Source organism: Macaca mulatta, chromosome 6 (assembly GCF_049350105.2).
Source record: "Macaca mulatta isolate MMU2019108-1 chromosome 6, T2T-MMU8v2.0, whole genome shotgun sequence".
In the NCBI taxonomy this organism is placed as follows: Eukaryota; Metazoa; Chordata; class Mammalia; order Primates; family Cercopithecidae; genus Macaca; species Macaca mulatta.
The window spans coordinates 105,343,576-105,577,742 of NC_133411.1; the positions used below are offsets into that span (position 1 = coordinate 105,343,576).

The 234,167-nt window shown below is 50.9% G+C and overlaps 4 protein-coding genes and 1 long non-coding RNA gene across 10 annotated transcripts in view; 3 read left to right on the forward strand and 2 right to left on the reverse strand.

The window, feature by feature from the left end:
* The window catches only part of LOC144341497 (SH3 domain and tetratricopeptide repeat-containing protein 1-like), an 11,720-nt gene extending 10,182 nt beyond the window's left edge, over positions 1 to 1,538 (forward strand). Inside the window, exon 7 of the mRNA XM_078005056.1 lies at positions 1,138 to 1,538. The gene's annotated coding sequence lies outside the window, so the exon portion shown is untranslated. The remainder of the gene's footprint in view (positions 1 to 1,137) is intronic.
* Positions 1,539 to 34,032: 32,494 nt separating this feature from the next.
* LOC144341498 (uncharacterized) lies at positions 34,033 to 51,599 on the forward strand. 4 transcript variants are annotated; one of them, XR_013418462.1, is made up of 4 exons: positions 34,033 to 34,192; positions 49,033 to 49,220; positions 49,956 to 50,149; positions 50,564 to 51,599. XR_013418462.1 is itself a non-coding variant. In XM_078005058.1 (3 exons), the coding sequence occupies exons 1-3, from the start codon at positions 34,184 to 34,186 to the stop codon at positions 50,047 to 50,049; spliced, it is 291 nt and encodes a 96-aa protein (XP_077861184.1). In that variant the 5' UTR covers positions 34,033 to 34,183; the 3' UTR covers positions 50,050 to 50,179. The 4 variants fall into 4 exon arrangements, 2 of the variants coding, with proteins under 2 accessions (XP_077861184.1, XP_077861183.1); XR_013418463.1 differs by having other exon boundaries at positions 51,112 to 51,325; XM_078005058.1 differs by lacking the exon at positions 50,564 to 51,599 and having other exon boundaries at positions 49,956 to 50,179.
* A 6,273-nt stretch (positions 51,600 to 57,872) lies between these two features.
* Positions 57,873 to 140,581, forward strand: LOC106992358 (ATP-dependent 6-phosphofructokinase, platelet type-like). 3 transcript variants are annotated; one of them, XM_028849599.2, is made up of 6 exons: positions 57,873 to 58,047; positions 134,652 to 134,812; positions 136,511 to 136,572; positions 138,280 to 138,379; positions 139,480 to 139,621; positions 140,209 to 140,581. In XM_028849599.2, the coding sequence occupies exons 2-5, from the start codon at positions 134,711 to 134,713 to the stop codon at positions 139,489 to 139,491; spliced, it is 276 nt and encodes a 91-aa protein (XP_028705432.1). In that variant the 5' UTR covers positions 57,873 to 58,047; positions 134,652 to 134,710; the 3' UTR covers positions 139,492 to 139,621; positions 140,209 to 140,581. The 3 variants fall into 3 exon arrangements, with proteins under 3 accessions (XP_028705432.1, XP_028705433.1, XP_028705431.1); XM_028849600.2 differs by lacking the exon at positions 57,873 to 58,047 and adding an exon at positions 75,705 to 75,756; XM_028849598.2 differs by lacking the exon at positions 57,873 to 58,047 and adding an exon at positions 96,445 to 97,344.
* LOC144341499 (uncharacterized) lies at positions 134,347 to 163,023 on the reverse strand. The gene is made up of 5 exons (XR_013418464.1): positions 162,288 to 163,023; positions 141,907 to 141,997; positions 141,081 to 141,194; positions 140,715 to 140,795; positions 134,347 to 135,384 (listed from the first exon to the last, which is right to left on the reverse strand). It is a non-coding gene; the product is annotated as an uncharacterized LOC144341499 (long non-coding RNA).
* Positions 163,024 to 195,288: 32,265 nt separating this feature from the next.
* On the reverse strand, positions 195,289 to 198,156 carry LOC144341500 (uncharacterized). The gene is made up of 2 exons (XM_078005060.1): positions 197,997 to 198,156; positions 195,289 to 196,973 (listed from the first exon to the last, which is right to left on the reverse strand). Exons 1-2 carry the CDS (start codon positions 198,106 to 198,108, stop codon positions 196,777 to 196,779), a joined length of 309 nt encoding a protein of 102 aa, XP_077861186.1. The 5' UTR covers positions 198,109 to 198,156; the 3' UTR covers positions 195,289 to 196,776.
* Between the last annotated feature and the right edge of the window lie 36,011 nt (positions 198,157 to 234,167).

The following is a 234,167-nucleotide window of genomic DNA, read 5'->3' on the forward strand; positions in this document are numbered from 1 at the left end:
GCATGCACACAGGCACACAAACACGCACAGACACACAGGCACCCAAATATGCACAGACACATGCACAGGCACACGCAGAGACATATGCATTGGCTGGCTCCTTCCTGTTTAGTTGGGATGCCCCCACCCCTTCAGGAAGCCTTTGCCTTCCACCCCTGGCTGAGTCTGGGGCCTCCTGGGCCCCCCACAGGCTCCTGGGCTTCCCTCTGCCACAGCCCGGGCCACCCTGTGTGGTCAGTGTTCACTCCCAGGTCCCTCAGACTGGGAGCAAGGACATTAGGCTCAGCCACGTACCCAGCACAGAGTCCAGTGTTCGGCTGGGCCGGGGGGCATTGGATGAGCAGTGGCGGTGACTCGGGGCCTTCTCACGCCCCTGCGCCGTGTGTGGGGCGGGGCAGTGGGGGAATGGACTGCTGCATCTTGGACTTTGTCCTTGGCCCTGGGAGTCATCTTGAGATGGTAAAGAGGGACAGGCTAGGCATGGGTCTTAGAGAGGTCCCTTGGGTGACCCCATGTGGAGGAGGCGCCTGGGGAGAAGCCGGGTGGGGGATGGGAGGGTCAAGGAGGAGGTCTGGGAGACGGCATCCCAACCCAGGGATGGTGAGTTTGAGCCAAAGATGCATTGAAAATGGGAGTGGATGTCTGGGGAGTCACACTCCGTCAATATTTCAGGGAACATTGCCAGAGAGAACACCTGTGAGATGGTTTTGTACCTGGCCTGTCCCGTGGAGGGCCTGGAAATGGTCAGCATGGACAGGGGCCAGAGGGGAGCCTGGGTCACTCAACGCTGTGCCCCTGCTGTGGCTTGGAGCCACGGGCCCTGCATGGAACTCTCAGAGCAGGCAGGATCTGCCCTGACCTCAGCCCATGGGGAAAGCAGCCACTGCCTGCAGAGAGGGTGGCACTGGGGCAGGAGACTTGGGGTGAGTGGGGCGTAGGGGCAGTCAGGAAGGCTTCCAGGGGTGTCAGGGTCATCCCCACCTCCTGCAGCTGAGACCACAGCAGTGTCACAGGCTTCAGGGATCATGGGGTGAGCCAGCATTGGCTGGACATGTGGAATGACCTGGAGACAGGAACGGCCTCTGGGAAGACGGGCTCCGAGTCCCCCTTTTGCTGAGCATGACCTGTCCCCTTCAGGACCCGTTTGATGCAGCCGGGTACTACCAGCTGGCACTGGCAGCCGCCGTGGACCTGGGCAACAAGAAGGCACAGCTGAAGATCTACACGCGGCCGGCCACCATCTCCCACAACTTCCTCCTGGACCGTGAGAAGTCGCTCCTCTTCTACCAGAAGGCCAGGACCTTCGCCACAGAGCTCAACATCCGCAGGGTCAACCTGCCTCCTCTGCCACTCTGCGGGTGGGCCCCCTGGTTGGCCCCCAGCCACCCTCGCTGAGGACAGCATCCGAGGGAGTGGGTTTTGTGCAAGGAGGATGGTCTCCTCCCTCTCCTGGTGTCTCCCGTGGCTCATTTTCTGGGAAATGGAGGCATGAAAGCAGGGTTCAAATAGCAATAAATGGTTTTTTTTTTGCAATAACATACCGAAGTCCCCAGGGCATCCTTCCCTGTGTGCTTCCTGGGCTGTGTCTGGGGGCCATCTCCTTCCCTGGTGGCAGCCCGCTGATCTTGGGGATGAGAACAACTGTGAGTCCAACAGACCTGGGCCAGGTCATCATGAGCCTCGGTTTCCTCGGCGGCCAGAGGGGAGATGGTGGTGGAACTCTGGGCAGCTCCTTGCTCTCCCTGCTCAGAGCTCTTGCTGTAGGTCTCGTGCCGCCCTTGCCTTTAACCTTCAGGCCACTGTGCCTGGATGTGGGGGCTGCTAGTGTCCCTGTTCGCCATTGAAGAAATAGAGGCACAGAGAGGTTAGGTGTCTGGCCCACCGTCACACAGCAGGTAGGGGCGGAGACGCAGAGCCCAGTACACTGACCACCACACCACCCTGCCAGCCTGCAGCCAGGAAGATGTCCCCCATTAGGACCCAAGGTCAGCTCCTGGACCTCTCTTGTGGTGTCAGGAGAGCCACAGGCCAGTGAGGGTGGCCCCAGGGATCCCTCACTCAGTGTCCTCTGCTCCCAGACTTGGTTGGGCCGGGCCTGGCCAGTCCCACCTCTGACCACTGGTCAGCCCTGCGGGAAGTGAGATGCGGGGATCTCCGCCTGTGTAGACGCTGCTACCCAGTATTGAAAGCCTTATCTGGGCTGCCCCCCAGCCGTCCCCACATACCCCTCCCCTTCCAGCCTCCGGCCCTCATCCCAGTCCCTGGAAACCCAGGTTTTCCTTCTTGGAATCTTGGCCCAAGGAACACAGCTCACACGGTCTCTGCCAGTTTACGGCAAGGAAACCGAGGTTAGAGACTGTGGGTGTCCCACGTGATTCTCACATACACTGCACTCTCCCAGGCCCCTCTTTTAAACACTTTAAATGAGGTGACTTTCACATCGCATGCAATGAACTATTTCAACGCAAATAATGTGGCATTTGTGCATTCACAGTCCTGTGCAACCACTCACGCCATCAAGTTTCATAAATGTATTCATCTCCCCAGAAGAAACCTCCCATCCTCACTAAGCTGTTACCTCTCCTTTGTATCCCCCAAGCCCCTTGTTTAATGGAAGGGGAAACTGAGGCCCGGAGAGGGACTTGCCAGTGGGCGGAGCTCTGATAATAAGGAATCAGGCACCCATCTGCTGCTTCAGTCCTGGGTTGGTGTTCCACCGAGCAGAGGTGACAGAGCCAGGAGGTTCTGGGAGCGCCACAGGTGTCACTGGTTCAGTCCTGGGTTGGTTTGCCACCCAGCAGAGGTGACAGAGCCAGGAGGTTCTGGGACCCCATGCTTGCAACCAGAGCCCTGCCCCGAGCCTCCCCACCAGGGGACAGCAGAGAGTTTTCCAGAACGGGCCGCGGGGCTGGCGGGAAGCAGCGGGTCAGAGCTGCTGACAAACCTCACGTTGACCCCAGATCGTTGTCTCTGTGGGTTGGGCTTGGGAATTGGAGAGGAGGCCGCATGACTGGAAACGTGAAGACGGCACGGCCTGGCTGGAGGAGCGGGAAGCGCCTTCAAGTTGACTGAGGACACAGACCTCCTGCCCGCTGGGCCGGGCCTGCAGCTATTCTTCTCGGGGTGGGGTCCGCAGGTCCGGGTTGCTCTCGGCCCCCGACCTGCCTCAGAGTCCGGGGGTCTTTGGAACTGTGCCTCCTCATCTCCACCCACCCTGGCTGGTGCCATGAGGGGCCTGGATCCTGGGATCCTGTTTCTCCTGGGCAGCAGAGACTGGGGGACCAGAGGAGATGATGGGTCTTCAAGCCCCACATTCAAACCCCAGCCCACCACGCACAGTCTGGGGGTTCGGGGTGAGGGAGTTGATGTCTCTGAGCCCCAGTTTTGTCACCACTAAAATGAGACCGACATACTGGGGCAGAGTGCCAGCCCCAGGGCTAACCGAGGCCTGTTTCCTACTGACAATCCCTCTTACTCCTAGGAACAGCTCCAACAACCACACACTAGGGGACACTCAACCCAGGCCAGCTTGTCAGAGGCACGTGAACCAGAGCGACTCCATCTTGAATGGGGGCTGGGTAAAAGGAGGCTGAGACCTGCTGGGCCGCATTCCCAGTAGGCTAGGCATTCTTCGTCACAGGATGAGATAGGAGGTCCCCACAAGATACAGGTCATAAAGACCTTGCTGATAAAGCAGGTTGCAGTAAAGAAGTCGGTCAAAGCCCCAAACCCAAGATGGCCACGAGAGTGACCTCTGATTGCCCTCACAGCTCATTATGTGCTAATTATAATGCCTTAACTGCTACAAGACACTCCCACCAGCGCCACGACAGTTTACAGATGCCATGGCAACATCTGGAGGTTGCCCTACACGGTCTCAGAAGGGAAGGCAGAAACTCTCAGTTCTGGGAATTGCCCACCCCTTTCCTGGAACACTCATGAATCGTCCAACCCTTGTTTAGCGTATGATCAAGAAATAACCATGAAAATGGGCAACCAGCAGCTTTTGGGGCCACTCTGCCTGTGGAGCAGCCATTCTTTTTTTTTCTTTCTTTTTTTTTTTTTGAGATGGAGTCTTGCTCTGTTGGCCGAACTAGAATGCAATGGCATGATCTTGGCTCACTACAACCTCCGCCTCCTGGGTTAAACGATTCTCCTGCCTCAGCCTTCCTAGTAGCTGGGATTACAGGCACCTGCCACCACACCGTTAATGTTTTGTATTTTAGTGGAGACAGGGTTTTGCCATGTTGGACCAGGCTGGTCTCGAACTTCTCACCTCAGGTGATCCACCTGCCTCGGCATCCCAAAGTTCTAGGATTACAGGAGTGAGCCGCTGCGCCCGGCCAGAGTAGCCATTCTTTTCTTCCTTTTCTTTCCTCATAAAGTTGCTTTCACTTGATGGACTCGCCCCGAATTCTTTCTTCTGTGAGATCCAAGAAACCTCTCTTGGAGTCTGGATCGGGACCCCTTTCCAGTAACAAACTTGCTTAACCTCTCAGACCCCTCGTCTCTTCATCTGTAACCAGAGATAAAGCCTCCCCCGAGGTTCCAACAGTGAGGAGAGAACGCATGGAAAAGAGGGGCACAGAGTTGGTGTGCAGAACCAATATCACAGACTGGGTGTCAAGCCACTGTCATATTGGAAGTAATATCACGCTCTCCCCTACAAGTTATGAGGAACAATATCACAGCGGGGTGTGTACACCCCGTGTGTTTTTGGAAGCAATGTCATTCTCTCTTCTTCTAGGTTTTAGGATTCATATCACAGGCGGGGTGTACACATCATCCACTCACCCCCTGGATATCAGGAACCATATCACAGAAGAGTTGTCCACCCCCTTCGATATTGTCAGCAATGTCATCTTCTTCCCGCCTGGATATTAGGAACGATACCCCGGGGTTGGGGGCGGTGTACACCCACTGTGATATCGAAAGTAAAATCAGCCTCTTTCCCGCTGGATATTAGAAACTATATCACAGGTGTGTGTGCACCTTCTGGGATATTGGGAGTACTGTCAGCCTCCACCCCTCTGCATATTAGGGACAATATACAGGGGACAGGGTGGTTACACACCCTGCGATATTGAGAATAATATTCTTCTCTTTCCCCTGTACATTAGGAACCACATCACAGGAGTCTGTACACCTTCTGCGATATTGGGATTAATGTGATCCTCTCCCCCAACTGAATGTCAAAAACGATATCACAGAAGGGTGTACACCCCCTGCGATATGGCCAGTAATATCATCGTCTCTACCTTTGGATCCTAGGAACAACATCACAGAGGTTGTGTATACTCCCCAGCAATATTGGGCATAATGTTATCCTCTCTTCCCCTGGATATTAGGAACGATATCCCTGGTGGTGGGAGGTGGAGTACATTAAGAACAACATCACTGAGTGGGTGTACACCCCCTGCGGTATTGGGTGTAATATCATCCTCTTTTCCCTAGGATATAAAGAACAATATCACAGGAGGGGTGTACAGCCACAGCCCCTCCGTTATTGGGAGTAATAGCGTCTTCTCCCACACTCGATATAGGAACAATATCCTAGGGTGGGTGTACATCCCCTGCGATATTGGGCATATTGTCATCGTCTCCCAACGTGAATATTGGGTGCAGTGTCCCAGGGGGGTGTACACCTTCTTCGATTTTGGGAGTAATATCATCCTCTCCCCTCAGGATTGTAGGCAAAATATCGAAGGGGTTTTACACTTTGTACGATATGGGCAGTAACAACATCCTCTCCCTACCTGGATGTAAGGAACTATATCACAGCCGGCTGTACACTTCTTGCCATACTGGGAGTCTTATCATCCTCTCCTATCATGGATATGAAGAAAAATATTACAAAGGAGGTGTACACCCCCTGAGATATTGAGAGTAATATTATGCTCTCCCCTTCGGGATATTAGGAACAATATTGCAGGAGGTGTGTACAACCCCTGTGATATTGGGAGTCATATCATCCTCTCCCCCTGAATATAAGAAACAATATCACAGGAGGATGTACCTCCCCCCTGTGATATTGGGAGTCATATCGTGTTATTCGGAACAATAGCACAGTGGGTGTGTACAACCCCTGCGACATTGCCACTAGTATCATCGTCTCTCTCCCAGGATATAAGGAACAATATCATAAGGGGGTGTACACCCCTGCGATATTGGCGGTAATATCTTCCTCTCCCTGGCTGGCTATTAGGAACAATGTCACAGAAGAGGTGTACACCACCTGCTTTAATGGGAGTGATATCATCCTCTCCGTCCCTGGATATTAGGAACAATATCACCAAGGAGTGTACACCTCCTGCAATATTGAGACTGATATCATCCTCTCGCCAGCTGGATAGTAGGAATCATATAACAGGGGTGGTGTACAACCCAAGCGAAATCGGAAGAAACATCACCCTCTCCACATTTGGATGTCAGGGAAAATAACACGGTGGAGGTCCACGCCCACGGTGATATTGGGAGTCATATAAACCTCTCCCACCCTGGATAGAAGGAAAAAGCTGACCGACGGCATGAACACACACTGCGGTAGTTTCAATAATGTCATGCTTTACCCCCTGGCTACTAGGAATAACATCATAGAGGGGTTTACAATTTCTGCGACACTGGGAGTAATATAATCCTCTCCTGGCAGGATATCAGAAACAAGATTATTAATTATTAATATTAATAAATATAAAAATTAATATTAATCACAGATATTTAAAATCACAATTAGGATACTATAAACACTGGTGAAAAATGTTAACGATTAGTATTAATAATTAATAATATTAACACAATTAATAATAAAATAATGATATCAACAACTAATGTGACTTAAATCAATACTAAGGGATGTTGGCAAAAAATTAATAATTAATATTAAGAAATAATAATATTGATAAATGACATTAATATTAAACAATAATTCTTGGAGTAGATCATAATCTATTTCAAACATTTATCAGTAATTAATAGAAAATTATTAATTGATAGTATTACTGATAATTATTAAAATCGATCATTGATGCATAATAATTAATTATATTATTGCTCCTAGAGCAATACACTGAGGGTGTACACCCGTCTGTGAAACAGTACATTATTTCCAGAGAGGCAGATGATACTACTCAAAATATAGGAACCAGGCTGTGAGTCCACCATGGCTCACCCCCCTGCGAGGTGGCTCCCAATAGCCAAGGGGGGGAGAGGGGGTGGCTATTGGTCCCCACCTCGCGGGGGGTGGCTCACCCCCCTGCGAGGTGGCTCCCAATAGCCAAGGGGGGGAGAGGGGGTGGCTATTGGTCCCCACCTCGCGGGGGGTGGCTCACCCCCCTGCGAGGTGGCTCCCAATAGCCAAGGGGGGGAGAGGGGGTGGCTATTGGTCCCCACCTCGCGGGGGGTGGCTCACCCCCCTGCGAGGTGGCTCCCAATAGCCAAGGGGGGGAGAGGGGGTGGCTATTGGTCCCCACCTCGCGGGGGGTGGCTCACCCCCCTGCGAGGTGGCTCCCAATAGCCAAGGGGGGGAGAGGGGGTGGCTATTGGTCCCCACCTCGCGGGGGGTGGCTCACCCCCCTGCGAGGTGGCTCCCAATAGCCAAGGGGGGGAGAGGGGGTGGCTATTGGTCCCCACCTCGCGGGGGGTGGCTCACCCCCCTGCGAGGTGGCTCCCAATAGCCAAGGGGGGGAGAGGGGGTGGCTATTGGTCCCCACCTCGCGGGGGGTGGCTCACCCCCCTGCGAGGTGGCTCCCAATAGCCAAGGGGGGGAGAGGGGGTGGCTATTGGTCCCCACCTCGCGGGGGGTGGCTCACCCCCCTGCGAGGTGGCTCCCAATAGCCAAGGGGGGGAGAGGGGGTGGCTATTGGTCCCCACCTCGCGGGGGGTGGCTCACCCCCCTGCGAGGTGGCTCCCAATAGCCAAGGGGGGGAGAGGGGGTGGCTATTGGTCCCCACCTCGCGGGGGGTGGCTCACCCCCCTGCGAGGTGGCTCCCAATAGCCAAGGGGGGGAGAGGGGGTGGCTATTGGTCCCCACCTCGCGGGGGGTGGCTCACCCCCCTGCGAGGTGGCTCCCAATAGCCAAGGGGGGGAGAGGGGGTGGCTATTGGTCCCCACCTCGCGGGGGGTGGCTCACCCCCCTGCGAGGTGGCTCCCAATAGCCAAGGGGGGGAGAGGGGGTGGCTATTGGTCCCCACCTCGCGGGGGGTGGCTCACCCCCCTGCGAGGTGGCTCCCAATAGCCAAGGGGGGGAGAGGGGGTGGCTATTGGTCCCCACCTCGCGGGGGGTGGCTCACCCCCCTGCGAGGTGGCTCCCAATAGCCAAGGGGGGGAGAGGGGGTGGCTATTGGTCCCCACCTCGCGGGGGGTGGCTCACCCCCCTGCGAGGTGGCTCCCAATAGCCAAGGGGGGGAGAGGGGGTGGCTATTGGTCCCCACCTCGCGGGGGGTGGCTCACCCCCCTGCGAGGTGGCTCCCAATAGCCAAGGGGGGGAGAGGGGGTGGCTATTGGTCCCCACCTCGCGGGGGGTGGCTCACCCCCCTGCGAGGTGGCTCCCAATAGCCAAGGGGGGGAGAGGGGGTGGCTATTGGTCCCCACCTCGCGGGGGGTGGCTCACCCCCCTGCGAGGTGGCTCCCAATAGCCAAGGGGGGGAGAGGGGGTGGCTATTGGTCCCCACCTCGCGGGGGGTGGCTCACCCCCCTGCGAGGTGGCTCCCAATAGCCAAGGGGGGGAGAGGGGGTGGCTATTGGTCCCCACCTCGCGGGGGGTGGCTCACCCCCCTGCGAGGTGGCTCCCAATAGCCAAGGGGGGGAGAGGGGGTGGCTATTGGTCCCCACCTCGCGGGGGGTGGCTCACCCCCCTGCGAGGTGGCTCCCAATAGCCAAGGGGGGGAGAGGGGGTGGCTATTGGTCCCCACCTCGCGGGGGGTGGCTCACCCCCCTGCGAGGTGGCTCCCAATAGCCAAGGGGGGGAGAGGGGGTGGCTATTGGTCCCCACCTCGCGGGGGGTGGCTCACCCCCCTGCGAGGTGGCTCCCAATAGCCAAGGGGGGGAGAGGGGGTGGCTATTGGTCCCCACCTCGCGGGGGGTGGCTCACCCCCCTGCGAGGTGGCTCCCAATAGCCAAGGGGGGGAGAGGGGGTGGCTATTGGTCCCCACCTCGCGGGGGGTGGCTCACCCCCCTGCGAGGTGGCTCCCAATAGCCAAGGGGGGGAGAGGGGGTGGCTATTGGTCCCCACCTCGCGGGGGGTGGCTCACCCCCCTGCGAGGTGGCTCCCAATAGCCAAGGGGGGGAGAGGGGGTGGCTATTGGTCCCCACCTCGCGGGGGGTGGCTCACCCCCCTGCGAGGTGGCTCCCAATAGCCAAGGGGGGGAGAGGGGGTGGCTATTGGTCCCCACCTCGCGGGGGGTGGCTCACCCCCCTGCGAGGTGGCTCCCAATAGCCAAGGGGGGGAGAGGGGGTGGCTATTGGTCCCCACCTCGCGGGGGGTGGCTCACCCCCCTGCGAGGTGGCTCCCAATAGCCAAGGGGGGGAGAGGGGGTGGCTATTGGTCCCCACCTCGCGGGGGGTGGCTCACCCCCCTGCGAGGTGGCTCCCAATAGCCAAGGGGGGGAGAGGGGGTGGCTATTGGTCCCCACCTCGCGGGGGGTGGCTCACCCCCCTGCGAGGTGGCTCCCAATAGCCAAGGGGGGGAGAGGGGGTGGCTATTGGTCCCCACCTCGCGGGGGGTGGCTCACCCCCCTGCGAGGTGGCTCCCAATAGCCAAGGGGGGGAGAGGGGGTGGCTATTGGTCCCCACCTCGCGGGGGGTGGCTCACCCCCCTGCGAGGTGGCTCCCAATAGCCAAGGGGGGGAGAGGGGGTGGCTATTGGTCCCCACCTCGCGGGGGGTGGCTCACCCCCCTGCGAGGTGGCTCCCAATAGCCAAGGGGGGGAGAGGGGGTGGCTATTGGTCCCCACCTCGCGGGGGGTGGCTCACCCCCCTGCGAGGTGGCTCCCAATAGCCAAGGGGGGGAGAGGGGGTGGCTATTGGTCCCCACCTCGCGGGGGGTGGCTCACCCCCCTGCGAGGTGGCTCCCAATAGCCAAGGGGGGGAGAGGGGGTGGCTATTGGTCCCCACCTCGCGGGGGGTGGCTCACCCCCCTGCGAGGTGGCTCCCAATAGCCAAGGGGGGGAGAGGGGGTGGCTATTGGTCCCCACCTCGCGGGGGGTGGCTCACCCCCCTGCGAGGTGGCTCCCAATAGCCAAGGGGGGGAGAGGGGGTGGCTATTGGTCCCCACCTCGCGGGGGGTGGCTCACCCCCCTGCGAGGTGGCTCCCAATAGCCAAGGGGGGGAGAGGGGGTGGCTATTGGTCCCCACCTCGCGGGGGGTGGCTCACCCCCCTGCGAGGTGGCTCCCAATAGCCAAGGGGGGGAGAGGGGGTGGCTATTGGTCCCCACCTCGCGGGGGGTGGCTCACCCCCCTGCGAGGTGGCTCCCAATAGCCAAGGGGGGGAGAGGGGGTGGCTATTGGTCCCCACCTCGCGGGGGGTGGCTCACCCCCCTGCGAGGTGGCTCCCAATAGCCAAGGGGGGGAGAGGGGGTGGCTATTGGTCCCCACCTCGCGGGGGGTGGCTCACCCCCCTGCGAGGTGGCTCCCAATAGCCAAGGGGGGGAGAGGGGGTGGCTATTGGTCCCCACCTCGCGGGGGGTGGCTCACCCCCCTGCGAGGTGGCTCCCAATAGCCAAGGGGGGGAGAGGGGGTGGCTATTGGTCCCCACCTCGCGGGGGGTGGCTCACCCCCCTGCGAGGTGGCTCCCAATAGCCAAGGGGGGGAGAGGGGGTGGCTATTGGTCCCCACCTCGCGGGGGGTGGCTCACCCCCCTGCGAGGTGGCTCCCAATAGCCAAGGGGGGGAGAGGGGGTGGCTATTGGTCCCCACCTCGCGGGGGGTGGCTCACCCCCCTGCGAGGTGGCTCCCAATAGCCAAGGGGGGGAGAGGGGGTGGCTATTGGTCCCCACCTCGCGGGGGGTGGCTCACCCCCCTGCGAGGTGGCTCCCAATAGCCAAGGGGGGGAGAGGGGGTGGCTATTGGTCCCCACCTCGCGGGGGGTGGCTCACCCCCCTGCGAGGTGGCTCCCAATAGCCAAGGGGGGGAGAGGGGGTGGCTATTGGTCCCCACCTCGCGGGGGGTGGCTCACCCCCCTGCGAGGTGGCTCCCAATAGCCAAGGGGGGGAGAGGGGGTGGCTATTGGTCCCCACCTCGCGGGGGGTGGCTCACCCCCCTGCGAGGTGGCTCCCAATAGCCAAGGGGGGGAGAGGGGGTGGCTATTGGTCCCCACCTCGCGGGGGGTGGCTCACCCCCCTGCGAGGTGGCTCCCAATAGCCAAGGGGGGGAGAGGGGGTGGCTATTGGTCCCCACCTCGCGGGGGGTGGCTCACCCCCCTGCGAGGTGGCTCCCAATAGCCAAGGGGGGGAGAGGGGGTGGCTATTGGTCCCCACCTCGCGGGGGGTGGCTCACCCCCCTGCGAGGTGGCTCCCAATAGCCAAGGGGGGGAGAGGGGGTGGCTATTGGTCCCCACCTCGCGGGGGGTGGCTCACCCCCCTGCGAGGTGGCTCCCAATAGCCAAGGGGGGGAGAGGGGGTGGCTATTGGTCCCCACCTCGCGGGGGGTGGCTCACCCCCCTGCGAGGTGGCTCCCAATAGCCAAGGGGGGAGAGGGGGTGGCTATTGGTCCCCACCTCGCGGGGGGTGGCTCACCCCCCTGCGAGGTGGCTCCCAATAGCCAAGGGGGGGAGAGGGGGTGGCTATTGGTCCCCACCTCGCGGGGGGTGGCTCACCCCCCTGCGAGGTGGCTCCCAATAGCCAAGGGGGGGAGAGGGGGTGGCTATTGGTCCCCACCTCGCGGGGGGTGGCTCACCCCCCTGCGAGGTGGCTCCCAATAGCCAAGGGGGGGAGAGGGGGTGGCTATTGGTCCCCACCTCGCGGGGGGTGGCTCACCCCCCTGCGAGGTGGCTCCCAATAGCCAAGGGGGGGAGAGGGGGTGGCTATTGGTCCCCACCTCGCGGGGGGTGGCTCACCCCCCTGCGAGGTGGCTCCCAATAGCCAAGGGGGGGAGAGGGGGTGGCTATTGGTCCCCACCTCGCGGGGGGTGGCTCACCCCCCTGCGAGGTGGCTCCCAATAGCCAAGGGGGGGAGAGGGGGTGGCTATTGGTCCCCACCTCGCGGGGGGTGGCTCACCCCCCTGCGAGGTGGCTCCCAATAGCCAAGGGGGGGAGAGGGGGTGGCTATTGGTCCCCACCTCGCGGGGGGTGGCTCACCCCCCTGCGAGGTGGCTCCCAATAGCCAAGGGGGGGAGAGGGGGTGGCTATTGGTCCCCACCTCGCGGGGGGTGGCTCACCCCCCTGCGAGGTGGCTCCCAATAGCCAAGGGGGGGAGAGGGGGTGGCTATTGGTCCCCACCTCGCGGGGGGTGGCTCACCCCCCTGCGAGGTGGCTCCCAATAGCCAAGGGGGGGAGAGGGGGTGGCTATTGGTCCCCACCTCGCGGGGGGTGGCTCACCCCCCTGCGAGGTGGCTCCCAATAGCCAAGGGGGGGAGAGGGGGTGGCTATTGGTCCCCACCTCGCGGGGGGTGGCTCACCCCCCTGCGAGGTGGCTCCCAATAGCCAAGGGGGGGAGAGGGGGTGGCTATTGGTCCCCACCTCGCGGGGGGTGGCTCACCCCCCTGCGAGGTGGCTCCCAATAGCCAAGGGGGGGAGAGGGGGTGGCTATTGGTCCCCACCTCGCGGGGGGTGGCTCACCCCCCTGCGAGGTGGCTCCCAATAGCCAAGGGGGGGAGAGGGGGTGGCTATTGGTCCCCACCTCGCGGGGGGTGGCTCACCCCCCTGCGAGGTGGCTCCCAATAGCCAAGGGGGGGAGAGGGGGTGGCTATTGGTCCCCACCTCGCGGGGGGTGGCTCACCCCCCTGCGAGGTGGCTCCCAATAGCCAAGGGGGGGAGAGGGGGTGGCTATTGGTCCCCACCTCGCGGGGGGTGGCTCACCCCCCTGCGAGGTGGCTCCCAATAGCCAAGGGGGGGAGAGGGGGTGGCTATTGGTCCCCACCTCGCGGGGGGTGGCTCACCCCCCTGCGAGGTGGCTCCCAATAGCCAAGGGGGGGAGAGGGGGTGGCTATTGGTCCCCACCTCGCGGGGGGTGGCTCACCCCCCTGCGAGGTGGCTCCCAATAGCCAAGGGGGGGAGAGGGGGTGGCTATTGGTCCCCACCTCGCGGGGGGTGGCTCACCCCCCTGCGAGGTGGCTCCCAATAGCCAAGGGGGGGAGAGGGGGTGGCTATTGGTCCCCACCTCGCGGGGGGTGGCTCACCCCCCTGCGAGGTGGCTCCCAATAGCCAAGGGGGGGAGAGGGGGTGGCTATTGGTCCCCACCTCGCGGGGGGTGGCTCACCCCCCTGCGAGGTGGCTCCCAATAGCCAAGGGGGGGAGAGGGGGTGGCTATTGGTCCCCACCTCGCGGGGGGTGGCTCACCCCCCTGCGAGGTGGCTCCCAATAGCCAAGGGGGGGAGAGGGGGTGGCTATTGGTCCCCACCTCGCGGGGGGTGGCTCACCCCCCTGCGAGGTGGCTCCCAATAGCCAAGGGGGGGAGAGGGGGTGGCTATTGGTCCCCACCTCGCGGGGGGTGGCTCACCCCCCTGCGAGGTGGCTCCCAATAGCCAAGGGGGGGAGAGGGGGTGGCTATTGGTCCCCACCTCGCGGGGGGTGGCTCACCCCCCTGCGAGGTGGCTCCCAATAGCCAAGGGGGGGAGAGGGGGTGGCTATTGGTCCCCACCTCGCGGGGGGTGGCTCACCCCCCTGCGAGGTGGCTCCCAATAGCCAAGGGGGGGAGAGGGGGTGGCTATTGGTCCCCACCTCGCGGGGGGTGGCTCACCCCCCTGCGAGGTGGCTCCCAATAGCCAAGGGGGGGAGAGGGGGTGGCTATTGGTCCCCACCTCGCGGGGGGTGGCTCACCCCCCTGCGAGGTGGCTCCCAATAGCCAAGGGGGGGAGAGGGGGTGGCTATTGGTCCCCACCTCGCGGGGGGTGGCTCACCCCCCTGCGAGGTGGCTCCCAATAGCCAAGGGGGGGAGAGGGGGTGGCTATTGGTCCCCACCTCGCGGGGGGTGGCTCACCCCCCTGCGAGACAACGTCACTGTTTGTTTACACCCCCTGCAGTACAATGCATGTTATTATCTTCTCTCACTTTAGCTGTTGAGAACAATGTCACATGGCGGAAGACACACCCAGCACTATTGGGAGTATTATCATTCTCTCTTCTTCTGGATAGTAGAAAAAATATCTCAGGCGAGTTGGACAACCACTTTCATATTGACAGTATTATCATCCTCTGCCAACGTGGATATTAGGAACCATATCACAGGGGGCGTGTTAACTTCCTGGATATTGGTTGCCAAATCATCCTCTCCTTACTAGGTATAGGAAACAATGTGACAGTCAGGGTAGACACTCCCCGCGACTTGAGGTGTTATATCTATTCCTGTGTATTAGGATCCACGATGTACACACAGCGTGTTTAAGATTTTGCGAGTAATATCATCTCCCCCTCTAGACATTACGAGCAGTATCATAGACGGGTGTTCACCCTCTCCAATGTAGGGAGGAATATCATCCACTTCCCGCCTGGATATTAGGAACCATATCAAAGGAGTGTTTATAACCCCTGAGATATCTGAGTAGTATCATCCTCTCCCAGGTGGAATTTAGGAAAAGTATCACCGGTGGCATGTACACCCTCGGCGACATTGAAAGTAATATCATCCTCTTCCCTCCCGGATCATGGGAACAACATCACTGGGGGGTGTACACTTTCTGCGATTTTTGGAGTAACATAATCTTCTGTGCCTTGGAATATTAATGACAATATCACGCGGTGAGCGTGTACATCTTTTGCAATATTGGGAATGAAATGATCCTCTCTCCCCCTGCAAATTAGGAAAGATATCACAAGTGGGTGTTCACCTCCTGTGATATGGGGATTAATACCAACTTCTCCTCTTCCTGATATCAGGAAGGGTATCACTCGGGAGTGTACAGTGTCTGCCATACTGGGAGTAATATGAACCTCTCGGCCTTGAGATATTAAGGAGAATATCACAGGGTGGATGTACACCCCCTGCCACATTGGGAGTAATATCAGCCTCTCCCCTCCATGCATATTGGGAACAATATCCCAGGCTGGGTGTACGCTTCCTGCTCTATGGGGAGTCATATCATCCTCTCCCTTCCAGGATATTAATAACACTATCACAGGGCGGGTGAACACAGCCTGCGATACTGGAATTATTATCATCCTCTCCCCCTCCGGATACTAGGATCCATATCACAGAAGAGCTGTACCCTCCCTGCGATATGGGGAGTGATATCATACGCTTCTTCCGTGAATATTAGGAGCAATATCACCAGGTGGCTGTCCATTCGTTGCTATGTTGGGAGTCTTGTCATATTCTATCCCCCTAGATATCAGGATCAGTGTCACAGCGGGAGTGTACACCAGCTACGATATTAAAACTAATATCATGCTCTCTGTCCCTGGATATTAGGAACGACATCACAGGTAGGTGTACACCCCTTGTGGTATTAGGAGTAATAATATAGTTAATTATTAAACATCAATGATCGATTTTAATAATTATTAATGACAATTAATAGGATACTTTATTAATTATGGATAATTATTTTACATATAGTATTATGCACATTTAAAATCAATTATTAATATTAATGTCATTTAACAATATTATTAATTCTTAATATTAATCTTTTTTTATTACCAACATCTCTTAGTATTGACTTAAACAACATTAATTGCTGATATCATTATTTTATTATTAATAGTGATATTACAATTCATTATTAATACTAATCGTTAACATTTTTAACCAATATTAATTTTTACTGTCTTTATTATGATTATTAATATTGATGATGATTATTAATTTTATTATATTTATTAATATTGGTAATTAATAGACTTGTTCCTGATATCCAGCGGGGAGAGGATATTACTCCTAACTTCGAAGAAAGTGTACACCCCTCTATGATGTTATTCCTAATAGCCGGGGGTAGAGGATAACATTATTGAAAGAGAGAACAGAACTGGCCTCAGCAACAAGAAGTAAGGAGATGCAGGGTCAAGCAGCCGTGTGGTTCCATCACACTCAACATTCACACCAAGCGGAGCACAGGCAGGACCAGCCGATGGGGGAGCCGTAGTGGAGGGTCTCTGGGGTGGAGGCCCTCTGGATGGGCAAGATTCTCTACCTAAAACTCCAATAGAAGATCTACACAGCAGTAGTTAAAGAAAACACACACTAAGAAAAAGGCCAAAATAAAAATAGGACACCAAGTTTGGTCAACCGGGTCTCACAAGCCAGTAGGTAAGAAAGCCCAGGAGGGCCCACCAAAGGAGTTGGGGGTGGGTTCCTGCCTGCAGGGGGCCTGGGACACCCCATTCCCACAGACGAGGACCCAAGCTTTGGGGAGAAAGCTGTCAGAGTCACCAGTGAGCTCTTTCGAGCTGGAGCCACAGAGCAGGGGAGGAGCGCTGGCCACGTCCCTGTGTAGGCTCAGAAGCTGGGGTGGGGGCACACCCCCAGGGGCCGATACAAACAGTGGACCGCGAGTCCTCCTCCTGTCCAGAGGATGCTCAGCTCCCAAGAGACCACCAAAGTCTGGAACCCAGGGACACACCACCTGACCCTCATGCCCAGGCCTCCTGGACCACGCAATGTCCAGTACAGGCAGGCAGTCTGGGCTTGGGGCCAGGACAGGGGTGGATGGTCCTGCTAGGCAGGCCTCCTTCTCCCTATCAGCTGTGCTGGTTGCACTGTAGTTTTGTTCTGGCAACATATTGCTGCCCACTTTGGCCACACCAGTCCCCGGCTCCCTGGCTAGGCCCAGTGCTGTCCAACCCACCTACACAGGCCCCACACACCCAGTGCCCACCAGACTCCTGTCAGCCAGGAGGACCCATGCTCACCCCCTGAAGTATCCGTGGGAACCTGCATCCGACAGGGACCCACAGCTCAGGGCCAACCTCCATGGGGCCTCTTGGTTGTGGTGGTAGAGGTGGGGGGGAGTTGACCTCCAGCCCTCCCATCCTGGCCACTGTGTTCTGTGGAGATCATTCAGTTCCTAGGGACCCCAGAAGGAAGAGAACAGGGTGGTCATGGCGGCCTCAGCCCCAGGCTCTGGGCCCGAGTGCAAGAGTCTTTCGGTTCTGGTTTGATCTGGGCAGTAACAACAGGTCAAGTCATTCACACAAGGATTGGCTTCAATATAATGCATCAAGGGACTGTGGAGGACACAGAGCAGCCTCCAGGCCAGTTACACGTGGTGACTTCACCAGTGCAGGCTAGGGAGTGGAAAAGCTGACCCCTGACCTCCCCACCTACCCTGCTCACCAGAGGCCAGTAGCGGCCAGGGATCCCTGACTTCAGGTAGAGGCAGACAGCACAGTTGCTGCCTCCTTTGAGCCCATCCCAGGGCCCACAGTGCCTGGAGAAACCTGGCAGGGGCTGAGTTGGGAGAATCTGGCAAGGAGATGCCAAGTGAAGAATGTGAGGGACTGGGTATGAGGGGCACTAGGGCACAGGGTCTGCTTCCCCTGGGGAGGTGGCAGTGAGACATATAGTAGCCAAGTCTCCGCAGACACCACCCTGCTGCCAGGCACGTGTGGTGCCCATACCCACACCGATGGCTGCAAGAAGGTTCTTCATCAACAAAACGGGAGGACGCACCCACACCCACATAGGCATTGGTGCCCACACACATCAGAGAAGAAAATTGCTGCTGTGCCCAAGGTGTGGGGAAAGGGGCAATGTCCCCTTCCTCCCCATGGTGGGACCAAAATTATCCGCTCCTGCCAGCACCCCCTCCCCCAACTCCACAAGCTGCTGACCTCCACCCCAGTGCCATGCCATGTGCCAGGAACAGCTCAGCGGTACATCCCAAAGGGTGCTATCCTGGAGCGGCTGTGCTGGGCAAGGAACACGTTTCCTAGTCACAGAGGTTTTCTTTCTTTACTGCTCACCGGCCCTGTGCCTCTGTTACCCCCACTGTGGCACAGTGTAAAAATTCCATCTTGAAGGCTAGGAACCCAGGAAGATCACCACACCTGCTGAAATGGTGGGTGAAACTCCCTGCCTTGGACCTCTTGCTCCAGGACTGATGTCCATTGGGACTTGGCCAGGCCAGCATCCTGGGGAGGGCTGCATTCCTTGCCTGGGGAACCTTACTCCCAGTTAGGAATCACTGGAGTTGAGGTCCCTAATGGATTGGGGCAGCCACGGGGTAGAATGCAGGTAGCCCCATCTTACGGGGCTGTGTAGACCCCAGAAAACAAGCATTGAGTTCAGACTCTCATCTGAAGCTGGCCACCTGATATTATTTGGGCTTTGGGGTGTGATGATGGCCTGGGGTCAGGGAACTGGTTATGACACGCAGGACATTCTCTGCAGCTCCCTAAGGTACAGGGTATGTTGCTAAGTATATGCTTTTAAAAACCCTAGAAGGAGAGGGCACCCAGAAGGGGCCCTGAAGCCAAGGGCATGGTCCAGCCTTTCCACCTCCCCAGCTGAAGACATGCTGGAGGACAGTTCTCCAGAGTTTCATAACAAAGAAGAGTAAAAAGAAATCAAAAAGACCTGGAGGATAGGCAAGCTAATGAGGGCTGACTGGGATTACCCTGCCCAATCCTCAAAACAAGCCTTCCCTATCTGTCCTCTGGGCCAGGTGAGGAAACAGGTCACAATAGGACATTCAGACCCTGGGCAGGCAGCTGGCAGCCTGGAGCCCAGGAGGTGCAAACATTTTTACTAAGACACATCCTGCACAGCCCTAAATCCATTAAAACTTGAGGCAATACAGCACATGCTCTGTGAGCACAGGGTTGGGGCTGGGGTTACAGATTAACAGCATCTCAAGGCAGAAGAATTTTTCCTAGTACAGAGATCAAAATGGACTTTCTTATGTCTTCGTCTTTCTCCACAGACACAATAACAGTCTGATCTCTCTTTCTTTCCCCCACACAGAGTGTCACCACTGTATGTCAGCCACTGGGGGACAGGCTTCAGCTTACACCCACCTTCCAAATTCCACCCTCTCACCTTGGTAGAAGCTGGCCAGGAATTGGGGCCAATGGATGGGTGGGGTCTGCACACGACACCGTGTTCAGGTCCCCATGACGGCCTCACACATGGGTGGTGGCCCTGCAGTTCCGGGTGCCACACACACCCCAGCCCCTGCTCAGGCCCTGATCTTTGAGAAGGGGGAGCAGCAGAACCTGGGCACTGACCCCACAGTGCCACTCACACCCACAGACAATTCTCCAGACAGGCATCAGGTCTCGGTCATGGCCACCTCCCCCTGCAGGGCCTCAGCTCTTTCCCGGGACTCACATGGTCCTTCCTCACATGCAGCTCTGGTAGGATGCATTGATCTGTACCCAGGGGCTCTGAGGTGACAATGGCCACGCTCATGCAGACTGCAAGGGCACAGGCTGGGTGCCCATTGTGGGGACCCTGACTGCAGCACTCCCAGACTATCATCGGGCATGCTGGCCCCCAGGCTTAGCTAGGGCACCAGCGGTAGGAGTGCACTGCTATGGACTCTGCAGGAGGAGGATAACTGTCACCGCATCTTTATGTTCTCCTGCTGGTGTCACTCTGGGCTTCTCATCTCCTGGTTGTACGATTCAGGGCAGACTCTCTGAACACCTTGTGGGAAACAGCACAGTCCAGCAGAGAAGAGGCGAAAAGCCCAGCTGCGAAGATGAAAAAATGGCAGGTGTGACATGGACCCCCATTCAGATTCTGTATTTAGATAAGGTCTTCCGGAACACCTGCTCTCATTGGATAATACTTCAAATATACATATACATATACATATATATATATGTATATATAAAATTTATTTATTTTTTTTGAGACGAAGTCTCACTCTGTAGCCCGCACTGGAGTACAGCGGCATGATCTCGGCTCACTGCAACCTCCACCTGCCGGGTCCTGGTTCAAGAAATTCTCCTGCCTCAGCCTCCCGAATAGCTGAGATTACAGGCATGCACCACCATGCTGGGCTAATTTTTTGTACTTTTAGTAGAGACGGAGTTTCACAATGTTGGCAAGGTTGGTCCTGAACCTCTGGCCTCGGATGATTCACCCACCTTGCCCTCCTAAAGTGCTAAGATTACAGGCATGAGCCACCGTACCCGGCCCATTGTGGCAGCTTAATCACAGAGGAAAAGAAGGCCTGGACCCAGCAGGAAGATGATGAAAAGGGATAAGAGCCGCTCTCTCACCTATGGTGTCAGCCAGGCACTTCCAACTTTCAACATAAGGGACACTAAATAGCTTTCCCAACAAAAACTGAGATGTTGGGTAAAACCTACAAAAATGCATCTTTGTAAGTGCATTACTGAGCTCGCATTGAAGGATGGAATCCACAGCAGTCAATAAAGAATTGGCGGGAACCAAAGTGGAATTTTTTTTTCATTTTAGACAGTTGCACAGAGGATGTGGCATCAGAAACAAAACTGTATGTCTCTCCAAAATGAGGCCAGAAATCTGACATCTTAGACTTAAAATAAAAGCCCACCTCAGAGCAGGAGCAGCAAGGAGAGCAGCTGTCCCTGCATTGGTGCTGGGTGGAGGGAAAACCACTGACCCTGGGAACCGATGAGAAACAGTCCTCCAGGAGTTTGTGCTGGAAGACCTTGAGAGCATGGGTGAAATCGACGTGGCACCAGGCGGCTGCTCACTTCACCTCTACCCCATGTGAGTGAACATCTTTGCTGAAACAATGCAACCCTGTCCTCAAAATATCTCCCCACATAAAATTCCAAGGAAGATAAGTCCACGTGCAAAAAGTTACAAAACTTAAGTAAACAAAGTACTGCGGATACATCCAATAATTCAAGAAACACATTCAGTAGAGCCACAAAAATCCAAAAGGTGGAAAAGATCAACTGCTGGCAAAGTATGCACTGCTGTTGCTCCTGTTAAGAGACTGTATTTCACAAAAAGCTAGACACGCCCCTCTGTGGCCTCACACTTGCCTTCTCAGGCATGTCTGCCCCAGAAATGCCCTTGCAATGTCTTCAAGAGACACATACGGGGCAAGAATATTTAGGCAGTGATTGAAGAAATAGAAAACACCTGAAAGCCATCCGAACATACCTCTATCAAGGAAAAAAGCTGGCACAGTCACATTGTGGAATATGATACAGCTGTGAAAATGAACTGCAGTTAGAAGTATCAACAATGAAAAATTACAGTGAACAAAGGAAATTACTGAAAAATACGCTGCTATTCCATATACAGTTCACAAACCATAATGTATGACATTGCTTAATAATATACACAGAAATGATAAACCTCATGAAAAGCAAGACAAACATTAACACATCAGTCCTATGTCTGGGTGAAGAAGGGAGACCCAGGTGATCAAGGAAGGGCATATTGTAGCCTTTCAAGACACTCGATGCTAATGGATGATGACATCAGTGCAATTATTAATCTATCGGATTATACATTCAATTTTGTTTGTTTGTTTGTTTTTGAGGCAGAGTTTTGCTCATGTAGCCCAGGCTAGAGTGTAATGGCATGATCTCGGCTCACTGCAACTTCTGTCTCCTGGGTTCAAACAACTCTCTCACCTCAGCCTCCCGAGTAGCTGGGATCACAGGTGCCTGCCATGATGCTCAGACAACTTTTTGTATTTTTTTAGTAGAGACGGTTTTCACCATGTTGGCCAGGCTGGTCTTGAACACCTGACCTCAAATGATCCACCTGCCTCAGCCTCCGAAAGTGCTGGGATTACAGGCATGAACCACCGTGCCCACCCAAATTTTGTAGACTCTTACGTGTCATATATTTCATAATTAAACATAAGAAATAAAATATTTACTGTAGTTTGTAAATGAAAGAGCAACAAAAAATGTTACAAACTTTTAAACATCAAACCTGTTGTATAGCTCACAGTGACCCTCGCATTAAGCTGTGGAAGTTCCAAGTTGTATTTCACTGTAATTTTCTAAAAGCTAGGTGAACAGATGAAAAACTGAATTCAGTTTTGAAACAAGATATTAAGATAATGTTACTGGTTAAAGGTGTCCAGCTTCTTGGTGCCTTGAACCAAGACTTGGACACAATGCAAAAATGGAGCAAGGAAAGAATGAAGCAGCAAACCAGAGATTGACGGAAAATGAAAGCACACTCTACAGGGTGGGAACGCCTGAGCACAGGGAGCCCGTTACTGAAGTTTCTGGGGTTTAAATCCCCTCTAGAGGTTTCCATTGGTTACTTGGTGTGCACCCTATGTAAATGAAGAGGAGGAAGTACAATTACAAAGTCATGTACTCAGTGTACGCCCTGTGTAAATGGAGAGGATATTTCCTGTCATAGCCCAAGAGTTTCCATTTGATTAGTTCTCCGAAGTCAGGGTGAATCGGCCTTATGTTCCTGCCTCCAGACCCCTTTCTCCTGCCTCCGTGGAATGGATGGCAGGACATGGAAAAGTGTTCTGTCCAAATGACATATCCCAGGGCACTGGCAGCTGAGAACAAGAGGGAAACAGTTGGTGCCACTGAGGAACGCTCACCCGTGTCTCCACACCGCACAGAACAAAGTGAGTGTCCTTGTCCTGAACCTTCTGAAGTGAGTATCTCGCCTCAGGGCTTTCATGAAACCCCTTTTTGGAGAAGGTCCTTCTCTCTCCTTCTGCAGCCACAAGGCAGCAGGGATAGCCCCTCTCATGCTGAAGTTCCTCTAAAAAAAACAAAGAGAATAAAATAATAGAATTAATGTAATGAATAATAGAATAATGAAAATGAAACTTTTTAACTGAAGCAGCTCTGGAATTTCATGTATTGGTGGCATTAAAAGCAGAAAATGAGCCTATAGGCCTGGTGGGGAGGCTCACGCCAGTAATCTCATCACTTTGGGAGGCCGAGGCGGGCAGATCACGGGGTCAGGAGATCGAGACCATCCTGGCTAACACAGTGAAACCCCGTCTCTACTAAAAATACAAAAAATTAGCCAGGCATAGTGAAGGGCGCCTGCAGTCCCAGGTATTCAGGAGGCTGAGGCAGGAGAATGGCGTGAACCTGGGATGCGGAGCTTGCAGTGAGCCGAGATTGTGTCACTGCACTCCAGCCTGGCAGCAGAGCAAGACTCTGTCTAAAAAAAGAAAAAAGAAAAAAAAGAAAAAAAAAAAAAAAAAAGAAAAAAGGAAATGGGCCTATAGTGCTCAATTTCATGGCAAAAAATTAAGGAAAGAATAAAAAGACTCTACTAATAATGGTGACATGAGCTGCTCATATTGTCATTTTCTCTGGTACCTAATATTGGGGAGGAGGTGGGACCACCTGCCACCAGGCTCCAGGTGATTTTCAGGCTGTTCCCCCAAATCACTGCAGCTTCTTCCCTGCTGGTCCCTTGATCCTGCTGCTGTGCCGGGCGTCCTGTGTGGCAGGAGGCACCTCGGCAGCTTCCAGTGGGATAGGCCTGCGGCATTCTGAGGCTGAATGCCGTGATCACTAGGAAGTGAGGAGACACAAGCAGGAAGGGTTCAGGGATGGAGCGGTCGCTTCTCAGGGATCAGTCGCAGGCCGAAGCTGGGAAGAATCCCCTTTCAGGACAATGGCTCCAGGCTGAGGTCCATGCTGTTTCTGCGCATTATGATGACTGACCTGCATCCATAGGGAAGCATATCCGGGCTCCTTTTTCCTAGGTGATGTTGGGAACACCTTGAAATGGGCACTGGTGGATTTCAATTCCAGCCTTCCAGAAGCCACTCTAAATGGAAATTGAGCTAAGGGACGTAGCTGGAGTAAGTAAACAACTTTAGGTCCTGAACAACAATTTTCACATACAATATAGTGTGCAGGGAAAAATAAAGCCTCAGGACCCCAATTTACAGCCAAAAAGGAAAAAAACATTAAACTGAAGCTGAATCATGCAAGAAACTGCCTTTCCTTTTGTTCCTAAGCAGATAGCTCAGATAAAGGGTTACATATCTCCACAGGAAGCTGGTCTATGTTCACCTTATCTTATGTAAAGGACTGATTTACCGCATGCGAGATGAAGACATAACTGATCATTCCCCATCTGCTCTCTTTCTCTTGCAACCTGAGGACCACCACAGATTCCCTCTTTCCCCTCCAGCCCACCCTTCCTCTCCAGCCCACCCTTCCCCTCCAGCCCACCCTTCCCTCCAGCCCACCCTTCCTCTTCAGCCCACCCTTCCCCTTTAACTACTGAAGCCCTCAAAATCATCTTGGGAGGAAGGCATAGACCACAGAGTGTTTCACGATCCTGTGTTTTTTCCTTCCAAGCACGTCCTTAACCTTGGCAGAATTAACTTTTAAATGGATTGAGATCGGTCTCAGGTACCTTTTGGTTTACAATCGCATGCCTCAGCCATCACACAGCTCTCTGGCCTTTGTCTTCTTTTACCAAAGGAGGAGGGTGAATTCCATGATCCTAAAACCCCTTCAGCTCTCCATAGGTTTCTGGGGGGCCACAATTACCTAAGAGATTAGAGAGAGCATCATAAAATAGAAGTAGACGGTGTATGGCAGTTAGGGTTAAGTTTGGCTGCATAAAACAGAAGATTCAAGCTAACAGAGGCTCACACATATAAAGGTCTGTCTTTTCACATGAAATGAATCTGAAGGCAGGCAATCCTCCCCTGTGCACTGGATCTGTGATCTTATCAGAGAGCCCAGCTTCTCTTATCATTGCCTCAGGCACTTTGACTGAAGGTGGTTGTATCTTCTAGATCACCTCATGCCCCAAGATAGCAGCTTTGTTCCTGCAATCACCGCTGCATTCAAAGCAGCAGGAAAAAGAAAAAATAAAACAACCCCATACTCAGTAGTTTGGCTCCTTTTAAGGAGTCCTTTTGGACGTCCTGCTCAACAATTCCACTTATATCACATAGGCCAGAATGGACCCACATGGCCACGTGGGTGCACAAAGACAGCTGGGGAATGAAGCATTTAGTGCAGAGCCTTGGTCAGAAGCGGAGGAGGAAATGGATGTTGAACCAACTGTTTCTCTCACATGGCGTGTTAGTTGAGCTTGGAAGGATGAGTGGGTTATTTACAGACAGGCTTGGAGAGAGACACAAGCAAGGATCGTGTGTGGAAGAAGCATGCTGGGAATTCGCAGCATAAAGAGAGTCTCCCCCTCACTGCAGATTCTTCTGGCTAAAAACTCAAGGGCTTCTGAATTATTTCCATACTTTTTCTTTCTGAATTTAGAAGATTTACAATTCAATTATATGTAATGGTAAGACATCGTCTCCTTGGGGATTGTTTAAAAACAAGTCTGTTTGGGTTTGGAAAGAGAAACCTAAGACCCGCGTGCAGGGGTGGGAGTTTCAAGGTTCCTGGAACACAATGCTGGAAGGAATTCAGGCAAAATATTCCATGGTCTTCTGACTGCTCTCTGGTGCCTGTTGTGAAGTCTAAAAGCTGTGATGCTCCCCAGGAATGGCTGTGTTCTGAAAACTTTTCCAGGAGAGTGTCTTGAGCTGGACTACATTGTTACTCACTTTTGTAACAGACCAACTCTTGTGATAAGGAACCCACTCCCCCAATAACAACATTAGTCCACTCACCAGGGCGAAACCCTCATGACCTGATCACTCCTTAAAGATCCCTCCCCTCAGCACTACTGCATGGGGGATTCAGTTTCCAACACTTGAAATTTGGGGGACAATTTCAAACCATAGTAAGAAAACAATGGCAAAAATAAATTACTTATACAGTGTTTATCACTGATAATAAGGTATGCACAAAACATCATTTATAGTCTATATTCACTATAATATGTTGTGCTCTATTTTCATGTTAATTCATGCAAAGAAATAAAAAACAAAGAGAAAGATTTTCGAGAGAGGTATTAAGAAAGAGCACCATAACTTTTAGTGAAACTGAGGAACTGGTGGAAGTAATTGTTTTAAAAATCTTTTTTATTTGCTGGTTGTTTGGAAGTCAGTGGTGACATTTCAAGGAGGAGTTGTCATTGGGAAGGCAGATTTCAGGAGGCTTCAGTAAGAGTGCATGAGGAAGATGGGGAAGGAAGGAGGACAGGTGACTTAGAAAGATTCTTGGTGGCAACTGGAAGTGCAGAAATAGAATGGTGACTTCAGGGAGAAGCAATTCAAGGAATGTTGTGTTTTGCTTCTCTCTTTCTGTCCCTCTCCCCATCTCTCTTTCCATCTCTCTCTGCCTCTGACTTTGTCTGTCTCTGTTTCTCCCTCTCTGTGTCTCTCTCCTGGTTGCTCTGTCTCTCTCTGTCTCTTTTTAAGACTCTGTGTGTGTCTCTGTCTCTCTCTTCCCCTCATCTCTTTCTCCATCTTTCTATGTCTCTCTGTGTCTCTGCTTCTCTGACTTTTTCTGTCTCTCTCTCTGTCTCTCTCACTCTCCCTCTTCCTTTCTTTCTTTCTTTCCTTCTTTCTTTCTTTCTTTCTTTCTTTCTTTCTTTCTTTCTTTCTTTCTTTCTTTCTTTCTTTCTTTCTTTCTTTTTCTTTTTTTCTTTGTGTGTGTGTGTGTGTGTGTGTGTGTGTGTGTGTGTGTGTGTGTGTCCCACTTTCTTGGCATCTCACTCCCACTCTCCATCTCGCAGCTCTCTTTGGTTTCACTATGCAAGCTGACTCTCCCCACCTGATGATCCAGTGGGATTAGCAGGAACCGGGTGGACTACCCCCACCACCCGCATCCTGTGCCCATCCATGAACTGGGGCAGAGGAGAGGACTGATCTCGCTACTTGGCCTGGCTGGACGTGCTGACCCTCAGGATCACAGGCAGTGGAAGGAGCAGCTCCTGGAAGGTCAGAGTGAGACCTGTGATGGATGGAAGCCACAAGTATGTTGAGCACCAAAAATGATCAGCACTTGGTCTATGGCAGCAGGAGCTCAGAAGTGAGGAATCCTAGGGCCTTAAATGAGTCGCCCATTGTGGCAAAAAATTTTTAACAAAAAAATAGCCCCTTGGGCCGGGCGTGGTGGCTCAAGCCTCTAATCCCAGCACTTTGGGAGGCCGAGACGGCCAGATCACGAGGTCAAAAGATCGAGACCATGCTGCCTAACACGGTGAAACCCCGTCTCTACTAAAAAAATTCAAAAAACTAGCCGGGTGAGGTGGCGGGCGACTGTAGTCGCAGCTACTCGGGAGGCTGAGCCAGGAGAATGGCGTAAACCCGGGAGGCGGAGCTTGCAGTGAGCTGAGATCCGGCCACTGCACTCCAACCTGGGCGACAGAGCGAGACTCCATCTCAAAAAAAAAAAAAAAAAAAAAGCCCCTAAGGAGTGTTCCAATGGCCACCTCTTAAGCAATACAATTGACCCATGAACAATGCAGATATTAGGGGCACCAACTCGCCACACAGTTGAAATTCGTACAATAACTTTTGACTACACTAAAAAGAATTTACTAATAGCCTATTCTTGGGTGGAAGCCTCAGTGATCACGCAGAGAGTCGGTTAACGCACATTTTTTGTGTTATATGTGTTGTATAGTGTATATAGAGACTACAGGTGTGCCACCATGTCCTGCAAGTGTTTTATTTTTATTTTCTTATTTTTTGTAGAGACAGGATCTCGCTATGTGGCCAAAGCCGGTCTCAAACTCCTGGTCTCAAGCTGTCCTTGTGTCAGCCTCCTAAAGCACTGAGATTATACACATGAGCATGGCACACAGCTGATTTATTATTTTATTTTCTCAGAACTCTATGCAACCTGATTCTTAATACATAAGGAAAGAGAAGCCAGACAAAGGTGGAAGGAGTTACACACGATGTGAGTGTCATTTGGCACTTAGACAAGAGAGGCGGATGATAAAAATAAAAGATCCGCATGTCGCAATTGGCGGTGGGCTTGGATATGGACTCCAGCCCTTTTTATTTTTATTTTTTTAGGAGATAGTGTCTCACTCTCTTGCTCGAAATGGAGTGCAGTGATATAATCGTATCTCGCTGTAATCTCAAACTCCTGAGTTCAAGTGATCCTCCTGCCTCAGCCTCCCAAGTAGCTGGGACTACAGATGTGCCATCGCTCCAGGCTAATTTCTTTTTTTTGAATTTTGTAGAGACGAGGTCTCCCCGTGTTGCTCAGGCTAGTCTCAAACATGTAACCTCAAGCAATCCTTCCGCCTTGGCCTCCAAAGCGCTGGGATTATAGGTGTGAGCCACTGTACCCGGCCAAGAATCCAACCCCACCTGTTTTCTATATAAAGTTTAGCATCTAGATACAAAGCAAAATAATTTTGAAAGATCAAGGAGTCTGAAGGGAAGCTGGTGGGAGGGGAATGGGCTGAAGGCAGCGTTTTCTGGTCTACGGTTTTGCTTATTCTTGGACTTTCCAAAGTCCCGAAAGAAGCAGAAGGAAAGTGAGAAGGGAGGAAGAGGCAGGAGGAAAGGGGGAGGGCTGCGCCTCTGAGGTTGCAGATTAGCCCAAGGCGGCTCAGTGGCTGGGAAGGAAGGAAGGAAACCCCCAAGGACGAAGGTGGAGTCAGAGTACTGGGTCCAGCAGAGACTGGAGGGGAGGAGGGTGCTGGGAGCCAAAGACCTTCCTGCTAGCACTGCAACCTCTTAAACTGCTTAGGTTTTTATCCAAATTTGATGCGTCCACATTTTGTAGACCTCCAAACAAAGTCACTCAGGGTAACCCAAGCAGGAAGGGGAGGATGATAGGAGAAGCTTCCCCACCTGATGATGCCCTTCTGGCTTTTATCCATTCCTGGGAATGACTCTTTCTCCAACTCGGGGGATGCCCCTATGGGAGAATACAGTGGCGTGGACCAGCAGTGGAGAATTCCAAGTCCAAAAAACGATTGGCATTTTAAAGGAAAGTAAGAAATCATCCTGCATATGTGAAATATTGGAAAAAAAGGTTGTTACTAATAATTCTCAAGAGACCACTCTGGTGAGATTAGGTTTCTTTGGGGATGTGTCGAGCAGGGTATATGTACCGAGTGGGCACATCCCACCCTTCAGACTCCTCCCTCAGCTCCTGTCTACTGTAGCAGTCAGAGGGCAGCTCCGGTCCTCATCTCCTCTGAGAGACCCACTCAGTCATTCACTGACTCATTCACTCACTCGTTAACTCATTCACTCACTTACTCATTCACTCCGTCACTCGCTCACTCACTCATTCACTCAGTCGTTTACTCATTCACTCACCCTTTTACTCACTCACTCATTCATTTACTATTCACTCACTCATTCACTAACACATTCACTCACTCACACACTCACTCATTCACTCACCCATTCACTCACTCACTCACTTACTCATTCACTCATTCACTAAGCCATTCACTCACTCATTCACTCACCCATTCACTCACTCATTCACTCCCTTATTCACTCACTCAGCCATTCACTCGTTCACTCACTCATTCACTCACTCATTCACTCACTCATTCACTCACTCATTCACTAACCCATTCACTCACTCACTCATTCATTCATTCACTCATTCACTCACTCAGCAATTCACTCACTCACTAACCTTCTCTCATTCATTCATTTACCCACTCACTAACTCATTTACTCCTTCACTTATCCACTCACTCATTCACTGACTCACTCACTCACCCATTCAGTCTATTACTCACTCATTTACTCCTTTACTCACTCACTCACTCCTTCATTCATTCATTCAGCAGCACCCATGACAGGTTCACTCTGTCCTGGGCTCTGCTGTTGCCCTGGGCCTGCAGCAGGGAATAGTCAAAGAGCTCTGAATCCACGGCATTCAGAGTTCAGCAGGGGGACCTGTCGAGAAGCTCAGCAGATAGGTGAAATGCCCCATGTGTGACACTGAGGAGGATGTTTTAAGAGAAGCAGGGAGGGAACAGGAGTGTGCATGGAGCCCAAAATTTCTGCGAGGGTGATCGGGGGAGGCCTCACCATGCAGGAGACCTTTCAGGACAGACCTGAGGAAGGTGGGCAGAATGGGTAGGGAGAGGAGGGCGTGGCCTCAAGAAAGAGCAGGCTGGGCCTGAGGTTGTTGGGTACCCGCATGGGCCTCTGGGCAGCACCAGGATCTGATGGGACCAAAGGACAGGCCAGTGGGCCATGTGTGGGGCCTGTGACTCCGAGTCAGCAGAGAATATGCCTGAATTACATCCTGATAGGTGCACCCTGACTTTGAAGCTGAGGACACCCGAGGCATGGAAGTGGGGTGGATATGGGGGCAGAGCAGGGCATGGGGAGGGAGCCTGTGCCAGTCCAGGTCAGAGGTGGTGGCTTGGCCCCTGTGGCTCCAGATGCAATGAAGAGCCAAGAGGGACTTTCCTGAGGGACTTAGATGCCGGGGTGGAGGAGCACTGCAAGGTTTCAGCCTGAGTCCCTGGGAGGATGGAGTCACCAGGAGCTGAGGTGAGGAAGACTGAGTGGTGGGGGGTTGTGCGGCGGTGCAGAGGCCTGAGCTCAGTTCGGTCCCTGCAGATTTGAGACGCCCACTCCATGCACAGGCAGAGACGGCAGGGAAGGGGAAGAGGTTGCAGCTCAGGTAGCCCTGGAATGTGCAGCCCCGCATGCTGGGGCACTGGGTCATGGCGCCCTCATGGCTGGGAGGATGCTTCCCTCCTGGGATGCCACAACTCCTTTAGGGCACATCGGCAGCTCCTGCGCTCACCACAGAGGGGAAGTGGGAAGGGCATCTGTCACTATGCATGTTCTCTTTCACTTTGTCCTAGGCAGGTCCCAGGCAGCACCTCCCCTCCCAAGTGGCTCCCCTTGGCCCCTGCCCCTAGTGTTCACAGCCAGACCCTCGAAGAGGGCTGGACTCAGTGGCTCACTTCTAATGAATAGAACCAGGCAAAAGAGGTGGCGGTCTCTCCTGAGATTGGATTGGGAGGGGCTGCAGGTTCCGTCCACTGGAACTCTCCCTCTGGCTCTTGATAGGTGCTAGTTCTGGCAAAGCCAGTCACCCGCCCAGGGCAGAGGGCGGCCTGAAGCTGATGCCACGGAGAGACTGGGGCCTTCAGTCCAAGTTTGTAAGCAACAGAATCCTGCCAGCAACACAGAAGCGAGCATGGAAGCATCTCCTCCGCTGATGAGCCTGAGCCTTCAGAAGACACGGCAGCCCTGGGCAGACACCTGCTGCAGCCGCGGAGAGCCCCTGGGGTAGAGGGCCCAGTGAAGCCTGCACTCCTGGCCCAAGGAGTAATCATACCTGTGGTTTAACTGTGTGCTGGTGTGGGCCACAGTTTAGACTAACCTGTTAAAGGACAATAAAGAACAAACACACACCTCAGGTCCTACTGGGTGGAAGCTGTACGGTCAGCACGGCATGTAATATCTTCCTCTTGAATTAGAAGATTCATTGCTAAGGCTAACGATTAAAAAAAAAATACCTCTAGTTGTAGCACCATTAAAATACATGACGTGCAAAAAAAAAAAAAAAAAAAAAAAAAAAGAGCTATAGCTATTCTCTTCCATCTTAGCTACAGGCATATATTAATATATGCTAATTCCTTGACTGACTGAGCAATGGGCCAAACTCATGAGAACAGATGTGTGAGGACTGTCAGTGACCACCCTGACCCCAGCCCTTACATACAGACAAACTTTTCAACATAATCCGTAACCTTGGGGGTGTTGACACTCTAAATTTTATTGTTTTTAATTAACTATTTCTTTTCCCTAAACAATACCTGTTCATTGGAGAGAAAAATAGCATTACCTGTACTAAGCAAAAGAAAGGAAATAAAATGCTCAGAAACATTTACATATGTATGCAGACTCACACACACACACACACACACACACACACACACACGCACAGGCTCGCACTGTGTCTAGGACTGCCTTTTCACTTATTGGTATGTCCTGAACATATTTCCATGTCAGTAGACACTTATCCTCGTAGCGGTAACAGCAATTAAATATTATTGCAGCATCTATTTTTATCATCATTTATTTAACTCGTCATGGTTGAACTGTTCGGTTGTATCTCTCGTTTTCTGTATGACAGGCAATTTGACGACAAATGACCCATCCCCTAATGTTCAATATACAAATATCTAGTGTATAAGGAGATAAGGGGTATTTGGCTAAAATACAATTCAGCGTGCCCCACCTTCTCCACATGTAATATGCTCTAAAAATGCATGAATAATTAAATTAGCCCTTCTATTCTCCAGCACAGATCCTGAGCCCAGCGGTGGGTGCGGGTGCTTAGAGCCCCGGTCTGCTCTCCTACCCGCCAAAAGGCAAAGGCCACTCAACTGCCACCTTAAGACACCCAGGATTCTCCTCTTCTTTTTTATTAATAGAATAAAGCTCAGGCTCAGTGCATGAGAGCAGCGCTCTTCGACTTTGCATTCATCAGAGTAACCTAGATGGCTTGTTTAAAAATACACATTCCCTGGCTGCGCTCGAAGAAACTGGACTTCAGTGGTTTAGTGGGGGTGTGCATAGGCCAGGTGATTCTGAGGACCACGAGGGGTTAGGGACTGCCCCGTTAATTCCGGCCAATGGAGAGATCAGACCATCCAGCATTGTCTGCAGCATATTTCTTTTTCCTCTTTTGCAATGAATATTTGATGCTCAGCGGGATGAGCCCCAGGATGAGGCACACATGAAAGAAAAATCCATGCCTCTCCATCTTTTCCCCAGGATTGCCCTTTGGTGAGACTCTCTTTTGCGACTGCTTCACTTTCCCCGGTTCACAGAACAAACCTCTTCTTCGTCTCTTTTGTTGTCTCTTATCTGTTCAACAAACACCCACTGCGCAGGACCATCCTCCAGTAAGCCGTCCAGTGGGGCCGTTTGGGAGCCCTTCTTCGTGGGGTGAGCACTGAAGGAACCGGGGCCCCATAAGCCCGTGCTTTTGTCGGGGCTGCCCCCTCTCCCATCTCAGGGTACCTGGCACCAGGCTGTTAAGCTGTGGATAGGCAACCGCACATCCCATTGGGTGTGCGTATTTCAGCACGTGGAGTTGGCCAGTGAAGCCGGCCGATGTCGGCACAGCGTACAGCAGCGCGCCTGTCCGTGGGGAGGAAGGGTCGTCCCGCCTCCCCTCCAGGCCAGTCCTGTTGCGCCTCCTCCTGCCCCACTCTGACTTTCGCGCGCCCAGGGGTCTCTGAGGGTCGCGCCCGATACCCTCCTCTACCCCAAGGCTTCTTCTCCCCAAGGGCCGGGCTGGGGACCCAGGAGCGTCACAGCCTCCGTAGGCCCCGGAAATCGCAACTTGGTCAAAGCTAAGCCTGCCGCGATCAGCTTTTCTCACCACCTTGGGGATCCACTCTCCGTCCGTCCTTCCCGACCTCAGGCTGCAGAGAAAACTTGGGGGCGGCGGTCGAGGAAGCCGCGCCCCGAGGCTCCCAGCACAGCCCCAAGAGGAATCCTGCCGGCAACAAAAAGCTGTGCGCGCGGCCGGGCGCGAGCCTCCGCGTCCAGGTGGGGTCTCCGCGCCCCAATTCCACCCCGCCCCGCATCGGCGCTCCCCGCAAGTGAGGGGTTTCCACACGCCCCGGCGTTCCCGCACACTCAGGGTCTCCCTCGACCCCCCGGGAGATGCTCCCCGCTTTCTATCCCGCCCCGCTCTGGCGCGCCCGGTAAACGATGTGACCCCGCCCCGCTGCGGTCTCCCCTCCCCAGGACACTGCCCCCGTCCCCACTTGTGGTGCTCGGGGCATCTCTAAAGCCCCCAACCAGAGTCCTCCAACCCACCCGCGAGGCTCGCGCACCAGCAACGCGGCCCCGCCCGCAGGGACCCCGCCCACCTGTGGCTCTACCCCCGCCTCTGCGGCCTCCCCCACCGCTAGCGCGGCCCCCACCTAGGACGACCCCCGCGTAGGTCCTCCTGCCCACACCCGCCCCCTCGCCAGCCCCTGCCCCAGCCCCTAGCCGTGACCCCGCCCCTAGCCCCCCCCCGCCCCCGCCCCGCAGCCCCTCCCGTGCGCTCGGGCCCATCCCGTCACCGCCCATTGGCCCTGGGTCCGCTCAGGGGCGCCGGCCTGGCGGCGGTTCCGAGTCGGGCGCGTGCCGGCAGGGTTCCCATTGCCAGCGGCGCAGCCAGACTAGGGGCTGCCCTCCGCCTTCTCGCCATGGACGCGGACGACTCCCGGGCCCCCAAGGGCTCCTTGCGGAAGTTCCTGGAGCACCTCTTCGGGGCCCGCAAGGCCATCGGCGTGCTGACCAGCGGCGGGGATGCTCAAGGTGCGCGCCCCCCTCCCGGCGGCGAGGGAGTGACGGACGGAGGAGGGAGAACAGGGCGAAGTGGATGGGGCGACGGGGCAGAAGAGGGGGAAGCGATGGGAGGACCCGGGGAAAGGTGGGGAAGCGATGGGAAGAACCGGGGAGACGAGCGGGGAAGCGATGGGGAGAACTGGAGAGAAGCCCGTGACCCGGAGCGGCAGGGGTACCTGCGGGGCGGCGTGAGCCGGCAAGGCAGCCCCGGGGTCCTTGCCGGGTGGGGCGGAGGAGGAAGGGACACGGCGGTAGGAACCTCCGTCCGGAAGAGAGTGAGGTTTCCACCCCCTCCGGTTTATGTTTTAAATTGAGCCTGGCAGAGGGGGTCGCCTGGAGCGCCCTTGGGGGACGTTCTCCCTCAGAGCTGTAGGACAGGGCCGGGCTTCCCCTCCGAAGCGTGAGTACAGCGCGATCACTTGCTAAGTGGCCCCCCGCCCCCTAACTCCGCCCCACGTCATCCCCCAGCATGTCGCTTTTCCGTTGGAAGAGTTTAAAAAAGGGTTTCCTAAAAGGATTAAAAAAAAAAAAAAAAAAAAAAAAGGGTTTCCTGCACTAGTTGCTTTTCGGCTAGTGACGATACCGAAAACTAAAATGGGTCCCAGGCCCTCCCCGCCAGCCTCTGCGGACGGGAAGGACCAGGAAGCGGGGACTCGGGGACGTCAGCGGAGCCGGGGCGCGGGCTCTGGGCTTCCCCTTCCCTGCAATGTAGAAGCGGCTCTCCAGGAGGGGCCCGAGTCTGGGCCCACGACGCGGGCGCGCCGGGAGGACATTTAACAATGACGAGCCGGAGGTGGTGGAGACTGTGCGCCTCAGGCCCCGGGTGCACGTGGGGGCGCCAGTGCCCCGACGGTGGAGCGTCCCGATCCTTGCAGCCGCTGGATGGTAGATCCGCGCTTCCCAGGCGAACGCTACCTGGGAGCCTTAGCGATCGCGCGGGCTGGAGACGCGACGCGCCCGGAGCTGGGTTTTGATTTTTATTTTCCCGGTTCCTCCTGCAGCAGATGCGTGGAAAGGCCCGGATGGCGGATTTCCTCCCGTTTCGGGACCGCGCACTGAACAAGGATGGAGCCGGGATGGGCCCCCAGCCCACGGCCCCGGTGACCTTCCCTTCGCCCTTGAGCGCGCGGGGCGGGCGCGGGTGCTGCAGGTTGGGGCGCTGTGGGCCCCGCCCGGCCCGCCGCGGGCGCCTACGTGATGCCGGGCCCGTAGTCTCCTTGCGCCCAGGCCGGGACATCCGTCTGCCAGGCACTCCCCGAGCCCGCAGCGTAGCCTCCCCAGGCCCAGCACCCCCCGCGGGAGACCCCAGTGGCAGCGCCAGACTCCGCCCTGCAGCCCGACCCCCAGCGCCCCTGGGAAGTGCTCTGGCGTTAGCGTTCTAGTAAAAGGACCCCCCAGCCTCAGCATTCCTCCTGTAGGGTTGGATTCTCAGAGAAAGAAAAGGTGATGCAGCAGACGCTGGGATTGGAGAAATTACCAGAGTGAAGTGGAAATAGTCTGGCCAGCGTGACTTAAACCGGCCCGGAGATGTGCAAGTACCAGTGGAACCGCCTGGGGTCGGGATAGGACCCAGAGTGGCTTCTCAGTCAAAGGCCTTCAGAAGCAGAGGGAACATCTTGAGTGACTTTACCCGGGCCGCGAAAGACAAGAAACCTTTGGCACGGGAAGAGGAACCGATCTCTGGAAGTCACCAGGGCGGGTGGAAGGTCAGGGGTTCAAGGTTATTTTGGAATTTAGGTGCTGTGGTTCCTGCACGGTGGCTCATGCTTGTCATTCCAGTGCATTGGGAGGCCAAGGCAGGAGGATCGCTTGAGCCCAGGAGTTCCAGAGCAGCCTGGACAACATAGTGAGACTCTGTGTCTACAAAAAAAAAAAAAAAAACACGAAAGAAAAACACATTAAGATGCTGTATGTATTGGAAAATATTTATGGGTCATTCTTTTGAGCTTCATGTCCAAAAGCTTGCTAAAATGCTTGGGAGTTTGTGTACAGGCATGTGAGATTAGGATACATTGGCAGAATCGCGGTGTTCTCTGTTATCCTGGTTTTGCCACCCGGGAGGAGTTACACATATTGAAGGTTAGTAAGTCCACGCCTCTTCTCTTCTGGGGAAAAAGGTACTTTGGAAACCAATATTATGTGGGAACGTGGCTTGGTTGGTACAGCCTTGGCTTAATGGGAGACAGCTGCCCTCAGCTCTGCAGGTGGCATCAAATACGGTGGCCTCGAGCCCACATGGGTCACACCTGGGCTGTCCCTGGGGAAGCCCGCCACGGCGGGTCACCTGGGCATTCTTTCCCTGGCAGAGCCGAAGTCACAATTTTTTTGTAGACTCTAAAGAGCTTTACCCTTCCGAGATATGATCTTGAATCTTTTGGAGCATTTGGACGCATTTCTTTTAAGGAAGTTCACCTCCAGATGTGCTCAGACGGCCTGGTCTTAGCTGCCACAGATTTACAAATTCTTACAGTAAGTAGGTTATTCCTCGAGAATTTATCTGTTGTGCCCCCATTCTTTTTGCCATTTTATTCTGATTCTATATTAGTACTTGATTTTCCCTGACATAGAAGACTTGCCTGTAGCTAGAGATCAGAGAACATATTCACATTCAAGTATTAATTTCAGGGGAATTATCTGTCAGATGTGAAATTATGGTAAAATTCCATATATTAAAATGACCATAGCTACCATTTGTTGAAAATATTTTGTATACTAGGAGCTTTACAATTCTTATCTCCAAGCCTAGATACATGATCCCAAGAGAGGCATGCCCTCATTTTGGAAGTGGGGAGAAAGACTCACAAAGAAAAATAACTTAGGTAAGGGCATGAGGGGCATACGTGATTGTGGTAGGAGCAAAACAGATCCTAATTCCAAATATTGTACTCTCCCTTAGACCATGAAGAGTGCTTATGTCTGGCTCTGTCACCCAGGCTGGAGTGTAGTGGTGCCATCATAGCTCACTGCAGCCTCAAACTCCTGGGCTCAAGTGATCCTCCTGCCTCAGCCTTCTGAGTAGCAAGGAAGACAGGAATGCACCATCATGACCAGCTAATTGTTATGATGATGATGATGATGATGATGATGATTTCTGTAGAGACAGGATCTCACTATGCTGCTGAGACTGGCCTTGAACTCCTGGCCTCCTCTAGTGAGCCTCCTGCCTTGGCCTCCCAAAGAGCTGGAATTACAGACATGAGCCATCATGTCAGGCCTCCACCATACTTTTCATGGGACTTTCTTGGCGAAGCTCCTTAATCTAGTTAATGCTCAAAAGTGAACAAAACCCAACTTGCTCAAAATTACACAGATATTCTTTGGGTGGTTTTGTGAGGGGAATGGAAAATAACTTTTTATAGCGATAGGAGTCAAGGTGGCAAAAAATCATATTAAGGCTTAATACCAACGCGATGGGCTGCTTTCCTTCCCCCAGTAGAGTTCATATTATTTAATTATAAGGTAAAATTGAAAATCTCTTTCCTGTATTCCTGACTCCCCAGGCCTTGAATGAAGAAAGTATTTCTCAGGCTTGGTTTTTTTTTTGTTGTTTTGTTTTGTTTTGTTTTTCCTACTTCTTTGGGTATCTTCTGTCTCAGGCTGTGGGATTTTTTGTTTTTTGTTTCCCCCTGCTTCTTTGGGTATCTTCTGTTGTCCCAAGACATGTCTGGAAACTTAAATTGATTTTCACTCAATCTAAAATAAGCTCCCCAGCTCTTGATCACGGACTGATCATGACTAAGTGCCCACCGCCACGTCACGCTGTGCCACACACCAAGAGTGACTCATTGTCTTAGTCACAGGTTGTGGCTTCTGCAGGGCCTGATGCCTGGTGGAGCTGAGTGTACTGGGAAGTCCAGGTGCATCCTTAGGGTGGGCTGGATGCGAAAGCAGCGTCCTTTTTGCCTGTGGTGACAGGAACATCAATACAGTATTTATAGAAAGTTCATATAAATTGAGTATCAACCTTTCCAATCCTAGTGAGAATAGCTAGCGTTTAGTGACTCTCTGTTATGTGGCAGGCCCTCAGTGATGCTGGGCACTGACTTATCCCCACTTTACACATGAGCAAGGGATGCCCGAGGTGTTCCAGCTTCCCTGAGTTCACAGAGCTCCGTGGTGTGGCCAGGCCCTGTGGCTGCAGCAGGGATGTTCAGTGCTGCGTGTAGCTGTGTCTTCGCTGTGACTTTCCCGTGCCCAGCACCACGCCTGGCGCTTGACAGGAACACAAATGTTTGCTGCCTGCCTCCCGCCTGGAATCTCCAGTGAGGAGCAGGAAACCAGGGCTTCTAGCTGTCTTCTTCATTCATGAAGTCCTTTAGAGGAATTCAACCCTCTCTAATCAAAAGTACCCAACATCCTCAGGTCTATATGTATACACTGTTAAGACTTCAAGATTAGTACCTTAAAACCGAAGTCAGAAGTGTGAGGTTTCAATTGACTGGACATGCATTAGGTCAATGCCATACATATTTATTGGACACCAGGCTTGATCCCCACATGGGCACCTTTGGTGTCTGAAGCAATATTCCTTGGGTGGTTTTGTGAGGGCAACGGAAAATGACTTTTTATAGCGATAGGAGTCAAGATGGCAAAAATGATATCAAGGCTTAGTACCAATGTGATGGGCTGCTTTTCTTCCCCCAGTAGAGTTCATATTATTTAATTATAAGATAAAATGGAAATCTCTGAAGCAACGCTTCGGAGCGCAGTCGGATGGAAGGGGAAACTGAGAACAGTGCCGTTTCGCCTCACACAGCTCCGGCGCCCCTCACCATCCTGTACACACACATTCTTTGATGGGATCTTTTCAGTGTAAAGTGCAGTAATTGATTTTGCAGAAATTACTGGGTCTGGGAGGCAGACGATGAGTGATGGTGTCACCCCGTGGCACAGTGGAAGATTTATGTGATGGCATCATTTTCTATGAATGCAGACCGCTTTGTGTGCCATACTCGGAGGACCCTTCGAAGCTAGACATTTTGTCATCTTTCAAAAGAAGCATGTTTTCCTTCTTGGTTACAGAAAACTAAAAGCTTTTGATACAGGACTCCAACCTTTTATCAGGGAGAATCAGGGCTCTTTAAATAAGCTCTACCAATCGGATGGGCCATCAGAAACAATTAAAATTAGAAAGATGAAGATACGGTAACAACGTGGTCAGGGCAAACGTCACGATACCAGATTGCACGTTCACAGTTGCCTTTCTGCTAAGAACGTGCGGGTGAATAAGGAACAGAGGGCCATGTGTCAGTAGTTGGGTTGCGTTTTGTGTTTCTTTTCTACAAGCCCTTTCTGGTGTGTTTGTGTATATTACAGAGTAGCTGCCCAGAGGTTGCCATTTCCCTCCCCACTCCTCGGTTCTCTCCATCTTCACCCCCAATTCCCAGTCCTTTGTTTGGAATTACAGTCATTGTGCTTGTCAGGATGGAAGAGGGAGCCAGACACATGGCAGACCAGAGCACTGAGAGGCAGAGACTTACTTATAAGTCCCGCCCTGGCCCTGCAGTCTGGAGTGCTGAAATAGGGTCTCGGTGTTTTCCTCTGCAGAATGGAGGCATCACTCGGTCTCTGTCTTCTCTCCCTGTCTCTTTCTTCACTCCCCTCTTCCCTAACACACATCCACAGTGAAAGTCTTCAGGAGGCAAAAGAGAAAAGGCTGGACTGTGCTGGGTCCCCCAACCCCAGGGCCCATTTGCTGTCTTCCCAGCTTCCATGTGCCCAGAGCTGCCTGGGGGAGCCTTCGGAGGTTCAGATCCTGACTGTGTGGGTCTGAGTGAGGCTCCCACTCTCACCGGTAGGGGGAGGGCGCCAGTGCTGCGGGTCCCCCTGGGGTCAGTGAGGCGGTTTGCAAATCCTGCAGATCAGCTTCTCCACTTCTCCAGGTTTCTCCAACGTGAGATGCTCCCAGGAGTCCTGTGGGATTGTTTTCTGACTTTGACCAGGATTTTGACGGAGAAGATTCATTAATATAGGACCCCTTGTCTTAACGTACATATGTAAATGATCTGATGTGAAGTTTTCTGAATGGAAAATGATTGAAAGGTTGGCATGCAGTAGACTTGGGGAGTCATTCCTTCATATCTTTTCAGCTGTGTCTTACTACAATTAAGATTTTGTTTCTGTGTGTGTGGGGTTTTTTCAGATGGAGTCTCCCTCTGTTGCCCAGCCTGGAGTGCAGTGGCCTGATCTGGGCTCACTGCAACCTCTACCTCCCGGGTTCAAGCGATTTTCCTGTCCCAGCCTCCCAAGTAGTTGGGATTACAGACTTGCGCCGCCATGCCCACCTGGGTTTTTTTTTTTTTTTTTGTGTGTGTGTGTGTGTGTGTGTGTGTGTGTGTGTATCTTCAGTAGAGATGGGGTTTCACCGTATTGGTCAGGCTGGTCTCGAACTCCTGACCTCAAGTGATCCACCCGCCTTGGCCTCCCAAAATGCTGGGATTACAGGCTTGAGGCGCCACACCTAACCTTATTTCTGTGTTTCTGTAATCATTTCGCACATTAACCGACCGACTTCGGTGAGTCAGGGCAGGCTTTAGGCAAAAGAACCAAGTCCTTTATGCCCCTGGAGCTCTCACTCCTGCGGTGAGGCGTGGGTACAATATGCCTGTAGCTGGACCTGAGAAGAAAAGCTCCAGTCTTATGAAAGGGCCCAGGGGAGCCTCTGATTGGGGCCCTTTGACCTGACCCTACGGTGAGGGAGGAGTCGGTAGAGGAGGGTGGCCCAGAGGAGGACTTTGGATTTGTCTTAGGGGAACTGGGAAGCAGGTGGAGGGAAGCCGACTGACTGGGAAGCAGACTGACTGTCTCCAATTAAAGGTGGCTCTGTGGAGAGGAGAGGACAGGAGGAGAAGTAGTGAGTTTAGGGTCGCACAAGAAGTGGCCATAGATGGAAGCTTATGGGGTGGGGCATGTGGCAGGGCAGCCCTGTGCCCACAGACACACCCTGCCGAGGAGACCCAGGGACTTGAGTGTGTCAGGGCGTGGGGTAAATGGCCACTCAGCTATTACAGCCGGAAGGCAGAGCGTGTGAGCTGCGGCAGACACAGGCTGGTGGGGTAAAAGGAGAGTCTTCATAGCAGTGCTTAGAATAATAGAAAGTGGGAAAACCAGCAAAAAACTATCAACAGGAGATTAATGAATCCATTATGGCACCTGGAATGGAAGGAATTATTGTCAGCGTTTAATAAGGAGCTTTGTGCTGGTCGAAAGTCAAGAGCTGCACAGTACACTCAAGGGCAGTATTGAAGAGCCGAATCCAGAGCAGCTCTGCACAGTAGATCCCCCTGGGGCCAGAGGGGCCATTTGCAAATCCAAGCAGATCCCCTTCTTGGAGGTTTCTCCAACGGGAGCATCTCCCAGGATTGGGGCCTGCGTGGGTGGCTTGTGTTATATATGCCATTTTAAATGAACTAGTTGCCACATTAAAGAAAGGCGGGCCGGGACGGGGGGACACTGGGTGCCATGACTCACGCCTGTAATCCCAGCACTTCGGGAGCCCAAGGCAAGTGGATCACTTGAGCCCAGGAGTTTGAGGCCAGCCTGGGGAACATGGAGAGATCCAGTCTCTACAAAAAATACAAAACAATTAGTCAGATATGGCGTTGCACACCTACAGTCCCAGCCCCATGGGAGATTGAGGTGGGAGGATTGCCTGAGCCCAGGAGTTGGAGGCTGCAGTGAGCTGTGACTGCACAGGTTCACTCCAGCCTGGGCAATAGAGTGAAACCCTATCTAAAAAAAAAAAAAAGTAAAACAACAAAAAAAAACTTTTATATTCAGCCCATTATTTGATAACAATCAGTTATTATGTTGATTATTAATATTTTACACTGTTTTCCATACTAAGTCTTTGAAATCCATTGTGTAAAGAATCTTAAAGTACATCTCCATGTGGACGGGATGCACGTGGCCAGCGGCTCCTCTGAGGGACAGTGTGGTCACGGCGATGGGTGGCGTGTCCTGCCTGTATGTAGAAGGTCCCCGTGTGGGTGTTTCTGCGAAGGCCCTGACGGATGTGCAGGGGAGGGCCGACACCGTCCCAGCCACGCAGAGGACCCTGGAATGCAGCACGCTGCCACCGCGCCCACGCCCCAGACCCTCTGCTGCCTGAGCTCTTTCCCAGGTGTCCATTTAGCTAACCTCCCTCCTCTTCTTCCCTTTCCTTCTTTCCCCAAACGTCACTCTCAGGCAGGTCTGCAGGCTCTCCGCTTGTCAATGGCAGCCCTTCCCCTCCCCACCCTCTTAACACCCCCACCCCACTTGTTATTTTTCTCCTTAGTGCTCATGGCCATCCACCCCTGGGCATCATGCTTTTGTTCACTGTGTTTCTTGCTTTCGGGTCTCTCCTGATCAGAACAAGCTCTGCCCAGACCAGAGACTTTCCATTTTGTCACCGACGCATCCACATAGCGCCCGGCAGCGATGGCGCTTGGAGCACCTGAGGTCGACAGTGGGCCGGTGGTTGAGTGAAGAGCCCTACAGATTTATCTCAAGCCCTCCCCTGACCCTACCAGAAGACACGGTGGTCTGCACAGTCCCGATAGTCAGATAGGCCCCCGGCTCGGTGACTTTGAACCGGTGGGGCTGGGGAGGGGGCAACAGCACGTTGACAGAATCCCCCCTTGGTATCCCACCTCCCCATGCCTACATAATCCCTATATTGTCAAAGGAGAGACCCCTAGAAGGAGCTTTGGCAGCAGGAGTGAGATCAGCGCAGTGTAAGCTCATTTTCTGACAAACCAGTGGCAGCAGTCGGCAAACTGACTTTATTTCTCAAAAAGAATGTATGCATCGAAATTAACAAGTGAGTGATCAGCAGTGTGGGAAAATTCAGGAAAAGCAGTTCAGTGCTGTGAGAGAGGGCGAGGCAGGGAGCTTTATTACTCCAGACAACGGAGGAGGTAAAAGGATAGAACTGGATTATTTCATTAGATTTCATCTATTCGAACTTTTTTTTTTTTTTTTTTTTTTTTTTTTTGAGACGGAATCTCGCTGTTACCCAGGCTGGAGTGCAGTGGTGGAATCTCGGCTCACTGTAACCTCCGCCTCCTGGGTTCAAGAGATTCTCTTGCCTAAGCCTCCCAAGTAGCTGGGACTACAGGTGCATGCCACCACGCCCGGCTCAATTTTCTTTGTATTTTTAGTAGAGATGAGTTTCACCCTGTTATCCAGGATGGTCTCAATCTCCTGACCTCGTGATCTGCCTGCCTTGGCCTCCCAAAGCCCTGGGATTACAGGCATGAGCCATCACGGCCAGCCTATTCCTTCCTTTTTTTTTTTTTTTTTTTTAAATACAGTTTAGATTTTATCAGAGCAGAATCCCAGGAAACTGAGATTTGTAAACTGGGAAATCCAGCTTCTCCAAGTAGCCGGGAAATAAGGGTGACCTCAGTCATTCTTGCTAGACCCTGGTGTGGGCCGTGAATGACTCTGACTCAAGGAAGAAGCGGTCTTGTGACTCTCTTACCTGCACTGTGGTTTAGTAAGAAGCTGTTAAAAAGTGTGTCATATGAAGAAAGTGATTTAATAATTGGTCAGAGTAATGACCACTTATTTCCTATGTAACCACTCCCTCGTTATCTCCAACTTTATCTTTGGTTCTTATGACAAGATTATCACTTCCCTGAAAACTGGGGTTTTTGCAAATGACGAAGAGATGTTTTTCCAAATGGTAAGGTTCTTCTTTGGTGGGAAGATGTTTTCTCCTGGAAATCCTTAGGAAATTTTTTGGTTCTTGGGTTGGGCTCCCAAAACCAAAATGAAAGGAGATGGATTATCCCCAGGATACCTGAGCTATAAGGACAATCTGTAGCTTGAGTGTGGAGTGAAAGACACTGAAACTGCCCTTTGTCCCAAATAGCTGTGTGCTGGGGCCCTAGGACAGCCCTAAGAAGATGGTGAAACAGGTGACGTTTACCTGTGAGGCTGAAAGCCCTCATTGCCAGGCTGTGAAAGCCCGCACTGCAGGTGTGCATGTCTTCCTCCCTGTCCTGCGGGTGACAGAGCCTGCCAGTAAATGCTGGTGCATTTCCTTCTTATTTTTCATCCAACCATGTTCTCCTCCCTCCTAACCCCTTACTGAATGTTCCTGGGGCTTCCTCAGGTTTCGCCCTGCAGGGCCCAGCAGGAGGCAGCTGATATGCACTCCTCACCATTCAGAAGTTCAGAGGGAGGGCTTAGAACCACACAGGCTCCACCCCCAGGCAATTAAGTGAGCATCTGGCCTCAGCAGGCATTATTTTCCTTCAAGTTCCCATTGGTGACTCTAAGGCACAGGCATTGTAATAGAGGAAATCAGGAAGTCTTGAAAGTTAAAATGAAATAAGACTAGGGTTTACACTGCAGCTTCACCACTTCACTAATGTCGTTACCTTCCAGTAATCAGTTTATCCCCCTCAGAGCCTCAGCTTTCTCATCCCTTCAGGGAGGTGTCAGGAGCTCTGCGGGCTTCCTGTGAGAATCATCCCTGTGAGGGCTCTGGCTGTGGGTGTGCAGTCAGCAAGGGATGCCCTACTAGGTCCCACCAAGTGCTGCCAGCCCCTGAGCTCAAGGATGACACGTGAAGAAAAGCCCTTCGCAATGTAGGGCTCCATCCCAACAATGTGCAAGTGAATAGAAGTCCTTTCAGGACCTAGTGTTGTGTATTTTTAAGTGTGGTGCCCTGTCACCTGGAAATTGTTAGAAATGCACGTTCCCAGGCTCCCTCTCCACCTGTGAAACCCTGGGGGTGGCCCAGCTACCCGGGGTGCGGCGGCCGCCGCTGGTGATCTCCTGCTGTGGGGTGATGTCACTGTTCTTTCTGGGCGGGTGCAGGTGGACACAGGGTTGGGTGGTGGGGAGAATGCTGCAGGGACTTCAGGGACTAGTTTAGTGCTGGGATTCATTTTTACTCTGTACAGGAGTCTCCTGGGGTCACCTTGTGTATCATGTCCAGCTTTTTTTTTTTTTTTTTTTGAGACAGTGTCTCGCTCTGTCACCCAGGCTGGAGTGCAGGTGGCGCAATCTCCGCTCACTGCAAGCTCCTCCTCCCGGGTTCACGCCATTCTCCTGCCTCAGCCTCCTGAGTAGCTGGGACTGCAGGTGCCTGCCACCATGCCCAGCTAATTTTGTATTTTTAGTAGAGATAGAGTTTCACCATGTTGATTAGGCTGGTCTTGAACTCCTGACCTCAGGTGATCTCCCCGCCTCAGCCTCCCAAAGTGCTGGAATTACAGGCATGAGCTACCACACCCACTGGGCTAATTTTTAAGTTTTAGAGATGGATTCTCACTGTTACCCATGCTGGTCTCAAACTCCTGGCCTCAAGCAATCCTCCCATCTTGGCCTCCCAAAGTACTTGGATTTGCAGGCATGTGCCACCACACCTAGCCAAACATTGATCTTTCATTTTAAACTTCATCTAGAGATGTGGCAAAAACCAAAAGAGGTATTTGTTAAAATACTTTATAACCCTAGTACAGTAATAGAGTAATCCAACTGACAATTTCACAAAACTCAATTTTTGGCAACAAGTTCAAGGTTATACATATTAATACAGATAACACATTTATTCAACCAGAGGAAAAAGGTCACAATGACAGAATTTATCTTTTTCTTTATTATGTTGCCTGAGCTATGGTTAAGATTTGGGGAACTAGTACCTTAAAGAACCTTCAGAAATGTCTTATTCTAGAATTTAGAAACAAAATTTATACTCTCAGGGTTGAGAGAATCCAGGAGCAATCACCACCCCTAGTGTCCACATGCTACTCTCCAAAGGCCCTTCCCCACTAGCCACAGAAATCAGAGCTCCCTGGGAAACAGACAGTTGAATCTCTGGAGCAGGGAGGGCCTGGCTGTGCATGCTTTAGGGAGGTGGGAGTAGGGGTGTAGAAACCAAAGAAGTGAGACCAAAATGGGCCAACAGCTGGAGAAAATGTGGGCATAAAAATAAATTCTACCTGATCACATAGTCTCAAATATGTACATATACAGAAATATTTCTGTGAGGTCACAGGGGTGCTAAAAAAACAAAACAAATAAGACTGGGGGGAAAAAAGAAGAAAAGAAAGAACTCTCTTCTCCATGTTGGGCGCAATGACTCACGCCTGTAATCTCAGCACTTTGGGAGGTCAAGGTGGGCAGATTGTTTGAACTCAGGAGATCGACACCAGCCTGGGCACCACGGCAAGACTCTGTCTCTACAAAAAAATATAAGCACTAGCTGGGCATGGTGGTGCACACCTGTAGTCCCAGCTACTCAGGAGGCTGAGGTGGCCCAGGAGGCTGAGGCTGTAGTAAGCTAAGACCATGCCACTGTACTCCAGCCTGGGGGACAGAACCAGACCCTGTCTTTAAAAAAAAAAAAAAAAAAAAAAAAACAAAAGACAGCCTCTTCTGTCATCATTAGAGGTAGTTCCTGCACCACCCCTCCTCTTCAAACTGGAATTCCCAGGGAGAGCAGCCGCCCCTGCCTTTTCCACTGAACCATATTTCAAGATAACCCAACAGCCCCAGCTGATGTGGAGCTCTTCTTTGAAGAAGTCCAGCAAACGAATGAAGAATTACAGAATTTGAAAACTTCACAAACTCTAATAAATGATTCAGACAATAATCCTCAATGAATATGAAAACCATTAATAGGTTGATGAGAAACTCATTATCACAGGACACCAGAAACTCAAGTGCACCAGCTGCTCCGTGGCTGAAGGGAGAAAGCAGATCTTCACAAGACAGTGGCCGACTCTCAGCATGCACCCCGCTGGCGTGAGACCCCCCCAGTGGAGGCAAGCAGGCCTCACAGGATGGTAGAATGTGGCCATCTATGCAGAACTCCCCACGAGGGACTCTGCTTCAAAAGGCACAGCCTGACTCAAACTAAGTCTTTGGATCTAAGTTCCAGTTCTCAGGAAACACAGGAACATGGCACCCAACACCACACAGAAGCAGCCAGGTCACCTGGAAAGTGAGAGCGCCCAGAGGAAACCCGGCCTGCACACTCCGCTGCCGTCCGAGAGGGTGCCCAGGAGAGACCCGGGCTGACCAGCTGTGATCTGTGGGACCCTGTGCCACAAACACTTTGAGGCCAACTAGAAAATTTGAATATGGAATAAGAAATAGGCAGTTTTAAGAAAGTATGTTTTATTCTATCAAAACTGAAAATTGCATTAGCTCATGTAAGAAATAATCCTCATGTTTTAGAGTCATAAATTCAAATATTTAGGGGTAAATGATAACATTTATAATTTACTTCCGAAAACTTCACAAGGAAAAGGATATCTATTATGTGATAAGTGTTTAGGGGCTCATTATCCTAGTCTACTTTTCTGTATGCTTGAAAGTTTTCATAATTCTTTTTATGTAAAATAATCTTTCAAATATGTTTTTACGTTAGCATTTCTATGTAAATTATTAGTGTTTTATATAATATATAAAACTATATTATTATGATAATAACCTTATATTAGTGACATAAGAAACAAGCGATGTATTATAAATTATGCTGCTATAAAGACACATGCACACGTATGTTTATTGCAGCACTATTCACAATAGCAAAGACTTGGAATCAACCCAAATGTCCATCAGTGACAGACTGGATTAAGAAAATGTGGCACATATACACTATGGAATACTATGCAGCCATCAAAAAGGATGAGTTTGTGTCCTTTGTAGGGACATGGACGCAGCTGGAAACCATCATTCTTAGCAAACTATCACAAGAACAGAAAACCAAACACCGCATGTTCTCACTCATAGGTGGGAACTGAACAATGAGATCACTTGGACTCAGGAAGGGGAACATCACACACAGGGACCTATCATGGGGAGGGGGGAGGGGGGAGGGATTGCATTGGGAGTTATACCTGATGTAAATGAGGAGTTGATGGGTGCAGCACACCAACATGGCACAAGTATACATATGTAACAAACCTGCACGTTATGCACATGTACCCTACAACTTAAAGTATAATAATAATAAATAAATAAATAAATAAATAAATAAATAAATAAATAAAAGAAACAAGCGATGTATCAGAACGTGAGGATGTAATTAAGGTTCTGTGACTGCATCCACTGTCGGAAGAGCACTTCTCCGTGCCAAGGACAGACTCGAAGCTTCACACACCCTGGGTCGGGGTGGGCACCATCCATGCACCCCCACTCTCCATGCAACAAAGCTGGAAGTGATGCAAGAAGCTGGGGGCCAGGACCCTCCTCTGGGGGTCTCTAAACACCGTGTTTGTAACCACCATTCTGAGCCCACCGAAGGCTATCGTTGTAAATGTCCAAAATCAATGTCCAAGTAAGATAGGCAAACTTAGGCCAAGAATCTTACCTACACTTAGACATTTCTTAAGCATCGCTAAATGTGAGAGAAGCCATGTCATGAAAATGTAAGAACACAAACAAGTCAACTTTTCACAATCCACCATCAAACTTTTCCAACAAAATATTACCTAGCATTGCTTGGGTGATAGTGAGTGGCATGAAATTGCTTAAGCTGCTCCCACGTAAGCTCCGGGATGCAGAGTGGGTCACCCCCAGAGACCACTGAGTACGTGTGGTGGGGAAGAAGTCTGTTTTGAAGGTGCTGGGAGAATATCCTCTCATTGTCTGTCTTGAAATGTGAAGTAAATAAATAAGAATATATATATATAAAATAATACACACACACTACATTCCTTTCAATGTAGCCAATCGATCACATTCTGGTGCATATGCCTGTAATACTTTGCAAATAAAACTCTTCTAATGGTAAAAAAAAAAAAAAAGACACCCCTGTAGGCATTGTTTAACACTGTATTCAATCACTCATCACCCATGCACAGAACCCAAGGATTGAGAACAATGGACTTTTTGATGTGTGTTGCAACAAACTCATAGCCGAGGGCTGTAAATCGGAGGGATCACCAGGTCTGCCTACCAGCCACCAGGCAAGTGGGGAGAAGCTGTCACCCCAACTTGAGTTTCAAGAAGACTCCTTGGAAGAAAAGACCACCAAATTGAGAATGAAAAGGTAAGAAATGGTTCACCAGCTGAGGGAGGCTATGGAAATCAGAGAGCAGGCCACCTATGAGCCTTAGGGACACCAGCACAGGCAGGTTGTCAAAGTCACAAGGGGACATGAAGACACAGACCCAGGACAGCAGCTCTTAATCCAAAATGGTCTCAAGACTCCTTTACACCCTGAAAAATTAACCCATTTATGCCTGAGGTGGCAATTTTTTTTTGTAAAAATCAGACCTTGGCAATGACCTTGAGCTGTAGGATATAAATAACTCCCACAAGCTTAGGATTCCAATAATGGAACACTAGGCACAAATGGGTTTTAATGAGGACCCAAACAGCTTTTGATTATGTAGGCTTTTTTTGCCTGTGTAGGTACCTGTGTGTGTTTATATAATTTTTCTATATTCTAAATTAAAGTTGATTAAAAAATTAAAGTATTAAAAAATAATTATGCATTAAGGTAAGCCATCATTACATGTTAATATAAATATGTTTGAAAAATACTTCTCATAACAAAGTAAAACACTACTTAGAGTGATGCTGTGTTGCCTTTTTTGCAAATCTCTGTAGTGTCTGGCTCAGAGGTGAAGCTGGACTCCCTCATCTGCTCTGTATCCAGCTTGCTGTGTGTCACACACCTCGCCACGCAACCTCTAGAAAGTACACCATGTGCTTGGGCAAGAATGAGTGTAAAAGACAATGTGTTGATAGTGGTATGAAAACAGCTTTTCTCTCCCTGCAGATCATACACGGGGGTCGTCAGACATGGTCTGAGACCTGCTGGGAAGAACAGCAGCCTGGCGCTGCTACCCTCTGGCTTCTGTTCACAGCACTGACCCCAGCTAATCCAAGAACATGTCACCTATAATGCGAATATTGAAGAAAAATCAACCATCTTCCAGATGTGTCTATATCATGATACGGTACATGGGTAAGGTAAGCTGAACACAACATAAAAAAAGAAAACTTACAAACGCTCCCTTCGTCTCATTAAAGATGACTCCTTTAAAGATGAAGGGCATCTGGGGGTCGCTGGGGTTCTCATATTCCAGCCGCCATCTTTCCTGCCTGAGGACAAATAATTATAAGCTGACAGTGACTCAAATACTAAAGTCTGTATCAACTAGTTAATCACTCATGACATACCAGAAATCCAGCTCACGTAAACCTGGGGAAAAGGTCTCATCCAAATACACTGAGAGGAGATTCTGAAAGTCCTTGGGATTTTGTGTGGAAAATGGATACAGAGTATAATCACTAGCTGGGTACAAATGAAAAGTGAAATTGTAAAATTAAACAGATTTCTACTAAAATTATTGAATCTCAAGCCTCATTTCCCCTTTGTCCTAGGATAGTAAGTTGTAGCTATTCTTGAGATCGGGCAGTGGCTCCATGCTCTGGCCCCCGACCTCAGCAGCCGTCCCAGCTCATCACCCTGAGTGCCAGCTTTCCCATCTCATCTCAGGATCTGCACTGGACGGGCACCAGGTCTTTCTTCAGCGAACATCTAAACTCTCTCAAGTGTCTCCAGAGACTTTCACACGTCTACAAAGATGACCTCATTCTGTAGCAGCATGGATTTAACTTGCTCTTCGATGTCACTCCTTCACAGAGTGCACTGTTCATTGTCACCCTATCCACTAGTGTCAGTCTTACTAAAAGTCAAACATCAACGTTAGTGGTAACTCTGGAGGCCTGGCATTGTAGCGATATCCCAAGAGAAAATTGTTTTGAACCTTTCTGGGAAAAGTTCACGTACGTTTTATTCAAACACTAGTTTTTATAACCTCGCTACCATGTGGCTTTCCTGAAGGATGAAATTTCTGACGTCCTTCAAGTAGAGAGAGATAAAAATTTTTCTAGAACATTAATTGCCCACTCCTCTCATCCCTTCTCAGAAACTAACTGAATTCCAGTGGGTGTGCCTGGCAAACCCAAACACGGTTTTCCGTTCAGGATGCTGGTCTTACCTGTGAAGGCGTTCATGAAGGTGGAGAGGGACTGGTTCAACATTTTGAAGAAAGGGTCTCTGCACGGATACTTCCGAGACCCACAAAGGATGGTATGCTCAAGAATGTGAGGAACACCGGTACTGTCCATGGGAGTGGTCCGGAACTGCACGCTAGGGAAGGAGAATGGCTAGAATACAAAATGTTCATCTTTGTGCTGCGGACACAGTTCCCAGATGCATCATCACCTCAGGCTACTAGAAATCATCATTCTGACACCATAATCCTCCAACACGGGGTTTCCCAACTCTAATGTAAATCATTAATTCAGACTATAAAATTGTATTTTGATGAGATTGTAAGTCCGTGTAAGCTTTTCCTTATTTTTCAAGATGCTCTGTCAATAAAAATACTAGTGAGATGATATTTAAACCACATAACATACAGTCAGTGCTTTAAACCAAGCTTGTCTAACCCACAACCTGCAGTCCGCATGCTCAGGATGGCTTGGAATGCATCCCAACACAATCCCTACACTTTCTTAAAACATTTAGGTCCTCTATTTTTTTTTAAGCTCATCAACTGTCCTTAGTGTTAGTGTATTTTGTGTGTGGCCTGAGACAGTTGTTCTTCTAATGTGGCACAGGGAAGCCAAAAGATTGGACATCCCCGATTTAAATAAAACGTTCAAGACCATGTTCTTACAATGCACCACGTACCTGAACAGATTATTCGTGTCTTCTCTGGCCAGGTGTAAATACCTGGCTCCTCTGTCATCGTGGCTGAGCTTCATGACCGTCAGGAACAGCTCGGGAACAGATGTCACTTGAGTTAACCAGAAAAACACGAGTAGTTAAACGTAGACAAAATAGCCTGTGAAATGGTGATCTTCGACACACTGAGAAAACTGGCTTTTCTGCCTGAAATTAGGTGATACCGGGAAGCCAGTATTTCAGAGCTGGAGAGAACAGAACTGTCCTGTCCAAGTCCCTTATCCTACAAACAAGGAAAGTAAGACCTAAAGAAGGCAAATGCGAATGTGTGCGTATTTATGTATATTTTTGAGTGCTTATTACTGGCTAGGTATTTTTCATTTTTTTATTTTTAAATTTTTTATTCTGTTTTGGCTAGGCATTTTCTAATCATGTCACATAGAATCCTGTGAGGGAGGTATTCTCATCCTCATTTACAGATGAAAAAACTGAGGCTCAGGGTGATGAAACAAGCTGCCCGAATCAGAGCCAGGATTCACCCTGGTGTCTGCCCTTCCCACGGTACTGTGCTGCACCTAAATAACACAGCACCCTTTCCAACGCCTGCTGAGTGCCTCCTGCTTTTGTGTACTGCACCTCAGTAACACAGCACCCCTTCCAACATCGGCTGTGTGTCTCCTGTTTCTGTGCATATAATCTCCTGTAGTGCGAAGCACAGGCCTGCAGGAGGGGCAATGCTGGAGTGGGCTAGTCGGCGACAGTGGGGAGAGGGTCCGGGATCAGTCTTTGCTTCCCCTAGTTTGGGATGGATTCTCGATGGTAGCTGTAAGCACAAAGCTGGGGCTTCCAGAACAGCTGGAGGGGCTGGGAGGATAGAAATGCCCCCCAAAAAGATGAAAGGCTCCCCACTCCTGGGGCAGGGTGGAAGGTCTTCTCCTACCTTAGGCAAGCCTCCTGGTAAGTGTCCATACTCCTCGATATGAAAGAAACTGTCTTCTCTTCCAGTCATGCCAGCCGACCCAGCCTCTCCCTCAATCACATACCACGTCCCTGTGATCACCACATCACTTGCCACCCCCTCTGTCCACGTGCCATGAGTCACCTGGCCAAGCGCACACAGCAAGTCGCTGGCAGAGGTGAGACCTCGGGTCTCCTCAGCCCAATCTAGGGAGCCTGCCATCCAACAGTCATGCGTAAAGCGGCCCACTACGACCTGCATCATCTACCGCTGTTAAATTACTTGTTTCCAAGCTTACCGTACTTTGTATCAGATGATCAATGCATTTAAAATCAGCAGATACAGTGAGATGTCTGCTTTCTAATAATATATAGCTTTAATAATAATAGCGTTCATGGTAGCTATTTCTCAAACAAGAAACATGACTTATCGTAAGTTTCTATGGCTGGACACAGTGGCTCACACCTTTAATCCCAGCACTTTGGAAGGCCAAGGTGATATGGTTTGGCCTCGTCCCCACCCAAATCTCATCTTGAATTGTAGTTCCCATAATCCCCACATGTTGTGGGAGGGACCTGGTAGGAGGTAATTGAATCATGAGGGCGGTTCCCCCATGTTATTCTCGTGACAGTGAGTATGTTCTCACGAGATCTGATGGTTTTATAAGGGGCTTCCCCCTTCACTTGTCGTTCTCTTCCATACCACCCTGTGAAGAGGTGCCTTCCACCATGATTGTAAGTTTCCTGAGGCTTCCTCAGCCATGTAGAACTGTGAGTCAATTAAACCTCTTTACTTTTTAGCTCATTCATTATAAATTACCCAGTCTTGGGTATTTCTTCATAGCAGTGTGAGATTAGACTAATATACAAGACAAGAGGATTGCTTGAACTCAGGAGTTTGAGACCAGCCTAGACAACAAAGTTTCCACCTACACCTACACCTACACCTACACACACACACACACACACACACACAAAATGAGCCAGGCGTGGTGGCACCTTGTCCCAGTTGCTTGAGAGACTGAGGTGAGAGGATCGCTTGAGCCCAGGAGTTCGAGGCTGCAGTGAGCCAAGATCACACCACTGTACTCCAGCCTGGGCAACAGGGTGAGTCCCAGTCTCAAAAATAAGTACATTTGTATAAAATTTGAAAAATAAAGGAGAAGAATCTACCACTCTGGGTGAGGCCCTTATTAATAGTAGCCAGTACTATAAACTCAGGTGTCTGTCTGCCCGACCTTTGCAGGATTTCACAAATGCACTAAGTCTGTTGTCAGGACACCCATGCCTGGACCTTGCCTGGAACCCCCTAGTCACTTGCCTGGCTCCCTTTCTGGAGCCCTGCCCAGAGGCAGCTGCTTTCTCACACCACCCTGTCCAGCTCTTCCCTCTCCCCCCAGCAGCAGCAGCTCCCACTCCTCCTCCTGCCCTTGTCCTTGGCCCTCTGCATGGCATCCACCATGTGCCTCCAGTCACAGCCACGTCAGTCTTTCTAGACAGTAAGCTGTTTGTCTTTTACATTTGCTACAACATCAAGCATAGCACAGAGCCAACAGCTGGTCAAATATGTGAAGTGTTGTCATTTTTAGTTACTATGCTAAAAAAAAAAAAAAAATGGAAAAGGTTTAAGCAAATAACAAAACAAAAAACAAATGAATCCATTTTAATATAAACCCAAGTAAGTATAGGTCTACAATTTCTTCTTTATAATTTTGAAACCCAAATGGCTCAGAAAACTGAAAGATTCTGCAGAAGTTTAGAGCAAACTATTTGATGGCAAAACCTGACTGAACAGATCAGGGCACTGAGTCTTCGTGCTCACACTCGGCGAATCATCAGGTTTGGCTGCAGAAACCCTAGTGTGTCTAGGGTTTCTAGAAGGGCGTGCTATGTTGGGCGGGGCTGTGCAAGTGATGGGAGGAGCTTAGTGAGGAGTGGCTCTTTGCAGGTGAGGAGTGGAGCCTAGTAGGGTGGGGATGCAGGTGAGCTGGGCCTTGGGGATGGGGCTTGCAGGAGATGGGGTGGAGACAGTGGGGCGGGGCTGCAGGCAAGCTGGGCCTTGGGGGCGGGGCTTGCATGGGAGAAGCGTGGCCTTGTGGGGGCAGGGCTGGCAGAAGAGGGTGGGGCTTGGTGATGGACAGGACTGTTCAGGTGAGGGTAGTGGCCTCGTCAGGGGCTGCGGGAAGCTGGGCTAGGTGAACCTTGGTAATCCTCTCTGGCCTTGGTCATGTGGCTCAGGCTGTGCCCAGCAGGGAGGCCGGCCCCATCGAGCTGCGGTCTCCACCCTGAGAGCGAGGGCTCCTCTCCCCCAGCACGGGTTAAAGCAGGGAGGCCAGGACCCATCGAGGGTGGGGGTCTCCGCCCTTCCACGCTGAGAGCGAAGGCTACCTCCTCCAGCGCGGGTTAAAGCACCATGTGTCCACCTGTGCAGTGGCTGGTCCCCATGTGACCTGGAGGGCAGAAACCCTGGGTCCTGCCGCTGGTCCGGGGCGTCTGCTTCCCCTTCCTGCAGTTCCTGGGAGGGTCTGTGTGTCCAGGGGGCTCTGATCCCTGCCTCAGGACCACGGGTGAGGGGTCAAGATCGCCCGCTGTGGAGCTGGCCCGGATCTTGGTTCTGTGGATCCTCGCTGTGTAGTTCTGGAGCAGTTCTGTCCTCAGGAGAGCGATCCTCGCAGCTGCTTCCTGGGGTCGTGAGAAGAATTAATAGGCCAACCCCCAGGTAGCTGCTCGTAGCCCTGTGCGGGGCCAGCCCTGTGTCTCCACCAGTTCCTTCCCTTCGTGCTCCACCACACTGTCACCTCGCCAGCCTTTATTTCCTTTTCCTTGGACCCAGGCAGCAAGTGCCCCGCTGGCCTTGGCAGCCCCTTCTCTAATCTGTCATCAAATCACTTCCTGACGGACAGCACTGACCAGTCATTGGTGTCACCAAAGCCCCACAAAATAGAATCCAATTTTCCTATTAAGCTGTGCAGAGCTGTCCCAGCCCCACTTCCCACAGGCTGGCCTCATTCACCATGGGATCCGTGGTTCTCACCTGGGGCTGGGGGTGCCCCTGGCATCCGGTGGAGAGTGTCAGGGATGTCCCTCCAGGCCCAGTACAGTCCCCCAGCCAGTGGCCAGCAGACAGCAGCACCCAGCCTGATGTCCCTGTGGCTTCTGGTTCCCTGAGGCCAGTTGTGCTTTGCTGCCTCTTCATCCTCTCAGACGGGTGCCCTCTCTCCACCTTCTCTGGTTAGCAGTGTTCCATCCACTAGAGCTCAAAGCACTGCCTCCCGGCAGCGCAGCCCCTTCTCTTGGCCTGCCGTCTGCGTGTGCCTCGCGGTCTGTGATATGTCCTCACTGGCCCATCAGAGCGAGGCTCCCAGGGACGGAGCTGTTCCTGTTTGCGTCTCTGTCCCACCTTCTCTGGACCTGGCACCGTGTCCTTTGCTGACAGAGGTCTTGGGTTGATTGTCAGCAAAACAGACAATCTATATGGATCTAAATGGCTGTAAACATGCTTGATTGGGGTATTTTAAAAATAATTGGATATGTAAACATTTGAGTGTGACACAGGTGGATTTTCGGGTGAATGGTCTTGTTCTTCAGGGAATAACCACAGGTCCATCCACAAGGACCATTTCTGGCTGATTTATGGAACACTGTTCTACCTGGTTAATTTTGAACGTTATCTCAGCCTGAGAGGTAGGTCAGCATGTAACGAAGATCACTGGTTTGAATCCTAACCTGCTCCTTCGGAGCTGCACCTTCCATGCCTCCGTTTCTTCCTTGGTTAGGTAGGAAAGGTATGAGCTACCTGAGAGTTGTGAGGCCTGCATTGAGTGACCACATTAAAGTGCCAAGAACTGCACCCAGAATGTTGGTATTTAAAGATCTTTAAACATTCTGATGCTGCATTTTAGTACCCAGGTAAAACAGCAAAGTTATGACAGATGCAGACACAGACCCTCGGTGAGGTGGGGGGCTGATGGCAGGAGGTGGATCACTGACCCTGGAATGAGGGCATGGTCTGTTTGAGGCTGAACGAAGTGCACATCATTGCATGTACCACAGAGGTCCCTCTGGTGAAGTCCTGGAAGGGTCCATGTGGCTGAGCCATGCAGTCTTTCCGTGATGTCCAGCAGGAGCAGAGCTTTCAGGTGCAGCCCTGCTCTTGTGTGCACAGCCCTCAACTGTCTCAAAAGTCTGAGGCTTAAAGCAGGCTTGGGGTTTCCTTACACCTCCCGGACATCTAATTTGCCTGGCAAACATGTTTTTCTTGGGTGTAAAGGTGAAGGAGTGGGTGACTCTGGTGAAAGTGTACTAATTACTGCACTTCTGGGTCAGTGGCGCTTGGTTGAAGACACTATCTGCCCTGGGTGGACATCTCTGGGGTGGTGAAAACCGGTGGCTGGATGTCGCGGGGTTGCCAAGAAGATGCCAGCTTTTTCCTCAGTAACAACACCCTACTTTGTTTAGGGAAGCAGCGCATCCAGCTAAAAAACTAATTCTCTTGCACGGCGGAGTGGCTGGTGACACAGGTCCAGATGCTGGGCTGCTGATGGGGGGTCCTGGAGAGGGAGGTGTCGGGAGGCTTTCCCGACCCACAGCAGCCCTGAGCCCTTGTCCGGCCTTCTTGCCCGGGGCATGATGCCTGGAGGGAAAGCAGCTTCAGGGGCCCAAGTGTCAGAAGACAGAGTCCTAGCATGTGGGGCAGGCCTGGGCCAGGCTCCTTGGATGATGTCACAGAGCTGCTGCCCATGCGGGGACCACCCACCTCTGAGCCCCATGCAGATTTTCGTCTGTAGCCAAGTGAAATCCTGGTACGGCGAGTGAGGCAGTCAGAGGCACCTTTTGTGGAAGGAGGACAAAGCTGGAGAGAAAGAGGTTTTCCTAAAAGGCACAAGGCACTGATACTTCGTTAGGGATAGGTCCTAGGAGTGTGGTTGCTGATGGGTGAAAAACTGTAGCCAGAGAATAAGTGGGAATGGCCCTTGTTGGTATTTAACTGATTCATTCACGAATGGTCGGAACAGTTGTAGTGAAAAGAATATTTTGGACACAGATGTTTTCATCCTGCTTGACAAGCAGCGTGACTGTAGGCTGTTCCATCCTTCCTGGGTGACAGTGAGAGGGTCTCAGGCCCTTCCGGCCCTGTGCTGGCATTTCCTCAGGGTGTGTGTCCCGTCCCGAATAGGCTGGAATGCCTCTGGGTGCAGCTGAGCCTCTTGAAAAGGTAAGAGTCATGTGACATGCTCTGGGTGAACAGGAAAATGAGGGAGGAGACGGAGAGGGGCCTGGAGGTGAGGAGGATGGTGAGCAACACTGGGGACAGGGGATGGAGGGTAACGCCGGGGACAGGGGATGGAGGGTAACACCACTTCTCCAGGTGCCTTTGGGGGATGCTGCCACCTCTGGCACCCCAGAGTGAAGTCAACAGGATTCTGTCCCCAGGAGTCCCAGAGACTGGCAGCAGGGATTGGCCCAGTATGAACCACCGTTCACTGGCTCCACACCCTGGGACAGGCTCCCTGGTGTTTCCACCGTGGTTTCCCATCTGGACAGTGGGATCCTGAGTGTCCCCATCACAGCTGCGCCCAGAGTCCTGGACTGCAGTGTGTCATTGGCACTCGTTAGCGTTTCTTTTGTCGTGGTCGTGGATGAAGTGGCTCTTTCTTTGTGTGTTCACAGCCCTCCTGCTCACTTTACCTTCTGGGAACACTTTTTAACATAACTTCCTATGTGGGGAGGACTTGAGTGATTAATCGAATGTTTCATCAGGTGTGGTTCTTCTGTTTCCCAGTTTTGACACAACATTTGGTGAAATTTCCAGGGACTCCTGTGGTCAACCTCACAGTTTCACTCTGTCACTTTCTAATGCAGTATTCTTTGGGAGTCTTTTAAATTAAGTGCCGTCATTTGAAAATAAGTTTTATAATATGCAGTTTCAGGTTAATTCTTTACCTTTGTGTGTCAGGCAGTGGCTCCTCACCTGTGAGTAGTCAGAAAGGTTCAGGCAGTTTTCCAGGGCGGTCTTTGCATTTACTGGAACTATTAAGAGCTGATTCTTGCTTAGGCCGTGATTGACACGCAGTGCACGTGAGGCCGTGCCTGGCTTAGCGACTTCTGCAGGCTTAGAGGTCTCTTTCTGTTCTTCCCCAAGCCTGCTCTGCTGTGCTGAGTGTTCACTGCGGGCGACGGTCACACTGTCTGGCAGGGGCCACCGAGGCCACAGGGCGGACTCCACATAGCGGAGCCTGCAGAATGGCAGAGCCCAGCCTCCTCGCCGCCCTTCGTGGGGAGCAGAAAGCACAAGCCTGTGATCAGAGCTGTGCTAGCCCAGAAAGCCTCTCAACAGGTTTAATTTAGGAATCGGCTCCTACCAACTGCCCACGTTTAGGATGTGTTTGAGTTTTTGTGATTTTTCCTGCACTGAAGCTACTGGACTGGCTCTTGAGTCACTGTCATGGGACTTCACATTGCCCCGACGGGAAGCCGCGGGGGAGGAGGGCCGCACAGAGGCTTGCGGCGGTGATAATGAAGGGCTTGTTTCCTCTTGGGACAGCGAGTTCAAGCTCTTTGTAATTGTCAGCGTAAACAGTGACCCGCTGAGGACACGGCTGTAATTCAGGGTGGCATAGTTGATTGTCATCGTTGATATCAGGTACCTGCCTCTAAAATGACAGTACCCATAGTGCAGCTCCAGGAGGGCAGCTCCTGCCAAACACACGTGGTCCTGGGCCCCTGCAGCCAAGGTCGTGCTGCCAGCCAGGCCTGCATCTGTGGGTGCACTGGGATCTTCATGGCACTGAGCGACTCCCTCGTTTGCTTGTGGGGCCCAGCCCTCTGTCCCTCCCGGTCCCCAGTGCGGCTCCTCCCTGTGTTCTCCCAGCCCCGTGCACACCTCCGTCTTCACAGCTTCCGTAGTTTTCGCGTGGACGCCCCAGGTGGGCGCCTGGGCAGGAATCGTGTGTTAGTCGAGTTCTCTCCAGCCATCCCTGGCTCGTGGTTCAGCAGGTCCCTTCACATGAGTCAGCCAGCTGTGTGGCTGCACGTTCAGGATGCTTGTCAGGGGCCTTCCTCAGGTCAGAGCAAGACCAAGGCTCACCTCTGTGGGACTTTGGAGCCCACCCTGGAGAGACTCCAGTCACGTCCAGAGGGGCTGCCTGGGTCCCCGCGGGCTGGTGGGAGTGACTTCTGAACCACTCGAGGCCCCACTTTCTGTTCCTACACCCCACAAAGCCATTTAAAGCACCATGTTCTGGTACCGTGTGCCTCTCGAGTGTGGCACACAAGCCTGGACGTGGATCTGAGCGGGCGCTGCCTTCCTCAGGCTGTGCTTGTGTTTTGGGGCCCCTGGAGCACTCGTGGCTGTGATTCCCGCCGCTGTCTGAGCTTCCCTAGACGGTCTCACCCGCAGCCTGAGGGCCACATCGGCAGCCACCGAGGAGCGAGGAGACTGCAGGTCCGGTGTTGGTCCCACTCAGTCCTTCTCGACTTTGGTGACAGAGGAGACAGCAAAACTTCAGCTGGGAACCCCAGGCCTTCTCTGCTTGGGGCCCTGGGACTGAGATAGCACAGATCCTGCCATCCACGTGCTGGGGGCCCCTCTGTGCAGCTCCCTCCTCTGGTCAGGGGCCACGCTCTTGAGCTGGGCAGCTCGGGGTCCTTGCACTCAGGGGCTCAGGGCGGGTCCTGGATGCAGAGAGGAGAAGGGCGGCGGTTTGAGCCCAACTGTGTTGGCTTCATTTTCTGCCTCTTGTCCCTAAATACATTTGCAAAGTTTTCCAGATGAAAACTCAGAAGGGATTTTTAATGACTGGAATCTGTGAATTCCATGGAAGCCAAGTCTGTCCACCTCTTTCACCCACCTCACTTCTTCCCATTGGGGCTGATTTTGGCAGCGTTCATAGGGACATGGATGCAAGGGGTGGTGGCCAGCCCTCAGCCCTGCGTCCCTCCCCTCCTCCCCTCAGCGCCACAGCATTTCAGTGTCATCCCCTTCCCTGCACGCGTCCTCATGAAAACCAAGTGCAGTTGGAGGGAGACACCTGCGCCCGCTCCCGTGACCTTCCCGGCCAGCCCGGCTGCAGCGGCCCCTCGGCAGTCATCTGTCTGGTGCTGCCTCCGTGCCCCTCCTGTCACCTGACGCTCGTGCTCCTGAATCTTCACGCGTGTGCTCCGTGCAGCCACCTCACGGGCTTCCTGGGAACGGAGACTGTGTCTCACACTGGTCAGAATGCTGTTCTCTGTCCTGTCCACTGAATAGTCCAACACAGAATCATTCCTCTGTGATTATTTATGCTTTGTTATGTAGAGCTGGAATAAAGAAAAAGTGAATTTAGACATTACAGCCATCAAGTTGAAGCTAGGTAATTGCATTAGGGAATTAAATGAGAGCATTTGAGCTTCTCGAGTTCTAATTCCACATCTTCGTATCCCCATCACCCCATACCCAGTGTCTAACACAGCTCTTGGTCTAGGATTTTCTTGGTTAATGCTCATTGAATTGAACTGGACTGAGCTTAACATTCCCACCCAGAGTCAGAAGCCAGTCCCTGAGCAAATTGCATTTAGAACGTGAGTTTGACCTTACTGTGGTAAGGGGTATCCTACACGCCATAATTCCTAGTCAATATTGGGTAGTTAGTCAAATAGACACAAGTATAGAGAGGCATTGGCCCAACTGGTGAAAGGGCAAGGTACAGTGCTTTAGGTCCAGGTCCCCAATATCAACTATGAAAATAAAACGTTGTCAACTCCAATTACAGCCCTGTCCTCAGCTGGTCACTGTTTATGCTAACAAATATAAACAGCACGAACTTGCTGTCCTGAGAGGCAACACACCCTCCATTCTCTCTGCAGTGCAGCTGCCTTGGTGGATGGAACATGCCCCTCCTCCCTCCCTCCCCCCTCCTCTCTCCCTCCCTCCCCCCTCCCTCCCCCTCCTCTCTCCCCACTCCTCTCTCCCCCCTCCTCTCTCCCTCTCCCCCTCCTTCTTCCTGTCTTCTCTCACCTTTCTCCCCCCACCTTCTCTCCTGGGCGAGGGGCAGAAGAGAAGGGACCTCCGGAATCTTCTGCTTCATCCAAGCAGCTTGGGGGCAGCATCAACAGCTGCAATTTGGCTGCCCCAGCAGGTGCCTCAGGGCAGCCTTTCTAATGGGAATCCTGGAATCTTGTCTTTCCTTAATGTGTTCTAAAGGCTGGAGGACATGAAGTGAAACAATGCTCCATGCTCAGTCCTGTGATTTTGTGTATTTATTGGACTTACTTTGAAATTAAACTAAACGATACCCAAGATAGAGCATTAAAAAAAAGAAAAAAGGGCCGGGCGCGGTAGCTCAATCCTGTAATCCCAGCACTTTGGGAGGCTGAGACAGGCAGATCACGAGGTCAGGAGATTGAGATCATCCTGGCTAACACGGTGAAACCCCGTCTCTACTAAAAAATACAAAAAAAAATTAGCCGGACAAGGTGGCGGGCGCCTGTAGTCCCAGCTACTCGGGAGGCTGAGGCAGGAGAATGGCGTAAACCCGGGAGGTGGAGCTTGCAGTGAGCTGAGATCCGACCACTGCACTCCAGCCCAGGCGACAGAGTGAGACTCCGTCTAAAAAAAAAAGAAAAAAAGAAAAAAAAGAAAAAAACAGGCTGTGGTGTTTGAAAAACAAACAAAACCGTTTGGTTTGTTGGTTTGTTCTTAGACCTTCACAGGCTACTAGGTCACACGTTTCAGTGTCTCAGCGAGTGACTTTCTCTCTGGAAGCCATGTCAGCCTCTTGTTTGATGATGTCAGCCACAGCAGAAAGAAGCACTCCGTAGGCCCCGTGCTCAGCACCTTGGCATGAGCTCCTGCCATCTTCTGTTCATGCTCATCACAGCTCTGTGCAGTGGGCGTCCTCCTGATCCATGTGGGAGGATGGAGGATGGAGGCGGAAGGGTGAGTGACGGCAGGAGCACATGAGGGGTCTTTCCTGAGATAGGGAGGGGAACCGGCCCAGGACCTCAGTGCCCATCGCGTCCTTCCTCCTCCTCCTCTGCCTCTGTGACTGTTTGACTCAGACTGCAGCGACAGACATGAGTATGTGCAGAGCGTGTGTGCTCCCCTGGGGGTGTGTGCTCATATTGGCAGGGAGGGATGTGAGCGTGTACAGAGCGTGTGTGCACACCTTGGGGGTGTATGCTGGCATTGGCAGGGACAGATGTGAGCACGTACAGAATGTGTACACACCTTGGGGATGTGTGCTGGCATTGGCAGGGACAGATGTGAGTGTGCACAGAATGTGTGCTGGCATTGGCAGGGACGGATGTGTACAGAGCATGTGTGCACACCTCGGGGGTGTGTGCTGTTGTTGGCATGGACAGACATGAGTGTGTACAGAGCGTATGTGTACCCCTGGGGGTGTGTGCTGGTGCTGGCTGGGACAGATGTGTACAGAGCGTGTGTGTACACCTCGGGGTTGTGTGTTGGTATTGGCACGGACAGACGTGAGCGTGTACAGAGCGTGTGTGCACACCTGAGGGTATGTGCTTATGTTGTTTTGTAAGTGGCAAATACGTGGCCCTTGCGTCGGGAGGCCCTGCGCCCATGCTGAGTCCATCAGTGGCCCTCAGGTTGGGGTCTCCATCTCCCCAGACAGCACTCGAGTGTCTTGAGGTTTCAGATTCTTCCTCTCCAGGTACTTGGGCCTCCTCAGGACCAAACACCCAGAACGAGCCAACTGCAAACTACGAGAACGTTCAAATCCATCTTCAGTAGGAAAAGCAAAAGCAATTGGAATAATTTTCCAACATGACCTCGTGGTTAAGCCGTTAGATACTCCAGCCAGCAGATTGAGTCACTTTAAAATTCACGCCGATTAAAATGGTTTTGAGGGTTGCAGAGCTTTACCACTAAACCTTGAAATAATTGAAGCATTCTGCTCCACTTGCTTACTAACTAGGGTTGGAGATAACTTTCAGTCCAAAGTAGCAACCTTCTAAATCCAGCTTAGATGTGAGGCTCCCACTGACACAGGAAGAGACAGTGGCCCTTGTTCACTCTCCTGTGTTCACATACTTTGTCATTTTTTTTGTATCCTGATCATCACTTCTGCTTTTCCAATTGAAACTAAAGGAATTTTAGTTCTGTTTTGGAGAAGCTGTGGTTAGTGGTTTCTTTTCATGGTTTGCTTAATCTCTTAAGTCTGGTGCTTACGTTTACCCAAATGCACTTTTCTTTAGTACGACGGTGTTGTTGCCCAGGGCTTCTCCCTCCATATCTGCTCCCCAGGAGGCCCCCTAGGAATGGACACTGGAGATCCAGCCCCTCCTTCTTTGAGTCCATTGTAGGTTTGGCTCAGAGAAGAAAACAGACCTCTGGGTTAGGTGCCCCTGACTGCTTGCTTGTGAAATGTTTAACAATAAGGTGCCTTCCAAACTAATTTTACACACTGATAGTTGTAGCTTGAAGTATCACTGCAGTCATAAGAACAAGAAACACTCCCATAAAGTAGATAGGCAGAAAAAAGCCATAAAAATTTAATAAAGTACAAATAAAATGGTGTTGTAAGAATATACAGTGGGAAATGCTCTCAGTCCAGCCAGATCGGCTGTGGCGTCCTCCTGTAAATACACTCAGCCACGTATGGCCCTGATCTCAATCACTACTGTGAATTGTGATCCAGAATGTTCTTGGGGGGCCGATGCCTGGACTTTGCCAGCAGCAGAGTCTGGTTGGGCATCGCGGTGGTGATGAGCTTAGCGCGGCCAGCTGGGCTGAGGGGTGGCCACTCGTGCACTCGCCACGTGCAGTCGTTATTCTGGTGATGGAGTTGCACGCGACGCGGCTTGTCCACCTGGGCTACTTAAAGTACCGGGAATCCAACTGTGGGGGGGTGCCTCCCGACATGGGAGCTGTCTTTCTTATCCAGGGCCCTCTAGCACTGCAGACCCCAGCCGCCGGTCCCTGAGCCCACGGGGAGGCACCGGAGGGCTCTGCTGGGCCATGGAGGTCCCCGAGCAGGTGGTCACTCATTGCTTATGGGTGGTCCATGGCCTGTGAGTTTATTCCCGGGGTCTGTGTGGACAAGGTTAACCAGTTCACAGCTGGGGACTTACACAGGTGACACTAGTTAAAGTGAAATCTATATTAGCTCGCACGGGAGTAGGTGAGGAGCTGGGAGGGTGGGGAGGCTTGGCCCTAGCACTGAAGCCCGGGCTCCTGACATTTCTGCGTCTTCCTGTTGAGGGGCTGCCAGGGCCCCTGTGGGTCCTGAAGACAGTGGGTGCCCTATGGACCAGGGGAGGCGGAAGCCTCTAGAGGCTGCGGGAGGCAAGGAGAGGGTCGCGTCCCCAGAGCCAGCTCTGCCGGCAGCTCGACGTTAGCTGGTGGGACCTGTTTTTGGACTCCAGCTTCCAGAAATGTGAGAAAATAAGTCAGTGTTTAGGGCGCTAAATTTGGGGTGATTTAGTGGAGAAATAGAAAACTAGCCCAGGAAGGTGCACGCATTGAAATGTGCTCTGTCCAGGTGTTCACAGTGGCGTGACGGGGATGGCATCAGGGTTCTGGGAACTGCAGTTTTACTGAAGGAAGGGGGCTCACCACCCCTTTCCTCATGTGACTGAAGGTACGTATGCCTGCCACACTGCCCAGGACACGGGGACTAGAATTTTGACTTTATTATGGGAACCAAGCCACAGTCAGAACAAAGTGAGGACTGAAATGAGCTTCCTGCAGCCTGAACTGGGAAGAGGAATCGCAAGTAGTTTGTGTTTTTCTGCACAGACCTGTCCTTTCAGATTTTGTTGAGTTCTGGAAAAAGGGAGAAGCACACCTCGGCCAGGGACGGTGTTTCTGGAGGTGGGGCGGCTTCAGCCTGAACGTGGCCGTGTGGCTGGGAGGCTCGGAAACTGCCCTCCAAGGGCACCCATCTGTTCCTTTCTGCACTAATACTTCCTTTACAGAAATTCCAGAAATTCCAGAGCAGTGCGGGAAGCCTCTGGTCTGGATGGGTTTGTGGGGACCGAGGTCACGGGGTGTTGTCCCCAGTACTTATCCTGATGTTGCAGAGGCTCTGTTCCCAAATAATTATTCCACAGTTTCAGAGCCTATATCTGAGTGATAGTCTTAACTTTGTTGCATAAAAGCAAACAAAGTATGTCTTGAGCGTCTAAAAATCCATTTAGTAGTCATGACTGTAACCTCATACATGGGGGCTTTGGGATGGAGTGAAAAATCACCGTCACCTGGCGTGGACGCTGCGTGGTATTTCTAGCGTGGTGGCCTGCTCGTGCCTTGAGCTCCATCTGCAGCGTGAGCAAGAGCTGTGCATTTGAGAAATGTGGGCAGGTCAGCTTGCTCCTCCAGGGGGGCTGTGAGGATGTGGGTGAGGGGCCTGGGATGAGGCCACGTCAATGGGAAGGAACTTGGTTGTGTCAGCAGATATGTCTGCCTCTACAGGCCCGCAAGCCAGCCAGAACCCAGTTTTCCTTTGGTCATCTAATGCCAGAAAAAAACCCTGTTTCTTAGAGATTCTCATAATTTATATTAATGAACCATTTGACCCTACATAAAATGTTATAAATGCATAAGGCTTTACAACTTGGCAGATGTGTAACTCACATGTTAGGATTGAATCAAACTGTTGAAGATACTTGTTTCACTTGAAGGTTTTTAGCATTTTATGTGCAAACCAAATGCCAATAGCATTTTGAAAGAGTATTTTGGAATTTTAAACACAGAGTGGGACAGTGCTGGGTCTCTGGGATGCTGGTGGGGTGTATGTGACCACAAGCTCTTGGAGCTTGCAAGCAAGCAGGATTCCTAAATTGTCACACCTGCAGTGCTGGAAGTCAAAGTGGATTTCTGTAAACGAGGTATTAGTGCAATAAGGAACAGATGAGTGTCCTTGGAGGGCAGTTTCTGAGCCTCCCAGAGACCCCAGGAAGAAGCGGGGTAGGGGGGAAGTTACCCCCTAGATGGTGGAGCCAGGTTTGCTGGTGGCCCTGGGTGGCAGGTCATTACGTGCAATAAGGAACAGGTGAGCGCCCTTGAGGGCGGTTTCTCGGCCCCCTTTGCAACCGCAAGTGGAAGACGCCCCAAAGTGGGGGGTGTTGGGGGTCGGATTTCCAGTGGGGCCGGGTTTGCTGGTGGCCGCTGCGTGGCAGGTCACTGCGTGGAGCGATGGGAGGTGAGTGGAGTGGGAATAGTGGACGTACCCTCCACAGCTACTGCTGGGAGTTGGCTCTGGTAGCAGAGGGGGCATAGAGGGATTCCCATCAGGGGCAACACGGCTGGGGTCCCATGTGCGCTGGACGCCGAGGTGTGGCCATATGTGATCTCAGTCTCCACAGCCACTCTGGGAAGTGGGTTCAGTTACCTTCCCATCTCACATTTGAGAAATCTCAGGGGCTGACATCGCAGCTGGGTGGGGTGGAAGTAATGTCTCAGGCAGGACGTTGGCCCCAGAGCCCAGCTCTTACCCGCCCTGCTGTTTTCAGTCCACCAAGCTTGTAGAGAGGCGGGTGTGGTGGTGGGGGGCAGAGGTCGTGCGTTTCAGGGGGCTGCTGAGAAACCAACACAGTAGAAGGGGGGCAGGAAATAAACCAGGCAGGAGACACAGGCAGTGCTTGGGAGATCTGCGCAGGGTCTGGGTATAGGGGGCACCTCTGGGCCTGTGAACCCCATTCTGTGCTCCCGGCTTGCCCAACCTTGGCCCTCAGCCACATGTCCGCTTTAGATGAAATCTCAGTCCCTTGCGTGGTGCGGGCATCTTTTCTCCCTGGCTTTGCCTCTCCTTAAATCAGTCTCAGTGTGGGTGGTGGGGTGGGTGGTGGTCCACGGAATTTGCCCTCCACCTCCCCATCCTTGTCCTGTCTGGCCTGTTACCTGAATATGTGTCTCTTCAGAGCCTGCAAATGAGTGGGGGCCACGGCAGCCTCTCGCTGGCCGGCCTCAAACTTTTATTCATCAGAATCATGTTAAATGCTGATTCCTAGGCACCCCATTAGACTCTCTATGCCTGCCTGGCATGGGTACTTTGAGGAAGGTACAGAGGGTTGCTGGGCTGTTCCAGGAGGGAATTTGCATTTGTGGAATGTCTACTGTGTTCCTTCCAGCACTCTACTTTCCACACACACGTGGCATTAAACCTGGAATACCTCTGGGTGCTGTGCTGGTGAGGAAGCCCCACCTGGATGAGGGGCTGCTGGGGCTTGGACTTGATTACTGGGCTGGGGGCTGCTGATGGGATGCCCTGGGAAGTCCTGCTGTGCACTCGGGGGGGTGCAGAAACAGGCTCAGGAAATACAGACCATGGATCTCAAAAATCCTACTGGAAAATCTTTTATGAGCAAATTTGCATCTGACTGAAGATAATCATTGCTTGAGTAATTGGTTTGTTTATAAAACCGGTCCTATGAACTAATAGATTAGTTTTTATTCATGCCTTGTCTATAACGTAAATAGCTGTTACGGCAACCTAAATTAACTTTAAATTTTGTATCAGATTGCATTCCAGATTACAAACAGCTGCTTGATAATCTAATTGATAAAATGGAGGAATTTGGTACTTGGAACCCAGAGTGAAGAGAACAGAATTGCTTTGGTTTCTCAAAAGCGTGTGACGGGTGACCTGGGGTGAAGAGAAGTGGCTGGAGTCATTACACTCGAGGAGATGACAGCTTTTCTCAGCTGTCTTCTGGATAAAACAAAAGGGCGATAAACGTGGAAAAATTCAGTACTTAGTTTGTCTATGCCCTGAGCTTCTCATACAATCATTAATGTGACCGGGCTGTATCTGAAGCCTCCATACAGGCACAAAGAAATTAGGCTAGATTAAGGCAGCCGGCATCCTCTGGTGCCTGGGCCACATGTCATCTCCTAAAGCCCTTTTGGGTGAAATGACAGTTGCAATGTCTGTTGTTTGGAGGAGTGTAATCTCACGTATGAGATGTAGATTTAAAACACCAAAGCCAGGAAGCTTGGTGGGAGTGGCTGTCTTCCAAGTGGTTTTCTGTGCTGCCATGGACGAGGTGTGGATGTGTCATCCGTTGGTGAGATCCACTGGTGAAGGGGCTAAGCAAACCCTTCGCGGGGGGCGGGGTTGTGAAACTACATCTCTTCTGGCATCCCAAGTAAATACATTTTGTAAAACTTGTGAATTTGACCCTGACCCTAACCCTGAGTGTTGAGTCTGCTGCAGTGTCTGGAGCCGTCTTCGACATTGAGGGTGACTGACTGTAAATGACCGATTCCTCAGTGGTGAAAGTTCAAATTTAGCTTCCCTGAGGAAGCCAGACCTCAGTCACACGTATCTCCATTGTAAACACTGTGGCTTCTACACGAGTGGCTGCAAGTTTCCAGGTTCTCCTTGGAGAAGCAGCCATGCGGTGCTTGGTGATTTGATAACATCAGCCACCTTCTGTCTTCTGTCTAATCATGGTACAAATGATTCTCCTACAAGGAAACGGATCTGGTTTCTTCCCCGATCATTGGAAGAAGCAGCCCACCTAGGGACTGCACCGTCCTCTGCATTTTCACAGCAAAGCCTGTGTCTGTCTGTGAGGAGTGTCATGTGTGTTATGGGAATCATGAGAATTGCCTTAATTCTTCCACTTTTTGAGGGCTCACGCAGCTCTGCCTGTTTTACCTGGGATGAGCAGCGGGTGGTCTCTGGCTGCTGTGGGACTAGGGCTTGGGGTGCATCATCACATCCTGTGGCCTGTCCAGGTGGACATCATTGTCTTTTGCCTGTTGGCTGAGGCAGCTGTGATGCCATGGGGGTCATACTTGTGTCGGGGCCAACCCAGTTCTTCCCGTGTACACCTCTCCTGCTGGAGTGCCTTTCCTTATGATGACGTGTTGAATTAGCGTGGAGAATGCAGAGAGGCTCTGCGCCTCTCCTTCCCATTCTTACTCCCTAGAGCTGTGATGCCCGACAAGGGAGCCCATAGCCAGAGGCTCCTTTAAATTTAATTAGAATAAAGGTTTGATTACATAGCTAAACACATTTGAAAAGAACTTCACAGATTAAATTCCAGATTCAGCCCTTCAGGCCCAGTGGCCACATTTTGGGGCTCAGCAGCTGTAGGTGGCCGTTGTCTTTCTGTGTTGGCTGAGCAGATTGGGACGCTTCCGGTTCAGCAGGCAGTTCTCTTGCATGGTTCTGCCTGTGGTGAGGACACCTTGGCTGGAGAGCCTCGTGGCGATGCCATAGGCCTCTGGCTGCAGCCAGGCTGCACGGTTCCTGTGCCCCGCGTCCTGTGCAGGGCCAGATGGATCCCACCACAGAGTGAGCACTGCTAGACTTGGGTACTGTGTGTAGACAGCAGAGGGGCATGTCTGTGCCTTGCTGACTGGCCTCCTTGGCCAGGCTCCCGTCTCCAAGTCTTCAGGGGAAATGCATCCACCATCCACACCGTGCACCAGAAGAAAACTGCAGGCTTCTCTGTGGGTGGTGAATTGAGATCATGCAGAGTGACTAGGCTTGGGCTCCTGGCCAGCGTGGAACCTGATGATAGCTTTAGGTGGAACCCGACATGCCTCCATGTGTACATGGCGAAGAGAATGCAGTGTTGTCAACTTGAATCCAAATGTGCTCCCGTTTTGAGGTGGAAGGTTCTGGGAGTATTGGCCGTTGCTGATTGTCCTGCTGTGGAGGACTTTGAATGCAGGCACTGGTTTAGGGTAACCCTGGTTTCCTGGTCCTGTATGTGGGCATCCCTGAGTGTGCTGGGCTGGAGGAAGGCAGGGCAGATGGGAGGGTGACAAGAAGTCAGGTGTTTCCAGCTGTGGGGAGTGATGCCATCAGATGGCCAAGATCAGGAGGGTGGTGGCCAGGGGACCAAAGCAGGGGTGGGTGGAAATGCCATGTTTCCCGGGGCATGGGGAGGACCTGTTGAGCTCTATTCCTGGGCAACAGTTCTTCCATTCTCAGGAATCTGTGCCATTGTAATTGAGTAGCAAATTCTGTAATTGCTCTAATTACTTTCTGTTAAGTCCCCATCCCAATTACCATGAATTAGCAACAGTGACAACAGTTTCCCTGATCAATCTTTGCCAAGAAAAACCAGTGGAACTAGTTTTAGTTACCTTGAGTTCCCTCCAAATCAGATTCCTTAGTGGCTTGTGTCCCCAGAGCTGCTGCAGTTCCTCCTGGGCCTAGCAGACACATTCCAGACATTCACATCTCAGCTCAGATGTAGGCGTGCACATTATTTACAGAAAATCGCACTGTGCTATGATCGGCTTGAGCTGACGTTCTCTAGGTGGGAGACAGAGGCCAAGGACCTGTGAGGGACTGTCCGAGTGTTCTCTCATTGACTTGGAGCAGGTGCACATCTGTTCTTCAAAAGTTCTAATGGGATGAAATTAGAAATATGAATTTTTAAAATTCATGTGTTATGAACACTGTTCCGTGATTTCCTCTGAAATGAGAGACTATTTGTGGACAAGGCAGTTGGCCTGCAGCTCTCCTTAGAACTGTCCTAGACCTCGATGCCATCCTATGGTCTCTTCCTGGGTGTGGGGTGCACTGCTTGAAGCAAAACCAAAGGAAAGAATGTGGTCAGTGTGCATCACTACTGCAGCCAGCTCAACGCGCCCACCCACTGGGAGGGGGGCCGGATCACTTAACATTTTAAATGCATTTAACACTAAACCAGCAAATCAGCCAGTACTTTCTGTAACTGAACTGCCTGGCTCCCGGGAACCTGACACTTGACTTTTCAGAAGAGAATACTTGCTTCTGTGGAGTGTCAATATTTGTCTCATTTCTTGAGACTTTGTTCAAAGTGATGAACATGTGTAAATTAGGCCACAGAGCTCTCTAGGCACAGTCAGGGGAGTAAAAGGCTGTGAAAGATGCGGCCTGATGTGAGCTGTGGCCAGGCACTTTGGAACCTGGGATCCCATCTCCAGCCTTTCAAAGGACATAGAGGAATATAAAATGCAGATGGGAGAGTTCATATTTTAGGCTTCTCTGTTCTTTTGAAATCAAAGTGCAAAGAAAAAGTTTTGCCTTGAGGTCTTATCCCTTACTTGTTTTTCTCCTGAGGTTTTAAAATTTTCTTAACTGCTTTTTTCTCCCCCGATCCTTGGGGAACTTCTATCTTCTTATCTTCTTAAAAGATATAGTTAAATTGAACACTGAAATTTAAAAACATGCTTTCATATTATTTTTCTTTTAACGTATGTATCTGACATTGGTGAAGAACTAAGTGGGCGTGTTGCTTTACTTTTATTTTAGTTTATTTATTTTTTTGAGACGGAGTCTCGCTCTGTAGCCCAGGCTGGAATGTAGTGGCACGATCTTGGCTCAGTGCAGCCTCACCTCCTGGTTCACGCCATTCTCCTGCCTCAGCCTCCTGAGTAGCTGGGATTATAAGTGTCTGCCACCATGGCTTGTTCATTTTTGTATTAGTAGAGACAGGGTTTCAACATGTTGGCCAGGCTGGTCTTGAACTCCTCACCTCAGGTGATTTGCTCACCTTGACCTCCCAATGTGCTGGGATTACAGGCATGAGCCACCACACTCAGCCTGAGATATTCTTGATTGTAACTGTAATAGATCCCTTTAATAAAAACAGAACAACAACAACAACAAAAAGCTGTCTGAAAAGTCCCAAAATTAAAGAGCTCACTTGGAAAGGGATTTGGACACCAGTTGAATGGCCCAGCACAAACCATAGTTACATGGGCCACTCGGTCTGTTAGATTCTTAGGGTATTTGAAGTGGTGGGGATATTTGCATTTCTGCCTCTGGATATCGTGTTAGTATGAATTCGGCTAGTGTTTGAGGGCCAGGCTCAGATCCGGGAAAACAAGAGCCCCTGACCTCACGGCACTTCTCTTCTATGTGTGTGTGTGTGAGGAAAATAGAAAACACAAGAATATTTTTTTTTCAATGAGCTGGGAAGATGGAAAAACAAGCTTAAGATGTTTACTTGTTCAGAAGAAAGGAAGTGCAGGGAACACTCAGCTTTGCTGCTGCTGAAGGAGGCCCCTGGCGGAGGCTGTTTCAGAGGTTGGGTTTCTCTGAGAAAGGTAAGAGGCAAATAGGATGCCCTATCTGGTTTGCCAGAGATGGGGAAAGTTAGTATCCCCAAAACAGCCTCAGCATTCTTTGAAAGGCTTCAGAAAACCAGCTAGGGTGTGGGACCCTTGTTGGCCGCTGGGTAGAAGGAAAACATTGCTGGTCCTGAGGACTGTATTGTTCTTCCACTGCTATAAAGAACTACCTGAGGCTGGGTAATAAAGGAAAAAAGGCTTAATCGGCATACAGCTCTGTGGGCTGTACAGGCTTCTACATCTGGGGAAACTTACAATCATGGTGGAAGGTGAAGGGGAGGCAGGCATGTCTTCACATGGCTGGAAGAGGAGAGAGAGTGAAGGGGAAGGTGCCGTGTACCTCCAAACAACCAGATCTCAGGAGAACTATCATGAGGACAACACTTGGGGGATTGTGCTAAACCATTAGAAACCACCCCCATGAGTCAATCACCTCCCACCAGGGCCCACCTCCAACACAGGGTTAGAGTTCAGCATGAGATTTGGGTGGGGACACACAGCCACACCACGTCAGGCTTCCCATTCTTCTCTTGCACGTGCTTCCCAAATGGTTCTGTCATTGGTTTTTGTTTTTGTTGATACATAATATATGTACATATTTTCTGAGTGCATGTGATATCTTGATTCATCCCTATATTAATCAATCTGGGTACTTGGGATATCTTTCACTTGAAATATTTTCTTTTCCTTGTGCTGGTAATGTTCAAGTTATTCTCTCCTAGCTGTTTTGATAATACACAGTAGATGACCCACTGCCATCCCCTTGCTGATTTACCAATAGTACGTCTTGTGCTCCCATTAGGCTATGTGTTTGTGCCCATTAGCAGCCTCTGCTTATGAGTGGGCTGTGCTGGGCCCTGTTGACCACCTACTCTTAGCCTCCATGAGATCTCTCAGCTCCTGCTTATGAGGAAGAACATGCACCGTTTCTTTGCTTGGCTCGTTTGCTTAATGTAAGGTCCTCCAGCTCCATCCATGCTGTTGCGGATGACAGGGCTCTCCGCTGTGTGGTGGAGTATTGCTCCTGTGTATGTTCAGGCCACGTTCCCTTCATCCCCTGTTGACGGGCACTCAGGTGATTCCGGACCTTGGCTGCTGTGGATGGTGCTGCATTGAAGCTGGGAGCTGTCACTGGCTTCATATTCAGGGGACATGAGCCACTTTGATGTTCTCAAGCAACCTATCCCCAAAGCCTTCTGTAGAATGCCGCATTCCCTTGTGCCCATGGCTTCCACTAGGAGGAACCATTGGGAAGGGGCTTTGAACCCTTGGGTTTCTGTCTTTAATTGGTACCCGGGTGCACTGACCAAGCAGGGGTCCCAGTGACCCTGGACACTACCTCACATAAGGTCCAAAGATGCAGTTAGGTTCTTTTTTAACTTTAGAAAAAAAACGCTTTGGACCTGATTAAGCTATAGCATTATCAGTTAGTGTTTTTCCTATTAGAAAGGTGTATATTTTATTTTCTAGGAAGAAAAGAAATCCTGTTAAATACTCTAACCACAGATTAAATCATGTCAAGGAAAGAGGTACTATTTTGGGGGGAAATTGTCCCTTCATGTCAAAGATCAAGGGGATGACTTCCATTGTTTAATTGAGTTAATTATGAAATCTTAAGTGGTTTTGAGAAGACGAGCTGCAGATGCTGCAAGACATGAGACTGATGCTGATTTAATGTTAGTCAACCCTGACAGAATGTAGCTAATATTTAAAGCTTGCTCCAGTATTGTTTGATAGATTGTAAGTTAATGTAAAGATCTGTTTGATGCTTTTATTTTACAAAATATTATTGAGAAAAAGTTTGACAGCCAAGGAAACAGCCTTCAACCAATTTATTCCTAATTTCTATCACCAGAAAAATTTGTCCTGTTAATTCCAGAATTTACTTTTGGAAAGTTCCTGTAAGGAGAGCCAGAGGTATTGGTGGTTGAATGGTGACTTGAATTTAGGTGAAGATCGTTAAATATTACATAGTCATGTTTGTCTTGGTGGTTTTAGCCATTTTATATTAAATTTAGAACTGCGAGTCAAACCAAATGTGTTCTTTTGCTTTTGTGATACTCCTTTGTTTGTATGACTATAGTGGTAAAGAATGATAAAATGTGTATAGGGTATTTTCTTTGTGTAGATATTAGGATTTTTAGGGGAACAAATTAATCATTCTTCTAATAGACATTGTGTTGTGTGTTGGGTCCTTTGTATATTAGTTGAATTACTATAATGAGGACCACTTGAAAGTATGTTTCTATACAAGATATTTTATATGCTGCCTTGTGTTATGCAAAATCCTTCATCCTCCAAGAAGACTAAGTAATGGGTTGGAGGAGAGGTTTAATTCCCCATTAGGTCTATTCCAAATGCCCGGAATTGAATGCAAGTACAAGTTATGTTTTTGAAGTGCGGAGTGTGTGGTGGACTCCTTTTTAGGTCATGGGAGGGAGGTAAAGCAAAGATCAGATTTGCTGATGAACATTTGTGCACATTCTAGTGGAGAAGTCATATGACTTGACTGCACCTGCGTACTCTGATTTTGTTGTCGTTAGTGTCCGTAGCCACAAGCCTCAGCCACTTCTGGGATCCACCCTGAGGGGCTGTGGTGAGGGTTATTACAGAGTCGTGTGTCTTAGCGAATGGCACAAACGGCCTTGTGGGCCTACTTTGGCTTTGTTTGAACCTGTAGACTGTTAAACTAATTTTAGTTTAACATTCTGAGGATTATAAATTGATTCTTGTCTAAGAAGAGGTTTCTGTTGTCTTTGAAGACAGGAGGCACAATACAGAAGGTCCCTGGCTCCCAATGGTTACATTTGTGTTTTTTTTCAACCTCGTGATGGTGCGAACTAGGCACACTCAGTGCATTGTTTGGCCCGAGATGGGCTGCCTCTGGATGAACTCCTTGTAAGTTGAAACTATTATATCAAATGCACTTTCTATTTAGGATATTTTCAGCTACGCTGGGTTTATTGGAACAGTTTCATCCCATGGTAAGTCAGGGAGCATATGTGCTCATAAAAGTAGAGACAATCTTATAGATACCATTAGGTATAAAGTCTGACGTTACAGAGATACGATGAAAACAATCAAGTGGGACTTGGAAGCCTTAGAGGGGCTCACATGGCGGCTCCTGGAATGCAAACGTGAGCGCCACTGGCTTCTGGATGTGACGTCTGTGCCTTCTGCTCAGCCCAGTGGGTTATCAGCTGCTCTCGAGGGCAGAGCGGTCCAGCGTTGCTGTGTTTAGGTGTTTGAGCTGCCTTAAGAGGCTAGGTCATTTCTCACTGGTGTTTCAGGGCTTTAGGCCTTCTGAACAAGCAGGAGGAAGGACGACTTTGTAGAGCTTTGGAAATCTCAACGGACTTCAGGGCCATCCCCCTTGGCAGGAGAGAGCCCCACTGGAGGTGAGCAGGGTGCCGTGCAGGCCTGTGCTGGGCCCAGGCATGTACGGACGTTGTGAGGGCCACAGGACACAGATCGGTCTTGGTTCACAACTGGTGTGGATGGCCACGCAGCATTTCTGGCAGGTACATGAGTGCGGGGAGGTGGGTTTTGGGGTGTGCTTCCTGGTTGCCTAGTTGCTTGGAAGACCCCTATTCAGACCCCATCCTGAGTCACCGTGACAGGCCTCCGGCTTCACACGCCACACAGAAGCCTTGGTGTCGGTCACTGACGCCCACCAGATGTCAGATATGCCTATGTATCTTCCCTGGTCTCGGGATGGGTCTTGTTTCGAGGTTATAGTAAACGTTCTTTAAGAGGGGTTTTGGATATTTTTTTGTTTGCAAGGAGGCAGCAGGGAGTACTTGAGCAGTGAGATCCCCTTCCCAACCAATGAGAATTCAGATCACAGCAGGTAATTATGGCAGCGGGGCTGTGAGATCACCTTCCCAACCAATCAGATCACAGCAGGTAATTAAGGCAGCGGGGCGGGTGGCCAATCCTGAACTGTGGCTATGGCTGGAGTCTTGCCCCGCGGACAGAGCGTGCTGGGGCCTCGGTGGTCCACTGTGGGGTGGGTGGAGCGCATGAGCTGTGTGCTGCTGGGCCGTGGCTGGCTCCCCAGCCTGGGGTTTAGGCAGGACTCGTTCTGAAGACAACTTGGAACCCAGGAAGCAGCACGAAAACAGGTTTGTGCGTTTCTAGATCCTTGGTGCTCCCCAGTCAGACAGTGCGCAGGCTCTGAGGGGTCTCGCCAGGAAGACATGCACAGTCGGCCCGGGGTGGATGCGGCTGCAGCGGGTCTTGCAGGAGCTGGAAGTGGGAGTGTCTCACAAGTGGGACCTTTCAAATGGGTCCAGCAGGATGCATCTGTGGAAATGCTGCCACCTAATGTAGGACTGCGGCCAGCAGGGCCTGAAAGGCTACAGCGGGCTCTGTTTCTGCTCTCTTGAGAAAGTCTCTGCACGGTTTTCCTTGGTTTTTGTCTGTCTGGAGGCTGCTTCCCCCTTTCTTGGGCTTACCTAGCCTTCTGAGCTTCCTTGTTGAGTATGACAAAGCCCTGAGAAGGCATTTTTATCGCATAATTGTGTTATCCTGGTGGCAGGATAAATGACCTGCAAATGTGGGTGACTCAGTAGCTCTGAGGGTGTTCAATATCCAAGACAGAGGTGGGAATGAAATGTTCAGACAGGTGTCAGAGGGTCTGTTCTCTGCTTCACACTGGGGCCCTGGTTTGCTGTGACAGTCTTCACACTCGATCCAAAATGGGGATAATGAAGTCTCACGGATTCGGCTTCAGCTGAGAGCTGCCTCCAGCACAGTCTTGTGTGAGTAACAGTTTATATGTTTGGTGCGAAGGGCGGGCCCCAGTTGATCTTATTTGTGGTGGTGCTTATGGTGGCTTTTCCATAAGGAATGTAAACTTTATTAGCTTTGGCAAGGAAATCTTGAGTAAATCTGAAGAATGTTTCAGGAAATTCTGGAACCTACAGTGAATCTGGAATCTGCATGAAATTGAGATTTGGATTCTCATGATTTCCTAATGCTACCCCGAAGCCCAGTAGTTGAGATAGTCGTAGAGCTTCAGTTGTGCTGCCCAGTTCCCCATTTTAAAAGGAACACGTTGATTTCATCTAGAATGTTCTGATCTCTGAGTGCTGCCAGCGGTGTGACCAGCCCTCTGCATCAGAGGGGAAGCCAGGGCTGCGCTCACGGCATCGCGGCAGCTGGGAGCTGACCCAGGACCTCAGGCACGTGTGATGCTGACCATTTTCTGTAAACTCCAAGGGTGCAGTGGTCTCCTTGGCGCTTTACAGTCTTCTGAAGCTTTTGATGTGTCTGCACTTTATAGATTTTTCAGAAGTAGATGGCCTTTTCCCACACCCTTGGGCTGAGTTTCGTCAGAGGCTGGTGTGTGGGAAGCACCACACCCACATTCTGACAGGGAAGACTCTGGTGCCCAACTGAGGTCAGAGGGGAAATTTGTTTTTCCTTCCCTCCAGTCTGGTCCAGCTGCTCCCTGGTTGGTCAGAAGAATATCATGCTTATCCAAGTCATAGGCAAACCCCCTAAGTCAAACATTTGTCTTTTTTCTTTAATATACCCGTTTCATTTATATGGGGCAAGAGATAGAGAAATGTCTTTTAGGGGAAAATTAATTTCTTTAATTACACAAAACTTTTTGGATAAAAACTGTAATCAAGAGGCTATTTTTGTAGAAAGATCTAGTTAAATACTATAGTTGGAAAGCTCCTTATATTTGATCTTAAACTTGGGCCCGGTGTGCATGTCAGCACGCTCGTGCTCATGACACCAGGCTCAGCTGTGAACTACAGGCACCGGTACATATAGCCACCCCATCGATTGCTTCCCCAGCCGTTCCTCCTGGCCTTGTTTCCCCTTCCCTGTGAAGGAGGGAGCAGTTCTGCCTGCTCTGAGATGCCGGCAGGCCTGCCGTTGGAGCAGTGGGCACCTCCCACCTTGAAATGGTTCTTCGTGGTGCAGTTGCACCACGGTAGGTGGACTTGTCTTTGTTGCCTTCCACAGAGGACGGTTAGGGTGGGCAGGAAAGAACTCTCTGCTACAAGTTTGCATTCCAGGCTGTTTCCAGAAGTGGGAATTCTTGTGCCCTGGAGTCTGGGAATGAATTTCTAGTTTCCCAGCTTCAGGTGGAATTGAAAATGAGTGAGGCAACCCACCACACCCATCTGGAGCCAGGAACTAGAGCCATTTTTAAAGTGGCAGTTTCTCCATAAGATTAGCAAAAAAAATGCACTCAGCACGTTTCTTTCTTTCTCATATGCATTTGTCCATCTAAAATGGGAATGGTGGTTTTTGAAGCATGGATGTAGTTTTAAATTTTGAGTATTATAAACCTTAATGTAGCTTGTTAAAATGTTGGCCTGATTATCTGGAGATTTACTAAACCTTTGGAGTGGTAATAAAGAGTTGATCTATATGACTTTGCTTTCTAGGATGCAATGAAAGTACTATAATTAAAACCTCTGCAGTTAGGTGCAGCAGGCGATTGGCCAAAACAAATTTTGCCTTTTGGTTTTCTTTAACCAAACAAGGAAGTAGAGTGTAGGCTGAAGTGGCAAATTCATTTCAGAGCATGCCAGAGCCCTCAACGATTGAGCAGCCTTCTCAGGTGAACGTGTAACATGCCGTGAGTCTTGGCAAGCCTGGCTACTGATGTGTGCACGTGACACCACGGAGCCACACCTAGGAAGATGTGGTTTCTGTAGCAAGATTTGGAAAACCAAAGTGCAACTTAATTATCCAACTTTGTTACAGAAAGAGCTTTGACCAGATGGCCAAAGACCTGATTCTCTTACAATCGAGACTTGGTTATAAAATTGCCCTTACTTGGTGCCAATCAGTGTTGGTCCACAGTGGTACTCCTCCAACCTCACTGAATAGTTGGGAGACTGAAATGAGACTGTGAAAATCTCCTTAAGGTGAAAAGGGCTCTGGGGCACCCAGGAATATCCGCACACCCGTGGCCATTCCCCTTTAAGGTGGAAAGGACTGCTGGGTCACGCGGGAGCATCCGCACACCCGTGGCAGTCCTCTTTAAGGTGGAAAGCGCTGCTGGGGTGCCCAGCAATATCCGCACAACCGTGGCCATTGTGGCTGTCCCCCTTTCTGCTCAGTCACCTCTGTATTCCCGCATTCAGGCTTTGGGACACTCATGAGCAGCTCATCCCCTGGGCTGGTGAGGAAGGGGAGTGGGAGGTTGTTCTGAGGCTCTGTCACCATCTGCCCTGTCGTGAGCTGGGCAAGGCAGTGGCAGTGACCCCGGAGGAGTCTGGTCAGTGAGGGCTCCGGCAGGAAGTGCTGAGGCTTGAGGTGGCTGTGCCAGTCGTAACGAAATGTCTTCCCTCTTATTTCCATGATTCTTTCTAGTTCTGCGCCTTGCACTGCAGAGTCTCTGTGTGTCTATAAATACACATTAGTTATGATACAGGTGCCTCTTTCCCCTCTGGGGCTGGGCCCGGGGAGTAAAGTGCAAGACCCCCTCACTGCTGGATGCCCACCAGCACGAGGCACTGCCTGCCCTGCTAACTAATGCCTTCAGCGAGTCCTGGAAGCCCCCTCCTGAGCGCCTGGCCTGTTGACAGTGTACACGGGAGACAGATGAGCTCCCCTTGCCCCACACTGAGCAGAGACTGGGGAGGCGGCGGCAGCACTGTCCCCCATGGTGCATCCTGGGTGCATGGAGGAAAAGTCTGTTCATGCTTCAAACAGCCCATCCTCTCAAAAGCAGGGAGACAACCACATTTCCATCTGGAATCCTAAAAAAGGGCCCTTTTCTTTGAGGGAAGAACGTGGTATGTATGTGTGTACCTCTTTTTTTTTTTTTTTTTTTTTTTTTGAGACGGTCTCCCTCTGTCCCCCAGGCTGGAGTGCGGTGGTGTGATCTCAGCTTACTGCAAGCTCCGCCTCCCGGGTTCACACCATTCTCCTGCCCCAGCCTCCCGAGTAGCTGGGACTACAGGCGCCCGCCACCACACCTGGCTAATTTTTTATATTTTTAGTAAAGATAGGGTTTCACCGTGTTAGCTAGGATGGTCTCAATCTCCTGACCTCGTGATCCGCCCGCCTCGGCCTCCCAAAGTGCTGGGATTACAGGTGTGAGCTACCACGCCAGCCCGTATGTGTGTACCTCCTTTCAAGTCTTGCCTGACCTTTGCATTTAAATATTATTGAAAAACTTAAGCACGTAACTGACAAGAACTTTATAGGTTTCTCCAAGTAAAAATATGGAAAAGTTAAGTGAACCCATAATATGTTTATTAGTCCCACACTTGGATTTTAAAGGTGGGCAAAACATCTCCCAGTTCTTCAGCCTGATTTCCATGGAATCGTGAATGAAACGTGCTGAAGTTGCCGTGCGGATTTTGTTATGTGGCGGTGACAAGTGGGGCTGGTCACTAAACAACTGGAGGGATCTCTGTCCTTTCTGTGCTCCTGTTGGACACTAGGCACGTGCTTGGCTGTTTTCTGTGTGTTGTGTGGGCAAGATGAAGACAGAATTTCCAGATGATCCACACGGTGGTATCTTCTCCCTTTTCTGTTAAAACGTGTCTTCTGCTGCTTCTACATAGACCAAGTGTTTCTCTTGCCTGTCTACATAAATGCTGTTTAACAAAAACTGTATTGTAGACATGTGAAGTTGAATTCCACATTATAAAGCAGATAGAGATGACTGAGCATTGTTTTGTGGAAGAAAGGTTTAAAATGATTTTTAGCTTTTTCCCTGAAAGAGGGAATAATTTTAACTTTTTCTCTGAAATATGGAATAATGAAATGGGAAAATAATTAAATTTTCCCGTGTAATTGTTAGATTATATTTAATTATTTGTTAGATTATTCATGTATTGCAAGGGAAAAGGAACTAGATCACCTCATGCACCCAAATGAAAATTTAAAGGGTATGGGCAAATTCATTTGAACTTCTTTAATTTTTTTTTTTTTTTTTTTTTTTTTTTTTTTTTGACAGTCTCACTGTGTTTCCCAGGCTGGGTGCAGCAGTGCAATGACAGCTCACTGCAACCCCAATCTTCCAGGCTCAAGTGATTCTCCTGCCTCAGCCTCTCCAACTGCTGGGATTTACAGGCATTAATCACCACACACAGCTTATCACCTCTTGGAGACTAGCTTTGAGTTTGGGCATTCAGTGAACTGTATTTTGGTTAATTCTCAAAGTTTCTCACTGTTTATCTTTAATTTGCTAGAAATCTAAATGTATTGTGAAATGCATTACATTTCCTTAGCATTCACGGATTCCCAGTTAATGGGGCAGAGACGCAGAAGGGCAGGAGGCGTTCGGACATCATCAGGGTTGCAGTTGAGTGCTTGCCCCGAACACACTGGAGCTCTGGGCTCTGTGGCCCCACGGGGGTCCTCTGTCCACTGAGGCGGCCGGGTTACCTGGAAGGTCCCTCCAGCCTCTGCGATTTTGCCCTTTTCAGGTTAACATCTTGTCGTTGTCCTGGGCAGCGTTGCCTTTCGTTCACTGACCTATGACTGAACAGCTGGTCAGTGGCCAGTGCTGCCTCCTTCAGTTGGGAGGTGGTGACGTGATTACACTTCCGTGGAACTTGGTTCTTGGTGTATTAAGGGTTCAGTTGTGTCTTGATTTTTAATCTGCACCTCTGAATTGGTCTTTTGATTGCAAAGAGATTACTTGCTGGATTTGTTTCTGAATATTTCTTGGATAAGAGAAGAACCTCGCTTATCTGTGTGTTCCTTTAATGTGTTTTTGCAGGCATTTAAATGGGTATCTTAGCCCTTAGCCCATTTTCTGTGTGTGGTAGATTCATTCAAATCTTTTACGCGAAGTATCTCTTCCATTAAGGCCAGAGGACGTGGGGTGCTGTCTCCGTAAACTAGGGGGAAATGGCATTGTTCTGCCCTCCTCCCTGGGAACGCTGGGGTTTCCAGGTCTCTGGACTTGGCTCCCACACTGGGAGAGGGGCTGTGGCTTCTGGAGCCCATTTTGTGCGGGACTGACTCCTTCACTTGCTTTATTCCCCACGGTCTTTGCTGCTTTATGACGCAGGAATGAGGGAGTCGGGCCCGGGGGCTGCGCCTGTGCCTGAAAGGCTGGATGCAGAAACTCCTGGTGGGAAGGATGTTCCTTGAGGGCAGCTTGGAGTCTTTTCCTACTTTTAACAGAGAAGTAGCTCTTCACATGGTTCTATTCTGCTAGTGATGTTTCAAAATAATTGGTGTAGAGTTATGCAGATGTCCAAGACACCCATGATCCACTCCGGGCCAGTGCCAGGCATTGTGCTCAGATGCCTTCAGACCACATTCATATGCCAAAGATTCTTGCTTGGCTATTCTCAAACTTATGAGAATCTAAAACAGGAGCCACGGTGTGGATTTTCTCTTAAGCCCCCATGCCTTTGCTTTGTGTTTTGGGGATGAATGACTTCATCAAGGGGAAAGAATTTGAGGAAGGAGCCTCTGAAGCTAGGAGGGGGTGGGGAGGGCCGGGAGGCAGAGGGAAAAGGAGCTGTAGGGGGAGGAGCCAGGCTGGGGCTTCTCCCTATGATGTTCGCCCACCCCTGGGGTGATGCCCCAGGGATGGACTGACTTTCCCACAGGAAATGTGTATGAGGATTGCTTGTCTGTTTCGTGGGCTGGTCATTTGGATTGAGGGAATGTCCATGTTATGATTCCTTATTGATTCGAAGGTTGAAAAGCTTTGTGCTCAATACAGGGGTCTCTTGGTGTGATGGGAGATGTGATCGCAGCCCCCTTCGGTGTGGGAAGGGCCCTCGAGACCCTCAGTGGTGGCCGGTGCTGGCCTTAGCCTCCCTGGGTGAGCTGCCCTCAGGGCGGGAAGGGAGGTCTTCGGTGGTGGCCGCTGCCGGCCTTCGCCTCCCTGGGTGAGTGCAGCTCCATCCCCAGTGTCTCCGACTCCTTGCCTGGCACCTTCCTCGCTGAAGGCCGTGATCCATCAGCCGTGTCCATGCGTGTCCTCCAGACTAGTGCTGACTGCAGGTCCAGGGGTGGTCAGAGGAGGCCAGAGGAGGCCCTCATGATGTGAAGCTAAACGTTTAATGATGGCGCTGCTGAGTGCATGAGCCGCGTCAGCCCAAGAGTCCGGGTAGGAGGGAGCCGCGGGGTAGAGGGAAGGCTGGACAGATGGGTGCTTTCCTTAGCCCCTGGGGGCATGGCCAGGTCCATGCTCAGACCTGCTTTCTCCCATATTTCCATAAATAGCAAGGGAAGGACTCGGGGCACCCAGGAACCTCATGGGTATAAGCTGTGTCCTCGCATGGCCCCAGCTGCGGCCGGTGACGTTATTCTCTTTAGCCTCAGGCTTATTTTGTATAAAAACACAAAGGCACAGAAGTAGTTCAAGGGCCTCTAAAGACTTATGTAATTGTTAATAGGCTTACTTTTATGATTTCTTATGTATTAAGAGCAAATCATGAAACAAACTCATTTCTGTTTGAAGAAATCTTTACCGTTCTCATTTTTGTGGCAAGCAACCTTGAGTCTTTGCTTAGAGCGTTAGTGCCCTCATGCCAAGCGCCGCTGCCTGGCGTCTCCTCGGCACACACCTCTGTCCATTGGTTTCCGTTCACCTTTCCGCCTAGAATTCTAGGAGGGGCGCTGGGATCTTAGGGCTAGAAAGAAACTCTGAAGACCACTTCTAGGGGCAACTTTTAATCAGGGCTCTCCAGAGAGACAGCCAGCTGGGTGTGCGTGTGTCTCCAGGGGGATGTTTGCTGCAGGAGCTACGGAGTCCAAGAAGCCCCAGGACCCACAGCCTGCAAGCTAGAGTCCTGGGAGGGCGTGGCTTGAAGACTTGAAAAGCGGAGGGTGCAGATCCCACCTGGGTCTGAGGAGCTGAGACCCAGGAGCACAGGCGGCAGAAGACAGATGTCCCTGGCCCATCAGCCAGACAGGTGGAGTGAGCCCAGTCTTCCCCACTTGCTGTTTTATTCAAGCCCTGGGTGGATAGGGTGGTGCCCCCCACACTGGTGAGGATGGGTCTCCACTCAGTCCAGAGGCAAACATGCATCTCACACAGAAATAATGCAGAACCAGCCATCTGGGCACCTGGGGCATGCTCAAGTCAATGCACAAAACAAATGCCACGCGTGGCCCTGATGTCTGCATGTTCGCATCACTCCACTCACATTGCTCAGTCATCTCCTCGGTGAGTTTGTAAGCTCGTTGTGTGGTTCTGGGGGTCTTTGCCCCGGGTGGTGGTGGTGATGACAGGCTCCCCAGCACCCCAGCTCAGGTGCGGTAGGTGATGCCACCAACAGCTCCTTATTTCTCAGACACTTGAGCGGGTGCTCTGTGCAGCCAGTTCCACCTGCAGCAGCATCTGTTCCCTACGCCAATTCCATTGGGAGTGTGTGCCTGCCTTCTGTTGGGGTGCAGCCTTCTTTCAGGGAGGAACTGTGTCCTGTTTGCCTATGTCTCCCGTGGTGTATCTCATGGCTGAATAAGTACCTATAGGTTACCTCAGTGGCTGAATGATAGGTTCATTGGAAGGAAAACTTTATACTTTTTTTTCTTTTTGAGATGGAGTTCCACACTTGAACGCCCAGGCTGAAATGCAATGGCACGATATCGGCTCATTGCAACCTCTCTCTCCCAGATTCAAGTGATTCTCCTCCCTCAGCCTCCCAAGTAGCTGGGGTTATAGGCGTCTGCCACCATGCCTGGCTAATTTTTGTATTTTTGTTAGAGACGAGGTTTCACCATGTTGGCCAGGCTGGTCTCAAACTCTTGACCTCAAGTGATGTATCCACTTCAGCCACCCAAAGTGCTGGGATTACGCCATGAGCCATCACACCCAGCAACTTAATACCTTTTTTTTTTTTAATCATAATGGGCTTGTTAAATGCTTAAGTTAATGTTTATTTTAAAAAATGTTATCTGTGACGTTTCAGCTTTTCATAGCACTTCTTGTGTGAATATTCAAATAAAGGCCCTTTAGTCGTGGGGGAGAAGGGGTTATCCCTTTCAGCAGAGGGAGATGGAGGAACACGTCCTGGTGGGTCTGAGCACAGGCAGTCACCCCAGCCTTGGTGCTTGCTTAGGTCTGTTCTCCGTTCACCGTAGCAGCGTCCACTCTGATTGTCAGCTTAAAAATAAGCTTTTTCCTCTTTCTAATCAGAACAGTTAGTTTGTTAACCGTCACGTTAAGGTATCGAGAATGATGGCTTTCAGGCCTCAGATATGACACAAGTAGTAAATGCAGCTGACCCTGAACGGCATGGGTTTTGAGCTTTGAAGGATCACTTATGTTAATTTTTTTTTCCAACCAAACCCTTACTGAAAAAACCTGGCTTTGTGGAGGGCCAACGTTTCCTACATGCGGTTCCATAGGGTGGCCGTGGGTCCTGTGGATATGTAGATTTGGGTAAACTCGGGGGGTGTTCTGGAATCCATGTCCCCGTGTATACAGAGGGACAACTGCAGCTTTTTAAAAGTTTGTGTCCTGCCTTGTCCTAAAAAGGCTCCAAGGTGGATGCAAAATTATTTCATTCTTTTGGTTTTCTTGGTGGAATACTGATGTTTATTCTTCAGGGTCTAAAATCCTGAGTGAACAGAGTTAGTGCTTCAGGAACAAAGCCTGTCTGGAAACACATATTGAGATATCCACCTTTTCTTCATGGTTTCACAAAAGGTCGTGATCATGTTTTATTCGTTTGAACCATAGGAAACTGCTAATATTTGCTGTTTTTTGGCCTACAGAATGGCAAGTTCATACGATATTAAAAAGAAAGGTTTTCTGGATGGGGAAAATAGGAATCAGTAAGAACCTGAAGTTGTCTGTCATGGCCTGTGAGTCACAGGTAAATAAACCTGCATGAGGGGACGTTGGCTGTACAGTATTTTCCTTCTGTTTTAAGACTGTCAGAAAAAGGTCAGTTCTATTGTGTTGGGTCCCTGGACCTCACCTTTGCTGCAGAGGGGACTTGCCATTATGCCTCTTGTCCCAGTGCCCAGGAGGCTGACGCCACATAGAAGACCTGCAGGTCAGTGGACATGAACAGGCACCGGACATGCTGTGCACCTTGGGACACATCTGAGAAGTGTGTGCTTGCAGCAGGTCTGGGGTGAGGGCGTGTTCCATCTCCTCTCCCTTCTCTGGCTTTACAGGCCTTTGAAGTTAGTCCTGGAAAGTGAAATTAGTTAATGCTGATCAGCTCGAGGTCAAACCCGGAATCAGGCTCATCATTTCCTGCAGTGTTCACAGCAGCAGCTCGTAAACTTGACGTGACCTGAACCCAGAGAGTCGAGGTTCCGCCCTGCTTTGTGACTCGGTTGTGTGTGGTCTTGAGAAAGTGAACATGCGTTTTCTTGACACTGAGGGGCCTGAAGAGACCCTCCCTTCACTAGGGGTCTGAAGCATTGGACCCTCCAGTCAGGAGGCAGCAGGGACTCAGGAAAGCCCCACATGCCCTCCAGTTCCCTTATGTTGAAATGGTTTGTACTCGGCCATGCCGGGTCATTTTGGGAGGTAAGTGGGGGGTTCACATGGGGGTATGCAGTATTCTTAGGTGTCAGGTGTGAGAGTTGAATTTGTAGAAGCTGTGCAGATAGGAAAGGACCTGGCAGGGAATGCTGTTTACACGGAGCCAATTTAATGCAAGGTCTGCACTCTCCCTGGATCCGCGTCTGACTGGTGTCTCCCAGTCTGCAATGGGACGTTCACGTGACTTGGCGCCATCATCCCACTCTGTGTAGACGTCTGAGGATCTGTGCGTGGCTGCTCTGTTAGAGTGAGTTATGCTAATGAACTGAGAAACAGTGAACAAACCCTGAATTGGTCAGCACTGGTTCCACGGCGAGTTCTGCCGTGGTTGGAGTCATTCATCATAAAGTGTGCTGGACTCCTATGCAGAGCTCTGATTTTCAGAGGCCCTTTAACTTGGCAGCTAACCAGCGGCTTCCTTCAGAAGACATTTGAGTCCCCTTTACCTGCCAGGGTGACACTGGGAGTTTGAAGATGAGTGAGACAAGCCCTCCCTGTCTTGTGGATTTTACTGTCCAGAGGGGAGACAGATGTAGATGGTGAAGGAGGCCCTATCAGAGGTCAGCGCACGTCGATTTTATTTCTGTAGCACTTGCTGTGTTCAGGCTGTGCCCCGGGCCATGTGCAGAGCATCTGGGGACCCTGCCCATGGCATCCCAGGCACAGCTAGCATCTGCGTCATCTTAATATTTGGCCTGAGTATTGAGGAAGTACCGAGGATGGCTTCTGCCTTTGCTGGAGAGGGTTGGAAGTCAGGGAAGTCCTCCACACGGGAGATGATCGCCAGCTGATTCCTCAAGAAAGAGAGGTGGTCCCCACATGGGCAGAGCAGGGCAGCATGCAGAGACATGGGTGTGGGGTCTGGGGCAGGTGCATCTGAGGGGGGTCTGCTGGGAGACAGTGGGGGTGAGGTGTGAAGGCATTTCAAAATTTACAGGATAAATTATCACTAAGGTGATGCTGGGGAAACAGATAAAATCGGGACTCTCTGGGGGTAAACGTGGACCTAGGGTTACCCTGGGCGTGGGTGTTTTCAAGCTCTGAAGGCAGAGATTTAGGAAATAGGGCAGAGTTGAGCCCCAGATGAGGATGAAGGCTACCCTTGGGGGGGATGTTGAATGAGACAGGGATGGAAACCCAGTGAATGTCCTGGTGTCAGTCTGGCAGGAAGGCAACAGAGGAGACCGGTGCCTTCAAAGGCCCTGTGGGTCCTGCCTCTCAAAGTGCTGGGATTACAGGCATGAGCCACTGCTCCCTGCCATCACTGGTAAAATTTCTAAGCTACTGTCTCTCATACCCACTCCCTTTTTTTTTTTTTTTAAACCAGGTTTATGGCTGTATTTTTTCCAAGGGAACCAAACAGTTACCTGTTTGAAGTACAAATAACACGATGTTTAAAAACCAAAAAAGGTCATTTTGCACAGAAGTTTCCAAATACCCAGTTGGTTTGAGCCTTGTATTGCAGTGCCACTACCTGCTCTTAAATTTCTACACGATGTAGAGATAGCGAGGCAGGGACCACTCATACATCTTCAAGTTTTGATTCTATTAACTTGGGTATATTTTCAATTATTTTGGCACACCTGTGGGTGTGGCAAGCAATGCTAGGGTATTTATTTTGAAGCTTGTCAAAGGAAGAGTTGGGAAGATTTTCACATTTTTAGAATTTTCATGGTAGTTATAATTTACAAAGAATGTAAAATTGTGTAGTCATTATTTTGCTTTTTTCTAGATGTGTCCCTAAACAGGGTTGCTAACTAATTCTACATCACAGGATTCAGAACTGTACCCTTTCGGAGCCAATGCCTGTAATCGAGGAATTCCGCCTCGTCAGTTTAAGCGTGTTTAAAAGGTTTTCTTTATCCTAGTTGGAACCTGTGGCTATAGTTTGTTTTCACTGCTGAGGAATATTCCATGATGGAAACCGTAATTCATCTGTTTGTCATATCGATGAACATTTGGATTATTTTGGGAGGGTGTGTATATCCAGCCTTCATTTTTTCAGGATTTTCTGTAGAAGATAATGTAATAGTGTAACATCCTCTGCTAGGGAGCCAACACGAACCCTGATTACAGCCACACAGACACTCACGCCTTGTTACCAATACACAGAACCATTTTCTTAAGTTGAAACACAGTAGCAGAACCTGAAGCCATGTGAATGGGTCCTCCGATCTTACACTCGGGAATTCACTTTTTATTACTATGTCTGCTAATTAGGAAGCATATCAATTATACAGAAATCTGAGAATGTATAATTATACGTTTATAACAGAAGAAAACTTATTTTTAATACCCCAGAACACATGGCTATGTTTTTCCCTCATGCCCTACCACAGTTTTTTTTTTTTGCTTGAAATGTGAAATGACACTTGAATAAGGTTTTCTAGCGACTGTTAGACTGGCATAGTTCTTCAGAGACAGAGGATGTAAAGCACATGGAGAATTTCTGTTTGTGGAATGTGATTTCCCGGTGGCCTCATTCAGGCTGCCGCCGCCTTCCCCTCTGGCCGCCTGCACCGTGGGATGTCTGAGGAGGTCCCTGTTTCATCCTCTGGAAGTTCTGAAACGGAAGGAGAGGAGGGCGTGCAGGGTGTGGTACCTTTGTGTTGTCCTTCGAGCTTTTATTTGGAGTCTCGGCTGCCTTGGTGGTTGCTGCCTTTATGTCCCTAGCTCATGGCTTTGTCCTTGTGTCTAACAGGCAGACAGATGGAAAGGGAAGTTGTATTCAGCCAACAGCTTGATCTTATTCTCAAGGCTCAAATAGACTGGGTATTTGGAGATTTCTATGTAAATTGGAATTTTTGGTTTTTAAACATGGTGTCTTATTTGTACTTCAAATGGGTAATGGGTTCTCTTGGAAAAAATATAGCCATAAAGCTGATTTTAAAAAAAAAAAGGGGGGGGGAGTGGGTGTGAGAGAGAGAAATTACACTAGTAATCACAGGCCGTCGTGGCTTACGCCTGTAATTCCAGCACTTTGAGAGGATGAGGCAGGTGGATCACCTGAGGTCAGGAGTTCGAAACCAGCCTGGACAACATGGTGAAACCCCGTCTGTACTGAAAATATGAAAATTAGCCGGGCATGGTGACACAGGCACCTGTAATCCCAGCTACTTGGGAGGCTGAGGCAGGATAATCACTTGTACCCGGGAGGCAGAGGTTGCAGTGAGCCCAGATCGCACCACTGCACTCCACCTTGGGTGACAGAGCAGAAACTCCTGTCAAAAAAAAAAAAAAAAAAACCACCCCGGTGATGGAAACCTCACTGCATCATCTGTGATGGAGATGGCAGATAATTTCGTTTTTAGTGACAGGATGAATTGGATATATTTGCCTTACCGTCTGAAGCCCCCAGCACCTGGTCGGGGCACCCTCCACTCTGAAGCCCCAGCACCTGATCGGGGCACCCCTCCCTTCTGAAGTCCGCAGCACCTGGTTGGGGCCCCCCTCCCCTTCTGAAGCCCCCAACACCTGGTCGGGGGCGCCCCTCCCCTCTGAAGACCCCAGACCCTCCTGGCCTGTGGTGCTGCTTCTCCAAATGCTGCCCTTGGCTGTTTTTGAGGAGTCACTGGCACCCGAGCAGTCTGCATGTGTCACTTCTTCATGGATCCGGGTGTCGGTGAAGTCGGTGAAGCTCATTTGTCTCGTCTTCCTCCTCATGTGCCACATCTCACCTGTTGTCTGTCCGAGTTCGTGTGTGTGTGTGTTGTGCATTCTCAGGCTGTACTCAGTGCTTAGGTGACAAGAACGTCTTAGAGCAACGGACTGTCTGCTCCTAAAGGACGCTGTGTGTTAATCGAGACACAGTTTACTTGTGGGGTTTAAATTTCCTGGGTGTGTTGGAGGCAATTAGGGGGAAACAAGGTCTAAATAAAGCCCCTGGGAATGAGGAAGGGAATAATGAAAACAATAACTTTATACACACTTAGCAGTTGATTTAATTTGGTTTTTTTTTGTTTGTTTTTTTTTGTTTGTTTTTTTGTTTTTTGAGACGGAGTCTCGCTCTGTCACCCAGGCTGGAGTGCAGTGGCCGGATCTCAGCTCACTGCAAGCTCTGCCTCCCGGGTTCACGCCATTCTCCAGCCTCAGCCTCCCGAGTAGCTGGGACTACAGGCGCCCGCCGCCTCGCCCGGCTAGTTTTTTGTATTTCTTAATAGAGACGGGGTTTCACCATGTTAGCCAGGATGGTCTCGATCTCTTGACCTCGTGATCCGCCTGTCTCGGCCTCCCAAAGTGCTGGGATTACAGGCTTGAGCCACCGCGCCCGGCCAGTAGATTTAATTTGAAGGTGAATTTTGCATTTTGGGGACTCCTAAAGCTACTGTTCTTAGGGATTCCTTGATGAGCTGCTTATTTTCTGTCAAGTAGAAAGTAAAGTGGATCGGTTTTGCCTTTAATTCTGACTGACTAGAATCTACTTCCCTTTCCCCCCATTCACGTTAGGGTGGGGATTGGACTAGAAGAGCTGTAGGATCTCTTTATTTCTGATCTTAAATGAATTTTATCTTTACTCACTTTTTTTATTGGTGAGCTGCTATTTTTTCCTTCAATACACTGTTCTTCAGTTTGGGAAATGTGCTATATTTGTACCGTGCTTTAAATGTACACAATGGTTCTAAATTGCTACTTTAAAGTTAGATATAACATCTTAATCAAAATGTCATCCATAAATCAGGCACAGTCTGAGGCCTGGAGACCCCTCTTGTCACTTCCAGCCGTATCTCATTCCCTGGCCACGTTGCCTCTGGCCACATCTCCTCCCCCAACCACGCCGTGTCATCCCCCCACCACGTCACCTCTAGCCACATCACTCTGGCCTCCCTGCCTGCCTCCCTCCCTCCCTCCTGGTGGCCTCCGTGGCTCCTGCTGACTGCCCTCCCGAGGGTCTGTTTGAGGCTTCTTCCCCATTTTCTGCTCCTGAGTGGGTCTCGGGGATGTTTCACAGGATGCAAGGTTTTTCCCCTTCCAGCCGTGGGTCTCTGGGTGACAACTCCAGAGAGGGCACTAAGCTCTCCTTACCCACCTGGAGGCCCTGAGCCCTGACCGCCAGGGCTTTTCTGCAGGGTGTGGGGCAGACTCATGCATGAATTGGACTAAAAAGGTGCTTCCAGGAATCCTTGTTTTAAGTGCACTGGAGCAGAGATGGGGAGAGGGGACCACCTGGTTTGCTCAGAATTTGGTCCTGCTCACAACCAATAAGGCAACATAAGCACCTCCTAAATGAAGCATTCCACAGACTGATTTTACACATGACAGTTGTGATGGCTGGAAAAGGCTTCACACAATGAGTGAATTTGAGCTGCGTTTGAAGGAAGAACAGGTCCCTGCAGGTGGAAATGAAAGATAAGGGTGACCCAAGCCATCAGCAGCAGCGGGGGTGGGGTGAGGTGAGGTGGGGCGGACTCCCTATGGATGGTGGGCATGACTGAAATGCAGGAGAGGGCAGGGGTGTGAAGGAACAGCAGGGCGGCATTAAAATCCCCCTGCAGAGAGGGGAAGTGACTGAGATACTATCACATGTATACAACTGAGACATGATTTGAGGATTTCTGGGAGCCTGTGGGAAGAGCACGTGGTCATCACTAGTTCTCTGGATCTCTTTTTATGAAGTAGTGAAAACAGTCATGCCTCTGCTTATCTTGTTAGCTGTTGCGAAGGTCAAATCGGATAATCTTCAGCTAGCCTTGTAAATGCTAAAGCTTACGACAGACTGTTCCAGCCCCCTTGTCTCCACGTTCCTTTTCTGCTCGGTAACGTGAACCCTGCTGGGTACCTCACTATCTGCCTGACTTCCCCTCTGTAACGTGAGCCCTGAGCACTTGCTGGGTACCTCGCTGTCTACCTTCCTTCCTCAGTAACATGAGCCCTGAGTATTTGCTGGGTACCTCGCTGCCTGCTGTACAGCTGGGTGTAGCCTTGTCAAACACACTTGGCTGGCACATAAGCAGAAGTGCTCGCCGGGCCTTGGGAGTGCTTTCTGACATGTGGGTGCCTGCTTTTCCCTGTTAGGCTGGAGCTGCAGGAGCCCTCCTAGACCAGAGAGAGGACCAAGGCTTTGGCCTTGGGGTGGCGACTGGGGGAGCTCCCTGGGTTGATTGTGTGGGCGAGAGCAAACTTCAGTCCCGCTGCAGCACCGGGATTCAGGGTTCCTTCTGGAATGTTCTGAGTGAGAAACAGGAATGGTGCACAGGTGCATCTTCTGAGGATTTTATGGTTAATCTAGGGAGAGCCCTGGTGCCTCTGAGCTATGAACCTGCAGAACCACTTCTTCCACTGACAGCTTTCTTTATGTAAAGAAAGACTTACAAACAATGCCACTTCAGATGGAGATATTTGCAGGTGTGGCCTGAAAAATGAACAAAACGACTCTTTCATCTCAAGGAAAGCACCTTACATTATTCCCAGTGATAGACATTTGAGCTTTCCAGTGAATATTAAAGTATAAAAATCTTGTGTCCACCATTTTCTCATGTGATCAATGGTGATATTGATGTGGGTTTTTTTTTTTTGGGGGGGGGACACATAAATGTGGAAGCTGCTCATAACTCTGAACCAGTGTTTTCTAACCAATGTGATTACAAAATCGTGTGCTGGTAAAAGCCATTAAAGTGCAGGACGGGCCAGTCGACTTAGAAGGAATTGGGGCAGAAAAGCCCATTGACCAGAGCACAGACTCCGCATTGCAGACAGCCTGTACGGAAGTGCTGCTTGTTACATTTGGCAGCAGAGAATTCTAATTGTATATCAGCATGGGGTCAGACTTTCTTCATAAACTTCAGCCACGGCTCTGCAGTGCACTGAACTCAGATGCAGGCATGAGAACCCTGCTGTCTGAGGTGCAGAGATGTTAGGGGTTTTCACAGCAGCACAAACTATTGCCACGCTGCTGCTTATTTTGGAAAATGGTTTCTTCTTTAAAACTGTTAAGATGTAATGACTTTATCATTGTAAAATGAACTAAATTGTTTCTTTTTGTGACGGAGTCTTGCTCTGCCACCCAGGCTGGAGTGCAGTGGTGTGTGACCTCAGCTCACTTCAACCTCTGCCTCCTGAGTTCAAGCGATTCTTCTGCCTCAGCCTCCCTAGGTAGCTGGGACTACAGGTGTCTGCCACCATGCCCGGCTACTTTTTGTATTTTAGTAGAGACGGGGTTTCACCATGGCCAGGCCAGTCTCGAACTCCTGACCTCAAGTGATCCACCTACCTCTGCCTCCCAAAGTGCTGGAATTACAGGCATGAGCCACCACTCCTGGCCTCATGAGAAGGCTTTTTGTGATCTTCAATAAAGTGCAAAGGGTTCCTGAGACCCCAAAGTTTGAAAACCACTGGCTTAAACCAACAAAATTGTCCACGATTCTTCAGTGTGTCTTCTGTTGATGGAGAAAGGACGTAAGGGTTGCTTTACTTTTTTCCTTTCACAACTCAATGGTGCTGGGACAACTGGGGTATCCACATGGAAAAGGATGGCCTGGGACCCTTCCTCACCCTACACATAAAGCTCAAAATGGATCCAACGTAAGGAGCCAATTGTGAGGGATCCGGGCCTACTTTTAAGATCTTGTGGGACCTAAATTGCCAAGATAAAGGCCTTGTATCTAAATACAGTGATATTTTGAGTTTCTGGGGTTGTGACTTTAACATGGGAATCTGGGGCATGAGGGGCAATTCAGCCTATGACAACTTTAGGGGGCGAATCCTGGTGAAACTGTTACGTTGGATTAGGCAATGTTTCCTTAGATGAGACATCTAAAGCATAACAAGCAACTGATGGGAAAAAGACGGTATCAAAATTAAAAATGTTCATTTCAGAGGATACTATTAAAGTAAAAAGACAACCCACAGAACAGGATACATTATCCCAATAAGGGCCTGATATCAAGAATATATTTAAAAACTCTTAAAATCCAATTTAAAAATGGACAAAGGATTTGAATACATTCTCCAAAGAAATAAATGCCTTAAAAAGCACATGAGATGTTTAACAGAATTCATCATCTTAGAAATGGAAATCAAAACCACCGTGAGATACCACTTCACAACCACCAAGATGGATAAAACCCCAGTATTGGACAGTGACATGGTGAATTTGGGAAAACTGAAATCTTTAGTGGGAGGGGAAGTAAAATGGTACAGTTGCTTTGGAAAAGTCTGGCAGTTCCTCAGAAAAGTTAAGCATAAAATCACTGCACGACCCAGCAATTTCACTCCTAGGCTTATGCCCAAGAAAATTGAAAACACTTTTACAAAAAAAATCTTATGCAAGAATCTTCATAGCAGCACTATTCGTAATAGTAGAAACAACCCAGGTGTCAACAGATGAATGGATGAAGAAAATATGTACACAATGGAATATCACTCAGCCGTAAAAAGGAACAAAAGAACATGTGCTCCAACCCGAACGAGCCTTGGACGTGAAAGATGCCGGTGCCAAAGGTTGTGCACTGTGAGATTCCACTCACCTTGGACGTGAAAGATGCCAGCACCAAAGATCATGCCAAAGGTCACACACTGTGTATGATTCTCCTCACAACAGGTGTCTAGAATGGGCAAATCCAGAGAAACGGAAGACAGCTGACGATTGCCAGGGGCTAGAGGAAGGAAGGAGCAGGTGCTGACTCTTAATGGGTTCAAGATTTCTTTGGCCGGTGGTGAAAAAGTCCCGGAACTACATACTAGTGGTTGGTTGTTGTGCAGCTTTGAGAATACACTAAAAACACTGAATTGTATCCTTTAATATTGGGGCTTTTATGGTTTGTAAATTGCATTTCAATTTAAAAAGGAACTCAAGAACTTCTTTGGTGGTGATATTTAGAATGTGAAAGAGACAGTATCCAAAACATGTTACTACGTAACTCACGTCCCCAGAGAGTTAAACTTCATTAAAGGGTGTGTTTGAGCCTAGGAGACACAACGATCCTATACTAGACGTTACAGCTCATCTCACTGATTTCTATCTCACATAACAAGCATATTCAGGGAAAACGGTCTTGTAAACATGAGCTGAATGCTATGCAGAGGCACATTCCTCTTACCGGGATGGTCTTTAGTGGTGCAGTAAGAGATGCGGTCATAGCAACGTTAGTTTAATTTCCATGGCAACAGGAATTTGGCACATTGATGAGTTAGATGTCCCTGCACAGCTCCTAACAGGGTTGCCCATTTCTGTGGTGTCTGTACATTCTTGCTGTGGAAATAAGTGATAGCACCTGCACAGACACTTGCTCGGAAACGCGCACGAAGCTGGTGAAAGCAGAGGACAGGCGAGAGGGAAGCATGGCTCAGTCCTGGCAAAGGAGGCGGTTATTCCGAATGCGGAAGATTCAGGAACACGATCCTTGGGAAGACTGGTGATGTCCGTGGATCTCACCGCTGTCGGGTTGTATCTGCAGCCAGTTACCGGAGCTGTCAGAACAGCATGTGTTGCTATCGGTGTCATCACTCAACGCTTCTGACTTTTCCTGTTGCTGAGGATGATTGCATGTGGCGGAAGCAAAGTGCTGACTTAGCACAGATCATCAGATCCCAGTTCTTTTCTATCAAGGGGGGCAGGGTTAGAACCCCGCCCCCCCCTACTCCCCCATCCCATTGTTGAAAATAATAGTTGGCTTGGGAGGGTTTTTACTCCTAAGGTTGAAACCGTGCATTTCTAGAGCCTGGGCTGTCAGCTGTGTGTGGCTGGGGAATGCTGGGTCTGTGGTCGTCTGGCCGCTGGCAGCCCTGCTGGTGGGTCCTGCCTCTGACATCGTTCATTTCTGAAGCTTGCTTTCCCTGGTGTTGGAAGTAGCAGCACTGGAGGAACAGCCTCCTTCCTACAGCGAAGCTCTGCCAAGAGAGAAGACACGGAGCGTCTGTTGAGGGATGTGACGTTCGGGTCACCGCACCATGCGTTCTGCTTCTCAGTAGTGCCTCCTGGTTGATGTTACCATCACCTGGCATTACCCAGGAGGTAACTCGCAGATGCCACACTGATGGAAAGCTACGGCAGCGTGGTTCGAGTCCAGGGCCAGCTGGAGCATATCAGCAAGGTTGGGCTGGACGCATGTGCTCCACGCAGTGGGTGGGTCTGTGGAGCTGGGGTGTCGTGAGAGCCAGAGGGTCCTGGTAGAACCCTGCCAGATGACAGGAAAGAGGCCCATGAGTAGAGGAACCAGTGGAATCGAGGCAGGGAACCGAAGGAGCGAGCCGTCACAGGGCGGAAGGCTTAGGAGCCAGCAGGCGAGTGGGATGTGGCCTCAGGGTGCTGCTGGGTTAGTGAGAGGCCTTCTGTGACTTTTCTGAGAGTGTAGTCGGTTGTACGGGTGGGTGCCTGCTCCCGCAGATAGAAGAGCCAAGCGTCCTGCAGGAGACCAACGTGTGCACTGGGAGTTCCCAGGTGCGTGTCCTGGTACGCGGCCCAGAGGCCCCTGACAAGGTTCAGTGCACCAGGCACACAGTGGACTGTTGGTGCCTGACCCAACGAGGGAGTGAGGGAGGGCCGAGTTACATGTGCGGAGATGCACGGGACGGGGTGCAGTCAGGTGGATAGTCATGCTGTGGGGTCCAGGAGAGACGGGTTCGAGAATAAATGGGACGGGGGTAGAGTCAGGTGGAGAGTCATGCTGCTGGAGTCTGGGAAATGTGTTTTTGCTTCCATCAGAGAAGCTGGACCTGAGCATGTCTGTGCTTTGACATTTAATCTGTGCACTATCCTCGACAGGGTGTGTATCTCTGTGGCAGAGGACACCCTGGGCACAGTGGATGTCAGTGGCCGTGGCTGGACTCGGGATCCGTGAATGTTGCGTGATCGAACGTGTTTGGTACATTCTCAGCTCCTGCCCAGGTGCCTCCCAAACCTCGGGTGTTGTGGCCCCCCACACCTTTCCCATCTACGTGTAGCATGACCACCACCTTCCTACCATGTGTTTGTCCTACCACGGCTGCTGTGTCTAATGGATGCTTTGCTTTCCAGCTACTTTCCTATAATCAAAACCCTTGACTTTGCTTGTGTTTCAGAGACGACAGGGTATTAGTCTTTCATGATTGCTCTGAGGATTTCAAAAAGCAAATATACCTTACAGGATGCAAGATATTAGAGACAGTAATTATAGATGACTTTTCTCAGTCTTTTGATTGTGGTAAAATTACATAGCACTCGAACCATTTTTAAGTGTATGGTTTGGTGGTATTAACTCTGGTAAGCACTACAGATTGCTTGGAAAATAGGCTTTCTCAGTAAGAGAAGGGGCAAGGAGAAGAGCTCTCAAGACTATCTTGAGATTTGAGGAAGTGTTTTAGGTTTTGCTCACTGGTTCCCAGTGTAAAGGAACTATTGAAGACGTGGGATGGCGAAGGTAAGGTCTGTGATCTCAGGAAGTGCTGGGATGGGCAGCTTTCCTACTGTGATGGGGGCACTTGCCCTCAAACCCGCCTGAGATAATCACTTGAGGATGGTGCTGCATTGTGACGGCTCTGAACTTGGTCTCCTTGAACGTTGCCAAGTGCATAAGCTTTGGCGGTTACCATCTAGTGTCTGCAGGAGACCTAGAATTTGAACGTTGTTGACTTTAGAACACACTCATTCTTATAACACTCTACCTATTCTCATCAATAGGAAATATGCTGTGTCCTTTTTTTTTTTTTTTTTTTTTTTTTTTGCTCTAATATTTGGTGTTGCAGTAGCAGTAGTTGCAGCGGACGCTACTTCTAGTTCATGGTTATTGCCAAACACAAGTTTCTGGAAACTGTGTGAAAGATGAAGGGGGAAAGTGGTTTTCTGCATAAGGCTTTTTTGAACATCTTGTTTTTTTCTGGAATATCTGTCATGGTGTAAAACATTTCCATATTTAGGGGTTTGTAATGTGTTTGATACTGGTTGGCTTTGAAACTCCATGTTTTTGCATGTCCTGGGGGTGCTTTATCCTGTTATTCTATGATATAGCTAGTTTTCAAAACTATTGGTTATTTCACTTTAAAAACCAAAGCAGCTTACATTATGAGTGTGATTCCTGTAAGAATGTAATTGTAAAATTGATTTGTGTTCAATAAACTTACTGGAATGACTAGTTAGATCAGTGGATGAAAAGATGATAAGAACATGTCAGGTCTCTGGGCCAGGAAGGACTTCCAAATAATACACGTGATACGCAGTAATTTCTTAACAAAAGATTAGATTTAGTACATGACTGTTTAAAACCTCTGTATTTTCTATTATAGCCATTCCACAGTGCCCACGGGGGTGGGCTGCAGGACTGCCTATGGATACCAAGGTCTGTGGGTGCTCAGGTCCCTGGTATAAAACGGCATCGTGTTTGCATATGACATACGCACATCCTCCTGCAGACTTTCAGTCATGTCAGGGTTGCTCGTAACACCTATACCATGGATATACCATGCGAGTAGTTGTTAAACGATATTGTTTAATGAATAATAAAGTCTGAATGCTTAGTACAAACACCTTAAAGTATTCTTAAACAATGGTTGGTTGAATCCACAGGCCTGGAACCCCGGGATAGAGTACAAACTCTAGAAGCAAAATGAACAAATAAAGAACTTGAGGTTAGCAGTGACGGGTGTGGGATCACACTGAATCTCGTGTGTTTTCCTGTGTCACTACAGAGTGTAAATGGAAACCATTTTTAGCTTAAGGTAAAATAGGTAACAGGAAACACTACAGAATGGGCACGAAGGCGCGTCCCTCATTACCACGTGTTACAGCCAAGCGTCTGCCTCCTGGGGAAGGATCTGTCTTGTGGGGAGACTAGACGTTGATGACTTCTGGACGTGTGAAAGGAAATGCCCTCCGAGAAGCGTGGTTTTGGCCGGAGCACATCAGACGAGAGTTAGCGTGGCATGGAGTTGCCACAGTGCCCCTCATGTCTGCTGCTTCTCTCCTCCTCACCGCTGGCCCTGACTCTCACCAAGGGAGGAAAGTTCAGCTCCAGCTGAACCCCACACAGGGCTTGTCGGTCTCTAGGGTGGGTGCTGCCTTCTCCTGAACAGGCTGTGGCAGAGGAAGGTCTGGCCATACTTGAGCTGTGAGAGATGCTCTCAGAGATCCAGCATCCTGCAAACCCAGGTGCTGAAGGTTCCTCCTCCACCGTCCTGCAGGGAGAGGGGTCTGTTCCTGCTTCCCCTCAACCCGAGCTGACTTCTTGTCTGTTCTGTACACCTAGCTCTTAAGAGCAGTTATTGTTAAAAATAATCATTTAGCAGACAAACACCATAAGGTGACAGCCTGGGAGGGTAGATGGGGCTGGAGGGTGGTTTCCTGAGCAACAGGGTTCAGTTTTCTGTTTTGGCATCACTCGACCCAAGGCCCCCAGATAATTGAAATATTGTCAGCAAAACACCCATGTTGTATCTGAGGGTTTTTTTAAAGGAATGGGTGCAAACTTCTAACAGGGACCTGACAAAAGAGAAAGATTTTTTCTCTGCAAAGTGAAGGTCGAGGCTGGGTGGCATTTGCCATCTGTGACTAGCAGGGACCCAGGCTGCTTCCCTCCTGCTGCCCAACTCCTGACCCTCCAACTCCTACACCTGTTCCCACCAGCAGGAAGAAGAGCGGGAAGGTGCCTTTTCCCCTTTAAGGGGATTAGGTGAGAGTTGCGCCTGCCATTTCTCTAGTCCCTGGGGTGATTCTCCAGCATGGATGGGAGTTGGGTTTGGCGGCCTGAGCCCTGTGAAGCTGGAGTTGCTGTTCCCTGAGCAGTAGGAAGCCTGGACTCCAGGAAGTGGGGTCAGAGGGTAGCCTTGCTGCATCCACAGGAGGGGGCCCCTCATTCCAGTTGACATCATCACTGCAGAGGGGGGTGTGGGCTTTCATGGTCCATTGATAAATAGAACGTTACTTTTTTTTTTTTTTTTTAAAGCACATCAAACCCTAATTCCTTCAGCCTTTACTAAAGTGGCATTTTGTAATTCCACATGATTTCATTATACCCGCAGGAGAGAATGTTTCCTGTAAACCAGAAGCGTCGCTGAGATAATTCTCAGCCCATTCAGAGAGTTCATTTTCCCAAGGTTAAAGACAGCCTCGGGAGGGTTTGAGGACGCACCGTGACAGTCTCAGGAGGGGTTGAGGAAACACCCGGGACACAGCCTCAGGAGGTGTTGAGGACGCATCGTGACAGTCTCAGGTCCTGGACATGTGCCCAAGGTGTTTGGGGCACAACTTGGTCTTACACATTTTAGGGAGATGTGAGACATCAATATATGTGAGATGTACGTCGGTTTGGTCCAGGAAGGAGGGATGACTCGAAGCGGGGAGGGGTTTCCAGGTCACAGGTAGATCAGAGACAGATGCGTTTCCGGTGAGCCTTTCCGGAGAAAGCGGTAAGATCCGCATTTATCTCTGTGTGCAGATGGTGACTTTGAGTTCTTCCCTCTGTCCCTGAGGAATTTCCTTGTGGACCAACGGTTGTGAGGGAGGTACGTGGCTTTTTTTTTTTTTTTTCTTTTTTCTTCCAGTCTCTGTTAGGAGCCTGGGAGGCAGGTTTGCCCTATGCCATTCCCCACCTTGTCTTCTCTTTAGCTTAGTGATTTTGGGGTCCTGAGATGTGCTTTCACTTCACACTTCTGAGCACACTGGCACTCTAAACAGTGTTGTAGGAGGCCGTCTAACTGATTTAGAAGAAAAAACTATTTGGAAGGACTTGAACACCTTAGTCCTTTGTCTATTTGCCCCGAGGCTGTTACGCCGCCCCGGGGTGGGTGGCCTTAGAAAGCTGTGCCCCTCTGAGTGCCTGCCTGTGGAATCTGGTGAGTTTGAAGTTAATCCAGCAGCTACATGTTTTGGAAAGCAGATTGTTTCTTAAAGTGTTGGTGATTATGATTCTAACACTGGAATTTCAATATGTGTTTTCCACCCTTCTTTCTTTGTCTCCTCATACCCTGAGATGCTGCTGCATTTGCCCTTAGGCTTCATTGAGGGAAGGGTCAGTTCTGGCCCTTTCTTTAGATATTGACCTTGAATGGACAGAATGGAGATTCAGAAAAACCCTTGAGCTGTGAGAGTGTGCCGATATCTATGTAAGTGGAATTCATGTGTTAAACTCAGTAAGAGTTTAAGAAATATCAATTCTAGGCTGGGCATAGTTGCTCACACCTGTAATACCAGCACCTTGGGAGGCTGGGGTGGGCAGATTCAGTTTTGAGCCCAGGAGCTTGAGACCAGCCTGGGCAACATAGAAAGACCCTGACTCTACAAAAAAGTAAATAGTGGTGGTGTGCACCTGTGGTCCCAGCTAGTCGGGAGGCTGAGGCTGGAGGATCACCCAAGCCTGGGAGGTTGAGGCTGCAGTGAATCGTGATAGCACCACTCTACTTATGATGCACTGTGCCTGAGTGACAGAACAAGAACCCCTGCCACCACACACACACACACACACAATATCAATTCTAAATGGACAAAAATGAGACTTTTTAAGTGGAAAAACATCCTGTTTGGTTGCTCTACTTAGGTAACTGTTGACTCACTTGCCAATAGGAAAATGCAGTGACCAGTTCTGCTGGGACCACCTGTTAAGGTACTCTGGGCCTCATGGTTTGAGAAGGGTCTGTCCAGGGGAGAGTGGGAGTGGCTTAAGGGCCTAGAAGTCAGTTCTTGTAGTTCAGTGTGACTGTGGGTGTGGAACTGGGGGCAGGGCTCTCCAGGGCATGAGTGGGTAAACGGATGGGCTTCCAGGATGAGCCCCTGTGACTTTGTCTGGTTCATATACGTCCAATACAAATCCACAGGCTCTTACTCTAGAAGCTTCTGCCAGGGCGGATGGACTGGCCTGGGGCCAGAGGGTGCCTTCTGGTTTAGGAAGAACACTTAGTCACCTAGATCTAGGATTTATGGCACTGCAGGGGACTCATCACACTCGGAGCAGCAGCCATCTGCTGCTAGAACCATCTAGACTTGGTTCTAGGTGAAGTATTTTGGAGCCTGTTGGTACCCTGTGTTCTGTTTATCTGTAAAACAAGATAGAGTTGTAACTAGTTAAAACCTATTTTTAAAATTTTGTCCCAGAATATGGCAGTTGTGGTGGAGCCTGTCCAGAGACCCCCACACTCGGACGCTGCTGCGTGCTGGGGTTGCAAGCTTTGCCTGTATCAGCTGCCCCTCCTGGCATGTCTGTGTTCCTGACACGGGAGCCCATCGAAGCTCGGCCTGTGGGACTCGTGCAGCCATTTGTCCGTGTTCCTCTGAGGTTCCGCAGACTTCACGGTCCTGTGGCAGAGCGTACGGTATCTACTTGCATCCTGATTTCCCCAAACCCCAGGACAGGCCAAGAATTCCTTAAACACAGCTGCAGAGGGCCCCGGGGCATGGATTTGCTGGTGACACAGCCTTTCCCCAGCTTGGCCTTCATCTCCAGAGTTGGCTTTAGGGCGATAGAAGCTTCCATCAGACTGGGGGGCCCTGAAGCTTTGGTGGTAGGAATTGGGTGACCAGCATGGATGATACCCCATTACTTTACATTTGTAGCAATAGTTGTTAACATGACCACAAGATGCACAGAGAAAGGAAAAAAGGAGATTTTATTTTCAGAGTAACACACTGTGCTTTGGGAAACATGGTCTCAGGGGAGCTGTAAGCATGCGCCCCCCAGGAGGGGGGGAAGTCGCGGCGTTAAACGTTCCGGTTTTTGTTCGCTGTGTGTGTTCATCGGGCTCATGGAATGTCTGAACGTTTACAGGGAAAGTGGGGTTTCTTCATCCGGTTCATGGAATGTCTGAACACCTAAGGGGAAAGTCTAGCACACGCGCAGTGAGTTAACCTGTAACATCCATGTTCGCCTTGGGGGAAGCGTAACATTTGAAATGAGGTGGACTCAGCGTGTCATGTACAAAGCTGAGCGGTTGGGCGCAGACGTTTATGCGCAGCCTCAGTCACAGCCAGGACTGGCTCAGGGTCTGCGGCTTCTGGCGGGAAAGGACACTCACGAGGCCATTCTGTCCAGTCGGGGCTGCCCGAAGGGTCCCAGGGTGGGGTTCTCTGGTCGGCCCACATTGGAAGTCCACCCGGGTCCTGTGGGCAGCGTTCCTCTAAACCAGGCTTCTGTCTGATGGCGGAGGAGACTTCAGGCTGGTTAAACTGTACAGGAGTTAGTGTCATGGGGCTTCGGGGCTGACCTTCTTCCCTGTGATGCCGCTTACATTTCTCTCCGGGCCTCATTGTAGCCACAGAGAATCCACCTCATCTGACAGCAGGGGCTTCCATGTTGACATAGTAATTTATTGTATTAACCTTTTTATTAGTGTTTTAATAAAAGTCCTTTTTCCTTTTTAAAGAGATAGGGTCTTGCTGTGTTGCCCAGGCTAGTCTTGGACTCCTGGTCTCAAGCAATCCTCCCATCTCGGCCTCCCAAAGTGCTGGGCTTATGGTCATGAGCCACTGTGCCCAGCCTACAGCCATGTTTTTAAAACTCAGCAGTTTAAAAACACTAATCCTTTCACCCCCTCAAGTTGGCCTTGTACAAACTGGGGTGTCAGGACCTTGGTCCTCCTCCTATTTTTCCCTTTCTTTGGCCTCAAGTTCTGATGAGAACAGCAGTTACAAAATGGGCATTAGGTGATTTTTCCGTTACTAAAGCCAGAATTCTCACTAGTTAGACATGTTTGTCCCCAGGATCCCAGAAAGCTGTTTTGAATGAAGACCATAGCAAATAAGTAAGGAACTAAAGCCTTGGTCCTCTGCTTAGTATCTGGGGAATGTGTTATTGCTGGCACCCTTTGATCTGTGTTCACGTGCTGCATCTCGTCATGGGAAGCAGAGTCGCCCTGTGGAATAAAGCCTGGCTCACGGTGGCACGTCGGGATGCTCCAAGCTGTCAATCCCTTAGACGGCGGCAGACATGGAGACTCAGCATCGCGTGAAGAGCCCAGGCAACCGGGGTGCATCCTCCTTAGAGACCACACAGCCGGTCGGCAAGGTGGGCGTCCAGGCAGATGGCCCTGACGGGCTCGCCACGCTGTGGTGAATTAGGAATTTGTTAGCAAAGAAATGAAACTCGCCTGTGGGTCCCAGCTACATGGAAGGCTGAGGCGGGAGGATTGCTTGAGCCAGAAGGTCAAGGCCGCGATGAACCATGATTGTAATACTGCACTCCGGCCTGGGCGACAGAGCGAGTCTCTGACTCAAAAAATAAATCAAGCTAAACCTTACTTTCCCTAGCAGAAGGGAGAATTTATCAAAGTAACTGCAACAAAAATCTTAGATGATGATATAATTTCAGTGGCTAAGTGAGCTGTCCAGCCCACGTGGCTGGCTCACAACGCAGCAGACAATGGTGCTGCTGCAGCTGCCCTCCCAACCGATCGCTTGTGGACATTTTCTGTTTTCCCATATCTCTCTTTTTGGATACGTAGCTCGCTCCTTTATAGCTAAGCATCAGTAAAACAGGTTGTCTATTTTGAGATCTAACTATTGTGTCTTTTAAGGACAGAAAATGAAGCAGGTGACAGGAGCTTGGCAACGTGGTGAATGGAATTAGATGAATATTTAATACTTGGTACCACTCTGATCCCTTCTTCCTCTCTCATGCTTAATTACAGCTGCCGCCTCCTAGGACAGAACACTTTGAGCTCTGTGAGTAGGAATTAAACATGTTCTCAATCAGAAGTTTCAGTCAAGCAGTATTTTACATGAATGCCCAGTCCCTAAGTGCTCACTGTGCTGGTGTGTGCTGTAGAGGAAGGAATGGGCACTTGGGGCCGGGTCTATGGTGCAGTGTCCTGGTTCCCATATGTGAGATGAGGGCCATGAGATGGCCTTAGAAGGTTCAGAATGTGGGATTGAATGGATCTGCCCACTCCTGGGAAGCCACGAGTCTAACTCGACTTGGGCTGGTTTTAGGGAGATGCCGGCAGCGCTGTCCTCACAGGTCACTGGGAGGGGCTCTGGCACCGTCCCCGTCAGGTATCTCATGATCAGCCCAGCTTGCCCATCTCAGAAGCTGCTGGTCGTGTTCTCCTTCCTGTTGTTTCTTGCGTGTTACTTAGGTTCTGTTCATGTGGGGACCTAGGAAGTTCCACAGTGAGAGGAGAGCAGCTGAGCGGCCTTCCTGCCTGCACACCAGCCCCACGGAGGACTGTAACTGCTTGAGGTTGGCTTCTGCCCCTGGCCTCAGCTGTGGATGCATTGATACAGTGGTACTTTCTAAGCTCCTGGGGCACACAGCGCGGTTGTGTGGATCCACAGGACACTGGCGTCCAAGCACGTGCTCCCAGAGGAGAGGACCCTGTGGGCGCTGATGCTGGGAGCTGGCCGAGAGTCCAGCGTGTGAGACTCCCTGGGACGTGCACAGCTGCCATCTGCACAGCCCCTCCTGACGCCCAGATGGTCATGCGATAAATGCACAAAGCGCATCTCCAGCAGGAAGCCGCCAAGTGTCCACACCCAGGATATCCACCACGGTGGCTTTTGGTGTTAATACGATGAATGTGAGCAGCAGGTGGTCTGCGTTCTGGGTGTGTGTGACTGTGCCACTGCAGTTTTGTTCTCATGTCTTAATGAGCATGAACAGTTCCTGACGAGGGTAGGTAAGGATGCTGTGATCAGAGATTCTGCAGTATTGTAGCTTGAGGAACCAAGGAGGTTCTCTCTCTTGCAAACCCTTCAAGGCGAGGAAGTTCCAGGCTGGTGACTACTCCATGAAGTATTCAGGGATCCAGGTTCCTTCCAGACCCCTGCTTTGCGTTCCCAAGGACACGGCTGTCCTTGCTGTGATTGGGACTGGGTGATTGCCACGCTGCTGGGGCGGGAGGTGGGGGAGGCTTGGCTTAGGGTGAGAGTGGCCATGATTTACCTAATCTACATAATGACAGGGAGCTGGGAGTAAAGTGTAGCCATATCCTGGAAGATGGATGATGGATGTTGGTGAACGACTGGCTGCACTCAGCACAGCTGGCCCAGGGATGGGAAGGATGGCTGATTATGTCGTTCAACGGTACCTGGTTCTTTCAGATTTGACTTCCTTATGGATTTTCTGCTATAAAGAGGAGAGAACCTGTGGTTCTAGGCCAAGCATCTCACTCATCTCATAACATCTTGTATCCCTTAAGCCAACATTTATATCAAGTTTTAGAAGTCCTACAAACTGGCAAGCATTTCTCAATCTGGTTTAACCATTGGATTTTATATCTCTGTCTGCATCTCTATTTACATCTATGTGGTTATTTGACACTGTTGTACATTTGTAATAGGTTCTATTTGGTGGAAGTTACTTTCAACAAACCCTTGCTGCTTCTAGAATTTTCAAGGTTGCAAGTTAGAAAGGAGAGAATAAAAACCACATCTTCTCTAATTTTAAAATTTGTTCCTCAAATCACACCAGAAGTACAAATACTACAAATTACAAAAGCAGCCAGAATCAAGGTTAGAGATTTCTGGGTGATTCTAGCTAATCAGCAGTATTTGCTGAGGTGTGTGCAGCAGAGCAACATGCCAAGAAGCCCGGGATGGAGGAGAGTTGGGAGGCCAGGCTGTGACTTCAGAGGTGCTGTTGCCTCAGGGAGAGGAGCTAGATGCAGAGAGGATAAGTGGCCGCAGGTGCGACCACCGCCATCCTTGCTGCGGTACAGGGTGCCTTAGTGAACTGAGTTATGAAGCAGGTGAAGTCCGTGCACGTGTCAGAGAATCCAGGCCAGATGCGACGGGTGGAGGCTTGGCAGAGGTGAGGAGCCAGACAGCCTCGCTAAATGTGTGGTGGCTCACTGCAGACAGCGTCCATCAGTCACCAGACAGACGGGATTGATGTTCAGTCCTTATGACAGCTGCCATTATCCTGTCTGCCTCCACCTTCTGAGGCCTATAGGCGTCGCAAATGTGTGTTTTTTAAACAGATTTGGATGACTTGCTTTCTGCACAACACACCTGGAAAGACGGAGGCTGGTTCTCCACAATGGCACCGGGGACTTGGCGGGGACTGGCGGGACAGAGCCTCAGGGGACAGCACCATCTCCCTGGGAGAAGACGGTGCCTGCGGGATGGAGGAAAGAAGAGGCACACAGTGCTGAGGCGTGAACTCTAGGTTGCTCTTAGACATGACACACATGCCTTCCGGAAGTTTCCACGAAGCACCGTTAAAGCCACCAGTGTGGACAGGTCCTGAGATCACGAGACCCAGAACATACTTGTATTTGAAATCATTCAGGTGCTGCAATCTCTTCAAAGAGGATCACAAGTCCTCTCTAATAATGTTGCAAAATTATTTTTTTATTAAGTGCCATGGCTTTTTGTTGTTGTTGTTTTTTGCTTTTTGTTTTTGTTTTTGTTTTTTTGTGTGTGGGGGGTAGGGCTGGTGTGTGACAGTAAAACAGATGCAATGACACTGTGTTGTTGGTGTTGGTTCTCGGCCCCAGCTGGGCAGTTGTATGAAAAGAAACTGAAAAGTCTCCACAGTGGTATGAACCGAAACACCTGGATTATGTGTTTTCCTGTATTTAACATAAATGCACATGTTTGTATGCAAAACACACATTTTTCTATATGTAATAAAATTCACACCTTCAAGTATTTAGCATAGAAACAGCTGTGCAGCATCTTCTCCCTGCCTACAGCCACCCGGACGTTCTGAGTGGAAACTGCGCTGCTGTGGGCTTTGTGAGTGGTGAGCTGTGCACAGATATGTGCTGCGTTTGCTGTGTCCGCTGACATGAACCCTGGTCATTCCTGTTTCAGGTGGATGCTTTCCCTTGCAGTTCCCTTCTCTTGTTCTGTTGGTAAGTTCAGTAAACTCGGGACCAATGGTGAGAGTAGGCGTAGAGGAACGCGGTGTCGGCAATTGAGGAAAATCCATACCAGTCGTTGCAGAAGGAGGAGGCGTGCGGGGTTCTGCTGCCTGTGTGAGCCATGACTGGTGAGGGCCTCTGGGCAGTAGCTCAACTGGGCTACTTGGAAATGCAGATTCCTGGGCACAGACCTGAGAGGCCCTGGAGTGACCACCCTCCAGGGATTCCGCCCAAACTTGGCTATCTTGTCTCTTGGCAGGTCACCCGTGCCCAGCTGTCTCATTGACATGCCCGGCCATTGCAGAGTTAGCTAAGTCATCTGCACAGCTGGTGTGGGTATGCCGATGGGTGTATGAGGCTGGCCCATCTTCCTTTCTCCCCCTACGAAGTGTTTGAAGGTCTGTTATCCTACCCTATTCTCTCCCTGTCCTCAGTGGGCAAGCAGGAGGTTCATTTTCACTTGCAGATGAGGAAAATTCTGAAGTCTCGTAAAGAAGCCAGGATCTTCTTCAGAATCTTCTTTGTTCCAATCAGCTCTGATATTTTCACTCGGAAAGACTTTTCCTCAAACACTTTGCCTTCGTTCTGTATGAGAAGTGCTGTATACTTTCCTGTTGTTTTAGTAATTAGTATCTGTCCTGTTGTCCATCAAAGTATATATTTTCATTCTGAGGCATGCTGAGTCAGCCTTTGTAGTCCAGAGGGATTCCATGTGCGTTCATAGAAGCTTCCATCAGAAACCACATTCCAAATAGCTGTGGACATACAACCTGCTTGTGACTTTGGGAATTGCCAAAGTCCAATTCTATCCCGATTTGAGGCTTTAGGACCTTTAGAAATTTTGAAATTATAAAAAGAAAATATGACAAAATTAAGTGTATTTAAAACAAAAGAGATTTTATACTGTGGTTTTTGAGGGTTGTGATGCACTATTTTGTTATTTTTAAGGACGTCATGTTCCATTCAAATTACAAACACATTAAATAAAAGGTGATGCCTTCAGAACATCCTGGATTTCGTCTTGATCTTCTGCCCTTGAAAATGTGATTTTTTTTTTTTTTGAAAATGTGATGGTTTTAAACTGTGGGTCTAGACCATCTCATCTGAATTGCTTTGGAAACATCTCCACGGGCATCTTTCTATTCTTGGGTACATATAGAGAGACATCATTACACTTTAAAATAGCGAAAGTCCCGTAGAGCAGTTTTTCTTGAACTAATGAGTTATGGTTGGAAATCAATGTGTGTAGCAAGTTATAGAATCTCTCAGCAAAAGTGATTATTTAAAATAGAAATTGAGAGAATGCAGTACATTCTTGGTTTTTAAAATAAAATGCCAATAAGAGAACGTTTTGTTCACAAGAATGTAAAAATTACGTCTTTGTTTAGAATTTAAGAATAGTAATTTGCTTGTGAGATCTTTGTGACTGAGGTTTGAAATCTTAACTATGGCTTATCATCAATGTTTTATACATATGCACGTATACATATGTATGTAAGGTACATGAAAGGAAAATAAGCATGTGTATATTTACATTTATATACACTTCTATAATGTGTATACTTCTAGTCACACATAGGTCTAAGTGACTATGATTTGATGACCGTGAGGGTAATTAAATAATTTTCCTGCACTTAGCCTTGCTTTTGCATCTGAGCAGGGACCCTGCGAAGTGCACCTCCTGCGTTCCAGGCCTCACACAGCCTGTGCCAGGTTTTGGAAGCAGGAGTTTGTCTGCAGCCACTTCGGAAAGCAGGTGGTTACCAGGATTGCCTAGAGCTCCAGGCTGTCTCTAGTCCCAGCCTCCCTGGGGTAGAAGCTGCCCCACCAGGGGCCTGGACATGGACGTTAGGGCCTGGAGCCAGGAACTGCTCTGGAAGGAGGGCTCCTGTCACTGCTGGGCATGAGAACCAAGGACAGGAGGTGGAACCAGCCTTGGGCCACTGCACGGCCTCCCGGGAGTGCTTGCGGGAAGCCCCAGCCACCCTTTCCTGACCCCACAGCCAGCACCAAACTCTTTGAGATCCCCTTGGCCCACCCCTCAGGTTCCTAAAATGGTTAGGGTATCCTGGGCTGTGAGTTTTTAAGTCTAGGCTAAAAAGTCCTGGGACAGACTCACAGGGTTCTTTATGTAGAAACGATGAGTGTGCTGTTAACTCAGAGCAGGCACTGCACCCTCACTCCAGGGTCCTTTGCGCCAGGTGGAAACGAGCATGTGGGTCAGGCAGAGTCCCTGCATCCTCACTCCAGGCATTGCTCTTTGATTTCTTAATGAAAAGCCTTCAGAACGAAAATGTGTTCTCCCCAGAGTAGAGTTTCTGGTTATGGAGGCTCACCTGTAAATGCCGTGCCAGGTCAAATATGCTGAGATCTAGGCCAGGTCCTGCTTCCTGCCCATGGCCAAGGCAGGTACTTCATTTGGGAGGTGACCTGGAGGGACATCTGAGAGGCCTGGCCTGTTCCCGAGGGATGAAGCTGCTGGTCTTCTCATGCTGCTCCAGCCTCCATCAGCTCCTTCCTACCTGCAAACTGCCTGCTTTTATGTTGCCATCATTGGAGATATGTTAGGGACTTCATATGGAGCGACCCCCACAGGATCAGCAGACCGTGGAAAGGTGGGAACCAGGGCTGGGAGGGTGGTGACCACAGCCAAAATGAGAACAGTGGTGGGCTTAGAGGTCCATCTTCTGTCTAAAGTGTTCTTTAAAAATAAAACACTGTCTCAGGAGCATGAGAGGGCAGGCCACTGATGGGGAGAATGTATCTGTAAAAGACTCATCTGATAAAGGCTGTTATCCAAACCGTGCAAGACACTCTCAAAACTCAACAAGAAAATGAACAACCTGATTAAAAATGGACCAAAGACCTGGACAGATACCCCAACAAAGAAGATGCACAGATGGCAAATCTACACGTGGAAAGATGGCCCGCATCTTATGTCGTAGGGCGAGGCGTCACTGTGCACCCAGCAGCCTGGTCCAATACTGGAACTCTGACACCACAGCGTGCTGGCGGATGTGTGGGCATCAGGACCCTCAGTCATCACTGGGGGAAGTGGGGCAGCTGCGGCAGGAGGCAGCGTGGTGGTTTTCCGTGGAACTAAGCACTCCGACCACAGGAGCAATCACAGTCCTGGACTTTTACTCAGAGGAGTTGAAAGTTTACTTCCATGTGGAAATGTGCACACAGATGTTGACAGCAGCTTTATTTATAATTGCCAAAACTAGAAAGCAACCAAGATGCGCTTCAGTAGGTGAATGGATAAACTGTGGTATGTCAGAAACTGGGATATTATTCAGCGCTAAAAAGAACTGGACCACTAACCCATGGGTTGGGGAAGGGAGGGATGAATGGGAGGAGTGTAGGGTGGAGAAGCAACTCCGGGCAGGGCTTTCATGGGGGAATCCATGCCGTTCCACGTCTGTGAAACCCACAGAGTGAGCAGCAGCAGACTGAGCCCTCTTGTGTGCTGTGGACTCTGGGTGGTGGTGCCGTGTTGATGCGGATCTGTCAGTCGTAAAGACTTGCTGGTCCCGTGGGGGCAGGAGAACGATGGAGGCTCTGCCAGTGCTGGGGAAGAAGATATGTGAGGACTCCGTACTTTCCTCCTGATTTTGCTATGAACTGAAAACTGCTTTTAAAAACATCTACTGAAAAGGCAAAAAAAAAAAAAAAGAGTGCTAGCCAGATAGCATCTGTGTGAGGGTGTGGCCTGTGTTCTACGTTCAGGATTTTCCTGTTAGGATACATGTATCTAAATTATTCAGAAGTTAAATTTTGCATTAAGTAACTCACTACAAAGTTAATTACAGTATCAGCTTGAGCACTGCCAGGATAGCCAGGATCCTGTATCCTGACCAGCTTCTCCCCTCACAGGTACAGTGATGCCCATGGCCTCACCCCAGTGAGCAGCAGGGCTGGGACAAGGAGTCAGACTTTGGGGGGCAGAGAGGAAGTGAGATCGAGGAGCCCGTGGCAGGGAGCCAGCAGGGATTTTTTTTTAACCAGTTTTCTTTATCGCTGAGGCCTTCTTAGACTTGGGGAGTCGGGAATCCCCACTCTCAGGCACCTCCAAAAGCAAAGGCTGCTCCTAATCCTCATGTCCCAGATGCCTCAGGGGAGGTACCTGGGTTGTTGGGTGCAGTTCCGTTATTTGCTGTTCAGTGGAATTTGCCCGCAGCATTTCTGATTGTTTTTAAGAGCTGATGCTTGAGCTGCTTAAAATCACATATGGATATTCATTTACCTGTAAAAGTTAAGAATGGAATTTGAGTTCAAAGATTTGTGAAAATGCTCAAGTTTGTGTACTAATATATACATTACATTTGTGAAAATATCTAAAAGTCCAGGATTTTTATTGAACACTTATCTTGATTTTTGTAATGTCTACTTGTCATATTTCCATTTGATTAATAGATGTCAAAGGGCTTAAATTTTGAGTGCCTGAATTCACTGAATTTAAAACTTCTTACATCAAATGTAATTAAACTGACTGTAGCCAACAGCACATGCTTTTATAAGTATTGATTAAAATATATATAAAAACACATATCCATGAACATGCAGATGGGGGCAACATATTAAATCATGGAAGTAGAATTAGTGTTCTTTGTTTTCTGAAAAGACAAATTTTTTAAAAGCCAAGAGAGTCTTATAACTTTTTAGTTTCCAACTTATTTGCCCTAAAGCGAAAGTTTAGCAGCAGAAGATTGGCAGCAGCAGAAGAGGATATCCTGGGCCAGTGCAGGCTCTGGGAGCAGCCAGGTGAGTGCCGGAAGGAGCTGGCTAGAGGCAGAGCAGGGAAATGCTCAGGCAGGTCAGGATGGCCTCAGGGCACGCGGCTCAGCGAGTGAGAAAGGGTTCACATTTCCTGGAGAGCCCTCGTCTCTACCCACGGAAAACCCAGACTCCTTCCAACTGGGATGTGCATCTCATGTAAAAGTTGTTAAGCCCAGAAAGAAAGCCAGTGGATATAGAATTTTTTTGTATGCAGAAATTACTTTAAATTTGTTTCTAACCTTATCCTTTTCTTCCCCCATCTTAGCGTCTAGTAACTTTCTGCAGGTAACGCACACATCTTAGGAGAGCGCTGTATTTCAGTTGCTGTTGGCTCTGATGTGACTTTGTGGTGTCTGAGGTTCTGCCCAGAGTGTGGCACTCTCTGCTGAGCGTTGCTTGTTGAAGGCCCGTGTGGAAACTTTCCCTGTAAGGTTGTCGACCCCAGCAGTCTTGGTTCAGAAACCTTTGGACTTGCTGAGACTTCACACGGCCTTCTAAGCTTTCTTCCGTGACCTTTTCATTTTAGTGTTCCCCATAATTCAGATGTTTTCCAGAATGTAAGTAAGCTGCTGAATTCAGGGTAGGGGGTGCCCTCCATTGGCCCTGGGGAGAACCATCGCTGTTTCTCCGGGTGGAGCTTCCTGCCCGCCATGGTGTGCTCCAAGATGGAGCAGAGTTCTTTGGCAGAAGTAACCGTCAAAGGCTCCTGTCTCAGCGGCAGGGTGGCTGTGGGTGTGCGGCCTCGCGGCCATACCGGCCCCTTCCCGTCAATGGCACCAAGGAGAGGAGCACGGGGGGAGGCCTGGGATCTGTGCTTCCAAGACTGCGTCGTCTGTTCGTAACTAGACATGCCCAAAAAGTGTTGGAGATAAGCAGGAGACCGTGTCTGTCCCTAATGAGCTCAAGTTTGCCCTTGAGAGGGTCAGGTTTCTGTGTGGTTGATCCGAATTCAGCCTGGCTGTGGCAGTGCAGGTGACTGCTGGGCTTTGGCAAGGCTGCACCCACTGTCCGTCTGAAATGGCCCCCTTCCCAGGCTCGTGGTGCCAGCTGGGAACCCAGGCCTGCCTTCCCGCCAGGACGGAGGCCCCGTGTATGTGCGGGGGGGAGGTGGGGGTCCTGCTTTATTGCCTTATCCAATGCCACGTGGGGTCAGCACTCAGGAAACATATGCTGTGTGGGTCAGCGATTGAGTTCAGAAACCTGGAAAACTCAGCAGTGCAGGCTTTGGGCATGACCCGTCCAGCCCTGGGGCTCTTTCTCTGAATTTCCTTCCATGGCATCCTCCTCATCTCAGGGACCCCTGTCCCCGCACAGCTGTTGGCAGCTTCACAGCTTCCTCTGCCTCCCCTCCCAGGCCCTGGTGTGGCTGGGGCAGCTAGTGGCTGTGCAGACCCCACAGCCAGTAGATCGTTGGTGCCAACGGCTTGGGTCTGGGTTACCTGAGTCAAGGACTCCAGTGCATGGCTGAGCTCACCCTGAATGGCTGGATCGGAAGGCCTTGGGTTGCAGAGAGGGTGGCTGGATATTGAAGGAAAATATGCAAAGGAGAAGGGGAAATGGGTGTGCTGGATGGACAGCTGGAGAAGTCTGTGCAGAGCCTGGGACCCGGTGCAGATGCAGAGCTGGCATGGGGAATCCGGTGACACGGCCACCGTGGAAGTGGGCAAAGTCAAAGGCTTCAGACCGGTATGGAGGGGCTGGTCTAAAACGATCCTCCTTTTCCTTTAATCCTAGCAACTGCTGGCTTACGGGGTGGGGGAATGAGATCTGTGGTGGTGGCAAGGAGAGACAGGGATTTTAATTAAACCCCTCTTTCTAGGAGAGGGGAGTAGCCGTCTCTGTAGGACAGTGAGCATTGTCATCTCAGGCAGCTCAGGCTGCTGTAATGAAACACCATTGACTGAGTGGCTTATGAACAACAGGAATTTGTTTCTCACAGTTCTAGAGGCTGGGAGGCGGGATCAGGGTGCCACATGGGGGGGTTCTGGTGTGGGCCCCTTCCTGGTTCACGCATGCCTTCTCACTGGCCCTGACACAGTGGGAGGGCAAAGAATTTGCTGGGCTCCTTTCTGAGGCACAAACCCCATTCACCAGCCTCCAGCCTCGGGACATCATCACCTCCCAAAGACCTCCTGACAGCATCACATTGAGGGTGAGGATTTCAACCTGTGTTTTGAGGGACAGGGGGGCAGTTCGTAACCGTCACCCTCTTTGTGTATTTCTGACTCAACATTGAGTCTGCATTCGGCTCTCCAGGGGACAGAACCTGTGTGGACACTGAGCGAGGTCAGAGCTGCAAGCATGTACACATCACGGGCAGGGGAGCTGTCAGGGGTGCGAGAACGAGGTTTCAACGTCAATCGGAGTTGCTTTCCTGGCAAATGCACTCATAAGCTATCCTGGCAACATTTGCTTTTCACGAAGAGTTGATCAGGCAGTGGGAGCAGCAGGCGGTATTGCCAGAAGCTTGGAACTGATGGGCAGCAGAGAAGGGGCAGAGGCCACGACCTTGGGGTGGGCAGCAGTGCCAGGTGTCTGCCCTCCAGGTCTCATGCCTGTGACTGTAGAGACCAAGCCGACCGGGGCTTGCCGGCCAGTGTGGCTCTCATGCAGGTGATTATTGGGGCTTTCTATATAATGTTCCCTCAGCCCCATTCCCACCCCACCAGTTTCTGTGCCTAGTAGAAATCATGCTGTGTCTCCTTGATGAAGCATTGAGTTTCCTATGAAGGTGTAGAAATAGCACGATTTGGCTCATGTCAAAATACTTTGCAGTGAAGCTGCACAGAAGAGGATTCTAGGCTTCCATTTGACGTTTTAGACAATGCCTGAGTATTACAGGACCCTTTTGCTTGTTAAAAAGCACCAGATGAGAAAGGCTACTGGTTAATAAAGGAGACTTTTTACATTAGCACAGAGAGGGTGGCTTGAGATAAATCCAGCGTAATGTAGGTGTGTTTGTAAGCCGTCTAAAGGACCATCTCTCTGCTGGCGACACATGTTTTCCGGTATTGGTTTTGTTCTGAAAAAGGATGACTGGCATTCGGTAGAATCATTCCAAAATTCACCTGGAAGTCATCTACATAGTGCCTTGTTTTCTTCTGACATTCTGGACACCACAAGGAATTATTCTTGTCTTCAGCACTAGCAGGAGACTTCTCCTGAACTCCTGCTCCTCTTTGGCATTGTGGGTGTGAAGGGGTCAGAGTGACCCTGTCTTCATGGAGCTTTCAGATACCATGGGGACAGTGTGGCACGAGTGTCAGGCTCGGGTGGGACAGAGGCTTTCCCCAGAAAACAGCTGCCGATTCCAGGACAGCCCTCGACCACTCCTCCCTCTGTTCCTCCATGTCATGTCTGAATTAAGGCTGTTCTATCATAGCTGGGGTGTCATGTTAATTGGAAGTGTGCTTTTGTTCTGGGAAGTAAATAAACTAATGGTACATTTGCCAAGGACAGTGAGATTTGATTTGATGAATCCAGTGGGGAAAAGGAGAAGGGGCTTGGCTGGGTGGGGACGTGTGTGATGGGAGTAGAAAGGAGGAGCCATGCAGGCTGGTGGGATGTAGGGGCCACGCCCGCGTTTCCATGGGATCCGTCGATGTTTGTGCCCCTAGACCTGAACCTCTGTGTCCACTTCTAAAACCTGCATAATGAGGAAACCCCTGATGGGCCTGAGTTGTTACTTCCCACGGCCATTGCTGGGAAGTGCCCCAGACGCCTCTCCTGGCTGGTGACGGCCCCGGACCTGGACACTGGGTTCGTCCTGAGCTCTGCGAGGGGTTTGGGCTCCACGCGCAGCAGGCACCTGTGCATCCCTTTGGATGTGAGATGTTGGCACTCGGCTTGGAGGCCACCGCGATCTGGGTGTGGTCAGGACTGGCTCATCCTTTGAGGAGAGAGCACCTGCCCGGGGGCCCCTCTGAGGTGCGTAGCCCTGCACTTACCTCACAGGATGCCCTGTCCTGCGGGGACTTCCTGCCATTCCCCTGGACCCTCAGGTGTGGGAGCCAAGTGTGGTGTGTGTGTCCCAGGCGGGGGTGCTGAGGACACCACGTGCCTGATCGTGCGAAGACCCGAGGCACCGCGTGGGTTCGTTTCCAGGGGGCCGTTGGCATCTGGGGGCCTGTGGGTGTCTTTCCACTGGCAGGAAATAATGGGTGGCCCATGTTACCTTTTTTGTCTATTTTTGCCAAAAAGCCCTAATGTCAATGTCACTGTCCCACTGTGGGAACCACTTGTCTCAGGCCCACTGGCCCTCCTGTTTCTGGGCTGTTGCAGGGTTGTGTTGGGGTAACTGTGTTAACTTCGTTTGAATTTTCTTCCTGTTCCTTTGGAATAAGTGTTGATAGCTTGTGCTGCTTGTTCACCCCAGAGGTGATGGTGTCCTTTAGGCCTGGCAAAGCACAGCGGTGCAGGGAGGTGCTGGGCCTCGGCCTCTCGTGTCGTCTGCAGCCCTCACCGCACGTCTGCTCTTTGCTCCTCGTGCACACAACCGGGATCACGGGCTGCTCGCTCTGCTGTTTGAGATCCTCAGAAAAGGTGGTGTTTACACTGAAGGGAGAATTGGCGGTGTGCGGCTGATTTTAAATAGGAGGAAATGACGGTAACAGAATGAGCAATGCCTAGCACTTAGTCTTAGGCTTGAGAAATTGTGTTTTAGAATCAAAGTATCCCCAACTCCGGTTTTCTTCAAATTAAATCTTTTAAAGTGTTCACAAATATAGCTAAAGCCTAAAACTATGCAACAGAGGGCCTAGAGCCCAAGCCACTGCCACCTCTGACTCCAAGACACCTCTGAAACTTGGTCCTCCTCCTCAGAGAACCCCCCATCTGCTCCTTCCTCCTCCTCCCTTCCCCCCCCTCATTCCCTGGACAGTTTTCTTCTTCTTCCCCCCTCCCCCTCCCTGTCCTTGGGCAACCTCCTTGGACCTCTGCTTGAAAGTCACTGGTCTGTGGGGCCGCCCATTTGACAGACAAGCATGCTGAGGCCCAGGCACAAGTGACTGACTCAGACCCACGCAGAGGCTGACCCAGCGCGGATGCCGTCTCCGGCCTCCCGTACCACCGGGTTGTCCCTAATGGAAGAGAATCAATGATACTGCTTCACAGATCTCCAGGGAAAGTTGGTCCTTTACAGGTTATGAACATGGGAATGTTTTGGAAAAGCCGTCGTCCACTTGTCAGCTCCATCTCTCTTGCCTGGAAGATGTAGGGAGAACCTGCCTTCAGCCCACCCTCATCCCATAACAGAACAGAGGACAAAGGGGCAGTAGACCCAAGTCCTGTCAGTGTCCTCAGGAAACCCCCGTTTCCTCCTCATGGTGGAAGTGGAAACCATCCCGCTGGATGATCTTCCCGGGGAGACCCTCCACCCTGAAAGCAAGGAATCTGGTTTGAGCACACACACATTCTTGGTGCCATCACTTTCTGCAGCTGAACCCTGCATACGTGGCCCATTAATCTTGCTCGTCCGGTGTTACTGAGTCCTGGGAGTTTCTGTGGGCTGATGGCAAGTGTTTACCATTGTGTTTAGAGAGGAGAATAGAACTTTATTGTGTCAAAATCAGATGATAACCACTGCCATGTGATTCCTTGGGTTGGTTTGGGCAGGGGATGCTCAAGCTTCTTCTGAGGGCTAAGTGCTTGTTTGAGAGAGTCTCACTTTGTCGCCCAGGCTGGAGTGCAGTGGTGCGATCTTGGCTCACTGCAACCTCTGCCTCCTGGGTTCAAGCAGTTCTCCCTGCCTCAGCTTCCCGAGTAGCTGGGATTATAGGTGTGTGCCACCACGCTTGGCTAATTACAAAAATTTTTAATATAGGCAGGGTTTTGCCATATTGGCCAGGCTGGTCTCGAACTCCTTACCTCAAGTGATCGGCCCACCTTGGCCTCCTAAAATGCTGGGATTACAGGCTTGAGCCACCGTGCCCGGCCCGATCCTGACATCTTTTAAAGCTGCCTTCATGTACCAAAAACCAGTCTATGCTTGAAAATCAGGCTTGAAGAGCCTAGGAGGGAGGAGAGGGATATAGTTTAGCTAGGTAAATAACTATGCGTATGTTAAAAATAGGGGCCAAAATCTACCCCAAATGTTAACTCTTCCGCTTTGCCTTTGCGTTTTATATCCATTTATGGTTATCCATTCAGTATCAAGATTTCTGAAGATTCTTTTGATAATTATGGACAAATTACTGTTAAAACTCAGCTGCATTTGTAACACTTTAAAGAACTAATTGGATGGCATTATTTCTCTCGGAGGCATTTTGGATAGTTACATAATTAATGTTTATCTCTTTGCCAGATTTTTTTTTTTCCCCAGAACAGAAACCTGAAAAGAAACATTCCTTTGCATTAAGAGCTATTTCACTGTGTGACAACCAATTTTTGAATGTGAGAACAAGATCATCGTGTATTTTTGGGATAATTCTTGCTTAATAGTGATAATGCTAAGTGTTAAAATTATGGAACAATTTGATTCTTTGAAAATTACTATTTGCCTGCTCACCAGGTGGGAGCTGATGAGAACGTGGATGTAAAAATTAAATTGTTTTTAGCTTGTATAAAAAAAGTTAAAAAAAAAAAAAAAAGCTTTTTTGTTTTGTGCTACTACTGAAGTTGCTTAGCTGTGGAAATGAGGTTATTGCAGGCACTTAGAATTTTATCTCCTTCACTTCCACAATGGGAATAAATTCTCCAACAAGCACAGGAATCTGACTTTCTGATATTGAGACTCCTAGGCATCAAGCCCCATGGAAGGGGTGGTGATTACGTGAGCGTTGATGTTGATGTGGGCATCCTCTAAGCCGGACGCAGGGAGCAGGGAAGGGCAGAAAGAATAGGCCCCTCAGGAGCCATGAGAAAATAAAGTGTTGGCAGCAGTGGTGATGAGGGTTGGTGTCAGGGGCCAGGAAGAGGTGGTGAAGGGAGCATGTGCCTCAAGGCAGCCCTGGAACCCGCGGTCCCTGCAGTGAAGTCTTGTCTGCAGGGGACGTGGACTGCCATGCAGCGAGGCCCACAGACAGCCTGGACTTGGCTGGCTCAGAACTCTGGTAGACGTTGCAAATGGCCCCACAGCGTTGCAGTGCACATTCCTCGGACAGAAAGAAGACGCTTGGAACTGTTCCCGGCACAAAGCCAGCACCCTGTGAACAGTGGCTGCTGCTGTTGTGACTGAGTGCTGTCCAACTGGGGGCATTTGCTCTGCTCAGTTCACTTAATTGGGCCAGGAATGGGGTTGCTCTGCCTTCAACAAGTTTGACGGATTGAACGAGGACTCAGTCAATAATGTACTCTGTAAATACGCTCTCCCAGCTAGAGTGAGCAAAGCCCAGGGAGCGGGTGGTTTTTCAGTATTAGCCAGGTGTTTGTGGTGGGGCCAGCTTTGCGACTGCCAGAGCAAATGTGACCAGGAAGCCTCTGTCCCCCCAAGGTGGCCAGCGTTCCTATTATACGTGCCGTAGGCAGAAGGTGGGCACTGCTGGGGAACTTGCTCATGTTCCTGTTTTCTGATTGGAAATTCAAGACTTCTGAGCATCTTACATTGAATTTGGACATTGCTGAGACTGTACACATTTCAACACTTGTTTTTTTCTGCTTTTCGGATCTATACAACCTGGCATTTGGCCATGGCTTCCAGGACAGGCTGGATGCAGAGTGAAGCCCTCTCCTCACTGTCAATGTTTGCAGATGTCTTTTTGTATAAACTTTGTATTTCTTGAGACTTTCTATTAGGTTTTTACATAACTAGACTTTTAAAATTGCCATGCACATAACTCTGCCAGTTACAATCGTGAGCTAACATGGGTTTTTGGTTTTACTTTGATGAATGTTTAACATTTGCATCCTGGATGTGGGGGTGGAGATCATTTATCTGCTTTTCATTTCCTTCTTGGTTATACTTACCTGAAAGTCACTAAGGTGTGGAAGGCGTGGTACAGGGTAAACTGCAGGCTGCACTGTGGCGCGGTGGACAAGAGGCACAGGCTGCAGTGGTGTGCACAGTGCATGAGAGAAAAGAGGAGAGACTTCCATCCTCGAGGGAAACACACAACAATTTAAAAAACTGATCATCTAGCTTACATGAGGTCCAACAAATTCAGTTTGCAAAGTTTAACTTCCAAGTTAATTGAGTAATTTTTCCCCTAAGTCATTAATTTAGTAGCTTATGTTTAAATATATTTCTTTTGTCTAAAGCAAGTCATTAAATTCTAAAATGAATGACTAAACATGTAACAATTTAGGCATACAGCACCTGAAGGCAAAACCGCCAGTATGCTAAAACGTTGGATATAGATGCTTTAAAAATATAATGTAGCATTCTTGCAGTGCATGTGCTGTTAGCATATAACTTGGTGAGTAGTTTTGAGCTATGTTTGTAGGAATGTGTATCTTGAATACTTCAGGGCACCACTGCAGATGTGTGCGTAAGATGTATAAATACTGAATGTTCTCCCTTCCCTTAAATGAAAAGCATTAGCTCCCTTTTATTTTTATTTTTAATTTTATTTTTTTTGAAGTGGACTCTTGCTCTTGTTGCCCAGGCTGGAGTGCAGTGGCGCAATCTTGGCCCACTGCAACTTCTGCTTCCCGGGTTGAAGTGATTCTCCTGTCTCAGCTGCCCGAGTAGCTGGGATTACAGGCACCTGCCACCACGCCCGGCTAATTCTTGTATTTTTATTAGAGATGGGGTTTTGCCATATTGGCCAGGCTGGTCTCAAACTCCTGACCTCAGGTGATCTGTCCACCCTGACCTCCCAAAGTACTGGGATTACAGGCGTGAGCCACTGTGCCCGGCCAGCTCCCTTCAGTAATGATTTATACAGTTGGTTTTTGCTTTTTGTTTTTTTGAGACGGGGTCTCACTCTGTCGCCCAAGCTGGAGTGCAGTGACGCAAATCTTGGCTGACTGCAGCCTTCACCTCCTGGGCTCAGGTGATCCTCCCACCTCAGCTTCCTGAGTAGCTGGGAATAGACACATGTCACCATGACCAGCTAACTTTTTTTTTTTTTTGTATTTTTAGTAGAGACAGGGTTTTGCCATGTTTTCCAGTCTGGTCTTGAGCTCCTGGGCTCAAGCAATCTGCCCGCCTCGGCCTCCCAAACTGCTAGGATTACAGGCGTGAACACCACATCTGGCCCATTTTTTTTTTTTTTTTTTCCTTACAGGATTAGAAGTCGACTTTCAGAAAACCCTTCAACCTTGTAAACTTGATTTTCTACAATAATATGCCTCTAGGATAAAAACAAGATGGAAACAAAGAAGTATGTGTGGACTGCAGTTAAAAGTTTTCAACACAACATAGCTTAGGAGAGTTGACATTTACAAAGAGCAGGAGGCCCGTTCAGTGCCTTCTAGGCATTGGGAACGGCGGTCTGTGGGCCACCCTAACGTGTGCGGTGTCCTGAGACATGATCATGGTGCTCATGCTTTTACCGAGGGCCTCCCGGGAGTACCAGAGGCTCTTCTCCTGCAGTCAGCCAGCCAGGCAGTAGCTGCTGGAGAAGGAACAAACAGTAAAAGACAGATGTACACGGTGTTATTGTGGCAGAGAGTTTAAAACTAGGCTCACTTTATTCTCTCACTTTGTTCTTACAGTTTTAAAAAAAATAATAACGAAGTCCTTAAATATGTATTGTATTTCAGGATTTTCAAGTAGTTGTGGGTGTGTCTGTCTCTCTCTCGCTCCCGTTCGGGTGCTCCCTGCGAAGAGAGCTCAGAGAGGCCACCTTTCCTTGTTGAAGTGACAGGGCCTGGAGAGGTGTGAACCCCGAGGTGGGGGGGTGACTGACTGGGGGGAGGCTGGGTCAGCGTGGGGATCCACCCCCACTCCACGTTCCTGTAGGGAATCCACAGTTCTAAGTCTTTATGATATGGGTAAAATGAACCTGGAAGAGGTGTTATTTTTTAAGAAGTAAGTGCCATGCTCTTTTTTCCTCATACTTCTCCGTGTTTAAGCAGCATTGAAAGATAAGGCACTAGTAGCATGTTGGTTTGGAAACAATCTTGTTGATTTTTTTAAGTTGAATCTGATATTAAGGTTGTCTGGTAACAGAAGTTTTCCTTTAACAACATGGAACTCTGTTGAATCTGTTGCCCCATTGGCTGAGCCGTCTGAAGTCAGTGCGGTGGCACCTGAAGAGTCCGCTTCCCCTTGGAGGAAGCCGCTGGATTGGCAAGAGGCACTGTCCTTGATTGAGGGAGTGAGGCGCCTTTGCAGGGACCCCACGCGGCACCTGTGGCTCTCTCCTGCCCCCTGCGGCTCTCTCCTGCCCCCTGCTGGATGGCCAAGCAGACTCGCGACAGTGCTCAGCGTGAATGTTCACGGGGTAGGCCGAGGCTTTTGTTCCAGAAACACTGACTTCAGAAACGGCGGGCAGTGTGTGTTGAGCATGGCAAGAAAGACTTACTTGTGTCTTAAACCTCTTGAACAAAGCAAGTTGATGTTTCAAATGTATCTCGAAGGCTAATGACTTTGCTATGGTCAATATTCAGGAGAAAATAGGGTTTGATGAAATAGACAGGAGTGGCAAGTGACGTGCTTGTGCCCCGTATGACTAAGCGATGTCCTGGCCGTTCCACACCACGGCCTCTGAGGAGCCAGCGTGCAGATACTGGATCAATTTAGATGGGACTCCTGGAGCTGTCAGCTGCCCGGGAGAAGCACAAGGAGTTCTGTGTGCCCATGATCATGGTTCCCGCTACTGTGTCCAACAATGTGCCGGGTTCCGATTTCAGCATCGGGGCAGACACAGCCCTGAACACTATCACCGACGTAAGTCCGTGTGCGCCCCACCAGATGGGCGCTGGCTGACTCTAACCTGTGGGCCCCCGCCCTTTTTGTCTACCGAGCGCTAGAAACAGCCTTTTACAAATATCCTGAATGAGAGCTTCTCGTTATTTCGCCGCCCCTACCCCCGAAAAGTAGGCTTTTAGACTCTGAACATTTTTTATCTCACTCCCAAAAAGTTTTACCGCCTCTTCTGTGTGGCCACCGGCGGGGACGTAGTGTGGCCAAGACCCCGGGAGTGCCCGTGAGTACCTACAGCGCTGAGGAGGGCTGGGCCGCAGTCTCCTGTGATTGCACCAGCATTAAAATTTGCTTTTAAAAAATTATTATTAATGCTGAGCCTAAATTTTCTTTGAGCATCCAATACCCATTATGATGAACCCCTGCCTTGATGCTGAGGGTAGAAATTGAACTGAATATTTTGTAATTGTAGTCATTGTCCTGAATGCACCATTGCATTTGTTTTCTCTTTGGTCTTGGCTGTTGACCTCATTTTCCCCTTTGTAAAGTGGGGATGTTAAATTACATCTAAGGCAATATTGGGGCTAATTTTTTTGCCAAAAGACAATAATAAAACATAGAAATATATTCTTCTGTTTTTTGTTTTGTTTTGCTTTGTTTTCTTTGTTTTACTTTTCTTTGTGAGACAAGGTCTTACTCTGTCACCCAGGCTTGAGTGCAGTGGTGTGATCTCGGCTCACTGCAGCCTCGACCTCCTGGGCTCAGGTGATCCTCCCACCTCAGCCTCTCGAGTACCTGGGACCACAGACACGTGCCGCCATTTCCAACTAAAAGAAATATACGCCTACCCCACGTTTGTGTGTCACACTTGGTGATTCACATGAGAGTCTGAAGATCCGTATCTAATGCAGGAAGTATTTCATTTTTTAAACATTTGATGTCTAAAATTTTTCACTAATTCTCAAGTTTTAATTTTTCTTGTGTGACTTAGTTCTCACGAATACTTTTCAAAGTTTTCTGTTTTGTTTTTGTTTTTTGTAAACCCTTGGCATGAAACTTATTTCTAGCGCTGGTAAATAAAAAAACAAGCTTTTAACATACAGCTCATATGGCAAGTAATGCTTAGCACTCGTTTCTTGGTTTTCTGAGCGTCTTAAACTTTCTTCACTTCCTTTGTGAAGGAAACCTGTCCAGGTTTTCCCGTGTTCACTGGCTTTGGGGGCAACGTTCACCTTATTTTTGGCAGTCACTAATCTCTGACCTAGATGTTGCTTCTGCTTTGCTGGTGACGGGCGTCACGGCTTTGCTGCTGCAGGGCTGGCCCGGCTCTGGGTTTACCTTCGTGCTGGGAATGTGAACCTGAGTGTGTTTCACAGAGAGGATTCCAGCATGGCTTTCACTGCTCTTTCACCTGCTTTAGCTGGATTTTTGGGTCTGTGAAAGTTGGGTGTGCAATGGGAGGTATTGAAGCTTCCTTTTTCCCTAATAGTTACCTAATTGGAACTTACCCAGAGGGAATGAGTGGAGAATTTGAGAGCAGTCACTGCAGTTAGATGGGCATCTGAAGATGTGGGACAAAGCTGGTGTTGATCTCCCTGTGACTTTTTTTATTTTCAAGTTTCCACACAAAGCATAGATCCTTGTGGTATGTGATGTACACTTTCGGGCATGAAGAAAATCTCTCTTTAATTCCAGGGTCCTCCGCTATAAATAACTTTTTTTTTTTTTTAGATTGTAAATATGTAACAAATGTGTAGGGTCAAAATTTGAAAACCAAAGTACGTGAGGCAAACACTCCGCAAATGATCAGTTCCACCCGCTTTGACTTCCCTTGGAGGGACTGTGTGATTTATTATGCGATTGTTTTAAATTCAGTTTTTCATTCATTCCAGTTTCTTAAAGCTAGGTTAAACAATTTCATTTTCTTTTCTTTTTTTTTTTTTTTTTTTTTTTTTTTTGAGACGGAGTCTTGCTCTGTCACCCAGGCTGGAGTGCAGTGGCCGGATCTCAGCTCACTGCAAGCTCCGCCTCCCGGGTTTACGCCGTTCTCCTGCCTCAGCCTCCCGAGTAGCTGGGACTACAGGCGTCCGCCACCTCGCCCGGCTAGTTTTTTTGTATTTTTTAGTAGAGACGGGGTTTCACCGTGTTAGCCGGGATCGTCTCTCGATCTCCTGGCCTCGTGATCTGCCCGTCTCGGCCTCCCAAAGTGCTGGGATTACAGGCTGGAGCCACCGCGCCCGGCCCATTTTCTTTTCTTTTTTTTTTTTTTCTTTTTCTTTTTTTTTTTTTCTTTTTCTTTTTTTTTTTTTTTCTTTTTTTTTTTTTTTTGACAGGGCCTCTGTTTCCCGGGCTGGAGTGCAGTGATGCAATCACGATTGACTGCAGCCTCGACCTCCCAGGCTTAGGCGATCCTCCCACCTCAGCCTCCTGAGTAGCTGGGACTACACGTGCTTGCCACCGTGCGTGGCTAATTTTTTGTATTTCTACAGAGACGAGGTCTCCCTGTGTTGCCCAGGCTGGTCTCAAACTTCTGGGCTCAGGCAGTCCCCCCGTCTTGGCCTCTCAAAGCCACTGGGGTTATAGGGATGAGCCACCACGCTGGGCCTTAAGTTAACTGATTACAATAGAGAAAAAACTGGAGTGTGTAGTTAGTTGAGCCTCCCGTTGGCCAGGCATAGCCACCTTGGTAAGTGTATGTGTGTGTCCTCATTGCCCTTCTGATCCTGAGCTCCGAAAATGAGGCTGTCTTGGGAGTGCTGTGGTTCTAGTCTCGTGATGGGTGAGTGACGTCGGCTGATTGAGGTCACCCTGGCGAATGCTGCAGCTGCTCGGGAGCTGGGGCAGGGACGAGAAAGCCGCTGAGGGTCCCTCTCTGCACCCCTGAAGGGAGAGGGACCGAGATGTGAACATGGCAGCTCTTTTCTCCAGAGCCCTGTTTACTGATGGCCAAACAGGGTGAATCCTGAGAAGGTTTGGATTTGGGTCTGAACTGGGCTCGCCTGGCTGTAGAACACAGGAGCTGGTGGCGAACTCAGGAAATGAGGGCGTGAGGCGACTTGACGTGGATGGCTCCAGGTCGCTCCAGCCACTGTCCTGAAGCCGTTGGAGCCTGAGGATGTGTGGGAGTGAGCGTCTCTTTCCTGTCCGGCCAACACCCTCTGTGACCCGTGACTCATGGCCTGGCCTTGGGCAGCATTTATGTTTGAGGTCTGTGGATGACTCCAGTTGTTCAGTAAATTTGGTGATTCTTATTGGGGTGATTGTGCCCCAGGGGATGTTTGCACCATCCAGGGAGGTTTCTGGTTAGAACTGGGAGAAGGGATGCTCCCAGCGTCTGGGGCTGGAGACAAGGGACGCTGCGGAAAGTCCCTCCAAGCAAAGGACGGGCTCCATAGCAGGAGTCTGGCTCAGGACGTGGCCATGTTGTGCTTCAGAAGCCCTGGGCGGATCTGATGTGGTGAAGTCGTCATCCTCGTGATTTCCTTCTTGGCAGCATTGATGCTTAGCTGACGCCACAGCCCCTCAGAATCTATGAGGCACTGGTGAGTGGGTCTTTCTGGCAGAACAGAAGGAATGAAATACCTCAGAGCAGGTGTTACACATTCTCAGGATATGACTGCAGGGAGTTTCGGTTGGACTCCTTTCATTCCTTAGTGCTGGCTGGTGCATTATTCTGTCCTGTAAGCTTGATCAGGTCACATCAGAAACACAGTAGGTGGGTGTCACGCTGCTGTCAGGTTTCGCGAAGGTGGCGGTGACTACAGCCTTGTGAGTAATTCCTTGTCATAGTGGCCCCACTACGGACCCAGGGGCCCGGCTGTGTTTGGTCTTGAGAGCTTTATGCTTTTCTGGGCAGGGTCTCTCCCCATCTTGAAGTCTTCCCTCCCCTTTTTTGGAGACTGAAGGAAGGAAAAGAGGAGCGACAGGGAAGAGGGGAGAGAGGATTTGCAGCAATGTGGCCATTCTCACAGATTTCAAGGCGGAGTTAAGGAGCCGAGACACCCCCACCTGCCCACTTGTGTGCCTCAGGCCCCTCCTTGGCCCCAGGTCACCCACACCCTCTGGCTTCCAGTGAGGGCTTCTTGGAGAAGCAGCCAGCTTCCCGCAGCCAGTCTTGGTTAGTCCTGGGCTAGGGTATTCCACAATAAAGGAGTGACATCACCTGTCTGAAGAGCATAAGGAGCCCCCCACGTGGTAGTGCTGACAGGGCCACATCCTGGGCACCAGGCCAGCCAATATCCCCAGATGAGTGTTTCTGGCTGGGAAGCAGGCTGGCATTTGGATTGAAGTCCTGCAAAAACTGCCATGGCCAGAGCCTGCAAGGCAGAGCCTGTACAGAGCAGCCCAAGAGCTGGGCATGTGCTGGGTCTGGGTGGACGTGGAGGCCATGCCATGGGGGCACGGGGGCCACTGCTCACAGCTCACCTCGTGGTCACTCAGCACTGACCCACCCACCTTACCCTGCTACCCACCATGCTGTGAACTCACCTGCCACGGATCTGCACCCGCTGTCTGAAGTCCTCGGCCCACACGGGCTACTGGCCTTGGGATGCTTTGGGTTGCACCAGGGCTGCAGAGCCTGGGTCGCTCACTGTCCAACTCTCCCGGGGAGATGTGGGACCTGCCTTGCATCCCAACAGTAGCATTTCTGCAGCAGATGTGGGGATATTCACAGTAAGAGGGACACGTCCAAGTCCATAAATAGTTGATTTTGCCACCAAGTGGATGACAAAAACACCTTGCTGTGTGGGGCCACTTGGAGCTGGGAACAGTGGGCATGTGGACCTGTCCTGCTGTTATCTTGGTTAACACCCTGAGGTGGAGCCTGAAAAAGCCCGGTGCACACGGGCTCAAGAACCGCTCCCCTTTCTGACACCAGAGCCCATTTCCCAGTGGAACCCCAGAGCAGCAACTCAGGTTCTTGCTCGCCTGTGTGGCTTTGTGTGTGACTTCCCGCCGGAGAGCAGAGATGTGGCGTGGGGCTGAGTGTGGCCCACTGGTAATCCAGCTGCCCGCCTCCTTCCCTGCCTGCGCGTGGAGGCTGCCTCTGCATGATGAAGGCAGTCACTTAGTGTGGTCCTTACAGCTGTGTGCCCCATACCACTGATTGTGACCTGCCTACAGAAAGCTACAGGACTGGCTTTGCCTTTAAACGTCCTGACCGCCCTGGCCTCCCTTACCCACGATGAGATGCTGAGAGCTGAGCTGTCCCGCTCGTGACTAACTCGCCGCTGCCTGCAAGCTGCTCTGCTGCCGGCCTCACACCCACCCTGCTGTGCTGCCTGCAGGCCTCCCCTTTCATGAGGACCTGGGCTGTGCCCAGGGAGCCCCCTGTGTCGCTGAGGCCTGTCCTGCTCCCACATGGCCTCCAGAGCTCCCCTTGGTCCCCTGACCCACATGAACTGGCTTCCCCTGATGACTCAGGTCCCTCCTGTCCCTTCCTGGACCTCAGCGGAGGCCCTGGGGCTGGCAGGTGAGCACCCAGCACCCCCGCTAACCACTTGGCCCTGGTGCTTCAGGCTTACAAGAGCACGTGCGACATGGCCGAGGCGCAAGGCCGCCACCGGGAGCTTTGCATCCCCCTGTGTGTGGTGCTGGCCACGATTAACAACAATGTCCCGGGCACAGAAATAAGCCTGGGCGCCGACACTGGCCTGACTGCTGTTGTCCAGGTAAGAGAACCCCGTTTCCTCGCCTTGCTTTCTTTATTTTATTTTAGCAATTTGTTTCTTCTGTGCTAAGAATGAGCCAGATTTATTATTACTCTTTCCCCCCCACCCTTTGTTAACTTGGCTTTATGTCAGTCACACTGGCCAGAACAGGGTAAATTTTTTAGCTTCTCTGCCTTAGGGAGAACCTGTCTTTATTGATTAAAAGTGAGATGATATATCCAGTCCTTGGGGTCGTGTTTCTATCCCACCTAGACTAGGGGAGTTTTGAGCACCTTTTCTCTGGAGCCGGCCTCTCCTGCCTGCGTTGAGTAGCGAGGCTGCAGGGCCAGCTGTGGGAGCCTGCAGGAAGGGGTTTGAGTGCCTGGTACGTACGAGATATGGGACAGAGCTGTGACCACTGGGGGCCGCTGCCTGGAACCACAGCCTTCCTGTTGAGATGAGAGGTTCTTTAGAGAGCCCAGATCATGCCCTCCTGGGCAGGCAGTTTCACCAACATTTGCTTTGGGAGGAGTGGATTCTGCTGGTTATGGGCGTGGTGCTGACACCTGCAAGGTGGCCCCTCAGGTCCCTGATAAGCTGACCAACCTCTATGGTCATGAGCTGGACATGAGGACCTGTGGTAGTTCCACAGGCCTTTGCTGCAGAGAGGGTCCTCACTCGGCTGCAGACGGGATGGTGGCCACCTTGGCACGTGGGGTCATGTCAGTGGATTGGCCGCCGGGTGTCTCCTGGAGAGCAGCCGCTGGCCTTTAGCTTAGATGTTCACGTCCGAACCAGCTCCGGAGTTTGCGGTGAAAACTCCCAGCCCTGTTGGAGACTCCTTAGTTCAGCTTGGCACAGAACCCAGGAAAACAGTAGTTCTGTTCTGGCTTCTTCCTTCAGAACTGAGTTCCAGTGCAGGGAAGGGAGTGGAGGGGTCGTGAGGTCGACTGCAGCCTCCTGTGCCTCCCACTCGAGTTGAGGGCCATCTCTCTCCTGGGCTTCTCCCTGTTGCGTTCCCTGGTGCTGTACTGGCCTGGCAGAGGCTAGCCCTGGCTTGTTCCCTGGACTTCCTTGGGCCCCCGCGCTTGACCTCTGTTCACTGAATGCCATTAGGGTCCAGCCATCGCTGGCTTCACTCTCCTTTAGCACCTTGTAGATGTCCACACATGCTTCCACCCTCGCACCCCGCACTCAGCGCAGCACTACCCCGGCCAGCGGCTGTGCTTTGCTGCAGGTCCCTTGCTGTAGCAGGGATGGGAGCCCCACCCCCTGCCCCTTCTGGCCACCGACTTCAGCAGAGGCTCGGCTGCCATGAGGGATACCAGTCATGGGAAAACTGGCCTCCCTGCAGATTCACAGAACAAGGTGGTTCTCACAGAGAAGTCAGTGCCTTTTTTCTATCTTAACACTGTAGCAAACACCACCTTATCTTTCACCACCAATTTATGTTTCTTAACACCAATGGAGCAAAGTGCTGGTGATGTTTGAACTGTAGCCTGGGGCTCCTGCTCCCATGGGACTCCTTGGGGAATTTCCTAGCAGGATAGTGTGTGTGCCCTTACAAGGGGTTGTGTCTGCTGGGCACATCCCATTGTGAGGCAAGAATGGCTGAGGTCACAGGCTCTGCCTGACAAGTGCCACTTACAACTGCTGTCCACGCAGGGCCACGCTTGGGATTGGCCGCCTCCTTGTCAGTGCTACTTCGACTAATTGCCTGAGGCACGGCCAGAGTGACTTGCTATTTTTAGAAGCTAATTCAGGCTTCAGATGCGATCTAGGTAATGAGGAGAGAGTTCAGGAAAGCTGTATCTAAGCTCCAGCAAAGGCAGACACTTCCATCCCAGCTGTCACTGCGTTTACACTCAGAGGAGCACACGGTTGGGGGCATGGCTCAGCTGTCAGGGCTCCACTGTTCTACACACCCACAGCGGCAGCCTGGCGGGACCAGAACTCAGACACGCTCGGGCACAAATCAGCCTCTTGGGAGAGCTGCTTTGCCTGCAGAATTCTTTTGCCATTAAGCAGCTGATGTCATTCTTTGAACGAGTGACAGTAATTCCCCACCTCAGGGTGGGCTGCGGGGGAGATTCAGTTGGAGAAATAATCTATGAGGCTTTGTGCCTCTGGGGGTCCTGATGCCCCACCAACATTTTTCTTCCCGTGCCTGGGATTCTCTAAGACAAAGGGAAAGTCTGAAAGCCTTACAGCATCTTAAGTCTTAGATCACAATTAGAGACCCAATTACAGACAGGTGGAAGAGTGAAACCCTCAGAATTCTGCACTGGCCCTTCAAGAAGGCAGTTGTGGGCTCTTTGGACCCTTGATGGGTTTCTGTCCTCTGTCCTCCCTAAGCACAAAGACAGTAATTCTTCCCATTGCCTGTTTCTCTCCCCATATGGGCTTTTACACAATGCAAAGTGGCCCTCTAACTAGAGCCCATGTTCAGTTTTGAATACGTCAACCAATTATTTTGGGAGGAAAAGAGTCTGCCAAAGAAATGAAGTATAGGTTGGAATGGTTTAATCAAGCCTGTGTTTATTCAACAAAATGTGCTTTTAAATTTCATCCGAAGTACTCAAGTGAAAATTTCCCAGTGGGTGTTAAACTTTGGTGCACAGACTCTCGTGTGGCTCCCAGTCTCAAGTCCACACTCCCACTTCGTGCTTTTACTCTTGGTTGAGTCCCATGGAGGCCTGTTAGGGAATCCTGCAGGATCAGCCCTTGACCCGGACGGATGGACGGACGGACGGCTGGCTGGCTGGCTGGGGAATACTGTGCTTGTGTCATTCAGAGACAATCATTTCTTGAGCGCCTGCTGTGGGGGCTTGGCCGGGTCCTGCTGATAGTGCAGTGGTGTAAGCCCAGCCCACAGTTCCTGCCCTCATGGAATGTGCAGCCTAGTGAGGACTGCAAGTCAAATAACCACGAGGTAACTACAGGGAGACACCGTGGTGATTTCTATGAAGAGAGGACATGGGGTGCCCCGAGGGCCCCTGACAGAGGGAACTTTGCGGTCCTAGAAACCAGGTGACGTTTTCCTGAGGAAATGACATTTCCCTCGGGGTCAGAGCTGAGGAAGGTGCCTGTGTGTGTCCCGTGGCCACTGTGACCCTGACCACACACCTGGGGCTGGAAAATACTACTCATTCTCGCACAGCTCTGGAGGGTGGGAGCCATGGGCTGAGGCCAGAGTGTTTGCTCCAGGAGAGTCCCTCGTGGCCCATTCAGGTGCCCAGAGCCCCGGGCATTGCACGCCTTGTTCCCTGGCACCTCCTCCTCCCATGTGGGTGTGCAGCATCCTGCTCCAGGGCCTCTGCACCTCTCATCTGCCGATGCAGGTGGTGGCACTTAGGGTCCACCTGGGTAGTCCTCAGGATTCACCTTTATCACCTCATGAGGGAACATCCCCAGGTTCCAGGGATTAGGACCGGGATTCCTTTGGGGGCTGCTCTCCTGCCCACCGCTGTGCCTGAATGTGATGCACATAGCGGCCAGCATATGGAGAGGCCCGAGGAGGACCTGGGGTGGCTGGAGCTAGAGCCGGACCTGGTGTCAGAAGCAGGAGGGGCCAGGGATTCCAGAGAAAGGCTTGACGTGTACTTGAAGTGAGCAAAGGGTTTTGAATGAACCAAGAACTGATCAGATTTATGTTTTTTATAGATGGGTCTCCAGTCTGTGTGAACAGATTAGAGGGGGCCGGGGTGGGAGCTGAGGCCCAGGCAGAGGCTTTGCAGAGTGCCAGGAGAGGGTGCTGTAGCCCGGACTGGTGTGTGGGTGGGAAGGTGGCCGATGCATTTCTCTGCTGTCTTTCTCCCTGCTGAGCTTGGGTCCTTGTGGAGGGCGGATGGCAGACATTTCACTCTGGGACCTCATGCCTATGCTATCCGAAAGACCCCCAGGCGCCTGTGTGTAAGAACCACCATCTGACTTTGAGTAGAGTTTCTATTAATGTAACATTCACCAATGGATGGAAGACGGCCACAACTCTAAAATCACAGGGAGCTTTTCTGAAGAAAATAGAATAGCACAGCTGTTCCCATGGACAAAGCTGGCAGGTGACAGCCCCCTAACTTCTCAGCTCACACCTAACCGTGTCCGTGTCTGGTGAAAGCTGCTTCAGCAGGGACAGTCGGAGAGCAGCATGGAGTGAGCTGGCTTATGGGGTCGTCTTTTCAGTCTCCTCCTATGGGGCCTGGGAGAAGGGAGCGGCAGATGGCCAGGTCCCCACCACAGGTCATCGAGGTCACCTCCAGGTGGCTGGCGAGGGGGGGGGGGGCATGTTCACACCCACTCCGAGGCACATCCTGGCTGCTGCACACCCTTCACCCCTGTGCGATGCTGGGACCGCATGCTCAGGCACGGTGTGGGGCCTTGCTGCACTCACTGGTAGGGGAGCTCTGGGATGGTGGGTGCACCCTGGCCCTAGGCTGGAGTGACTGATCTCTTCTCTGACCAGACCTGCGACCGCATCAACAGTTTGCCAGCGGAACCAAGTGGCGCGTGTTCATCAAGACCATGGGCGGCTACTGTGGCTACCTGGCCAACATGGGGGGGCTCACGGCCGGAGCCGATGCTGCATACAGTTTCGAAGAGCCCTTCGACATTGGGGATCTGCAGGTATGTGACGGGGCTGGCCTCAGGGGACCGTCCCCTTGGGATCCTCTCGGTGCTGCGGAGCGAATCATCGTGTCTAGGGTGGTTTGCTTTTCGAGGGGGCATGGAGACGGAGGTGCTACCGAACATGCCACGCTTGATGCCCTTCGCATCGCCCAGGTGCCTCTCCCAAGTGTCAGGTGATGGCGGACGTGCCTGGTTGAGGACACCTTCTAGTCTCTTGTGTGAAACACAAGCTTGTTTTTTTGATGTAGTCTGTTGTGTAATGTTTTCTCACTTCTGTCACAAACGATTTGAGTGCCTCCGCTGACAGTCACCACCCACGTCTGCGACTGGTTCTGGAGCTGGCTGCAGCATCTTTTAAATCTTGAGGCTTCTGATGCTGCGTCTGCCTCTAAACTGACACAGACACGGCCGTGGTTTCTTGGCATCTGTGGCTCTTTTAGGGAAGGGTGTCGCCGACCCCGGGGTCTGCCCCTGCTTCGACGGCACAGCAGAATCCCGGCCTGGACCCTGCAGTGTTCAAAGTTGCTAAACTCCATGCAGGAGGACAGGCCTTGGCAGATAAAATGCAACTGAACAATTGTCTTTAGTTAGTTATATAAATAAATATATGTTATATATTACTCTGTCAGCCAGGCTGGAGTGCAGTGGCATGATCTTGACTCACTGCAACCTCCGACTCCCAGGTTCAAGCCATTCTCCTGCCTCAGCCTCCCGAGTAGTTGGGATTACAGGCGCATGCCACCATGCCCACCTAATTTTTGTATTTTTAATAGAGATGGGGTTTCACCATGTTGGTCAGGCTGGTCTTGAACTCCTGACCTCGTGATCTGCCCACCTTGGCCTTCCAAAGTGCTGGGATTATAGGCGTGAGCCATCGTGCCCAGCACCGTTGTCTTTTAAAAAGTTAGGATGTTACTTGTTTCTGAGCCAAATAGATCAAGTAAAAAGGGCCTTGGTGTTGTCACTAATTATGTGACATGTGAATCATGAATTTCTTCACTGTGTCATAGTGACTGCTTGTGGAGTCGTTCACTACATTGTGATGTTGCTGTCAGCAGTGGGTCCCATAAGATGATAATGGAGCTGCCCCAAACAGGTGTACTTTTTTTTTATCTTTTATAAAATTTATATATATATATATATATATATTTTTTTTTTAGACGAAGTCTTGCTCTGTCGCCCAGGCTGGAGTGCAGTGGCCGGATCTCAGCTCACTGCAAGCTCTGCCTCCCGGGTTCACGCCATTCTCCTGCCTCAGCCTCCCAAGTAGCTGGGACTATAGGCGCCCACCATCTCGCCCGGCTAGTTTTTTGTATTTGTCAGTAGAGATGGGGTTTCGCTCTTTTCCGCTGAGAGCGCCGAGTAGAACATTGTCATGAAAATAAATAAGGGGCAATAGAGCCGTGAATGAGTGCTAGGAATTATCATCTTCAGAGGGACCCTGTTGATTCTGGAAGGCATTTCTAGTGGCCGCCATGAGGGCTGCTCACTGTGCCCTGCGCTCAGCATTCATCGCTGCAGACATGCTCTCCCCGACTGGGGGAGGCTCCCCGAGACCTGAGCCATGAGAGCTTGCAACCTCCTTGGCCACACTCACCGCCACGCTTGGTTGGCACTTCCCGCCCTGCAGGGCCTGGCACACAGTGGGTGCTTAGCGTAAGTTTATTGTCTGATTAACAAAATACTCTTTTCCAGTCCAATGTGGAGCACCTGATGGAGAAAATAAAGACCACCATCCAGAGGAGCCTTGTGCTCAGGTGAGTGAGAGACCAGGGCTGATCTTACGGTCACTGTCACACCGCGGTTCTTAGGTTCTGGTGACTTTGGGCTGGATGAGTGGTAATTTCTTTGCTGCTGGAGTGCACTGCACACTGGGCATATGCAGAAGAGAGTTGTGGTGTGTTGCTCTAAAGACTTTCTTGCATTTAGACAACTAAAACTTTTGCTTTATAGTCTTCCTCTATTAGATATCTCGCAATCATTTCTCTAACACCTGATGTTTATGAAGGAGGAAATACAGCCATCCCTCTTAGCCTCAGGGAATGTGTCCCAAGACTCCAGTGGGTGCCTGGACCTGGGGATAGTACCCACCCCCTGTATACATAAGGGGGTGGGGGCTGATAACCATCTGATAACCAAGGTGGCTACTGAGTGACTCAGGGGCAGGAGGCACAGACAGCATGGAGACTTTAGGGCACAGGGATGATTCACGTTCTGGGTGGGACAGAGCAAGACAGCACAAGATTTCATGACTCCCTGTTAGCTGGGCTTAGGTGAAATCGACATCCTGGGTCGGTTTGTTGTGTTGCATATGTTGTGACTATACAACAAAATGATCTGGAGTATACGCATACTCCCATTTAGCTGGGAGACATTTTTTTTTTTTTTTTGAGACAGTCTTGCTCTGTTGCCCAGGCTGGAGTGCAGTGGTGCAATCTTGGCTCACTGCAACCTCCACCTTCCAAGGTTCAAGAGATTCTCCTGCCTCAGCCTTCCGAGTAGATGGGTGTACAGGCGCCCACTACAACGCCCAACCAATTTTTGTATGTTCAGTCGAGATGGAGTTTCACCACGTTGGCCAGGCTGATCTCAAACTCCTGACCTCAGGTGATTCGCCCACCTTAGCCTCCCAACATGCCAGAATTACAGGCGTGATCCCCACCGTGCCCAGCCAAAACATCTAAACTTTTAATTCATGCCAAACATCAGCAGCTTTAGGCTTCTAGTCGTTGGTGAGGTTTGAGTAATGGGGATTTTAAGGGAACTGTCAGCTTTCATGAAAACAGTGACACCCCCATTACTTGGAAATGCTTATTCAAACTAAACACGGCATCAGGTTAAAAACCAGAGCTTCCTAAGATTTAAACTGGATTATCAGACGTGTAAGATACTTGACACTCACCCTCAAATCAGAATGACCTGGAATGAGCTGCATGCAGGCACACGCGTGTTATGAGTTGAGCCTGGGACACAGCGGTCCAGGATTCCTAACTCCCACACACTCCTCCTTCACCACCTCGTATTCTTTATACTTTTAAACCAGAGCCCGTGAACTTATTTCAGAGAGCTCATGAATCCCCTGAAATGATGAAATAGTAGGCGTCTGTGTGACTTTGTCAAAGAATCCACAACGGTTATCAGATTCTTAAAGCTGTGACCCATCCCCACCCCAGATGAGTCTATGAAACCTTGATTTAAGATTTTAAAATATTGGAGATGGTTAGTTGACTCGTTCCATTTATTAAAATCCTTCTCTTACTGGGCAGGGGGGAACACTTGATACTTTTGCTTAGCAGGCTGAGTTCAGGCTACAGGAATCACAGATTTTGTTTTGTTCTGTTCCAGCTATCCCTAAAGACTTAGAAACAAAAACATAAATTCTGTGAAATAGAAATCGTCATTTCTATTTCACAGCAAAGTGTGACTGTATAACTGATATTTCATATGACTCTAACCCCCAACAGGGTGGGGCACCTTCTCCATTTGATAGAAACTTTGGAACCAAAATCTCTGCCAGAGCTACGGAGTGGATCACTGCGAAACTCAGGGAGGCCCAGGGCAGAGGTAAGGGGTCCGGGGAGGGAGGCCGTCTGCCTTGGTGAAAATGCTGTCCTATCGGGGAGAAGTAGGCTGCTGGTTCCTTGTTCAGTTCAGTACTGAGCTGCGAGTGATGTTCTAACTCCTGCTGGTTTCTGAGCATTGCTATTTAACCAACCTTGGATTCCTGGGTGTGCGTGACATGTTCTCTTTTATCACTGCTAGATTCAACCTGAAGTTCTTTTGTGTAGGCTTTTTGCTCTGGAGATCCTGAGCGTCAGCCCGCAGTTTCCCTCACAGTTGAAGTGGGGCCTTCTATTTTGGGGATGTTTGGTAGGACAACCTCCTTATGACTCCATCCATCAGAACTTCCAGTTTTGAGGAAGATTTGGCTGCTGAATGAATTCTTCGTGTTTGTAGAACTATGCATGTTTTTCCTTAAATCAGTTTTGTAAGTTACATATTCTAACAAATCTTTAGATAAGCTGAAAAGTTTTGGAAAACATGACACATTACTCTTGTTAATGGTTCCAACATGGCTGGTCCCTACTCATTCCTGAGTGGTTATTTGTGCCAGCATCTTTCTCACCCCCACCCCCCTCAGCTTTCTTCAGTCATACCAGATGTGTGCTTTTATTAGGGCAATCCATTATCACTGCCAATGTCCGACTTAGAAGAATGACAGTCTACAAAAAACAGTGATGTGAATAGTTTCAATCGGTTTGTCTTTTTGAAGAACTGACTGATTCTTTCTACATCCATTTTCTCTTGCTAATTTAGCTACGGATGCTTCTCGTGCCTCAGTGTGTGTATACGTGAGCATCAATTTCTTATTAGTGTTTTGCCATAATTTAAAGTAATTTCCCTATTCCACTATTTAGTGAAAAATTCTCTCCACTGAGAGAAAAAACAAAAGCTGCTTTCCAGGAAGCCATCAGGGTGATCCCACAAGAGCAGAGCTGTGCAAGCCCAGGCCAGGCGCTGGCCACACTACACAGCTGTTCTCAGCCTCCCCCAGGCCTCCAGGCCAGGTTCAGCATGGTTCCCAGGAATCTCACCCCGTGATTCTGCTCCCCCACCTGCCCATGGGACAGGGCAGTGTTAATCTGTTTTTAAACCTTTTATAGGAAAAACATTGACCACCGATGATTCCGTTTGTGTGCTGGGAATCAGCAAAAGAAACGTTATTTTTCAACCTGTGGCAGAGCTGAAGAACCAAATGGATTTTGAATAAGTCGGGGTCTTATTGCCTTAGCAAACCCAGCCAATGTGAGTACAGGACAGGGGAATGTCCATTGCTGTTGCATTCGGCAACTCATTCAGGGATTTGAGGAACTAGCTTTTCTGAAGCTCAGTTAAAAAATATTAGGTCTTGGCCAGGCACGCTGGCTCATGCCTAAGATCCCAGCACTATGGGAGGCCTAGATGGGTGGATCACTAGGTCAAGAGATCGAGACCAGCCTGGCCCACATGGTGAAACCCCGTCTCTACTAAAAATACAAAAAGTAGCCGGGCGTGGTGGCGCACACCTGGAGTCCCAGCTACTCAGGAAGCTGAGGCAGGAGAAACTGCTTGAATCTGGGAGGCAGAGGTTGCAGTGAGCTGAGATTGCACCACTGCTCTACAGCCTGGTGACAGAGCGACACTCTGTCTCAAAACAACAACAAACTACCACTAGGTCTTTGGGAAGAATTTTTAGAAATATAAAAACAATGGTTTTGTTTGATCTTGAAATTGGCTTTATCATCTAGTTGATTCAGCCGACCCTACAACCCCCGTGTTTCTGGCAAGACCGCTCGCTGTGCTGGCCGTGGCATCTCCCAGCCTCACTGCTGTCCCCCCCCTTCCCTCCACAGGCACAGGATTCCCAAAGAACGGTGGTGGCTCAAGCTGCGGTTCCTCATGAAGATCCTGGCCAAATACAAGGCCAGCTACAACATATCAGACTCAGGCCGGCTAGAGCACGTGCAGCCCTGGAGCCTCTGACCCAGTCCCACCTGCACGTGCCTGCAACCTGGACTCACCGTGGACCATCCATTTTTGTAACACTTAAGTTATTGATCAGCACTTTATGCAGGTATTATTGACATTAAAACCTAATCAGTGAGCACCTGTCACCGCCCGTGTGCCCCACCAACTCCAGTGCGTGCTGTCTGTGGACTGTGTCTCATGCTTTCAGATGTGCGTATTAAACATTTGCCTACAACTCCAAGTAGGGTGGCTACTAAAGGTTTTCTCTGCAGTTTTGTGGGCAAAGATTATCAAAATATTTTTATAGGGATCACTGAACTATGTGCAAGTCATAAAAGGAGAACAAAGCCAGTAGTTTACACAGGCCAAGGGGAATGCCATGTTTACTTACCGTTACATATTTGCTATGTGTCAGTTTCCATCCACAGCAGCAGGCCAGGACCCTGGGCCTGGACCCCAGGCTCCTGCTCTCCTTAGAAAGTAAAAGAGAACACAGGAATCTTATCTACTCGGCCTCTTGATTGCAATCCTAGCTGCATGTTAAGACCACCAAGGTGGGGGTTTGAAAAATCTGATAGCCAGCTTCTCATCCAGTCCAAGCCACCATCCTCACTGGGCCCTAATTTGGAACTCTCCGATGACTCTTGCCAGAGTAGACATGGGTGCTGGGGTGACAGCCCTGCCGCCCTCGTGGGACCCCTCCTGTAGGGACAGTGTTTCTGCCTCAGTTCTAGACTGCAAGAGACCACAGCTGTACCTCAGAAACGTGGGCGGAGAGCTGTGTGGAGGGAGAGGAGACACCAAAAACCAGCTGTTTGGGAAATCAGAGTCCAACGGCCAAGAGCTGGCGTGGAGCCTTTCCTTTCTGGCTCTGTAAAGACAAAGCGAGGGCTTACTCACCCCAGCCCATCTACTTCCATCTGGCCGCCCTGTTGAACTTCCGTCTGTTAGGAGGACGCTCCCACAGGGCCTAGGTGTGATCAGTCTCACGAGTCAGCACAGGCAGAGGTGGGACACCTTTGTGTACCTTTTCATTTTACTTCTGCTTTTTAATAAAGGCCCTAAATGCTACTTAAAATAATGACTCAAGCAGAGGTTAAGTCAGAGTTGCCCTTTATTTTTAGATTCTTAAATATTCTAGAACTAATGAGGTAAAACTAGCCTTTGTCAGTAGAAAGTAAATTCTATGTGGTGCATCTTTGGCACTTTGTGCATAACTATTTCAATGAACGTCTTCTTGGTTGCTCTTAAGACTGACTTGCCAGTCAGTGGCAAAACCTTAAGAATGACATAATGTTCCTGGAAAAAGCAGTAGCATTTCTGACTTCATATTCAGCTCTAGAGGCCGATTTTCTCAGGGGCTCCTGCACAGTCGGGCGTGCCAGGGCCACTCATCTGATGATCCAGGATGGGTCCTTGGCGATTTTGGGGTTCTCGGGTCCGAGTATGGCCAGGCCGTGCACGCTCTTCCCAGTGCCGAGGTACCCGAGGGGAAGGCAGGCGAGGTCAGCGAGGACTGGCTTCTGCGTCAGTGCCGTTAAGGCCTCCATTCCCAGACACCGTCTCCCCCGCTCCCCACTCACCTATAGCTGATGGTGAAGAGCTGCTCCCTGTGGGCCTGCTTCATCTCATCTGAGAGGCCATACAAGAAGAGGTCCATTCCTAGAAGACAAACTACAGGCACAGTGGGCTGTGCATTTGTGTCCCGGAGTGAGGCACCCCCTGCGAGGTGGGGAGTAATAGCCACCCCCTCTCCCCCACCTTGGCTATTGGGAGGCATGGTGGACTCACAGCCTGTTTAGGATATTGTGAGTAGTATCATCTGCCCCTCTGGAAATAATGAACTGGATGGGAAACATCCAGGCCCCGAGACCCACTCAGGAGCAGAAAACGGGGAAGGAGCCTTGAACAGACCCTCGGGAGGGCAGTCAGCAGGAGCCATGGAGGCCACCAGGAGGGAGGGAGGGAGAGAGGGAGGCAGGCAGGGAGGCCAGAGGTGACGTAGTGGGGAGAGGAGACGCGGCCAGAGGCAACGTGGCCAGGGAAGGAGATACGGCTGGAAGGAAGTGACAAGAGGGGTCTCCAGGCCTCAGACTGCGCCTGATTTATGGATGACATTTTAACTAAGATGTTATATCTAAAGTAGCAATTTAGAACCATTGTGTACATTTAAAGCACGGTACAAATATAGCACATTTCCCAAACCAAAGAACAGTGCATTCAAGGAAAAAATAGCAGCTCACCAATAAAATAAAGGTGAGTCAAGAAAAAATTCATTTAAGATCAGAAATAGATCCTACAGCTCTTCTAGTCCAATCCCCACCCTAACATGAATGGGGGGAAAAGGGAAGTAGATTCTAGTCAGTCAGAATTAAAGGCAAATCCGATCCACTTTACTTTCTACTTGACAGAAAACAAGCAGCTCATCAAGGAATCCCTATGAACAGTAGCTTTAGGAGTCCCCAAAATGCAAAATTCACCTTGAAATTAAATCAACTGCTAAGTATGTATAAAGTTATTGTTTTCATTATTGCCCTCCTCATTCCCAGGGACTTTTTTAGAGCTTGTTTCCCCCTAATTGCCTCCAACACACCCAGGAAATTTAAACCCCACAAGTAAACCTTGTTTCGATTAACACACAGCATCCTTTAGGAGCAGACAATCCGTTTGCTCTAAGACGTTCTTGTGACCTAAGCACTGAGTACAGCCTGAGAACGCACAACACGCACACACACGAACTCGGACAGACAATAGGTGAGATGTGGCACATGAGGGGGAAGACGAGACAAATGAGCTTCACCGACTTCACTGACACCCCAGATCCGTGAAGAAGTGACACACGCAGCCTGCTCGGGTGCCAGTGACTCCTTGAAAACAGCCAAGGGCAGCATTTGGAGAAGCAGCACCGCAGGCCAGGAGGGTCTGGCGGCTTCAGAGGGGAGGGGTGCCCCCGACCAGGTGCTGGGGGCTTCAGGAGCGAGGGGAGCCCCAATCAGGTGCTGGGGCTTCAGAGGGGAGGGGTGTCCCAACCAGGAGCTGGGTGCTTCAGGGGAGGGCGCCCCGACAAGGTGCTGGGGGCTTCAGACGGGAAGGTGCCCTGACCAGGTCCTGGGGGTGGCAGGACAAGCCCTGGGTCCCCTTGTCACTTTTCACTCCCTACTCCCGAATCTCGCCCTGAAGTTGCAGCAAGTCCAGGTATTCATTTACCCATAAAATTAAGTATCTGTGAGTGACACAAGTCACTAATCCACAGAGATCTGAGTCCACAGATACCTCCCAGAGATGCCACCATCCATTCTGGTAGAAGAGCAGCCCAGGGGCCCATGCTGCTAGGAAGGGAGACTGTCTCCAGCCTGACGCTGCAGAATTCTCAACACAAAGTCTACCTTCTGGAACCATGCCATCTCCTACAGAAGCAACTAGCGGCATGTAGGGTTTTTTAAAATCTCTTTATTCTTAAGACATTCTCACTCTGTCACCCAGGCTGGAGTGCAGTGGCACAATCTCAGCTCGTTGCAACCTCTGCCTCTCAAGTTCAAGTGATTCTCCTGCCTCAGCCTCCCGAGTAGCTGGGATTACAGGCGCCTGTCACCAGGCCCGGCTCACTTTTTGTATTTTCAGTAGAGACGGGATTTCACCCTGTTGGCCAGGCTGGTCTCGAATGCCTGACCTCATGTGATCCACCCGCCTCGACCTCCCAAACTGCTGGGAATACAGGCATGAGCCACGGTGCCTGGCCCATATAGCTGTTTAAATTTGACTAAAACTAAATGCAATTAGAAGTTCAGTTTCTCATTTGCACTTCAAGCATTCAGTTACCCACAGGCGGCCACGGACCAGAGGCTGGTGGAGATGTCACACTCCACACTGCAGAAGGATCTACGGATGAAGTGGCTCTAAGATCATCTCGGCATCTTTATATCGAAGCTACTGAAGTTTTACTCTGCTTATTATAGACATCAGCATTCTCCCATTTTAAAATGTCAGTGCTATTGCAACGATCAGATCTGTGACTTCCCAGCACCTCTTCTCTTCCTGTACAGATAACTGCAGAGCATCTGCACTCTGCCTCCACACTAACAGACAGCGGAAGCCTCCGTGTAAAATCAGGGGGAGAAAAAAAATGAATCCCTAGTCCCTCTCCCTACAATTTTGTGAAACGCCTCTTAATATTCAGAATAACTGCCGGAGTTACAATAAACAAGCATCCCTTGACCAGGAAGCAACAGGGAAGCAAGAAAAGGGAGATGTGAGGACCCTCCATTCCCTCTGGGACCCCAGGCCCAGCCAGGACTGAGAAGGGCAGCACAGCCCGACAGACCTGCACACCTGATGCGAACCGTGCACATGGCTTCCCTGGGCCTCGGTCCCCCGCTCTGCCCTCACTGGCCGCTGTGGCTCTGGTAGAGGGAGCTCCCTCAGCCCCAACACCCACAGTCAGTTTCCTCCTTGCAGGTCTCAGCTCTGCTGTGACTGCCTCAAGTGCCTCCCTGATGCTTCTCATCATCATCCGGGTACGGTGCCCCCTCTACCCCACAGCCCTTGCTACCACCCACCCCACCAAGAAGCCTGGCACACAGCAGGTGCCTGAGATACCCCAACGGGCGGGCATGCCAGGGTAGGGCTTGGAGATCCAAGGGCCACGTCCCGCATACCACCACAAGTGCCACGGAGGCTGTGGAAGGGGTCCAGGCTTCAGGCCTGCACTCAGTTTCTCCCGCCCCCGAGGCCAAGAACCTAGCAAGGGAACGCAGCCAGAAGCAGGATCCCAAACCCCTTCTTGCTCCTCAAGAGGAAAGGGGCCTCAGGGCAAAACCCCACAAGTGCCTTCCTCCTGCCAGGCTGCCTGTCATAGCCCCCACACCTTCACCGCAGGGAAACCCACTCCTGTGAGGAGAAAACCAAGTACCACAGGAGCCACGTCCACTGGCAGCGTCTGCTGAGCCCAATTAGTGACAACAGCAGCCGGGCCCCCACGTGGCATGCACCGACTCTGACCTGCCCCACACACCACAAGGTCCTGAGGCTCAGCTTCAACTCATCAGGGGCCTCTTCCAGGAGAGCTCGGCATGTCTATCTTTCCTGGGCTCACAGAAAGCTGAGGGACTCAGCCCTGTGTGAACAGAGTCAAGCTCCCACTAGCTGTGCAGACAACCTCCCCAGCCCTGGCCTGGGAAGGGGCCAAGCAGAAACAGGCATCTTTTGCCCGCACAGGTACAGAATTCAGCCAGCTCTCTCAATGGAGTCATGACAGGTCAACTCCAGGCTCCTCAGTGTTCTGGGGTTCACCTTGGGCCACTGCACCTTTGAAATGTGGCTGCAGACTCCTCTAGACTGCTCGGTGTCACGGCCCATTTCATTCAGACACTGCAGACCCCTACCCGTGGTGTCACTACCCAGGACACCCCTGCCGGCATCCTCTGATATGCTGCTGCAGCTGCTGTGATCTGAGAATAGCCACACGCAAGCATCAAAGGGAGGGCTTCTCAAGTCTCCTCCGAAAGCAGTGGCTACAGCTTTGGAAGACGTTGCACTGAATCCTCGGTGAGCCTGGCTCGGTCTGCAATCTAAGCCGGGTTGCTGGGGAGATGCACTCTGTTGTAACTGATGGAGGCTGTCGGTGGCAGCTCTACCAAGACCAAGGATGGCAACTAATCTGAGATTTACAATCCATACTTTCTATCTGATGTTTACAAGGAAAGCATCGTGCAAGTTCCAGTAGCAAGAAATTTTCTGTAATCTATCACATCAGGATACAGCAGAAATGTAGCTCAAAAGTTAATAGGGTCTATGCAGAAGAACAGATGGGTCTATTTCAGGAAAAGTGCTTGCTGGCTTTTTTAGAAATAGAGTGAAGTCCCTGCCAAGTACAAGGTTGTTTATACTTTTGCTTTGGAAACAGAGGGAAAGTTCTTCCTTATTATTCAAATACATTAACTACATTTAAGTGTTCTGGTAGACTAAGTATTCAATATTCAAAAATAAGTAATTGTTTGGTCTATTTCATTCCTTAAATGTAGCTTTCAAAAACTGACAAACACCTGACCAGGTATGGTGGCTCACGCCTGTAATCCCAGCACTTTGGGAGGCCGAGGTGGGCAGATCACGAGGTCAGGAGATTGAGACCATCCTGGCCAACATGGTGAAACCCCGTCTCTACTAAAAGCACAAAAAATTAGCTCGGCATAGTGGCGGGCACCTGTAGTCCCAGCTACTCAGGAGGCTGAGACAGGAGAGTGGAATGAACCCTGGAGGCGGAGGTTACATTGAGTGGAGACAGCGCTACCGCATTCCAGCCTGGGTGACAGAGCAACACTCCCATCTCAAAAAAAAAAAAAAAAAAAAGTGACAAACACCCCATGTCTGCCCTGGCTCCTGCCATCTTCACGGAGTGGACAGAGCTTGGGAAAAGCTCACTGTGGAGGCCCAGAAGGCCGGGCCAGGCCTTTGCTCAGCAGATGAGCGAGAGGGTCAACCACCCTAGGGAAGAAGCCCATATTTGCTACGTTACTGACAATATCCACATAAGTTTCTATTTTGCCTCCCACACAGACCTAGGATCCATATTTGAGCAAGTGGCTCATGCCAATACACCCTCCATGCCATCGTTTTCCTGACCTCCCCAAGAAGAGCTAGGCCAGGCAGCATCCCCACACACAGGCGCTGGGGCCCAGGAAGAGTCGGGTCCTGCCCCCTTCTCCCTCGTCCCTGCCCCCTTCTCCCTCGTCCCTGCACTTGGCTTGCTGTGGAAGCCCAGCAGTGCTGACTGAACCCACGTTCACCTGGGATATTCAGGAGAAGCCTCTGCAGAAATCAGCTGGGAAGCAGGGCTGTGTGTGCTGGCAGGTCACTTGAATGGATTTGAGGAACTGAGTTTTCAACACAGGTGCTGCCAACCAAGTCCCTCAAGCCCTTCGTGAGCCTAGAGCCACAGAGCCATTTGCTGCACTCTATCTCTAACCACCCTGCACAGAAGCCCAGTTTATCCAAAGGACCATAAAATTGTGCGTGTAAACACTTGAAGTTTGGCATAATGAATTAAAAGTGAAATCACCACTTCTATTTTCCATTAGTCCATGCATTCAAACAAGTGTCTCTTGAGTATGTGCATTGAATACTGTGGAATTAGGATTTAGTCCATGCCGTCAAAAAATATACATCACAGAAGAAAAGGTATAGCTTGTAACTGTAACGGTGGTGAACAGGCAAGAAATAAACATCATAGAAGAAAAGGTATAGCTTGTAACTGTAACAGTGGCAAACAGGACAGAATTTCACAGGCTCATCAGGAGATGCCAAGGAGGAAGCGATGATTCATTTCCATCTGCAGTAGATAAATGTTTCCTGGAGAAAGTAACTTTTCTACAGTGACATCTGTTCCTTATTGTTTAGATCTTGCTTGATAGGGTATTAAAATTATCACTTTCTATGTGCTGCTTATATAAAATACATCATTGTCAAGGGAGGTTATAAGTTATAAAATAACTTAAATACTTCACATAAGCTTGGGCTGTAAATGGTGCAAGGGAGTGGGATGATGTGTTCCCGTATTCTTGAGACACAGAACGGGCAAGACCCTGGTTCCCTTCTCCTCTCCACTGCCCTGTTCCCACATAACGGGCAGAGGCAAGGCCGCCATGCAGCCCTAGAGCTGGCTCCAGGGCCAGGACACCACGCCCAGACTCTCTGCGCCCCATGAGAGAAATACAGAATGGGGGGAAATCATCGAGTTACCTGGCAGTGGGGAGAGTCCTTCATCAAAAGCCTGTGCTTCCAGGATCCAGGACTAAGAAGGAGCTCCCAGGAAAACTGTTCTAGGTGCTCCTGAAACCTGAGCACAGAGTCACAGCCTGGCAGGAAGCCCCAGTGATGCAGGTGTGCCCAAGACTGGGAGGATAGACAGATGCTTGGAGGCCAGACTGTCCTGAAGGAGATGACCACTTCTCTCTCCGGTTCGTTAGAGACAGAGTCTGGGCTTCAATTTTGTATCTGGAGTCTCACAGTACAGAAATATCACAAAGGGATTAGACTTTGTATACTTACCCCAATTTTTTTTCCAGTTAAAAAAAATCGTGTTTATTGTGACTAATTCTAAATCCAACAAAGAAAAATAATTAAGTGTAAAAACACATGCCTACAAAATGTAAACCACAATCTCTTTACCCATAGAGACCCAAAATTTAGTTTACGTTTTCTTCAGTATTATCTGATTTCTTTTTTTTTTTTTTTTAAGCCATTACTGAGGTGTCTCCTCACTGCCCCATGAGGAGGTTCATGGGCTCTTCAGGGCTCTTTGCTGTTTTATCGTTTCTTAAGTTTAAGGGCAGGATCATTTTCCCACACTTCTTTGCTTCCTTGATCACCAATTTTTCACAAGGATGTCATTGTGCATCGGAAAACCTAGTAACTGAACTTCATTAAAAGTGAGAACAATAAGGACATGTTGGCTGCTATGACAGCATCCTCAGTCACCGAATCTCCCTGGGGAACCACACCCCCAATCTCCTTGTAACCCCAGCATGCAGGTATCGCTGCGGCTGACGGGACTGGCCCACCCTGGGGGAGGCATGAAAGCAAAGAGAAGGCAAGTGACTCATATTTAGGAAACTCGGGTGATCCTCTCGAGTCACGTTTCTCAGGGTGTCAGGGGACCAGCCACATGCGGGGAACCTCCTGGCCTGGCAGGTGGCAGACTCTGATCACACACGTTAATCAGAGAATCTAAAGGCGGGCGAACTCTGAAAAGTATCTGTAAAGGAAGGACTCAAGCTCTGCTGTGAGCCCACTACACACGGGGTCACGCAGGACGCAGCTCCCAAAAAGCCACCCAGCGTCCAGTCTTCACTCCACCCTCATGGGAGGAACACCTGTCAAGTCACAGAACACGGGCTTCAGCGAACGCCTTCCTGCGCCACCTCCACTGTCGCCCAGCCCTGCAGGAGTAGCCGCTGAGTAGGGGAAACAAGTCTGCTCCTGACCCTGCCCCCGACACACCTCACATTCTCACGGGAATCCCAGTAGAGTTCAGTCGCAGCGGCCTTTCCCTCACAGCACCCACCTCTTCCACAATCGAATCCCAGGCTTGTCCTAGGCCCTGCTGCACACGCCACCGTCTCTGGCACCCGGACCTCAGGCTGTCCTCACGCAGCCAACCGCACCTTCCCAAGAGGGGGATCCGCACGCCCCAGCAGCCGCTACCCGTCTGTACCAGGACATTTCGGAGATTCCTCAGCAAACTCGACGCCCTTAGACTGACGCCCTTAGACTGTGAGGCTCTTCCCTCACAGACCCTGTCACTCCAACACGTCACCATCTACCGGCCACATGCAACAAGCCTCTCTCCCTCCACACTGTTGCCCGTTGGCACCTGGCCCTCCGTCCTGTCCACACTTCCATTCCAGGACATTCCTCTGGGATCAGCAGCCCCAGACTCACCCCCTACACCTACCGCACTAAAAATAACCTTCTTCTTGATGCATCAAACAAAACACAGAAAACCACCCTCAACAAGCACGTACCTTGAGTCATAAAGGAACACCCTGTGAGCCCTGACCCTGAAAGGGATCTGTGAATGTGAGTACTTCTAGCCCTGTCCCGACCTTCAGGGCCTGGCAAACCCACACGCATGCTCTCCTCTCTCTCCAGCTCCCAGCCAGATTCTGCCATTTTCCTCAGCTTTAAGGCAACACCCAAGGCTTCTCACATGGCCCAGAAGCCAGCCCTCGATGGCCCCATGACCTCCCTCCTGGGGCTCATACGGCTGCATGCTCCCTCCTGCAGAGCTCAGGGCTGGTCAGTATGGCCCAGGGGACCGGCCACCTTGACGCTGGGCATAAGACCAGCACTCCCACGTCTCTGGGGAAAGGAGCGGCCCTGGGCAGGGATGCACCTGGCACCCCCAGGGAGGGGCCAGGTGTGGAGGACTAGGCCTCCGCCCGCAGACATGTCAGCACAGCATCCTGGAGCAGAACCTCCAGCCCAGCTGAGCCTACAGATGGCCGCAGTCCTGGATAGGGACAACATCTTCACAGTGACCCAAGGGGACTGGGCCAGAACCGCTCAGCAGGGCTGCCCTGAATTTGCAACCTGTAGAAGCTGTACAGTCATACGTGTATGTTGCCTTAAGCCACTAGGCTTTGGGGTCACTTGTCACACAGCGACGCACAGTGGATGCGCACGGGCTCCCAGGACACGACGGCCTCTGCCGGCCTCACCCGGGCTGTCTCATCTGTTCCCGCGACATCACGTTTCTCAGAGCCAAAGGCTGCCAGGGCCCCCTCTTTTCTTCATAAAGTCATTATAAGCTCACAATACAAAGTGAAAAGCAATCTGTAAAATACAATGTATGACGCAATACAGGGTGGTGAATGCACAGGCCTACACGTGCGAAACAGGCACATGCGTGAAACAGGTGAATGTACACACGAACAGGTGTACACATATGAAACAGGTGCATGCATGAAGCAGGTGTACACATGTCAAACAGGTGTGCATACATATGTGAAAACACCAGACATGAAGGGCTGTCTTTGGGAGCCTGGTTTTTAGGCATCTCCCTAACCCTTTTAGCATCTGGCACAATCACAAACACAGCACACCACAGTACTGAGGGGAAGCCCCAGCTTCTCAGGGGGGCACAAGAAGCTTTTTATGTATGCCACAGGTTGCATCACTACTTTCTAGAAATTCAAGGCCCCCCACTACCAGGACTGGGTCACCAACCCACACGGACCTGCCCCTCGGATGGCGCAGCTGCTTCTAAAACAGAGGCTGAGCCCCACCCAAAGACCTGCAATATCTGTTATTAAATCAAGACTTGGCCATGGATGAATGTGAAGATTTTTATTAAATGTGACTCTGGAACATTCAAAGGACCATAGCTGAATGCTTTCTGCAGCCCACGGCATGTCCAGATGCTCATGGAGAAGGCCAGGGAGTGAGAACCCACGGAGCCCCGACAAGGCAGACTCGGAGCTGTGTGGCGCAGTTAGCACCGATTTTGTTTTGACACTTGCCTTTTATATTCAGATTAAAATGAAAAACAAGACACAAAAGTAGCTCACATTCTATTTCAATTCTCTGGATTTCTGTAATAACTGGGCCACTTTCCCTCTGGTTTCCCAGCCAAGAGTTAAATAGGCCCAGCTGGGATTTGTCAAAGTCTGGGCCTCTGTTGTAGAGTAAGTGAGGGGGGCAGGGAGGGGAGCGGGGGATAGGGAGTGACAGAGGGAAGGAGAGAGAGAGAGAGAGAGAAACCCCCGAGGGCTGGAGGCAGGAGGGATGCTCCCTGGCAGCCTCAGGCTCCCCCTTCCTAGGTATCTGAGAGCTGGCATCATGCGTGCGGTACCGTCATATGACTCGGCTGACAGACACCAGAATTACAATAAAATGCTTAAGGAGAAGAGTAAGCACCAGCATCTTCAGATTAGGATAGTGTCCGAGTTCCATGCTTGCCTTGTATGACATTCTATAAATTGTAAAGATAATGCATTTTCTTACCAGCCACGCTGTTCAGCAAATACTAACTATAATAAAGACCAGACAGCATCTGAGTACTGAGTGTGTGTCAAGCCTGGTGAGGTAGGAATCATTTACTTTGTTAGAGAAAGAAACAGGCTCTGAGAGAAACTTCCTGAGGCCAGGCAGCCATCTCCAAACCCACCTCACGTCTCCTGACCCTGAATATAGAGAACCCAAGTCATTCACGTGAATAATTTACCCACATGCATGTCAGATTGAGATTCAGCCCCCAGATCTAATCATCTCTATACAGAAATGTGTCAAGGAAGGTACAATTCTATGACCTCGAGCTGGGGGAACCAAGGCAGGCACCCTCGACACAGATGTGCGGCGGAGGCAGGCGCCCAGCGCAGGGGCAGGCAGGAGCACGTCCAGCCCTGCCCAGTCACACAGCCACCCTGCCATGCCAGTGCAGGGGCCGCCACCGCGTCTCGGGGTAAAACAGCTTCTCCTGCACAGGAATCTACCCCTGAAAGTGTGTTCCTGAGAAGGTGTGGACCAACATCTCGGAAATCAGACACTGTAACACGCTTATCTATACAAACTGCCTGTGTCCGGGAATCACCAATAATTCCCATCTCACCATCAATTATTTCTGGTAAATATTGATTCAGTTAACTGAGTGAACACAGGAACAAAATAATGGAAATGTCAGTGAATCTGCTCCACCTGCTGAAGAGCTGGGACTAATGATGAAACGGAAGGAATCCTGGAGAACGCAGCAGGACCCCAGACCCCGCGGACCACCCGGTTCTCCCCCACGGACCACCCCAGCCTCCTTCCACAGGAGAGTTAGTCGTGGGGCCAAGGAGTAGTTTCCAAGGAATCTCAGAGGTTCTCAAGGTCTTCAAAGTTTAACGGGAATTGAATATTTACATCTGAGTCCCAGGAGCACATTAAAAGTAAAATTTCTCCTTTACACTAGAATATTGAGCTTGGTTCGGTGGCACTGGCTGTATCTCATGCTCACGAGATGTTTAGAGGCAGTCATGCGTCTCAGGTGAATCATTTTAATAATGAAAGAAGTGCTTGGGCCCTCGATCCAGGATCACAGACCCCATCAGTGAGGGTCTAACCAGGACAAGCCTCAGCCTGGAACGGCTGGTGTTTGTGGGGGCAGGGAGGAGCACCAAGGAAACGCAGGGACAAGCCCCACACAAGTTCGGCATGTGCTACCCCATGCAGTGGACATCAGCCTCTTTTGTTTTTTGTTCAGGAAGGAACATATAAAAAAGCCTGGGGCCCAGGGCCTGGACTCCTCAAAGCTCCCCACAGAGCCGGGTTAATTGGCATCTTCCCTCATGTTAAAATCAACTATATATGGCCGCTGAGGGCATCTCAGAGCAGGTGCTTTCTTGCTGTCTGGGGAAAGCAGGAATTCTAGGCCTCTGCCTTCCTACCTCCCCAGAGGCTCTGGTCCAGGTGAGCTCAGCTTCTCCCAGGTAAGGAGCACAGACCAGCTTCTCACATGTCCCTCAGGTCACACAGGAGCTGTGCAGACCCTTGTACCTTGGCACGAGCCCTTGCAACCCACCCTAGAGGCAGAAGCCCAGCCCTGTGGCCCCGGCCTGGCAGGAGGCAGCTGCTGGGGCCCCTGCTCAGGGTTCAGCACAGCAAGGTCCAGCCACAACGGTGAGACATCTGTCACCCAGCCATTCGTCTTTAACCTAAAACAGACACAGGGATTCGGCAAGGGGTTTCTTCCCCTGACAAACCCATCCTCCCTGTTTTCATCTCTCCCTCCTGCCCTGTCATGGCCACCCAGCACTGCACACAAGGCCTGACTCCCAGTTTCACAGGGAATCCAAGATAATTATGATTTTGAGAAACTGGGAGCTACATAGAAAGTGAGTTGGGAAAGCCAGTGTCCACTGATCCCCCACTCCACACAACCGAAACCCCACAACCAGCCTCTGCCTCAGCCACACCCTCTGGAAACCCCACATCCACACCAGCCACACAGGATCAGGACAGGGAAGGAGCAGGACTGTGTCTTGAGAACTTAAACTCTGGAAGCTGAGTTAAATCAGTGCCGCTCAAATCTTGTCACCATCGATATTGTTAAATTGGGAGATTCCATCTCTGGGGATCTGGAGGGAACCTGAGGCTCTGCACTGAGTGAAGTGAGCACTCGTGCTGGAAGAAGACGTCAGGGAAAGCAACCAAATCTGGAGTCGCAGCTGTCTGAGGCTTGGGTCCCACAGGGAAAGTGGCACCAGGGCCCTCAGGACAGTGGCGGAGGTCCCAGGAGGCAAGTCCAGGCGCAGAGACTCTTGGATCCAAAGCTTGCTCCAGTGACAGGAGGGGCTGCTGCGCTGACAGCCACGAGGCAGGCAGCCTTCGAGCTCCTCCAGCTGCCATCCTGCAGGCAGGGAGGACAGTGTGCCCAGACCACCCCGTGGGCTCCCCCAGCCTGCCAGGCTGGTACTCTTACTCCAGCCACAGACAACAGTACCCATGTTCCAAGCTAGGTTGAAACAGTGCCCCAGGCTTCGGGACACATGCACCCCTGCAGGGCCACTCCTATCCAACACCGATGGCTATTCCCACACATCCCCAACTCACAGCAAAACTTAAAAATGAAAGTCGGAAGATACAGCCAGGAAACCAATGCTCAAGAAGCAACTCCAGGGTGACTATTCCTAGAGCTATCGCTACTGAACATCTTTACATTTCCAGGGACTTCCTAGAGCTATTGCTGTTGAAAATCTTTAAAATTCTTCATTTCAAAATTAGCTTTCATTACACTGTCTCCCTATTCTACCAAGACTCTAGAAAACAAAAGCATTACAAATTCCAATTCTATCTTATAGCAAGTTAGAAATGCACATGTTTCCTCAAAGGATTCTATGTGTTTCCGTGGCGATATCCTTTCCATGCCCCATGCTACTGCCTGCAACAGGGAAGGCTTTTCCAACCCAACACAACCCAGCGGCCCTGAGACACGCCCCTAATGAATCGTCTGCAAACTCCATCTTCCATAAAAACAGTATTGAAAATGAGCTTACTCCAACCCAATCCGGGTACCGAGACAGGCTTGCCTTAACGAATTGTCTGCAAACTCCATCTTCCATTAAAAACAGTACTGAAAATGAGCATATTACCACTTTTTAAAAATTACTGTAAAGTGGACAGTGTTCAGTTCTGTGGATTTCGGCACAAATATTCCCATCATCATCATCATCACACAAGCAGAACAGTCCCACAGCCCCAGACCCACTCACGAGACCTCATAAGCACACCCGCCCATTCCCAGCAATCACCGTCTCCATGTTCTCCATTCCCACTGGTCTGTCTTTTGTGAGTATTGTCGGAGGGGCAGGTCACAGCACAGCAGGCTCAGCCTGTCTCTTTCCTGGGCATCGTGCCTGGAGGTGCACCCAGGGTGTCCTGTTATCAGCAGCCCCCAGCCTCGGGGCTGCTGGGTGTTTATTATTCCACGTATGGCTGCGGCACATTGTAACCTGTTTTGGGCAACTATAGACAGTGCTATTAACATCTGGGCAGTTTTTCTTGAACATCAGCTTCTGTTTCTCGAGGGTAAATACCCAGGAGTGGGGTCACCAGGCCCCACGTTTATGTGAGATCAGTTTTGTAAGAAACCGCCAAGTTGTCTGCACCGTGCTGAACCCCAGCATCGCACAGGAGTCCCGACTGCCTGTCCTCACCAGCACCTGGGGCTGTCGGAAGACCTTAGGTGCTCCAGCAGGGGTGTGAACAAATTCACTGCGGCTTCGGTGCACATCTCGGTGCAACCAGTCATGCTGAAGGTCATTTCAGATGCTTTCGGGCCATCCTCCCATCCTTCTCAGTGAAGCATCTGTTCAGGTCTCTGCCCACTTTTAAGTCAGGTGGTTTGTTCTCTGTCATGAGCCATGGGAGTCCTGTGCATTCTGGATACAAGTCCTTTGCTGGCTGCATGGTTCATAGACATCTTTTCCCCCTCTATAGAAAATGTGTCTCTTCAATACCCTAGGGGTGTCTTTTACATTAAAAGTTTAATTTTGATGAGTCTTACCCTACTTGTTTTCTTCCTTGATTATGGATAATGGTATCATGGCTAAGAGCTCTAACCCTAGGTGTTGACAATTTCCGTTTCTTCTACAGGTTTTGTAGTTTGGCATTTTACATTCAGGGCTATGGTCTACCTTAATTTTCATACAGGAATTTCTCCTTGTTTTCACTCTTTTGCATATGGCTGTCCCATAATTCCAGCAAAATTTGTTGAAAAGACTCAAATTCCACTGAATTGCTTTTGCGTCTTTGGGTCTGTTCTGGACTCCACTCTGTCAGCTGACCCGTGTGTCTTCCTGAGCATAATTTACAACTTTAGTGGCCATCTCTGTGAAAAAAGTAATTCTGTCTGGAAGCAAAAACCACATCAGAAATGCTCTAAATAAGATTCTTCCTCTTGTCAGGAGAGCAAAGCCACTGCCCTAAGCAGAGGTGAGGCCTCAACAGCTCCCAGACAAAACCTTAACACACAATGGGGAACGCAATTCATTTCAAGATAGTTACCAAGGGCCACAACCTGAGACCAGCGTAGCCATGAAAACTGCAATAATTTCACAACAGAATGAAATTCATAAAGAACCACTGAGAAGCGTGTGATAAGTTACATAAATCACCGTACCTTAAATTCTGACGGTTGACTAGAACAGAAGTAGATTCACGGTACAGTTCAAACAGGAGAAAGGTAGGTAGGGGTGGTTTCCACACCACACAGGGCCTGCAGGAAAGGGACTCTCTTCCTCTAAACGGGAGATCCCGGGAGTGGTGTGATAAACCACGGTGACAGGCATGGAACTGTGCAAGCCGGAGTCGCGGCCTGGGCCCCACCACGGAGCCTGTGTCCATGAACGATGAGGCTCGACTGTGAGGCTGGAGGCAACTGAGGCAGTTATCAGGGGACAAGAAAATGAGCGCACGGTGTGAGGCAAAGGTCTGAAACTGGGCAGCAACTTCGAGTCAAGTTGGACAAACGGACTCAAAATACAGGTTCTAAAAACACCACAGCGAACTGTTCCTCGGCCCTGGAAAGGCTAAGTGACTAATGTCCAACACTGAGCATCTGCTACCAGAGACGACCCTGGTGATGCAAGGCCCAGCTCCTCCGAACCCGCGCAGAACCTCAGCGAGGAACTTTGCTGGTATCTTACGGCATATCGACATGTTCCTTTAAAATCTGGTATTTCATCAACAATGCAGGTGCCAGCTTTGACTCATTCACATTTCGATTAAACAAATGTGACCACGCCAGGTAAGAGTTTACTACAATCTTTAAACAGAGCCAGAAGCTACAGTTTGCTCCTACACAACACCACGTCTCTGCAAGTTTGATGGGTTTATTACTTTCCATGTCTTCACTTGCCTAGTGCTAGAAAGCAGATTAAAAACAGAAGGAACCCAGAAACACTACTGAATGAGACTCAAATATCTTGCAATCATCCTGATGAGATGTTTATTAAACAGAAATGTTCTTACCTGTAGAAAGCAGCACACATATCAACACGCACCTAGAACTGTCGCCAGCATTCCAGATCATCTTCCCTTCCACGGCCACAGTGCAGGGCGATGGACCACGCACACCTGCAGACCCACGGAAAGCGGGGTGACACAGCCGATTCTTGTAGCGAGCAGGCCAGGGTGCACTCAAAGTGCATCTCTTTCCAGAGGGCCGCCACAGAAAGTTACACATTTATTCCACGGTTTAGCGGCGCTGCACCAAACATTTCTGTAAGATTCTCTAAGCAAGCCTTTCCTTCTGCCTAAAATGGCCCAACAAACTGAAAAAGCTCTTGGAGCTGGCAAAGACTTCAGTATCTCCTTAACTACTGTCATGCGCGTCCATGTGAAGAGAGCACCAAACAGGCTTTGTGAGCGCAACATGGCTGTTTATTTCACCTGGGTGCAGGCGGGCTGAGTCTGAAAAGAGTCAGCGAAGGGACGTAAGTGTGGGGCCGTTTTATAGGATTTGGATAGGTAAAGGAAAATTACAGTCAAAGGGGGGTTGTTCTCTGGCGGGCAGGAGTGGGGGTCACAAGGTGCTCAGTGGGGGAGCTTTTTGAGCCAGGATGAGCCAGGAAAAGGAATTTCACAAAATATCATCGCTTAAGGCAAGGACTGGCCATTTTCACTTCCTTTGTGGTGGAATGTCATCAGTTAAGTCGAGGCTGGGCATTTGCACTTCTTTTGTGATTCTTCAGTTACTTCAGGCCATCTGGGCACATATACGTGCAAGTCACAGGGGATGCGATGGCTTGGCTTGGGCTCAGAGGCCTGACAATTAGAGTCTTCAGTTTTAAGGTGTGGGGTAAGATCATATAATCCCCAACTAGGCTCCTGATGTTGTGTGTGGCATCCAGCAACAGCACGTTCCATTCCTGGATTAAATTTGAGTCAAGAGTCCACAATGAGAACGATTTCTGGTGAATGAAACACCAGGCAGGAGGGCGATTCCGCTGGGCAGCTCTTCACACACAGCCCAGGAGCTGGGGGGAGACGAAGAGGCCGACTCGCGTCCACCGTGCTCATGCCCCCTTCGAATGCCCCCAACTCCTAGAGGCCAGGACCCAAGGGAAATCTGACCTGAAAATGGGCAAACCCTCACTTTGGCAGAGGGACAGGGATTCGGGGCCACACCTTGACCTCAGAGCAACACAAGTGCAGACACAGCACCCCAGAACACCCTCCCCACCCAAATTCAAGGAAGAAAACCATCGCCCCGCCCCCTTGCGGAAACCCCCAGCTGCTTGAGCAGACGCCTGCCGCGCACCGTGTGCAGCCTCTCCCGTCCACGTTCCGGTCTCAGCACCTGTGCCTCAGCCCTGGCACTGCTCGCCACACCCACAGGTGTGTCAGGAGAGGCAGGTCCGAAGGTCTCCACTACACCAAAGCCTGTAAAGCCAGGGGACCGCTCCCTCCAGCAGGAGTCCAGAAGCAGTGACTGCAATAGCATCACGGCATGAGAATTCTCCCCTCGGTCTCCGAGTCTCCAGTCTGTTGCCCACCAGGGTCTTCTGCCAACGGCGAGGCCCAAGCTGGGCGTCACATTTGGTTCTGACCATTTCCTTTGTCAAGATCAATACTGCAAATATATCCAATTCATCCTGTCACTAAAAACGAAATAATCCGCTATCTCCATCACAGATGACACAGTCAGGTTTCCATCACTGGGGTGGTTTTTTTGTTTTTTGTTTTTTTTGACATGGAGTTTCTGCTCTGTCACCCAGGGTGGAGTGCAGTGGTGCGATCTGGGCTCACTGCAACCTCTGCCTCCCGGGTACAAGTGATTCTCCTGCCTCAGCCTCCCAAGTAGCTGGGATTATAGGTGCCTGTCACCATGCCCGGCTAATTTTCATATTTTCAGTACAGACGGGGTTTCACCATGTTGTCCAGGCTGGTCTCGAACTCCTGACCTCAGGTGATCCACCTGCCTCATCCTCTCAAAGTGCTGGAATTACAGGCCTAAGCCACCATGGCCTGCCGTTACTGGTGTAATTTCTAAGCCGCTCTCTCACACCCACTCCCCTTTTTTTTTTTTTTTTAAACCAGCTCTATGGCTATATTTTTTCCAAGAGAACCCGTTACCCATTTGAAGTACAAATAAGACACCATGTTTAAAAACCAAAAATGCCAATTTACGTAGAAGTCTCCAAATACCCAGTCTATTTGAGCCTTGAGAATAAGATCAAGCTGTTGGCTGAATACAACTTCCCTTTCCATCTGTCTGCCTATTAGACACAAGGACAAAGCCACGAGCTAGGGACATAAAGGCAGCAACCACCAAGGCAGCCGAGACTCCAAATAATAGCTCGAAGGACCAACACAAAGGTACCACACCCTGCACGCCCTCCTCTCCTTCCGTTTCAGAACTTCCAGAGGATGAAACAGGGACCTCCTCAGACATCCCACGGTGCAGGCGGCCAGAGGGGAAGGCGGCGGCAGCCTGAATGAGGCCACCGGGAAATCACATTCCACAAACAGAAATTCTCCATGTGCTTTACATCCTCTGTCTCTGAAGAGCTATGCCAGTCTAACAGTCGCTAGAAAACCTTATTCAAGTGTCATTTCACATTTCAAGCAAAGAAAACAGTGGTGGGGCATGAGGGAAAAACATAGCCATGTGTTCTGGGGTATTAAAAATAAGTTTTCTTCTGTTATAAATGTATAATTATACATTCTCAGATTTCTGTATAATTGATATGCTTCCTAATTAGCAGACATAGTAATAAAAAGTGAATTCCCGAGTGTAAGATCGGAGGACCCATTCACATGGCTTCAGGTTCTGCTACTGTGTTTCAACTTAAGAAAATGGTTCTGTGTATTGGTAACAAGGTGTGAGTGTCTGTGTGGCTGTAATCAGGGTTCATGTTGGCTCCCTAGCAGAGGATGTTATACTGTTACATTATCTTCTACAAAAAATCCTGAAAAAATGAAGGCTGAATAGACATACACACCCTCCCAAAATAATCCAAATGTCCATCGATATGACAAACAGATGAATTACAGTTTCCATCATGGAATATTCCTCAGCAGTCAAAACAAAGTATAGCCACAGGTTCCAACTAGGATAAAGAAAACCTTTTAAACACGTTTAAAGTGAACTGACGGAATTCCTCTATTACAGACATCGGCTCCAAAAGGGTACAGTTCTGAATCCTGTGATGTAGAATTAGTTAGCAACCCTGTTTAGGGACACATCTAGAAAAAAGCAAAATAATGACTACACAATTTTACATTCTTTGTAAATTATAACTACCATGAAAATTCTAAAAATGTGAAAATCTTCCCAACTTTCCTTTGACAAGCTTCAAAATAAATACCCTGGCATTGCTTGCGACACTCACAGGTGTGCCAAAATAATTGAAAATATACCCAAGTTAATAGAATCAAAACTTGAAGATGTATGAGTGGTCCCTGCCTCGCTATCTCTACATCGTGTAGAAATTTAAGAGCACGTAGTGGCACTGCAATGCAAGGCTCAAACCAACTGGGTATTTGGAAACTTCTGTGCAAAATGACCTTTTTTGGTTTTTAAACATCGTGTTATTTGTACTTCAAACAGGTAACTGTTTGGTTCCCTTGCAAAAAATACAGCCATAAACCTGGTTTAAAAAAAAAAATACGAGAGTGGGTATGAGAGACAGTAGCTTAGAAATTTTACCAGTAACGGTAGGGAGCAGTGGTTCATGCCTGTAATCCCAGCACTTTGAGAGGCAGGACCCACAGGGTCTTTGAGGGCACCAGTCTCCTCTGTTGCCTTCCTGCCCGACTGACCCCAGGATATTCACTGGGTTTCCATCCCTGTCTCATTCAACATCCCCCCCAAGGGTAGCCTTCATCCTCATCTGGGGCTCAACTCTGCCCAATTTCCTAAATCTCTGCCTTCAGAGCCTGAAAACACCCACGCCCAAGGTAACCCTAGGTCCACTTTTACCCTAGAGAGTCCTGATTTTATCTGTTTCCCCAGCATCACTTTAGTGATAATTTATCCTGTAAATTCCAACTGCCTTCACACCTCACTCCCGCTGTCTCCCAGCAGACCCCACTCAGACGCACCTGCCCCAGACCCCACACCCACGTCTGTGCATGCTGCCCTGCTCTGCCCCTGTGGGAACCACCTCTCTTTCTTGAGGAATCAGCTGGCGATCATCTCCTTGTGGAGGACTTCCCTGACTCCAACCCTCTCCAGCAAAGGCAGAAGCCGTCCTCAGTACTTCCCCCAAAATTCAGGTCAAGTACGAAGATGGTGCAGATGCTAGCTGTGCCTGGGATGCCATGGGCAGGGTCCCCAGATGCTCTGCACATGGCCCGGGGCACAGCCTGAACACAGCAAGTGCTACAGAAATAAAACCGACATGCGCTGACCTCGATAGGGCCTCCTTCACCATCTACATCTGTCTCCCCTCTGGACAGTAAAATCCACAAGACAGGGAGGGCTTGTCTCACTCATCTTCAAACTCCCAGGGTCACCCTGGCAGGTAAAGGGGACTCAAATGTCTTCTGAAGGAAGCCGCTGGTTAGCTGCCAAGTTAAAGGGCCTCTGAAAATCAGAGCTCTGCATAGGAGTCCAGCACACTTTATGATGAATGACTCCAACCACAGCAGAACTCGCCGTGGAACCAGTGCTGACCAATTCAGGGTTTGTCCACTGTTTCTCAGTTCATTAGCATAACTCACTCTAACAGAGCAGCCACGCACAGATCCTCGGACATCTACACAGAGTGGGATGATGGAGCCGAGTCACGTGAACGTCCCGTTGTAGACTGGGAGACACCGGTCAGACACGGACCCAGGGAGAGCGCAGACCTCGCGTTAAATGGGCTCCGTGTAAACAGCACTCCCTGCCAGGTCCTTTCCTATCTGCACAGCTTCTACAAATTCAACTCTCGCACCTGACACCTAAGAATACTGCATACCCCCATGTGAACCCCCCACTTACCTCCCAAAATGACCCGGCATGGCCGAGTACAAACCATTTCAACATAAGGGAACTGGAGGGCATGTGGGGCTTTCCCGAGTCCCAGCTGCCTCCTGACTGGAGGGTCCAATGCTTCAGTGAAGGGGGGGTCTCTTCGGCCCCCTCAGCGTCAAGAAAACCCATGTTCACTTTCTCAAGACCACACACAACCGAGTCACAAAGCAGGGCGGAACCTCGACTATCCGGATTCAGGTCATGTCGAGTTTACGAGCTGCTGCTGTGAACACTGCAGGAAATGATGAGCCTGATTCCGGCTTTGACCTCGAGAAAGTGAAACTAATTTCACTTTCCGGGCCCAACTTCAAAGGCCCGCAAAGCCAGAGAAGGCAGAGGAGATGGAACACGCTCTCACCCCAGACCTGCTGCAAGGACGCACTTCTCAGATGTGTTCCAAGGTGCACAGCGTGTCCGGTGCCTGTTCAACTCCACTGACCTGCAGGTCTTCTATGTGGCATCAGCCTCCTGAGCACTGGGGGCAAGAGGTATAATGGCAAGTCCCCTCTGCAGCAAAGATGAGGTCCAGGAACCCAACACAATAGAACTGACCTTTTTCTGACAGTCTTAAAACAGAAGGAAAATACTGTACAGCCAACGTCCCCTCAGGCAGGTTTATTTACCTGTGACTCACAGGCCATGACAGACAATTTCAGGTTCTTACCGATTCCTATTTTCCCCATCCAGGAAGCCTTTCTTTTTCAGCTGAGGCTTGTGGCTACGGACACTAACGACACCAAAATCAGAGTACGCAGGTGCAGTCAAGTCATATGACTTCTCCACTAGAATATGCACAAATGTTCATCAGCAAATCTGATCTTTGCTTTACCTCCTCCTCCCATGATCTAAAAAGGAGTTCACCACACACACCCCACTTCGAAAACATAATTCATACTCGCATTCAATTCTGGGCATTCGGAATAGACCTAATGGGGAATTAAACCTCTCCTCCAACCCATTACTTAGTCTTCTTAGAGGATGAAGGATTTTGCATAACACAAGGCAGCATATAAAATATCTTGTATAGAAACATACTTTCAAGTGGTCCTCATTATAATAATTCAACTAATATACAAAGGACCCAACACACAGCACAATGTCTATTAGAAGAATGATTAATTTGTTTCCCTAAAAATCCTAATATCTACACAGAGAAAATGCCCTATACACATTTTATCATTCTTTACAAGTATAGTCATACAAACAAAGGAGTATCACAAAAGCAAAAGAACACATTTGGTTTGACTTGCAGTTCTAAATTTAATATAAAATTGCTAAAACCACCAAGACAAACATGACTATGAAATATTTAACGATCTTCACCTAAATTCAAGTCATCATTCAACCACCAATACCTCTGCTCTCCTTACAGGAACTTTCCAAAAGTAAATTCTGGAATTAACAGGACAAATTTTTCTGGTGATATAAATTAGGAATAAATTGGTGGAAGGCTGTTTCCTTGGCTGTCAAACTTTTCCTCAATATTTTGTAAAATAAAAGCATCAAACCAATCTTTACTTTAACTTACAATCTATCAAGCAATACTGGAGCAAGCTTTAAATATTAGCCACATTCTGTCAGGGCTGACTAACGTTAAATCAGCATCAGTCTCATGTTTTGCAGCATCCGCAGCTCGTCTTCTCAAAACCACTTAAGATTTCATAATTAACTCAATTAAACAATGGAATTCATCCCCTTGATCTTTGACATGAAGGGACAATTTTCCCCCAAAATAGTACCTCTTTCCTTGACATGATTTAATCTGTGGTTAGAGTATTTAACAGGATTTCTTTCCTTCTTAGAAAATAAAATATACACCTTTCCAATAGGAAAAACACTAAATTATAATGCTATATCTTAATCAGGTCCATAGTTTTTTTTTTTTTTTTTTTCTTTTTTTTTTTTTAAGTTAAAAAAAGAACCTAACAGCATCTTTGGACCTTATGTGAGGTAGTGTCCAGGGTCACTGGGACCCCTGCTTGGTCAGTGCAGCCGGGTACCAATTAAAGACAGAAACCAAGCGTTCAAATCCACTTTCCAACGGTTCATCCTAGTGGAAGCCAAGGGCACAAAGGAATGCGGCATTCCACAGAGGGCTTTGGGGATAGGCTGCTTGAGAACATCAAAGTGGCTCATGTCCCCTGAATATGAAGCCAGTGACTGCTCCCAGCTTCAATGCAGCACCATCCACAGAAGCCAAGGTCCGGAATCACCTGAGTGCCTGTCAACAGGGGATGAAGGGAACATGGCCCGAACATACACAGGAGCAATACTCCACCACACAGCGGAGAGCCCTGTCATCCGAGACAGCATGGATGGAGCTGGAGGACACTGCGTTAAGCAAACGAGCCAAGCAAAGAAACGGCGCATGTTCTCACTCATAAGCAGGAGTTGAGAGCAGATCTCATGGAGGCCAAGAGTAGGTGGTCAACAGGGCCCAGCAGAGCTCACTCATAAGCAGGATGGGCAGAGGCTGGCAACGGGCACAAACACACAGCCTAATGGGAGCACAAGACCTACTATTGGTAAATCAGCAGGGGGATGGCAGTGGGTCATCTACTGTGTATTATCAAAACAGCTAGGAGAGAATAACTTGAACATTACCAGCACAAGGAAAAGAAAATATTTCAAGTGAAAGACATCCCAAGTACCCAGATTTGATTAATATAGGGATGAATCAAGATATCACATACACTCAGAAAATACGTACATATATTATGTATCAACAAAAACAAAAACCAATGACAGAACCATTTGGGAAGCACATGCAGGAGAAGAATGGGAAGCCTGACGTGGTGTGGCTGTGTGTCCCCACCCAAATCTCATGCTGAACTCTAACCCTGTGTTGGAGGTGGGCCCTGGTGGGAGGTGATTGACTTATGGGGGTGGTTTCTTATGGTTGAGCACAATCCCCCAAGTGTTGTCCTCATGATAGTTCTCCTGAGATCTGGTTGTTTGGAGGTGCATGACACCTTCCCCTTCACTCTCTCTCCTCTTCCAGCCATGTGAAGACATGCCTGCCTCCCCTTCACCTTCCACCATGATTGTAAGTTTCCCCAGATGTAGAAGCCTGTACAGCCCACAGAACTGTATGCCGATTAAACCTTTTTTCCTTATTACCCAGCCTCAGGTAGTTCTTTATAGCAGTGGAAGAACGGTACAGTCCTCAGGACCAGCAATGTTTTCCTTCTACCCAGTGGCCAACAAGGGTCCCACACCCTAGCGGGTTTTCCAACGCCTTTGCCAGAATGCTGAGGCTGTTTTGGGGATACTAACTTTCCCCATCTCTGGCAAACCAGATGGGCCATCCTATTTGCCTCTTACCTTTCTCAGAGAAACCCCACCTCTGAAACAGCCTCCGCCAGGGGCCTCCTTCAGCAGCAGCAAAGCTGAGTATTCCTTGCACTTCCCTTCTTCTGAACAACTAAACATCTTAAGCTTGTTTTTCCATCTTCCCAGCTCATTGAAAAAAAAAATATTCTTGTGCTTTCTATTTTCCTCACACACACACACATAGAAGAGAAGAGGTGTGAAGTCAGGGGCTCTGGTTTTCCCGGATCTGAGCCTGGCCCTCAAACACTAGTCGAATTCATACTAACACGATAACCAGAGGCAGAAATGCAAATATCCCCACCACTTCAAATACCCTAAGGATCTAACAGGCCGAATGGCCCATGTAAATATGGTTTGTGCTGGGCCATTCAACTGGTGTCCAAATGCCTGTCCAAGCGGGCTCTTTAATTTTGGGACTTTTCAGACAGCTGTTTTGTTGTTGTTGTTGTTCTGTTTTGTTTTTATTAAAGGGATCTATTACAGTTACAATCAAGAATATCCCAGGCCGAGTGTGGTGGCTCATGCCTGTAATCCCAGCACATTGGGAGGCCAAGGTGAGCAAATCACCTGAGGTGAGGAGTTCAAGACCAGCCTGGTCAACATGTTGAAACCCTGTCTCTACTAATAGAAAAATGAACAAGCCATGGTGGCAGGCACTTATAATCCCAGCTACTCAGGAGGCTGAGGCAGGAGAATGGTGTGAACCAGGAGGTGAGGCTGTAGTGAGCCAAGATCATGCCACTGCATTCCAGCCTGGGCAACACAGCAAGACTGTCTCAAAAAAATAAAAGTAAACCAACACGCCCACTTAGTTCTTCACCAACGTCAGATACATCAGTTAAAAGAAAAATAGTATGAAAGCATGTTTTTAAATTTCAGTGTTCAATTTAACCATATCTTTTAAGAAGATATGAAGACAGAATTTCCCCAAGGATCTGTGGAGAAAAAAGGAGTTAAGAAAATTTTAAAACCTCAGGAGAAAAACAAGTATGGGGTAAGACCTCGAGGCAAAACTTTTTCTTTGCACTTTGATTTCAAAAGAACAGAGATGCCCAAAATATGAACTCTCTCATCTGCATTTTATATTCCTCTATGTCCTCTGAAAGGCTGGAGATGGGATCCCAGGTTCCAAAGTGCCTGGCCACGGCTCACATCAGGCGGCATCTTTCACAGCCTTTTACCCCCCGACTGTGTCTGGAGAGCTCTGTGGCCCAATTTACACAAATAGGTCCTAATTTACACACGTTCATCACTTTGAACAAAGTCTCAAGAAATGAGACAAATATTGACACTCCACAGAAGCAAGTATTCTCTTCCAAAAAGTCAATTGTCAGGTTCCCATGAGCCAGATAACTTGGTTACAGAAAGCACTGGCTGATTACTGGTTTAGTGTTAAATGCGTTTAAAATGTTAAGTGATCCGGCGCCCCTCCCAGTGGGTGGGCGCGTTGAGCTGGCTGCAGTAGTGATGCACACTGACCACGTTCTTTCCTTTGGTTTTACTTCAAGCAGCGCACCCTACACTCAGGAAGAAATCATAGGATGGCATCGAGGTCTAGGACAGTTCTAAGGAGAGCTGCAGGCCAACCTCCTTGTCTGCAAATAGTCTCTCATTTCAGAGGAAATCACTCAACAGAGTTCATAACACGTGAATTTCAAAAATTTGTTTTTCCAATTTCATCCCATTAGAACTTTTGAAGAACAGATGTACACCTGCTCCAAGTCAATGAGAGGACACTCGGACAGTCCCTCACAGGTCCCATGGCCTCCGCCTCCCACCTAGAAAACGTCAGCTCAAGCCGATCACAGCACAGTGCGATTTTCTGTAAATAATGTGCACGCCTGCATCTGAGCTGAGATGTGAATGTCTGGAATGTGCCTGCCAGACCCAGGAGAAACTGCAGCAGCTGTGGGGACACAAGCCTCTAAGCATCCGATTTGGAGGGAACTCAAGGCAACTAAAACTAGTTCCACTGGTTTTTCTTGGCAAGGCTTGACCAGGCAAACTGTTGTCACTGTTGCTAATTCATGGTAATTGGGATGGGGACTTAACAGGAAGTAATTAGAGCAATTACAGAATTTGCTACTCAATTACAATGGCACAGATTCCTGAGAATGGAAGAACTGTTGCCCAGGAATAGAGCTCAACAGGTCCTCCCCATGCCCCGGGAAACATGGCATTTCCACCCACCCCTGCTTTGTTCCCCTGGCCACCACCCTCCTGATCTTGGCCATCTGATGGCATCACTCCCCACAGCTGGAAACACCTGACTTCTTGTCACCCTCCCATCTGCCCTGCCTTCCTCCAGCCCAGCACACTCAGGGATGCCCACATACAGGACCAGGAAACCAGGGTTACCCTAAACCAGTGCCTGCATTCAAAGTCCTCCACAGCAGGACAATCAGCAATGGCCAATACTCCCAGAACCTTCCACCTCAAAACGGGAGCACATTTGGATTCAAGTTGACAACACTGCATTCTCTTTGCAATGTACACACGGAGGCATGTCAGGTTCCACCTAAAGCTATCATCAGGTTCCACGCTGGCCAGGAGCCCAAGCCTAGTCACTCTGCATGATCTCAATTCACCACCCACAGAGAAGCCTGCAGTTTTCTTCTGGTGCACGGTGTGGATGGTGGATGCATTTCCCCTGAAGACTTGGAGACGGGAGCCTGGCCAAGGAGGCCAGTCAGCAAGGCCCGGACGTGCCCCTCTGCTGTCTACACACAGTACCCAAGTCTAGCAGTGCTGACTCCGTGGTGGGATCCATCTGGGCCTGCAGAGGACCCGGGGCACAGAAACCATGCAGCCTGGCTGCCACCAGAGGCCTAAGGCATCCCCACAAGGCTCTCCAGCCAAGGTGTCCTCACCACAGGCAGAACCATGCAAGAGAACTGCCTGCTGAACCGGAAACGTCCCAATCTGCTCAGCCAACACAGAAAGACAACAGCCACCTACAGCTGCTGAGCCCCAACATGTGGCCACTGGGCCTGAAGGGCTGAATCTGGAATTCAATCTGTGATGTTCTTTTCAAATGTGTTTAGCTATGTAATCAAATCTTTATTCTAATTAAATTTAAAGGATCCACTGGCTATGGGCTCCCTTGTTGGGCATCACAGCTCCAGGGAGTAAGAATGGGAAGGAGAGGCCCAGAGCCTCTCTGCATTCTCCACGCTAATTCAACACGTCATCATAAGGAAAGGCACTCCAGCAGGAGAGGTGTACACGGGAAGAACTGGGTTGGCCCCGACACAAGTATGACCCCCATGGCATCACAGCTGCCTCAGCCAACAGGCAAAAGACAATGATGCCCACCTGGACAGGCCACCGGATGTGATGACGCACCCCAAGCCCTAGTCCCACAGCAGCCAGAGACCACCCGCTGCTCGTCCCAGGTAAAACAGGCAGAGCTGCCCGAGCCCTCAAAATGTGGATTAAGGGAATTCCCGTGATTCCCACGACACACATGACACTCCTCGCAGACAGACACAGGCTTTGCTGTGAAAATGCAGAGGACGGTGCAGTCCCTAGGTAGGCTGCTTCTTCCAATGATCGGGGAAGAAACCAGATCCATTTCCTTGTAGGAGAATCATTTGTACCATGATTAGACAGAAGACAGAAGGTGGCTGATGTTACCAAATCACCAAGCACCACACGGCTGCTTCTTCAAGGAGGACCTGGAAACTTGCAGCCACCCGTGTAGAGGCCGCCGTGTTTATAATGGAGACACGGGTGACTGAGGTCTGGCTTCCTCAGGGAAGCTAAATTTGAACTTTCACCACTGAGGAATCGGTTATTTACAGTCATTCATCCTCAATGCAGAAGAGGGCTCAAGAAACTGTGCCACACTTCAACACTCAGGGTTAGGGTCAGGGCCAAATTCACAAGTTTTACAAAATGTATTTACTTGGGATGTCAGAAGAGATGTAGCTTCACAAACCCCCCCAACCAAGGGATTGCTTAGCCCCTTCACCAGTGGATCTCACCAACGGATGACACATCCACACCTCGTCCATGGCAGCACAGAAAACCACTTGGAAGACAGCCACTCCCACCAAGCTTCCTGGCTTTGGTGTTTTAAATCTACATCTCATACATGAGATTACACTCCTCCAAACAACAGACATTGCGACTGTCATTTCACCCAAAAGGGCTTCAGGAAATGACACGTGGCCCAGGCGCCAGAGGTCGCCGGCCGCCTTACTCTAGCCTAATTTCTTTGTGCCTGTATGGAGGCTTCACAGATACAGCCCAGTCACATTAATGAGCCTATGAGAAGCTCAGGGCATAGACGAACTCAGTGCTGAATTTTTCCACATTTATCACTCTTTTGTTTTATCCAGAAGACAGCTGAGAAAAGCTGGGGCAGATCATCTCCTCGAGTGTAATGACTCCAGCCACTTTTCTTCACCCCAGGTCACCTCTGTCACACACTTTTGAGAAACCAAAGCAATTCTGTTCTCTTCACTCTGGGTTCCAAGAACCAAATTCCTCCGTTTTATCAATCAGATTATCAAGCAGCCATTTGTAATCTGGAATGCAATCTGATACAAAATTTAAAATTAATTTAGGTTGCCGTAATAGCTCCTATTTACGTTATAGACAAGGCATGAATGAAAACTAATCTGTTTGTTCATAGGACCAATTTTGTAAACAAACCAATTACTCAAGCAATGATTGTCTTCAGTCAGATGCAAATTTGCTCATAAAAGATTTTCCAGTAGGAATTTTTAAATCCATGGTCTGTATTTCCTGAGCGTGTCTCTGTACCTCCCTGAGTGCACAGCAGGACTTCCCAGGGCATCCCATCAGCAGGCCCATTGAACAGAGTAAGCCCGCAGCCCCCAGCCCAGGAATCAAGTCCGAGCCCCAGCAGCCCCTCATCCAGGCGGGGCTTCCTCACCCAGCACAGCACCCAGAGGTCTTCCAGGTTTAATGCCACATGTGCATGGAAAATAGAGTCCTGGAAGGAGCACAGTGGACATTCTACAAATGCAAATTCCCTCCTGGAACAGCCCAGCAACCCTCTGTACCTTCCTCAAAGTACCCACACCAGGCAGGCGTAGAGAGTCTAATGAAGTGCCTAGGAATCAGCTTTTAACATGATTCTGATGAATAAAAAAGTTTGAGAGGCCGGTCAGCTAGAGGCTACCATGGCCTCCACTCATTTGCAGGCTCTGAAGAGACACAGATTCAGGTAACAGGCCAGACAGGACAAGGATGGGGGTGGAGGGCAAATTCCATGGACCACCAACCACCCCACCATCCCCACTGAAACTGATTTAAGGAGAGGCAAAGCCACGGAGAAAAGATGGCCGCACCACGCGAGGAACTGAGATTTCACCTAAAGCGCGCAGTATGTGGCTGAGGGTGAAGGTTGGACAAGCCAGGAGCACAGAACGGGGTTCACAGGCCCAGAGGCGCCCCCCACACACAGACCCCGCGCAGATCTCCCAAGCACTGCCTGTGTCTCCTGCCTGGTTTATTTCCTGCCCCCCTTCTACTGTGTTGGTTTCTCAGCCGTCCCCTGAAATGCACGACTTCCACCCCCCACCACCACACACCCCTCTCTACAAACTTGGTGGACTGAAAACAGCAGGGGTGGGTTAAGAGGTGGGCTCTGGGGCCAATGTCCTGCCTGAGACATTAGTTCCACCCCACCCAGCTGCGATGTGAGCCCCGGAGATTTCTCAAATGAGATGGGAAGGTAACTGAACCCACTTCCCAGGGCGGCTGTGGAGACTGAGATCACATATAGCCACACCTCAGCGTCCAGCACACGTGGGACCCCAGCCGTGTTGCTCCTGATGGGACTCCCTCTATGCCCCCTCTGCTACCAGAGCCAACTCCCAGCAGTAGCTGTGGAGGGTGCGTCCTCTATTCTCACTCCACTCACCTCCCATCGCTCCACGCAGTGACCTGTCACGCAGCGGCCACCAGCAAACCTGGCCCCACTGGAAAACCGACCCCCACCCCCCCACACTTTTGGAGTCTTCCACTTGCAGTTCCAAAGCAGGCAGAGAAACTGCCCTCAAGGGCGCTCACCTGTTCCTTATTGCACGTAATGACCTGCCACGCAGGACCACCAGCAAACCTAGCTCCACCATCCAGGCTCCAGTGGATAACCGAACCCCTACCCCCCACCTTGGGGTGTCTTCCACTTGCGGTTCTGAAGGGAGCTGAGAAACCGCCCTCAAGGGCAGTCACCTATTCCTTATTGCACGTAATTACCTGCCACCCAGGGCCACCAGCAATCCTGGCTCCACCATCCAGGTTCTGGTGGGTAACTGCCCCCCTCCCCCGCTTCTTCCTGCGATGTCTGGGAGGCTCAAACTGCCCTCCAAGGGCACTCATCTGTTCCTTATTGCACTAATACCTCGTTTACAGAAATCCACTTTGACTTCCAGCACTGCAGGTGTGACAATTTAGGAATCCTGCTTGCTTGCAAGCTCCAAGAACTTGAGGTCACGTCCACCCCACCAGCATCCCAGAGACCCAGCACTGTCCCACTGTGTTTAAAATTCCAAAATACTCCTTCAAAATGCTGTTGGCATTTGGTTTGCACATAAATTGCTAAAATCCATCAAGTGAAATATCTTCAACGGTTTGATTCAATCCTAACATGTGAGTTACACATCTGTCAAGTTGTAAAGCCTCGTGCATTTATAACATTTTACGTATGGTCAAATGGTTCATTAATATAAATTATGAGAATCTCTAAGAAACAGGTTTTTTTTCTGGCATTAGATGACCAAAGGAAAACTGGGTTCTGGCTGGCTTGCGGGCCTGTAGGGGCAGACATATCTGCTGACACAACCAAGCTCCTTCCCACTGATGTGGCCTCATCCCAGGCCCCTGACCCACATCCCCACAGCCCCCTGGAGGAGCAAGCTGACCTGCCCACATTTCTCAAATGCACAGCTGTTGCTCACACTGCAGATGGAGCTCAAGGCACGAGCAGGCCACCACGCTAAAAATACCACGCAGCGTCCACGCCAGGTGACGGTGGTTTTCACTCCATCCCAAAGCCCCATGTATGAGTTTACAGCCGTGACTACTAAATGGATTTTTAGAACCTTAACATACTTTGTTTGCTTTTATGCAACAAAGTTAAAAGACTATCACTCAGATATAAGCTCTGAAACTGTGGAATAATTATTTGGGAACAGAGCCTCTGCCACATCAGGATAAGTACTTGGGACAACACCCTGTGACCTTGGTCCACACAAACCCATCCAGACCAGAGGCCTCCCGCACTGCTCTGGAATTTCTGGAATTTCTGTAAAGGAGGTATTAGTGCAGAAAGGAACCGATGGGTGCCCTTGGAGGGCAGTTTCTGAGCCTCCCAGCCACACGGCCACATTAAGGCTGAAGCCGCCCCACCTCCAGAAACACTGTCACTCACTGAGGTGTGCCTGGCTTCTCCCTTTTTCCAGAACTCAACAAAATCTGAAAGGACAGGTCTGTGTAGAAAAACACAAACTACTTGCGATTCCTCTTCCCAGTTCAGGCTTCAGGAAGCTCATTTCAGCTCTCACCGTGTTCTGACTGTGGCTTGGTTGACATAATAAAGTCAGAATTCTAGTCCCCGTGTCCTGGGCGGTGTGGCAGGCATACATACCTTCAGTCACATGAGGAAAGGCGAGGTGAGCTCCCTTCCTTCAGTAAAACTGCACAGTTCCCCGAACCCTGATATCATCCCCCTCACGCCACTGTGAACACCTGGACAGAGCACATTTCAATGCGTGCACCTTCCTGGGCTAGTTTTCTATTTCTCCACTAAATCACCCCAAATTTAGCGCCCTAAACACTGACTTATTTTGTCCCATTTCTGGAAGCTGGAGTCCAAAACAGGTCCCACCAGCTAACTTCGAGGTGTCGACAGGGCTGGCTCTGGGGGAGCGACTGTCTCTTTGCCTCCCATAGCCTCTAGAGTCTTCTTCATCCCCTTGTCCATAGGGCATCCACTGTCTTCAGGACCCACAGGGGCCCTGGTGGCCCCTCAACAGGAAGACGCAGAAATGTCAGGAGCCCGGGCTCCAGTGCTAGGGCCAAGCCTCCCCCACCCTCCCAGCTCCTCACGCACTCCCATGCGAGCTAATATAGATTCCACTTTAGTGTCACCAGTGTAAGTGCCCAGCTGTGAACTGGTTAACCTTGCCCACACAGACCCCGGGAATAAACTCACAGGCCATGGACCATTCCACAAGCAATGACTGACCACCTGCTCGGGGACAGCCATGGCCCAGCAGAGCCCTCTGGTGCCTCCCCGTGGGCTCAAGGACCGGTGGCCAGTGTCTGCAGCACCAGAGGGCCCTGGATAAAAAAGACAGCTCCCATGTCGGGAGGCACCCGCCCGCAGTTGGGTTCCCGGTACTTTAAGTAGCCCAGGTGGACAAGCCGCGCCGCGTGCAACTCCATCACCAGAATAACGACTGCACGTGGTGAGTGCACGGGTGGCCACCCTTCAGTCCAGCTGGCCGTTCTAAGCACATCACCGCCATGATGCCCAATCAGACTCAGCTGCTGGCACAGTCCAGGCATTGGCCCCCCAAGAACATTCTGGATCACAATTCACAGTAGTGATTGTGATCAGGGCCACACGTGGCTGAATGTATTTACAAGAGGACGCCATACCAATCTGGCTGGACTAAGAGCATTTCCAACTGTATATTCTTACAACACCATTTTATTTGTACTTTATTAAATTGTTGTGGTTTTTTCTGCCTATCTACTTTATGGGAGTGTTTCTTGTTCTTATGACTGCAGTGATACTTCAAGCTACAACTCTGAATGTGTAAAATTAGTTTGGAAGGCACCTTATCGTTAAACATTTCACAAGCAAGCAGTCAGGGGCACCTAACCCGGAGGTCTGTTTTCTTCTCTGAGCCAAACCTACATTGGACTCACAGAAAATGGCAAACAGAGAGCGGCTGGATCTCCAGTACCCATTCCTAGGGGGCCTCCTGGGGAGCAGATATGGAAGGAGAAGCCCTGGGCAATGGCATCGTCATACTAAAGAAAAGTGCCTTTGGGTAAACGTAAGCACCAGACTTAAGAGATTAAGCAAACCATGAAAAGAAACCACTAACCACAGCTTCTCCAAAACAGAACTAAACTCCCTTTAGTTTCAATTGGAAAAGCAGAAGTGATGATCAGGATACAAAAAAAATGACAAAGTATGTGAACACAGGAGAATGAACAAGGAAGGGCCACTGTCTCTTCCTGTGTCAGTGGGAGCATCGAATCTAAGCTGGATTTAGAAGGTTGTTACTTTGGACTGAAAGTTATCTCCAACCCTAGTTAGTAAGCAAGTGGAGCAGAACGCTTCAATTATTTCAAAGTTTAGCAGCAAAGCTCTGCAACTCTCAAAACCTTTTTAATCGGTGTGAATTTTAAAGTGACTCAATCTGTTGGCTGGAGTATCTAATGGCTTAGCCACGGGGTCATGTTGGAAAATTATTCCAATTGCTTTTGTTTTTCCTACTGAAGATGGATTTGAACATTCTTGTAGTTTGCAGTTGGCTCGTTCTGATGTTTGGTCCTGAGGAGGCCCAAGTACCTGGAGAAGAAGAATCTGAAACCTCAAGACACTCGAGTGCTGTCTGGGGAGATGGAGACCCCAACCCGAGGTCCACTGACAGACTCAGCACGGGCGCAGGGCCACCCGACGCAAGGGCTACGTATTTGCCACTTACAAAACAACATAAGCACCCACCCTCAGGTGTGCACACACGTTCTGTACACGCTCACGTCTGTCCGTGCCAACACCAGCACACACCCCCAGGTGTGCACACACGCTCTGTACACGCTCACGTCTGTCCGTGCCAATACCAACACACAACCCCGAGGTGTACACACACGCTCTGTACACATCTGTCCCAGCCAACACCAGCACACATCCCCAGGGGTACATACATGCTCTGTACACGCTCACGTCTGTCCATGTCAACAACAGCACACACCCCCGATGTGTGCACACATGCTCTGTACACATCTGTCCCTGCCAATGCCAGCACACACTCTGTATGCACTCACATCTATCCCTACCAATGCCAGCATACACCACCGAGGTGTGCACACACGCTCTGTACACGCTCACATCCCTCCCTGCCAATATGAGCACACACCCCCAGGGGAGCACACACGCTCTGCACATACTCATGTCTGTCCCTGCAGCCTGAGTCAAATAGTCACAGAGAGGCAGAAGAGGAGGAAGAAGGATGCGATGCGCACTGAGGTCCTGGGCCGGTTCCCCTCCCTACCTCGGGAGACACCCCTCACGTGATCCTGCCATCACTCACCCTTCCGCCTCCATCATCCCACATGGATCAGGAGGACGCCCACTGCACAGAGCTGTGATGAGCATGAACAGAAGATGGCAAGAGCTCATGCCAAGGTGCTGAGCACGGGGCCTATGGAGTGCTTCTTTCTGCTGTGGCTGACATCATCAAACAAGAGGCTGATACGGCTTCCAGACAGAAAGTCACTCGCTGAGACACTGAAACGTGTGACCTAGGAGCCTGTGAAGGTCGAAGAACAAACTAACAAACCAAACGGTTTTGTTTGTTTTTCAAACACCACAGCCTGTTTTTTCTTTTTTTTTCTTTTTCTTTTTTTTTTTTTTAGACGGAGTCTCGCTCTGTGGCCCGGGCTGGAGTGCAGTGGTCGGATCTCAGCTCACTGCAAGCCCCGCCTCCTGGGTTTACGCCATTCTCCTGCCTCAGCCTCCAGAGTAGCTGGGACTACAGTCACCCGCCACTTGCCCGGCTAGTTTTTTTTTGTATTTTTTAGTAAAGGCGTGGTTTCACCGTGTTAGCCAGGATGGTCTCGATCTCCTGACCTCATGATCCGCCTGTCACGGCCTCCCAAAGTGCTGGGATTACAGGATGGAGCCACCGTGCCCGGCCCTTTTTTCTTCCAAGAGGAGGGGCTGCGCTGCCGGGAGGCAGTGCTTTGAGCTCTAATGGATGGAACACTGCTAACCAGCGAAGGTGGAGAGAGGGCACCCGTCTGAGAGGATGAAGAGGCAGCAAAGCACAGCTGGCCTCGGGGAACCGGAAGCCACAGAGACATCAGGCTGGGTGCTGCTGTCTGCGGGCCACTGTCTGGGGGACTGTACTGGGCCTGGAGGGACATCCCTGACACTCTCCACCGGATGCCAGGGGCACCCCCAGCCCCAGGTGAGAACCACGGATCCCATGGTGAATGAGGCCAGCCTGTGGGAAGTGGGGCTGGGACAGCTCTGCACAGCTTAATAGAAAAGTTGGGTTCTATTTTGTGGGGCTTTGGTGACACCAATGGCTGGTCAGTGCTGTCCGTCAGGAAGTGATTTGATGACAGGCTAGAGAAGCGGCTGCCAAGGCCAGCGGGGCACTCGCTGCCTGGGTCCAAGGAAAAGGAAATAAAGGCTGGCGATGTGACAGTGTGAGGAACACAGAGGGAAGGAACTGGTGGAGACACAGGGCTGGCCCTGCACAGGGCTACGAGCAGTTACCCGGGGGTTGTCCTATTAATTCTTCTCACGGCACCACGAGGCAGCTGTGAGGATCCCTCTCCTGAGGACAGAACTGCTCCAGAACCACACAGCGAGGATCCACAGAAGCAAGATCCAGGCCAGCTCCACAGCGGGCGATCTTGACCCCTCACCCGTGGTCCTGAGGCAGGGATCAGAGCCCCCTGGACACACAGACCCTCCCAGGAACTGCAGGAAGGGGAAGCAGAAGCCCTGGACCAGCGGCAGGACCCAGGGTTTCTGCCCTCCAGGTCACATGGGGACCAGCCACTGCACAGGTGAACACACGGTGCTTTAACCTGCGCTGGGGAAAGGAGCCCTCGCTCTCAGGGTGGAGACCGCAGCTCGATCGGGCCGCCCTCCCTGCTGGGCACAGCCTGAGCCACAGGACCAAGGCCAGAGAGGATTACCAAGGTTCACCTGGCCAGCTTCCAGCAGCCCCCTACGAGGCCACTACCCTTACCTGAACAGCCCTGTCCATCACCAAGCCCCACCCTCTTCTGCCAGCCCTGCCCCCACAAGGCCGCGCCTCTCGCATGCAAGCCCCGCCCCCAAGACCCAGCTTGCCTGCAACACCACCCCACTGGCTCCACCCCATCTCCTGCAAGCCCCGTCCCCAAGCCCCAGCTCACCTGCATCCCCACCTACTAGGCTCCACTCCTCACCTCCAAAGAGCCACCCCTCACTAAGCTCCTCCCATCACTTGCACAGCCCCGCCCAACATAGCACGCCCTTCTAGAAACCCTAGACACACTAGGGTTTCTGCGGCCAAACCTGATGATTCCCTGAGTGTGAGCACGAAGACTCAGTGCCCTGATCTGTTCAGTCAGGTTTTGCCATCAAATAGTTTGCTGTAAACTTCTGCAGAATCATTCAGTTTTCTGAGCCACTTGGGTTTCAAAATTATAAAGAAGAAATTGTGGACCTATACTTACTTGGGTTTATATTAAAATGGATTCATTTGTTTTTTGTTTTGTTATTTGCTTAAACCTTTTCCTTTTTTTTTTTTTTTTTTTTTTTTTTTTTTTTAGCATAGTAACTAAAAATGACAACACTTCACATATTTGGCCAGCTGTTGGCTCTGTGCTATGCTTGATGTTGTAGCAAGTGTAAAAGACAAACAGCTTACTGTCTACAAAGACTGACGTGGCTGTGACTGGAGGCACATGGTGGATGCCATGGGGAGGGCCAAGGACAAGGGCGGGAGGAGGAGTGGGAGCTGCTGCTGCTGGGGGGAAGAGGGAAGAGCTGGACAGGGTGGTGTGAGAAAGCAGCTGCCTCTGGACAGGGCTCCAGAAAGGGAGCCAGGCAAGTGACTAGGGGGTTCCAGGCAAGGTCCAGGCATGGGAGTCCTGACAACAGACTTAGTGCATTTGTGAAATCCTGCAAAGGTCAGGCAAACAGACACCTGAGTTTATAGTACTGGCTACTATTAATAAGGGCCTCACCCAGAGTGGTAGATTCTTCTCCTTTATTTTTCAAATTTTATACAAATGTACTTATTTTTGAGACTGGGACTCACCCTGTCGCGCAGGCTGGAGTGCAGTGGTGTGATCTTGGCTCACTGCAGCCTCGAACTCCTGGGCTCAAGCGATCCTCTCACCTCAGTCTCCCAAGCAACTGGGACAAGGTGCCAGCACGCCTGGCTCATTTTGTGTGTGTGTGTGTGTGTGTGTGTGTGTGTGTGTGTGTGTGTGTGTGTAGGTGTAGGTATAGGTGTAGGTGGAAACTTTGTTGTCTAGGCTGGTCTCAAACTCCTGAGTTCAAGCAATCCTCTTGTCTTGTGTATTAGTCTAATCTCACACTGCTATGAAGAAATACCTAAGACTGGGTAATTTATAATGAATGAGCCAAAAAGTAAGGAATTTTAATTGACTCACAGTTCTGCATGGCTGGGGAAGCCTCAGGAAACTTACAATCATGGTGGAAGGCAGCTCTTCACAGGGTGGAATGGAAGAGAATGACAAGTGAAGGGGGAAGCCCCTTATAAAACCATCAGATCTCGTGAGAACATATTCTCTGTCATGAGAATAACATGGGGGAACTGCCCTCATGATTCAATTACCTCCTACCAGGTCCGTCCCACAACATGTGGGGATTATGGGAACTACAATTCAAGATGAGATTTGGGTGGGGACGAGGCCAAACCATATCACCTTGGCCTTCCAAAGTGCTGGGATTAAAGGTGTGAGCCACTGTGTCCAGCCATAGAAACTTACGATAAGTCATGTTTCTTGTTTGAGAAATAGCTACCATGAACGCTATTATTATTAAAGCTATATATTATTAGAAAGCAGACATCTCACTGTATCTGCTGATTTTAAATGCATTGATCATCTGATACAAAGTACGGTAAGCTTGGAAACAAGTAATTTAACAGCGGTAGATGATGCAGGTCGTAGTGGGCCGCTTTATGCATGACTGTTGGATGGCAGGCTCCCTAGATTGGGCTGAGGAGACCCGAGGTCTCACCTCTGTCAGCGACTTGCTGTGTGCGCTTGGCCAGGTGACTCATGGCACCTGGACGGAGACAGTGGCAAGTGGTGTGGTGATCACAGGGACGTGGTATGTGATTGAGGGAGAGAGCCGGCTGGCATGACTGGAAGAGAAGACAGTTTCTTTCATACCGAGGAGTATGGACACTTACCAGGAGGCTTGCCTAAGATAGGAGAAGATCTTCCACCCTTCCCCAGGAGTGGGGAGTCTTTCATCTTTTTGGGGGGCATTTCTATCCTCCCAGCCCCTCCAGCTGTTCTGGAAGCCCCAGCTTTGTGCTTACAGCTACCATCGAGAATCCATCCCAAACTAGGAGAAGCAAAGACTGATCCCGGACCCTCTCCCCACTGTCGCCGGCTAGCCCACTCCAGTATTGCCCCTCCTGCAGGCCCGTGCATCGCACTACAGGGGATTATATGCACAGAAACAGGAGGCACATAGCCGATGTTGGAAGGGGTGCTGTGTTACTGAGGTGCAGTACACAAAAGCAGGAGGCACTCAGCAGGCGTTGGAAAGGGTGCTGTGTTATTTAGGTGCAGCACAGTACCGTGGGAAGGGCAGACACCAGGGTGAATCCTGGCTCTGATTCGGGCAGCTTGTTTCATCACCCTGAGCCTCAGTTTTTTCATCTGTAAATGAGGATGAGAATACCTCCCTCACAGGATTCTATGTGACATGATTAGAAAATGCCTAGCCAAAACAGAATAAAAAATTTAAAAATAAAAAAATGGAAAATACCTAGGCAGTAATAAGCACTCAAAAATATACATATATACACACACATTCTCATTTGCCTTCTTTAGGTCTTACTTTCCTTGTTTGTAGGATAAGGGACTTGGACAGGACAGTTCTGTTCTCTCCAGCTCTGAAATACTGGCTTCCCGGTATCATCTAACTTCAGGCAGAAAAGCCAGCTTTCTCAGTGTGTCGAAGATCACCATTTCACAGGCTATTTTGTCTACATTTAACTGCTCGTGTTTTTCTGGTTAACTCAGGTGACATCTGTTCCCGAGGTGTTCCTGACGGCCATGAAGCTCAGCCACGATGACAGAGGAGCCAGGTATTTACACCTGGCCAGAGAAGACACGAATAATCTGTTCAGGTACGTGGTGCATTGTAAGAACATGGTCTTGAATGTTTTATTTAAATCAAGGATGTCCAATCTTTCGGCTTCCCTGTGCCACATTAGAAGAACAACTGTCTTAAGCCACACACTAAATACACTAACACTAAGGACAGTTGACGAGCTAAAAAAAAATAAATAGAGGACCTCAATGTTTTAAGAAAGTGTAGGGATTGTGTTGGGATGCATTCCAAGCCATCCTGAGCATGCGGACTGCAGGCTGTGGGTTAGACAAGCTTGGTTTAAAGCACTGACTGTATGTTATGTGGTTTAAATATCATCTCACTAATATTTTTATTGACAGAGCATCTTGAAAAATAAGGAAAAGCTTACACGGACTTACAATCTCATCAAAATATAATTTTATATTCTGAATCAATGATTTACATTAAAGTTGGGAAACCCTGGGTTGGAGGATTGTGGTGTCAGAATGATTTCTAGTAGCCCAAGGTGATGATGCATCTGGGAACTGTGTCCACAGCACTAAGATGAACGTTTTGTATTCTAGTCATTCTCCTTCCCTAGCGTTCTGTTTCTCCCCGTCGCTGGCCTTCTGTTCCTTGTTCCTCCCCCTTCCTGGCGTGCCGTTCCTTCTTCCCTAGCGTGCAGTTCCGCACCACTCCCATGGACAGTACCGGTGTTCCTCACATTCTTGAGCATACCATCCTTTGTGGGTCTCGGAAATACCCATGCAGAGACCCTTTCTTCAAAATGTTGAGCCGGTCCCTCTCCACGTTCATGAACGCCTTCACAGGTAAGACCAGCATCCTGAACAGAAAACCGTGTTTGGGTTTGCCAGGCACACTCACTGGAATTCAGTTAGTTTCTGAGAAGGGATGAGAGGAGTGGGCAATTAATGTTCTAGAATACTTTTTACCTCTCTCTACCTGAAGGACATTAGAAATTTCATCCTTCAGGAAAGCCACATGGTAGCGAGATTATAAAAACTAGCGTTTGAATAAAACGTACATGAACTTTTCCCAGAAAGGTTCAAAACAATTTTCTCTTGGGGATATCGCTACAATGCCAGGCCTCCAGAGTTACCACTAACGTTGATGTTTGACTTTTAGTAAGACTGACGCTAATGGATAGGGTGACGATGAACAGTGCACTCTGTGAAGGAGTGACATCGAAGAGCAAGTTAAATCCATGCTGCTACAGAATGAGGTCATCTTTGTAGACATGTAAAAGTCTCTGGAGACACTTGAGAGAGTTTAGATGTTCGCTGAAGAAAGACCTGGTGCCCGTCCAGTGCAGATCCTGAGATGAGATGGGAAAGCTGGCACTCAGGGTGATGAGCTGGGACAGCTGCTGAGGTCGGAGGCCAGAGCATGGAGCCACTGCCCCATCTCAAGAATAGCTACAACTTGCTGTCCTAGGACAAAGGGGAAATGAGCCTTGAGATTCAATAATTTTAGTAGAAATCTGTTAAATTTTACAATTTCACTTTTCATTTTTAACCCAGCTAGTGATTATACTCTGTATGCATTTTCCACACAAAATCCCAAGGACTTTCAGGATCTCCTCTCAGTGTATTTGGATGCCACCTTTTTCCCAGGTTTAGGTGAGCTGGATTTCTGGTATGTCATAAGTGATTAACTAGTTGATACAGACTTTAGTGTTTAAGTCACTGTCAGCTTATAATTATTTGTCCTCAGGCAAGAAGGATGGCGGCTGGAACATGAGAATCCTAGCGACCCCCAGATGCCCCTTAATGGAGTCATCTTTAATGAGTCTTTAAAGGAGACATCTTTAATGAGATGAAGGGAGCGTTTGTAAGTTTTCTTTTTTATGTTGTGTTCAGTTTACCTTACCCATGTACCGTATCATGATATAGACACATCTGGAAGATGGTTGATTTTTCTTCATTATTCTCATTATAGGTGACATGTTCTTGGATTAGCTGGGGTCAGTGCTGTGAGCAGAAGCCAGGGGGTAGCAGGGCTACTGTTCTTCCCAGCAGGTCTCAGACCATGTCTGACGACCCCCGTGTATGATCTACAGTGAGAGAAAAGCTATTTTCACACCACTATCAACACATTGTCTTTTTCACTCATTCTTGCCCAAGTACATGGTGTACTTTCTAGAGGCTGCGTGGTGACGTGTGTGATACACAGCAAGCTGGATACAGAGCAGATGGGGGAGTCCAGCTTCACCTCTGAGCCAGACACTACAGAGATTCGCAAAAAAGGCAACACAGCATCACTCTAAGTAGTCAGTGTTTTACTTTGTTATGAGAAGTATTTTTCAAACATATTTATATTAACATGTAATGATGGCTTACCTTAATGCATAAGTATTTTTTAATGCTTTAATTTTTTAATCAACTTTAATTTAGAATATAGAAAAATTATATAAACACACACAGGTACCTACACAGGCAAAAAAAAAAGCCCACATAATCAAAAGCTATTTGGGTCCTCATTAAAACCCAACTGTGCCTAGTGTTCCATTACCGGAATCCTAAGCTTGTAGGAGTCATTTATATCCTACAGCTCAAGGTTATTGCCAAGGTCTGATTTTTACAAAAAAAATTGCAACCTCAGGCATAAATGGGTTAATTTTTCAGAGTGTAAAGGAGTCTTGAGACCATTTTGGATTAAGAGCTGCTGTCCTGCGTCTGTGTCTTCATGTCCCCTTGTGACTTTGACAACCTGCCTGTGCTGGTGTCCCTGAGGCTCATGGGTGGCCTGCTCTCTGATTTCCATAGCCCCCCTCAGCTGGTGAACTATTTCTTACCTTTTCATTCTCAATTTGGTGGTCTCTTCTTCCAAGGAGTCTTCTTGAAACTCAAGTTGGGGTGACAGCTTCTCACCACTTCCCTCGTGGCTGGTAGGCAGACCTGGTGATCCCTCCGATTTACAGCCCTCGGCTATGAGTTTGTTGCAACACACATCAAAAAGTCCATTGTTCTCAATCCTTGCGTCCTGTGCAAGGGTGATGGTGATTGAATACAGTGTTAAACAATGCCTGCAGGGTGTCTCTTTTTTTTAATTTTAATACCATTAGAACAGTTTTATTTGCAAAGTATTACAGGCATATGCAACAGAATGTGATCAATTGGCTATATTGTAAGTAATGTAGCGTGTGTGTATTATTCTATATGTATATATTCTTATTTATTTACTTCACATTTCAAGACAAACAATGAGAGGATATTCTCCCAGCACCTTCAAAACAGACTTCTTCCCCTCCACACGTACTCAGTGGTCTCTGGGGATGACCCACTCTGCATCCTGGAGCTTACATGGGAGCAGCTTAAGCAATTTCATGTCACTCACTATCACCCAAGCAATGCTAGGTAATATTTTGTTGGAAAAGTTTGATGGTGGATTGTGAAAAGTTGACTTGTTTGTGTTCTTACATTTTCATGACATGGCTTCTCTCACATTTAGCGATGCTTAAGAAATGTCTAAGTGTAGGTAAAATTCTTGGCCTAAGTTTGCCTATCTTACTTGGACATTGATTTTGGACATTTACAATGATAGTCTTCAGTGGGCTCAGCATGGTGGTTACAAACACGGTGTTTAGAGAACCCCAGAGAAGGGTCCTGGTCCCCAGCTTCTTGCCTCACTTCCAGCTTTGTTGCATGGAGAGTGGGGGTGCATGGATAGTGCCCACCCCGACCCAGGGTGTGTGAAGCTTCGAGTCTGTCCTTGGCACGGAGAAGTGCTCTTCCGATAGTGGATGCAGTCACAGAACCTTAATTACATCCTCACTTTCTGATACATCGCTTGTTTCTTATGTCACTAATATAAGGTCATTATCATAATAATATAGTAATATGTATTATATAAAATACTAATAATTTCCATATAAATGCTAATGTAAAAACATATTTGCAAGATTATTTTACGTAAAAAGAATTATGAAAACTTTCAAGCATACAGAAAATTAGACTAGGATAATGAGCCCCTAAACACTTATCACATAATAGATATCCTTTTCCTTGTGAAGTTTTTGGAAGTAAATTATAAACGTCATCATCTACCCCTAAATATTTGAATTTGTGACCCTAAAACATGAGGATTATTTCTTACATGAGCTAATGCCATTTTCAGTTTTAATAGAATAAAACATACTTTCTTAAAACTGCCTATTTCTTATTCCATATTCAAATTTTCTAGTTGGCCTCAAAGTGTTTGTGGCACAGGGTCCCACAGATCACAGCTGATCAGCCCGGGTCTCTCCTGGGCACCCTCTCAGACGGCAGCGGAGTGTGCAGGCCGGGTTTCCTCCGGGCGCTCTCACTTTCCAGGTGACCTGGCTGCTTCTGTGTGGTGTTGGGTGCCATGTTCCTGTGTTTCCTGAGAACTGGAACTTAGATCCAAAGACTTAGTTTGAGTCAGGCTGTGCCTTTTGAAGCAGAGTCCCTCGTGGGGAGTTCTGCATAGATGGCCACATTCTACCATCCTGTGAGGCCTGCTTGCCTCCACTGGGGGGTCTCACGCCAGCGGGGTGCATGCTGAGACTCGGCCACTGTCTTGTGAAGATCTGCTTTCTCCCTTCAGCCACGGAGCAGCTGGTGCACTTGAGTTTCTGGTGTCCTGTGATAATGAGTTTCTCATCAACCTATTAATGGTTTTCATATTCATTGAGGATTATTGTCTGAATCATTTATTAGAGTTTGTGAAGTTTTCAAATTCTGTAATTCTTCATTCGTTTGCTGGACTTCTTCAAAGAAGAGCTCCACATCAGCTGGGGCTGTCGGGTTATCTTGAAATATGGTTCTGTGGAAAAGGCAGGGGCGGCTGCTCTCCCTGGGAAGTCCAGTTTGAGGAGGAGGGGGGTGCAGGAACTACCTCTAATGATGACAGAAGAGGCTGTCTTTTGTTTTTTTTTTTTTTTTTTTTTTTTTTTTTTTTAAAGACAGGGTCTGGTTCTGTCCCCCAGGCTGGAGTACAGTGGCATGGTCTTAGCTTACTGCAGCCTCAGCCTCCTGGGCCACCTCAGCCTCCTGAGTAGCTGGGACTACAGGTGTGCACCACCATGCCCAGCTAGTGCTTATATTTTTTTTGTAGAGACAGAGTCTCGCCGTGGTGCCCAGGCTGGTGTCGATCTCCTGAGTTCAAACAATTTGCCCACCTTGACCTCCCAAAGTGCTGAGATTACAGGCGTGACTCATTGCGCCCAACATGGAGAAGAGAGTTCTTTCTTTTCTTCTTTTCCCCCCCAGTCTTTTGTTTTGTTTTTTATTACCCCTGTGACCTCACAGAAATATTTCTGTATATGTACATATTTGAGACTATGCGATCAGATGGAATTTAGTTTTATTCCCACATTTGCCACAGCTGTTGGCCCATTTTGGTCTCACTCCTTTGGTTTCTATGCCCCCACTCCCACCTCCCTAAAGCATGCACAGCCAGGCCCTCCCTGCTCCAGAGGCTCAACTGTCTGTTTCCCAGGGAGCTCTGATTTCTGTGGCTAGTGGGGAAGGGCCTTTGGAGAGTAGCATCTGGAAACTAGGGGTGGTGACTGCTTCTGGATTCTGTCAACCCCGAGAGTGTAAAGTTTGTTTCTAAATTCTAGAATGAGAAATTTCTGAAGGTTCTTTAAGATACCAGTTCCCCAAACCTTAACCATAGCTCAGGCAACATAGTAAAGAAAAAGATAAATTCTATCATTGTAACCTTTTTCCTCTGGTTGAATAAATGTTATCTTTATTAACATGTATAACCTTGAACTTGTTGCCAAAAATTGAGTTTTGTGAAATTGTCAGTTGGATTACTCTATTACTGTACTAGGGTTATAAAGTATTTTAACAAATACCTCTTTTGGTTTTTGCCACATCTCTAGATGAAGTTTAAAATGAAAGATCAATGTTTGGCTAGGTGTGGTGGCACATGCCTGCAAATCCAAGTACTTTGGGAGGCCAAGATGGGAGGATTGCTTGAGGCCAGGAGTTTGAGACTAGCATGGGTAACAGTGAGAACCCATCTCTAAAACTTAAAAATTAGCCCAGTGGGCATGGTAGCTCATGCCTTTAATTTCAACACTTTCGGAGGCCGAGGCGGGGAGATCATCTGAGGTTAGGAGTTCAAGACCAGCTTAACCAACATGGTGAAACTCTACCTCTACTAAAAATACAAAATTAGCTGGGCATGGTGGCAGGCACCTGCAGTCCCAGCTACTCAGGAGGCTGAGGCAGGAGAATGGAGTGAACCCGGGAGGAGGAGCTTGCAGTGAGTGGAGATTGCACCACCCGCACTTCAGCCTGGGTGACAGAGCGAGACACTGTCTCAGAAAAAAAAAAAAAAAGGCTGGACATGATACACAAGGTGACCCCAGGAGACTCCTGTGCAGAGTAAAAATGAACCCCAGCACTAAACTCAGTCCCTGAAGTCCCTGTGGGATTCACCCCACCTCCCACCCCTGGGTCCACCTGCACCCTCCCGGAAAGAACAGTGACATCACCCCACAGCAGGAGATCACCAGCAGTGGCCACCGCACCCTGGGTAGCTGGGCCACCCCCAGGGTTTCACAGGTGGAGAGGGAGCCTGGGAACTTGCATTTCTAGCAATTTCCAGGTGACAGGGCACCACACTTAAAAATACACAATACTGGGTCCTGAAAGGACTTCTATTCACTTGCACATTGGTGGGATGGAGCCCTACATTGCGAAGGGCTTTTCTTCACGTGTCATCCTTGAGCTCAGGGGCTGGCAGCACTTGGTGGGACCTAGTAGGGCGTCCCTTGCTGACTGCACACCCACAGCCAGAGCCCTCACCGGGATAATTCTCACAGGAAGCCCGCAGAGCTCCTGACACCTCGCTGGAGGGATGAGAAAGCTGAGGCTCTGAGGGGGATAAACTGATTACTGGAAGGTAACGACCTTAGTGAAGTGGTGAAGCTGCAGTGTAAACCATAGTCTTATTTCATTTTAACTTTCAAGACTTCCTGATTTCCTCTATTACAATGCCTGTGCCTTAGAGTCACCAATGGGAACTTGAAGGAAAATAATGCCTGCTGAGGCCAGATGCTCACTTTATTGCCTGGGGGTGGAGCCTGTGTGGTTCTAAGCCCTCCTTCTGAAATTCTGAATGGTGAGGACTGCAAATCAGCTGCCTCCTGCTGGGCCCTGCAGGGTGAAACCTGAGGAAGCCCCAGGAACATTCAGTGAGGGGTTAGGTTGGAGGAGAACATGGTTGGATGAAAAGTAAGAAGGAAATGCACCAACATTTACTGGCAGGCTCTGTCACCCACAGGACAGGGAGGAAGACATGCACACTTGCAGTGCGGGCTTTCACAGCCTGGCAATGAGTGCTTTCAGCCTCACAGGTAAACGTCACCTGTTTCACCATCTCCTTAGGGCTCTCTAGAGCCCCAGCACACAGCTATTTGGGACAAAGGGCAGTTTCAGTGTCTTTCACTCCACACTCAAGCTACAGATTGTCCTTATAGCTCAGGTATCCTGGGGATAATCCATCTCGTTTCGTTTTGGCTTTGGGAGCCCAACCCAAGAACCGAATAACTTTCCTAAGGATTTCCAGGAGAAAACATCTTCCCACCAAAGAAGAACCTTACCATTTGGAAAAACATCTCTTCGTCATTTGCAAAAACCCCAGTTTTCAGGGAAGTGATAATCTTGTCATGAGAACCAAAGATAAAGTTGGAGATAACGAGGGAGTGGTTACATAGGAAATACGTGGTCATTACTCTGACCAATTATTAAATCACTTTCTTCACATGACACACTTTTTAACAGCTTCTTACTAAACCACAGTGAGGGTAAGAGAGTCACAAGACCGCTTCTTCCTTGAGTCAGAGTCATTCACGGCCCACACCAGGGTCTAGCAAGAATGACTGAGGTCACCCTTATTTCCTGGCTACTTGGAGGAGCTGGATATCCCAGTTTACAAATCTCAGTTTCCTGGGATTCGGCTCTGATAAAATCTAAACTGTATTTAAAAAAAAAAAAAAAAAAAGGAAGGAATAGGCTGGCTGCGATGGTTCATGCCTGTAATCCCAGGGCTTTGGGAGGCCAAGGCAGGCAGATCACGAGGTCAGGAGATTGAGACCATCCTGGCTAAGAGGGTGAAACTCATCTCTACTAAAAATACAAAGAAAATTGAGCCGGGCGTGGTGGCATGCGCCTGTAGTCCCAGCTACTTGGGAGGCTTAGGCAAGAGAATCCCTTGAACCCAGGAGGCGGAGGTTACAGTGAGCCGAGATTCCACCACTGCACTCCAGCTTGGGTAACACAGCGAGATTCCGTCTAAAAAAAAAAAAAAAAAAAAAAAACCGAATAGATGAAATCTAATGAAATAATCCAGTTCTATCCTTTTACCTCCTCCGTTGTCTGGAGTAATAAAGCTCCCTGCCTCGCCCTCTCTCACAGCACTGAACTGCTTTTCCTGAATTTTCCCACACTACTGATCACTCACTTGTTAATTTCGATGATACATTCTTTTTGAGAAATAAAGTCAGTTTGCTGACTGCTGCCACTGGTTTGTCAGAAAATTAGCTTACACTGCGCTGATCTCACTCCTGCTGCCAAAGCTCCTTCTAGGGGTCTCTCCTTTGACAATGTAGGGATTATGTAGGCATGGGGAGGTGGGATACCAAGGGGGGATTCTGTCAACGTGCTCTTCCCCCCTCCCCACCCCCGCCGGGTCAAAGTTACCCAGCCGGGGGCCTCTCTGACTATCTGGACTGTGCAGACCACCGTGTCTTCCGGTAGGGTCAGGGGAAGGCTTGAGATAAATCTGTAGTGCCCTTCACTCAACCACCGGCTCACTGTCCACCTCAGGTGTCCCCAGCGCCACCGCTGCCAGGCGCTATGTGGATGTGTAAGTGACAAAATGGAAAGTCTCTGGTCCTGGCGGAGCTTGTTCCAATCAGGAGACACCCGAAAGCAAGAAACACAGTGAACAAATGCATGATGCCCAGTGGTGGATGGCCATAAGCACTAAGGAGAAAAATAACAAGTGGGGTGAGGGTGTTAAGAGGGTGGGGATGAGGAAGGGCTGCCATTGACAATCGGAGAGCCTGCAGACTTGCCTGAGAGTGACGTTTGGGGAAAGAAGGAAAGGGAAGAAGGGGAGGGAGGTTAGTTAAGTGGACATCTGGGAAAGAGCTCAGGCAGCAGAGGGTCTGGGGCAGGGGCGCGCTGGCAGCGTGCTGCATTCCAGGGTCCTCTGCGTGGCTGGGACGGTGTCGGCCCTCCCCTGCACATCCCTCAGGGCCTTCGCAGAAACACCCACATGGGGACCTTCTACATACAGGCAGGACACGCCACCCATCGCCGTGACCACACTGTCCCTCAGAGGAGTCGCTGGCCAAGTGCATCCCGTCCACATGGAGATGAACTTTAAGATTCTTTACACAATGGATTTCAAAGACTTAGTATGGAAAACGGTGTAAAATATTAATCAACACAATAACTGATTGTTATCAAAATAGTGGGCTGAATGCTGAATATAAAACAGTTTTGTTGTTTTTTTTTTTACTTTTTTTCCTTTAGATAGGGTCTCACTCTGTTGCCCAGGCTGGAGTGAACCTGTGCAGTCACAGCTCACTGCAGCCTCCAACTCCTGGGCTCAGGCAATCCTCTCACCTCAATCTCCCACGGGGCTGGGACTGTAGGTGTGCAACGCCACATCCGACTAATTGTTTTGTATTTTTGGTAGCGACTGGGTCTCTCCATGTTGCCCAGGCTGGCCTCAAACTCCTGGGCTCAAGTGATCCACCTGCCTTGGGCTCCCAAAGTGCTGGGATTACAGGCATGAGTCATGGCACCCAGTGTCCCCCCGTCCCGGCCCGCCTTTCTTTAATGTGGCAACTAGATCATTTAAAATGGCATATATAACACAAGCCACCCACGCAGGCCCCAATCCTGGGAGATGCTCCCGTTGGAGAAATCTCCAAGAAGGGGATCTGCTTGGATTTGCAAACGGCCCCTCTGGCCCCAGGGGGATCTGCTGTGCAGAGCTGCTCTGGATTCGGCTCTTCAATACTGCCCTTGAGTGTACTGTGCATCTCTTGACTTTCGACCAGCACAAAGCTCCTTATTAAACGCTGACAATAATTCCTTCCATTCCAGGTGCCATAATGGATTCATTAATCTCCTGTTGATAGTTTTTTGCTGGTTTTCCCAGTTCCTGCTATTCTAAGCACTGCTGGGAAGACTCTCCTTTTACCCCCATCTGCCCGTGTCTGCCGCAGCTCACACGCTCTGCCTTCCGGCTGTAGTAGCTGAGTGGCCATTTACCCCACGCCCTGACACACTCAAGTCCCTGGGTCTCCTCGGCAGGGTATGTCTGTGGGCACAGGGCTGCCCTGCCACATGCCCCACCCCATAAGCTTCCATCTGTGGCCGCTCCTTGTGAGACCCTAAACTCACAACCTCCCCTCCTGTCCTCTCCTCTCTACAGAACCACCATTATCGGAGACAGTCAGTCTGCTTCCCAGTCAGTCTGCTTCCCTCCACCTGCTTCCCAGTTTCCTGAAGGCAAATCCAAAGTCCTCCTCTGGGTCACCCTCCTCTACCGACTCCTCTCTCACCATGGGGTCAGGTCAAAGGGCCCCAACTAGAGGCTCCCCTGGGCCCTTTCATAAGACAGGAGTTTTTCTTCTCAGGTCCAGCTACAGGCACATTGTACCCACGCCTCGATGCAGGAGTGAGAGCTCCAGGGGCATAAAGGGCTTGGTTCTTTTGCCTAAAGCCTGCCCTGACTCACCGAAAGCACTCCGTTAATGTGTGAAATGATTACAGAAACACAGAAATAAGGCTAGGTGTGGTGCCTCAAGCCTGTAATCCCAGCATTTTGGGAGGCCAAGGCGGGTGGATCACTTGAGGTCAGGAGTTCGAGACCAGCCTGACCAACATGGTGAAACCCCATCTCTACTAAAGATACACACACACACACACACACACACACACACAAAACCCAGGTGGGCATGGTGGCGCAAGTCTGTAATCCCAACTACTTTGGAGGCTGGGACAGAAACATCGCTTGAACCCGAGAGGCACAGGTTGCAGTGAGCCCAGATCAAGCCACTGCACTCCAGGCTGGGCAACAGAGGGAGACTCCATCTCAAAAAAAATCCCCCACACACAGAAACAAAATCTTAATTGTAGTAAGACACAGCTGAAAAGATATGAAGGAATGACTCCCCAAGTCTACTGCATGCCAACCTTTCAATCATTTTCCATTCAGAAAACTTCAGATCAGATCATTTACATATGTACGTTAAGACAAGGGGTCCTATATTAATGAATCTTCTCCGTCAAAATCCTGGTCAAAGTCAGAAAACAATCCCACAGGACTCCTGGGAGCATCTCACGTTGGAGAAACCTGGAGAAGTGGAGAAGCTGATCTGCACGATTTGCAAACCACCCCTTTGGCCCCAGGGGGACCCGCAGCACCGGCGCCCTCCCCCTACCGGTGAGAGTCGGAGCCTCACTCAGACCCACACAGTCAGGATCTGTACCTCCGAAGGCTCCCCCAGGTGGCTCTGGGCACATGGAAGCTGGGAAGACAGCAAATGGGCCCTGGGGTTGGGGGACCCAGCACAGTCCAGCCTTTTCTCTTTTGCCTCCTGAAGACTTTCACTGTGGATGTGTGTTAGGGAAGAGGGGAGTGAAGAAAGAGACAGGGAGAGAAGACAGAGACCGAGTGATGCCTCCATTCTGCAGAGGAAAACACCGAGACCCTATCTCAGCACTCCAGACTGCAGGGCCAGGGCAGGACTTATAAGTCTCTGCCTCTCAGTGCTCTGGTCTGCCATGTGTCTGGCTGCCTCTTCCATCCTGACAAGCACAATGACTAATTCCAAACAAAGGACTGGGAATTGGGGGTGAAGATGGAGAGAACCGAGGAGTGGAGAGGGAAACGGCAGCCTCTGGCAGCTACTCTCTAATACTCTCTAATAAACACAAACACAACAGCAGAAAGGGCTTGTAGAAAAGAAACACAAAAAGCAACCCAACTACTGACACATGGCCCTCTGTTCCATATTCACCCGCACGTTCTTAGCAGAAAGGCAACTGTGAACGTGCAATCTGGTATCCTGACGTTTGCCCTGACCACGTTGTTACTGTATCTTCATCTTTCTAATTTTAATTGTTTCTGATGGCCCATCCGATTGGTAGAGCTTATTTAAAGAGCCCTGATTCTCCCTGATAAAAGGTTGGAGTCCTGTATCAAAAGCTTTTAGTTTTCTGTAACCAAGAGGGAAAGCTGCTTCTTTTGAAAGATGACAAAATGTCTAGTTTCGAAGGATCCTCCGAGAATGGCACACAAAGCGGTCTGCATTCATAGAAAATGATGCCATCACATAAATCTCCCACTGTGCCATGGGGTGACACCATCACTCATCGTCTGCCTCCCAGATCCAGTAATTTCTGCAAAATCAATTACTGCACTTTACACTGAAAAGATCCCATCAAAGAATGTGTGTGCACAGGATGGTGAGGGGCGCCGTAGCTGTGTGAGGCGAAACGGCACTGTTCTCAGTTTCCCCTTCCATCCGACTGGGCTCCGAAGCATTGCTTCAGAGATTTCCATTTTATCTTATAATTAAATAATATGAACTCTACTGGGGGAAGAAAAGCAGCCCATCACATTGGTACTAAGCCTTGATATCATTTTTGCCATCTTGACTCCTATCGCTATAAAAAGTCATTTTCCGTTGCCCTCACAAAACCACCCAAGGAATATTGCTTCAGACACCAAAGGTGCCCATGTGGGGATCAAGCCTGGTGTCCAATAAATATGTATGTCATTGACCTAATGCATGTCCAGTCAATTGAAACCTCACACTTCTGACTTCGGTTTTAAGGTACTAATCTTGAAGTCTTAACAGTGTATACATATTGACCTGAGGATGTTGGGTACTTTTGATTAGAGAGGGTTGAATTCCTCTAAAGGACTTCATGAATGAAGAAGACAGCTAGAAGCCCTGGTTTCCTGCTCCTCACTGGAGATTCCAGGCGGGAGGCAGGCAGCAAACATTTGTGTTCCTGTCAAGCGCCAGGCGTGGTGCTGGGCACGGGAAAGTCACAGCGAAGACACAGCTACACGCAGCACTGAACATCCCTGCTGCAGCCACAGGGCCTGGCCACACCACGGAGCTCTGTGAACTCAGGGAAGCTGGAACACCTCGGGCATCCCTTGCTCATGTGTAAAGTGGGGATAAGTCAGTGCCCAGCATCACTGAGGGCCTGCCACATAACAGAGAGTCACTAAACGCTAGCTATTCTCACTAGGATTGGAAAGGTTGATACTCAATTTATATGAACTTTCTATAAATACTGTATTGATGTTCCTGTCACCACAGGCAAAAAGGATGCTGCTTTCGCATCCAGCCCACCCTAAGGATGCACCTGGACTTCCCAGTACACTCAGCTCCACCAGGCATCAGGCCCTGCAGAAGCCACAACCTGTGACTAAGACAATGAGTCACTCTTGGTGTGTGGCACAGCGTGACGTGGCGGTGGGCACTTAGTCATGATCAGTCCGTGATCAAGAGCTGGGGAGCTTATTTTAGATTGAGTGAAAATCAATTTAAGTTTCCAGACATGTCTTGGGACAACAGAAGATACCCAAAGAAGCAGGGGGAAACAAAAAACAAAAAATCCCACAGCCTGAGACAGAAGATACCCAAAGAAGTAGGAAAAACAAAACAAAACAAAACAACAAAAAAAAAACCAAGCCTGAGAAATACTTTCTTCATTCAAGGCCTGGGGAGTCAGGAATACAGGAAAGAGATTTTCAATTTTACCTTATAATTAAATAATATGAACTCTACTGGGGGAAGAAAAGCAGCCCATCGCGTTGGTATTAAGCCTTAATATGATTTTTTGCCACCTTGACTCCTATCGCTATAAAAAGTTATTTTCCATTCCCCTCACAAAACCACCCAAAGAATATCTGTGTAATTTTGAGCAAGTTGGGTTTTGTTCACTTTTGAGCATTAACTAGATTAAGGAGCTTCGCCAAGAAAGTCCCATGAAAAGTATGGTGGAGGCCTGACATGATGGCTCATGTCTGTAATTCCAGCTCTTTGGGAGGCCAAGGCAGGAGGCTCACTAGAGGAGGCCAGGAGTTCAAGGCCAGTCTCAGCAGCATAGTGAGATCCTGTCTCTACAGAAATCATCATCATCATCATCATCATCATCATCATAACAATTAGCTGGTCATGATGGTGCATTCCTGTCTTCCTTGCTACTCAGAAGGCTGAGGCAGGAGGATCACTTGAGCCCAGGAGTTTGAGGCTGCAGTGAGCTATGATGGCACCACTACACTCCAGCCTGGGTGACAGAGCCAGACATAAGCACTCTTCATGGTCTAAGGGAGAGTACAATATTTGGAATTAGGATCTGTTTTGCTCCTACCACAATCACGTATGCCCCTCATGCCCTTACCTAAGTTATTTTTCTTTGTGAGTCTTTCTCCCCACTTCCAAAATGAGGGCATGCCTCTCTTGGGATCATGTATCTAGGCTTGGAGATAAGAATTGTAAAGCTCCTAGTATACAAAATATTTTCAACAAATGGTAGCTATGGTCATTTTAATATATGGAATTTTACCATAATTTCACATCTGACAGATAATTCCCCTGAAATTAATACTCGAATGTGAATATGTTCTCTGATCTCTAGCTACAGGCAAGTCTTCTATGTCAGGGAAAATCAAGTACTAATATAGAATCAGAATAAAATGGCAAAAAGAATGGGGGCACAACAGATAAATTCTCGAGGAATAACCTACTTACTGTAAGAATTTGTAAATCTGTGGCAGCTAAGACCAGGCCGTCTGAGCACATCTGGAGGTGAACTTCCTTAAAAGAAATGCGTCCAAATGCTCCAAAAGATTCAAGATCATATCTCGGAAGGGTAAAGCTCTTTAGAGTCTACAAAAAAATTGTGACTTCGGCTCTGCCAGGGAAAGAATGCCCAGGTGACCCGCCGTGGCGGGCTTCCCCAGGGACAGCCCAGGTGTGACCCATGTGGGCTCGAGGCCACCGTATTTGATGCCACCTGCAGAGCTGAGGGCAGCTGTCTCCCATTAAGCCAAGGCTGTACCAACCAAGCCACGTTCCCACATAATATTGGTTTCCAAAGTACCTTTTTCCCCAGAAGAGAAGAGGCGTGGACTTACTAACCTTCAATATGTGTAACTCCTCCCGGGTGGCAAAACCAGGATAACAGAGAACACCGCGATTCTGCCAATGTATCCTAATCTCACATGCCTGTACACAAACTCCCAAGCATTTTAGCAAGCTTTTGGACATGAAGCTCAAAAGAATGACCCATAAATATTTTCCAATACATACAGCATCTTAATGTGTTTTTCTTTCGTGTTTTTTTTTTTTTTTTTGTAGACACAGAGTCTCACTATGTTGTCCAGGCTGCTCTGGAACTCCTGGGCTCAAGCGATCCTCCTGCCTTGGCCTCCCAATGCACTGGAATGACAAGCATGAGCCACCGTGCAGGAACCACAGCACCTAAATTCCAAAATAACCTTGAACCCCTGACCTTCCACCCGCCCTGGTGACTTCCAGAGATCGGTTCCTCTTCCCGTGCCAAAGGTTTCTTGTCTTTCGCGGCCCGGGTAAAGTCACTCAAGATGTTCCCTCTGCTTCTGAAGGCCTTTGACTGAGAAGCCACTCTGGGTCCTATCCCGACCCCAGGCGGTTCCACTGGTACTTGCACATCTCCGGGCCGGTTTAAGTCACGCTGGCCAGACTATTTCCACTTCACTCTGGTAATTTCTCCAATCCCAGCGTCTGCTGCATCACCTTTTCTTTCTCTGAGAATCCAACCCTACAGGAGGAATGCTGAGGCTGGGGGTTCCTTTTACTAGAACGCTAACGCCAGAGCACTTCCCAGGGGCGCTGGGGGTCGGGCTGCAGGGCGGAGTCTGGCGCTGCCACTGGGGTCTCCCGCGGGGGGTGCTGGGCCTGGGGAGGCTACGCTGCGGGCTCGGGGAGTGCGTGGCAGACGGATGTCCCGGCCTGGGCGCAAGGAGACTACGGGCCCGGCATCACGTAGGCGCCCGCGGCGGGCCGGGCGGGGCCCACAGCGCCCCAACCTGCAGCACCCGCGCCCGCCCCGCGCGCTCAAGGGCGAAGGGAAGGTCACCGGGGCCGTGGGCTGGGGGCCCATCCCGGCTCCATCCTTGTTCAGTGCGCGGTCCCGAAACGGGAGGAAATCCGCCATCCGGGCCTTTCCACGCATCTGCTGCAGGAGGAACCGGGAAAATAAAAATCAAAACCCAGCTCCGGGCGCGTCGCGTCTCCAGCCCGCGCGATCGCTAAGGCTCCCAGGTAGCGTTCGCCTGGGAAGCGCGGATCTACCATCCAGCGGCTGCAAGGATCGGGACGCTCCACCGTCGGGGCACTGGCGCCCCCACGTGCACCCGGGGCCTGAGGCGCACAGTCTCCACCACCTCCGGCTCGTCATTGTTAAATGTCCTCCCGGCGCGCCCGCGTCGTGGGCCCAGACTCGGGCCCCTCCTGGAGAGCCGCTTCTACATTGCAGGGAAGGGGAAGCCCAGAGCCCGCGCCCCGGCTCCGCTGACGTCCCCGAGTCCCCGCTTCCTGGTCCTTCCCGTCCGCAGAGGCTGGCGGGGAGGGCCTGGGACCCATTTTAGTTTTCGGTATCGTCACTAGCCGAAAAGCAACTAGTGCAGGAAACCCTTTTTTTTTTTTTTTAAATCCTTTTAGGAAACCCTTTTTTAAACTCTTCCAACGGAAAAGCGACATGCTGGGGGATGACGTGGGGCGGAGTTAGGGGGCGGGGGGCCACTTAGCAAGTGATCGCGCTGTACTCACGCTTCGGAGGGGAAGCCCGGCCCTGTCCTACAGCTCTGAGGGAGAACGTCCCCAAAGGGCGCTCCAGGCGACCCCCTCTGCCAGGCTCAATTTAAAACATAAACCGGAGGGGGTGGAAACCTCACTCTCTTCCGGACGGAGGTTCCTACCGCCGTGTCCCTTCCTCCTCCGCCCCACCCGGCAAGGACCCCGGGGCTGCCTTGCCGGCTCACGCCGCCCCGCAGGTACCCCTGCCGCTCCGGGTCACGGGCTTCTCTCCAGTTCTCCCCATCGCTTCCCCGCTCGTCTCCCCGGTTCTTCCCATCGCTTCCCCACCTTTCCCCGGGTCCTCCCATCGCTTCCCCCTCTTCTGCCCCGTCGCCCCATCCACTTCGCCCTGTTCTCCCTCCTCCGTCCGTCACTCCCTCGCCGCCGGGAGGCGGGCGCGCACCTTGAGCATCCCCGCCGCTGGTCAGCACGCCGATGGCCTTGCGGGCCCCGAAGAGGTGCTCCAGGAACTTCCGCAAGGAGCCCTTGGGGGCCCGGGAGTCGTCCGCGTCCATGGCGAGAAGGCGGAGGGCAGCCCCTAGTCTGGCTGCGCCGCTGGCAATGGGAACCCTGCCGGCACGCGCCCGACTCGGAACCGCCGCCAGGCCGGCGCCCCTGAGCGGACCCAGGTCCAATGGGCGGTGACGGGATGGGCCCGAGCGCACGGGAGGGGCTGCGGGGCGGGGGCGGGGGGGCGGCTAGGGGCGGGGTCACGGCTAGGGGCTGGGGCAGGGGCTGGCGAGGGGGCGGGTGTGGGCAGGAGGACCTACGCGGGGGTCGTCCTAGGTGGGGGCCGCGCTAGCGGTGGGGGAGGCCGCAGAGGCGGGGGTAGAGCCACAGGTGGGCGGGGTCCCTGCGGGCGGGGCCGCGTTGCTGGTGCGCGAGCCTCGCGGGTGGGTTGGAGGACTCTGGTTGGGGGCTTTAGAGATGCCCCGAGCACCACAAGTGGGGACGGGGGCAGTGTCCTGGGGAGGGGAGACCGCAGCGGGGCGGGGTCACATCGTTTACCGGGCGCGCCAGAGCGGGGCGGGATAGAAAGCGGGGAGCATCTCCCGGGGGGTCGAGGGAGACCCTGAGTGTGCGGGAACGCCGGGGCGTGTGGAAACCCCTCACTTGCGGGGAGCGCCGATGCGGGGCGGGGTGGAATTGGGGCGCGGAGACCCCACCTGGACGCGGAGGCTCGCGCCCGGCCGCGCGCACAGCTTTTTGTTGCCGGCAGGATTCCTCTTGGGGCTGTGCTGGGAGCCTCGGGGCGCGGCTTCCTCGACCGCCGCCCCCAAGTTTTCTCTGCAGCCTGAGGTCGGGAAGGACGGACGGAGAGTGGATCCCCAAGGTGGTGAGAAAAGCTGATCGCGGCAGGCTTAGCTTTGACCAAGTTGCGATTTCCGGGGCCTACGGAGGCTGTGACGCTCCTGGGTCCCCAGCCCGGCCCTTGGGGAGAAGAAGCCTTGGGGTAGAGGAGGGTATCGGGCGCGACCCTCAGAGACCCCTGGGCGCGCGAAAGTCAGAGTGGGGCAGGAGGAGGCGCAACAGGACTGGCCTGGAGGGGAGGCGGGACGACCCTTCCTCCCCACGGACAGGCGCGCTGCTGTACGCTGTGCCGACATCGGCCGGCTTCACTGGCCAACTCCACGTGCTGAAATACGCACACCCAATGGGATGTGCGGTTGCCTATCCACAGCTTAACAGCCTGGTGCCAGGTACCCTGAGATGGGAGAGGGGGCAGCCCCGACAAAAGCACGGGCTTATGGGGCCCCGGTTCCTTCAGTGCTCACCCCACGAAGAAGGGCTCCCAAACGGCCCCACTGGACGGCTTACTGGAGGATGGTCCTGCGCAGTGGGTGTTTGTTGAACAGATAAGAGACAACTAAAGAGACTAAGAAGAGGTTTGTTCTGTGAACCGGGGAAAGTGAAGCAGTCGCAAAAGAGAGTCTCACCAAAGGGCAATCCTGGGGAAAAGATGGAGAGGCATGGATTTTTCTTTCATGTGTGCCTCATCCTGGGGCTCATCCCGCTGAGCATCAAATATTCATTGCAAAAGAGGAAAAAGAAATATGCTGCAGACAATGCTGGATGGTCTGATCTCTCCATTGGCCGGAATTAACGGGGCAGTCCCTAACCCCTCGTGGTCCTCAGAATCACCTGGCCTATGCACACCCCCACTAAACCACTGAAGTCCAGTTTCTTCGAGCGCAGCCAGGGAATGTGTATTTTTAAACAAGCCATCTAGGTTACTCTGATGAATGCAAAGTCGAAGAGCGCTGCTCTCATGCACTGAGCCTGAGCTTTATTCTATTAATAAAAAAGAAGAGGAGAATCCTGGGTGTCTTAAGGTGGCAGTTGAGTGGCCTTTGCCTTTTGGCGGGTAGGAGAGCAGACCGGGGCTCTAAGCACCCGCACCCACCGCTGGGCTCAGGATCTGTGCTGGAGAATAGAAGGGCTAATTTAATTATTCATGCCTTTTTAGAGCATATTACATGTGGAGAAGGTGGGGCACGCTGAATTGTATTTTAGCCAAATACCCCTTATCTCCTTATACACTAGATATTTGTATATTGAACATTAGGGGATGGGTCATTTGTCGTCAAATTGCCTGTAATACAGAAAACGAGAGATACAACCGAACAGTTCAACCATGACGAGTTAAATAAATGATGATAAAAATAGATGCTGCAATAATATTTAATTGCTGTTACCGCTACGAGGATAAGTGTCTACTGACATGGAAATATGTTCAGGACATACCAATAAGTGAAAAGGCAGTCCTAGACACAGTGCGAGCCTGTGCGTGTGTGTGTGTGTGTGTGTGTGTGTGTGTGTGTGAGTCTGCATACATATGTAAATGTTTCTGAGCATTTTATTTCCTTTCTTTTGCTTAGTACAGGTAATGCTATTTTTCTCTCCAATGAACAGGTATTGTTTAGGGAAAAGAAATAGTTAATTAAAAACAATAAAATTTAGAGTGTCAACACCCCCAAGGTTACGGATTATGTTGAAAAGTTTGTCTGTATGTAAGGGCTGGGGTCAGGGTGGTCACTGACAGTCCTCACACATCTGTTCTCATGAGTTTGGCCCATTGCTCAGTCAGTCAAGGAATTAGCATATATTAATATATGCCTGTAGCTAAGATGGAAGAGAATAGCTATAGCTCTTTTTTTTTTTTTTTTTTTTTTTGCACGTCATGTATTTTAATGGTGCTACAACTAGAGGTATTTTTTTTTTAATCGTTAGCCTTAGCAATGAATCTTCTAATTCAAGAGGAAGATATTACATGCCGTGCTGACCGTACAGCTTCCACCCAGTAGGACCTGAGGTGTGTGTTTGTTCTTTATTGTCCCTTAACAGGTTAGTCTAAACTGTGGCCCACACCAGCACACAGTTAAACCACAGGTATGATTACTCCTTGGGCCAGGAGTGCAGGCTTCACTGGGCCCTCTGCCCCAGGGGCTCTCCGCGGCTGCAGCAGGTGTCTGCCCAGGGCTGCCGTGTCTTCTGAAGGCTCAGGCTCATCAGCGGAGGAGATGCTTCCATGCTCGCTTCTGTGTTGCTGGCAGGATTCTGTTGCTTACAAACTTGGACTGAAGGCCCCAGTCTCTCCGTGGCATCAGCTTCAGGCCGCCCTCTGCCCTGGGCGGGTGACTGGCTTTGCCAGAACTAGCACCTATCAAGAGCCAGAGGGAGAGTTCCAGTGGACGGAACCTGCAGCCCCTCCCAATCCAATCTCAGGAGAGACCGCCACCTCTTTTGCCTGGTTCTATTCATTAGAAGTGAGCCACTGAGTCCAGCCCTCTTCGAGGGTCTGGCTGTGAACACTAGGGGCAGGGGCCAAGGGGAGCCACTTGGGAGGGGAGGTGCTGCCTGGGACCTGCCTAGGACAAAGTGAAAGAGAACATGCATAGGGACAGATGCCCTTCCCACTTCCCCTCTGTGGTGAGCGCAGGAGCTGCCGATGTGCCCTAAAGGAGTTGTGGCATCCCAGGAGGGAAGCATCCTCCCAGCCATGAGGGCGCCATGACCCAGTGCCCCAGCATGTGGGGCTGCACATTCCAGGGCTACCTGAGCTGCAACCTCTTCCCCTTCCCTGCCGTCTCTGCCTGTGCATGGAGTGGGCGTCTCAAATCTGCAGGGACCGAACTGAGCTCAGGCCTCTGCACCCCCGCACAACCCCCCACCACTCAGTCTTCCTCACCTCAGCTCCTGGTGACTCCATCCTCCCAGGGACTCAGGCTGAAACCTTGCAGTGCTCCTCCACCCCGGCATCTAAGTCCCTCAGGAAAGTCCCTCTTGGCTCTTCATTGCATCTGGAGCCACAGGGGCCAAGCCACCACCTCTGACCTGGACTGGCACAGGCTCCCTCCCCATGCCCTGCTCTGCCCCCATATCCACCCCACTTCCATGCCTCGGGTGTCCTCAGCTTCAAAGTCAGGGTGCACCTATCAGGATGTAATTCAGGCATATTCTCTGCTGGCTCGGAGTCACAGGCCCCACACATGGCCCACTGGCCTGTCCTTTGGTGCCATCAGATCCTGGTGCTGCCCAGAGGCCCATGCGGGTACCCAACAACCTCAGGCCCAGCCTGCTCTTTCTTGAGGCCACGCCCTCCTCTCCCTACCCATTCTGCCCACCTTCCTCAGGTCTGTCCTGAAAGGTCTCCTGCATGGTGAGGCCTCCCCCGATCACCCTCGCAGAAATTTTGGGCTCCATGCACACTCCTGTTCCCTCCCTGCTTCTCTTAAAACATCCTCCTCAGTGTCACACATGGGGCATTTCACCTATCTGCTGAGCTTCTCGACAGGTCCCCCTGCTGAACTCTGAATGCCGTGGATTCAGAGCTCTTTGACTATTCCCTGCTGCAGGCCCAGGGCAACAGCAGAGCCCAGGACAGAGTGAACCTGTCATGGGTGCTGCTGAATGAATGAATGAAGGAGTGAGTGAGTGAGTAAAGGAGTAAATGAGTGAGTAATAGACTGAATGGGTGAGTGAGTGAGTCAGTGAATGAGTGAGTGGATAAGTGAAGGAGTAAATGAGTTAGTGAGTGGGTAAATGAATGAATGAGAGAAGGTTAGTGAGTGAGTGAATTGCTGAGTGAGGGAATGAGTGAATGAATGAATGAGTGAGTGAGTGAATGGGTGAGTGAAAAAGTAAGTCAATGAATGAGCAACTTAGTGAATGAGTGAGTGAATAAGTGAGAGTGAACAAGTGAGTGAATGAGTGAGTGAGTGAATGAGTGAGTGACTGAGGGAATAAATGAGTGATGAGTCAGTGAGTGAATGAATGAGTGAGTGAGTGAATGAATGACTTAGTGAATGAGTGAGTGGATGAATGAGTGAGTGAGCAAATGAGTGGGTGAGTGAGTGAATGGGTGAGGGAAAGAGTGAGTGAATGAGTCAGTGAGCGAACAAGTGAATGAGTGAGTGAGGAAGTGAGTGAATGAATGAACGAATGAGTGAATGAGTCAATAAATGAGTGAGTGTGTGAGTAAAGGGTGAGTGAATGAGTGAGTGAGCGAGTGAATGAGTGAGTGAAGAGGTGAATGAGTGAGTGAAAGAGTGAATGATGGAGTGAGTGAATGATTGAGTGAACAGGTGAGGAAATGAGTGAGTGAGTGAATGAGTGAGTGAATGAGTGAGTGAATGAGTGAATGGCTGAGTGAGTGAATAAGGGAGTGAATGAGTGAGTGCATGGGTGAGTGAATGTGTGAGTGAATGGCTTAGTGAATGAGTGAATGAGTAAGTGATTGAGTGAGTGAATGGGTGAGTGAATGAGTGAGTGTGTGAGTGAGTGAATGTGTTAGTGAATGAGTGAGTGAATGAGTAAATGAATGAGTGAGTGAGTAAAAGGGTGAGTGAATGAGTAAACGACTGAGTGAATGAGTGAGTGAGCGAGTGACGGAGTGAATGAGTAAGTGAGTGAATGAGTTAACGAGTGAGTGAATGAGTGAGTGAATGACTGAGTGGGTCTCTCAGAGGAGATGAGGACCGGAGCTGCCCTCTGACTGCTACAGTAGACAGGAGCTGAGGGAGGAGTCTGAAGGGTGGGATGTGCCCACTCGGTACATATACCCTGCTCGACACATCCCCAAAGAAACCCAATCTCACCAGAGTGGTCTCTGGAGAATTATTAGTAACAACCTTTTTTTCCAATATTTCACATATGCAGGATGATTTCTTACTTTCCTTTAAAATGCCAATCGTTTTTTGGACTTGGAATTCTCCACTGCTGGTCCACGCCACTGTATTCTCCCATAGGGGCATCCCCCGAGTTGGAGAAAGAGTCATTCCCAGGAATGGATAAAAGCAAGAAGGGCATCATCAGGTGGGGAAGCTTCTCCTATCATCCTCCCCTTCCTGCTTGGGTTAGCCTGAGTGACTTTGTTTGGAGGTCTACAAAATGCGGACGCATCAAATTTGGATAAAAACCTAAGCAGTTTAAGAGGTTGCAGTGCTAGCAGGAAGGTCTTTGGCTCCCAGCACCCTCCTCCCCTCCAGTCTCTGCTGGACCCAGTACTCTGACTCCACCTTCGTCCTTGGGGGTTTCCTTCCTTCCTTCCCAGTCACTGAGCCGCCTTGGGCTAATCTGCAACCTCAGAGGCGCAGCCCTCCCCCTTTCCTCCTGCCTCTTCCTCCCTTCTCACTTTCCTTCTGCTTCTTTCGGGACTTTGGAAAGTCCAAGAATAAGCAAAACCGTAGACCAGAAAACGCTGCCTTCAGCCCATGCCCCTCCCACCAGCTTCCCTTCAGACTCCTTGATCTTTCAAAATTAGTTTGCTTTGTATCTAGATGCTAAACTTTATATAGAAAACAGGTGGGGTTGGATTCTTGGCCGGGTACAGTGGCTCACACCTATAATCCCAGCGCTTTGGAGGCCAAGGCGGATGGATTGCTTGAGGTTACATGTTTGAGACTAGCCTGGGCAACACGGGGAGACCTCGTCTCTACAAAATTCAAAAAAAAGAAATTAGCCTGGAGCGATGGCACATCTGTAGTCCCAGCTACTTGGGAGGCTGAGGCAGGAGGATCACTTGAACTCAGGAGTTTGAGATTACAGCGAGATACGATTATATCACTGCACTCCACTTTGAGCAAGAGAGTGAGACACTATCTCCTAAAAAAATAAAAATAAAAAGGGCTGGAGTCCATATCCAAGCCCACCGCCAATTGCGACATGCGGATCTTTTATTTTTATCATCCGCCTCTCTTGTCTAAGTGCCAAATGACACTCACATCGTGTGTAACTCCTTCCACCTTTGTCTGGCTTCTCTTTCCTTATGTATTAAGAATCAGGTTGCATAGAGTTCTGAGAAAATAAAATAATAAATCAGCTGTGTGCCATGCTCATGTGTATAATCTCAGTGCTTTAGGAGGCTGACACAAGGACAGCTTGAGACCAGGAGTTTGAGACCGGCTTTGGCCACATAGCGAGATCCTGTCTCTACAAAAAATAAGAAAATAAAAATAAAACATTTGCAGGACATGGTGGCACACCTGTAGTCTCTATATACACTACACAACACATATAACACAAAAAATGTGCGTTAACCGACTCTCTGCGTGATCACTGAGGCTTCCACCCAAGAATAGGCTATTAGTAAATTCTTTTTAGCGTAGTCAAAAGTTATTGTACGAATTTCAACTGTGTGGCGAGTTGGTGCCCCTAATATCTGCATTGTTCATGGGTCAATTGTATTGCTTAAGAGGTGGCCATTGGAACACTCCTTAGGGGCTTTTTTTTTTTTTTTCTTTTGAGATGGAGTCTCGCTCTGTCGCCCAGGTTGGAGTGCAGTGGCCGGATCTCAGCTCACTGCAAGCTCCGCCTCCCGGGTTTACGCCATTCTCCTGGCTCAGCCTCCCGAGTAGCTGCGACTACAGTCGCCCGCCACCTCACCCGGCTAGTTTTTTGAATTTTTTTAGTAGAGACGGGGTTTCACCGTGTTAGGCAGCGTGGTCTCGATCTTTTGACCTCGTGATCTGGCCGTCTCGGCCTCCCAAAGTGCTGGGATTAGAGGCTTGAGCCACCACGCCCGGCCCAAGGGGCTATTTTTTTGTTAAAAATTTTTTGCCACAATGGGCGACTCATTTAAGGCCCTAGGATTCCTCACTTCTGAGCTCCTGCTGCCATAGACCAAGTGCTGATCATTTTTGGTGCTCAACATACTTGTGGCTTCCATCCATCACAGGTCTCACTCTGACCTTCCAGGAGCTGCTCCTTCCACTGCCTGTGATCCTGAGGGTCAGCACGTCCAGCCAGGCCAAGTAGCGAGATCAGTCCTCTCCTCTGCCCCAGTTCATGGATGGGCACAGGATGCGGGTGGTGGGGGTAGTCCACCCGGTTCCTGCTAATCCCACTGGATCATCAGGTGGGGAGAGTCAGCTTGCATAGTGAAACCAAAGAGAGCTGCGAGATGGAGAGTGAGTGAGATGCCAAGAAAGTGGGACACACACACACACACACACACACACACACACACACACACACACAAAGAAAAAAAGAAAAAGAAAGAAAGAAAGAAAGAAAGAAAGAAAGAAAGAAAGAAAGAAAGAAAGAAAGAAAGAAAGAAAGAAGGAAAGAAAGAAAGAAAGGAAGAGGGAGAGTGAGAGAGACAGAGAGAGAGACAGAAAAAGTCAGAGAAGCAGAGACACAGAGAGACATAGAAAGATGGAGAAAGAGATGAGGGGAAGAGAGAGACAGAGACACACACAGAGTCTTAAAAAGAGACAGAGAGAGACAGAGCAACCAGGAGAGAGACACAGAGAGGGAGAAACAGAGACAGACAAAGTCAGAGGCAGAGAGAGATGGAAAGAGAGATGGGGAGAGGGACAGAAAGAGAGAAGCAAAACACAACATTCCTTGAATTGCTTCTCCCTGAAGTCACCATTCTATTTCTGCACTTCCAGTTGCCACCAAGAATCTTTCTAAGTCACCTGTCCTCCTTCCTTCCCCATCTTCCTCATGCACTCTTACTGAAGCCTCCTGAAATCTGCCTTCCCAATGACAACTCCTCCTTGAAATGTCACCACTGACTTCCAAACAACCAGCAAATAAAAAAGATTTTTAAAACAATTACTTCCACCAGTTTCTCAGTTTCACTAAAAGTTATGGTGCTCTTTCTTAATACCTCTCTCGAAAATCTTTCTCTTTGTTTTTTATTTCTTTGCATGAATTAACATGAAAATAGAGCACAACATATTATAGTGAATATAGACTATAAATGATGTTTTGTGCATACCTTATTATCAGTGATAAACACTGTATAAGTAATTTATTTTTGCCATTGTTTTCTTACTATGGTTTGAAATTGTCCCCCAAATTTCAAGTGTTGGAAACTGAATCCCCCATGCAGTAGTGCTGAGGGGAGGGATCTTTAAGGGGTGATCAGGTCATGAGGGTTTCGCCCTGGTGAGTGGACTAATGTTGTTATTGGGGGAGTGGGTTCCTTATCACAAGAGTTGGTCTGTTACAAAAGTGAGTAACAATGTAGTCCAGCTCAAGACACTCTCCTGGAAAAGTTTTCAGAACACAGCCATTCCTGGGGAGCATCACAGCTTTTAGACTTCACAACAGGCACCAGAGAGCAGTCAGAAGACCATGGAATATTTTGCCTGAATTCCTTCCAGCATTGTGTTCCAGGAACCTTGAAACTCCCACCCCTGCACGCGGGTCTTAGGTTTCTCTTTCCAAACCCAAACAGACTTGTTTTTAAACAATCCCCAAGGAGACGATGTCTTACCATTACATATAATTGAATTGTAAATCTTCTAAATTCAGAAAGAAAAAGTATGGAAATAATTCAGAAGCCCTTGAGTTTTTAGCAGGAAGAATCTGCAGTGAGGGGGAGACTCTCTTTATGCTGCGAATTCCCAGCATGCTTCTTCCACACACGATCCTTGCTTGTGTGTCTCTCCAAGCCTGTCTGTAAATAACCCACTCATCCTTCCAAGCTCAACTAACACGCCATGTGAGAGAAACAGTTGCTTCGACATCCATTTCCTCCTCCGCTTCTGACCAAGGCTCTGCACTAAATGCTTCATTCCCCAGCTGTCTTTGTGCACCCACGTGGCCATGTGGGTCCATTCTGGCCTATGTGATATAAGTGGAATTGTTGAGCAGGACGTCCAAAAGGACTCCTTAAAAGGAGCCAAACTACTGAGTATGGGGTTGTTTTATTTTTTCTTTTTCCTGCTGCTTTGAATGCAGCGGTGATTGCAGGAACAAAGCTGCTATCTTGGGGCATGAGGTGATCTAGAAGATACAACCACCTTCAGTCAAAGTGCCTGAGGCAATGATAAGAGAAGCTGGGCTCTCTGATAAGATCACAGATCCAGTGCACAGGGGAGGATTGCCTGCCTTCAGATTCATTTCATGTGAAAAGACAGGCCTTTATATGTGTGAGCCTCTGTTAGCTTGAATCTTCTGTTTTATGCAGCCAAACTTAACCCTAACTGCCATACACCGTCTACTTCTATTTTATGATGCTCTCTCTAATCTCTTAGGTAATTGTGGCCCCCCAGAAACCTATGGAGAGCTGAAGGGGTTTTAGGATCATGGAATTCACCCTCCTCCTTTGGTAAAAGAAGACAAAGGCCAGAGAGCTGTGTGATGGCTGAGGCATGCGATTGTAAACCAAAAGGTACCTGAGACCGATCTCAATCCATTTAAAAGTTAATTCTGCCAAGGTTAAGGACGTGCTTGGAAGGAAAAAACACAGGATCGTGAAACACTCTGTGGTCTATGCCTTCCTCCCAAGATGATTTTGAGGGCTTCAGTAGTTAAAGGGGAAGGGTGGGCTGAAGAGGAAGGGTGGGCTGGAGGGAAGGGTGGGCTGGAGGGGAAGGGTGGGCTGGAGAGGAAGGGTGGGCTGGAGGGGAAAGAGGGAATCTGTGGTGGTCCTCAGGTTGCAAGAGAAAGAGAGCAGATGGGGAATGATCAGTTATGTCTTCATCTCGCATGCGGTAAATCAGTCCTTTACATAAGATAAGGTGAACATAGACCAGCTTCCTGTGGAGATATGTAACCCTTTATCTGAGCTATCTGCTTAGGAACAAAAGGAAAGGCAGTTTCTTGCATGATTCAGCTTCAGTTTAATGTTTTTTCCTTTTTGGCTGTAAATTGGGGTCCTGAGGCTTTATTTTTCCCTGCACACTATATTGTATGTGAAAATTGTTGTTCAGGACCTAAAGTTGTTTACTTACTCCAGCTACGTCCCTTAGCTCAATTTCCATTTAGAGTGGCTTCTGGAAGGCTGGAATTGAAATCCACCAGTGCCCATTTCAAGGTGTTCCCAACATCACCTAGGAAAAAGGAGCCCGGATATGCTTCCCTATGGATGCAGGTCAGTCATCATAATGCGCAGAAACAGCATGGACCTCAGCCTGGAGCCATTGTCCTGAAAGGGGATTCTTCCCAGCTTCGGCCTGCGACTGATCCCTGAGAAGCGACCGCTCCATCCCTGAACCCTTCCTGCTTGTGTCTCCTCACTTCCTAGTGATCACGGCATTCAGCCTCAGAATGCCGCAGGCCTATCCCACTGGAAGCTGCCGAGGTGCCTCCTGCCACACAGGACGCCCGGCACAGCAGCAGGATCAAGGGACCAGCAGGGAGGAAGCTGCAGTGATTTGGGGGAACAGCCTGAAAATCACCTGGAGCCTGGTGGCAGGTGGTCCCACCTCCTCCCCAATATTAGGTACCAGAGAAAATGACAATATGAGCAGCTCATGTCACCATTATTAGTAGAGTCTTTTTATTCTTTCCTTAATTTTTTGCCATGAAATTGAGCACTATAGGCCCATTTCCTTTTTTCTTTTTTTTTTTTTTTTTTCTTTTTTTTCTTTTTTCTTTTTTTAGACAGAGTCTTGCTCTGCTGCCAGGCTGGAGTGCAGTGACACAATCTCGGCTCACTGCAAGCTCCGCATCCCAGGTTCACGCCATTCTCCTGCCTCAGCCTCCTGAATACCTGGGACTGCAGGCGCCCTTCACTATGCCTGGCTAATTTTTTGTATTTTTAGTAGAGACGGGGTTTCACTGTGTTAGCCAGGATGGTCTCGATCTCCTGACCCCGTGATCTGCCCGCCTCGGCCTCCCAAAGTGATGAGATTACTGGCGTGAGCCTCCCCACCAGGCCTATAGGCTCATTTTCTGCTTTTAATGCCACCAATACATGAAATTCCAGAGCTGCTTCAGTAAAAAAGTTTCATTTTCATTATTCTATTATTCATTACATTAATTCTATTATTTTATTCTCTTTGTTTTTTTTAGAGGAACTTCAGCGTGAGAGGGGCTATCCCTGCTGCCTTGTGGCTGCAGAAGGAGAGAGAAGGAACTTCTCCAAAAAGGGGTTTCATGAAAGCCCTGAGGCGAGATACTCACTTCAGAAGGTTCAGGACAAGGACACTCACTTTGTTCTGTGCGGTGTGGAGACACGGGTGAGCGTTCCTCAGTGGCACCAACTGTTTCCCTCTTGTCCTCAGCTGCCAGTGCCCTGGGATATGTCATTTGCACAGAACACTTTTCCATGTCCTGCCATCCATTCCACGGAGGCAGGAGAAAGGGGTCTGGAGGCAGGAACATAAGGCCGATTCACCCTGACTTCAGAGAACTAATCAAATGGAAACTCTTGGGCTATGACAGGAAATATCCTCTCCATTTACACAGGGCGTACACTGAGTACATGACTTTGTAATTGTACTTCCTCCTCTTCATTTACATAGGGTGCACACCAAGTAACCGATGGAAACCTCTAGAGGGGATTTAAACCCCAGAAACTTCAGTAACGGGCTCCCTCTGCTCAGGCGTTCCCACCCTGTAGAGTGTGCTTTCATTTTCCGTCAATCTCTGCTTTGCTGCTTCATTCTTTCCTTGCTCCACTTTTGCATTGTGTCCAAGTCTTGGTTCAAGGCACCAAGAAGCTGGACACCTTTAACCAGTAACATTATCTTAATATCTTGTTTCAAAACTGAATTCAGTTTTTCATCTGTTCACCTAGCTTTTAGAAAATTACAGTGAAATACAACTTGGAACTTCCACAGCTTAATGCGAGGGTCACTATGAGCTATACAACAGGTTTGATGTTTAAAAGTTTGTAACATTTTTTGCTGCTCTTTCATTTACAAACTACAGTAAATATTTTATTTCTTATGTTTAATTATGAAATATATGACACGTAAGAGTCTACAAAATTTGGGTGGGCACGGTGGTTCATGCCTGTAATCCCAGCACTTTCGGAGGCTGAGGCAGGTGGATCATTTGAGGTCAGGTGTTCAAGACCAGCCTGGCCAACATGGTGAAAACCGTCTCTACTAAAAAAATACAAAAAGTTGTCTGAGCATCATGGCAGGCACCTGTGATCCCAGCTACTCGGGAGGCTGAGGTGAGAGAGTTGTTTGAACCCAGGAGACAGAAGTTGCAGTGAGCCGAGATCATGCCATTACACTCTAGCCTGGGCTACATGAGCAAAACTCTGCCTCAAAAACAAACAAACAAACAAAATTGAATGTATAATCCGATAGATTAATAATTGCACTGATGTCATCATCCATTAGCATCGAGTGTCTTGAAAGGCTACAATATGCCCTTCCTTGATCACCTGGGTCTCCCTTCCTCACCCAGACATAGGACTGATGTGTTAATGTTTGTCTTGCTTTTCATAAGGTTTATCATTTCTGTGTATATTATTAAGCAATGTCATACATTATGGTTTGTGAACTGTATATGGAATAGCAGCGTATTTTTCAGTAATTTCCTTTGTTCACTGTAATTTTTCATTGTTGATACTTCTAACTGCAGTTCATTTTCACAGCTGTATCATATTCCACAATGTGACTGTGCCAGCTTTTTTCCTTGATAGAGGTGTGTTCGGATGGCTTTCAGGTGTTTTCTATTTCTTCAATCACTGCCTAAATATTCTTGCCCCGTATGTGTCTCTTGAAGACATTGCAAGGGCATTTCTGGGGCAGACATGCCTGAGAAGGCAAGTGTGAGGCCACAGAGGGGCGTGTCTAGCTTTTTGTGAAATACAGTCTCTTAACAGGAGCAACAGCAGTGCATACTTTGCCAGCAGTTGATCTTTTCCACCTTTTGGATTTTTGTGGCTCTACTGAATGTGTTTCTTGAATTATTGGATGTATCCGCAGTACTTTGTTTACTTAAGTTTTGTAACTTTTTGCACGTGGACTTATCTTCCTTGGAATTTTATGTGGGGAGATATTTTGAGGACAGGGTTGCATTGTTTCAGCAAAGATGTTCACTCACATGGGGTAGAGGTGAAGTGAGCAGCCGCGTGGTGCCACGTCGATTTCACCCATGCTCTCAAGGTCTTCCAGCACAAACTCCTGGAGGACTGTTTCTCATCAGTTCCCAGGGTCAGTGGTTTTCCCTCCACCCAGCACCAATGCAGGGACAGCTGCTCTCCTTGCTGCTCCTGCTCTGAGGTGGGCTTTTATTTTAAGTCTAAGATGTCAGATTTCTGGCCTCATTTTGGAGAGACATACAGTTTTGTTTCTGATGCCCCATCCTCTGTGCAACTGTCTAAACCGAAAAAAAAATTCCACTTTGGTTCCCGCCAATTCTTTATTGACTGCTGTGGATTCCATCCTTCAATGCGAGCTCAGTAATGCACTTACAAAGATGCATTTTTGTAGGTTTTACCCAACATCTCAGTTTTTGTTGGGAAAGCTATTTAGTGTCCCTTATGTTGAAAGTTGGAAGTGCCTGGCTGACACCATAGGTGAGAGAGCGGCTCTTATCCCTTTTCATCATCTTCCTGCTGGGTCCAGGCCTTCTTTTCCTCTGTGATTAAGCTGCCACAATGGGCCGGGTACGGTGGCTCATGCCTGTAATCTTAGCACTTTAGGAGGGCAAGGTGGGTGAATCATCCGAGGCCAGAGGTTCAGGACCAACCTTGCCATCATTGTGAAACTCCGTCTCTACTAAAAGTACAAAAAATTAGCCCAGCATGGTGGTGCATGCCTGTAATCTCAGCTATTCGGGAGGCTGAGGCAGGAGAATTTCTTGAACCAGGACCCGGCAGCTGGAGGTTGCAGTGAGCCGAGATCATGCCGCTGTACTCCAGTGCGGGCTACAGAGTGAGACTTCGTCTCAAAAAAAATAAATAAAATTTATATATACATATATATATATATGTATATGTATATGTATATTTGAAGTATTAATCCAATGAGAGCAGGTGTTCCGGAAGACCTTATCTAAATACAGAAACTGAATGGCGGTCCATGTCACACCTGCCATTTTTTCATCTTCGCAGCTGGGCTTTTCTCCTCTTCTCTGCTGGACTGTGCTGTTTCCCACAAGGTGTTCAGAGAGTCTGCCCTGAATCGTACAACCAGGAGATGAGAAGCACAGAGTGACACCAGCAGGAGAACATAAAGATGCGGTGACAGTTATCCTCCTCCTGCAGAGTCCAGAGCAGTGCATTCCTACCGCTGGTGCCCTAGCTAAGCCTGGGGGCCAGCATGCCCGATGATAGTCTGGGAGTGCTGCAGTCAGGGTCCCCACAATGGGCACCCAGCCTGTGCCCTTGCAGTCTGCATGAGCGTGGCCATTGTCACCTCAGAGCCCCTGGGTACAGATCAATGCATCCTACCAGAGCTGCATGTGAGGAAGGACCATGTGAGTCCCGGGAAAGAGCTGAGGCCCTGCAGGGGGAGGTGGCCATGACCGAGACCTGATGCCTGTCTGGAGAATTGTCTGTGGGTGTGAGTGGCACTGTGGGGTCAGTGCCCAGGTTCTGCTGCTCCCCCTTCTCAAAGATCAGGGCCTGAGCAGGGGCTGGGGTGTGTGTGGCACCCGGAACTGCAGGGCCACCACCCATGTGTGAGGCTGTCATGGGGACCTGAACACGGTGTCGTGTGCAGACCCCACCCATCGATTGGCCCCAATTCCTGGCCAGCTTCTGCCAAGGTGAGAGGGTGGAATTTGGAAGGTGGGTGTAAGCTGAAGCCTGTCCCCCAGTGGCTGACATACAGTGGTGACACTCTGTGTGGGGGAAAGAAAGAGAGATCAGACTGTTATTGTGTCTGTGGAGAAAGACGAAGACATAAGAAAGTCCATTTTGATGTCTGTACTAGGAAAAATTCTTCTGCCTTGAGATGCTGTTAATCTGTAACCCCAGCCCCAACCCTGTGCTCACAGAGCATGTGCTGTATTGCCTCAAGTTTTAATGGATTTAGGGCTGTGCAGGATGTGTCTTAGTAAAAATGTGTTTGCACCTCCTGGGCTCCAGGCTGCCAGCTGCCTGCCCAGGGTCTGAATGTCCTATTGTGACCTGTTTCCTCACCTGGCCCAGAGGACAGATAGGGAAGGCTTGTTTTGAGGATTGGGCAGAGTAATCCCAGTCAGCCCTCATTAGCTTGCCTATCCTCCAGGTCTTTTTGATTTCTTTTTACTCTTCTTTGTTATGAAACTCTGGAGAACTGTCCTCCAGCATGTCTTCAGCTGGGGAGGTGGAAAGGCTGGACCATGCCCTTGGCTTCAGGGCCCCTTCTGGGTGCCCTCTCCTCCTAGGGTTTTTAAAAGCATATACTTAGCAACATACCCTGTACCTTAGGGAGCTGCAGATAATGTCCTGCGTGTCATAACCAGTTCCCTGACCCCAGGCCATCATCACACCCCAAAGCCCAAATAATTTCACGTGGCCAGCTTCAGACGAGAGTCTGAACTCAATGCTTGTTTTCTGGGGTCTACACAGCCCCGTAAGATGGGGCTACCTCCATTCTACCCCGTGGCTGCCCCAATCCATTAGGGGCCTCAACTCCAGTGATTCCTAACTGGGAGTAAGGTTCCCCAGGCAAGGAATGCAGCCCTCCCCAGGATGCTGGCCTGGCCATGTCCCAATGGACATCAGTCCTGGAGCAAGAGGTCCAAGGCAGGGAGTTTCACCCACCATTTCAGCAGGTGTGGTGATCTTCCTGGGTTCCTAGCCTTCAAGATGGAATTTTTACACTGTGCCACAGTGGGGGTAACAGAGGCACAGGGCCGGTGAGCAGTAAAGAAAGAAAACCTCTGTGACTAGGAAACGTGTCCCTTGCCCAGCACAGCCACTCCAGGATAGCACCCTTTGGGATGTACCGCTGAGCTGTTCCTGGCACATGGCATGGCACTGGGGTGGAGGTCAGCAGCTTGTGGAGTTGGGGGAGGGGGTGCTGGCAGGAGCGGATAATTTTGGTCCCACCATGGGGAGGAAGGGGACATTGCCCCTTTCCCCACACCTTGGGCACAGCAGCAATTTTCTTCTCTGATGTGTGTGGGCACCAATGCCTATGTGGGTGTGGGTGCGTCCTCCCGTTTTGTTGATGAAGAACCTTCTTGCAGCCATCGGTGTGGGTATGGGCACCACACGTGCCTGGCAGCAGGGTGGTGTCTGCGGAGGCTTGGCTACTATATGTCTCACTGCCACCTCCCCAGGGGAAGCAGACCCTGTGCCCTAGTGCCCCTCATAGCCAGTCCCTCACATTCTTCACTTGGCATCTCCCTGCCAGATTCTCCTAACTCAGCCCCTGCCAGGTTTCTCCAGGCCCTGTGGGCCCTGGGATGGGCTCAAAGGAGGCAGCAACTGTGCTGTCTGCCTCTGCCTGAAGTCAGGGATCCCTGGCCACTACTGGCCTCTGGTGAGCAGGGTAGGTGGGGAGGTCAGGGGTCAGCTTTTCCACTCCCTAGTCTGCACTGGTGAAGTCACCACGTGTAACTGTCCTGGAGGCTGATCTATGTCCTCCACAGTCCCTTGATGCATTATATTGAAGCCAATCCTTGTGTGAATGACTTGACCTGTTGTTACTGCCCAGATCAAACCAGAACCGAAAGACTCTTGCACTCGGGCCCAGAGCCTGGGGCTGAGGCCGCCATGACCACCCTGTTCTCTTCCTTCTGGGGTCCCTAGGAAGCTCCCAGGACTGAATGATCCCCACAGAACACAGTGGCCAGGATGGGAGGGCTGGAGGTCAACTCCCCCCCACCTCTACCACCACAACCAAGAGGCCCCATGGAGGTTGGCCCTGAGCTGTGGGTCCCTGTCGGATGCAGGTTTCCACGGATACTTCAGGGGGTGAGCATGGGTCCTCCTGTCTGACGGGAGTCTGGTGGGCACTGGGTGTGTGGGGCCTGTGTAGGTGGGTTGGACAGCACTAGCCAGGGAGCCGGGGACTGGTGTGGCCAAAGTGGGCAGCAATATGTTGCCAGAACAAAACTACAGTGCAACCAGCACAGCTGATAGGGAGAAGGAGGCCTGCCTAGCAGGACCATCCACCCCTGTCCTGGCCCCAAGCCCAGACTGCCTGCCTGTACTGGACATTGCGTGGTCCAGGAGGCCTGGGCATGAGGGTCAGGTGGTGTGTCCCTGGGTTCCAGACTTTGGTGGTCTCTTGGGAGCTGAGCATCCTCTGGACAGGAGGAGGACTCGCGGTCCACTGTTTGTATCGGCCCCTGGGGGTGTGCCCCCACCCCAGCTTCTGAGCCTACACAGGGACGTGGCCAGCGCTCCTCCCCTGCTCTGTGGCTCCAGCTCTGAAGAGCTCACTGGTGACTCTGACAGCTTTCTCCCCAAAGCTTGGGTCCTCGTCTGTGGGAATGGGGTGTCCCAGGCCCCCTGCAGGCAGGAACCCACCCCCAGCTCCTCTGGTGGGCCCTCCTGGGCTTTCTTACCTACTGGCTTGTGAGACCCGGTTGACCAAACTTGGTGTCCTATTTTTATTTTGGCCTTTTTCTTAGTGTGTGTTTTCTTTAACTACTGCTGTGTAGATCTTCTAATGGAGTTTTAGGTAGAGAATCTTGCCCATCCAGAGGGCCTCCACCCCAGAGACCCTCCACTACGGCTCCCCCATCGGCTGGTCCTGCCTGTGCTCCGCTTGGTGTGAATGTTGAGTGTGATGGAACCACACGGCTGCTTGACCCTGCATCTCCTTACTTCTTGTTGCTGAGGCCAGTTCTGTTCTCTCTTTCAATAATGTTATCCTCTACCCCCGGCTATTAGGAATAACATCATAGAGGGGTGTACACTTTCTTCGATGTTAGGAGTAATATCCTCTCCCCGCCGGATATCAGGAACAAGTCTATTAATTACTAATATTAATAAATATAATAAAAATTAATAATAATCATCAATATTAATAATCATAATAAAGACAGTAAAAATTAATATTGGTTAAAAATGTTAATGATTAGTATTAATAATGAATAGTAATATCACTATTAATAATAAAATAATGATATCGGCAATTAATGTTGTTTAAGTAAATACTAAGAGATGTTGGTAATAAAAAAAGATTAATATTAAGAATTAATAATATTGTTAAATGACATTAATATTAATAATTAATTTTAAATGTGCGTAATTCTATATGTAAAATAATTATCCATAATTAATAATGTATCCTATTAATTAAGTGTCATTAATAATTATTAAAATAGATCATTGATGTTTAATAATTAACCATATTATTACTCCTAATACCACAAGGGGTGTACACCTACCTGTGATGTCGTTCCTAATATCCAGGGACAGAGAGCATGATATTAGTTTTAATATCGTAGCTGGTGTACACTCCCGCTGTGACACTGATCCTGATATCTAGGGGGATAGAATATGACATGACTCCCAACATAGCAACGAATGGACAGCCACCTGGTGATATTGCTCCTAATATTCACGGAAGAAGCGTATGATATCACTCCCCATATCGCAGGGAGGGTACAGCTCTTCTGTGATATGGATCCTAGTATCCGGAGGGGGAGAGGATGATAATAATTCCAGTATCGCAGGCTGTGTTCACCCGCCCTGTGATAGTGTTATTAATATCCTGGAAGGGAGAGGATGATATGACTCCCCATAGAGCAGGAAGCGTACACCCAGCCTGGGATATTGTTCCCAATATGCATGGAGGGGAGAGGCTGATATTACCCCAATGTGGCAGGGGGTGTACATCCACCCTGTGATATTCTTCTTAATATCTCAAAGCCGAGAGGTTCATATTACTCCCAGTATGGCAGACACTGTACACTCCCGCGTGATACCCTTCCTGATATCAGGACGAGGAGAAGATGGTATTAATCCCCATATCGCAGGAGGTGAACACCCACTTGTGATATCTTTCCTAATTTGCAGGGGGAGAGAGGATCATTTCATTCCCAATATTGCAAAAGATGTACACGCTCACCGCGTGATATTGTCATTAATATTCCAAGGCACAGAAGATTATGTTACTCCAAATATCGCAGAAAGTGTACACCCCCCAGTGATGTTGTTCCCATGATCCGGGAGGGAAGAGGATGATATTACTTTCAATGTCGCCGAGGGTGTACATGCCACCGGTGATACAGTTCCTAATTTCCACCTGGGAGAGGATGATATTACTCAGATATCTCAGGGGTTATAAACACTCCTTTGATATGGTTCCTAATATCCAGGCGGGAAGTGGATGATATTCCTCCCTACATTGGAGAGGGTGAACACCCGTCTATGATACTGCTCGTAATGTCTAGAGGGGGAGATGACATTACTCCCAAAATCTTAAACACGCTGTGTGTACATCGTGGATCCTAATACACAGGAATAGATATAACACCTCAAGTCGCGGGGAGTGTCTACCCTGACTGTCACATTGTATCCTATACCTAGTGAGGAGAGGATGATTTGGCGACCAATATCCAGGAAGTTAACACGCCCCCTGTGATATGGTTCCTAATATCCACGTTGGCAGAGGATGATAATACTGTCAATATGAAAGGGGTTGTCCAACTCGCCTGAGATATTTTCTCTACTATCCAGAAGAAGAGAGAATGATAAAACTCCCAATAGTGCTGGGTGTATCTTCCGCCATGTGACATTGTTCTCAACAGCTAAAGTGAGAGAAGATAATAACATGCATTGTACTGCAGGGGGTGTAAAAAAACAGTGACATTGTCAGAGGGGTGAGCCACCCCCCGCGAGGTGGGGACCAATAGCCACCCCCTCTCCCCCCCTTGGCTATTGGGAGCCACCTCGCAGGGGGGTGAGCCACCCCCCGCGAGGTGGGGACCAATAGCCACCCCCTCTCCCCCCCTTGGCTATTGGGAGCCACCTCGCAGGGGGGTGAGCCACCCCCCGCGAGGTGGGGACCAATAGCCACCCCCTCTCCCCCCCTTGGCTATTGGGAGCCACCTCGCAGGGGGGTGAGCCACCCCCCGCGAGGTGGGGACCAATAGCCACCCCCTCTCCCCCCCTTGGCTATTGGGAGCCACCTCGCAGGGGGGTGAGCCACCCCCCGCGAGGTGGGGACCAATAGCCACCCCCTCTCCCCCCCTTGGCTATTGGGAGCCACCTCGCAGGGGGGTGAGCCACCCCCCGCGAGGTGGGGACCAATAGCCACCCCCTCTCCCCCCCTTGGCTATTGGGAGCCACCTCGCAGGGGGGTGAGCCACCCCCCGCGAGGTGGGGACCAATAGCCACCCCCTCTCCCCCCCTTGGCTATTGGGAGCCACCTCGCAGGGGGGTGAGCCACCCCCCGCGAGGTGGGGACCAATAGCCACCCCCTCTCCCCCCCTTGGCTATTGGGAGCCACCTCGCAGGGGGGTGAGCCACCCCCCGCGAGGTGGGGACCAATAGCCACCCCCTCTCCCCCCCTTGGCTATTGGGAGCCACCTCGCAGGGGGGTGAGCCACCCCCCGCGAGGTGGGGACCAATAGCCACCCCCTCTCCCCCCCTTGGCTATTGGGAGCCACCTCGCAGGGGGGTGAGCCACCCCCCGCGAGGTGGGGACCAATAGCCACCCCCTCTCCCCCCTTGGCTATTGGGAGCCACCTCGCAGGGGGGTGAGCCACCCCCCGCGAGGTGGGGACCAATAGCCACCCCCTCTCCCCCCCTTGGCTATTGGGAGCCACCTCGCAGGGGGGTGAGCCACCCCCCGCGAGGTGGGGACCAATAGCCACCCCCTCTCCCCCCCTTGGCTATTGGGAGCCACCTCGCAGGGGGGTGAGCCACCCCCCGCGAGGTGGGGACCAATAGCCACCCCCTCTCCCCCCCTTGGCTATTGGGAGCCACCTCGCAGGGGGGTGAGCCACCCCCCGCGAGGTGGGGACCAATAGCCACCCCCTCTCCCCCCCTTGGCTATTGGGAGCCACCTCGCAGGGGGGTGAGCCACCCCCCGCGAGGTGGGGACCAATAGCCACCCCCTCTCCCCCCCTTGGCTATTGGGAGCCACCTCGCAGGGGGGTGAGCCACCCCCCGCGAGGTGGGGACCAATAGCCACCCCCTCTCCCCCCCTTGGCTATTGGGAGCCACCTCGCAGGGGGGTGAGCCACCCCCCGCGAGGTGGGGACCAATAGCCACCCCCTCTCCCCCCCTTGGCTATTGGGAGCCACCTCGCAGGGGGGTGAGCCACCCCCCGCGAGGTGGGGACCAATAGCCACCCCCTCTCCCCCCCTTGGCTATTGGGAGCCACCTCGCAGGGGGGTGAGCCACCCCCCGCGAGGTGGGGACCAATAGCCACCCCCTCTCCCCCCCTTGGCTATTGGGAGCCACCTCGCAGGGGGGTGAGCCACCCCCCGCGAGGTGGGGACCAATAGCCACCCCCTCTCCCCCCCTTGGCTATTGGGAGCCACCTCGCAGGGGGGTGAGCCACCCCCCGCGAGGTGGGGACCAATAGCCACCCCCTCTCCCCCCTTGGCTATTGGGAGCCACCTCGCAGGGGGGTGAGCCACCCCCCGCGAGGTGGGGACCAATAGCCACCCCCTCTCCCCCCCTTGGCTATTGGGAGCCACCTCGCAGGGGGGTGAGCCACCCCCCGCGAGGTGGGGACCAATAGCCACCCCCTCTCCCCCCCTTGGCTATTGGGAGCCACCTCGCAGGGGGGTGAGCCACCCCCCGCGAGGTGGGGACCAATAGCCACCCCCTCTCCCCCCTTGGCTATTGGGAGCCACCTCGCAGGGGGGTGAGCCACCCCCCGCGAGGTGGGGACCAATAGCCACCCCCTCTCCCCCCCTTGGCTATTGGGAGCCACCTCGCAGGGGGGTGAGCCACCCCCCGCGAGGTGGGGACCAATAGCCACCCCCTCTCCCCCCCTTGGCTATTGGGAGCCACCTCGCAGGGGGGTGAGCCACCCCCCGCGAGGTGGGGACCAATAGCCACCCCCTCTCCCCCCCTTGGCTATTGGGAGCCACCTCGCAGGGGGGTGAGCCACCCCCCGCGAGGTGGGGACCAATAGCCACCCCCTCTCCCCCCCTTGGCTATTGGGAGCCACCTCGCAGGGGGGTGAGCCACCCCCCGCGAGGTGGGGACCAATAGCCACCCCCTCTCCCCCCCTTGGCTATTGGGAGCCACCTCGCAGGGGGGTGAGCCACCCCCCGCGAGGTGGGGACCAATAGCCACCCCCTCTCCCCCCCTTGGCTATTGGGAGCCACCTCGCAGGGGGGTGAGCCACCCCCCGCGAGGTGGGGACCAATAGCCACCCCCTCTCCCCCCCTTGGCTATTGGGAGCCACCTCGCAGGGGGGTGAGCCACCCCCCGCGAGGTGGGGACCAATAGCCACCCCCTCTCCCCCCCTTGGCTATTGGGAGCCACCTCGCAGGGGGGTGAGCCACCCCCCGCGAGGTGGGGACCAATAGCCACCCCCTCTCCCCCCCTTGGCTATTGGGAGCCACCTCGCAGGGGGGTGAGCCACCCCCCGCGAGGTGGGGACCAATAGCCACCCCCTCTCCCCCCCTTGGCTATTGGGAGCCACCTCGCAGGGGGGTGAGCCACCCCCCGCGAGGTGGGGACCAATAGCCACCCCCTCTCCCCCCCTTGGCTATTGGGAGCCACCTCGCAGGGGGGTGAGCCACCCCCCGCGAGGTGGGGACCAATAGCCACCCCCTCTCCCCCCCTTGGCTATTGGGAGCCACCTCGCAGGGGGGTGAGCCACCCCCCGCGAGGTGGGGACCAATAGCCACCCCCTCTCCCCCCCTTGGCTATTGGGAGCCACCTCGCAGGGGGGTGAGCCACCCCCCGCGAGGTGGGGACCAATAGCCACCCCCTCTCCCCCCCTTGGCTATTGGGAGCCACCTCGCAGGGGGGTGAGCCACCCCCCGCGAGGTGGGGACCAATAGCCACCCCCTCTCCCCCCCTTGGCTATTGGGAGCCACCTCGCAGGGGGGTGAGCCACCCCCCGCGAGGTGGGGACCAATAGCCACCCCCTCTCCCCCCTTGGCTATTGGGAGCCACCTCGCAGGGGGGTGAGCCACCCCCCGCGAGGTGGGGACCAATAGCCACCCCCTCTCCCCCCCTTGGCTATTGGGAGCCACCTCGCAGGGGGGTGAGCCACCCCCCGCGAGGTGGGGACCAATAGCCACCCCCTCTCCCCCCCTTGGCTATTGGGAGCCACCTCGCAGGGGGGTGAGCCACCCCCCGCGAGGTGGGGACCAATAGCCACCCCCTCTCCCCCCCTTGGCTATTGGGAGCCACCTCGCAGGGGGGTGAGCCACCCCCCGCGAGGTGGGGACCAATAGCCACCCCCTCTCCCCCCCTTGGCTATTGGGAGCCACCTCGCAGGGGGGTGAGCCACCCCCCGCGAGGTGGGGACCAATAGCCACCCCCTCTCCCCCCCTTGGCTATTGGGAGCCACCTCGCAGGGGGGTGAGCCACCCCCCGCGAGGTGGGGACCAATAGCCACCCCCTCTCCCCCCCTTGGCTATTGGGAGCCACCTCGCAGGGGGGTGAGCCACCCCCCGCGAGGTGGGGACCAATAGCCACCCCCTCTCCCCCCCTTGGCTATTGGGAGCCACCTCGCAGGGGGGTGAGCCACCCCCCGCGAGGTGGGGACCAATAGCCACCCCCTCTCCCCCCCTTGGCTATTGGGAGCCACCTCGCAGGGGGGTGAGCCACCCCCCGCGAGGTGGGGACCAATAGCCACCCCCTCTCCCCCCCTTGGCTATTGGGAGCCACCTCGCAGGGGGGTGAGCCACCCCCCGCGAGGTGGGGACCAATAGCCACCCCCTCTCCCCCCCTTGGCTATTGGGAGCCACCTCGCAGGGGGGTGAGCCACCCCCCGCGAGGTGGGGACCAATAGCCACCCCCTCTCCCCCCTTGGCTATTGGGAGCCACCTCGCAGGGGGGTGAGCCACCCCCCGCGAGGTGGGGACCAATAGCCACCCCCTCTCCCCCCCTTGGCTATTGGGAGCCACCTCGCAGGGGGGTGAGCCACCCCCCGCGAGGTGGGGACCAATAGCCACCCCCTCTCCCCCCCTTGGCTATTGGGAGCCACCTCGCAGGGGGGTGAGCCACCCCCCGCGAGGTGGGGACCAATAGCCACCCCCTCTCCCCCCCTTGGCTATTGGGAGCCACCTCGCAGGGGGGTGAGCCACCCCCCGCGAGGTGGGGACCAATAGCCACCCCCTCTCCCCCCCTTGGCTATTGGGAGCCACCTCGCAGGGGGGTGAGCCACCCCCCGCGAGGTGGGGACCAATAGCCACCCCCTCTCCCCCCTTGGCTATTGGGAGCCACCTCGCAGGGGGGTGAGCCACCCCCCGCGAGGTGGGGACCAATAGCCACCCCCTCTCCCCCCCTTGGCTATTGGGAGCCACCTCGCAGGGGGGTGAGCCACCCCCCGCGAGGTGGGGACCAATAGCCACCCCCTCTCCCCCCCTTGGCTATTGGGAGCCACCTCGCAGGGGGGTGAGCCACCCCCCGCGAGGTGGGGACCAATAGCCACCCCCTCTCCCCCCCTTGGCTATTGGGAGCCACCTCGCAGGGGGGTGAGCCACCCCCCGCGAGGTGGGGACCAATAGCCACCCCCTCTCCCCCCCTTGGCTATTGGGAGCCACCTCGCAGGGGGGTGAGCCACCCCCCGCGAGGTGGGGACCAATAGCCACCCCCTCTCCCCCCCTTGGCTATTGGGAGCCACCTCGCAGGGGGGTGAGCCACCCCCCGCGAGGTGGGGACCAATAGCCACCCCCTCTCCCCCCCTTGGCTATTGGGAGCCACCTCGCAGGGGGGTGAGCCACCCCCCGCGAGGTGGGGACCAATAGCCACCCCCTCTCCCCCCCTTGGCTATTGGGAGCCACCTCGCAGGGGGGTGAGCCACCCCCCGCGAGGTGGGGACCAATAGCCACCCCCTCTCCCCCCCTTGGCTATTGGGAGCCACCTCGCAGGGGGGTGAGCCACCCCCCGCGAGGTGGGGACCAATAGCCACCCCCTCTCCCCCCCTTGGCTATTGGGAGCCACCTCGCAGGGGGGTGAGCCACCCCCCGCGAGGTGGGGACCAATAGCCACCCCCTCTCCCCCCCTTGGCTATTGGGAGCCACCTCGCAGGGGGGTGAGCCACCCCCCGCGAGGTGGGGACCAATAGCCACCCCCTCTCCCCCCCTTGGCTATTGGGAGCCACCTCGCAGGGGGGTGAGCCACCCCCCGCGAGGTGGGGACCAATAGCCACCCCCTCTCCCCCCCTTGGCTATTGGGAGCCACCTCGCAGGGGGGTGAGCCACCCCCCGCGAGGTGGGGACCAATAGCCACCCCCTCTCCCCCCCTTGGCTATTGGGAGCCACCTCGCAGGGGGGTGAGCCACCCCCCGCGAGGTGGGGACCAATAGCCACCCCCTCTCCCCCCCTTGGCTATTGGGAGCCACCTCGCAGGGGGGTGAGCCACCCCCCGCGAGGTGGGGACCAATAGCCACCCCCTCTCCCCCCCTTGGCTATTGGGAGCCACCTCGCAGGGGGGTGAGCCACCCCCCGCGAGGTGGGGACCAATAGCCACCCCCTCTCCCCCCTTGGCTATTGGGAGCCACCTCGCAGGGGGGTGAGCCACCCCCCGCGAGGTGGGGACCAATAGCCACCCCCTCTCCCCCCCTTGGCTATTGGGAGCCACCTCGCAGGGGGGTGAGCCACCCCCCGCGAGGTGGGGACCAATAGCCACCCCCTCTCCCCCCCTTGGCTATTGGGAGCCACCTCGCAGGGGGGTGAGCCACCCCCCGCGAGGTGGGGACCAATAGCCACCCCCTCTCCCCCCCTTGGCTATTGGGAGCCACCTCGCAGGGGGGTGAGCCACCCCCCGCGAGGTGGGGACCAATAGCCACCCCCTCTCCCCCCCTTGGCTATTGGGAGCCACCTCGCAGGGGGGTGAGCCACCCCCCGCGAGGTGGGGACCAATAGCCACCCCCTCTCCCCCCTTGGCTATTGGGAGCCACCTCGCAGGGGGGTGAGCCACCCCCCGCGAGGTGGGGACCAATAGCCACCCCCTCTCCCCCCCTTGGCTATTGGGAGCCACCTCGCAGGGGGGTGAGCCACCCCCCGCGAGGTGGGGACCAATAGCCACCCCCTCTCCCCCCCTTGGCTATTGGGAGCCACCTCGCAGGGGGGTGAGCCACCCCCCGCGAGGTGGGGACCAATAGCCACCCCCTCTCCCCCCTTGGCTATTGGGAGCCACCTCGCAGGGGGGTGAGCCACCCCCCGCGAGGTGGGGACCAATAGCCACCCCCTCTCCCCCCCTTGGCTATTGGGAGCCACCTCGCAGGGGGGTGAGCCACCCCCCGCGAGGTGGGGACCAATAGCCACCCCCTCTCCCCCCCTTGGCTATTGGGAGCCACCTCGCAGGGGGGTGAGCCACCCCCCGCGAGGTGGGGACCAATAGCCACCCCCTCTCCCCCCCTTGGCTATTGGGAGCCACCTCGCAGGGGGGTGAGCCACCCCCCGCGAGGTGGGGACCAATAGCCACCCCCTCTCCCCCCTTGGCTATTGGGAGCCACCTCGCAGGGGGGTGAGCCACCCCCCGCGAGGTGGGGACCAATAGCCACCCCCTCTCCCCCCCTTGGCTATTGGGAGCCACCTCGCAGGGGGGTGAGCCACCCCCCGCGAGGTGGGGACCAATAGCCACCCCCTCTCCCCCCTTGGCTATTGGGAGCCACCTCGCAGGGGGGTGAGCCACCCCCCGCGAGGTGGGGACCAATAGCCACCCCCTCTCCCCCCCTTGGCTATTGGGAGCCACCTCGCAGGGGGGTGAGCCACCCCCCGCGAGGTGGGGACCAATAGCCACCCCCTCTCCCCCCTTGGCTATTGGGAGCCACCTCGCAGGGGGGTGAGCCACCCCCCGCGAGGTGGGGACCAATAGCCACCCCCTCTCCCCCCCTTGGCTATTGGGAGCCACCTCGCAGGGGGGTGAGCCACCCCCCGCGAGGTGGGGACCAATAGCCACCCCCTCTCCCCCCTTGGCTATTGGGAGCCACCTCGCAGGGGGGTGAGCCACCCCCCGCGAGGTGGGGACCAATAGCCACCCCCTCTCCCCCCTTGGCTATTGGGAGCCACCTCGCAGGGGGGTGAGCCACCCCCCGCGAGGTGGGGACCAATAGCCACCCCCTCTCCCCCCCTTGGCTATTGGGAGCCACCTCGCAGGGGGGTGAGCCACCCCCCGCGAGGTGGGGACCAATAGCCACCCCCTCTCCCCCCCTTGGCTATTGGGAGCCACCTCGCAGGGGGGTGAGCCACCCCCCGCGAGGTGGGGACCAATAGCCACCCCCTCTCCCCCCCTTGGCTATTGGGAGCCACCTCGCAGGGGGGTGAGCCACCCCCCGCGAGGTGGGGACCAATAGCCACCCCCTCTCCCCCCCTTGGCTATTGGGAGCCACCTCGCAGGGGGGTGAGCCACCCCCCGCGAGGTGGGGACCAATAGCCACCCCCTCTCCCCCCCTTGGCTATTGGGAGCCACCTCGCAGGGGGGTGAGCCACCCCCCGCGAGGTGGGGACCAATAGCCACCCCCTCTCCCCCCCTTGGCTATTGGGAGCCACCTCGCAGGGGGGTGAGCCACCCCCCGCGAGGTGGGGACCAATAGCCACCCCCTCTCCCCCCCTTGGCTATTGGGAGCCACCTCGCAGGGGGGTGAGCCACCCCCCGCGAGGTGGGGACCAATAGCCACCCCCTCTCCCCCCCTTGGCTATTGGGAGCCACCTCGCAGGGGGGTGAGCCACCCCCCGCGAGGTGGGGACCAATAGCCACCCCCTCTCCCCCCCTTGGCTATTGGGAGCCACCTCGCAGGGGGGTGAGCCACCCCCCGCGAGGTGGGGACCAATAGCCACCCCCTCTCCCCCCCTTGGCTATTGGGAGCCACCTCGCAGGGGGGTGAGCCACCCCCCGCGAGGTGGGGACCAATAGCCACCCCCTCTCCCCCCCTTGGCTATTGGGAGCCACCTCGCAGGGGGGTGAGCCACCCCCCGCGAGGTGGGGACCAATAGCCACCCCCTCTCCCCCCCTTGGCTATTGGGAGCCACCTCGCAGGGGGGTGAGCCACCCCCCGCGAGGTGGGGACCAATAGCCACCCCCTCTCCCCCCCTTGGCTATTGGGAGCCACCTCGCAGGGGGGTGAGCCACCCCCCGCGAGGTGGGGACCAATAGCCACCCCCTCTCCCCCCCTTGGCTATTGGGAGCCACCTCGCAGGGGGGTGAGCCACCCCCCGCGAGGTGGGGACCAATAGCCACCCCCTCTCCCCCCTTGGCTATTGGGAGCCACCTCGCAGGGGGGTGAGCCACCCCCCGCGAGGTGGGGACCAATAGCCACCCCCTCTCCCCCCCTTGGCTATTGGGAGCCACCTCGCAGGGGGGTGAGCCACCCCCCGCGAGGTGGGGACCAATAGCCACCCCCTCTCCCCCCCTTGGCTATTGGGAGCCACCTCGCAGGGGGGTGAGCCACCCCCCGCGAGGTGGGGACCAATAGCCACCCCCTCTCCCCCCCTTGGCTATTGGGAGCCACCTCGCAGGGGGGTGAGCCACCCCCCGCGAGGTGGGGACCAATAGCCACCCCCTCTCCCCCCCTTGGCTATTGGGAGCCACCTCGCAGGGGGGTGAGCCACCCCCCGCGAGGTGGGGACCAATAGCCACCCCCTCTCCCCCCCTTGGCTATTGGGAGCCACCTCGCAGGGGGGTGAGCCACCCCCCGCGAGGTGGGGACCAATAGCCACCCCCTCTCCCCCCCTTGGCTATTGGGAGCCACCTCGCAGGGGGGTGAGCCACCCCCCGCGAGGTGGGGACCAATAGCCACCCCCTCTCCCCCCCTTGGCTATTGGGAGCCACCTCGCAGGGGGGTGAGCCACCCCCCGCGAGGTGGGGACCAATAGCCACCCCCTCTCCCCCCCTTGGCTATTGGGAGCCACCTCGCAGGGGGGTGAGCCACCCCCCGCGAGGTGGGGACCAATAGCCACCCCCTCTCCCCCCCTTGGCTATTGGGAGCCACCTCGCAGGGGGGTGAGCCACCCCCCGCGAGGTGGGGACCAATAGCCACCCCCTCTCCCCCCCTTGGCTATTGGGAGCCACCTCGCAGGGGGGTGAGCCACCCCCCGCGAGGTGGGGACCAATAGCCACCCCCTCTCCCCCCCTTGGCTATTGGGAGCCACCTCGCAGGGGGGTGAGCCACCCCCCGCGAGGTGGGGACCAATAGCCACCCCCTCTCCCCCCCTTGGCTATTGGGAGCCACCTCGCAGGGGGGTGAGCCACCCCCCGCGAGGTGGGGACCAATAGCCACCCCCTCTCCCCCCCTTGGCTATTGGGAGCCACCTCGCAGGGGGGTGAGCCACCCCCCGCGAGGTGGGGACCAATAGCCACCCCCTCTCCCCCCCTTGGCTATTGGGAGCCACCTCGCAGGGGGGTGAGCCACCCCCCGCGAGGTGGGGACCAATAGCCACCCCCTCTCCCCCCCTTGGCTATTGGGAGCCACCTCGCAGGGGGGTGAGCCACCCCCCGCGAGGTGGGGACCAATAGCCACCCCCTCTCCCCCCCTTGGCTATTGGGAGCCACCTCGCAGGGGGGTGAGCCACCCCCCGCGAGGTGGGGACCAATAGCCACCCCCTCTCCCCCCCTTGGCTATTGGGAGCCACCTCGCAGGGGGGTGAGCCACCCCCCGCGAGGTGGGGACCAATAGCCACCCCCTCTCCCCCCCTTGGCTATTGGGAGCCACCTCGCAGGGGGGTGAGCCACCCCCCGCGAGGTGGGGACCAATAGCCACCCCCTCTCCCCCCCTTGGCTATTGGGAGCCACCTCGCAGGGGGGTGAGCCACCCCCCGCGAGGTGGGGACCAATAGCCACCCCCTCTCCCCCCCTTGGCTATTGGGAGCCACCTCGCAGGGGGGTGAGCCACCCCCCGCGAGGTGGGGACCAATAGCCACCCCCTCTCCCCCCCTTGGCTATTGGGAGCCACCTCGCAGGGGGGTGAGCCACCCCCCGCGAGGTGGGGACCAATAGCCACCCCCTCTCCCCCCCTTGGCTATTGGGAGCCATGGTGGACTCACAGCCTGGTTCCTATATTTTGAGTAGTATCATCTGCCTCTCTGGAAATAATGTACTGTTTCACAGACGGGTGTACACCCTCAGTGTATTGCTCTAGGAGCAATAATATAATTAATTATTATGCATCAATGATCGATTTTAATAATTATCAGTAATACTATCAATTAATAATTTTCTATTAATTACTGATAAATGTTTGAAATAGATTATGATCTACTCCAAGAATTATTGTTTAATATTAATGTCATTTATCAATATTATTATTTCTTAATATTAATTATTAATTTTTTGCCAACATCCCTTAGTATTGATTTAAGTCACATTAGTTGTTGATATCATTATTTTATTATTAATTGTGTTAATATTATTAATTATTAATACTAATCGTTAACATTTTTCACCAGTGTTTATAGTATCCTAATTGTGATTTTAAATATCTGTGATTAATATTAATTTTTATATTTATTAATATTAATAATTAATAATCTTGTTTCTGATATCCTGCCAGGAGAGGATTATATTACTCCCAGTGTCGCAGAAATTGTAAACCCCTCTATGATGTTATTCCTAGTAGCCAGGGGGTAAAGCATGACATTATTGAAACTACCGCAGTGTGTGTTCATGCCGTCGGTCAGCTTTTTCCTTCTATCCAGGGTGGGAGAGGTTTATATGACTCCCAATATCACCGTGGGCGTGGACCTCCACCGTGTTATTTTCCCTGACATCCAAATGTGGAGAGGGTGATGTTTCTTCCGATTTCGCTTGGGTTGTACACCACCCCTGTTATATGATTCCTACTATCCAGCTGGCGAGAGGATGATATCAGTCTCAATATTGCAGGAGGTGTACACTCCTTGGTGATATTGTTCCTAATATCCAGGGACGGAGAGGATGATATCACTCCCATTAAAGCAGGGGGTGTACACCTCTTCTGTGACATTGTTCCTAATAGCCAGCCAGGGAGAGGAAGATATTACCGCCAATATCGCAGGGGTGTACACCCCCTTATGATATTGTTCCTTATATCCTGGGAGAGAGACGATGATACTAGTGGCAATGTCGCAGGGGTTGTACACACCCACTGTGCTATTGTTCCGAATAACACGATATGACTCCCAATATCACAGGGGGGAGGTACATCCTCCTGTGATATTGTTTCTTATATTCAGGGGGAGAGGATGATATGACTCCCAATATCACAGGGGTTGTACACACCTCCTGCAATATTGTTCCTAATATCCCGAAGGGGAGAGCATAATATTACTCTCAATATCTCAGGGGGTGTACACCTCCTTTGTAATATTTTTCTTCATATCCATGATAGGAGAGGATGATAAGACTCCCAGTATGGCAAGAAGTGTACAGCCGGCTGTGATATAGTTCCTTACATCCAGGTAGGGAGAGGATGTTGTTACTGCCCATATCGTACAAAGTGTAAAACCCCTTCGATATTTTGCCTACAATCCTGAGGGGAGAGGATGATATTACTCCCAAAATCGAAGAAGGTGTACACCCCCCTGGGACACTGCACCCAATATTCACGTTGGGAGACGATGACAATATGCCCAATATCGCAGGGGATGTACACCCACCCTAGGATATTGTTCCTATATCGAGTGTGGGAGAAGACGCTATTACTCCCAATAACGGAGGGGCTGTGGCTGTACACCCCTCCTGTGATATTGTTCTTTATATCCTAGGGAAAAGAGGATGATATTACACCCAATACCGCAGGGGGTGTACACCCACTCAGTGATGTTGTTCTTAATGTACTCCACCTCCCACCACCAGGGATATCGTTCCTAATATCCAGGGGAAGAGAGGATAACATTATGCCCAATATTGCTGGGGAGTATACACAACCTCTGTGATGTTGTTCCTAGGATCCAAAGGTAGAGACGATGATATTACTGGCCATATCGCAGGGGGTGTACACCCTTCTGTGATATCGTTTTTGACATTCAGTTGGGGGAGAGGATCACATTAATCCCAATATCGCAGAAGGTGTACAGACTCCTGTGATGTGGTTCCTAATGTACAGGGGAAAGAGAAGAATATTATTCTCAATATCGCAGGGTGTGTAACCACCCTGTCCCCTGTATATTGTCCCTAATATGCAGAGGGGTGGAGGCTGACAGTACTCCCAATATCCCAGAAGGTGCACACACACCTGTGATATAGTTTCTAATATCCAGCGGGAAAGAGGCTGATTTTACTTTCGATATCACAGTGGGTGTACACCGCCCCCAACCCCGGGGTATCGTTCCTAATATCCAGGCGGGAAGAAGATGACATTGCTGACAATATCGAAGGGGGTGGACAACTCTTCTGTGATATGGTTCCTGATATCCAGGGGGTGAGTGGATGATGTGTACACCCCGCCTGTGATATGAATCCTAAAACCTAGAAGAAGAGAGAATGACATTGCTTCCAAAAACACACGGGGTGTACACACCCCGCTGTGATATTGTTCCTCATAACTTGTAGGGGAGAGCGTGATATTACTTCCAATATGACAGTGGCTTGACACCCAGTCTGTGATATTGGTTCTGCACACCAACTCTGTGCCCCTCTTTTCCATGCGTTCTCTCCTCACTGTTGGAACCTCGGGGGAGGCTTTATCTCTGGTTACAGATGAAGAGACGAGGGGTCTGAGAGGTTAAGCAAGTTTGTTACTGGAAAGGGGTCCCGATCCAGACTCCAAGAGAGGTTTCTTGGATCTCACAGAAGAAAGAATTCGGGGCGAGTCCATCAAGTGAAAGCAACTTTATGAGGAAAGAAAAGGAAGAAAAGAATGGCTACTCTGGCCGGGCGCAGCGGCTCACTCCTGTAATCCTAGAACTTTGGGATGCCGAGGCAGGTGGATCACCTGAGGTGAGAAGTTCGAGACCAGCCTGGTCCAACATGGCAAAACCCTGTCTCCACTAAAATACAAAACATTAACGGTGTGGTGGCAGGTGCCTGTAATCCCAGCTACTAGGAAGGCTGAGGCAGGAGAATCGTTTAACCCAGGAGGCGGAGGTTGTAGTGAGCCAAGATCATGCCATTGCATTCTAGTTCGGCCAACAGAGCAAGACTCCATCTCAAAAAAAAAAAAAAAAAAGAAAAAAAAAGAATGGCTGCTCCACAGGCAGAGTGGCCCCAAAAGCTGCTGGTTGCCCATTTTCATGGTTATTTCTTGATCATACGCTAAACAAGGGTTGGACGATTCATGAGTGTTCCAGGAAAGGGGTGGGCAATTCCCAGAACTGAGAGTTTCTGCCTTCCCTTCTGAGACCGTGTAGGGCAACCTCCAGATGTTGCCATGGCATCTGTAAACTGTCGTGGCGCTGGTGGGAGTGTCTTGTAGCAGTTAAGGCATTATAATTAGCACATAATGAGCTGTGAGGGCAATCAGAGGTCACTCTCGTGGCCATCTTGGGTTTGGGGCTTTGACCGACTTCTTTACTGCAACCTGCTTTATCAGCAAGGTCTTTATGACCTGTATCTTGTGGGGACCTCCTATCTCATCCTGTGACGAAGAATGCCTAGCCTACTGGGAATGCGGCCCAGCAGGTCTCAGCCTCCTTTTACCCAGCCCCCATTCAAGATGGAGTCGCTCTGGTTCACGTGCCTCTGACAAGCTGGCCTGGGTTGAGTGTCCCCTAGTGTGTGGTTGTTGGAGCTGTTCCTAGGAGTAAGAGGGATTGTCAGTAGGAAACAGGCCTCGGTTAGCCCTGGGGCTGGCACTCTGCCCCAGTATGTCGGTCTCATTTTAGTGGTGACAAAACTGGGGCTCAGAGACATCAACTCCCTCACCCCGAACCCCCAGACTGTGCGTGGTGGGCTGGGGTTTGAATGTGGGGCTTGAAGACCCATCATCTCCTCTGGTCCCCCAGTCTCTGCTGCCCAGGAGAAACAGGATCCCAGGATCCAGGCCCCTCATGGCACCAGCCAGGGTGGGTGGAGATGAGGAGGCACAGTTCCAAAGACCCCCGGACTCTGAGGCAGGTCGGGGGCCGAGAGCAACCCGGACCTGCGGACCCCACCCCGAGAAGAATAGCTGCAGGCCCGGCCCAGCGGGCAGGAGGTCTGTGTCCTCAGTCAACTTGACGGCGCTTCCCGCTCCTCCAGCCAGGCCGTGCCGTCTTCACGTTTCCAGTCATGCGGCCTCCTCTCCAATTCCCAAGCCCAACCCACAGAGACAACGATCTGGGGTCAACGTGAGGTTTGTCAGCAGCTCTGACCCGCTGCTTCCCGCCAGCCCCGCGGCCCGTTCTGGAAAACTCTCTGCTGTCCCCTGGTGGGGAGGCTCGGGGCAGGGCTCTGGTTGCAAGCATGGGGTCCCAGAACCTCCTGGCTCTGTCACCTCTGCTGGGTGGCAAACCAACCCAGGACTGAACCAGTGACACCTGTGGCGCTCCCAGAACCTCCTGGCTCTGTCACCTCTGCTCGGTGGAACACCAACCCAGGACTGAAGCAGCAGATGGGTGCCTGATTCCTTATTATCAGAGCTCCGCCCACTGGCAAGTCCCTCTCCGGGCCTCAGTTTCCCCTTCCATTAAACAAGGGGCTTGGGGGATACAAAGGAGAGGTAACAGCTTAGTGAGGATGGGAGGTTTCTTCTGGGGAGATGAATACATTTATGAAACTTGATGGCGTGAGTGGTTGCACAGGACTGTGAATGCACAAATGCCACATTATTTGCGTTGAAATAGTTCATTGCATGCGATGTGAAAGTCACCTCATTTAAAGTGTTTAAAAGAGGGGCCTGGGAGAGTGCAGTGTATGTGAGAATCACGTGGGACACCCACAGTCTCTAACCTCGGTTTCCTTGCCGTAAACTGGCAGAGACCGTGTGAGCTGTGTTCCTTGGGCCAAGATTCCAAGAAGGAAAACCTGGGTTTCCAGGGACTGGGATGAGGGCCGGAGGCTGGAAGGGGAGGGGTATGTGGGGACGGCTGGGGGGCAGCCCAGATAAGGCTTTCAATACTGGGTAGCAGCGTCTACACAGGCGGAGATCCCCGCATCTCACTTCCCGCAGGGCTGACCAGTGGTCAGAGGTGGGACTGGCCAGGCCCGGCCCAACCAAGTCTGGGAGCAGAGGACACTGAGTGAGGGATCCCTGGGGCCACCCTCACTGGCCTGTGGCTCTCCTGACACCACAAGAGAGGTCCAGGAGCTGACCTTGGGTCCTAATGGGGGACATCTTCCTGGCTGCAGGCTGGCAGGGTGGTGTGGTGGTCAGTGTACTGGGCTCTGCGTCTCCGCCCCTACCTGCTGTGTGACGGTGGGCCAGACACCTAACCTCTCTGTGCCTCTATTTCTTCAATGGCGAACAGGGACACTAGCAGCCCCCACATCCAGGCACAGTGGCCT

Coding starts and splice junctions, on each gene's coding strand:
- LOC144341498 (XM_078005057.1), top strand. CDS start 34,081: ATGGACGCGGACGACTCCCGGGCCCCCAAGGGCTCCTTGCGGAAGTTC. Junction 34,193..35,223: donor CAGCGGCGGGGATGCTCAAG/GTGCGCGCCCCC, acceptor TTCCTCCTGCAG/CAGATGCGTGGAAAGGCCCG.
- LOC106992358 (XM_028849598.2), top strand. CDS start 97,236: ATGTTACCATCACCTGGCATTACCCAGGAGGTAACTCGCAGATGCCAC. Junction 97,345..134,651: donor AGCTGGAGCATATCAGCAAG/GTTGGGCTGGAC, acceptor TTCTCTGACCAG/ACCTGCGACCGCATCAACAG. Junction 134,813..136,510: donor TCGACATTGGGGATCTGCAG/GTATGTGACGGG, acceptor ACTCTTTTCCAG/TCCAATGTGGAGCACCTGAT.
- LOC144341500 (XM_078005060.1), bottom strand. CDS start 198,108: ATGGACGCGGACGACTCCCGGGCCCCCAAGGGCTCCTTGCGGAAGTTC. Junction 196,974..197,996: donor CAGCGGCGGGGATGCTCAAG/GTGCGCGCCCGC, acceptor TTCCTCCTGCAG/CAGATGCGTGGAAAGGCCCG.